This window comes from Epinephelus fuscoguttatus, linkage group LG13 (assembly GCF_011397635.1).
Source record: "Epinephelus fuscoguttatus linkage group LG13, E.fuscoguttatus.final_Chr_v1".
Taxonomy (NCBI): Eukaryota; Metazoa; Chordata; class Actinopteri; order Perciformes; family Serranidae; genus Epinephelus; species Epinephelus fuscoguttatus.
In genome coordinates this window covers 40,578,104-40,866,461 of record NC_064764.1, presented here as the reverse complement: position 1 = coordinate 40,866,461, position 288,358 = coordinate 40,578,104, and the positions used below count along the sequence as shown (strand labels likewise).

The window sequence follows — 288,358 nt, the reverse complement described above, 5'->3', positions numbered from 1 at the left end:
AGTGCAAATCACTGTCATGTTGTGTTGGTTAACCGAGGCTCTTGAGATTAAGTGAAGCGTAACACACATCAAACCGTAAATCACTGCTTTCTAAATTAAATGTTTTAACAATAAACCTCAATAATCCACTTTAAATAGTTTCCCTGCTGTAATCACGTCATTGTCATCATGTTTAGGGACATTAAAGCACAGTAATACATCTCATGCCAACATTTTTTTGGCTTAAGTGGCACTTAAAACAAAAACAGTATCACAGTTTGATCAGTATCTATCAAATGAGTAACTCAATTCTGTCAGATGAATATGTGACTGTGACCAACGGGTGCAGGTTGAGAACAGACAAGACAAACGTCAGGTCTGCTAGCTCTCGTGTTGGTGTTGATCTAGCGAACGACTAGCCCTGATCTGACCACAGACTGGCTGAACAGGCGAGAATAGTTCGCAGGAAGCCCCTTACATTTGATGACACACAGTAACACAGTGAAAAGAGGGGGGAAGGGGTGCGAAATGTCCTTCTTAAATTAAATGTGTTTTTTAAAGTCAGTCATCCAATAAAAAAGCATTATATGCAGAAACTCTGCACACTGAGTCTGGTGCATCTCCCTGGCTGTCGACACTGCGTGGCACCACAGCCACCTAAAGGGACCGAGGTGTTCTCCCTCTCTGTCTCCGTGCAGCCCACATCCTCCTCCTCATCGTCCACCTGAATATTACTATCTGGCCTGCTGAATGTGGACTATCTGTGTTATGAATTCATACTGTGCACCCTGCCCTCCCTCTTGTTGCAGACGCATGTCTCCCGCAGGTTATGCCACATTTTCTTCACTGCTTCTTGGTAAAAAAAAAAAACCCTCTCTTTTAACAGATATTTTAAACGAGTCAGGATCAAAGGTCATGAGGTTGATCCAGTGTCACAGACGAAAATGTTCCCACAGCAATGGACAGTCAGCAATTTGTTATAAGATATTTTTAGGCATATTGGTTTCACTGGATCAGTTAAAACAGAGAACACACACACCTCAGCCAACTACGTCCCCTGGAACTGACTTTATCTTAAGTTAAACAGGAATGTGTGTGTGTTTGCTCACCTGTCTGTAGTTGCGTCTGTCCAGAGCCATCCTGTGCTGCCAAAAGTGCTTGAAGAAGGGCGGCAGGATCTCTGTCTTGATGTAGTTAGCTTCCACACCATCAGTGCCACAACACTGCTTCACCACCTGTGAGACAAAGACGCGAGAGTCAGAGAAGGAAACTGAAGAAATCAACAAGGTTTCAGGCATCAAGCCGACAGGTCGGATGTAACCAACGGTTGCAGGGTGAGAACAGAGAGGACGAAGGTATCAGCTCTGCTAATTCTCATGCTGGTGTTCATCTAGCGACATACTAGCCCTGATGCAACCACGTGTTGATTGAACAGGCGAGAATGAGTCGCAGGAAGTTAGCTTAAGTTTTTGGGAGTGTGATTCTGGGATACAGAGGTAAGACATGAGTTAGTCTTCCCCTCTCTTACCTTGAGCACAATCTTCTTCATCTCCTCATCAGGGGACTGGAACTCTCTGATGAGGATCAGCATCACCTCCCTGGTGTAGTAGTTTGCATACTCGGCATCCATCAGTGGGATCAGGTAACCGATAGCTTTGAGGAAAGCAGCCAGACCCTGGTGACAAAGACAGGAAATAAACAGTGAGTACAATCTCAGCTCACAGTTTAAAGACCTTAATGATAAATGTATTTGTCTGATGCTGCCAGCAGTGTTTTGATGGTCTTGCATGTGACCTCTACTGACAGCAGCAGCCCCTCAGAGGAGACACTATAGCAAGCAAATATTCACACTGTAGCCACGTGCAGGCTGAGTGCTGGGTGTGGATCTTGCAAGAAATACAACTTGTTCCTCCCTCCAAAAGCTTCTCACCTTTCCTCTGTGCTGTCTGATACCCTTCCAGAGGGGCTTGAGGACGGAGTCAAAGGACTCGATACCGTAGGGTGTAGCAGCTTCAGCCAGGGCAGCGATAGCCAGGGCACTGATGGTCCTCACCTTCTGCTGCTCGTCCACCAGACCTGTGACACCACAGAGTCAAAAACCAACAGTCAGAGAATGAACACATTTTATTCCAAACGTTAGGTCAGTGAACTCAGTGCCTGTTAGAATACCAATAAAAACAAGACAAATTTAGTTTAAAAGAACACCTAACAGGCTGCTATGAGGTACATTTAGTGACTGACCGTGCTCGATGATCTCCACCAAGCTGCGAAGGTGGGGCAGAATGGCACAGCCCATGAGGATGGCGATCTGCTGCACGATCTTGATGCCTGTGTGTCGGGCCTGCCAGGACTTCTTGCTTTTACACACAGCTTTGAGAAACGGCAGCAGAGAGGGAATACCAAGGGCAGAGGCCACCACGGCAAAGGCTCGGGCTGTCGTGTTTCTGACGTACTCGTCCATGTTGTCGATATCAGGTCTCATTGTGGAGATCATTGTAGCCAAACCGGCAGCCTGGGGCAGACAGGAAGAAGACGGGTGTGTCAGATCTCCACATTTCTACTGGTAAAGCCCTGTTTACACCAGACTTACAACTTCAGCATCACGTGTACCTGTACTGTATATTCTGTCTGGTACCTGGTTCACGTGCACTGGTGTACATCTGTGTTAACAAGTCTGCATATACTGAGACTTTATCTGTTGCAACAGTGGCAGGGATTCATAATAACAAAATTCTGCCAGTGTAAAATCTGACTGTGACCAACGGGTGCAGGTTGAGAACAGACGAGGCATTAACGTCAGGTCTGCTAGCTCTCGTGTTGGTGTTAATCTAGCGAACGACTAGCCCTGATCTGACCACAGACTGGCTGAACAGGCGAGAATAGTTCGCAGAAAGTGTGCATGAAAAAGTGCTAAACATTACCTTTGCCAAGTTAGAGATGATTTCTCTGCCTTCTACTCTGGCGTAGTAGTCCTCATCAATCAGCAGAGGCTCAATCACCACCAGGATCTGAGCACAAAAATGACAGTTGGTTCAGTTCTTCACACAAAACAGAAAAATAAGCACATCTGTTATTTTTATTGTTTCAGACCGCATCTTACCTTGTGGACATATGGTCGAACCAGGTCGTCCAGTTTGTAGAGAATACGGTCGATGACTTTAACCAGCAGGTGGCGCTCCTGGTCCTCCAGGGTGGGCGACATGAGTAATGGCAGGATCTGGTTGAACAGGGGGCCTGCTCCGAATTCACGAGCTTTGTCTGTGATTTGACGCAGAGCGGCCTGGAGACACAACACAGAGGAGAGGATCAGTCAGACTGACAGACATTCAGATGGACAGACAGTTTCAGAAAGGTCTGTTTCTGTCTGCTGCTCCCAGCAGAGCTTGATGGTCTACACGTAGACCTCCACTGAAAGCAGCAGCTCCTCCGAAAGGAGATTCTTTAGCAAGCAAATATTCACACTGCAGCCACATACAGGCTCCGTGCTGGGTGTTGGTCTTGCGATAGGCACTGTTTCTGTGCTATTATAAGCAGAGTTATGACATGAGAAGGAATTGGGGAGCTGAGGGAGGATGTAGGACATTTGGGGACTGTTCAGGGATACTGGAGATAATAAGGGGGTTGATAAATGCACCAGGGACAAACCTTCCTCATAGGCGGTGTTCCATTTTTAATCTTCAGCAGCAGCTTCATGATCTTCCTCTCTTTCTGCTCCTCAGGGCTCAGCGTGGACTCATCCACCTCCACCTAACACAAAGACACACAGAGCGTTAGCCATCAACACACACATTGAACTTCAGTCAGGACAAACATCGCGTTGTTGATTTTACAGTGTCTTTTACGTATGTCGTGCGCACGTATCTGATGCTCACCAGCAGTTTGTCAAAATATTGGATGTCATCAGGTTTGAGGAAGGGGAGGTTTCCTGAGGGCTGGTCGTTCATCTGTTTGGTGGTGCGGTCCTCCTGCTGCATGTGGAAGCCCGTCATGCCTCCGATGGGGGTTGGTGTGGCGGACAGTTTACGGGCTGGAGTGCGGATCGGCACATAGCCTGCTGGTGGAGGCAAAACCTGCGGAGGAGAACAATGAACTGTCAGCACTCATAATTTACATTTACCCGTGGTTTTGTCAGTAGAGAATTAAAAGCAATGAAAGGGGTACGGACCTTGTATCCCTCTGGGAACATGGCATCAAGCTCCTCGTCTGTGAGAGGCCGGTTCCTCTCGTCAATCTCCCTCTCCCACCTCCACGCCTGCAGCTGCTCTGGGGTCATGCTCATCAGGTGACCTGAAGAAAACAGGGGAGGAAGTTAATTTAAAAACACAGTAAAACCTTCGAAGACTTTAAGGACTCATGTGACTAATATATGATTCCACTTCTGCACACGTTGTTCCTTCATTTACTAAATCCCCAAATATAAACAAAATACAACCGGACACAAGGATGGTAGAAGGCTTCAATTCACAAACTTTCAAGAGTTTCAAGGACCCCAGGGCACCCTGAATAATGCAACAAAACATCAATGTTTATTTACCTGGTGTTGGGGTAGCCATGTTCATAGCTGGCGTTCCTATGGGCGTCTTTCCTGGGGTCAGTAGTGGTGTTGAGGATCCCATCTGACTGGCGGGTGTTTCATCCCACCTAGACTTCCTCTTACTGGCCCCTGGCGTTGGAGTCTCGCCAACCGACTCGTCTCCTCTGTCTGTGCGTGGAGTTTCAGCCCAGCCACTCCCGTGTCCCGGGGTCTCCCTTTCTGTCTTTGGGGTTTCGTCCCAGCGGTTCTTGCGTACACTTCCTGTGGCTCCGCCGTGACCGGGCGTGGCATGGCCAGGTGTGTCCCTGCCAGGGGTGGCAGCGCCAGCGGGTGTGTGACTGGGAGTGGGGTCCCACATGCGGGTACTGGGAGTGGCCCCTGGGGTCTCGCTGCCTTTGGGGCGGCCCGGGGTTTCGTCCCACCGGCTGTTTGAAGGTGTGTGTGCGGGGGTGTGTCCTGGAGTCTACAAGGAACCAGAAACAAAGAAAACATTAGATTTAAAACAACTTACAATTTATAAATAGTTGTTATGTTACTGGATATGTACCCACTACAAGATGCTGAAGTTACCCATCAAGCACCAAAAGACAGAGACTTACGTGGCCCACTTCAGTAGCGGAATCTGCCTGGTCCCAGCTGGACATCTTTTTGGGTGTAGCATTAGAGGGAGTCTGGTCAGCTGTCTGGTCCCAGCGACGCTTACGTTTTGCAGCAGCTTGTGTGGCGGCGGACCCGTTGACAGCTTTCAGGTCCCCCGATTTGGCCTTCTCTGCCAGCTGCTGACGAATCTCTCTCTACGAGCACAAACGCACAAACGTCAGTAAAAACAATAAAACGGCGCTGCAAAAAAATTAGTTCACAACTTTGTATGAACTTGGTAGCGGCCCTATAGCACATTTGTGTAAAAAAGGGCTAAAGAAAACCGTGGCTCACCTCCTCTTTGGACAGGTTCTGCTCCAACATGACGTCCACGTACGATCTGACCTGCAGCTTGGGGTCCGGCGTTTTGCCCCCTGCGCGAAAGAGCACCAACAAGAACATAGGACAATCATCAGTATACACTCTGGGGACCCAAGTGAATACAAACACAGCAAGCACAAACACAGCCAGCTAACCCTGACTCTCTTTACCAACAGATTAACTTAGGTTCCTGTTGCTTTTTTTTTTTAATAAAACAGCTGATTCACAAAACATTCCTACTGAATTACATACAAATATACATTTGTCTTTCTTACATACAGTCATAGCATTCTAATGGAAAAACAAGCAGATACATAGAGAGAAGAGTTGAGGTTGTGGTGTTTTCTTAAAGTGGATTAAGAAGTTATAGCCATCACTGATGCAGGGGTCCTGGGCTGCGCTCTTCAGAATACGTACACTTTCAGTGCCAAGGGTCCCTCTGCAGTCAGACTTCAACCGGCAGAAAAGAAGCCTAGAAAATTTCTCTTTACCATTAGTAACACTTTGGAAAAGGGTTTGAACTCACACACAACAGTATACCACCTGTGTTGCATTGATTTACGGCACTCAAAAAAAAAAACAAATCTTCTTGGGGCATAACCACAAAACTTGAAAAAAAATCACATGGAATACCTGTGCTCCAGATTCCCAGATCTTAATACTAGCATGTAAAGATAAATATATAAATATCAGCATCTACTTTGGCATTCAAATATAAATATGAGGCATAAATAATGATGAATCTAGCCTCACTGTCTTATAACAGCTCTGGCTGTTCTCCAATCATCATACATTCAGATCTTGACTTCCTTTTCAGGACAAAAGGTAGCTGATAAAATAGGGGTAAGATATGAAGTTAAATATTTGGGCTGTAATTTTCCATCATGAATGCATGGGAAATTTTATCTAAATTTGTATGCCATTGATAAGCCAAATAAAAAAAACTTAATAGGCTCTTGGGGGTTGAGGTTTGTTGTAGCTGGGCTGCATCTGATTCCCCTCACAGGCCCCAAACAAGCAGCCAACGTGGACCCTGACCAAACTGACAAGTGCACAGTTCTCTGTGTTCCCCATAACCTACACAGGACGAGTTGCTGCACCCTTAACAGAGTGCAGTACAGGACTGGCAAAGCAGTACTGCTGTAGGAGAGAAATTAAGGACAGTTAGTATGGGCCTGTGGTATTGTGGTACACAATTTTCTTGATAACATATTTCTATTTTACAGAGAGAGTTGTAAAATAAAAATATATTTACACAACAACTTTGTACAAAGAGCTCTCTCTACATGCAGGCTTCAGGTAAGCCCTACCTAGACCACACCTGAAGCACTCAGGCTGTTTAAGCTCATATTGTCAGTGGAAGTGAAGATGCAATAAAAATGGAAAGGACAATAAACTAGCTGGCTCAGACTCCTGCATGTTTCTTAAGTCGGTGACCTTGGGTGTTTTGAAAGGCGCCTTTTAAACAAAATATATTATCATTATGAAGTGTTTTAGTCTTGCAAAATTAGAAACATGGTTAATTTGTGATAAGACACTTTAACTAAACCCAAAGAGCCTAGTCCTCAAATCTGTAAGAAAAGCCCCTTTTACACTGCCGCAATATTACGCCGTTATTCCGCCTCATCGTTCTTTACAAAACGTATAATCGCAGAGTGGAGAGACAGAGTTGTCTCATCTTTAAGCCTGCAGCTGGGGTAGTAACAGCAGCGAATTAACGTCTGTGTAAAAAGGACTGCCGGTGAAACAAGACCATGGACAGGATAGGTTTGACATTTTGATGATATCTAATGTATTGCTAGCAGCAGTTAGCAGCTAACTCAAAGAAGAATAAGCAGCTGAAAATGTCAGAAAATTGGGGAAGACAATGAGGTCCGGGAGCTCCTTACCCTCAGAACAGAATGTGAGATCGGCCACCATATAACAGTAACAGGGACGGTGTATTATTGTTATTGCCTTTATTATTGTTCAGAATGTCCTGTTGTCACGTATGTCATAAGTCACTTTAGAGGCCCATACTGATGCCCGTCACACCTCATTTGTTTCTGGGTTCTGAGTAAAAATGCAAAGCCAGGGTATAGGAGGAACTTTGCAGCGGCCCTATAGTGCGATCTGTGTAAAAAGGGCTCAAGCAAGTTACAACTAAGTTGTCATGTCCTATGTTGAGGCCAAAAGACTTTGCATGTCTATCGTGTCTAACAATCGAACAGAGATGGTTAAGTTATAAGACTTAAATTACAGCCCAGACAAAGAGAAACTGGGAAAAAACTAGACCTAATTATGAGTTTTATGTTATTATATAACCTCGATGATCCTGAGTTGACTACATCAAAGTGATGAAGAATATTTCCCTCCACGGCCTGCCTTGGTATCTAAAGCTGTCTGTTAGCGAACAAGTTGTTGTTTGTCATCAGGTACTGAGCTCAGCATGGTTTGTTGGCAGGTGAGTTACACCATAACTAACCCTCACACTAACATTTCTCATCCTCATATGCTAAGACAAGAGGACACTGCCCTTTCCCATCATAATTTAGGCTGGCGCTCACATGGGATTCTTAACCCTTCGACTCACACACAACCCATCTGCGACCCACGTTTGTTAGGTGAATTATCCCTTTGAACATCGAACACCTAAGCACCTCCCCTATCAAAAAGCATGGCAACCCTACAGTGGCTTTAGTTGTATTTTATTGCACAGGCTGCACATTAAAAGCATGAAAATATATAACTGAGCCCACACTGACATTTGCTGCAAAGTTGGAAGTCAATACCAATGCAGAAGAAAACGAACAATGACACAAAATGTCCTTGGACCACAGAGGATTGACCAACGGGAAGGCATCAAGTCTGGGAAGCAAGCTATTGCATTGTGGTCGAAGGGTTAAAACAGCAAAACTATGGGTGTGAAACCATTGGTAGTCATGGGGGGGTCACAAAAAGGTGAACCGTGAAAGGGGGGAGGAAATGAGGAAGGTATAATGAAGTCGAAAAAAAGCTAAATTTACCGTCTGCAAAAGGATCGAGGCGCTCAGGTGAGATGATCATCTGTCTGCGCCGGGCTTTGTACTCATCTTCCCGCTCTGCGATCTTCTGCGGACGATGCTCTGCAAATGGGTCATACTGCAAAACAAAAACGGGATACAGAATGTAAGTGGATTTAGAAACTTAAAAAATAGAGAACACATTTGATAGCAAGAACACATGGATGAAGATATGATATTTTAGACACATAAAATCAACACTTACTTGTTCGTCTGACTGAGGAATGGCATTAAGTATCGCCACTGGTGCATGGTACCCTGGTTTCTTTTGTCCCAACAAGCTTGTTGATGAATCCTCTTCATCATCCTGAGGAAAGAAAGAGAAACACGAGTCTAGTCAAATCTCACCGAAACGGCAAGACTCTCCCAGCTCACACGCAACAGGCAGAGAGGAGCAGTCAAGCTCCAAAATAAAACTGTAGAATTGCATCAGACCAGAACACTATTTAGATGACGGCAGATTTGTGGTATATGAGCCACCGCTCTGCAACTATTCTGGAGAAATATATCTACACCCCTGGGTATGAAGATACTTACATCTTCCTGTTCATTGGCGGCGATGGAAGTGACATATCCAGCAAAGCGGCTGTCGCTGCCTCCATAGATCTCCTGGTCGTAAAATCCAGTGGAGTCCAGGCCCACTCCCTGCTCTCCTTCCTCCAGCAGGGTGGCCTTCATCCCCTGGATCTCCAGGATCTGGGCCTCGATATCTGCAGAGAAACGAAGAAACAAAGAAGAGAGGGTGAGAAAAAGCGAAAAAGAGTGTTTAAAGCTATGGGAAGCCTAGGATTACTGAGTACATTCACTGAAGTGATTTTCTTAAATACAAATGTGAGGTACTTGTTTGTTTGTTTTCATGCCACTTTCTACTTCGACTCCACTATACTTGAGGTAAATATTATTGAATATATTTTTACTTCATTACATTTATTCAACAGCTCTCATGAAGGGAGATTTTTGTAAACAAAACACATTAGACTTCAGACGTTGTCCTCAGTGGGGGATTCCTTTTACCGGTACTGTACATTATCAGACAACAGCAAATACAACCGCACACAGTAACAACACAGACAGCATCACAGTAGCAACACAGAGAGGAGTGCACACTCAGACCTGTTGGAAAGGCCTAATTTATAAGACAGCTGCGGGGATCAGGTATAAGGCGGTGACTGAGTGGCTGTGTGATGTCCTGTTTTATTCAAGTAGCAATGCGTGCAATGACCCTGATGTTTGACTCTGTTAGATGGGGTGAGAGGAGACAAATGATCCTGGCAGCGGTGCTGGTTACACCTGTGAATTTGACCCTATTGCTAACCGACAACATGGTAAAGAAGCAGGGTGAACAGTATAGTTGGATGGGCTGAATAATGTCCTGAAGAGTTAATAAAATATGTTTTGTAATAAATATGCTGCCCCACAGTTTAGAAAAGTGTAGCTGAAACTCTAAGTCTATTAATTCAATAGCTTACTGACAGAAAATTAACTGGGAAACAGAGGCAAAACGAACTTTATAAATGATGTGCCACTTTATACATCTGTTAAGGATTTTTACAAGTCAAACAGTCAAGGAGTTAACGGAGAAAATAATCATTAACACTTCAAAATGAGCTCCACCTTTTCTCCAACAGAAAAATCCTGCTTTTACATTAATGCACGAGTCATAATCATCTTATGATATATATAATAATATAAAAGTCACAGGAAACATTTCTCTGCATTGAATACTTCTACCTTTATTACTTTAAGAAGGCCGTTTTCCTGAACATACTTAAGACGATGCTAAGGAGAGGCTTTAAATGAAGGACGTTAACTAATAATGGATGATTGTTAAGTGTGGTATTGGTATTTTTACGTAAGTGAAGGATCTGGATAACTTACTCTCTACACTACATAACTAATTATAAGACACTTAACGCGACACAAATAGCTTCACATCTCAGTTCACTGCGTAACGTGTGGTCGAGCGGTGTTGTTAAATGAAGCTATTGCTAGCTGCCAAATAAGACCCTTATTTTCATTTAACTACAATGTATAGTGATTAACTCGAGGTATATATACAATCAAACATATGCTTGAATATTAATTTGAGCATGTTGATGAGTCTGGTGGTGAAGACGCATATATAACCACAGAAAGAGGGCAAATCCGGCTCGGCGACGGAGCTAACTAGCAAGCTAATAAGCTAGCAACCAGCGCCATTATCCAAAGCGTCCGCGTTGCGTCGTACCGCGGCCTGCTGATTACTGCGTTTTAAAACAACAAATTCATACATCATAATATACCCAAGACGCTGCAGCATTTAATACTAAATTACCTTACACACAAGAATGTGAAATTTAATCCGAAACTGAAGCTGTTTAGTCAATTTTTTGCAATTAATTTACCTTCGTGCGTTTTGGCGATCTTCGCCATTTTGGTGGTGGTTGTTCGACTCTGAGACCGGAAGTGTGTTAAGCCAGACTTCCGTCTGTCTGCAGCTGTTCTCAGATCAGTTTACAAATGTTGATACGTTAATTGTTTTGTAAAAGTCAAAATCGGCTTTAAAGGTATGCATGTTTGTGCTCACAAGGATTTTATCTCCAGTTTTTATTTGTTTGTTTTTTTAAATTAATTAATTCATTTATTTTATTGTTCATTTTTACAGGGACAGCGCAAATTAAAAGTAATTGCATCAGAGTTAACATTAGCTGGCAGCTAATTTACATCTGTTGTCCCTAGGCAAGTAGACAAAAAACAACAACTTCAAAAACAATAAAAACAAAATAATAGATAAAAATCCATCATGTTGCTCTTTATGTAAAGACATACAGCTGAAAACAAGGACAAAAAGGCTGGACATGGAAATCACAAACAAACTATTTTTGCCAATAAAACGTAAAAAACTCAGTGTGGTGGAAATAAATCTGAAGTACATAATTGAAGCAGCTGAAGAGGATCTGAGCCCCTCCTCAGTCTGACTCTTTGTCTTTCATCTAATTTGTTGATCGTTTTAATTTAATTTTTCTAATGCTCTGGTGCAGTCGTGTCCTGTCGTTTATATTTGACAAGTTAATAACAGAGTAATGATCAAATGTAAAGCGCTTCAACCACAAAGACAGTTTGATAATGTGATATTATCTAAATGTGAAATTAAATAATTAAACATCATTTTCTGACTCAGTCCTTTAGAAGTGATTAAATGTGATTTCTGAGGCTGTATTGATTGATTGGTCAGGCTAAAATGATGATTGAACATTAGATGTCAAGGTCCAGCACATAGTGTTAAAAAGAAAATGTTCTTAAAGTTGTAAAAGTAAATGTGTTCACTTTGAAGAAATATGCAGTGTTACATCCAGTGGTGAAAAGTAGGCCTACATTTACTCAAGTACTGTGCTTTAGTACAATTATACTTGAGGATTTCCATTTTCTGCTACTTTCTACAGCATTTTAGAGGCAATTCCACATTTGTTTCTCCACTACAGTTACTTGATAACTCTACTTACTTTGCAGATTCAGGTCAACACTAAAAAAAGAAAAAAAAAATGGAATCCCACAGTAATTTGTGATGTATTGCTAGATAAGGGTAACAATATTACTGATCCCTGGGGGTAAATTCACAAGCTACCCAGCAGATAAAGTTTATAAAATATTAGTCAACCTGAACAACTCTTTTTCAAGTTGAGAAACTAGAGTGCTACAACTCAAATTTGTGATGTTATAGGGTATACAGTCTAAAGCCGCTCCATAGACAGTGAATTGTGACAGATGAGATAAAATCAGATAATCCTTTATTTGTCCCACAGCAGGGAAATTAGTAACATGATAGGAGCAGAGGGACGGTGCAAGCAGGAAGCATCTGTGGAAAAAAAAATACAAAGTAATATATAACTACGTATTGGCGAAAAAGACACACGCAGGTCGGTGTAATAAGTAAACTCTACAAAACAAAAGCAATATAATGTGCAAACATTATAAAAACACAAAGCAATATGATAAGTAAGCAGCAATAAGGTAAATATAATAAAGAGACAGACTGATGGAAGTATAGATATTGCACCTGAGTGCTGATTGTACAAAGTGAACAATAAAAGCAAGATATAATAAATAAATAGACAGGCTGAATGGCAGAATTTACATTATTGCACGTATCAAGTGTAGTGATTGATTGTCCATAGTTTTAGGCTGTGTGGTCTCCTGGGAGCAGTGTGAGTTGTAAAGTCTGGCAGCAGCAGAAGGAAGGATCTGCTGTATCTCTGCTTCAAACACTGCTGGAGAGATTAAATTTCTCATCTGGCCTGGGTACACCTTGGGGTCCCTCAGGAAGAGCTGGGAGGCGTTGCTGGGGAGAGGGACGTCTGGGGTGCTTTGCTCAGCCTGCTGGCCCTGCGACCCTGCCTTGGATGGATGGTGACTAGGGATGCAACCACAGGGAATCTGGGTTTGCAATACATTTTTAACCAATTAATTTTAAAAAATGTTTGTAGCACCAATGAAATGTAACATTTCCAAAACACCCTCTGCCCCACTGTCTCTCTCAGTGTGATATGTTGAGAGCAGCTCTATGATGTCAGAAGGGGTGAGGCTGTTAAACACTTTGTGGACAAACATCTGAATCTTAAAATGAATTCTGTAGCCAGCAGGCTGCCAACAGAGAGGTAACAATGGGGGCATTGTGCTCCTTCTTTTCTGACCTTGTTATGCTGCATTTTGGACTAGATGAAGGCGGCATGAACAAAACTGAGTGACACCAAAATAGTTTGGGATGAAATGAAGGCGTGGATGATTGTCTCCTGGTCAGACGTGACGAGTATTGATCTGAGTGTAGAGATGATGCAGTTGCTTGAAACCTAATTTCACTCCTTGATTGATTTGTTTGTCAAACAATTCAGAGGCCAATATAATTAGAGTTTCATCTATTTATAGACTAAATCGATTTTTAACATTGATTGATGTGTGTGATTTAACAGAGGGCTCCACAGGGCCAAGATGAGGAGAATTAAAGCAGGTTATGTGCTGTGGTCCAAATGAAACAGCTCCAGCGTGTGTGTAACGCTATAGTGAGCGCAGTGAACCTGAGTGTACCCAGCCACACTGAAACATGAGCCAACATCTCGTGACATTCCTGCGTGAGTGCGCGTTCGTGCACGCCCGGGGCATACACGTCAGCGATGACAGTTGACGAACCAGAGCACTGGCCAATGAGAGCGCTCAGTGCGTTACGGGTCATCCAATGGCAGGGCGAAGTTTGGAGGGGGCGTGGCGTTAGGGGGCGGGACCAGCCTGTGGGCGCTGCTGTCTGCTCCGCGAGCGAAGAGATCCGTCAGAGAAAGAGACGATGGCGAGAGGCAGCCGGAGCCTGAGAAAAGTAGCTGAGTGTATAAAACAGTTTCCGTCGACAGCCACCCGGGAAATACAGACCAAGAACAGAGTCAGGTGAGGTTTTAAATGTTATAACTGTCGAGTTAATCTGTAAAGAGTTAGAAGGAGGCACGCCCCCGATAACAGCAACTGGTTAGCTAACTTAACGTTACAGTAGTGTTAGCACCGACGATACTCAGCAGTTAGGTGGTAAACATGTCACGGCTTAAGCTAGCAACATTTACGGGCTTCACCACGGTATTCATGGACTCTGCTCGACTGAGTACAGTTTGGAAAAGTTAGGGTTTTAAGGCTAATAAATATGCTAACTCTCAGGGATGTAATGTTAAGTAACAGTTAAGTACAGGGTTGGAAATGAGCTCCAGCCACCAGCCAGATGCTGCTAAAGTATGCAAGTTGCTGCTGGGTTAGCTTCACTCATCAGCCAGAAAACACACAGTGGTGATCTGCTGAGAGGCTGATGGATGTAAGAATCCATCTGCCACTGTGGCAGGTGGACGGAAAAGTCAATTTAAGTACAAGACGTTCCCAGCTTGGGATCAGTTAAGTGCATCTATCTATATATCTATCTATCTATCTATCTATCTATCTATCTGTCTGTCTATCTATCTATCTATCTATCTGTCTGTCTGTCTGTCTGTCTGTCTGTCTATCTGTCTATCTGTCTGCCATCTGTCTGCCTAGTTTCCAGCCCTGGTGAAGTAATGTATAAAATTTGAAGAGGGACTTCTTGTACTTTTCTTTTCATGCCTCTTTGTTCTCTTGCTCTGCCACATTTCAGAAGGAAATACTGTACTTTTTACTTCTTTTAATTATACCTTTAATTATGTGACAGCTTAAGTTACTTTACAAGTTACATTTTTCTCACAAAACACGCAAAGAGCTTCTAAAATATAATGTTTTGTTATAATGAAGGCTATCAACAAGTGCAGCTGAAATGACTAGTCGATTGATCAATTAGTCGACTGACTGAAAATTAATCTGCAGCTATTTTGCTAATGGTTAAAAATGTGTGGTTCCTTCCTTTTAATTATTTAAATACCTTTGAAATAATTTTGAGTTTAGTTCTTTTCTGTTTTTTTTACTCTTTAGATTTTTCTGTAATATTGAGCATTTTTACATTTAATAGTCTACTGTAAGTACATTGTCCTGATTATGCTTACATATTTTTTATTGCAGTAACATTTCCAATGCAGACTTTTACATGTAATACAATATTATTTATGGTGTAGTATAATCAATCAATTCAATTCAATCAATTCCTTTCTTACGTGAAATCATAAAATATGATTTCAGTGAAATGCAGTTGTTGTCAGTTCTGTCAATTTTTAGTAATAGTAGTAATAAATAAATGTCAGTGTTTAGGATTAGGCAGGCTCATCATTCAGTGGTCCAACATTAATCACAAAAAGTATAACTGATAATTATAAATAGCTTAAAAAGCAGAGGTTAGCATACATTTTTGGCGTCGGGGGCGTCACAGAGAGGCGTCTGGAGAATGTAGAGAGAAACCCATGACTAAAAATTGAAACTGTAAAGAAATTAGTAACTATACCTGTCTAATAGCTTAAGTGAAGTAAAAAGTATAATACCTTCCCCTGAAATGTTTTCAAGTATTAAAAAAATGGATATATATAAGGGTACCGTTTAGAAAAGTGTGTCAAGTTACCTTCCACGACTGCAGCCTGACCCACTCAACTTTGCCCCCAGGGTGAGAAGTTATGGATTCAGCTGTATGTCAGGATTCTTTTTTAACCTCTAATAGCTTCTGCTATTGCATCAGCTGCGTGGTATTTTGCAATACGTACGACATACGTTTTTATCTCGACTTTAAAATCCTACAACAGAAAGTGATTTTAATGCTGGCTGACAGGTGTTAGGTAAGATATAACTACTGCCATTACTGAGGAACACAGCTAAAATCCAATTTAGTCTCTGGAACAGTGTTGTGGAAGGTGGCAAATTGCTTCAAAATGTTTCTCAGGATAAAGAGAGGTAATCCGCACTCTCACAGAAATTTAATTTGGTGATATTTTGCATGGTTTCTGTGCCATGATGGTCGAATGATTGATGATTAAACTTGTGGGAGCTTGCAGTATCTGTATCTGCACCCTGCTGGTGTTAGATGTGTGCACTGTCCTTTTTCTTTGCTCTCAAGTCCTAATTTCTCCACCACAACTCTCCATATCAGCACCCATTCAGTTGCACGTACTTGACACTTTGAGGTCAGTGTCAGCTGTATCACGTTTCAGGTAGTAGTGAATGGGCTCTCTTTGAAGCGATCAGCAAGCCAGTATTGGAACAGGAATTTGAAGCAGCATGTCACGAGAAGCACAGGCTACGTTTTATAAGTTGATGATGACATTGATATTGTCCCGTCACATTAAGTGGTGACATTAAGGCTGGTTAAATCCAAACACATGCCCTGTGAGGTGCATTGTGCTTCCAAACCATCTGGTGCCAGGGACATTGAGGAACAGGGTGCCACAGGTGCAGTGGGTGACAGCCAGGCACAATGGACGAATCAATCCGCCTGACACATCCCTCCTCTCTGCAGAAGCTGGGTTAATTTAATGGGTTCATAGCCTCTGTGGAGATTACAAGTTAGTTCTTACCAATCCAGGATTAGCAGAGTCCTTCCATTCATGGTGTTACACAGGATCTGAGTCAGGGCTTCTGCCATGATCACATTGATCCCTGTTAATCAGTGCAGCAGTGCTGTGGAAAGGGGAAACAGAACTGCATGATTAATGCTTTAGTATCATGATAATGTGAGTTTCTGTTTCGTTGTGTTGATGCTGATGACTCATGCTCATACTACATTCTTCTTTATCGTAAATCTTCAGTTAATAGCCTGTGCTATTATTTTCTTAAATCACTGAACTCAACCAGGCGTCTATGTGAGACAGGGTTTTAATTCCTTTCACACAAAATGCTGCACCGCAAAAAAAATAAAATCAACTTGTTTATTTTAACCAGTATGAATATTACTTGTTTAAAAGTTTAAAGGAGTCTCCACTTTTTTTTCCGTCTCTTGTGTTCACCAGGCCGGTAAATCTGCATCAATTATTCTTTGGTGTTTGTGGTTTCAGTGAATTGAATGGAAGGATTGAATTGTAAGAATCTTACTAAGCTAACAATATGTGTAGCATGTCCATGTTGACAAAAGATCCCAGCTGACATTAGGCGCCAGGTGAGGTACATCCTGGACAGGTTGCCAGACTGTCACGAGGGCTTGACAGAAGTTTAAACATTTATATTTGTTTGTGCAATCATCCAAAGACGTTTTATAAGAATTAACTACATGGCAACCAGGCCAGGCGTTTAATTGAGACAGGCATTAGCCCATTTGTCAAAATGTGCAGCTACACCAGGCTAGTAAAAGGAACTGGACATTTAATTGAAGTGTTGCGGCATGTTGTTTATGCTACCTGTGTTCTCGTTTTCTTTTTTAGATGTTGTCTTTCATTGAAACCACTAAGTTAATGAAATATGCCATACTAATAAAATTGTCTCTGCTCTAAGAGAATTAAGATGTGACGACAGTGACAGGTTCACAACACAAAACACAAAATCCAAATCTGTGAAACTTACAAAGATATAAAGCAGCAAATCCTCACATTTTAGAAGCTGAAAACAGACAGAATTTTTTTCTTGATAAAATACAAGTAATCCATGAGAGAAAATTAAGGATGCATGATACTAGATTTTTTTGCCCATATCCGATTTTCCGATATTAACTGTATTTTTCTTTGCAGGGTGCTGATTTCAGTACTCTGTGTTTTAGAACATTAGTAAAAGAGAAACCTAACCTAATTCTGTCACTTCTCCCCCGAGGGCAAACAGAAAGTATGTGTATTTGCAGACAAGCAGTAACAAAACGAGGTCAAGCCAGCCCTGCTGGTTGGGCTGTACAGTGTTGGAGCTCTCAGAAGTTAAAGTTAACCTTTGACCCCATTCCATTTTGAATATATGGCATCTGTGACTCATTTAATTTGAATGACAAATGCTTGGCTGGTTTTGCTAGAGAGCTTTTCATGTCGAGTATCTTGTTCCTGTTGAGGCGTATGTTGCAGCTTGTTGCTTTGGATGCACAGGTATGATAGACCAATGAGCACCAGACTTCATGCTGACGTACAGAAGTTTAAGATTTGTCTGAGGCTACATAAAGAACCGGAAACAACAGAGTTATAAACAAATTATCCAAAAGTATTTACAGAAACAACAAAATAGAATTCAGTGTGCTGTTTTGTGCTTTATAAGAGTATTAATTGTTGTTTTTTTGTTTGCTTCGTGCACAGATACCTGTCATCATGTGGGATCCTGATGGCTCGTGTACCTCCCCCGCTGGTTGCAGCCATGCCCGGGCGGAGCATCGCGTTACCCGCTCGTAGCTTCTTCAACCTGGCCGATTCCTTCTCCAAGAGGAAGGAGTACTCTGAGAGACGCATCATCGGGTGAGTCAGTGCCTCTGGGATGTAGAAAGGAAAAGGATTTTTGAGAGTTGTTTTAATATATCCTCTTCACTGTCTTTGTTACTTCCCTTTTGCATTTTATGAGACATACTTTACACGTTTTTTAGTTTGAATTGAACTCAAAATAGGGCTGCTTAATTATGGCAAAAAATCATAATCACAATTATTTTACTCTATTTTGAGATCATGTTTATTGAACATGATAACTCACTGACTTTGGGGGAACAAAATTAAACTGAAAACCAAACATAAATGTAAAATTAAAGATAAATAAATAAAATTTCCATTCACCCATCCATCCATTTTCATCTGCTTATTGGGGGCAGCAGGCCAAGCAAAGCACCCCAGACGTCCCTCTCCCCAGTGATACTTATCAGCTCCTCCTGGGGGACCCCAAGGTGTTCCCAGGCCAGATGAGATATATAACCCCTCCAGTGTGTCCTGGGTCTGCCCCGGGGCCTCCTACCAGTGGGACTAAATGAAATAAGTGCAAGAGGAGGAAGGACTCCGCGCTGTTGGCGGAAGATTGCTGCTTTGATTGGTCTGTGCAGCATGCATGAGAATTAAACACAACATGATATATTTTGATTTATTTCTCACCTTTTCCTTGATGGTCTGAATGATAGGGATGTCCCGATCCGATCTCAAAGATCAGTATCGGTGTCGATCAATGCCTTTTTTAACTGCCGGTTTTACGTACAAAGCTAGTGCAACAAAAGCCCCGCTGGCAAAAAGGCAACAAGAGTAATTCATTTATGAAGTCTAAGTTGCACAAAAGAATTACAGACAATGAATATAAACACCAAATGGATTATAGTTCATTCAGGTTACTCAGGCAAAGGCTGCGCTGGAGGAACAAACAATGGAGGATACTCTTGAAGGGAGAGAGAAATTCCCTCGAGGCAGCAACAGGGCAGGAAATATTTTTCTAAATGTGTGTAAACATTGGATTATGTACTTGTACTTGTATGCACTGTGCAACTGTATTATCTGGAGAAATAGTGTTGGATCAGGACATTGTTACTGAATTAGTTGTTCATTTGTGGGTTGTCTTTTTTTTTAAAAATAAAGTCACTAAGAGGGTCTGAAAAGTCACTAGATGTAGTGAGAATGTCACCAAGTTAATTAAACCAAGTAATTTATAGAGCGCTTTTCACAACAGAGTTACAAAGTACTTTACATGTCGCCAATGAAAACAGACAAGACATGAAAACAACTTTGTAGGAATTGGTAAAAACACTTTGGTATATGAAAACTGAGAAAATAAAAGTCTAAATAAACTTCAGGAAAGGCTCTCTGATCAAAGTGTTTTAAGAAGGGACTTAAAAGAGATCACTGACTCAGCCGACCTGATCTCCTCAGGCAGATTGTTCCAGAGCCTCAAGGCCCCGACAGCAAACGCTCTGTCCCCTTTAGTTTTCAGCTGGACTTCTGGAACAAAGACCTCTGCCTGAGGACCTCAAAGTACATCCTGGAGTATACAGCACTAAGAGGTCAGAGATATAGCAGGGAGGGAGACCATGAAGAGTCTTAAACGTGATCTGTAAAATCTTAAAATGTATTCTAAAACATACTGGGAGCTGGTGTGAAGTGGGGCTGCAACTAACGATTATTTTCATTGTCGACTAATCAGTCGATTATATCTTCGATTAGTCGACTAATCATTTTATCAAAAAATGTGTTAAAATGTTGAAAAATGTCGGTCTGTCTCTCCCAAACCCCAAAATGATGTCATCTAATGTCTTGTTTTGTACTCACGCCAGAGGGTTTTAGTTCACCATCATGGGAGAGTGTGTAAAGCTGCCAATATCTGAACATAAGAAGCTGCAATAAGAGTATTTTGGGGTACTTATATAGTACTTTTCTATGAAAAATGACTCAAACTAATTAGTCGACTACTAAAATAGTCACCGATTATTTTAATAGTCAATTAGTCATCGATTAGTCGACTAATCGTTGCAGCCCTACTGTGAAGAGGCTGAAGCTGGACTGATGTGATCAGGGCTCTGGCAGCTGAATTCTAAACAGTCTGATGTCGATTAATAGATTTTTGATTCAGACGAGAAAAGAGGCTGTAACCATGATCCAGGCGTGAAGACTCCAAGATTTAATATTCATTTCAATTACCTTTTTTTTCATAATCATTGGAAGCTGAAGTTGTACCTGAAGATAAAATCTGAATAATTGACCAGCCCTCAAAATGTCCTTGTTACGGTCATCATAAAAGAATAGCCTCCAGACACTTTACTGAAGGACACCAACAAACAGCACATTCAAATATATATGATAAAATAAGATCTTCTTTGTCGAGGTAACTTTACTTATCCTGAGGGAAATTGCAGCAGTTGCAGTTCAAAGTCGGTGTTTAACCACGTGCACACAGCGCCAGGAATGCATGTGAAATGGAACGTAGTTTTGTGTGTACACAATCTTTGTACAGGTGTAAGGTTAAAACGTTGTGCTCCCGGTCACAGCCCTCATAAATCACAAGTGAACGTATGAATGATTGTTTTAATGCTGGTGCCCTACATGAGGCTGAACATGCGTTTGTGCATGACGCACTAAATGTCCTCCTGTGTTCCATAGAAAGGTCATAATCACTAAATCTGCTTGTATAAATAGACGCGGGTGGCTGCAGCTATTTTCCCTCAGCTGGAGTGATGCAGTTACGTAACAGTGGTGTGGGAACCCGTGTCCATCTGTGTCTCGTTCACTGCATCTTTTCTTTATTTAGATATTTGATAGCTTTTAAAACATATCTTCTCTTTCACTCTGTCTGCCTCTCTGTCTCTTCCTCCTCTCTTTCTCTTTGTTCCTCACTGACCTATTTCAGACTCAACTGGGTCATGACTGTACCGTGCCAGCTTTGTTTAGTGTTTAATGTTATGTCACAGCACTGACCTTCACCTGCTTCCTGTCGCACAGACACACACACGGAGCTTATGGCTCTTCTGTCCCTGCTCTGGCTCTGCAGGTTTTCCATGCAGGAGATGTACGAGGTGGTGGCCGGAGTGGAAAACTACCGCCTCTTTGTTCCCTGGTGTAAGAAGTCTGAAGTGGTGTTCAAGCGAGCTGGATTCTGCAAGGCCAAACTATCTGTGGGCTTTCCACCTGTGATGGAGAGCTACACCTCTCTTATCACCTCAGTGCGCCCCCACCTGGTCAAGGTACAGTGCTGCAGCCAAGCACACGTTTGCTCAATGCAAGAACATCTTCCTATCCCAAACTGCTCTTACTTTTTTCTGTTCTCTATTAAATGCACAGATTTGTTGTAAACATTGTCAACATTAGCACAATAATTATAATATCAGGCTGCCTGAGCTGCTCAGTCTGTGGGCAAGTTTCATTCATAAAAATGTTTCCAAAGAGTACAAAATACAGTTTCACACCATGTTCACACCATGCACCACGTCACAAGATAAACTGTCTGCAGTGAAAAGGCCTGTTTCTAACACACAGTATGTTTATTTGTAGTTTTTGTCCAAATATAATTAACATACTAGAGATGCACCGATCCAGCTTTTTCAGTTTCGATACCAATCGCGATGCTGTGGCTTTGAGTATCAGCTGATAACCGATACCGATCCGACACCATGGTTGACCTAAAAAGCTATATACCTTTACATGTAGAACAGTAAAGACTAGGGGCATCAGGCATTGATGACTACACAGTTCTTTCCTAAGATAAAATGAAACAAGATGAAACAGATTAATGCAATGACGAACTATTTATTTTTAACAAAAATAAACAATTGTGCAACAGGAGTTGAAATAGTGTGAAATACCGTCGCAATAGATTTAAAGGGAAAGGATCACTTCAGGTATAGACTGCATTTTCTGATACCTGATCCATCTATTTTGATGATACTGGGGCCGATATTCAATCCAGATATCGGTTCGGTGCATCCCTAGAACATACAGGATCATTATCAGCACAGAGGAATACTCTGTCGCAGCTTTACATGGCTGGTAAAAAGTAAAAAGCTTTCAGCCTATTAAAGGCGCTGTATGTAAGAATGTGGCCAAAACGGTTACTGCACTCAAATTCAAAATACTGCCGTGAGTCGTGTCCGCCCCCCTCCCCTACAGATTCGAGGTTGCTGCTCTGTGCTGAATTGTTGCGTTGTGATCCAGCGTCTGGCAAAAATAGAAGTCCTGCGTATCTGTTGCGGAGGGCTCCGGAGTGCTGCAGCTGAGACGGAGCCGGAACGCAGCACAGCCGCAGCCGGTGGAAACACACACATTGACTAGAATTGAATCCTATCGGCTCCGCTGCCGTGCCGGAGCGCAGACGCAACCAACACACATCTGGTGGAAATTGGGGGTGATTTGTTTGCCCACGGGCGGCAGCCGTGGCAGGGCTGCGTCTCTGCGTCCTTGATCTTCGGTTTTCCAGTGGACCGTTCGAGCAAGTCCGGCTTCTCTGCTGGGATACAGCTGAGGAGGAGCCGGCTGCTAATACCATGTATCAGGACACTGCTAATGCTGCTTGCCGTGCTGCAAACGTTTGTTTCTCAAAAAAATCAGTCGGGTCGATGACCCACCTGCACATGGGCTATAATGTATGATTGAAAATGAATAACAGTTGAAAGTATTCGAAATGTCCATCCCCGTCTAGCTATGATGCTAGTTAGCCAACTTTGGCTAAAGCTTACCTGTCGAGGAGAAGAGTAGCCACTTCGACATCCGATTTCAAATTCTTCTCCGCTTTCAACCGTCTCCACCGTTCACAAGCATCTCCTGTATAGACCCTCGCTTTGCCTCGAGTTTTGTCTTGGCGTTTTTGGGAATCGTAACGAGGTCATTTGGGTTTAGTCGCACATTGTAGCTCAGTCGTAACTGTAACTGATGCTGAGACTCTACTGACTGTGTGACTGGTAGACGGTGGTGGGTGGCGCAACAGGCCAAAACACAAATTCAAAACATAAACATGATTTGCAGACCGTAAAAATTGTTTTTTAAATGTGAATATTCTGGCTGTACTATTGTTGTCAGTGAGATCAGTATGTTGTATGAACATTATTCCTTAGTCTCTGCGACATGTTAGGAGGATTTTACGACTATTTGCTTTAGATTTCTTACATATAGCTCCTTTAACCATTTAGTTTTATTGCCCTCAAGCAGGGCTGCACGGTTAATCTAATATTAATCATGATCAAGATTTTGGCTTCTCACAGTATCTTTTTGAAACCTGAATTAATTGGCTTGATTTTATTTTCAAAGAAGAAGAAAGAAGGTAATAAGCAAGGAAGGAAGACATGACCCAAACAATTAGCAAGAAATTAGTAAAAAGAGAAAATAAAAAACAAGAAAATTTGTTTAAAATTTAATTTAATTATAAATGTAGTTCTTCCCTAGCTTTTTTCTTTTTTCCCTTTTTAAAATAATTATCTGACTCTTGTTTTTTCTTGCAATTTGTGGGACATCTCTTACCAAGTTGCTTGTTGCCTATTTTTCCATGTTTTTGAAAAAATCTTGAGACACATCGGTTTAAATATTTGTGAAAGGAGCCTGAAAGCAACACAAGAAAAGTGATGTCACTCCAGGTTTTAATGAACATGATCGACTGTGTTCCTGACATTTAAAACATACGCTCTGCTCAGAAAAACCTCAGCTACCAAATCAAGTGTTTCCTAAACCAACAGCCATCCTCCACTTTTGAGGAGCTGACGTGCTGCAACGCACATCCTGCAGCACCTGTGAAATACCTTCCTGAACGTTGCAGCTGCAGACATACAAAATGAAAGTTCATCAACCATCCTCATCTGTTTTTGCAGTTTCGATTCTAACCCACAGCCCTTTGCGACATGTCTTGTCGCCTCTCTCTCCTTTCAGACTGTAGAAAGATAAAAACCCCAACAAATATCTTATCTACTGCTACTCACTTGTGGTTGGGTGGCCAGGCTTTTTGAGAGGTTCCATCTCTGTCGCAGCTTAGCGTAAACTGATAATGGAAACGCAAATCTGTGTGGCATGGCTTGACTCAGCACGGTCAAACATGACAGTGGAAAAGGGTTCTAAAAGGTTATAACTGTTGATCTTTTGATTGATTGGTGATCTCAGTAACAACTGGCAGATTCATTAAGTCTGTCATGTACTCGTTTGCAGCAAACTAAATTGACATGTCTGTGATGTTACTTGTCAGGCGTCCTGTTCAGATGGTAAACTGTTCAACCACCTGGAGACGGTTTGGCGTTTCAGCCCTGGCCTCCCGGGATATCCTCGCACCTGCACTGTGGATTTTTCTGTAAGTAGACGCCATGCGCTAACTGAAGCAGTCCAACATGCTAAAACTTCATGTCTAACACCTTTATCTCCGTGTGTGTGAGCTTGTCCTCTCTCCCCATCCTCAGATCTCCTTCGAGTTTCGCTCCCTCCTCCACTCCCAGCTCGCTCATATGTTCTTCGACGAGGTGGTGAAGCAGATGGTTACGGCGTTTGAGCGTCGCACCTCCAAGATATACGGCACCGAGACAGCCATCCCTCGTGAGCTCATGTTCCACGAGGTTCACCACACGTAGCGCCGCACACACACCAACACACAAACACCATGACAACGTCAGAGGAAAAATGAGGAGTGTGGAGAGGAAGAAGAGACTACCTGTGTTCTAACTGTAAACTGCCGTGCCTTTCTCACTGCAACGACCAAGTTCATCCCAACAGTTTCCTATCTCATTGTTAGAACCGATCTGGATCCAGCAGCTCATTTCATCTTGGTGCTAACAACACACGGACATGTTTCCTTTTCAGTTCATTTCCACCATCAGAACTTAGAAATCTGTGCCTGGTTGTGCAACTTGAGTTTACAGGTTAATATGAATGTGTTTCCAGGGCCTAGCTGTGCTGTTGGGTCATAACTGGGTCAAGCGAGTATGTCATCACATCTGTAAACATCAGCGACACTCAGCAGTTAACTGCTCTGCTTTAACCACCATCTAGTGACCAATGTAATGAACTTTAATTTAAAAAGCTGCTTTGGGAGACATTTTCTAAGTGCATGTCTTCCATAACCAGGTGTCAGGATGTGTAGTCAGTGATACTGCAGATGTCGGGAACAAAACAAATCAGATGGGGCTGTTTGAAGTTGTAGGAGAGAAGGAAGCGTATTACAGATGTGTGCAGAGGCTCAGGTGAAGCTACTGGATGTTGCAATGTGATTAAGACAGAAATTCCCTCCCGTTCACTGTGTACAAGAAGCGACTGATTCAAAACCAAGCTGGCGGCGTGATGGTTTTAAATATTCAAATGATGCTCACATCGAGACACTCAAGCTGCAGCAGCGACGAGTTTCTGAACAGCTCTGTGTAGAACTGCTGAATCGAGACTCAGGGTTCCCACGGTCATAGAACACCTGGAAAAGTCCAGGCCTGGAAAAGTCATGGAATTATTTTGTTGCACGGATTGAAATTGTTAGAATAATCTTCCATGGATTACCCTCTGCGTAATGTAACGTAACAGCAAGTTTATTTTCTGGAGATGACGATGTAACGTGGCTCTAACATGCATCGATGTGTGACAGCATTTTGTTTATCATTACGTATGTTTCTCCCCACGTTCCATCTCTCCCGTCACGTCTGTCCGTTAGCTGAAATTATGTTTGAATCTGATATGTTTAAAGAACGCCAGGCAAGTGGGGCAAGACAAACAAAATTATGAGTCCTTGAAAAGTCATGGAGAAGTTTTTAAATTTTCACCATGAAAATATGAGAACCCTGGAGACTAATGATAATCGGTGAATGTCGACAATATTGTTCATGTGAATCAGCCATTTATGTTGAATTTGTAAAGTATGACAGAAAACGGTTTTGCACTGTTGCTTAGTGAGTAAAGAAGCAGGCGGGGCATTGTAGGATTGACAAAGTGACCAGCGTGGCAGGGCGGACGTGAGTTAATGTGAATTGGCAGCGTATAGTGTTCATGCACCGTAACTCGTCAGTGTGTAAGATGTGAAATGTTCCTTTAACTCAAGCTCCACGCCAGAGTGCATGCAAAAAAATATACTGTGCAGATTTTAGGGAACTAGCAAACAGTTTAGATTTCAGTAGTCAAGCTACAGGAGCTTCACGAGTCAGACAGTTAACGGTTCGTCTTGGGTCAACGTGAACAGGTCCGAGTGTAATCTCAATGATCCTGTACCTGGGTTTGCTCGACACACAGGGCAACACACTTCCTCTGACAGCTGACCCACATCTGACGTGAGTCAGGAGCTCAGTGGAGAACGGTTACTCATCATTCAGTGAGAGCTTGATGACTGAGGAAGTGAAGTGCACATCGTTACACTCCTTTCTCTGCAGCGTTACAGCTGTGTTGAGTGTTGGGAAGAGTTTAGCTGCACCTAACAGTCGCAAATGTTAACGAAAAAGACTACAAGGTGTTGAATTTGCTTCTTGTGTCTGAGTATTAATCACTGTATTTGTCACGAGAAATCATCTTGGGTACAATTCCAGTGAGATGTAACAGTCTAAAACATGAAGATAGTCAATGTATCGTCACGTGTGACAGAGGAAAGCAGCAAATTATCATCTTTTACAAGCTGGAACCAGAGAATATTTGGCACTTTTGCTTGGAAAATGAAAAATAGTTGCCAACTAATTGACTACTAGTTGCAGCTGTAGACGAGTTGAACCTTGGATCGTTCAAACGCTGGTTAAAGCAGTGCAGGAAGCTAATGAGAACAGCTCACAGTGGAAATGAACACAGTTTCTGAAGGGTTAAAGATGTAGAACGGTTACAGCTCACAGTCCGCAGGGACCTCACGGATCATGTTACAGAGGTCGCATCAAGTGCAGCGATGCTTCTGTTGGGCACAGGTGACGTGACGATACGAGCAGCAGCACCAGCTATTAAAATCTTTTCTGTGACGACTTGAGCGTGAAGGGCACAAAAGAAATTAATGTTTAAACTCAAAGTAAAGTCTGATGGGTGTGAGGCTGATGAACAGTGACATATTAAACTTCCACCTCCACTGTGTCGCCACATGTAACTGTATATAATGAGAATATATTATAAGATTATATTAAGAGAGTAAAGTGCAGAGGCAGGTTAGACGCTGTGTCGGTGAGGAGTGTGTACAGATGACTGCAGATAGATGTACTACATGTACTGTAAACTGTCAGGAATACACTCGCCTTTCAAAGGGTGCTCAACTTTTATTGTGTATGGAAGACAAGAGCGGACATGCTTGCAGTTATTTTTTAAATCATAAACGAAATAAATGAATTTGCCTTTAGTTATTTCAAGATCACAAGATTTGTTGTCTTGAGATAATAAAGCTTGTTTTCTCGTGATAATAATTCTTATATTATTAATTGATCAGTAGAATTTAGATATAATTTAACATATAACAGAAGTCAGGCTTTTCAAGATAACGAGATAATATTCTGTATTATATATTTCTGAGATGACGGGATAATTATACTGCAGTCACGTGAGCAGTCGGTTACGTCCCGAAACTTGCTTTGTCGTAAAATATCGTGAGAAATCCGCCTTTTGTTTTCTTAAGAATCGACATAAATTCACGTTACCACGAGAAAACGAGCTGTGTCATCCTGAGATGATGACTCGGGGTGTTTCTGTGCACCAGTATTGACAATAACTGTAATATTTAAAAAAGAAATATGTATATTGTGTTAATAAGACAATAAATAATCCTCTTAAATTATTTCCCTTTATTTCCGTTATCGCTTCGTCTAACTCGCCACCTCCTGACATTTGTATTTAAAGTGTCACTTATTTACTTAAAAAAAAAAAAAGACAGAACGTTTAATAAACAGACGTAAAGATGATTTTATCGATAAATTATATCAGATCAGACACTTTTGGCCACAAGACTAAAAATAATGGAATAATGATAATGACAAAAATCTGATGTAGTGACATCCCGACAGTAAAATAATTAACTGTGATCTCGAGATAATGGTATTAAGACAAAATGCAAGCACATCCGTTCTTGTCCTCTGTGATTAGCTATAGTAGGGGACGGTTTATTTCTTCTTCTGTGTTACATATACTGTGCTCTGTCATTATTAAGGGAGCAATGCTGGACGTCAGAGTTAGAGCTAAATTACACAGCGACGTGTGCAATACCAGCCGAATACAGTTGTTATTGTTCAGAGCATAATGGTAAGCAAATATGTCTACAGACCCACTGTCCATACAAAGGGCCCAAACACACCCACTGTCCAACCCCACTGCTCACAGAGTGCCTCCAGGCCGACCGGCAGCATATTTATCTTTTTATTTTTAAACATACTCATTTTATCATATTTATTACTTAGGTTAAGTGTAAATATTGGTTTGAAGATCGCAACGTCAGAAAGACCGATACACTGCTTTTAGAGAAGAAGGGTGTGTGTGTGTGTGTGTGTGTGTGTGTGTGTGTGTGTGTGTTTGAAGGGAAGGGGACAGGACTTGTTGTGTAAATGATGTTTCTGTTGAATGTCTTCAGGAAGATGTACCGACTGCATGATTTATAAACTATTTTTTCAACAAAAAAAAAAAGCCTGGTGTTTATTTTCTTGGACCCTGTTGCAGCAGAGGGTTCACGCCCTGCGGGACAGAAATAGGTCGTCATGTGAGTGTTAAGAATAGACCGGCATGAAGCGTGGCTGTGTCTGAACAAGTCAGTCACAAGGTCTGGAAATGTCACTGCTGCCAGAGGTTAGCGTTTAACTTCAACGCATATGGTTTCCATCTGACCTTTGACCTGTGTGTTGAAGAAAAGTCAAGTGTCAGATCAAGGTAACGACTATCAGTGCAGCACACGAGGTCCAGTGTGTCGGATTTAGGAGCAGTTAGCTGTGAGGTTACAGACTGGAGCCAATTAAAACTACTCATGTGCCAAGTGTCTAGAACTACAGTGGCCAATGTGAGGACATGGATATATATATATATATATATGTACACACTCACAGGCCACTTTATTAGGTACACCTTACTAGTACCAGGTTGGACCCCTTTTTAACTCTTGGTGTCACAGGTTCAACAAGGTGCTGGAAACATTCCTCAGAGATGTTGGTCCATATTGACATGATGACATCACACAGTTGATCCATGATGAGAATCTCCCGTTCCAGCACATCCCAAAGGTGCTCTATTGGACTGAGATCTGGTGACTGTGGAGGCCATTGGAGTACAGTGAACTCATTGTCATGTTTGAGATGATGTGAGCTTTGTGACATGGTGCGTTATCCTGCTGGAAGTAGCCATCAGAAGATGGGTACACTGTGGTCATAAAGGGATGGACACGCTCAGCAACAATACTCAGGTAGGCTGTGGTGTTTAAACCATGCTCAGTTGGTACTAAGAAAATCTCCCCCACACCATTACACCACCAGCAGCAGCAGCAGCAGCCTGAAGCGTTGATACAAGGCAGGATGGATCCATGCTTCCATCTGAATGTGGTTTTTCCAATCTTCTATTGTCCAGTTTTGGTGACAAACCCGTGTGAATTGTAGCCTCAGTTTCCTGTTGTTAGCTGACAGGAGTGGCACCTGGTGTGGTCTTCTGCTGCTGTAGCCCATCTGCTTCAAGGTTGGACAAGGTGTTGTTGCTTCAGAGATGCTCTTCTGCACACCTTGGTTGGAACCAGTGCTTATTTGACTTCCTGTTGCCTTTCTATCATCTTGAACCAGTCTGGCCATTCTCCTCTGACCTCTGGCATCAACAACCATGCCACGTTCAAAGTCACTTCAATCACCTTTCTTCATCATTCTGATGCTGCGTTTGAACTTCAGCAGCTCGTCTTCACCATGTCTACATCACTAAATGCACTGAGCTGCTGCTATGTTGAAAGGGTGTGCCTAATAAAGTGGCTGATGAGTGTATCTATATAAACAAGTATCTAGTGCAGATAATGTACTTGATGCGAATACCATCAGAGTAATATGTGTCAGTATCTGTACTCTAAGTGCCACCTATTTTCATCTTAAACTCTGCTTGTGACACAAACAATTTAGTTGGTTGAACAGATACAGATAACGGCGTACTCACTCAGCCCCTCTAATACCTGAATTCATCAAATAACAAGTACAACACTTCCCTCTGAAATGCAGTGGAGTGTAAATATTAAGAGGCAGAAAATAGAATTATTCAAGTAAAGCACCTCAGATTTGTTGGTCTGTCACATCTGTATGAACTGAGGTGGCTTGGTTCTCATTTCCTGACTTAAACAAAAAACTAAATTATAGTTTTAAAAGAAGCTGAGGACCAAAGACGTCTGAACAATTGAGTTTATTAAATAAAAAAAAAAAAGAAAATCACCATTAAATCGTCTACATTGTACAAAACAGAAGTCGAATGATCACCGTATTTGTCCCGTGTGTTTACTCTAAGTAATCCATCTGTAGTTTTCTGTAGTTAAAGCAGAGCGAACGAGGGGGAGGATGATGAAGGTCAATGTTTAACAGCACACTGTGTTTCTTCACATTTAGAGATGCTGAATGGTCCAGACGGCTCTGTAACTGGAGCCCTGCTTCACATTCAATCAGCCGTTTGCTGTGAAATCAACAAGCTGATGACGTTCAGGCTGACGCTCAGATAAACCTCACGATGCTGCATGCATTAAATGACTCCCACAGACATCTGCGTAAACATTTTAAATTTGAGTTTTCTAACAGGCCCGTGGTGACGCTCAGACTCTGCTCATTCAGGCACTATTCACCCAGCTGTGATACACCAGACACAAGTCACAGGAAATGCTCAGAGCTCTGTAAGAAAGTCAATTTAATAAATCAAAAGACAGATTTTAGCTGACATTATATTAGTGGGGGAACAAACAACAGATATATAAAAAACAAAAGAATTAACAAAATGCTATGACAAATAAAAGGACACAATCCTGGCTATACGTCTGTTCTCTCCTGTCTGCAGTAATACAACATGTGAACTATGTTAGTCTCCTCTCAGACACATCACGTCACATCTGTCGAGTGTTGTAGCCGTTTGAGTCGAGTCAGGGTGTGACTGGGTGTGATGGGATCTCGACCGGGTGAATGAGACTTCTGCAGAAACCCTGGACGAAGAGGCGGGAGGCAGAATCATGTGAAGTAGTGAAAGGAGGAGGGGGAGGTCATGAAACATTTGCAGCTCCATCATCATCGTCATCACCAGTCAGTTTGGGCAAAGTTCGGTGGAGGTGGGTGCAGTTTTCTCTGAGGATTCCTCCTCAGCCACCCAGCACCACTCGCTCTGCCTCTATTAGTCTGTACATCAAGTCAGGAGGACGGGTTTAGAAACCCATGCCACCTCCCATACCGCCCATGCCTCCCATTCCTCCCATTCCTCCCATTCCTCCTGGCATCTCCTTCTCCTCCTTGGGGATCTCTGTGACGACGGCCTCGGCGGTGGAGAGCAGAGAGGCGACTCCGGCAGCGTCCAGCAGGGCCGTCCTCACCACCTGTGGAGGGAGGAGGGACGATGTTACAGCATGTCTATTTTTGCACGGGACACGGTTCATGTAGATCATCACGTAGCTGCAGGGATATAAAAAACACCTGCACACTCTGCACCACAAAGGTTTAATAAAGACGTTCTGATCCTACTTGGGATTTTTTTATTACCTAATGAAGATCCAAGTGCAACAGAGCGGTGACATGGGGCTCACACGCTGAACAAAAGAAGATTTCTTTGACCAAATACAAACTTGAAATGATGTTCAGTCGAGGTGCTTTGAGGCAGGAAGCAGACTCTGTGACAACGTGACTGTTAACTCCACCACAGTGCTACACCTGACCGGACTGGTGTTTGGAACCAGAGATTGGAACATGTGCAGTTGGCAGGCTTGCTGTGCACAGAGCCTGAACAGTCACAAAAATGGGCTGCACACAGACGTCCACACACGGGTCCACACACGGGTCCACACACGGGTCCACGTGGACTGGGGCTGTCACTTTTTTTTTTTTTTTTTTCCCCACCAACTCAGTTGGGTGGTAACGTAGCAGGTGAGCCTACAGGTTTGTTGTTGCTGGAGAGTAAGACAGCTGCTTTTTTACAAAGTCGACAAACAGCCTTTTCTTTGTGCGTGACATTGCCATCTATGGTATAGAACCCAAAATACTTCCACACGCTGCTTCTCACATGTTTTGGTGTCGTGATTGTCCGCTCAGGACGGCTTTGCTCGCTACTGTCCTCCATTTTCATCGCAAAACACCACATTATCATTGGCTTCCTTTAGTGATAGGTCAGTAGGGCCTGCAATAGGTCAACATGAAAGTGAATTCTTGGAGCGCCCTCTGTTGGATCACAAGGCAAACTACATCAAATTGTCTGATGCACCTTAGACTCAAGTCAGTCTTTAGACGCTTTGCTTAACTAAGACTGATGTCTTTCTCCCTGATTTTGTGTTTAGATGGGCGGATACAATTTCAGAGTTTAAAAAAACTCCCTACGTTGCAGAACCGATAGTAAATCTGCAGGGCGGTCCTTCGGTGGCTCACTGAACTCTTGTGCTCGTAAACATAGTCCGACTGCGTTAAAAGTTTTAAACAAAGTCGCTGTAAGTCCTTCATTTCCACAATCTTGTGGACTCAAAAAATGCAAGAGGCGTTGCTTTGTTGCCGGCCGTTTTCTCCGGTGTGTTAAACACACTTTAGAAAGTAGTGTCCCCAGACTATCAGAAGGCGGAGATCTGATTGTCTGGCGGCGAGACTAGACGCACCTACAGAGGCTGCAGCCGACATTTCCAACAGGTAATTACAGCTCGAACATGAACTTTTGACCCCACGTCTGAATGAATGTCCGAAACTCGAATGAAAAGTGACAGCCCTAACATGGACCCTCAGACATTTACGTCACATGGACCAAAGCCATCGTGGTCATCCATACATCATGGCACAGATAAAATTACTGGTCTCCTGCTGTTGACTACAGTACATGTATTTTCACATGTACTTCACCTCTCTGTAACATGTGATCCTGATTGACATCTCAGTGTGTGTACAAAGGACAGTTTGTGGTGACTGATTAGATATGAATGAAGCAACACTTTCACATCACTGTTACCATATTACGTTTAGTATAAAACTATTCTGTTGAAGGCGTTCAGACTATCGTCCTTTACTGGTTGTGACATCATGCTTCCCTGTACTTTCAAAACATGATGTAGGCCTCAAAGATCAAATGACTAATCAGAATATTTCCACAGAAATCTTTACAGTCCCTTCTTCCTTAAACTCTTTTCACCACTAGGTGGCAGTACTGCTCCGGTTCAGGTCATTAACGAAGCTACACATGCAGAATCAGTGTGACGTGTGTGTGTGTGAGGAACATCTGTGTTCAGTAGACGCCATGATGAACAGAGCTGTGTACCTTGGTGGGGTCGATGATGCCCTTCTCCACCATGTTGACGTACTCTCCCTGCATGGCGTCGTAGCCGAGCTCAGCTGACCCCTGCAGGATCTTCTCCACCACTAGTGACCCCTCAACTCCTGCGTTCTTAGCGATGGTCATGGCGGGGATACGCAGCGCCCGTCTGATGATCTCCACACCTGTTTGGAACCAAAGGAAATCAGATTTATCTTTGATATGATATTGTTTTGGTGTATCTGAGCCTGTGTGTGTGTGTGTGTGTGTGTGTGTGTGCGTGTCACTCACCGATCTTCTGGTCAGCGTTTGCAGTCTGGATGGCATCAAGTGATGGGATGCAGCGCAGCAGGGCGCAGCCTCCACCTGGTACGATTCCCTCCTCCACAGCTGCCCGTGTGGCGTTCAGGGCGTCCGTCACGCGGTCCTTCTTCTCATTCACCTCCACATCACTTGTTCCTCCGACCTGAAAGAGAGAGCGTCACAACTTTGCTCTTCGAAAGCAAATCATTGCTGTGCAGGAGCGAGCAGCGTCTGTGTTTTCAGTCTGAGACGCACCTTGAGCACGGCCACTCCGTCAGACAGCTTGGCGAGCCGCTCGTTGAGTTTCTCCTTCTCGTAGTCGCTGGTGGTGTTCTCCAGCTGCTCCACGATCTCCGCCGCACGCTTCTCCACTTCAGCCGGGCTGCCGCCTCCCTTCAGCAGCAGCGTGTCGTCTTTGGTGATCTGCACCTCGCCAATCTTACCGAAGTCGTGAGCCTGGATGTCTTCGAGAGCCAGACCCATGGCCTCGTCTCCGAACACCTGACGGATAAATCAACATTTAAAAATCAAGTTAAAGGTAATAAATGTAGTGAAGTAAAAACTGCTGTATTATCCTCTGGAAATACTCAAGTAAAGTACAAGTTGAGTAAAAGTACTTTATACCACTGTAGTTTAACACAGACAGTCTCAGTAACTTTAGAGCGAGGTGTGGACTTACAGTGCCTCCGGTGGCGACGGCCATGTCCCTCAGCTGATTCTTCCTGTTGTCTCCGAAGCCTGGAGCTTTGACGGCGACCACCTGCAGCCCGACCTTCAGCCTGTGGATTAAAACATTTCAATATTCACGACTTTTAGTTCTTTTTTCTTCTTTTTTCAAACACTGCACAGATAGAAAACGTGAATAACAAACCAAGAAACGCTTTAATAAAAGACAAATCAAATTTTAGAAACATTTACAAAAGGAATTAATAAAATAAATGAAATGAAATGCTGTTGAGTCAAGTGCGACATTGAGGGGGATATATTGGCAGTCTGTTTTCTTTAGTGTATAATCACAGGTATAATCACCTGAGAAAAACAACTATTCTAGACGGGGACAGTCACATTTTTGGGAAGAGGAGACGACCTCTGGATAATTCAGCTGAACTTCTAACTGAGAGAAGTTTTAGCTGACTGCCACCTGCAATCCTCGCCGCTTGACGCCACAAAATCCCCCCCACATCTTACACACTGGACTTTAATATGTCAACTCTTCGCAGCGAACGGTCAGTTCAACGTCTGCCTGATCAGCACGAGCCAACACAGCTAACAGTTAGCCCTGTCACTGAGTGTGTGTGTGTGTGTGGCCGGGTGAGCTCACAATCTTGCAGCAGCAGCTACAACAGTTGGCAGTTAAGATACCACCCAAACATTTTAAAGTGGCTACAGTAATACTGCTACACGCCCCTCCACATGAAAATCAAAACTGTAACACACTGACTACTTGCAGTTCTTATAAGGCTCTTATATGTACCTGTTGAGGACCAGGGTGCTGAGGGCCTCTCCGTCAACGTCCTCGGCCACGATCACCAGCGGTTTGCGGTGCTGGTTGGCGATCTCCAGAGCCGGCACGATGCTCTGCACGCTGGAGATCTTCTTCTCGCTCAGCAGCAGGTAAGCGTCTTGGAACTCGCACTTCTGACCTGAAACAGAGACGGCACATTTAAACGTGAGATTTCTTCACAGGCCACGTGAAGTTATCAGACAGACGAAGTCATACTGGGACCTTTACCTTTAGCAGTGTTGATGAAGTAGGGAGAGATGTAACCACGGTCAAACTTCATTCCCTCGATGATCTCCAGCTCATCGTGCAGCGTCTTTCCATCCTGAGGTGAAGAACATGTATCGATTAGACTCTGTCATCAGGTTGTATTAACTCCTGACGGATGAAGCAACCATTAGTCTTCCATGAAACTAACCTTGACTGTGATCACGCCGTTGCGGCCAACTTTCTTCATGGCGTTGGAAATGATGTTACCGATCTCCACGTCCCCGTTGGCTGAGATTGTAGCAACCTGCAAGACGTTTGTAAAGCAATTTGTTAGCATGATGTTCCGTAGAAAGAGGTGTGAAGAAGCATTCAGACACTTTACTGAAGTAAAAGTACCGCTCTGTGAAAATACTTCAGTTTACCTGTGCGATCTCCTCGGGGGTCGTGACGGGCTTGGAGAGATTTTTCAGCTCCGTGATGACGGTCTCCACGGCCATCATGACTCCACGGCGGATCTCCACGGGGTTGGCGCCCTTGCTGATGGTGTCGAAGCCCTCCTTGGCGATGGCCCGGGCCAGAACTGTGGCGGTGGTCGTGCCGTCACCGGCCTCCTCGTTGGTGTTGTTGGCCACGTCCTGCACCAGCTTGGCACCGATGTTCTTGTACTTGTCCTTCAGGTCGATGCTCTTGGCCACTGTCACGCCGTCCTTGGTGACCTTCGGGCTGCCCCAGCTCTGCTCGATGATGACGGTGCGACCCTGAGTACAGACAGGAAGTGGTGAGAGCGAATTCAAATTTACAGTACTAACATGAGTAATAACCCAGTCAGATGATTTAATATCAAATATGAAACGTTACCTTTGGGCCCATGGTGACGGCCACAGCGTCAGCCAGCAGGTCGACACCCTGCAGCATGAGGGCGCGAGCATCAGCTCCAAACTTCACATCCTTGGCGTAGGCTCGTGTGAGGTGAGGAGCCAGCGCCCTGCACACGGGCCTCACCTGCTTCATGACTGTCGGTAAACGAAACATCTCTGTGGAGAGAGAAGATACAGAGGGAAATTAACACAACGTGTCTGAGATCATTAATGATCATAATCACCATTATTTTGGTCAATATAGAGAGCACTATTAATTTATACGATTACTCACTGGTTTTAATGCATTTACTGAACTTTTAAAACCATTTGCCCTTCAATTGTAAATATTTATTTATCATTAAATAAAATAATTAATAATAATAAATAAATAAAATAATTGGGTTCATATATAATTAACCGAAATCAAACAAACAAAAAAAAACGTAAAAAAAAAATCTATAAAAATAATAAATCAAAAAATAAAAATAATTAGATATATTTATAGAAACTGAAAAAAATAATTTAACTGAAGAACAAACAAAATTATATAAAAAAAATAGATAAAATAAATACAAATAAATAAATAATTGGCTTTATATATTTTTTTTATATAAAAATAAAAATGAATAATAAAAAGATAAATAAAATAAATAATTAAAACAAATAATTGCACTCTTGAAAACATCTTCAGAACACTTGCCCTTTAACAGCAGATTTTCTTACACAAATGAATGCATCATTATTTTTTTGATACTGAAGTACAAGAGTATTTGAATACTCTTGTACTTCAGTAAATTTCTAAGTGCAGGACTTTTACCTGTAACAGTATTTCTGCTCTGTGGTTCTGTTACTTTGACCTTAAAGACCTGAGTGCTTAAATAATTATTCTCCAGACCCAACACCTCCACCCCTCCTCCATCTCCTCAGACTGTCACATCAGGACAGATTAAGTGTGTTAAAGGTGAGCGGAGCCTCCAGTGGTCACACGTGGTATAACAAGCCACCAGTGAATGAATGAACCTCCATTTTTGTCAGTTAAAAGTCCCAAATATAATAAATTACAACTCAAAACTCTTACATTTGAGAAGCTGACAGGAGGACAATCAGTATCTGATCAGCATTTACAAAGGGTTAAATACAGATTGTTCTGTCGATTAGAGGTTGATTTGGCCGTTGCCCAAAACCCCCTCAGGACAAACAGTCAACACTGGCTTTAAACTGTGATAGAGGAAGAACTCAGATGCAAAATAATGTTATTACCACATTGTCAAAGAACTCCAACACAAGTCAAACTCATCCACTCAAAACCTGACTTAACTACAAGTGTGTGTGTGTGTGTGTGTGTGTGTGTGTGTGTGTGTGTGTGTGTGTGTCAGGAAAATGTACCTTTGAGTATCAAAGTAAAAGGACTCATCGTGCAGTTAATGTTTCGTGCTGTCAGTGTTCTTCTATTTTATCTTGATGTTTTTGGATTCATATTCTGTAGATGTTTAAGGTTGTGTCATTTTAACTCCAAACATTTGTGACAAAGAGGTGTAACGGAGGCAGGATGTGTGACAGTTCAACAATGGACTTTACTGTTAAAAATGGCGGATGCATGATATGTCAATATGCAACAACTTATTTGGACAATAACTGATATAGATATATCCACTTGTTTCCCACCTAATGTTAATGATCATCATCTGTTCTGTAGTGAATTAACATATTATACATGCATACTCTGATGGTGACGGCCCGCCAGCAGATGGAGACATGAAACACTGTTCAGTGTCTGTGATATTCAGTCATTGTGCTAAATAAGAAAAAAAAACATGTTGGCTGATTCTGATAATTCAATTTAAAGCTGATATTGATGACATGCTGATATTATCGCGCAACCCTACAGTCAGGTACTGTTTTATATGAGGGGTGAGGTTAGCCATTCACCACATTTTCTTTTCATAAAAAAGGAAGTTTGACAAGAAAAAAACTCTAAAGAGGTTTTTTAAATCATTAAGTTGGACTGTGTATTGGCAGGAATTTCAAAACTTACACTGGTCGACACTGATGATGTTTAGTTTCATTTATTTAAGAAGGGACAGTGCAAATTAATAAATACACACGGTGAAAATGGCACAATTAGACAGAAGGCTATTTTTCAAATGACATCAGTGCACTGAAACAGTGAACATCAATGGTGATTTAATAATTTTAAAATTCTCCCAAGCATATTTTTCTACATTTCATTTTGTTAAGAAAAAAAAGTTCATATCAGTATCTATCAGACAACATGTACGCTGATACAGATATTTGTGAGGCTAATATCGGCCTACAAATATATCAGTTGGGTTCTGGAAGACAACTATAATATGCCTCTTAGATATATAATGGAGTAAAAATATAAAGTGTAATAATCCCCCTTAAACCTGTCAAACACTGCTGGAGAAATGCAAGTGTGCAAAAATTATTTGTAGTTATAGAAAAGTTTTAAACAACCTGTCACCTTATTTTAATTTCTATCACATGAATTTTCATCGACTAAAACTAGACTAAAATTAAAAAGGAGTAAGATGTGCCTAAATTAATAAGACTCAAGATTAAATCTAAAATAGCTGACAACATTAAATACTCAAATAAAATACAGTAACTTTTAATTAGTCCAGTACTTGAGTAAATGTACCTTCAGCTGTCTTCACTATGCTCACAGATCATTTAAATATTCTTAATTCATCAGTGATAATATAATAATAAAGAATTAGAGCAGTGTGTATTTTGGCCTTGATCGTGACTCTATTATGAAATGAACTCCCCCAAAAACCGTTTCCTGGTTCCCCCCCACGTGCGCTGTCTCCAGGTCGTGCGTCACAAGGTCAAATTGTAAAAAGCATGTGCGGAACTGCTTCACCATCTCTGCTCACCATCTGTGCTCAGCCTTCACACACTGACCATCACTGTGTGAACAACAGTAACTGCTTCACATGTTAATAATGACATTAAATCATGTTTAATCAGGCACGTGCAGCTGAGTGAGCAGGCTGTGTGCAGCACTATGGAGGACTGGTGAGGACAGGTTTCATCATGTCTGACACGAGACACTCCTAATTTAATTTAAATAAACACACAGCTAATATTCAACATGTCTCTGACACACATACAGCTAACCAAACTGTGCAGTGACATGTTAACACGTATGTGCTTCCTGTTTGGATATAAATCTGTTAGCTGCTACTAATTAAAGCTCGTGCTCCCTCTGAGCTAGCCCCAGATCTACAATGAAAAGACAGCGTTCATTAAAACTACCCAGCTCGTGCTGTTAGTCGCGTGAGCTTTAACATACTTAACAAAAACGTCCGCACTCACCTGTGAGGTAAAAAGCGTGTCGGTGCTACGAGGAGCGCGTCTTCACCGCGGAATGATGCAGCGAGAGGAGGTAAAAGGACGAGCCGTGCGGCGCAGATGAGCTCCACAGAGGGGACTGCACATGGCCTTCTACATCCGGGTCATATACCGGCGGGCCCCGGACCATGAATAACAGCAGCACCGCTTTAGATAACTGACTCTAATGTGCAAATACATTTCACTGTGTTACAGTACTCTGACCTGCATTTAAAACCTCACTCAAGTGAAGGCACACACATTATTAGAATTGAAATATACTTATATATATATATACTTTATTATGCAGAGTGGTATCTTTTTTTAAGGCTTCGTACAGTTATTAATATTTTTTATTTATTTATACATCATGCTTTTTTATTATCTGACATGTCGTTTTATTTTGTTTTTATTTTTAAATTTTAATAAATAATAATAACATAAATAATGAATTAAAAAATATAAATGAAAAATAAAAACAATATATACAATCATTATTTCATGTATTGTTTTTATTTTTATTTAAAAAAATATCTATTTATTTATTTATTTATTTTTATTGATTAAATAAATAATAATTAAATACATTTTTTAAATTCTTATTTTTATTTTTTATTTTATTGTTTAAATAAATAATAATTATATATATTTTTTAATTCTCATTTTATTTTTTTAAGTGAGGGCACATTAATTATTAGAGTTAAATATATGTGAAAGTACCTATTTACTAATGAGTACTTTACATTTAAATACAAAAATGATAATACATAGATAATAAATAAAATCATATACAAAATAATAAAGTAAAAATAATTTATAATATTTATAATAATTTATTTATAATTATTTATTTATTTATTTTTACTCACAAGCTGGTAACCTTCCATTCATCCACTTTCTATCTTTATTATTATTATTATTGTTAGTAGTAGTAGTAGTAGTAGTACTTTTACTCTATTATGAATCTGAAGGGGCCTCTTCCTGCAGAATGAGTACTTTTACTTTATTACTTTAAATACATTTTCCTGAAATACTTACCTTGGCTACTTTAAGTAACTTTTTTGATGAAGGACTTCTACCAGTAACGGAGTATTTTTCCTGTGTGGTATCAGTACTTTTACTTGAGTAAAGAATACTTTCCCAACACTGCTTATATCAATCTTTTATATTAATGTTTATAATTAAATAAGCTCCTTTGGCGACATATCATTTAAAGTATCTATGACATAAAATCAAAAGTTAAATATAAACGTCATTACTTGTGATTTTTATCATTGTCACATGCATGTGTTTATTTCTCTGTGTGATTTTATAATTCAGAGTATGTGTCCATGCTCGTTCCGGGGCCGCCGCTTCTAGAATTTTCTTGTGTGCCATTGGAGGAAAAAAACAAAGGTCAAAGTTGACATTGTGCAATATTGCTCCAGCTGCTAATGTGTGAATAAAATAGGAAACACTGCAGAAACACGCATATAACATATATTAATCTATTAAAATAAGATGTATGGATGGACACGTGTGTTTCCGGTTTGCCTCAGGTGTACTGGAACTTTCTGTTTGTCCAAAAATCTTCAGGCAAGTTCTGAGCAGGCACTGCGCATGCGCGTTCTGGATATTTCCTCACGTGGAGAGCTTCCCCTTCAGTGTCAGTAGAAGAAACCGGGGTGCTGCAGCTTCACGTGGACGCTCACAGCTCTCACACGTCCTGAAATGGTAAGAGACTTTGTCCACAAAATGTCCGTGTTCATATTTAATACAGCAGACAGACAGATAATTAAATACAGTGTGAAAGAGAGGCTGCTAAGTTAGCGTTAGCATCGAGCTAATGATGTGTTAGCTACCTTTAATATCGACTCACAAGGTCAAGCTGTTGGAGAGCAGAGAGAGGAGAGGGACATGTGTCAGACACACACATGTTCATCTGTATTATTCACTGTTTAAAGTGTCACAGGAGAACACACAGGTTTAATATGTGCAGCTACACACTCACTGTTAGCTAACACATGTCTCTGCTGCCTCACATAGTGATTGTCTAATTATCAGACGGGAGAGCTGCGATCATGTGCAGATACAGTAATAATTCTACAGGTAACTGTTCGTTCATTCATTCATTCATTCATTCATTCATTCATTCATGAGTTCAGCAGCTGCACATGTGGATCAATGAATTCATGATCACACACACCAGTGTTCACAATAATTTTGTGCCTTTCCTCTCTTACTGTTAATAATATTATTACCTGCTAGTAGGATAATTAATATATTTTGCAATGCATGCCCTTGGTCAGTGAATAATTTGGACCGTATGCCCGTTTAAACCAGTTCCGGCTTCCGTTACGTAGCTGTGACCTCACGACCTGTCCATGCTCACCATAGGACAGATCAGTCTCGTGTTTAATGGTTTTTATAATTAAATTTGGTTTTATTGTAAAAACCTGGAATATATGATTTTATATATTATATATATGATAACTGCTAAATTAATAGAGCTTTAATGTTCTGACTTTTAATTAAATTAAATCATTTATTATTATTATTATTATTATTATTATTATTATTATATTTTAAACATTATATTTCATTATTTGCAATTTATATTCTTTTTTCCATTTTTATTATTTTGTTGTTTTATTTTTATTTTATTTTAGACATTTTGTTATTCTATTTTAGACATTTTGTTCTAACTTTTAATTAAATTATTATATACATTATTATTATATATTAAATGTTATATTTTATTATTTACAATTTTTTACACTTTATTTTCTCATTTATTTTATTTTGTATATTCTAACTTTTGATTAAATATTATCATTATTATGTATTATTTGTATGTATTAAATAATACATTTAATTATTTACAATTTCTATACTTTCTCATTTAGACATTTTTGTACTACTAAAGATGCACTAGAACTTAAATACTAGTTCAACTTTGCATAGTTTTAAATTTGTCGTGTGTTGTGATATATTTTATCAGCACTATAGGCCAACATATAAAAGCCCGACTAGGGAAAGAGATGAAATTGGCATTAATTATAAACTCTCAGTGTCATACTTGGTCATGTTAAACTGCACCGTCCCTATCAAATAAAATTAAAAAGAAAAAAAAAATAGTGAAAAAGAAAAACAAAAAAGTCAAATCAGAGTGAAACTGAATTTACAAAGCAGCAGAAATAACAAACTACATGTTTGTGCATGATTAGATTTGCAAAATATCCTTTTTAATTTCACAGAGATGCTGTGGGGAAGTTGGACTCTTACAACACTGAGCAGAATACCAGCGTATTATGAAAAAAAAAAACCAGCCCCAAAAACGTTACTGGTTTATTAGTTGTATTTAACTGAGCCGCCCTGCAGTAAGGTTCACTCTTTATGAACATTTTAAAAAACTGATTTCATTCGTCATTTTTGAGCCTGTAGTTTGAGATGCTGTTGAAATAAAAGGTTTTAATCTCCATGTTATATAAATGGTGTAAAACACTTGAGTATGAAAACAGTTTATGGAGCCAGCAGTTAGGGAATGTGAAGTTAATCATAACCACCTTATGCAACATCCCCCCCCCACCACCACCTCATAACAGAGAACCTTCTGGAAGAACCGTCCTTGAGCGTTATCTTGTTTAAAAACCTGGAGGACGTTTCATCACAAATCAAAGCTGTTATCATCGTTCAGTGTTTGTTTGTTTCTGACTGGATTTTGTAACCGAGTCCCCAAAACTTAAAGATGCATCTACGTTATAATCAAAGTATTTTATCAGCAGTCGTCTGCGGCCTCGGGTTAAACTGTCACCATGAATAAGTAACTCCACCTCCTTTGGTCGTTTACTGAATCTGATCTGTCAACAAACTGGGACGTGTCCTTACCCCACCCCCCAACTTCCCTCCACCACCAGCACCACCTCTTTCCCAAACAACCTTCACTCAAGGTCACCGGAACATCTGCTGTTATCAGACATGTTGGCAGCTGCTGTTTTAAATCTGGTCCTCCCTCATTCCTCTGCTGCTCCTAACCTGAACTACATTATTAAGAAACGCTGACTTTAGTTTTGTAATAATTGACTTGACAAAGGCTGCGTCTGTGAGGAGCTGCTCATTTATTGGTTAGATTCTGTCTTTAATTAAGCTCTCTGTAACCTCCCCCTTCCTCCTCCCTCCTCTTTACCTTCCTCCCTCCTTCAAAGCAGCCACAGATTAATCATTCCTGTATTTTAACCAGATTTTTTTTCTGTGTTGAAAACACATTTCAACTGACTCCTGGGCTGAGTTTTTTTGTATTGTCTTTTCATAAGAGTTCTTGTTCTTATATCACTTCACTTTGATTCTATTTGATCAGTTTGTGCTTGTAGATGTCGCAAACCCACCGGGGCTGCAGCTAACAATATGTTTCATTACTCATTAATCTGCCCATTATTTTCTTGATTTATTGATTAACCACTTTGTCAATAAAATGTCAGAAAATGGTGACAATAGAGCTCAAGGGAAAGTCTTAAAATGGCATGTTTTTCATCCTAAAACTCAGTTTGTGATCCTGTATGACAAAGAAAAGCATTAAATTCTCACATGAAATCAGCAAATAATTATTGCCTAAAAAATTACTTAATTTCTTAAACACCAACCACAACTGCTGATTAATCATTCCTGTATTGTAATCCAAATATATTTCTGTTTAAAACATTTAATCCTGAGTTTGTTCATTTTGTCATCATCACTTTTATGCCACTTAAAGTCATTTAGAGATTGTGTTTTATCAGTTGGTGCTGCAGATAAAACTCACCAAGGCTGCAACTAATGAGTCATTTCGTCGTTATTTAATCTGCCCATTATTTTCTTGATTTATTGATCCTTGGTTTTGTGAATAAAATGTCAGAAAAAGGTGAAACACACCCTGCAGAATTTCCCAGAGCCCAAGGAGACACATTCAAATGGCACGTTTTATCTGACCCACAGTCCAAAAATCCAAAGCTGTTCAGTTTAATATCATGTTGTGACAAAGAAAAGCATCAAATGTTCACATTTAAGAAACAAGCAAATGATGTTTGGCTTTTTTGCTGAATAAATTAAATGATAATTAGATTTTCATTAAAGTCACCAATTAATTTTCTGTCGATCGACTCATAGTTACAGCTCTAAAACTCTCTGACTCTGAAGTCGGTGCAGTCTGAAGTCCACTGACTTTGGGTCTCAGTAACAGAAGCACTGACTCAACACGGCCCCCTTGTGGTATTTTGGGGTTCTTACAGCACATATCAGGGCTTCACTCAGTGGTTTAACAGAGGTAAAGTGTTATAATGTTTGTGGTCACTTCACAGGCCTTCAGAAAATTCCTCCCCCTGTTCGACCGGGTGCTGGTGGAGCGCTTCACCGCAGAGACGGTAACAAAAGGGGGCATCATGCTGCCAGAGAAGTCTCAAGGCAAAGTGCTGCAGGCCACAGTGGTGGCGGTCGGACCCGGCTCTGTCAACCAGGTGAGATAATTATCTCAGCCCGGTGCTGGAGCTTGTTCTCTGGGTGGAGATATACAGGTGTATGTGCTGTGAGGAATGACCGGTGTTATGGTTGATATCTTCTGTTTCTTTCTAGAAAGGGAACGTGCTGCCGGTCAGTGTGAAGGTTGGGGAGAAAGTTCTTCTACCAGAGTACGGAGGAACTAAAGTCACTCTAGAAGACAAGGTATGGTACAGTCGTCACAGGAAGCAGTTCAGATTTGTTTCCTCTTCTGCCCTCCTGTTTACATTTTATTTATTTAATCCTCCAGGACTATTTCCTGTTCCGTGACGGAGACATCCTCGGTAAATACGTCGAATGAGTCTTCATCGTGTTGTTGCTGTAGATCATGTCGGTCCCTGTCATCATCCCCGGAGAGAAGACATTAAGTTTCCTCTGTCATGTCTGTTCTTCTTTTCTTTTTCTATGTTATACAATTGTAAATAATTCTAACCACATTTTGTTACAATAATAAAGGTGAACTGTTGATCGTTGTCTTTTTGTCTCCTTGTTTCAAACTGAAATTAAGCAGTTTATGTCCAGTGTACCCATGATTAAATATTCTGAAGTCAAGGTCCACTTAATAAATTTTTCTGTAGCTTTTGACTGTGTCTTGCGGCCGCCCTCAGTACTCGTGTATACTTGTATAACTACTGTTTACTACCTCAAACAGAAATGGACATGACTTGTGCAAGAACAAATGAAACCTTGGGGCGTAGAGCTTGATAAACCCACCTGATTTCACTCCATGTTGATTTTTAAAAAGGCAAATCTTACTCTAAAGGGCGACATACTGTAAGTCCAAACTAAACTTGTACTGTAAGACAACGTGCAAGTTTGATGACAGTCTGATTTTGTGAAGAATATTAATTAAATTCAATATAACTTTATTTATCTTGAAGGAAATTCTTGTGCCAGAGAGTGCTTTGAATTACACAAACAACATCCAACGTTCACAAACCAGTAACTACCAGAACAACCAGTGGGTCACACAGCATACAGTCTCATATGGCTAAGTAATGGTATTTAGTGTAACGGGACTGATACATAGTCTGGGTGTAATATTATATAGTTAGGTATAGTGTGTGTGTATATATAACGAAATATATTAACACAGTCAAAAGTGAGGTAAGTTATTTAACAGTTAAAGTACCTGTTGTGTAAAATAGATTACATACTGTAATTTGTATTGGTATTACTAGTGATGCATTCTTGTCTTCAGCAGTATTTAAAGCTGCAGCTGGTGAACGTGGAGCTAATTTAACTATTTACTGAGTGACTGTCAGGGCCGGATCGACCTGTTGGAGTCCCCCAGGGCCTTCTGTTGAGTCCCTGTTGATTTTACTGGTGGGCCTCTGGGTTGTGTCGTTATGTAAGAAGGATTTATGACAAGTCTGTGTTTATTCTGACAACAGTTAATACAGCAGAAGCTCCGTGTACAGTACAATACAGAAAATGTTTTGAGGTGTGGTGTAGCTGTGTGCTTCCATCTGACAGTGAGGCAGGTTCTTTCTGTGTGTGCCACCCTCTGATAGGCTGTCAAGATACCATTATGATGATATGATACCATATCATAGCCTCTGTCCAGATGTCCATCCTTTTTCAACTGCTTATCCAAAGCTGGGTTGTGAGGACAGCAGGCTGAGCAAAGTATTCCAGATGTCCCTCTCCTCAGCAATGCTTTCCAGCTCCTCCTGGAGGACCCTGAGGTGTTCCCAGACCAGATGAGATATGTAATCCCTCCAGTGTGTTCTGGGTCTGCCCCGGGGCCTCCTACCAGTGGGACATGCCTGGAACACCTCTAACAGGAGGTGTCCAGGAGGATCCTGATCAGATGTTGAACCACCTCAACTGACCCCTTTCAATGCGAAGGAGCAGCAGCTCTACTCCGAGCTCCCTTCAGATGTCTGACTCCTCCCCCTATCTCTAAGGCTGAGCCCAAACAGACACCCTACTGAGGAAACTCATTTCAGCCGCTTGTATCCGCGACTGCATTCTTTCTTCACCACCTCGGTCCGGCGCAGGCCACACGAAACCACCGATCCGTCTCACGCTCCATTTTACCCTCACTGTGAACAAGACCCTGAGATACTTAATCTCTTTCCAGATATCCAAATGAGCTTTGTTCTGTTGAAACAGCAAATATACCCATATACTCAGAACATTCCTCTCAGTGTCATCTATAACATCTTCCACCAGTCATTGTGTTAAGGAGCAGCTCCAGACTTTATACTCTATGACATCACGAATTTGAGTTTTAGCACTTTAGATTTAGATTTGGTTCATTTTTACTAATAATTTTGGACTGTCTCAGACCTTAAAGATAACATGTATGAACTCTGGAAATGGGTGAAGTTTCCCTTTAAGTTAAGTATTTGAATACTGACAAACTCCTCCACTGAGGAGCCTACAGCTACCTCGTGTTTTTTTTTTAATAAAGCACAGTATTCGAGTAAATGTAATTATTTACTTTCCAGTGTTGGTTATAAATGTGTAATTAATTAAAATAAACCTCTAATAACCTAAAATAAATTAAATATGAGCCCGTCGCGTCGTGCTCGTTGCGCCGTCTGTGATTCATATCCGAGTCCGCTGCTACAACACAGCGGCTGACGAACATCCGGGTATTCTGTCGAGATGGTCATGGCGGAGGGTACTGCAGTTCTCAGGAGGAATCGGCCTGGAACCAAGGCAAAGGTGCGTTTCCACCCCGCAGGAACACCCCAACAACACCGCGAACAACCTCCCACGACTCTGCGATAAAGTCTCACTCGAGTCCTGGTGTTTTACTTCACGTCTTTTGTCGATAACTCAGGTCGCAGACTACACATAAGAAGGGGCCTGACCTGGAAATAGCCAGCTAGCTATCGTTAGCTGCTGCTCCCGTCTAGTTCCTGGATGAACGTTAAATTAAATAGGGTTTGCTCTACATTTATCAGCTCCGTTGCGTATCAATAAATGTTGCCTATATAGCCACTCAGCCAATTTGGTTCACAAACGAGTCTATATCGCCACTGTGGCTAACTTATCTACTGCTCTTTAGTTGTTTTCTTTGCAGGAAGCAGTCGCACCCCGGCTGACGTTATCAAGCTAACTAGCTAGCGTCAGGTTAGCTTCGTAATCTGTGTGATAATGTAGAAAAATAAACGGCTGCTAGCTTTAACAGTAAGGTGTTCTCTCAGCAGAGAGCTTGTCACCAAACTTAAGTTAGCGTAGCATGGCTAACGTTAGCTTCCTTTCGTCATGTCATTGGTCATATATGTGTAATGACGGCAGGGTCGTTAGTTCACGTCAGATGATAGTTATGTGGTTAGCATTGTTTATGCTACAATAGCAGCTCTGTCCACTCTGAGTGTGTAGACTAAAATTATCCTCCCTCCATGTGTAGGATTTCTACAACTGGCCGGATGAATCATTTGAGGAGATGGACAGCACCCTGGCTGTCCAACAGGTGTGTTGACATGTTGTGTGTGTGTGTGTGTGTGTGTGTGTGTGTGTGTGTGTGTGTGTTCCCCACCCATCTGTCAGTGGTTGAAGAAGTATTCAGAGCTCAGTAAAAGTAGCAGTGTCACACTGTAATACTACCATGTTTCAAGTTAAACTCCTACATTTTAAAATGTATTAAAAGTAAAAGTACTCATTACGCAAAAAGGCCCATTTCAGAATAAAGCAAGTCATATTATTTTATTATAATTATTGATCAATGTTGCTATATTTACTGCAGGGTAGCTTGTGAATTTCTCCAAGATATCAGTAGATTCTTATCTTACCCATGATAATACTACGTGATGAATTTGTCCATTATATGTAGTATAATTATCGTAAAACTTGAATTAATAGCCCGGGCTATTATTTGCTTAAATCACTGAAATCAACAGGCCTGTATTTGAGACAGGCCTTTAATTCCTTTTACACAAAACTGTTGCTCAGCAAAGATCAGGAAATACAATCAAATTGTGTATTTAAACCAGTATGAATATTACTTGTATGAAATTAGGCTTCAGACAATATATCACCTATGAATCATTCATTTGATTTAGCTTTGACAGAGTGTCAGAGACAGAGTGAGTTACAGCACCCTGCACACTGACACAACACCATTTTATCCTGTTAAAACAGTCCTCACAGCTTGGATTATTTTTTATGAAAAAGCCCTCTGATTAATAAGAATAACTTACAGGGTTATCATGGAATAGACACATAATTTGAAGTAGCCAAAAGCCCACTTTTATACCTCAGAAGATCTTCTATAAAAAACTGCTTGGGAATCAGACCAGGCCTCTAATTGAGACAGGCGTTTGTTTCTTAAAACGTGTTACTACACCAGGCAAGTAAAAGGGCCTAGGTGATTAATTGGGGCTTGGCTTAAAATTGAAGTTTTACGGTAATCTGAATCTGTGAATAAACCAATAAATAAAGGTATCAAAGGTCCAGTCAAAAGTCCAATTTGTAGGATTTAGGGGGATATGTTGGCATAAATGGTATATAGTATTCATAACTATGTTTTAGGGATGCACGGTAATATCAGCATGTTATCAGTATCAGCCGATGATGGCTTTAAAATGAATGATCGGGTAACATGCTTTTTCTGAGTGGTTGACTTTATGTAAGTATAAACAATCATTGTGTACGTTATTCAAGGCATTTATTGCTTATTTCAGTCAGCAGCTACAATAAATATGTTTAGAAAATTGAAGTCTAAGGACATTATTCCATGTGTGTCCTGACACAATATTCATGTGCCCATATGGTTGCTGAGTGAACAGGAGGAATGTTTGCTGTAATCTTTCGTCCTGTCCCTACTTGCCATGAACAGATCCCCTTCTAATGCTGTTCCAATGTAAGCGATGAAAGACAAAATGCATTCCTAATATCAGAGGAGGTTTGTATCAGGCTTCAGCAGGTTAAGTTAACCCAACAAGTGACTCTCCTCCAAAGTTTTAGTACAATGGAGACACTGTTCAGGGTAACGCAAAGAGAAAATGTCACACTGTCACTTGGTAAGATGAACACTGATATGAAAACTATCCAGCTGTGGACCTCATGTTTGGGGACCTCAGGTGTGTGAGCTTACAAGAAGAGAGTAGTGTTACTAGTGTATTGTGGCCATATAAAGGTGATGGAGATCTTGTATGTTGCTGTGGCTCTGTGAGGGTCTCTAATAACAATGTGTTGTGTGATGGTTCTGTTTCAGTACATTCAGCAGAACATTAGATCAGATTGCTCCAATATCGACAAAATCCTGGAGCCTCCAGAGGGTCAGGATGAAGGAGTGTGGAAGTATGAGCATCTCAGGTATGTTGAAGAAGTTTGAATACTTTGGACACATTATTTTACATGTTATTGGAAGGTTCAGGGGTTGTGGATTTCTTTATGTTTCTTTTTTGATCTCTTTATTCATTCACTTAACCCAGTTCAGCAGAACTGTGCTAGGGCTCATACACATGTTGCGTCTTAAAACGTCTGTTGAGCTCAGTTTATCTCAAGGCGCAGTCTTTGCGTCCTGAAAAATAGGTGCTCACAGGGCACTCATTAGTTTACCTGGTAAAGCAGGTGCCCCATGTACAAACGCTCTGTCCTTTCTGCAGTGGCTGCACGTTCGGCCTTTTGCTACATGTCATCCCCTCTCTCTCCCCCTTTCACGCTAAAACATCTGTCCTATCAATTAAAGGCAAAAAAGCTCTAAAAAAAATCCATATAAAAATAGGTCCTCTGGAACGTTTGTGCGCCACAACAGCGTCGCTCTGGCGTTTGAGTGTGCGCATGTGTGCTGCATGTCTACATGGAAAACAATGAAAAAAAAAACGCTGCTTGCTTCATTCATGCCGCTTAATTCACGTCACTCTCGTTGCTTCACTCCACCCATCATGCTGCATCCATGTCGCGTCTGACCACATCACATTGACTTTACATGTAATTCACTTGCATGAATTGTTTTATTTTCGTGCCCGGTATGAACACAACATAGGACGTCTTGACCTCCTTGATGCATTGTATTTAACTAATATGAAATAATGTTATGCTATTTTGAAGGTACCTCAAACATACCATAAATGGTTCTGGATTTCTTGCTTAGTTTACAGTGTCAAAAATGTGAGGACATAGGATTTATACAAAAGATGAATAGATGATAATGAACAGGAGAGCAGCGTGCAGTATAGATGTACTTAGCTTCTCAAGTAACTTTTAACCCCTGCCCATAAATTGTGTTTAAATTGTCATTAGATACAGCAGGATGACTCGTTCATGTTATTGTCTCCTAATGTTGCTCTTGTTGTGTGTGTGTCTGTAGGCAGTTCTGCCTGGAGCTCAATGGACTAGCTGTAAAACTGCAGGTAAGTCATCGAACTCACCAGATAGACAGACTTTTTCTAATTTTCGTATTTTGAGGATGCTTAGATTGAAGGAAGTTTTGTCAATCTTGTGTTAGTACTAAAGACAAAGATCTAAATTAGATGCAATTTAATGTTTTAAAGGCACTTTTTGGGGTAAAGAGCAGTTATTTTACCCATTTTTATAAAAGGAACATAGACACCAAAATCATCAGCATCTCTTTAGTCAATTAATCAGATAGTTTCATCATCATGCCTGAATCATTTTGCTGTAGTCGCACATTGTCATGTCCAGTATCACATCTGATAAAAGAGGTGAAACAGCAGGTCCTTCTGAGGAGTGGTTTAAATAAGTTTATCGTGACTTCGTATCGACATCACATCAGCTGTAGTGACACTTGTCTCTCCTCCTTCAGAGTGAATGCCATCCAGACACCTGCACTCAGATGACAGCCACAGAGCAGTGGATCTTTTTATGTGCTGCCCACAAGACACCCAAAGAGGTGAGTTAGGAACATCGTTTTTGTCACATTTATAAGTAGAATTATCTCCATGTATGTATGTATCCCAAAGTATGATTTATGTCTGTTAATGACGGTCATATTTACATGTCCACAGTGCCCTGCCATTGATTACACCAGGCACACGCTGGACGGAGCTGCCTGTCTTCTCAATAGCAACAAATACTTCCCCAGCAGGTCAGTGGTCCTCCCTAAACCTGATTTTTCTGTGGTCGCTTGGGGGCAGCAGAAACACAGTGTGAACACAATCTCCCAGGGGACATATCTGTCTCTTTAGCTGCTAAATGCTCCACTGTGTTTGTCTGCTGTTTCCTGCTGAGCAGCTGGTGCACTGTGGCATTTTACAGATTTTTCTGAAAACAACACTATGAGAGCAGCGAGAGTGAACCAGAACTGTAGAGCTGTGAGCCAGAAAACAAAAACAATGAGCAGACACTCTAGTTACAAAAGTCAGCTGCAGATTTGTATATTTTTACACACTTACAGACTCAGCACAGTGAAGATATATATTTTATTCTCAACGTCTCAAGTACTAGTGTTAGACATTGTAGTATAATACACATTTTTATTTCTCTTTTATTGCGTTTTATTACTTGATATTTACACACTTCTATTTCACACGCCTAGTCTTACTTACAATATAAATCTCTATTCCTTACATCGGAGCAGCTGTAATGAATCACAATTTCTACTCGGGGATCAATAAAGTATTTCTGATTGTGATTGTGTGATTTGTCTTCTGTTTTTAGGGTGAGCATCAAGGAGTCATCAGTGGCCAAACTGGGCTCCGTCTGTCGTCGTATCTATAGGATATTCTCTCATGCCTACTTCCATCACCGCCAGATATTTGACAAGTATGAGGTAGGTTTCACTGGAAGTATCTCATGAAGCGAGTACACTTTAAAGATGCCCATGTTTTGGAATTAATTCTGAGTTTTTTTGTTGTTTTTGTTTAGGTACAATTAGTCTCTTAAATTGAAACTTGAGTCTCTAAACAGTAAGGCAGGGCATGGCCCGGTGGCTTAGTGGGTAGAGCGTGTGTCCTTGCCGCAGTGGCTACAGGCTCAGTTCTGTACATGACTACATGAACAGATGTTGAGTGACTACTAAACTTCACCATCAGTCACTCAACATGTAAACTATTTAAAGAATCAGAGAAGTAAAATCAAGCTCTCTCCCATTCAACAAAAATTAGGAGTTTATATTAAACATCATCTCATTGAGTCAACATCTAAACCAGTCAGCTGTTTGATCAGGTGAGAGCCAGACGTTTCCCATCATGCTCCGGGTCTTGCAGTCCGTAAAGAGCAACTGCAGCACCTGGCTCTAAAAACTGCGGCCGCCTTGATCTCACAAGATTATTGCGGTCCACTTTTGTATGACGTCAGGGTCGGGATGAAGTCAGACATGAATCTAACTGGCAAACCGTGTGAAGCGATCGCTGGTCATCAGTTCTGCACAGGCCCTGCTCATCTCGAACGTTATTTATGAACAATTTTCATGTTAAAAATGCAATTAGAATTTAATTACAAAAACAGACCATGCTCATAGATAATATTCCCAGGTGCAGTAAACAGTCGGTGTCAGGGAGGACTTCCTGAACCAGATCCTTGTGTAACTTTTCTGTCTTTAACCTTTTCTTAAAAGCAGTTCGCAGGACTTCATTTATTGTGGCGCGTGTGTCTGTGTACAGAATGAAACGTTCCTGTGTCACCGGTTCACGCGCTTCGTCATGAAGTACAATCTGATGTCCAAGGACAACCTGATCGTGCCCATTCTGGAGGAGGAAGTGCAGAACACCTCATCAGCCGGGGAGAGCGAGGCCTAAAGAAACAAGCTGCTGCCATAAAGGGAGACACATGTAAAACACACGACTTCACACACGACAGAGGAGACACACTCACACACACACACACACACACACACACACACACACACACACCCTGCATACACACACACACAACACACACATATAAATATATAAACACACTACAGTGTATTAAGGCTCCTGTCTAGTAACACTGTCCATGTCCCTCCACCCTCGTCACCTGTGTCTATCTCAAAGGAAGTAAGGGTTAAAGAATAGCGGGAGCAGAGTTCAGCCATGCCTGCAGGACAAGATGACGTTTTCTATCCTATGTACACTCTCTGTGTTTGTCCAGACTCACACTGTGTCTCTGGACGCAGCCCCTGCTCTCACACTACTCCTCTAGGGGAAACCCCTTTTTCCTTTAATCTTCTTTAAGCAGCTGGATTTGCAAAAAAAAAAATGTAATCATGGTGACCTGTATTGTTGACAAAGGCACACACTGACAGCCTCCCCTCCCTCTGTATATAACCCCACTCCTCCCTCCTCCTCCTCCTCCTTCTCCTCCTCTCTTAATTCACTGTCATGTTTTCTGATGGTGCTTCACTTTTTGTGTCTGCTTCTGTTTCTCTATCTGCTTGTGTTGCCTACCATTCTGTTTTTCGGGGGGTTGTCCCATGAAATGGATCACTAAATTAGCCTGCTGACTTAATAATGCTATTAAAACACAACTGTAGGTGTGTGGCTTGTGTGGTAGTGATCAAAGAAACTTAATCTCTAGCTTTGTTAGTGTACTAGCAGTCAGATATTCTTTCTCTTTGGCCTCTGAACAGTGTTTCAGAGTATTTAGGAAGGCTCGTTGGCTAACTCTGATCCTGCTTTGTGACATGCCCCCATTTTAATACTGTGTGAAATGTGCCTGATATTCCCCTCTCCTCGACTGATAGACACGTGACAGGACTGCGCTGCTGTAGGCCAGTTCTTTACTTGATATTTAACGAGTAAATACCTCGAGGAAAGGATGAAATATTGGCCACATTTACGTATCGGAGCACAACCTCCCTTCTTTTACCCTCCCCCTCATTAAGTTATTTTGTGGGAGGAGTCTTGTCAATCCAAACCCACTTTTTTTTTTAAATGGACTAAAAAATTTTGTTACTGTCGACATTTTCATGATGTCTGTTAATAAAAAAGACCTATTATTCAGGTGGCTGTGTGGACATTTGAAAGTTATTCAGTGTTTTCCTGCAGACGGGTGTGAAATCTGACACTTGTGTTGATTAATCATAACCAGACTGAGTCATAACCAACACTGCAGAAGACGCTGCTAATCAGACATGACGCACAAACCATGGGAAATAGTGTTTAATGCAATAAAAAAGGAGGCAAAATGTACAACTCTCCAAAAAAAGGAAAGGCTGGAATATTAATACTGACATTTAGTAAACTCTGACGGGGAGTTTGTGGAGCGTAACACATTTAAAACATGGAGCAGTCAAGATGTGGGCGGCGTGTGTGTGTGTGTACATCACTAGAAACCTAAAACTATACTCTCAGTTCCTTTGATCTCATTACTTCCCCCCAAAGACGCAATATAACATGCATCACAGTAAGTCAGAATCTGCACAATGATGACTAACATCTAATATATTTATATACAGCAGCATCATATCTTCTTTAAAACAACATCCCTTTCATGGCGTTTAATAAAGACAACTCCACCGATTTTACACTTTCACTCCTGAAACATTCTCAGACTCAGTGGACACTTTTATAAAGGAGTCGTCTCTTAATTTCACAAATTATTCTTCCTGGTCTAAACCTGGTGCCTACATTACCCACAATGCAACCCGACCACCAACAGCTCAGAAGAGATTTGGGTGTGTTAAGCTAGTAGCTGCAAATTAAGCCTGCAGAGGTCTGGTAAACACTTCTTTCTAACAAATCCCCAGATTTCTTCACACTTTCAAACTTGTCTTACTGTGGAAACACATTTCTGCCAATGTGATGACAGAAAAGATCTTAGTCATGAGAAACCGTCTGGAAATAATGACAATATCTCAAAAAATAAAGACTTGTAGGATAAGTTTGGCATTTGTCAACAAGGGCCATATGTCCTTATGCAAATTGGTCAAAGAGACTGAGGTGAACAACGGTTTTATGTACACTCAATTTTCCACTGCAACAAGTGACATCTCGTGATATTTCAGAAGGAGACTTTAGCTTAACAAAGCAACAACAGACCTGATCAAGCAAACGGTAAAAAGACGCTTCAGCCACTTACAACAACAGTCTGTGTCGCTCTGGGGCAAAAATAACCACTTTTAATGGACATATAGTTAATTGCCCTGTGTGCCTCCATTACAGCCTGTTGCTCTGTTCACTTAATACTGGGCCAGATTTAAAATTTGTCTAATTTACATGGGGGAATAGGATCTAGGTTGAAAAATGCAGGTTATCCTTTAATTATCTTGAAATAATGACTCCGTCTAAATAAAGTCATAGGATCTCAAAATGAGACCTAATAAGAAACTTTGAGTATCACAAAATGAGAAACTCTCAAAACAATGACTCAGTGTCATTAAATAACTATGACTTGAAAATCTAAATAGAAAAACCTCAATGTAGCGAGTTAGCATCTCAAAATAACTGAGATACTTTCCCAAAATCACTTATTTTGAAACAGAGAAATGTTGGAAAACATGCTCGATTATAACTGATCTCAAAATAATGACAAACTTTGTGAAAAGGAGGATTTTTCTCAAAATAATGACTTATCTCAAACATAGATAAATATTCTAATTGTAATCAGTTTGTGTTCCAAAATAATTATGCATTTTCTCAAAAATGACTGATCTCAAAATAATGACAAACTTTCTTAAAGTCACTTCTGAAATAGAGAAATGTTCTCAACGTAATGAGATATTCCAAATATAATAAAAAATAATTACTCAAAAATAATTACCCAGTATCACAAAATAATGAGAAACTCGCCCAAAATAATGACTTCATTACCTCAAAATAAAAAGGAACTCTCTCAATGTAGAGTTAGTATTTCAAAATATTAAAAAACTTTCTCAAAAGCGACTCTTAAATCTAATAATGAATTAGCATTGTTTCACATTATTTTAAGATACAAAGTCTTTCATGTTATCTTGAGATACTAGTCTGTTTTTTTTGTGACAAGTCTTTATTTGAGAAAGTCTCATAATATTGTCTGACAGGATCTTTTCTTATCACACTGGCAGAAATGAGCTTCCACAGATTCTCTTCAGCCCCAACCGTTCGTCAATACAACCTTTTTTCCCACATATGCACTCGTACTTCCCAAAAACCCGCACACAAACTTTGATGTGTAAAATCGGTGGAGTTCCCTTAAAATAAAACTAAAATATATCGTCTTCATCTTTACTTCATCCTCACAGAGAAAGTATCAGGTGTGTGTCCAGTACCATGTCAGCTGTAAAGCAGCAGTCTGCAGTCTCGTCTGAGGAAAGTATCACAGAGGAAATATAAAATAACACTTAATAAATGAATGCATGATGAGACGTTTCCAGAGTTATTTTAAAATGGCACCAGTCAGATGAAACATGAGGACGGGGTCAACACTGATATATAAAATGTCTCCAGTTTACAACACTGAAAAGTTCCTGGTAGCACCTCGCTGGCTGTGATGTCACAGGAAAATACTGTTCTCTGTGTGAGTGTATGATGTCAGGCAGTACTATTTTCAGTACCGATGTGCACAGGAAAACTGTGACAGACTCCCTGATAAATATTCACATCCTGCCTCCGTCTACAAACGAGGAGAGGAGCTGTGAGTTTGAGGTGAGGGTGATGTGACACTAAAGAAAAAGGCTGAGGGGAAACAAAAATGTGTTAAACTGTAAGACGTGTGAGCTGCGTCAAAAGAAAGTAGAGCCCTCTGTTCCTCATCTCACCTCCTGTGTTGTTCCCAAACTGTGCAGAAGTCTGTGCTTTATAGTAACGGAGCAATTTCCCAAGAACACCTGAACTCATCAGAAAAACAGAAGCATTAAAGTGTAAAGTGTCTCCCATGGACGTGCCCGTGTCTCTCCCCAACAGATCTGAATATAAAAGTTTGGACGTAGATGTAAATAATACCTCATTATGGCTTCATTAAAAACGTTTTTTAAAAAGTGCGGCGCTCTTCTACATTAAAGTCTCTGTTAAAATGAACGTGATCAACAGTCTGTGGATTTCCCAGAGTTCAGGTCATTTTTTAACGTTTAAATCCTCAGCTTCAGTCTGCGTCCGTCCGTCTGCCCTGCTCACATACAGGTGACCTCAGCTTTCCCCTCCTCCTGCTCAAAGCCTCCTTCCTCCAGGTGAGACAGGGCGCTGGGATACCCTCCTCCGAACACCGGGAAGCCCCCGATGCCTCCGGCGGTCGGAGACAGCTCCTCTGGAGGGACGGGGCTGCTGACCGCTCGACTCACAGAGCGACTGGACACGTCGCTGTGCACAGATAAAGACTGGAGAACACACAGACAGGAGTTCAGCTCAGATCAACAATGACAGCACTGACTTTATAATAAAGAAACAAGAAATAAAGAGCAAGGGGCATTTTTTATGTCTCTGCACCAACGATAGCCATGACGCAGGTAGACAGTTGTCCATCCGTCCGATCCTTGAGAACACAATATGTCAAGAACGCCTAAAGGAAATTTCTTCAACTTTGGCACAAATGTCAACATGTAGTAAACGATACCTGATTAGTTTTTGGTGGTCAAAGTCAAGGACACTGTGACCTTGTCTGTCTTAATTCCATGACGCGATACCTCGAAAACGCCTTCAGGGAATTTCTTCATATTTGGCACAACTGTCCAATTGGAGGCGGCACGGTGGGGCAGTGGTAAATATTGTCGCCTCACAGCCAGAGGGTTTCTGGGTATTCAGGATGAACAAAGTAAGACTCAGTGAAGCCAGGTGACCCAAAGAGTGCCGGGCGAAGTTGAACTTCATCACCAAGTTTTTATTTTTTTTGCATGGGTATGATTTCAAAACACATTTATTTGCAGATGACATATTATTTACCCAGCAAACTCAGTGCAACACTTATTTAATCTCATGAAGGAGTTTTGCAACTTTTCGGGGTATAAAGTAAACTGGAACAAGAGTGAAGCAACTGTCTGACTTTTCCAGCACATCATGGTGCAACCGAGATAGTTTGGAAGAAGGAGGGACTAAAATATCTTGGTTTTAAAAATATTTTCAAGAGGGGAAATTATGTTAAGATACATTCCCCTGAGTTGATTAAAACTATTAGAGGAGATCTTACTAGATAGAGAACACTTACTCTGTGGAGCAGAGCGAAGAAAATTAAAATGAACGGTTTTCCTTGACTTTCTTTAACTATTTCTTCGATTCCATTGAAATTACTTGAATTTTGGTTTAAAGAAATGAAAAAGCTTTTTATAATGTTTCTCTGGGGGAATAAAAAAAAACAAGAATTGCTCTCAATAAACTTCCAAAGCACTGAAACAAAAAGGAGTCAGGAATACTCAAAATAAATACATATTATTTGGCCTTTAATGGCCTTTAATTGTTGCTTTGGGCCTATCATGAATATTGCCAGCCTGCAGCTGGATATGGCTGGAAAAGAAAATTACTGATGAGAGTCAAAGGCAAATATCTCTCTCTTCTTTGTAGTATAGTAGAAAGAGTAGTACAGATATTAAGAATCTGTCCATTAAGTCTTTAACTTTTGAATTATGTCCCAGAACTTTTAATTTGTCTTTAAAACACATCTTAAAGAGGACAATCTATAGTAACAGGCTACAACTCTTATTTCTCTGTTAACCTTCACTGAGCCACATTTTGAGTCACAGCAACACTGCTGAGGGTAAAGTGCAGCTCCCACTGTGTTCACCAGGGTGCAGTGTCGTCACATAAACAGCTTCTCCCTGCAGTCACAGCCTCACACAGTGATGGATCTCCATCAGTCAATCTTCCTCCGCATGGATGATACTGACTGAATAAATATTGGCCTTCTTTTTCCACTAAACTAATTATGTGTCTTTTTTTAAAATGGCTGTTGTTTGCAGGAAAAGTTTAATCAATTTTTTTCATCAATAATTAGGAGTAACAAGGGCCAGTATTGGCTTATTACAGGTGGGTCGGTGAGTGGGGTTGTATACGTTGGCAGACAGAGGTTCAGAGGCAGAGTAGGTCGTTCACTGATTGGAGGATCAGTAGTTCAATCTGTATGTCAAAGTGTCCTTGGGAAAGATCCTGAACCTCAACTTGCACCCGATGGCTGTTCCATCTGTGTGTGAGTGTGTGTGAATGGTTACTGAGAGGCACGTGGCACCTTGCATGGTAGCCTCGACCACCAGTGTGTGAATGTGACATGTAGTGTAAAAGCACTTTGAATGATTGGAAGACTCGGAAGGCGCTACACATTTCATAACGCATGCTTCATTTTAATGCATTTTTAAGTCAAGATAAAACATTTTTTATTTTTATTTTTTTAATATATTTATGATAAATCTAAATAAAACAAACATAAACAACCGCACTATATCCACCAGCTCGTCTCACTTTAATGGTAACGTTTAATTTCTTACTGTATGTTATCCTGCCTCATCACACATCTGTGTCACAGCGTTTTAATAACTACAGTTGTGGAACAAATGGTGTAAAACAAAGCATAAGCATTCCCTTCTGTTCCTGAGATATGACGTTAAAACATGATGATGTCACAGTCAAGCTGACCTTTGACCTTTTGACCTTCATTATTTTATCCTGTTAGACATTTGTGTCAAGTTTTGTCAGAATCAAGATGTGAATTCTTGAGTTATGGGCATAAACATGTTTTGTGAGGTCACACTGACCTTTGACCTTTGACTACCGAAATCAGTTAATCATCGAGTCTAAGTGGACGTTTGTGCCTAATTTGAAAAAATTTCCTTAAAGGTGTTCTTAAGATATTGTGTTCACCAGGATGGGACGGACATGTGTGTACGCATGGACAACCCGAAAACTCCCATAATGCCTCAGGCTCTACTCTGCATCACATCAGTCATCTGTTCTCTCACCTGGTTCCTGGGTTGAGCTGCTGCCTGACTTCTGACCGGCCGCTGGAGAAACACAACCTGCTTTGTGGCCAAGTTCCCATCACTGCACACACACACACACACACACACACACACACACACACACACACAGAGTGATGGTTAGCTCATAGAGGCTTTAACATGATACAGAGCAGTGTTACAGTGTGTGTTAGACCTACCTGTCGTGTCGGATGATGGGAGTGGGCAGCACACACGTGAGCAGCCAACCAAACTCTGCCAGAGTGTGAAGGAGGGGCCCATAGTCTGTTTTCACGTTGGAGCCCTGAGTGGCAACACAATACATATAGATATGTAAGAGCCACTTAGAGATAAGTCAGCTGTTAAAGAGGGAGAAGACACCAGTAGGTCCGGCTTACAACCAGATCCAACTGTTCCTGCAAGCTGTCATGTTTTCTTTTAGGGAGCTCGTATTTCCGCATTGGTTCCCAACTAGTGGGATGCAGTCTAAAAGTGGGTCACGTGTCAACTCTGAATGGACCGCAAGTGACTCACAAACATGTTAAGTCTGTAAAAAACACTTCATTTGGATGGACAGTGAATATCCAGCACAGAGCTTTTATTTTGAAGTGCTGTTTCCTGCTGTAGAGTGAGTGACTAACTGACAGTTAGGAGCTGGACCAGTTGGGAACCACTGCTTTAAACAGTAACAATACACACACACACACACACACAGACAAGGTATTTCACAAGTTGCGTAAAATAAAGCATCTCTCTCATTTATCTGTATGGAGCCGGCCTGCAGAGGCAGCAGGGGGCTCAGACAAAACAACACAAGGTCGTCCAAAAAGAAACCGAACCTGGCTCAACTTCTGCTGCAACACAATATGGTGTCATCTGGCAGGGTGTTGCGTTGGCCAATCATATACATGCAGGCACATGTTCCTGCTGGATTAACTGTATTATGAAGGTATTTACCTCACAATCACTGTGCTGTAATATAAAATAATCCCTGGCGTGATTGCCTTCCGAAGTTGTAAAATCCAATCTGAGCATTAAAGGTAGGGTCTGGAGGATTTTCCAGTTGCTGTTTGTAAACACACATTCAAATTTGGCCCCTCCTATCAGGCTCAACTCTCCCGGGTGTACAGAGCCCAGAGGTATGGAAGAAGGCTTCACAGAAGAGGTTCAGGCAAGGCTCGCGCTGGTGCACACTCGGACACACTCGGGCACGGCACCTGCACTCTCTCATTGGCTGGGGAAATCTCCGCCCAGAAGTGGTCCGAGCTCACAAAAACATCAAAAAACAGTTAAAGGGCAGGAGCTCTGCAAACAGAGTCACCACACATGAGCAGAAGCCCATAGGTGATGATTAAGCAGGATTTCATTTGTATATGTCTGTATTTTGTTTTGTTTGAAAATCCTCCAGATCCTACCTTTAAACACCACTGTGACGTGTTCTGGCGTCTGATAAGACCATAAACTCATTAATCTGTTACTCAGACTAGACTTCAAACCTCAAACACAAACTGATCTCCAGTTTGCCAAACGAGTATCTAACCTCGTGTGATGGCCCACCAGCAGATGGAGCACACAGAAAAATCTGTGCAGCAAAATAAAAATGTTTCTTGTGCACAGATGTCTTAAACAAATAGAATTGTTTTTGCTCTGATCTCAGCTTGTGGACCTTTTTCTAGCCCAGTCACATTGATGTGCAGGTGTCTCTGCTGTCCTTTCTTGTTCGTCTCTTGTACTGATACACCAAGACACACTTTTTTGTTGCCCCAAGTAGGCGAGGCATTACAGCAGACCATAAAATGGCAATAACAATCAATAGGGATGCACGATAATATCGGCATGTCATCGGTATATATAATGAACTATTAGAATCAAGCAACATGCATTTTCTTATTCGCACAATATTAACAGTATTTCATGTCTCCACCTGGGCCGTCACCATAAGAGCATGCATGTATAATATGATGTTAATTCACCACAGAGGAGACTTGATGATCACTAAAATTAGGTGAGGAAAATGTGGATCTATCAATGTCAGTGTCATTTATCGGTCAAATAAGTTGCTATATATCGGCATATCAGATATCGGCAAAAAATCCAATATCATGCACCCCTAACAATCATTTAGTGTCCCTGTTTTATGGTGGCTGATCTCAACGTCTGCTCAGAGGGTTAGGAGCTCTCGCTGTTCTCCCAATTTGCAGACATTTTCGGCCGCTGTTCTTCTTTTCTGAGTTAGCTGCTAACTGCTACTTTTCAAATCTCCCACAGTGGGTTGCACGCTTAAAAGCCCATGTATGCTCAACGATAAACACGGATCCAGATACAGACGGAGCCTTCTGTCCGTGCTCTGCGTTCGTATTTCTGCACGTTTCCATAAAGCTTACGGATACGGGCCAAACGGAGCAGTACCACCGGAGACCGTGGGGGCAGTGTTGCTGTCACTACTCGATACGTAGCTCTAGTGAGACACGAAGAAGAAATAACAATGGCAGAACTTTTTGAGGAAAGGTTGTGCGAGTTAGTTAGAAACCATAAACATCTCTATGATGTTACTTCTCCTGGCAGCGCAGGGTGACAGCTAGTCGCTCTGCCTCACTCACAGGCACGCTGTGCGACTTGTCATGCCGGATGTGGGGGGCCACCCGGCGAAGCAAGTTATCAAATGCTTCGGCGGACATCCTAAAGTACTGGAAATGATGCTCGTCGTCAATTTCTCTCATCGGCAGTACTAGAGAAAAGAATTCTCCGTCCTCCAGTCGCTATGTATTTAACGGCCTCACCGACCACCGCCTCCTACAACGCTGCCTCTGTTTTGTCTTTTATGCAAGAGGTACGTTATCAATATCTCCTCCACAGTCGCCATGTTTGTTTTTGAGTTTGCTGTTGTCATAAACTTTTGACGCTGGGCTGCCCCCTGGTGGATATATTGGTTAACATCCATGCCAACGTAAAGGGCGCATGGAAGTATGTGGACAGTGACGGTAACATCGTTTGAAACGGACGTATACATTTTTGTACGTAAAGGGAGCATAAATGAGCCTTAACACGTCGTCAAAATGTCACACCTATCTCAGGCACTGTTACTTCCTCTGCCGCTGCATCAAAGGCAAGACAACTGTGTCCTCCCATTCCCCCACTGTAACTTTTATACAAACCTGCGAGGCAGTGTAACAGTGTGAAGGTGCTGCAGTGTAACAGGGACTAAAATGGGTTTTGGGTGAATGGACCCTTTACAGTAAGACACTTCGTCCTCTCACCCTTGAACAGATCTCACTGTCGGCCTGATTCTGCACTTCATTTTCACCTCATGTTGCTTTCAGGAGAATGAGGTCATGCACGATCCTTTTAACACACACACACACACACACACACACACACACACACACACGCACACACTGACCTCGATGACAGTCCACTGCTCCACGACGATGGTGTCATTGGCAGGAGGAGAGGTGCTTCTCTCCTCATACACAAACAGTCCCTCCAGTGATCGTGGCACCGGCTCGCCTGAAACACACACACAGACGTCACTGTGAAAGGTGAACTAATGTTTATCAAGTCATATTTTTATCATTAAACATTATATTCTACATAAATAACACTGTCAGGGAGCCAATTAAGAACACACAGGGAATCCTTTTAGTGCTCAAAGACCGCCGAGGGAACGTGACAATGAGAGAAAGTCACTGAGCTGACCCACTTATTAGAAATAGGTTGAGCTCAGTGTGTGTGTGTGTGTGTGTGTGTGGAGGCTTCTGGTTGAGCCTGAATGTGTGTGTCAGTGTGTGTATTATATTTATTCCAGGCCTCAGAGGTCTACAGATGATGTGGATGTCTGCCACTCCGCAGAGAAACAGGAAGTGAGGTCTGCCGAGGTCGGGAAGACAGCTCCAAATATAGAGGCAGTGAGAGAGAGCAGGGAGGAAGTGACTGAGTCTGAGGGCATGTGTGAATCACTGGTCTATGAGAGAAGATAATCATGGAACAGGACAAACACCAGGAGCTCTAAACAACTTAAACCTGAGTCTTTTTCTTCTTCACTGTCTTTTAAAAAAAAATATTAAGATGCAAAGAAACACACACTGTCATATGTGTTCCCTTTGTATGCATAGAGAATCACATCATCGCCAAATGAGTGTAACCAACCTGCACGTCCACAGGTTGCTACGCAGGTGTACTCAAGTACTGTAATTGACTTCTTCCATGTTTGGCAACTTTATACTTATACTGTTTCTCAAAGTAGGACGAGTACTTCCAAGGAAGGATCCTCCAGAGTCAAAGCAAGAGTCCTTCCTATCATTCAGTGAACACACATGGGAACAGGCTAACGAGTGGCCCCAGGTGTGCGTCATTAACCCTCAGCAGAATGAGGAGGTTTCAGGTACTGTGATCATTTTGGCACTGTATCACCACACAGAAGGAAGCGTGCATCTACTCATGGACGAGAGGCTCGAGCCCTTGACAGCGTGAGATGTAAATTTTAATGGCGTCCTCCTCGGCTGAGCTGTAACGATACATAACTCAGTGGTGCGAGGTGAGCTAACGGTAGATGCAGCTTCCTTTGTCCTCATATATATTTTTGATTTTTGGATGAACCGTCCCTTTAAGAGTCCACCCAACACCAAACCAACCTTTAGGCGTGTCCCAGTAGACGAACGAGTCCACCAATGACCAGCCTTTCCGGTAGTAGGCGGCAGTCAGCTCCAGCCAATCAGCTTCCAGGGAGCTGACCACCTGACCCTTCCTGGACACACGCATGGAGAGCGCCCCCTGGTGGTACTGACAGGCCAGTGAGTCCAGAGGAGCACAGCCAGGAGCCCAGGAGTGGAAGAAGACCAGCAGCCTCAAGTCTGGACAGATGAGGAGACAAAACTTTAGTATTTAAAATACACGTTAAAATTTGAAGATATGAAGTTTAGCTTTTAACGTACTGCTTATGAGGATGTGAAAGGAAGGTTTTAATTTATCAGGATAAAGTGAAGTGTGTGAGCAGGTCCACTGAGGCCAAAAAAATTTTCAGAGAGAGATACAAGAGACGAGTGTCTCACCTGGACTGTAGGTGTTCTCCTCCAGCTCTCTGTCTCCAGGCGGAGTATGAGGAGGGGTGCGTGGAGGGGAGCGGCAGCCCCTCTTCGGACTGTGCACCCTGCCGTTGGTGATCCCGCTCACCTGCTGGAGGACCGAGCCAACGAATCGAACGCCGCCCCGGGCGCTGCTGTTCACCTGCCAGAGAGACGAACCAACGACCAGACACACGGTGACGTCACGATAAAACACACCTGTTTTACTTCCTCAGCACCACAGATGAGATGGTGTTGAGAAAGTCAAAGGTACCAGATCATTTTGGATTTGTAAATCTTATAAACAAACAGAACTTTCAATGAGAACATTTCCAAGTGAACAAACAGCATCGTCGTTCTGGTTTGACAATGTAAATATATCCTATAATTTATTTATTTTAGTAGAAGGGCAAATATGCAGTATTTAAATTATTTTAGAGATTTGTAGTGACCGGAAAAGTAAAAATATGCTTTATTATATGCATTATTTTCGGTGAAAATATGTAATAGTTTTCTTTTGCAAGGACTTTAGTGCCAAACAAAGGTGAAACTATTCAGTATTTCATTTTTTAGCATCTCAAGAGTCCTGAAAAGACGAATGTTTTCAGTATTTAACTTATTATTGATGCTTTAAATGTGAAAATATCCGCTATATTTCAGTTTTTGGAGAATTTTAGAGGCTTGATGAGGTGAAAGTTTCCAGTATTTCAATTATGTTAGTTATTTTTAGTGGCCTGAATTTTTTATATATCTGACAAGGTGAAAATAGTCAACATTTTGACTTTTGTAAAGATTTTAGAGTCCTACCAAAGTGAAACTATTCAGTATTTCACTTTTTTAATCATCTGAGAATCCTGAAAATACAAGCATATTCAGCAACTGACGTATTTTAGAGACTTTAAATGTTTAAAACTATGAAAATATCCAATATTTCACAGGCTTGAACAGGTGAAAGTATCCAGAATTTATTTTATCTTGGTTAATTTTAGTGGGCTAAAATATGACAATATGGTACATTCCACTTATTTTAAGTATTTTGGAGCACTAAAAATATTTAAGGGTCCAATATTTTACTTATTTTAAGGATTTTTAAACACCTGAAAAGGTGAAAATATCTAGATATCTCGTATCTAGTATGGAAAAGATGGGTGTCTTCAGTATTTGATGTATTTTAAATGCCTTAACATATTTCAGGTGCCAGAGGAGATAATGTATCCAGTATCACAAGTTTTTTAGGGATTATTAGTGGGCTCAAAAGGTGAAAATATCCTGTATTTCACTGCTTTAATGATTTTAGGGTCATGAAAATATCTAAATTGCAGCTTTAAGGCCTGAAAAGTTGAAATAATCCAGTCAAGGGCTGAAAGTTACAGAATTTATTCTTTATTGCTTAAATCAATCACCTGGTGACCCCTCTGATTTATCTTGGGACCTCTCAGAGGGGTGCAGACCCTCAGGTTGGGAACCACTGCACTCGATAAGCATTTAAAATGCTGCTCTGTCATGTGTTCATTTATATTTGTGGGTCTATAAGTTACAGTAAATCCCACTGACCCTGTCGATGAGCGCTCTGACCGTGTCGCCCGTCAGTGACTCTCCAGGTAACGGCCACTCCTCCACCTTCAACATGGGCACGCTGTAACACATGGACGCCATCTGCTTACTGAAAACACACACAGACACACACACACACACACACGGTCAGTGAGAGGAGTTCAGCAGTGACAGTGTGTGACGTTGAAGCAGTGGAGGTCAGTGGGGAGTTTCTGGATTTCGTGTCCAGCTGGAGGGTTCATAGTTCAGCTGTAATTGTCACAGAGCTGCAGACGCCAACACATCCATCATTTATAGGCTCAGCAGGAGGCGGCTACCACCTACTGTCTGAGCAATTAACTCAAAGGGTAAACAACAATTTAGGCAAGTGAAGTGACGACAGGTCAGACACGACATGCTGCAGCTTCAACATGAAAGTGTGGAGCGTAAAATAATGGTCACACAGAGACAGTGGAAGAAGTGCTTTGTGTATTTGCGTTTTTTTTTTAGCACTGTGTTGGTGACTTTTGTCGCTCTTCTTGGACGCCTGCTGCTCACAGTCTGACACTACTAGAGATGCATGATATGAGATTTGTTGCTGATATCTGATATGCTATGGCTGTATGTGATCTGTGCTGCTGTCCCTTTTCCCTCCACTGCAGATCTGCCCAGGTGTGCTGCATTACTTAACGTGGTGCAGTGCACCTGGCATGGAGGAGGTGCTTAAGAGCTCCTGTGCCAGCAGCAGAGGAGAGAGGCCTCTGGTGTGTGGACTGCTGGTCCTGCTGCCTCTCAGCCTGGGAGAGGTCTTGTTTGCTTGTTTCATTTGTTAACAAATCCCACGAATTTGTTTATTTTAAGGTGTCTTACGTGGATATTTTGGGTCAGTGGTGGAGTTTTGTTCGTCACATAGGGACGCCAAAGGGTGGGGCGTAACACTGATATGTAACAACTCATTTAACTGATAACCGATATCGATATGTGCGTTTTTTCTCCACCTAATCTTTGTGGAATTAAAATCATATTATGCCTGCACACTCTTATGGTGACGGCCCACCAGCAGACAGAGACATGAACTACTTTTCAATGTGTGTTGTACTCATTCATTGAGCAAAACAAGTAAAAGCCTGTTGGCTGATTCCAATGACGTGCAGATATTATCATGCATCCCTAGTTGCTACCTTTATATAAAGCCCGACTTCACCTGAACGCTGAGCCCTGAAAAGTCCTGAACACAGCAAAATAATAATAAAATAAGGATTGACGGGCAGAGAGCCTCAGATAAATACTTTACACCACTGAACAGAGTATTTCTCATTTGTTTATGTTTGCATAAGACCACCATCATTAACATGATTAATTCACCTCTACTGCCATCTTATGAAATAAAAATTATAATCACAGTAACAGTATCACAACCACTCAAACATCAGAGATGCTTCCCCTCCATTGGCTGCCGTGGGGCTGTTGTTGGGTGGATTTCTAGCCAATGGAAATCCTGTCAAACCAAAACATCCTCCTGTCTCCTCCAGGCACGCCAGTCTGACCTGCTGCTGAAGCTCTGCATTAAATATGCAGCTGACTTCATTCATCATTCATCTATTTACTAGACAGTATGGAGGTGAACATGTGTGCACAGCGGGACGGCACGTGTGCTGCAGACTGTATACAGTCATCTTTGCTGACCTGTAAAAAGCATTTGACACCGTCGATCATTAATTAAACTGCAGCCGTTAAGTCAAGATGATCCAAGCTTAGGTTCCACAGGGGTGTATTCAGAGCCCATTATTATTCACATTATACACAAATGACATAATTCTTCCTCATTAATATTTCAATATTATTTTCTATGCAGATGATACAGTTTTATATGTCTCCACTTTGACCCAGGCTCATCTTCAGTCTGCCTTTTATGCTACTATAAACATTTCGCTTTTATTTAAAGGACTTTACAGCCCTCAAGAGACGAAAGTATCCAGCATTTCACTTTAAGAATTTTCAGACGCTTCAAGAGGTGAAATTATCACATTTTTAAATTATTCTGAGGATATTTGGTGACCTAAAAATATGAAAATGTGCTATATTCCACTTATTTAAGGATTGTATTTTTGTTGCTTTTCTGTTTTTAATATTTTACTTATTGAAGTCCTTATTTAAAGTCCTGTGCGCAATATTTAAGGGATTGTAGAGTCCCGAAAAGGTGAACATTTTTTGTATTTTTTCTTACTTATATTAAGCTCATACAAGTCCTGACAAAAAAGTAAAAAATATTCTTAATTTCACTAAAATCCAGATTTTTACTTTTTTAAAGGATTTCAAGCTCCCACAAAAGTGAAAATATTCAGTATTTCACCTAATTTAAGCTTCATTTAAGAATTTCAGAGGCCTTAGAGGTGAAAATATTCAATACTTCACCTTTCAGAGTCCTACAATGTTTGCTCTGAAGAAGGTCTTACAGACCGAAAGCTTAACAATAAAGTGAAACACTGCAGAGATGTAAGTGTGCGGAAATCTTTTCTACCAGTAAGGTCCCACAGAAGTGAAAAATATTCAGTGTTTCACTTAATTTAAGCTTTACTTAAGAACTTTAGAGGCCTGAAAGGTGAAAATATCCAATATTTTACTTTTCAGAGACCTGTAAAAGTGAATGTATTCAGCATTTTACTTCGTTAGAGATTTTCAGAAGCATTTTAGAGTCCAGACAAGATAAACATATCCAGTATTTAATACATTTCTAAAGCTGTAAAATGTTAAAAAAAAAAAAAAAAAAGCAATAATTCAGTTTTTTAAAAAGGATTTTAGTCAATCTGCACACCAATTAATACGTCAATGTCCATTTTATACAGATGATACAACTGTATATGTCACGGCTCCACTCCAATCCGGACTCGTGTTCTTCTTTGAGGCTGCTGATTAAATCAAGTTTTAAAGATGTGTATCTAAACTTATAATGATGAAAAAAAGAAAATTTCATTTCAAAGGGGCAGGTATTTAAATTAAAGCTTCGTTTCAGGTTTAAAAGAGGGGTTAGGATTTGTGTACCTGGGTCTGGGACGGGCCAGGATGGCTCTGTAGAGCAAACTGAAGGGCAGCGAGCGGGTTCGGCCCACAGACAGGATGATGGGGTGCAGGGCGGCCAGGACGTAGCCTTGTGTGTAGTAGGGCTGCAGGGCCTGGGGCAGCTCAGAGAGGGAAGCCACATACTGAACCGTGGGGCGACTGCCTGCATGGACGGAGACATGAACGGAGGGAAACAAGTCAGTAAAATGCGTTTTAGCCTGGTTATAAAGGTTACTGCCACACAGAGTTCAGGCAGATTAGTTGGAAAGAACAGCAGCATTATGCATTAATGTAAAAGCTTCAGTTTGCTTCTGAGTTCACTGCCCTTTTGTAGCGAACTCTTAATGCCCTGTCTGTGTGTTTAGCCCTCTAACCTCCCCATCCTCCAACTCAACAACCCAAACACAAAGATATTCTGTTGGCTGTTACAAAAGAAAAGCTGGAAACGCTCAAATTTAAGAAGCCGAGCCCAGTTAATGTACAGCACCCGTACATCAGGAACCATTTACTCCATTCACAATAAAACACAACAACAGTGTTTTCAGATGTGCCCACCACAGAGAGCTCAGTTATCAGCTGTGGAAAATGCTGCAGTGCCATCGGTAAGAGAGAAAAAGATGTATTTTCAGATTTGTCTGTATTAGTGTAAACATGGGACACTGTCCAGCATCCAGAATCATGCACCACTCTCTGGGAAAGTTTTCTTTTCCTTCCTGTATAATGACTTAAACATCACTTTTCCACTGCTGCTGCTGGAGAGAGGAAAGCACACACACACACACACACACACACACACACAATCTGCTAAATATGAATGCAGATGATAATCAGGACGGAGCGTACCATTTATTTCATAATATCAGTTATATAATGTTTTTTAGTCCAGCATCAGAGACGATATGATTTTTACTAAGTCGCACCATATGGCACCATTTATTGAACATACTGTACTTTCAAATATATTGTTGATAAAAATCCTACAGCGTGTGAAATTTACATGTCTCCATCACCCCTTTTACACCAAGCGTCTTGCAATACGAACATAAAAATGTTGCGGATCTGGAAACTAAGAATGTCTGCTGCAGCCTGGTCTGAGACTTTTAATATCTAGCTGTGTCTGAGGGCTTCAAAGACTGATGATGACCGTAAAAAAAAACCACCACCAACCCCAGCATGTTGAGGGAAACACCACATCACCCACCACACTCTTACATAAAGGTTATATATACACAGATATAAGTGAATACACACACACACACACACACACACAAACCGTGTGCATATTTTTAGTGCTCCAGCTGTGACGTCTGATGTGGTTTCCAGTCCGTTATGAAAGGTGTGGCTCTGAGACCGACACACACATAAACACATGGAAGGAAAAAGAGTTTAATCTTCATGCTGCTGTGATATTATTTATGTAATCAATTATTACTGTGAAGGGTTGCAACATTGGTCTCTTAATTATTTAGTCTCTCAAATGTCTAGACGTCTTAATTAACACCAACATCTCTGATTAGTTCAGGAATTCAGAATGAAGTGACACTAAATGTAGTCTTAGTTATCACGCAATAAAATTTTTATTTTTATTTAATTTAACCTTTATTTAACCAGGCAAGTCATTAAGAACAAATTCTTGTTTACAATGGCGGCCTGGCAAAAGGCAAGAGCCTCTTGTGGGAGAACAAATTTTCTTGTTCCCCAGAAGAAGATTCTTCTGTAACTATTTTTTGATGTAGTGTTGATATTTTGTTGTTTTATTTTTGTACTTTCTTTGAGATGCACCTTCTTGAATTGTTAATTGTTTTGGGATATACACACATATACACAGTTCAAACCAAGCATCGTGGCATGGTTGTTGGTGCCAGACGGGCTGGTCTGAGTATTTCCTGGGATTTTCAGCACAACCATCTCTAGGGTTTACAGAGGATGGTCCCAAAAAGAGAAAATATCCAGTGAGCCAAAATGCCTTGTTGATGCCAGAGGTCAGAGGAGAATGGCCAGACTGGTTCAAGATGATAGAAAGGCAACAGGAAGTCAAATAAGCACTGGTTCCAACCAAGGTGTGCAGAAGAGCATCTCTGAAGCAACAACACCTTGTCCAACCTTGAAGCAGATGGGCTACAGCAGCAGAAGACCACACCAGGTGCCACTCCTGTCAGCTAACAACAGGAAACTGAGGCTACAATTCACACGGGTTTTCTCACCAAAACTGGACAATAGAAGATTGGAAAAACCACATTCAGATGGAAGCATGGATCCATCCTGCCTTGTATCAACGCTTCAGGCTGCTGCTGCTGCTGGTGGTGTAATGGTGTGGGGGAGATTTTCTTAGCACCAACTGAGCATGGTTTAAACACCACAGCCTACCTGAGTATTGTTGCTGAGCGTGTCCATCCCTTTATGACCACAGTGTACCCATCTTCTGATGGCTACTTCCAGCAGGATAACGCACCATGTCACAAAGCTCACATCATCTCAAACATGACAATGAGTTCACTGTACTCCAATGGCCTCCACAGTCACCAGATCTCAGTCCAATAGAGCACCTTTGGGATGTGCTGGAACGGGAGATTCTCATCATGGATCAACTGTGTGATGTCATCATGTCAATATGGACCAACATCTCTGAGGAATGTTTCCAGCACCTTGTTGAGTCTGTGACACCAAGAATTAAAAAAGGGGTCCAACCTGGTACCAGCAAGGTGTACCTAATAAAGTGGTCAGTGTACTTGAATTTCTATGTGTATCTTATCTAAATGTGAAGTACTCTGTAACCTTTAAAATGTGTGACCAAAATGAAATTCTGATCATATTATACACTCTCCTAATTCTTTTGTTTTTTGGATTTGTCATGGAGTCCACTCATCTCTGATTTCTGTTCACATTATTCTTTTCCTCAGCACTTAGAGGTGCGGCGAGCTCACAGTCAGTGAGGAGCTGCTGCTGCTTCAGTCTGTGTTGTTTTTCTTGAAAATCCTGGCTGGAAATCCCTGTGACCATCACCATACTTCCTGTGTCCACAAAGAGTGGCTGTTCACAGAGGGGCTTGGCTATGTGCCCCACTCACTCACTCACTCACTCACTCACTCACACACACACACACACACACACACACAGTCCATTTAACGCATTTCAAGTTGTGTGTGAGTGTGTGTGTGCATTCCTCACTACAACCCCCCACATTCTCACGAACAAACACCCCAGAGATCGGGGAGACCAGCTGAGATCGCTGCAGCCTCTCAATGGTTTGTCTGCCTGCCTCCATTATGAGACTAAAGACCACCAGAACCTCAATGAAACCTCCGCGGCAAACAGTTTACAGGCATTCCTGTGGGTTTGAACCCCACTCCACACTGTTTCAGTTTTACACGGGCATGGACATGTTGCAGCCGTGAAGCTGATGATTCACAGTGGACAACTTTTAAGACAACTTTCTTCCTTTAGTGGACAAAACATTTCCAGCTGAGTCAAACGTGGCTCAGCAGCAGAATGTGGAGGATCACAAACAGGCGACCACGCTGCGGATAATGGCTCCCAGGAGGACCATGATGTCATGCAAACACACCTCCAACCAAGGCTTTTGTTGCAGGCTTTTTGCTCGTCTCCTCCCCTGCTTTCAGTCCTCACACCCCCCTCCCATCCTGCTGCCACTCGCCCCTTCAACCCGCACACTGAGGCCTCTGTTTAGGGCTATGTGGGAGAAAAGAGGAGGAGGAGGAGGAGGAAGAAGGGCAAAGAGGGTAAAAAAAGGGGGGAAAAGAAGCAGAGGTGAGAACTGGCAGGATGGTGGGAGGGGGAGTCAGGGGCTCAGGAGGAGTTGAGCAACAACTGAGGGCACAGAGAGGGGTGACGGAGCCGAGGGAGGAAGGAGCCAGACGGGGTTTACAAGATGGATTTTATGAGCCTGGATGTGAATGGAAGTGAAGGTGTGAAAAGGAGAAAGTTGCCTGGCAACACAAAGGAAACTAGAGGGAATAAAACAAGCAGCTCTATGAGGCTGCAGTGCTTTGAGCTAAATGCTAACGCTAACAACATGCACACAACGACAAGTTTAGCACGTATGATGCCACATTTATGTCATATGGTTTAACTGTAGTTACAGATAGAAATAACCTCTTCATCAGCCTCCGAGTCGTATGATTCCCGGTCTGGCTGTCACATTTGCATCTAAAAATGTTAACTATGGTCCGGCCTGAGTCTTAAAATCCCCTTTCAATGAAGTCTTGCACTTGTCTTGGTCTCGTGCCTTGTTCAACTCGAAACTGTCCCTGCTATTGAAAACTGCTCACGATGCTGATTCGGGATCAGCTGTACAGAACATTGCCGGATTCTACCGACATGATCCATGAATGATCTCTCACACTGCACCTATTTTGCTAGAAACGCTGGCTCTGGGCAGCATTTGTTGCCTCAGTCCTCCAACAGTAACTTCACTTACAGCAAACTTTTAGAAGACAGATCAAGTTCATAGTTTTTAATGAAACTGAAGCTTTTTGCTCAGGGTTTTTTGCGTTGTTAAGTGCCTTGCATTTCTGCGCTCTGGGTGCCTGGTGTTTTTGCCGGAGTGTTCTGAACTCCTCAAGTTGATTAAAATTCTACTCAGAGTGGAAAAGCGACTCACGTCATCTCCGTTTTTTTGAGGTTGTCAAACTGCCCCTGAGTCATCCTACAATCTGCCTGTAAACGTCCATGATGGAGGAGAAGCTCCTGGACCAACTGGTGGTACTCCCCATGATCCAGCCTCTTTTTTAGGGTCTCATGTACCCACACAGATCTCTGTTTATCTGCTGACAGCCTCTCACCCTCAACCAGAGCTACAGACAGCACCCTCTGCCTCAACATGGCAGCAGCTACACACTGAGTACTGCAGGATAAGTAGAATAATAAACAGTAGATTGATTACACAAGACGTTTAGGGTAAGGAGGTGATGGGGTGGTTGTTGGGGTGGCAACAATAAAAAGATGCAGCAAGTGTTTTTTTACTAGTAGCATTCAATTTAAACAAAAAAAGGCAGTGTGATGCGCCTCGTGTGTTGCAACCTGCAAAATACTTTCTGTGTTATTGGGGCCTAAGTCACTATATCAGCATTGTATTATGGTCTTCAACAGGACTCAATTTGCTCTGGATTGGGTCTTGACTCAGATCAAACTGGACCTAGTCTTGAGCTTAACTTGAACTTGCTTAAGTCAGTCTTTACTACAGCCCTTTTAAAAGAAGATCTGGGGCCGGGACACATCTTTTATAGCTTGGAAAATGCGAGGCTGGGCACTGGATGCTACTCTTGTAATGACAAGCTGATAAAATACTGTACATCTCCGCCCAAACAGCGCTCAGACATCAATCCAAATTAGTTAAGTTTAAAAGACAGACTGAATAACTTAGAGATATATAAAAAGAAGTAACCACCATAAAGCTTTCCCAAGCCTCCATGCATCTTTCTACTGTTCACCTGTTCTCCAGACCGTCCGTGACACTGAACATGACACACCAAGAACACCCACACACACAGAAAGGTGTGCTCATCTGCTGCAGAGCTGCTCGCATCTACTGGCAATGGGAAGGAGTCTATGGCCTATTTTTAGCAGGTTTACCTGTGTTTACCTGCACTCATTTTGGTGTAAAAGGGGTGTAAGAGAGTCAACAAGAGCAGTGAAGTCGCAGCTCGACAGATAAACAATAAGCTGACTCTTAAATCATCCAACCATGTGATGATTAGAGATTATTAGAGATGATTAGTGAAGGCATTTAACCCACTAATGGGACCCTCTCAGATCATTAACTCGTTAGCCACATTACAGCGATCAAGACTCCTCTGAAGTCACAAACTGAACTCAAAGCTAATCGATCACAGAGCGCGAGGCTGTCAGGTCTGTACAGTGTTGCCCTGCCCTTCAACTCTCCTCTAAATTTAATAAAATAAAATACTGACTTTAATCTGAAATAATCCAGGGTGGGTGATTAGATTCCCAGATTAAACAGAGATTACAGAAAACTGCACTCATCCCTGGAGTGCTGGCAGGCAGATTCTCTTTTACAATCAGGACAGTGAATCGATGCGTCGGCGGGTCAAACTACATCAAAACAAATCAGTCACTATCTCTCAGAGTGGAAGAAGGTTGCAACTCATCCCACATTTCCTCCAACCGTCTTCAGCTCCGTTCATCCAACCAGCGATAAATACACGTCACCTCAGGTTAAGCCATGTCTCCACCCGCAAATCCCTCTGTATCATCCCATTTGTTCATCTAGTCCTGACCTGCCATCGCTGCGCACCCTTCACATCATCCTCTTATCTTTGATTCCATTCATAGTCCACTTCAAGTCTTTGCATGACACCGTTTCGTGTGTGGGGAAGTGGAAGACTGTGAGAAAGGCTGCCAGCCTCGGGCTTCAGGATTCATACAGGAAGTCATTTGCTGAAGGAGGAAACACTGGATTCTTGTTGTCTTAATATAAGAGAGAGACATTTAACTTTGAGATGAGATGGAACTTTGTTTTTTTCCAATCAAGGATGTGCATAAAAATGTTCATAATAAGACAACATTTTGGCTAGCAGCTCTGTGAGGCTGCATTTAAGCACAGTAACATGTTGACGCTGAATCAGGTATGGTAATGTTTTAAAAATTATGATTCCAGCACTAGGGGTGTACCATATCATCTCATTCATGACAGTACCGGTATGATATGAAAAATTCATAATGTGATACCCACAATATTTCGACTTGTTGACATATCGATGTTACACTGTTACCTACAGCGACAACAAGCATGACTGAAAGTGAAATGATTAGCGACTCCGCGGTGGTTCCAAAAGAGGAGCAGCTTCAGTAGTCTGGAAAAACCTGTGGCGTCCTGAATGTTACACACTTATACAAAAGGAGGGTATGTGGGTATCGCCCAAGCCCTGTGGACACCCAAGATTATGAGCCACCATTTCAGTATCTGACCAAATGTCTCTCTTTCTGTCCCTGAGATATGACATGAGTAATGGCCACTCAGTTCATCCTTGAGTCCAAGTGGATGTTTGTGCCAAACAGGGTTGCAGCGATATACCAGTTTCAGGCTATACTGTGATGTAAAAGTTGACAGTTATCATACCGTGTTCATCTGCTCATCTTTGATATTGAAAAAAAGGAAACTGGACGTTGAATCTCCCCTTTATTTTTTACTTATGTTCTAAGAGGAGACTTTTTACACAAGGTTCCATCAACAAAATGGTTTCAAGTTTCAATAAAAGTCAAAAAACGTTTGGTCAACCGAAATGAACCCTTCATTTTCATTCCTTTAAGGCTCATTCTGACTGATAATAATATAAATTCTGTAACACTGTGCGTGCGTGGTTTGTCGTCAGCTGCAGGGGAAAGGCGTCGGGGGATGGCTCATGAGAGTAGCGCCAGGTGAGTTGATTGACACACCTCCTGCTGCTTTGTTCTGATTACATCGGTCTCTTTTTCATGCAGCAGTGTGCTGGGCCTCAGAGGACTGCTGCCCAGACCAAGGAGAGGGACTCTGCCTGAGTTTCTGGTTTAAAACTGAGTGGACTGAGAGACATGAGCAGGAGGAGCTGGGCGGCCACAGGCACATGTCGAGGACTGATTTTGTTGTTGTGTGCTGTCCAGTAGTCAATAAAAGAATCTGTGCGTCTGTGCTCAGGAGCTCACAGGGGTAGCAAGAAGGCTTCACCGTGAAACCGCAATATTTTCTAAGACAGTTATCGTACCATGAAAATCTCACACCACTGCAACCCTGGTGGCAAATCTGAGGAAATTCCCTCAGGATGTTCTTGAGATATCGAGTTCACGAGGATAAGACGGACTAACCGTAACATTGGCTGTCTGGATAACCCGTATCACAAAGCTCTATCATGAAAAATGTAGCCTGAAGTTCCTTTTTCTACACTGGTGCCATGTTGTGAGACAGCCTTCTGCTACACACCAAGTCTTTCAACAGGACTTGGTATTGTTATTTCAGTCGTCCTTGTTGTATGATGCAGGTGTTCTTTCTTTATTTCCTTAAACTGTAGTGAAGAGTTTTTTAATTTCAGGATTGTGTGTTTAGTTTTTATATCGAACGTCTTGTGCTTTTTTATGTTTTCTTTGTCTTCTAACATCTTGGGACCAAGTTGGAAATAACCTTAACATGTTTTGGTGTCTTTATCTTGACATCCATAAATAAAACCAATCAATAGAAAACATATAAGCTAAAAAAGAAACATTAAAAACCCCAAAGATGCAAAAACACAAGCAGCTTAATCACAACACCTGCATTGTTTAACGAGGTGTACTGACACCGGTGTGGGTGTGACTTTTTCAACTGGACGACCTCAGAGGCCGTTTACTGGACGGAGCTGTAACAGTGACGAACACAATGAGCAGTTTGCAATAAAAGGATCAATACCTACATGACGACCTCTTCAGAGTCCACATGATTTCTCTCTCACACACACGCACGCGCCCGGATCTTAGTAATGAGCTCACTGCTCAGTATCAGCCATTAGGTGCTTTGATGTGCTGCCTCTGGCTCCAGACCTCCACGTCCACTCTCCTCTCAGACGGGAGTAAAAACGAGGCCAAGCTAACTGGGAGCTCTGCAGCTACTGGGCACAGTGATGGGAGATACACTGGGGGGATGATGGAGTGTGTGACAGTGAGTCTGTGTGTGTCCCAGAAACGATTCGTCGTTTGAAGGAGGCCAGAGAAGGGGGAGTGGAGCAGGGATGATTCTTTTACAGGAATCCTGGTTAATATAAACTTCGATCAGCGTCGCTGCAGATTCTTTAAATAAATCTGGTGTTTTCTGTTTAAAAGGGTGGTGCAGGTGGTGCAGGTGGTGGAACCTGCCTGAACATAAACCATTACAGAAAAGCAGTTCAACAAGATATGCAACAAGATGTATAAAGCTTTCCAGAGTGTGAGGCATCTGTTGGCCAGGTGCTCGCCAGGAATGGCATGTACTGACAGATGTGTTATTTTAGAGGCATTCAGAGACACTGACTCTTCACACCTCCTCCTCCTCCTCCTCCTCCTCCTCCTCTGTTAACAAACTCAAACAGGCAGATTAAAGCACCACAAAAGACACTACGAGGAATTTATTGAGCTTGTATGTTGTGTTGTTAAGCTGTGTGCCCCGTGTTCACACTCACAGTAAGTAAAGAACCCACGGTCAGTTTTATCAAATTTCAAGTTTATCAAACAAGATGACTGCATCAGCATGTTGACAAAACAGAGAGGTACGACTTTGTGCAATTTTATTATGAACTGTAATTTAAGATGTGCAGCTGCAGGCGCCTGAAGAGAGAGTAAGTGCAGTTTTGCCACAACATAAACATAAAATACAACTCCAATAATATTAAAGACTCAGTGTTTTCAGATTTCAGGGTGTTTATTGGCATCTAGCAGTGAGGACTGCAGATTGCAACCAGCTGGAACTTCTGGTAAGAATTCCTTCAGTGTTCATTGTTTAGGAGGTTTTTACCAGGAGCTAAATTATCAGCAGAGATCTCCTCTCCAAAAAAGAAAAAACCCAGAGCTGATGATTTAAACTGGTAAAACACTAAATACAGCAGTTTCAGGTTAAAAAAAAAAATATCAGCGTTTTTCTGCCACTCTCAGCGCAGATGTGCTGCTTATTACAGTGGCAGACATGAAAACACCTAGGTTTGTCCATTCTGGGCTACTGTAGAAACATGGTGGTGCAACATGGCGATCTCTGTAGATGAGGACCTGCTCCCTATGTAGATATAAATGTCTCATTTTAAGGTAACAAAAACACAACAATTCTTAATTTCAGCTGATTATACACTAAACAGAACATACTTATCATATCATATTCCATTGCTGCCAAATTAATCCCCCAAATTCGACACACTGGAGCTTTAGAATAAGCTCACAACAGTTAGGAACGGATTCTTTTGACAGCAGCTGTAGTGGCAAACTTAATTTTAATTCCACAGCCACTCAAAGTTGTTAGCAGAAGGCACAATAATTGGTCTTGACTCGTATGCACCGTGTATTTCTACTCCTTACTCACGAAATCAAAGAAGAGCCAGGTCGTTGTCTTGACCGTTTATTTTCCACGTTGCTGTACATCCAGGTTACATTTTTATCCACAAATTCTGAGCTTCTCTCAGTCGTAAAAACATGAAAACATTAACCATGGGTGTTCCACATTATGCATTTCCAAAGCCTGTTACATAACGGTAACGTGACAATAACTTAACGGTGACATGACGGTCAAAAAACCCTTTTACACCGTACCTCGCACTGCTGCTAACACACTCAAACCTCTATATTGCCTTTTGTGCCGTGATGAGCATGCACAGCGCGTAGTTCAGGTATTACAAGAATAATGGGTAACTGGATGTTTAACATAAAAGTCTAATGCCATTCAGCGGCTTACATAAACAGAACAAGCAATAATTGCAACGATCCACATTAATAAAGTATAAAAACATGCTATAAACCAACCAACTAAATTGTACAATCTTAAGTCAACATTGGCTCCTACAGCAGCCATGCTGGAAATCAAACTGTGGAAGTGCTCAAACTGCGAGACAACCAAGCCAGATTACTGATCTTCAAGGTGATTAAATTAGCACAGAGACGAGGCGTCAGTGGCTTAGTGGATAGAGCAGGCGCCCCATGTACAAGGCTGTTGCCGCAGTGGCCTGGGTTTGACCCCAGCCTGTGGCCCCTTGCTGCATGTCACTCCCTCTCTCTCTCTCTCCCTCTTTTAAAGACAAAAACTGCCCAAAAAGATATCTTTAAAAAAAAAAAAAATCAGCATAGAGACCTCAAACTGCACGTCACATGACAGCCAATGTAGCACAAAGTTGGCCCAAATCTAAAAATAGGCACAGGTGACAAATTCAGGGCTAAAATCAGTTAATTGATTTTAAGGTGCTGCTGCAAACAAGACTTTAGATTAGTCTGGTAACGCCTGGAAGTTTCATCACGCAGGCAGTCGCTTAAAAGGGACAGTTCATCAAATCAAAAATATATATACATTTTTCCTCTTCCCTGTAGAGCTGTTTATCAGTGTGGATAGTTCTGGTGTGAGCTGCAGAGTGTTGGAGATATGGGCCGTAGAGATGTCTGACTTCTCTCCAGTATAACAGAGCTAGATGACACTCAGCTTGTGGAGCTCAAAACTCAACATCAGTGTCTCTGTACAGAAATCATGACCTGGTTACTCAAGATAATCCACACACCATAGATCACTGTGCAGAAGGAAGCGTGCATCTACTGCTAGCTCATGTAGCACCACTGAGCTAGCTGACGTTACAGCTCAGCCGAGGACGCTGCCATTAATGTTTACATCTCGTGCTGTCAAGGACTCGAGCCTCTCGTCCATGAGTAGATGCACGCTTCCTTCTGCTCAGTGATACAGTTGGCTGCTGTAGTTTGAAAGAAAATAGTTCCTACATGAAACTGCTCACAACAAGGTCTGTGGATTATCTTGAGTAACCAGGTCATGATTTCTGTAAAGAGCCACTGATGAGTGTCATCTAGTTCTGTTACACTGGAGAGAAATCAGACATCTCTACGGGCCATATCTGCAACACTCTGCAGCTCACACCAAAACTATCTGACTGATAAACAGCTCTACAAGAAAGAAGAATAATATGCAGTACTGATTTAGGGGTGAACTGTCCCTTTAATAATTCCTGTGTGTTTTTTTAAACAGTGTTGATTAAATCATTCCAGGAAACTTTAGCACCTTTGTTTGGAGCTCTTCAATCATTGGGTATTTTCATTCTGTCCCTGGCTCGGCTCCGTCTGGGAGGTGAGAACAGCTCGAGCGAATTTGGGAGCACATCAAATGTCCTCTCTGTCATGGAGAGACGCCTGCAGAGCTTCGTTTGGAGTGAGGATACAGTCCAGTTTCAAGCCAGCACATTTTGGCTTTTTGTGGATTTCAGCTCTCAGTTGGCGAGAAGAGACGTCACTGACTGAACCGAACACGCCAATTTTCTTTTTACTAAATCATAAAAATGAGGCGATTAACACAGGTTTTACTCAAGCAAACAGTTTAAAGTCTTGTAAAAGCAGAAAGAAATGCCAGCCATCACCAGACCGCACATGACTACTAGAGATTGGAATCGGTTTCTGTTTAGCTCTGCCAGTTACAGAGCGTTCGCACTTTGAGGGAGACGAACACTCGCACATTTAACTCAATCCAGGAACACAGAAAGCCTCCACATTAAACCTGCATTTATTCCATTAACTCACATTTAATGTGCTGGATTATCTTTTATTTTGCTCATAAGAAGCAACTTTGGTGATTAAATCCCACCAGATACAGCTGTGCATCTATAAAGTATTCAGCTTCAACGACTGGAGCCACATGTTGAAATATCTGGGGATGTAAATGACCAAATTCAGGCCACTGAGCGCTGGTTTGATCAACTGCAGGTGAAAAAGTCTCAAGTTTGTAAAGCATGTCTGGAACAGGAGGATCCCCCTAAACACAGCTGCACACAGTCGATCTGCCAAATAACTTGGATAAAATTTTTACCCAGCAGCCACTGCAGTCTTCTCCTCCAGCTGTGCGACTGAGCACAAACACAAACACACATATCTTTAGCAGCGTGTGATCACAAAGAGAAGCGCCTGAGATTTACTTAGATCACTGGTGTTTGTTTAAGGTGGATGTAGACACAATCTGTGACTCACACACACACACACACACACACACTGTCTGAAGCGCTGTATTTATAAGTCTGTGTGAGAGCAGAACTCATGACTCCCTGCTGATGACAGCCACAAACAATCAGACCACTTCAAAACAAATTCCCCCAAAACACAGCCCCATGCAGCAGAGGAGCATTCACCAGGGATGTTAATCATTAACTGTTAACCTACAGGAAGAATTTTGACAACGCCACGATGCTGCTCCTGGGAGACGAGCACCCCTGAACAAGTTAATGACCCAGAGGCAGAGGTGAACATCTGTATCAAAGCGGTCAGATCAACGTCTGCCTGGTTAGCTCGAGCTAACAGAAGAGAGCAGAAAGTGACACTCAGCACCAGACACAAGTGAAAAACTACCTGTGATGATAATTAGATTTTCTCAGATTTTTACTAATGACATTTTTTTGAGTTTTTGATGTCAAAATTTTCTGTTTTTCTTTAGATTAAAACTCTTGAGTTGATTCAGGCGTGATGGCCAACAGACCTTTTTCACAGCGGATATTTTGACTTGTAATAGTAGGAAATGCAAAGGTGAAACTGTTAATATTAATGAAGGCTCAGTTCCATTAAGTGTCACAGTGAGCTGGTACGCACAATGTCAGGACCTCCTCTTAAGGCGCTGACACACCAAGGTGACAGTTGGCCCTAAGTTAACGTTGGGCCATTGTCAGTGCGGTGACCCTTGTCGGCCATGGTCAATTCAGCATGTTGAGTTGGCGTTGGCCACGACCATCTGTGAATGAAATCACTCTGATTGGCAGTTCAGCTCGGCGCAGAGGGAGTGAGACCAAAACGAACTTGTTCCATAAGGTCAGATTATTGTTCTTTATCCATTGAGCTCTTTATTGAAAATGTTTCCTGAAAGTTTGTGTTACTGTTCATTGGTGCACGCTAAACATACTTTATTCTTTCAACATTGGATTTTGTCGTGAACGTGCTAACTAGCTAGCTAGCAAGCTAGTCTTCCTGTTAACCTGCTGTTATGGAGAGTTATTTCCTCTCATGCAGGCGCAGAACGGACATACTGGTTGGTCGTGAGCCGTAGCCTTCGCGATGCGTTCATGTGCAACTTTTTGGCTGAGACATCAGGCGACACAGCAGGGGGCCTTCGTTGTGTCAGGGCCTTAATCTGACGTCTTCAGATATTGTCACCAGCAAAGGATTTTGACACCAGCCAACAACATTACTTGTGTGTCACTCTTAAGTAAACTTCTTTACTTGAAGTTAGATGAAGTCCATCTGCATCCAGGATCTCACCAAACAAATGTCAGGGAGCATATAAACAGTCTGAGCTGCTGGTTGTCGGCCATGTTTGTTTGGGTACAAGAACACACAACAACTAGTGTTTCTGCAGAATTGGCAGGTTTGTGTTGTCTCATGTTTTTACTCTGTCGTACGGTTTCTGCTCCTTCCAGGCTGACAAACAGAATCTGTGCAAGTTGGTGGAAAAAATCTTTGTGTTTTTGCAGGTTTCAGATAATGCTCAGGTTTGTCCCAGATGTTAGTCCTCTATGGTTTCGTTGGTCTGACAAAAACAAGACATTCAAAGACATCACCACAGACTCTGGGCAGTTGTGGTGACAGTTGTTCACTATTTTCTGACGTTTTATAAAAGCTTATTAATAGTAACAATAATGAAAGCCATCGTTAGAGGTGAGTCTACATGATCTGAGCTCATGCAGACAGGACTCCACGCAGGACAATCCTGAAGTCATTACTTTCCTTCCCTGACCCCCCTAATTTGGAGAGCAGCACTTTCCTCCATGATTCATTATCGTGCCGGCCTGCTGTTTACATGCTCGGCTCCCATTCAGAACTTAATCACCATTTCCTTCCAAATAGGTCACAGTCACAACAGCCAGTCTGAGGACCAGATGAAGGGATTATCCCCGAAAAAATGGCAACTGCACAGCAGGTGGGGTTCTCTCTGCAGGTTTCTGCATGCCTAACACATGGGAAGGGTTGTGTGTGTCCATGTGTGTGTGCCAAGGGAAGAAGAAGAAGGGTCGCTAGTGAAGGCAGGAAAAAACCTTGTGTGACCTATTTCTAGATAGGCTGAAGCAGCGGCTCTGTTGCTAGGAAAAGTCTGGATGCTGTAACGTTGCACAGACGCAGTTTAAAGGAGATTTAAAATGAAAGTGAGTTAAATCTTCAAACATTAACACTTAACACTTTACAGGTAAATACAAACGCTGTGTGAAAAACAAAATCATAATATGTTCAGATTAAACGACCATAAACAGGATGTCTGCTATTTATGAGGACAAATAAACAAAGAGGAGTGTTTTAGCCAAAGGACGGAACAAGTAGGGGCATTTTTAAAATGATAATCAACATGTTAATGAGTGCTAAGCCAGCACTGAGGGCTAACATCCTCAGGGCACGGTCACACATGCCTGGAATTAACAGTGGAGAATACATATCACTTCCATTCAATGCCAGTGAAAGGCAAATAAAACATTCACTTACAGCCTCAACTAATAGCACAGAATTATATGTGGAGGAGTAAGTGTGCTGTGTAATCAACTGATATTGTTTGATACTGGCCATGAAAAATACAAAGTGTCCCACACAGAGCTGCAGCCTGGCTGGCAGTGAGTTGGCAGACAGGCGGCAGCTCTGAGCAGCTCTCACAACTATTCTCTCTTCCTGCACATTATTCTTTACATACCTGCAAATTCACAGTTTTGTTCGCAATAAATTAGCAAGTTGACACGCCTCTCGATGCTTTTCTGTGACGACAGCTATGATGTCATGTATTTACAATCAAAGTCAAACCTTTTCTTCAACCTCTCTGAATCCTGTGAGGGCTCATTGGGAGGAGGAGATCTCTGGGGAGCTTTGGGGGAGTATTCTTGAACGTGTGCATACCTCATCTGTCTGCGCCAGACATGCGTTGATTCGTGTAAAATTCACTGCGTAGCTAATGGACTGTGATTGTCAATACTTTGTCAGAGATAACTGGGACACTTATCAAGCCTATAATGCCATTACGGCTCTGTTTGGTATCCCTCAGTTTCCGTTGCCTAGGCTTGGAGCAGATCTTGTAGCTTTTGTGACATTACTGGCGGCGTCTCATATTAACGAGATGGGAATCACCGACACCGCCTCCCGCACTTGTGGATAAAAGAGATTCTCAGTAATTTACAGCTTGATAAAAGAAAAAGCATCAAATCTTCACACTGGAGGAGAAACCAGTGAATGTTTTAGTGTTTCAGACTGAAGAATGAAACAAAACATTCATCAGTGGACAAACTATTTGACAGTTCATTTTGTCATCGACATATTGAGTAATTAACTCATCATCATTTTAGGTCAAATAAATTGTAAGAAAAGAGAAAAGTTCCCAGCTAGGTCACATCCTTAAACTGCACCAGTTGAAACAAAATATCAATATTTACTGAGGTGTTGATGTAACCAAGCAAAACATCAAATCCTCACATTTGAAAGAGTGAAAAGTTGAGGATTAATTTTCTGTTGATACACGGTTCAACAAGTCAATATAAATCTCCTTTTAAACACATTTAAACACAGAAGAGCAAAGAGAACTATACGACACGGCAGTTTGGTCGCTGTATTTCTTGTCAGCATGAAAACACAAAGTCATTTTCCTATTTTGATGCTAACAAACAACAAAAAAAACAAGATTTGAATTCATTTTTTTTCTCCACAGTTGAATTAGGGCTCCAACTATCAAGATTCATTTTTGCCTGATTATTTTCTCGATTAATCGATCAGTTGTTTGGTCAATGAAATGTCAGAAAATGGTGAAAAATGTTCCAGAGTCTAAGACGACATCCTCAAACTTCTTGTTTTGTCCCTAACCCAAAGACTCTCAGCCACAGAGAAGCAAATAAACCAAAAAATATTCACATTTAAGGAGCTGGAAGTGGAGAATTTTTTTTCTTGAAACAATCACTCAAACTAGCTAATCGATTATCAGATTAGTTGGCGACTAATTTAACTGAGTGAGATCATTGAATGGAATCAGTCAGGCTACAGACCTGTGTCTTTAATCTGCCTTTAATGTGGTGTAACATTACATTCATTTATTTATTTACTTTCTTTTTATTCTATGGACTTTAATCATCATATCTATCAGTTTGATCTGTTTTGTTTGGTTTGCCTTTTTTATATTTTATTGTCTTACTGTTATAATTTTTTAGTCTTGCAAAACTTTCCGTTCAGTTGTTTGTGTTCTCCTTTAAATCATGACCTGTGTCACTCTAATGTTGCCATGTGGAGCACTTTGGGCTGCATGTTTGTATGACAGTACACTACAGGTGAAAACAGTTTTTCATGCACAGGTCATGCACACAAGTTTGTTTCCGTAATGTCTCCTTTCAGACTTGTGTAAAGAAAAAGTCAAATATGAAGGTGTTTAATATAGTTCAGATTTCTGTTCTGGAGATTTAATTACGCTATGCTTCGTTTTCATATTTAATCACAACATTTCAGATATATTGCAAGACAAAACTGTTTTATGTAAGTCAGGAGGTGGAGAAGTGTCATGGTGATTACTCAACAGTTCATTCACTTGTGCGTAAATGAGTGATTTAAATGATTAATCGATGATCAGAGGTGCTGCAGACTGATCTTCTGTCCACTGTCTAATCAGCTCATCACCTATTGTTTCAGCACTGATGCAAACATCACTCTTTCTGTATCCAGGTGAGTTCTGGTTTTAGTTTGAACCATGAAAGGAAATAAAAATAGTTTTATCATAAGCAGAAATATATTGATTAATCGATTTAGGTAGGAACGTGGTGTTATGCTGGATGATCTGATGGATAACAGTTTCCTACCTTCCAGGCTGAAGTCCAGCAGCACATACTCGTACACAGTGTCAGTCTTAGTCTCCACCTGTGGTCTCTTTAAGGTGGAGTAGATCTTCCCGGGGCTGCTGTCCTCCGGGTCTTCCAGTTTCCGTAAGCCGCAGCCCATGGCCTCTGAGGCGGGGAGCAGCCGCTCACAGAGCGCGGCGGGAGCACCGGAGACACACACACACACACACACACACACTCTCACACACACACACTCAGCTTCTCTTCAGGCTTCAACTTTAACGGGACTGCTCCATCACCTCCCGCTCCGTCCTCCCCGTTACTCCCTCTGAGAGCTCACACACAGATGAGCAGGATGAACCGGAGCACCGGAGACGCGCCGGTTACCGGACACAGGACACAGTGTTTTAACGGGGACCAAGCGTCCCGCTGATGTGGCCGCAGGTCTGAAGCGTGGAGAGGAGGAGCCGCTGTCTCTGGAAAAAAAAAAAAAAGTTTCCTCCACAATCAAGCCCCCGAAATAAGACAACTTCCGGTCACTGTTTCAAAATAAGATACTGGAATAAACTGAAGGAAAACATTTAGATTAAGAATAACATTTTTATTTGTTGTTTTATTTGTTTGTTTTCTTGAGCTTTTGTTTATTGTAGTATTGTCAGGTCCAAAACCAAAAGTATTCTCAGAACATTCCTCTGTTGGGTACTCTCAGTGTTATCCAGAACATTTTCCCAGTGGTGTAAAGTAACTAAGTAATGATACTCTGTTACTGCAGCTCCTTGAGTATTTTATGGAGTATCTGAACTTTGCTTGAGTTCTTTATATTTCTGTCAGCTTCCACTTTCACTGCTACATTTTCCCTGAGCATCTTAGTGACTACAAAATAAGGAAGGAAGGGAGGAAGGCACAGACAGACGACTGAAGCCATGGGAGTGAAGGAAAAACTGGATTTTAATTTTTTAAATCCTTTATTTATTTATTTTTAACTTATTTTTTCCAAATACATTTTTTTTGCCACAGCGAATCACCTGCCTCCATCTAACCCTATCCTCTGCATCCTCTTCTCTCACAACTGTACTCAAGTATCAAAATTAATTTTATGATATTAAACGCGGGCGGCACGGTGGTGCAGTGGTTAGCAATGTCGCCTCACAGCAAGAGTGTTCCTGGTTCAATCCCAGGAGGGAGCCCTTCCTCCCACAGTCCAAAGACATGCAGGTTAATTGGTGACACTAAATTGTCCGTAGGTGTGAATGTGAGTGTGAATGGTTGTCTGTCTCTATGTGTCAGCCCTGTGACAGTCTGGTGACCTGTCCAGAGTGAACCCTGCCTCTCACCCAGTGTCAGCTGGGATAGGCTCCAGCCCCCTGTGACCCCCAACAGGATAAGTGGTTACGAAAATGGATGGATGGATATTAAACACAAGTATTGAAAGTAACAGTACAAGTAAATCCTTGTAATAAAATAGAAGCAGTTCAAATTTTGAGACTTATTAAGTTTATTTCAGCTCCTGTTTTCAAACTTCCTTGAAGCTGTAATTGGGGCCATGTGTAATCATTCCCACCTCCGTCTACAACACCCCTGTCAAGTCAAAGTACTCATACAAAACGGCTCCACTGACAGTGTTATAACTTATATTACTGTAGAATATCATATTCTAACTAACAAATAGCCCCCATGTGAGGTCATTCTAATGAAGAATGAATAGGGAGTGCTGCACTGAGTCAAGAAACTAGGTGATGGTGATGGTTTAAAGTCAGGTGACTGTCCAGCTTCCCTCCTTTATGTAGACGTCCATGGTGTAAGTTGGAGTTCTTATCCAGGTATTATCATTATAATAACCTGAAACTAAGAATCTACATGTTTTCATTACCTCAGAATGAGTCTTTTATGTCTTCATGTGGAGCAGGTCTTCTTCCACAGAGGCTGCCATGTTGATTCTACAGTAGCCCAGAGCAGACAAAACTACTCACTGGCTCTGCAGAGGACCATTCGCTTTTTTGTGTTTCCTGTTTTTCCCTTCGGTCACTGTAGTTCTCTTACACACTTGGCACATGGGTAAAGTTTCTGTTCTGCAGCCTCACCGCTAGATGTCACAACAATCCTTCACACAGGACCTTTAATTACTCGAGTAACTGTACTCAGTTACTTTCCATCACTGGTCCTGAACTAACAGGTCAATAATGTTTAACTTCACATGCAGCCACTCAGAATATGAAACAAGGACTCTGATGATGAAAACAGTGAGGAGTAAACCTGCAGGAAACACAGAGGACGTGTGCAGCCACAGACCTGGGATCTGTTAAACACACTTTATGGGTTCATCTCTCCGTCACTAATGAGGGACTTCAGATGGAGCGCAGCCGCCTGCTGCGCCTCAGCCCTCAACTCTGTGCTCTTAATGGTCTTAAGTGGAAATCAGAGAGTGACAGAGGTCAGAGGTCGGCAGCATTAAGGCGTGTGTGTGTGCTGGGGTCACTGCCTCGACCTCGCAGTTTGACGCCACATGGTCCGGATGTGGTTACAGATTCATTAGACAACATGAGAACAGTGGTAAGAAAACGAGGCGGCAGCAGTCAGAGTGTTAAGTTACACAGATCACAGATGAAGAAAGTCAATCCTCACTGTGGCCACGGTGAGAAATGTTCACTGATTGCGTTTCTCAAACGGCAGATGGCCGACAGTACAGGCAGGAAGTTAAAGACTACATGCTGATAGTGCTGCAACATTTTGTCCTCAGTGAGCTCCAGTGTGTGGAGGAAGTATTCACATCCTTGTGTAAAAGTCCTGCATGCAAAAACTTTACTTAAGGTAAAATACGTATTATTGTTTTGCCTGTGTGTATCAGTTTATGTCCCCTCTCTCTATTCAGAGGGTTTGTGGGGTCTGTGAACGCAGTGCAGGCAGAACTCTTCTTTTCTTTCCCTCAGTTTGCAGGGTTTTGAGTCTCAACTGATCAGTTAACACGTTCTCATCTGAATTTGTCAAACACCGTCGCTTTGTTAGTGGACCTAAACATCAAAATATGACGCACTAGGTGCTCCTCTGCTTCTGTTCTTCTGTGTTTTCAAAATAAACCTCAGTTGTCACAGGAAATGCACAGTTTTTGCTTGTTGCATGCAAACAGTCTTTATCAAAATAAACTTACGATGTAGGTGTAGCAACAAAAGCACATGGTTAGGTTTAGAAAAAAACATTACGTCGTCACTACTGTAGCATGCTTCACATACGAGCACGATACTTTGTCACTGAAATAACTCCATTGTCTTGTGGTCAATGGCATTATGGAGCTCCTGGTTGAAAGGCTGGAGTTTGTCTGACCCATCCACCTCCCTGCCCGCCCACCCTAAAGGGACTTTGTCACTCTTGCTGGCAGCATTGCAAACTCCCGCTGGCCAGTGTGTTTAATAACACCGCAAACACTGCCTTTGTGCGTCGGCATCTGATGCAGATATCCCCTGACAAAGAGGCAGTATTTGACAAGTTTGTTAGCCTCAGTAAGTGCCGCCACCCAGTGCATATCATACTGCTGCAAACGGTGCCTTTGTGCTTCAGTGGTGGGAATGAGACCAGTTGATCCAATCAGAGCTGATCAGATCAGAGGCCTGTACTATGAAGCCAGTTCAACTTACCCAGGATATCTTTCATTATCTGGTTTTACTAACCTTCATTTTGGCCGTCTGGATAACTGGTACTACAAAGGTGGTTATGAACTAGGGCGCCATTGAACAGTAATGGCGCCCGACCACGTATCATGTCGACGTGGAAAGGACAGCTTTTTTTGTCAGTGTCTGACACTGGAAGTGAATTTGGATGACTTCAATGTGAGACCAAGCTGTGGCAGCAGGTGTTTTAATCCTGGTGGGCTGCAACAAATGAATGAATGTGTGGAAAACACTGCATCTATGTTTTTACATCAACCACCGTTCTCCTAGTTTTTCTACATACTTAGCGAGCAGGGTCTCACTCCGAAGAGACTCTCACTCCAATCCAACGCTTGGGCAGTGACTTGCGGTGCCAGAAACCAATGCAAAAAAGGCTTCCTTTGATGTCAGCATGATATGCAGCCAGTTGCCGTTATAGTTTGACAACGCCCGGCAGCATCACGTATGGCGAAGAGTCTGGTTTCCATTAACTCTGAATTTTGTCTGGATTCTGGTTCCGGTCTAGAGAGCGGATCCGGAATTCACCAAATTCACCGAAGTAAAAGTGTTCACCAAAATAAAACTTAAAATTCTGGCACACCATCGATTTCCGTCTCCGGATTAGTACCATATTGTTGTTGTGGTTGTTGCTGTAGTTGATAGAGCATGCTACATGGCGAGCATCACGCAGTTTTCCTCTCTCTTCCGCCCCCACCGCCCCAAACTTCATCGAAAAAATGCATTTACAAACTACAGGTATAATGTACAAAACTAGGGTCAAGTGCCTATTAAATAAAACAGACAACTGAAATAGACAATAACTTGTAATACAATTAAATACAATAAAAGAAAAATTTAACTTAATGGCTTGGGGCTTTTCTTGTAAATTATATTCTTTAAATTAAAAAGTTTCACCGTATTTTTATTAGCTTGGTGCTTTTATTTTGACGGAAAGGCGCATCCATCGAATTCCAGATCCTGTCTCTCTCGCCCTGGTTCCGGTTCCTTACCAAAACGGCCACTAAACGGCCCCAGACTAGTTTGTGCCCATAAGATTGTAAAGCCAAACCCTGCTCTTTTTTCCTAAACCCAACAACGTGTGTTTGTTGTTGAAGGTAAAAAAAACCCATAAATTTGTGGTGCTGTACCGACGTAGTACGTTTATTCTCAAAGAGACTGTATGTAAGCATTGAATTTCCTATGAAAAGGGAAGTGTATCTTGAAAGACGAGAAGGTGACACGATGTCCTAGACCATCAACAACCAACACACCCAGAGTACCTTGGACGTCATATGTGGACGTGGAAAGTCCATGACCAAAACGTCAATGTGTGACGAGGTCACAATGAGAATGTGTTGGCCTAGCACATGGGAGAGGTTTCAGTTGGTTGCAATCTGCAATCTCACCACTAGATGCCACTAAATCTTACATACTAGACCTTTAACTCATGAGCTGCCTGTGTCTTTTATATCCTCTGTCTTTTATACATTTAAGTGTTTTTTATCAGTTCTTTTAAAAGTTGTTGTTTTCATGTCTTTGTAACTCTATTTTGAAACTTGCTTTATAAATATACATTATGATCATTATTGTTGCTGTTGAATCAATTTATAATTTCTAGCTGTGCAAACATAATAAGGAATAGAAGGTCAACTAAGCGTCAAGATTTTAAGGCAGCCAGGTTACTTTTTCAGGAATAGTTCATCTTATTTGCAATGTTAAGTTCATTCAGTGAATTGAAAAGTGTAGTTTGTCCACACAACTAAAGTTTCTATTTTCTATCAGTATGACATAAAACTAAGTCGTCAACATCATTAACAATATTGGTTTCCAAAATGTAGTGAAGAAGCACAAAGTTGTAAGGAGTGTGATCTGAACCCAAAATGCAGCACTCCAGACATCAGTGACAGCTGATAGCGACTGATGGCGTGGTCAAGAGGGCGAGGGGTCCAGAACCAAACTGGGCTGCAGCAGACAACTGGCGAGCAGGTGGGAACATTCATGCTGAAGCATCGTCACAGGAAAACACTACACAGCCACAGGTAGATGGAGCAGGTAAGCAGCACTCTTTATAGTGGCAGGAAGTAACCATCCACAGGTGAGAGCAGCTGGCCTGATGAGCTGGGTGTGGCAGACAGGCAGGAGTGGTAAGTGTGTGGGCAGGTGATAGGCTGGCAGGTAGGTGTGGTGGCAAGGCGGGGTGAATGGAAAGTTACAGGAGCGAGCTGAGAGCATGGTTTGTATGGCAGGTAAAAAGTGCCCACTGTGACATAAAGTAACATAAAATGGAAATATTTGATTTAAGAACCTCAGAACTGTACTTTGTGAGTAAATATACTCAGTTACATGTTGTGCAGCTATTAGTCATCTGTACGTTATTTGTTATTTGCTAGAATTTGGGAACACTTTAAGTCCCTTAATCAGCATTTATAAGCAGCATATAAACATTTTATAAATCATTGATAATGTACTCAGCTTTAAGAACATTTGAAGTGTTTATAAATGTGCAGTATTTGTCAGTAAATATAAGTCCTCCTTTAAAGACATGTCACTGTATTTCATTATGATGTCATCCTCCACCTATGGGTGCTCTCAGGAGCAGTTATAGCTGTCAACAGATACATATCTGCTCACAAATACACCACAGTGTGTCACAAACTATATATACTGCTTATAAATGCTACAGGTGGACATATGTGACAAAGAGATATATTTATATACACAGTTTATACACAGTAAATATTTTTAGGATGCACTGCTGTTCTTCTTTCCTCTGATAACGTGTCTCATCCAGCAGCTGCTTCCTGTTGTCGTTTCCTTCCTGTCATTCATTCAGACAGACGAACAGTTCAGGTGCTGAAATCAACAGACAGGAAAACATATATCAATAACTCCAGAATAAATAATGATGTTAGTTATTAACCTCTGATGTCATGACATTAATTAATATGTTGTAAATAAAATAACATGATGAGTTCTGTGTCGTGTTTTCTGACACACTGAGAGGAACCGTTCAGCAACAATTATCTTTCTAAAGTCGTCAACAACGAGACCAGATGAGCAATTAGGGGAGAGCTGACATGGATCCAAGTGCTGCAGTGTGTGTGTCGTGTGTAGTGTGTGTGTGTGTTTGACAGGCAGCACCTGGCAGTGGTTTCTGCATGAGGGTATGCAGCTGGCGTCACTGGCTCAGAGCCTCAGCTGCCACTCTGACTGTAGAGCCCCCTATCTGTGTGTGTGTGTGTGTGTGTGTGCGTGTGTGTGTGCGCGCATGTGTGTGTGTGTTACTTTTTAAAATGTAAGTATATTTTGACGCCAATACTTTTATTTAAGCTTTAACTGAATATTTCTACACTGCAGTATTCCTACTTTTACCAAAGTTAATTTAAGTATTAGGTATTCTGTACGAGACACAGTGTCTCCAAGGAGCATTAAATATACTCAGCACACACACACACACACACACACACACACACAGTGTTTTGGGGTGAAATAATGCCTCAGAAATAACTCACAAACTTGACTTTGCCTTCAGCAGGAAACCACTATCATTCAGGAGCTCCACCCGTCCAAGACGCGCTGGGAAGGAAACCCGGGGCTCCTCCTTCACTAAACACAGCCCTCAGTGTGGGAAGGAAGTGACCAGTTCATACAGCAGTACATTAAACACATCACATTGATTCATAAGGTCATGATGAGATCAGAGGAGCTGTTTAACATCATGTGTGCCACTGGTTTTGTCTGTTTTATTATCGTTTTTAATGAATTATTAATTATTATTAATTTAATGAAGTAATTCGCTGCATATTTATTATGTACTGATGTATGTTTGCTTATTGTAATACATCTTTCTACTCATGTAATGAAAAGTTTATGTTAATGTTTTTAGTAACAACGCTGAAAAGTCAAAATGTCTTCTGTGAAAATATTAATAAAGGTTAATAGATTAATAAATAAACTGAGCATCATAAATGAACAAAGGGATAAATCTGTGTGTGCTGTGTGTGTGTTGGTTCCTTTGCTGATGGCGCCATCTTGTGTTGACCAGTGGTACATTCAGACAGGGAGGAACTCACTGGTGTTCAACATGATCACTTTGAAGCATGTTTTGTGTCCTTGGCACCTGTACTTTGAGTATTTCAGTGTGGTGATACTTCATACTTCTACTCCTCCATAATTCAGAGGGACACACTTTACTTTTTACTTCACAGCCTTCATCTTGCAGCCACAGTTACATGAAGAACATTTAACATACAAAGCATGTGAGAATATGATGAACTAACTATAAAGACGTTAAAATAAAACCCAACAGATGTCGCAAACTCACAGTAGTTTAGTTAAAAGAAGCATAATTTATCAGCCCAAGATTAACTTAACTAATGGGATGTGTCAATCAGCAAAGTCAGTTATGAAAGCCATGCATGGATGTGTGTCAGGTGTGCTGCAGAGGTGTTAAAGGTGCACACAGAAAAGCAGGTGAACACATGAGGCAGCTTTTATGGCCTGGGGGCCAGACGAGGTATGTTATCCCTCCAGGGTGTCCTGGGTCTGCCTCGGGGCCTCCTCCGAGAATCGCCACCTTAACGTGGTAGACGGGTTTGTGTGTCCCTGTGAACCTGGGAGCTGTGACCCGCCGTCTGGGCTCAGCCCAAATAAGTAACATGGAGCCGCAGCCACCTGCAGGGACAGGAATCAGGGTGAGGTGCATTGTGTGCCAGGCAGCAGATAGGAGCGGGGCCCCGGGCATGCTGATGCCTGGCGTCACACACTATTTACTATTTTTTTCATAATCAATAATCTAATAATACACAGCAGCAGAAAAGTCACGTGAGCTATTTTCTTCTGTGTTTAGAATTTTGCTTTGGTATATTTTCTAATAACACACATTTTTCTTAAATAACACTAGACGCAGCACATTTCCTTGTGACAAGGTATTTTTATATTGTAGTTTTGCTACTTTTACTTTAAAGTAAAGATTATTTCCACCACTAGAACACATTTAAATTAATTCAAAATAAATTCAGTTTATGTCTCAGTGAAGTTTTTTGGCCTCAAGTATTTGACATTTATGTCTATTTGTCTGTGATGCATTTGGTTGTGTTATCTTTTGTTATATAAAACAATTGCACTGTGAATCCTCTTTTTTATTTGTATTTTATTTCAACGAATACATGTTGAATACACACGTTCAAAAAGGCATTTGTAGAACACAACGTTTAGTGATTTCAGCATGACTGAGCACAACACTGCCACAGGAAGTGACAACAAGAACAGACAAACTTAAATTAGGAAATAAAGTAATAAACATAAATGATAAAATAAATGAATGAATAAATAAATAAATAAATGAATAAATAAATAATACAAAAAGATAAAAAAAAACAAACAAACTTAAATTAGGAAAAAAGTAATAAAAATAAACAAATACATGATATAAAGAAACGGATAAATAAATAAATAATTTTTTTAAAAAAGGAAAAAGTGTCTTACAAAAGTATGAGGGAAGGAATTATTTGAAACACAATTCTAAGGAGTTGTTTAAATCAGGAGGACAAAAGTGTCAGCAAAATCAAATCATACATAAGGTTTATGTGTATATATATATATATATATATATACATATTACCTACATATTACCTGTTTTATTGAGATGTAAGCGATGGATACACCTCTGAATGAGTGTGACTTCATGTGTGCATTGATTGCAGACAACATGGCGGCCGTATGAGCCTCTCTGTGAGCCTGTGGTGTCATCATGACCTTGGAATCGATGAGAAACAGGGAAATATTGTGTGTAATAAGCCCCCGGACAAAACATGGAAGGATCTGTGTTTCGTCCTGTGTGCCTGAACAGGGAGTGCTTCAGAGGGCAGCTGTGAGACGCTGCTGTCACTGTGACCCAGCTGAGATCTACAAAACGCTGTGGGGTATGTTTAAGATCCGTACACAACACCTGTTCTGCTTTACATGCAAATATTCCCCACGGAGCATCCTGGACACTTTGACATGCAGATACTCCCACACACACCTGGCAAACACACACATACAGGAACAGAGGGTGTGTGTGTGTGTGTGTGTGTGTGTGTGTGTGTGTGTGTGTGTGTGTGTGTGTGATGATCTGCAAACTGAGAGAGAAATATCTCCACCTGGGGAGATTTTAAAGGAACAGTTGAACCCACAGAATGATCATCTTCATACCCAGCTGGTTACCAGTGACATTAGATGCTGATATTTGGTTGAAATAATGTCAGGACGTTGAACGCCTTGTGACAGAATACTGACGACAGATGATGGTGACGGTGATGAAAATCCAATGTCTTCCAAACGTCTCATGTTAAGTCATCTTGACGTAGAATAACAACATTTAGCCGTGAGGTATGGAGAACACTGTAATGTTAACGTCCACACAACATGAAACTGTAACATTGTTGGACATCTAAGAAATCGTCAACCGAATTTTAACATTTGTCCAATGTTGTTATATTCTGCCAAGTTAATATTCATGTGTTTGTGTCTACTGGCTGTTTTACCTTGAAATGTGTTCTCATTGTGTTTCTTTTACCTCCTGAGTTTTCCCGCCTTCGTTGATGACCTCACGTGTTTCACCTGTGTCTTGCTCCACCCTCCCACCCTAGTGTATTTACAGGCCTGTGTTTCTCCCATTCAGTTGTCAGATTGTCATCGTCGCCTGAGTGTGTTCACGGCCTCCAGCCGCTCCTTCATGTTTGATTCACTGGTTTTTGCCTCACTTGGATTTATGTACTTTGCTTTCTGTGTGATTTCCTTGAACGTATTTTTCTACCTTCACATGTATGACCTCTGACCTCCTAAGTAAAGTCCAACGTGTTTCTGACGTCATGATGACATCAGTTGGGTATCAGTTACTCACCCCATGTTACCTTCAGTTTGTGAAGTGAACTTTGTTTTCCTTGCACGCCTCCTCTGTGATTGAAGAATCCAAAAACAGAGCGCGTTCTTGATGAATTAGAGGAAAAGGGAGGGCTGCGTTAGACAACAGCAAAATCAAATCAAAACATCCATTTACAAACGCTCACACAGCTCCCAGTACTTCCCGAACACATGTACTTTCACTGAAACATTTAAGATTTAAAACACCTGCGTGTGTGGATGGCATGATTTCAGATCTTCACTACATGAGTAGCCACTTAGCTTCCCTGAGGTCACCCACTGGTTTGTGGACTCCCATTCTGAAGCCTCCAGCTCCACATTTCAGCTATTGTCATCTTTTTGGAGCCAGAAGTGAGCATATCTGGGCAAGAGGCTAGACACATGGAGGAGTGAAGGGTGGATCTGACTTACAGACAGCCTGCAAGTGGCCCCGGCCTTAAGACAGGTGACTTTCAGCCTTAATGGGTGAGTTATATAAAAATTCAACCACGGTACATTTGTGAAGAAAGGGAAATTAGCTAAAGTAACCAAAACTGTTTTTTGTACCAGGCTGTAAACATGTTTATTTCTGCTGTAAAGTCTAGAACAACTTCAGTTTTTGGCACTTTTGCGTTAGCTCAACCCAGTCTTACTCCAAAGTCGTCCAAATCTAGTGCTTGGGCAGTGACTAGCTGTTCTTTAACATCAGCATGATACGTGGCTGGTTGCTGTTATAGCATCAGGGGGAAATGTGGTGGGACAAGAATGCAAGTTAAGCTGGTGAAAGTCGGAGTACCCCAGGTGGGACGGGTGGTGGATCGGTCCAACAAACACCAACTTTCACCCAGTGTTCACTTCCTGTGTGATCCTAAACCCAACCACGTGCGTTTGTTGTTGAAAGGAAAAAAAAACATCAGTTGGTGTTGTACCGACGTAGTGCTTTTATTTTGAAAGAGACTGTATGCAAACTGTACATTTCCTGTGAAAACAGAAGTGTATTTTGAAAACAGACAATGCATGTAACAGGCTGAAGTTGACACGGCGTCCCAGAACGTCAACAACCAACACACCCAGGGTACCTTGGACGTCATATGTGGACGTGGAAAGTCCATGACCAAACGTGGACATGTGACGAGGTCACAGTGAGGATGATGATGGTTAGCTTCATTTTTCAGCCCCGCAGGCTGCTGTTTGGTAGCATGCCTGGGTGAGCATGTGTGTTTGAACAGCCCATTGGTCCGACCATATTAAACTCATTGTTCCGAAGTCCTGTTGTTCCGAAATCATCATGATGCCCTGTGGTTAAGGTCTGGTTAGGTTTAGGCACAAAAACCACTTGGTTAGGGTCAGGAAAACATCATGGTGTGGGTTAAAATGAAAAAGAAAGTGACAAACACATAAGCTGTGAGCCTGCTCCGCCTCAAGCCTTTCCCAGCTGACCCAGAGCCGGTCACGGCGCACCATCAAGGCAGAAATACGCCCGCCGGGAGCCGTTCAGCACCGTGGACCGTCGGACTAATGGAATGTCAGACCAGTGACATGGACCCGTTTTAAGCTGAGGTCAAACGCATGAACTTACCCATGAATTCTTCTTGTATACAGAATAGTAACGTTTTAGTGAAAATGCATGTGTCTGGGAAGCACTGTGCGTATGACTGGACAAATGAGACTTGGATTATACTGCACAAGTTGCATAAGAGTTTTTAAACGGATGTTTTGATGTAGTTTTGCTGTTGTTAAACGCGCCCCCCATTTATTGTGATTTATCAAGCACTTTCTGGATTCTCTGTCCACCGTGGAGGCACGTGAGAAGAACAAAGTTTTCTCCATCAATTCAACATAATACGAGGTGAGTAACTGATATACAAATGGTCATTTATGGGGTGAAGTATTACTTTCAGTGGAACACAAGAATTCGCTCTGCAGAACCAACACTGTGGACATTGTTGATAATCACTCGTGTGCTGATTTATAACTCCAACACTGTAATGACTGTGTGGATTAACAGTCACTCAGCTGGTGTAAATGTATGAGAAACAAAGGGATTAAAGGTTGATTAGCCACCCAGGTAGCAGATCACTGCGGCCTGTTTTACAGCTCAATGTTTTACACAGCTGTCTACATGAGGAACTGTACTGTAAACCAGGGGGAGGTAGCTCCAGCTAATATCTTTAATACGGTCCAATAAAAACAGACGGAGGTGTAGAGAGAGTGTAAATGGATCTAAAGACAATGTTTACAGGAGAAGGAGTTTCTAGAATAAGACGTCCTTTGCTTTAGGTGTTTTTCTTTCAAGGTCCTGCAGAGACGAGCCGAGAACAGCATGCAACTGTCTGCTGACCACACTGAACATTTTACACATTGGCACACACACGTGCACACACACTCACATGCACACAGCGCAGGACCAAGCAAGACTTTCTCACACCCCGGTGGCAGCGTAGCATGAAGGCACGAATTTCAGCAGGAGAGGGACACTTGAAGATGGAGCCACATTCCTCTTTCACCCTTTGCTGATTCTCCTCTGGCAGGATCAAAAAACATTCTTATTTTGTCCGAGTTTTATTTGACTGTCTCCTCACCTCAGAACCTTTTGTCATTCTGCAGCGAGGCCGAGGGAACTGGCATTTAAATGTCAATGACTCACATTCTTTAAGAAATAAACAGGAAGCTGAATGTGTCTTTGAACAGAAGCAACTTTATTAACATCCTGAGGGAAATCTGGTCTGCAGACAGCAGCCCAGGAAGAAGTGCTCAGATCTTTTACTTAAAGGTCCAGTGTGTAGGACGTAGGGGGTTCGTTGGCAGAGAGTCAATATAATATTCATAACCATGCTTTCATGCAGTGTATTATCACCTGAAACAAGGAATCGTTGTGTTTTCATTACCTTAGAATGAACAGTTAGGGCCCGTCCCAATACCCCCCTTAGCCCTACCCCTTAGCCCTACCCCCAGATTTGCACGTTCCTGCGAGGGGTAGTGGTGTCCCAGTTCCTTTTTGTGTGTAGGGGTAGGGGGCATAACGAGGGGTAGTGGGTATGAAACTAGCCCTTCGGAGCGAGGGATTTCAGATGCTGACTTGCCAGCGAGGGGTAGACGTCGCCATGGCTACCACCGAGCAAGAGACGGGGAAAAAAGTTCATACATAGCTAACGTTACCGTCGTCAGGTTGCTTGTTAGCTAGCTAGCTAGCTGGCTCATACTATCTGGCGTCTGTCATCTGTCCTGTTCTGCAAAATTGTCGGATTTTCACATTACGATAACACGCCAGCTAGTATAACTATGCTGCCTCGTGATGTTAGCTGGTTAGCTAGCTAGCAGAAGTCCCCTGTCGTCTGTTGTTCATCAGACGAAGCATGATGAATGCCGCAAACACGATCGGTAGGATGAACTCAACCGGAAATGTAGATGGCTCGCAGCTTCCTGTTTAAAATAGTTACGTATGCGTGAACGTAACTGACGCTGTGACGTAGTGAGTGGTGTCCTAATTCCTAGGGAAAGATTTCAACCCCTACCCCTCGTTGCTTCATTTCGAGGGCCAAGGGGTAGTGGACAAGGGGGGGGTATTGGGATTGGGCCTTAATATCTACATATGAGGCCTTTCCAAACTGGACCCTACCCACTCCCACTCTGCTGTAGATTGTAACTCTGTTTATAGTCACCCTCACAGGTGAATGAAACTCCTCCATCAAGGTGTAGGGGATAAACACAGATTTGGCACAAACTTCCCCCTCACTGTCATAACTTTTCATAACCTTGGAGAAAAATAAAGTTTAATCCAACTTTAGGTTCTTTGCACGTATTTGTAACACACTGCTTTGTAAGGGTAGTCGCAGAACTTTATTTGTATGTAGCATCTTCCATGACAAACACAATATGGCATTGCACACAGTCAGTAACACACAATTTATAGCTACGTTGTAGGCTCCATGTCGACGTACGGCTACACTGTAGCCTGACGTGCACCATCCCAGAATTGTATCTATGTGTGGCTGTGACGCAGACCTGTTTCTGTATACTGAAACCATTTCCCTCAGTGGAAACAAAGCTTTTATTTACTTTAATTTCACAGATAAGAAACAATAAATTGTGAAGACAGTAAGCACAAATTCCAGGGAGTTAGCATGTTGTATTTGTGGGGAAAATGTGTCCAGATAAAGACAAGTGTTTGTCTGTGAATGCTGCGAGTTATAGTGAAGCTGATTTGTGTACTTGCGTAAATTGTCTCTACAGTATTAAGCCATGTTTAATGTGTGTTTAATGTGTGTTTAATGTGTGTTTTGAATCAACTAAACTTTACAGCACTTCACAGAAACTCCGCCGCCAACCAGTGTTTAGGAGGTGTAACTGCAGAGTGACACAGACACACCACCGCACAAGTGAAAATGCTCACAACGGTGTGGGCTGCATGCACAGGGTCTACGCACAACCATAAATCCCCTTTTAGTCGCCATCGGTGCAGGCTCAGTGTCGGAGGGTTTTATAACTCCCACTCCCCACTAGTTGGTTTGAGACGGCACTTAATGTTGCAGACCCTGTAAATGTTAAGAAACTTCAGTTGTTTGCACTTATATATATATATATATATATATATATATATATATATATATATATATATATATATAGTTGGTATGACAAATGTGACGCAGAGAAATGAGTCCCATCAACTTTATTCTTTAAAAAATTGTACAATGACTAGTAAAACACACAAACTTGTACTGATCTCTTCAGTTGTACAAACATGAAAATAAAAGTTTAAACTCAGCACCGTGTTGAATCAGCGGGGGGTTCATGTTCTAAATATAGAGGAGCACATGCCCATTGCACCCAACAGCGTCTACAGCAACAGCAACTGTGAGCATGTTCAGATGTTAGGGGGCAAGAAATAAAAAACCAACAGACAGAATAAAAGTATTCACTGTATAGTCTGTGTTTGATGGAAGAAGTGGCAGCAGAGTCTCCACGTTCTATTCTCAGCCTTTCTGTCATCACGAGAAAATACAAACGTGGCGAATCCTCTCGTTCTGCGAATGAACTCTGGCTCCACGAATACTAACAGTGAGGTGTGACTGGTGGTGAGCTTCATGCACTAATAGGCCTCACCAGCTGACCACATTCCACAGCTGTGTGGCTCAAGGTCCACACACACGCACACACACACACACACACACGTCCATGCCGCCCTTGTCTCTGCTCAGGCGGGAACACCTCCATAAGATAATTCAGGGGATTCAGTGTGTTAAAGTCTCAAATACCTTCAAAGTGTTTCCACTATATGAAAAAGGCTCATTTGGGATTTAGGACGTGTGTTTCTTCAGGACACGTTCTCGCCTTCATCTCAGCTTTGTGGGATAAAAGTCTATTATTTCAAGTGACGGGAAATTTATTTCTGCAGGACTTTGATTTTACACTTTAATATGTTTTGTATGACGGTGTTTTAGAGCAGCGCTGGATGTAACTCAATACATTTACTCAAGTATGTAGTATTTCCATTTAATATAACTTCATACTCCTGGTGCCATGCCGTTGTTTTCTCTGAAACTACACACTCCCTGCAGTAAGTTTCAGTTGACCAGCAGCGTTTGAGTCATGACTCCCGGGTGTTGTTATTGACCTTTGCTGACGTTTCCCAGGAACATTTGAGCAGACAAACCTGGGTGTTTTTTAAGTGACCCATCCCTGCTTTTCAAGCGGCTTTTTTGCCACCAAATTCAGGCGTTTTAAACCAAAACATGATATTTTCCTAACTGTAACCGAGTGGTTTTTGTGCTTAACTTAACACAGGTTCACCATGGTGTTGTCAAGAAAGTTTTAACATATTCACTACAAAATGATATACATTTTTTTTTTGTGGCGATTGGACCGTCTGTCTGCAGGAAGTGTGTATTTTCAGAGAAATGAGACTTCGGAACAATGTGCATTTTTGGGGGGGATAAGGGGCTGATGGAGAATAATAATAAATAATAAAAAATTTTATTTGTATTACACTTTACATCTTAGCAATGGGCTTTTGGTGCAATGAGACATTTTTCGGACAAAAAGGGCTTCGGAATTTTGGCGAGCAGCCCCCTGACTCCCAAACCAGTCAATGCCAAAATTGTTGGCATTGTACGTTTCTGCAAATCACAGATATATTACATTTACACATTATTATGTAGTGAATACGATAAAACTAGCAAAAAAACACTTGGTTATGGTTTGGAAAAGATGATGTTTTGGCTTAAAATACATAGTTTTGGAGGCACAATCCACGCTGGAGATGGAGCAATGCTTCTTTATAAACCAACCCCTTTTCGTGGCGCAGCAACAGGTCCCTAAAATACACCCAGGTTTGGTGCCGATAAAGCTGGGGGGAAGCAGCACTTTCCTGCAAAGTCACAACCAGTGTGGTTGTTTGCTGGTGTTGAACAGTGTTGTGCAGCTCTGCAGGCGTCGCTTATATCCACCATCCCCTCCACCTCATGGTGACACGTTCAGCTCATATACTCGTCACCTTAGAAACGCTGATATGACATGTATGAAACATGTAAATGTAACGTAGTCTTTGTTTGCAGAAATGAACATTCTGGCAACTGTGGCATTGGTACTTTCACTTAAGCAAAAGATGTGAATATCTCTTCCAGCTCTGTTGATACTGAAGGTCAAATGTGTGTGCCTTCTAAACACATATATGTGGAGGTATGTTTATTCTTTTTTTAATCAAACCACTAAAGCTTTTCAATAGCCTCCCCACACTCTCTCCATCCACTCCCTCACAGCTGCAGAAATCGTCCAACTGCCTGATTGAGAATTGTTTCAGAGCGCCTGCTCCTTATCACACAAGCAGGCTTTAAGTGTCTGTATCCTCCCTGCTGATGTGTCCTTGAGTCCGACACTAGATCCCTGCCAGCTCCAGGGGGAGCTGCCGTCTCTCTGACCCTGACCTCTGACCTCCCTGGAAGAGGCCCAACAGAGGAAAAAAGGCAATTTTGCCACAGTGATTAATAATATATCACACTTTTATTACAGGGCCTACCAATCTTTACCGGTCCGCCTGTCACTCTGAACCAACTGGACAATAAGGAGAGGTCAGAGGTCAGGTGTGCGCCTCAGACATCTGAATCCACAAGAAAGCCTCACAACGAATAAGAAGAATTTGGCTTTGTGTATTTCTTTAAAGCCACATGTCCTTGAAAACTAGAAGCTTCCTGTGACTCTGAACATGAACGCATTTTGAAGATTTGTTGATAAATGTAGTTTACAGTTGGAGAAGGAGCCAACAGTGTTCCTAACAAGATGGCTCCCAAACATGACACCACTCTGCAGTTGCCTTTGGACAACACCTCACATTCCCACCAACACATCAGTCCTTATTCACTGTAAAGCACAGACCTCCCCTCCTTCTCTCCCAGAGTCCTCTGCTCTGTCAGATAGACATATGGAAAAACTCACCTGGTTGATGCTGTTTTCCAGGATTTAGCCTAGTTTCGGTGAATCAAAGGATAAGCTATTACAGTTCCTGATATCCCGTTGGAAGCTGATGCAGCATGGAGGCCGTCCAGTTTCCAACACCTGTGCAATGGTTCAGGCTGCTTGTTCAGCTGGTGCCCATCTTGTCCTTCTTTTCCTCGATGTTTACTGATGAGTAATTTGAAAACCTCGACCCTGGCTCACTAGCAGCTAGTTCGCCAGGGTCGAGGTTCAGCAGCTAGCAATGCCAACCACAAAAAGCAGCACCACCACTTGCAAAATAGGCATAAGAGCCTAAATTTAGCACAATTTAGCAGAGCTGACGAGAGAGGCGACTGGGAGCGTGCATGCATATGTCATATGTATTAGGTTTTAATGCACTCTGGCACCTTATTTACACTTAAGTACAAGAAAATTAAATCGATACAACTGAAAATTACCAGACAAATGCACAAAATGTAGGAAAACAGACGAACGTTGTTTCACTGTATTCGGCAATGTAGAAAGTTGGGCTGCCCAGCTATCCAGAGAAACATGACCATAGTAAAAATGAACGAGTATTTATAGACCTCAGCTTTACACCTAAAAAATGTGTTGCACTTTATGGAGAAACACTCACAGATGGAGCACTTCTTGGTGGATGAGACAGATGTTAGAATGGATAATTTACATATTACAGTGTCATCAACATACATTTGAGAATATATGAGTCTCTTTTTTCCTGTGGACAGTTTCTGAGCTTGTTTATTTTTTCTTGTCTTACAAATACTGGTTACATTTTGTATTTAATATATTTAATATACTTCATTTTTTATTAATTACCATTTATTAACATAGAAGAAGCTTTTTTGTTTGTTTGTGGTTTTGTTTTTTGGACCCCTTTTTGCTCTCTTTCTTGGTTCTGTATTAAAGCAGCAGTTTTATGTCACGTTATGTATCATATGAATCTAAAACGCTGTGTATTACGGTAGGAAATTTAAATAAAAATATTGTGGACAAAAGAAGTACAAAAAATTGCAGTGTAAATCAATTTACTTTTGTTGTGAATTAGAAAATGATTGGGGGGCCACCGGGCACCCTATCGCAGGCCAGATTTGGCCCCTGGATGTAAGTTGAGTACCATATTTACTACCCATGTGGGTAGTAAATGGGCTGAAAAATGGACCCTATATGGGACTTTTCACAGGTTCCATTTTGGCCCCATGCCCATTGCCCATACGAGTGGGTTTGCCCAAACAGGCTCCACATGGGTCACTCTGGGGCCTCCTGAGTATTGAGTGGGTATGGGTTTGAAATGGGCATCTTATCTGGGGCCCCTTGGATAAACCTATCCATGTGGGCAAATGCCATGGGGCCAGAAGGGAGCCTGTGGACAGTCCCACATAGGGCACATTTTTCAGCCCATTTACAACCCACATGGGCCCCACATACAAATGTTAGTCGGGGAGAAGCCAAACACAGATTTCCAATGTGAATCTGAATTTGTTTCTCATCATTTTTAAGACATAGTATTAAAAACAGAAACTCTGGTAAAAATTAAAATCAAGCAGTATCCATTAGCTGCTCCTGTTCCCTGAGGTTTTTATTGTACCTGGGCTCTCCTCCAGTTCTCCCAGCGCTCCCAGTGCCTGGTACATTGTCTGTAAAAGCGATAAGGAGGCTCTGGACTCGACCCTGCACCAATCAGCGCCTCCAAATCTCCCAGCGGCGCAGCGCATTGGCTGCCCCGCGCGTCACTCCTGATCTCGGCGGCATGTGGGAGGAGCCCGGTGGAAACATGACGGGAGGGGTGGCGGGTTAGAGGCGGTGCGACTGTCAATTGTGTTCCCTATTCTCGTCAAAAGTCGGCTGTTGTTGCTGTTGAGTCAAACCAAGACGGTCCTGGACGCTGTGTTGAGTCAGAGCAGTGCGCTCCACGCTGACACGTGAACGCGTCTTCTCTTTTCTCGCCGCAAACGGAAGCGCAACTTCGCTCCTTTTTTGCACTTTGACATCGCAGTGTTTTGGGGGAGAGGAGGAGGAGGAGTAGGGTTTCGTGTCGCCTCGGAGCCAAACGCTGGATTGTTGTCAAACATTTCTTCACACCAACACCTCGTCTCGCTTTCACCGTTTCTCGTCACGCACTGAGGCTTTGTGCGTTTTTCTGGTGCACAGAAAGGGGGTGCCTTCACCGCCTCGAGGCAAAGCGGCAAGACTGGGCACGGTGAAGACTTGTTGCGCGCATCCGGGGAGCGCACCAGTCCAGTTTTCATCCAAGTCCATGTACAGTACCTGCGTGTGATGCTTTGATTTGAGCTGCGGGTCTGTGAGTGGAGCATGGACTGTGGAGATGAGCTCAGCCTGAAGTCAGCACGGCTCGCTGCTCTGTGACTATGACAGTCTGCCCATAATTAACCAAACTGGACTGATTAGTTTGCTCCTGTGTGTGTGTGTGTGTGTGTGTGCGTGCGTGCGTGCGTGTGTGTGTGTGTGTGAGAGAGAGCTGCTGCCGAGCGGCTGATGCTTCAGGAAAAACCATTTCTCCTTTAAATGGCATCCACGCGCAGCAGAGTCAAACTTTATTCGGGTCAGATCCGACGACTTGATTAATTTTCCTCCCCCGGTGTTTCAAATCGAGCCCTGCCTCTCTCTTCTCATCGACATGTCTGAGCGTGATGGATATGGAGACGGGCTGTGCAGCGACGGAGCGCAGGACTGCATCCCGCCGAGAGCGTCCCGCGGCCGGCGGAGCGGTGTCATCCTCCCCGGTGGAGGTGGCGGCCAGGACACCGACACCATCCTCCTGGATTCGGTGAAGGCGGCACCGCGCCGGAGCAGCATCATCAAGGTAAAGAAACCTCTCATGCTCTTTCCTGCAGCTGTGTTTGCTCCATTTACTTATAAACCAGGGGAATATGATGGAAACATCAAGAGCTGTTTGTGTCCGTTGGGTCCAAGATGGCCAGATACTGGTGTAACACAGCTCCTCAGGAGACAACGCGTTTATTGTGATGCTGTGAAATGTGTCAACAAGTGAATGATCTCTGTCAGTGGGTGAAATGATCAGCAGTAGTTTTGCTTTGCTTTTGCAGACAAGCAGCAGGTCTTGAATCTTCCTGCACGGCCACAGTGCACTCCTCAGCTCCGAGGCCACACTGAGGTTTGACGCGCGTCTGACAGCAGCCACCTGTCCGTCAGTAATCCCTCATTTCGCGTCCTTTTACGCGCGTCACATGTGCGTAATTTCAAATTCCTGAATATCCGTCTTCGTCCTCTGACTGCGTTTCAAAGTAGCCATACCACATTCTCAGATGGTAGGATAGCTGAGCGAGGTGACACACAACTTCTGACTTCTGTGTCACACTAAACTGCTGCTGTATACACTCACTGTAGCGTGCAGCTAAGCTCCCTGAGGTTTAGTTTCCCCTCTAAGAATGAGCCTTTAACATATGTATAAGGATTAAATATGATGTAAGAAAGTCTGTATATGAACAGTAGTTGTGTGGGATTATTAGAGACGCCTCACACTGTGGGTGAACTTCATCAGGGTGTACATTTGTCTTAACAATATGAGTACCCTTGCACTGGGCTGGAGGAAGTACTCACATCCTTTATTTAAAGGTCCAGCGTGTTGCTGCGTCCAAATGTCCACCCTGTGGACTTGTGGACTGAGTCCTCTGACTTCTGTTGTACATACTGTGATGAGTTCACTGTCATCACGTAAAGTCTGTGAGGTTAGAGACCACAAGCTGCTGACCGTACACCTGCACCCCCCAAATACATTGTTTTCCACGTAGATGCGGCAGGCGCTCAGACTATTCAGATTATTTCTGGCCTACATGTTTCAAATTCTTTAGAGTTGTAATAGGCTACAGTGACTGTTGTACACAAACACACGTTTTGTTTTATAGTTGGCTGTTGGGAAAAAGTGTTGCAGTGAATTGTCGGCAGGTAAATCAGTGAAGTCTGCACCCCAAGCAGACTCTCTGGCAGTCTGCAGAAAGTCCACTTTAGGCCCCTTGTGACCGGATGAATTATGGATTTGGAGCCCTAAGCACGTCCAGACTTCCCGTGAACACGCCTGCAAAGTCTGTGAGTTTGCAAGTGTGGTGAGGTCTGGACATTTGGATTCAAGATTTCAGAGGATTTAGTGGCGTCTAGTGGTGAGGAGTGCAGGTTGCAACCAGCTAAAACTTCTCCTGGTAAGAATTCCTTCAACGTTCAGGAGGTTTTTACCAGGAGCTGAATTATCCACAGACGTCTCTTCCTCTCCAAATCAACCTGACCTGGTGGTTTAAATCGGTAAAATACAGTAAAGCAGTTTCATGTTACAAATCAGTGTTTCTCCACTGTTTGACGTGTCTGAGGCGGGCTGTTCGACCACAACTTGCTATTGTGTGTTCACCCTTTTTCTCTGATAACTTGATGTGTGCTCACCTTGTTTCTGATCCACATGTTCAGGAGGTTTTTACCTGGAGCTGAATTATCCACAGACGTCTCTTCCTCTCTAAAACAAACAGATCAGGTGATTAAAAGCAGTAAAACTAAAACAACCCTAACTGACCGCAGAGATGCTCCGTCTTGAGGGAGCAGCAGAACATTACATATTGTATATTTACTACTGATGCATCAGTGTGTTAGCAGCATTTGTAGCTGGACAAGGCGGAGCTAGATTTAATTACTTAATATACTGTTAGATATTTAAATTCCCAGTTTAAAAGTCGGGCCCCTTCAGAGGGTCACCAGATCAATCTGAGGAGTCATGAGATGATTGATTAATTTATGGAGCAGAAAAGAAGAAGAACAGCAAATATTTATTTTCATATTTTGCGGTTATTTGTGAAATAATGGAGCATTTTACCGCTACGAGCCTCAGACGGTTGTTTTAATGACAAACGGGTCCTTGAAACAGTGCGCACAACCCAAAATCTCAAGGTAATGTCGGGTGCACAGTTGCGATAAAGACTAAACAAACAAAACAACGGCACTCACTGATCCATCTTCTTTGGTATTTTAATTGTGGACAGAAAACAAACGTGTTTCAGTGTGAAGCCATCATCAGCGTTCATTCAGTGAGTGCCGTTATTTTGTTGTTTGGTTGTTTAAATGACACCATCTGAGGAATTCAGAGGCGAAACATCTCTCACGATCATCATAAAGTTGTCCTCAAATACACGCAGCTTTCTTTATAAGGGGGGCATGAGCCAAAAAGGGCGGAAAACCACAGGTTTATGAGCTCATCACATGTTGTTTTAGGTCATAAAATATCTGCTGCTGACAAATAAACGTAGTGGAGTAAGAAATACAGTAATTCCCTCCAAACGTGGACATATGAAGTAGCAGAGAACAGTGTAGCACTTGAGTAAATGTACTTAATTACTTTCCACCACTGCTGCAAAGACCCCTCACCTACTGACCTACTGGCCGATATCATGGTGATGTCATGCTTTTCCACCCTCACCTGTGCTCAGGTTGCAGGTCAGCGAGCCCCTTGAAGGCACCAAGCGTAGAAGTGAGGATCATGTTAGGGGATCATTATCCTTTAATTATCCTACATATCCGCTCCACCTCAGGTTCTGTGTCACCTGTGCCAGAAATCAGGCCGGAGGAGGACGTTATAGGACGGACTCTTTATGACCTTCTCACATGTGATGCTGACATCACGCTCCGTATGTCATGTCAGCGGTAAAGCGATTTCTGCCAGCCTCTGGTCCGTACTGTATCGGAGCGCTGTAAGACAGAACAGCGAGCCCCATCTGGAAGATCCAGCTGAACAGAGAGTCCTTTGACTGCTGCTGGGGAGGAAGTGGATGAAAGGATGGACAGATGAGAGGAGTGATGTCAGTGACAGGCGCGATCAGCTGTGACAGACAGCTGAGATGGGTATCAATACCTCTCAGAGACCTCCCAAATATGTCAGATTATTATTAACTGGTTCAGACTGACAGTCCTCAGTGAAATGTAACGATTAGTCGATAAACCGGCAGCTGTTGATAGTAGAATAATTGTTTCAGTCATTTTAAAGCAGAATATGTGAGGACATTCTGCCTGTTGATGGTTGTAAACTTAATATTTTGGGGCATTTGAGCTGCTGGTTGGATAAAATAAGCAATTTAAACAGATTATTTTGACATTTTTTGAATATTTTGCAGACAAACAATGCTTGATTTTTAAATTTTTTTTCCATACTCACTGTAAGAGTATGATCACTAAAATTAGGTGGGAGAAAATTGGATATATCGATATATCGAACTTCACTGTGTTTGCACACACACGCCTGACGCACGCCTCTCTGTCGCTGAAACCTGCAGACGTCTTTATTTAAGTGGATTTTTTTGCTGGTACCAGTCTAAATAAAGGGAAAAGGCGAGGTGAGCTCCCGCACGACTCACGTTACTACGACAACACACGCTCACATGTGTCCAAGACGCCCACACATACCATGTTACCGTCTGCACACACACACACCCCTGTTTGTTCAGCTCACCCCATCAAAACACACACACACACACACACACACACACACACACACACACACATGCAAGCAATTAAGTCCTTGTTCTGTCTGCAAGCTCTGAAGCTGTTGCGTGGATGCAGTAATTACATCCTCAGCTCAAGAGCCTGTGTGTAGGTAATGGTGATCATCATCATCATCATCATCATCATCCTCATCATCATCAGTAGCAGCAGTGAGACTCTGGGCCTGTTTTTATTCTTTGTCATTGATGTTTACGTGGAGTGAAATATGTTAACTAACTATTCCAGATGTTTCGAGCATCATTTGCTGACATATTTGATCTTTGGAAACTTTGAGATCTTCACATCTTCATACAGTTTAACTGATGAACGTATAGTTTCTGTACCTGCACACACACATTCCTGTCGTATTTGAAGCAGAAGTTTGCGATAATAGAGAGAGAAGATTGGTTTAGCTCAGATCTGATGGATCATAGATGTGAAATCCTCGCGTTTCTAAAGTTGGTGACAGAGGTGCAACGATCGATTGATCAGTCCATTGACAGGAAATGTACCTGCAGTTAATTGTTTCATAATTGATTGTCATTTTTTCTGTTTCCAGCTTCTATAATGTGATACTTTGCTGCATTTTTAGAGAGTTTAATAGACAGAACAAGCAAATTGAAGATGTAACTGTGGCATCTGAGAAACTTTGGACGTCATTTATATCTCCGCCAGCTGGAAGCATGAAGGAGATTATGCATTTGGTGATGTGTGTTTGAGCATGTGTTTCTGTCTCACAAACTACTGGACCAGTCAGTCTCATATTTTGTGTGCACATTTATGACCATATGCTCAATGGCCTCTCATGGCTGTTGTGATTCACAATCATTGGAAAACCTGTTTTATTGATGTTTTATACGTCACTGACAGCTGACTCCTCTCAACTGGCCGGCAAAGGCTGCGAGTTTTCTCGACATCGTCTCTGCTACAAACACCAAGCCTTAGTGCCACATTTTGGCCTTCACTGTGGCTCAGAAACTGACATCCATCGAAAAGTTTGGGCTCATTTTGAACCAAAGCATTTGCAAATTATTCCATATTCTTAATATGTTATGATTAGGTTTGCAGTGATACACCATGTACTGTGATATAGAAGTTGATGGTTATCATATTGTGTACATTTGCTAATCTAACATATTGAATAAAAATGCAATTGGACGGAGAATCTTTCCTTTATTCAAGTTATTTTCTAAGGGTTTTACACAAACTTCCATTAACAAAATGGTTTCAGGTTACAATTATAGTAATAAAACATTTGCACAACCAACAAGAACCCTTCTGTTTTTATCCCTTTAAGGCTCATTCTGACTGATAATGATAAATTCTGTAATACTAAAAACGCTGACACAGTTATCGTACCATGAAAATCTTCTACTGTTGCAACCCTAGCTATGCTCCACTAAATTTAGGCACATGATGAGATGAATTAGTCCCTGTTTTTGTTAGTTTCTTGCCATCTTGACTATAAGGCAGCTGGTGGGACAATCCTATCAGACGCAGCTCTCAGCAGTCTGCCTGTGACCTGGTTTTGTTCCCAGACAGCACCTTACCACACTGTAGGAGCGTTTTATAAGTGGAGCGTTTTGTCTGAGGATTTTTGATTTGCTCATTTTTCCTTGACATTGGTGCTTCTACCTGAAGTAAGTAAGTGAGCAGGCAGTTAAATCTTTTTTTTCCCAAGAGTATGTATGTATAATGTGATGTTAATTCCACTACAGAAGAGACTTGATGATCACTAACATTAGGTGGGGACAAAAGTGGATATACTGATATCGGTTATTGGCCAAATATTTTGTTACAAATCAGGAAAAATCCAATATCTTGCATCTCTAGATTGAAGATTAGTGGGTGTCTATTGTTATTTGAGATACATTTGGTATTCGCATCCCGTAAGATTCTAAAGCCAAACCTAACTATGTGTGTTTGTTGTTGAAGGAAAAACAATCACGGCGTGGTGTTGTATCAACATAGTGCTTTTATTTTGAAAGAGACTGTATGCAAACTGTACATTTCCTGTGAAAACAGAAGTGGATTTTGAAAACAGACAATGCATGGAACAGGCTGAAGTAGTGTTGCACGGTATACCGGTACTAAAATAGTACTGCGGTACTAGAGTATTCCAAACGGTACTATACTGCATTTGGAAAATACTGGTACTTTGAAATTGATTCAATTCATTCATTTAGTTAATTTATTTTACTCAATTATGCACACAAACGCCTTTCTTGTTCCTATTGGAGCACAGATTGCGCAAGTGGTGTGTATGACAACACCTGTATCAACATTCGCAGCTGGCGCACGTGAAAAAAGACAAGAGAAAGTCTGCCTCGCTAAGGGAGACAACACGAGACAACACCAACTTGGTGGAACATTTGAGTTACCAAACCGTGACGTCCGTACCGAGGTACTTACCGAACCATGATTTTTTTGGTACCGTTACACCCCTACTATTTATTGTTCTAAAGGTTTGTATCCAAAAGGACTTTTCCTTAGGAAAAGTACCGAAGAGTACGGAAAAGTATCGAAATTCATATTGGTATTGGTACCGAAACAAAGATTTTGGTATCGTGACAACACTAGGCTGAAGTTGACACGGCGTCCCAGAACGTCAACAACCAACACACCCAGGCTACCTTGCACGTCAGATGTGGACATGGAAAGTCCATGACCAAGCGTGGACATGTGACGAGGTCACAGTGAGGATGAGTTCACTGAGTGCACTTTTTTAGTTTCAGCATTTTCTTAACATTAAATGGACTAAATGACGAATCTATTAATGGGAAAAAGAATCTGCAGATTGTTGAATATGGGCTGAGAAAATGTTTCTACTTTTAAAGTTGAATAATCATTTTAAAACTTTTTGGACTGTCTGAAAAACACTTTGTTACAGAGCTGAAGGAGTTTTTGGCATCTGTATTGTACAGCTGACAGTGTAGAACGAGACAGACAGGAAATGAGAGTAAGATGATATGACATGCAACAAAGGTCGAATTTAACTGGTTATTTGGTGCTGGCCCTGACCATTCAGCCCTCAGAGTGCTCTTGTTATAAAAAGTTAATGCTCAGAGCTGCCACATTATCACACATCTTGTGTCATTTTGAATCAAAGAACCAGATTTTTTCAGCGTTGTTCATCTCTTGTACTGATGATTCATCTGGGAGAGTCTCACGTCCACCCAACCCTTGAAAAAGCTCCAACGGCCGGTCACCTCCTGACCCTCGGTGCCAGAAATAACTCTTCCTTCGTCTCCAGTTTAATAAGAAAATAATTCTATGTGCTTGGCTGGCTTTAGAGAAGAGCCTGCTGGTACTCCTTAAGTCGGGTAAAGCAAAACAGAATGGGATGAATTATCATGACTTCAACGCTATCGTTTTCTCTGCAGCTAATGCAAATTAAGTTGTGAAATTGGTTGAAACCTAGAGTATCTTTTAATAGAGTACAGCAGTGAGACTAAGGCATTTCTTCCATTTGAATGTAATAGCATTTCACGCAAAACTAAATTAAAAATCTGTCACTGTTTGAGGATCCCTCCCCCACCGTCCAGGCTCGTTTTCACTCATTCATGCATTGTTATTCCAGTCACCCGGAGCCGCTGTCAGAGCGCCGCTCCATCACGTTTAAAGAGTGAGTTAAAGGGACGTTAATCTCAATCAAGTTAAACACATTAGTGCTCAGGCTGGTTTATTAATTTTCCCCCAGTAAACCACAAACGATTAGCTTACAGCATTACTGTGTAACGGGCCAGAAGGCAAACACGAAGCTCGGCGGCAGACACGCCAGTCAGTCAGGCCTGGGAGGGGAGAGCGGCGCGGGATTAACAGTCGAATGACAACACACACACACAAACACACACATGGACAGACACAGGTTTTCCAGGATGAGGCTCAGGGGGAGGCATGGTTGGGCGTCTCTCTGACAGGCCGGCGTGCAGCCTGACTGCTCGCTGTTGGAGCGCTGAAGGACACTGTCTCTCCTGTGCTGCTGCATTTGGAGAGCAGAGGCCTTGATGTCTTGCAGTTTGACTGCCAGCCTGTGTTTAGTATTTCTGCAGGGTTTCAGGTGGTCACTGGATTTCTTGACTGTTAAAGATTTCTGAGAATTTAAGTGGGAATAGATGCATTATGTTGGATTATTGAAATCCATCTCATGAGTCACTTCACAGGACTCTTTGTTGCAGTGTGGACATCAGTGGACGAGGAGGACGCAGAGGTCTTACTCGCATTTTAACTTTTATGATTACATTCATTTTGCACACCTGTATGCATCCATGCATGTGCTTAAAAGAGCATCCAAAGTTGTGTCCAAAATCGCCCTCTCATTCATTCACTCATTCACTTCTTCCATAACAGACTGGAGTTTACTCAGCAGTGAAATTTCAGACACTTATTAATTATCATTTATATGTCATCCCTGAAAGGTGTAGTGTCATACGATATGTTTGAATCATGGGTTTGAAGGCAGAATTGAACAAAGAAAAGTCCACAGCATGTTCACAACATTTTAATGCCTCAGTGTCGGCGACTGCTGTGGCTGGAGACATAATGTTTTGGGTTGTCCGTCTGTCCGATTATTTTGAATGCGATATTTCAAGAGCACCTTGAGGGAATTTCTTCAAATTTGACACAAACGTCCAAGGATGAACTGATGGGAATTTTGTGGTCAAAGGACAAATGAATGAATGTGTGGGAAACCCTGAATTCATATTAAGTGCATCACATTATGTTCAAATCATACAATTAATCCCTTAATTCAGTTCAGAATTTTGTCGCCAATTCATGTAGCTACACCTGAGATATGTGATATGTGAGTGAAACCTTTAACCTGTTGGTGGTGCAAAATGAAAAATCAGAGGATTCCTAAAACCTCTAGGATTTATCGTGGGGATGCACAATAATACTGGCGCGTCATTGGTGTTGGTCGGTATGACAAACCAATTGCTTTCATCTTTTTTATTGGCAAAGTAAACATGTAGAAAACATCAGGTAAGTGGTACAGCACAGGTACCAACATAACATATCTGAAATAAATAAAAGTATGAAGAAAATAAATGAAAAAAATTAAAACAGATGATAAAATAAATACATGTAACCCTTTCACCCGCCCTTTTCATTTTGTACTGTGTTAACTACCACCAGAGCAGCAAAGAAGAAGAGATAACTCTGTAAATGACAATGAAACGTCCATTAGCCAGAGATAACGTGAAAAATGCTTATGATTCAGTTCCTAACTTTCTGATGCAGAAGGACTTATCTTAGCAAAAGGAGGACACATATAAAAATAAAGAATAAAAAGGTGAAGTCAGTCCGAGGATTCGCGGGAGAAAGCTGCATGATTTTCTATAATATATGTTTATATATTCTTCCTCTTTTTGTTGAGACATGTCAGTTAGAAGACGGTGGCAAACCAACGCCCAACTGATTTCAGCCGTATTATAAAACAGGCTGGTGATCTCCTTATAACTCATCATGAGCTGAGGAACAGCCTAGCAGACCATAAAAGTTTAAAAAATGAAAGTGCACAGACGTGCCTGCGCTCCATGATGGAAAGTCATGGAAAAGTCATGGAATTTGATATGAGGGCCACAGTGGGAGCCCTGCTTATGTTCGATAGGAGTTTATTTCTGTCCCCTCTCAGTCAGGGTGCCATGTGGCTCTCTTATCCCGCTCTGCCTCCTTCTCCTCTCCCATCTGCACTCCCCGCTCTGCGTCTCCAACTCTGCATTGTCTTTTCTTTTGTCTTTTCCAATCCCTGTTTTTCCTCCAGTCTTTCATTCGGTACGTCTTTGATGTTTCCCGTTGTTCTTCTCTGCGTTATTGTTCTCACTTTGTTGCATTCGCTCTAATTCTCCGTCCCGCTCCTCCTGCTGTGCCGAGAAGCGAACAATGATTTGTTTACAACGTGCTCCTGGAAACCGGTCAAGAGAAATGACAATGTATCGTGTGTGTGCATGCAAAGCAATTAGGGCCACTGAGGGCCCTCTGTCTCCCAGTATCATTCTGCAACTGGTGCCACATCTCTCCGGGAACACACACCACCTCATCACAGCTGCTGGTCAGGAGTTTAATGTGTGTGACTGCAACAGAGACAGAGCACATGTGGCTCTGAAACACCTCACAATGTTACACAAGTCGTTACAAAAACAGCACAAAGTGGAGCCTCAAAGCAAATCGACAGCATTCCTTTGGAGGTTATGTCTTTACTGTGCATCAGCTGTAAGGTTTCCTGCTCCCTCCTCTTCAGCACGTCAGACGTGCATCTAAAAAACTAAATTTGTTGGAAACTTTACATGTCAAATCAAAACTACATATTATATTGGAGAGAAGTCAGACATCTCCAACACTCTGCAACTCACACCAAAACTCTCTAGACTGATAAATAACTCTACAGGTGAGAGGGAGACTATGTACCTTTGGTTTTAGAGTGAACTGTCCCTTTAAGAATGAGACCTGTATTTCTTACCTTACTGTATGCACACACACAACCCACAGGACTTAAAAGCAGTGAATTATTATTCCACTGTCCCTCAAAAAAATCAAAACAAACAATGTTCCAATAGAAAAAAAACTTTCATCTGATTCAACAAGTCAAATAAACCAACTTAAAGTGCTGGTTAGTGAAGTTTAGTCGGTCTTAAATGGCACCAAATGAAACTGTAATCAGTCTGAGTAAATGTCTATAAACGATAAATTATTACAAACAAAATGATGTGACACATGAAAAATATTTAATGACGGGATGAGACACATATGACATTTTCATTGCAGAACAAGAAGGTGAAACAGCTTCATCATGCATGATTAGAGCACCTTGTTTTGAGGATGCTGAAGGCTACGGGCTTCATCTTCAAATCATAAAGCCACAGACAAACATCCAGCTGTCCTCGTCAGATCATTTAAAGTGTAGCTACGGTAATAAGGAGTTTGCTACCAAGTAGGAAAACCAACCTTTTTGTGCCTTTGTTGGTGTTTTAAGCTGCTTATCGTGTTTCATTAATGGGCTGAAAAGAATTCACTGAATGAAACCTGCAAAGTGTGTGCGTGTGTGTGTGTGTTGCTCTCTGCACACTCTTTGTCAGACACTGTTAAGGCCAAAACACAGCGGCGTTAAGGCCAAAACACAGCGGCGCCATATGACGCGCATCAAAACATTATTCTCTATTTACAAACCCACACTGGTGGCGCGTCAACGTGACGCCGCAGCACTTCTCGCTATTGTCCTATTTTCCAGCGTCAGCAACCTGATAAGCAACTCACATTGGTACCGTTGTTGTCTGGTTGTCGTGGTCATCCTGCATTGTGTGTTTTTTTTTTTCTCTTCCTGCGTCTTCTTCCTCGTCTTTTGTTCTAATTTGCGGGTGGCAACCAGCTAGTCACATTGCTGCCACCTGGTGGAGTCACACACACACTAAAATAGACACAGATCCAGACAGCAGATGTGGATTTTTGAAGCTGATATATGTAGTTTTTCATCGAGCCGCGAGCGTCACAGAGGTTTGCATCACCAAAGGTTTAAGACTAGGGATGGGTACCTTTCACATTTGAACCGATACGGTACCGATACCCGCTACCTGGGAATCGGTACCGGTACGCAACAGTAGCTGTTTTCGGTACTTTTTTTTTTTTGCATATATGTGTGGTAATAAAGGATATTTCAATTAGAATTTTTTTTTGTCAAAACTAACATTTATTTCTCAGTATCAAACAGGATAAAACAACATATAACACTGTTTGTAACATAATATCAAAAGGTAGCCTATATAATTGACTATGCAGCAGTTCTTTTTATTGCACAAAATGAACCCACTCCTACTACCTCCTATTCCTCCTCTTTCCCCTCTGGGAAAAATGTGTGTGGGGGAATGTAACGTTAAAGTTAGAGAATACGAGGAACCGAGCTGATAATGATAACTAAGGCAAGTTAAAATGCGAAGCTAACGTTAGAATGACCAGAACAAAGCCCAATCATCTTAAACACTAAGCTTATTAATTACCTGGAACCGATGTAGCTGATGTCCCGCTTAATCACCACCGTCATCATCGAATGTTAATCCCACTTCTTCTGCCCCGATGCTGGCTGCAGATGACAACGAGCCGCTAGCTGCAGGTGTGCTAACGCCGGGAGAAGTAGCCTTAACTTTCAGGCTATCAAATACTGTGCAGTCGTCAGCCTTTAAAAACACCTTGTGCTTGACCAGGTGCTTCCTCAGGTTTGAGGTATTTCTGTAGCTGGCCTTGCGTCGCAAATATTGCAGCGAGCGTAGTCTGCATCAAACTTTGAGATATGGAGCCACACCTTCGACCTCTTTCTCTCAGCCATGCTGCTTTGTTGATAGCTGCCATTGATGTGATCATGCTCTCATGCGTACAATGCTGCATTCATGATAGGCAGTGAAAACGTCACTCCTCCACTCTCGAAGTCCCTTGGATGCGTTCAGGTACCGAAATGTGGTTCCATTTGATTTTATGTGAATCGATACTCGGGATTACCGGCCGAATTCGGTCGGTACCAATTAAAGTACAGAACTCGGTACCTATTTATGACAAAATCACTTGACAACACAGCGAGAGAGGAGAGGGAGAGACACTGTGCTGCTGCCAGAGGCGCCGCTGACTGGAGTCAGTGATTATTTCACTTTCAGCCATGCTTGTTGTTGCCGTGGGTAACAGTGTGATGTCAATATGTCAACAAGCCAAAATACTGCAAGTATTATGATATTAATTTTTTATATTCATATTAAGAATTATGCTGGTATAATTGTAAATGAGATGATATGACTCACCCCTAACGATATCTGAAGAAGCTAATATCCTGTATCTATATCATCCTGTCCAATTTAGCCAATTTATCGTACAATTTATCAGCGACACGGTGGTACAGTGGTTAGCATTGTCGCCTCACAGCAAGAGGGTGCCTGGTTCGAGTTTGCATGTTCTCCCCATGTCAGCGTGGGTTTCCTCCAGGTGCTCTGACATGTTCCCCCTGTGTCAGCGTGGGTTTCCTCCAGGTGCTCCAGCTTCCTCCCACAGTCCAAAGACATGCAGGTTAATTGGCGACTCTAAATTGTCCGTAGGTGTGAATGTGAGTGTGAATGGTTGTCTGTCTCTAAGTGTCAGCCCTGTGATAGTCTGGTGACCTGTCCAGGGTGAACCCTGCCTCTCACCCAGTGTCAGCTGGGATAGGCTCCACCCCCCGCGACCCCCAACAGGATAAGCAGTTGTGGAAAATGAATGAAAATGAATGAACAGTTCTTGTGCACCCCATTCTGTATATATTGCATTAGATCCATGTTGACCCCCAGACACACAATATTTTACCATCCAACAACATGCTAGATTTGAAAACTAGTGGCTTTAAAGTAATAAAAGCTAATTCCTTGTAAGTTAAACCAGTGATGTGATGTTTGTAATGTGAGAGGACTTTCTCCTGCAGAAAACTTGATGCCTCAGAGTTCTGCTTAAACACAAGTCATTTCCAAACAGCCACGAGTGCAAAACAAGTGTTTTCTGGTTGATGGAAAGTGACATTATGTAATCATACGTGCCTCAGCTGAGCCTCGTGTGTGACACGTTTGCACAGAGTGATTAAGTGATTACACGTATCACCTGGCTTTTATGTGAAGAACCAATTGGAGCTCTGCAAGAAATCTTATCAGCATCTCATTATTTTATTTTGTGATTGTGTCTGCAGGACCTCACATGAGAGTGGAGGAAGAACTGTGGGGCAGATTTCTCTGACCTGCACAAGGAATTTGTGATACATTTCATTTCATGCACTTTGTTAATATAAGACTTTAACAGCAAATTGAATTTTGTTTTTAGCTTCTGAGCTAATAATGCTAAATACGTCTTGCTTTTCTCTAAGTTCAGCTGAAACCCTAGGATGTCTCTTTTGTTCAGTCACCAGTGATGTCAGAGCGATTTTCTCATGTGTTGCCACAGTTTCTTTTGTCGTTGAAAGGAAGGTAAATGGTCTCAGAGATAGATCAGAAATGTTCCTTTGGCCTCAGAGCCTCTGAGTTGGCTTTTGTGTGTGTTTGATTGACAGCTCCTGGAGGAGCAGAAAGAAGAAACTGTGGTGGCGTACGAGCTGCGGGCAGAGGACATTTTATTATCAGCAGTGTGGAAGAATAGGAACCACATCATTTAGCATTTAAACCCACCAAGTTTGACTTTTGCAGTCACATTTTTAGGCTGCTTTAATGTGCAGAAGCAGGCTGCCTAATTAGCTGCAGGTGACATTAGCAGAGATTTTCACTGGTGGATGTTTGTTCGGAAGTTTATTCAGCGAGCTCAGATGCAACATAAGATGTGTGTCCATGCCTGGAGATAAGAGGATGTCGGTGATGAAGCTGATTTGGATTGTTGTTTAAATCTGTGTGGTGGGATCCTGTCTGGCTGCTGGTGTGACTGTACAACTTTATATTTAATGAACATTTCACATATTTTTTTAGATATATTTTCATATTTTTAATGGTAAACATCTATGACATGTAATTCTTGACTTTTGACTTGTGTTTCGTTTTGCACCAAAATACAGAGACACATTTCCAGCCCAGTCTCCAGATGTAATGTTGGTGCTGTATATTTCTGCAAACCATGAATACGTTACATTTGTATGTTTCATATGTGTCAAGAGTTTCTAAGGTGACGAAGTATAAGAGCTGACTTTGTCATTGGCAGGTAGGGGGGATGGTGGATGGCGTGACACGTAGGCGCGATGCTTGCCAAGCTGCAGATCACTGTTTGAGACCAACAAACAACAAAACTGGAGTCATTGCTGCACTTTCAGCAGCTTTTTAGCCACCAAACAGGTTGTTTTTAATCCTGTCACTGTTTTTGTGCCATGAAAAGTGGTTGCTTGTTATCGAGACATCATTGCTTTTTCTGCCGCGATAGTGCCACGAAAAGTGATTGTGTTTCCTGCCAGAGTAGTGACATTAAAAAGGTTGTTTTGTACAGACATTGCTGCTCTCCTATCAGGATTGTGCCATGAAGTGGTTGCTTTTTACTGAGAGATTGCTGTGTTTCCTGCAGGGGTAGTGCCATGAAAAGTGGTTGTTTCGTACAGAGACATCACTGCCTTCCTACCGGGATTGTGCCGTCAAAAACAGTTGCTTTTTACCAAGAGATTGCTGCGTTTCTTGCAGGGGTAGTGCCACAAAAGGCGGATGTTTTTTTTACAAAGACATCGCTGCGTTTCCTGCTAGGATTGTGCCCCCAAAACTTGGTATTTTAAGCCAAAACATGATCTTTTTCGAACTATGCAATGTCGTTTTTGTGCCTACACCTCACCACACGTTAACCAGTGTTGCTGAAACATAAAGTTTCAAAATATTTGCTACATGATAACGTGCAAATGTAATGTATCCGCAGAAACGTACATTTTTTTCTGGTGATTGTTGTAAATGTGAAAACTTGCATTCAGCAGATGATAGAACAGTGATGTTGCTGCTGTATGATATGACAGACTTTATTCAGAGAGGTCCTTTATCAGGGAAGCTGTTGAATGCGTCATGGAAACCAAATAATTTACATAAATATCACACAATGTTTTTTTCAAAAGAGGACGTGGTTCACAGAACAGTCCTGTGTGCTGCTGCAGAGAAATACTTGTAATCTTAATTGGACTTTGATAGTTTTACCAGATGACAAACATGAAGACTTGTAAGTATTTCTTTGAGGGTGTGTGTAGGAAATGAGTGTGAGAGACAGGAGAACAGAGAGAGAGACTCAGTGCATGTGGGAGAGTGTTGATGTCCGTCATTAGAGTTAATACGAATGATGTGGGATTTAAAGAGTGACCTTCACTCTGCGGGCGGCAAGGTTTCCAGTGCTGGAATTAAAACACCAGCACATAAAAGAGGATTTTCGATTTTGAATAACTGAAAACACAAACTAGTTTAAAAGCTGAGCGGCTGCCAGGGTGACTGTGACAAGGACGGTTATATCTACAAATCACTTCCTGTTTCAACCGCTCTACAGGCTGTCTTGCCTTTCTATCACTGTCGGTTCCTCTGTGAACGCGCTGGAAGACAAAGAAGAGGATGACATTTCATTTCTGGAAGCAGAGAGAGAGCATCTCCAGAGCAGACAGCTGAAGAGAGATGCCGAATGTGGTTCGACAGGTTGTAAGAAAGTGAAGCGCAGAGGGCTCAACGTGACGGGAGATACTGAAAAAGGAGGAGAGAGGAAGAGAAACGAGGAGAGTCATCCAGGCAGATGCAGTTTGCAGTGTGTGTGTGTGTGTGTCAGCTCAGCAGTGCGTGGTGTTAACCTCAGGGTGGATAGATCGGGGGAAAACTCTAGAGACTGCATGTCGGGTTGTTTTGCTGTTTTGGGCTTCAGCCTAGAGGGCAACACACACACACACACACACACACACACACACACACAGATCTTGGGTGATGTAACAGAGGCCGTTTTCACATCACAATTTGCTGGTTTGAAACCCACTCCTCACACCCCCACTGGTCTTCTTCTGTGGTACCTGTGTGTGTGTGTCTTTCACCCACAGATTACAGGTGTTTATTAGAGAACCAGCAGCCATGTTAAAGCTCCATCACAGCAGAAAGTATCAGTGAAATTTATCTGAATATCTCTTTGTAAAAAACCCATTTCCACCAGGCAGTCCATTTCAGTTTGTTGCACATTAGAACGATTATTTTTACGTCTTTCATTGTCAACAGTTGTAGCTGTACCAATAGTTCCCTCCATCCTGTACAGTTATTTTGTTACCCAGCACTCTGATCCGATACTAAAAGGTGGAGCTACACACACCACAGTCCGTTGATTGGTCAACAGAGAACTGACGTGCTTACTCACCAAGCACAGAATGCTACAAACTAGACTTGCACCGATTTATCAGCAGTGCTCGGAATTGGGTCGGTTTTCATGTGATCGGCTGTGACCTGCGACGGGCCGGTCAGTCTAAAATATGCCAATTTAAAACGCTGGTCAAATTTCCGCCGTGCCCCATGATTGACATCATGTAACATCAGCAGCACACACACATGCACATGTGCAACTCACAGCTTGGGCGATGTGAGGAAGTGAAACATGGGCGGCTTCTCACCTTAATCATTCACGCACATATCAAAAGAGAGAAGGAGAAAGGTGTTAAACTGAACTGTGGATCTCTCACTGCTGCACTGTGCCGCTTCAAACTGAAGATGCACGTGTCTGCGCACTTACTGGCAGATGCGTCCTGAAGACCTGTGTGAATTTTCCACAGGAGATATTTTTATTTTTTTGTCTATTCAAGAAATTACCCACAAATGCTATACACCAAGAATTACTGTTTTATTTATCTATGTTTTTATTTATGTATGCCTTTTTTACTTTTTTATTTTAATAATGTACCTGAAGTTGTATTTGAGCAAAAAGGAGAATGTTTCTGAACCTGTGTCACTGTTTGTGTTTGTTTGTTAGAGGTGATTATTGAAGAGCTGGTTGTATCTTGGTTAAAATGTTCTAACAAAGCAAAGATAGAAAATATTGCAATATCTTGTGTGCTGTAAAGTGGTTTGAAAAAAATGAAATCGGAATCGGCCGTCCAACACTCTGGAAATTGGTATTGGCCCAAAAAATTGTAATCGGTGCAAGTCTAGTACAAACCTGCTATTTTTAAACATCCCATCGATTACAACACTCCAGTCTGTTCTGAAAATGTCGGCGTGCAACCCTGGTCTTTGGACAGTCAACGAGGTGCAGACATTCCTTTGCATTGTTGATGAAGAGGAAACAACCTCATCTACACTTACTGCAGAGTCCTGTCCGCGGTGGAAACGCAAAACCAGTCGAGGGTTTAGGTGGGCCTACATGTCCGTACGAGTTATGTACAGGCTCCAAAGGCTTTTGCACATCATGGCCAATTTTTTTGTGTCTAAAAATCAATACGACCTCACCTTGTGCGAAACTTTTGCCTGTCGTTAAAGTTAAAGTTAAAGTCAGCACGTTCAAACTGGTTCTGGAAACACAAACCAACATGGTGTGGTGTGACTCACTGTACCCCAGATAGCCAGTGGAAAAGCCATTTTAGATTCTATTAAAATAAACTTTTGGTGCAAAGTTTGTGTGTGGGCGGGGCTGAGGGGAACATGAACCCCTATATGGACAACAGAAAAGTACAACCAAACAAGTGTTTTCCCTGATCCCACTGGAGAGAAACATGTTGTGGAGAATCATGTCGAGGCATTTTATCTCTCCTGTTTTATTTTGCCGGCCGGCGGTGCAGGAATGTCCCTAATGATGTTATCATGATGTGAAGTCTTGGACAACTGGTCTCAGACCAGCTCATGTCAGATGGACTGGTTTAAGGGTTTTTTTAAGGAGAAAATGTTCATGTTACCACTATTTTTAAAGTGAATTCAGACTGAACATCGAGTTTAAAAGAAGTTAAAGCCTCTCCATGTTATCTGTCTGCGGCAGAGCTTCATAATTACACACTGTGTCCACTCCAGCTGACTCGCAGGTTTATAATGCTAATGGGTGTGTCCTGATTTACCAGAAAGCCTAGTTGTGTGTGTGTGTGTGTGTGTGTGTGTGTGTGTGTGTGTGTGTGTGTGTGTTATGTACTTACAGTGTTTGTTGCTGTCATCTTTTACAATAAACAGACTTCAGGTAGCTTGTGTGTGTCTGTCAGTGTGTGTTTGTGTGTTTGAGAAGCCAGTGAGTCATGAACATGTGCATGTGTGTGTTAAAAGTGTGTCTGTGTGTGTGTGTGTGTGTGTGTGTGTGTGTGTAGTGAACAGGGCATGTTTCAGCTCTTTTAGAGAGCAGGAATGTTGTGCGGCTGCCAGACTCGGCTGCTGTGACTTCACTGGGACCAGCGGAGATCCCTGGCACCGCACACACCTGCTGCCATGGCAACCACATACAGGACCCATGACAAACTACCCCTCTAATCCCTCCCTTCTCCCTCCCGCTTCCTCACCCCAAAAACTGTGTGTATGTGTTTGAACATCTCTCTGAATCCTGTGGAAATTAGTCCCATGTGCTTGTGTGTGTGTGTGTGTGTGTGTGTGTGTGTGTGTGTGTGCGCAGTGTAAATCCAGAGGAGAACGTCCTTTATTCAGCTCTGTAATTAGTGTGTTTGTGTGTGTGTGATATTAATGAGTGTATTTGTTTTAATCACTCCTGGTTCTTAAAGCTGCATTCATCAAAAGGAATTGGCCACTTGGGGGCGGCACAAACAGCTGTAAACACAACATTAACATATCATCACCTTTTAAGTTTATTTATTTACTTTGTCAGGGATCATGTGCAGAAATCATTAAGGAGAGATGTATTGTTCCAGATTTTATCTACTCACTAATTCCCATCTGCAGTCAGAGCAAGCAGGAAGACACTAACACTGATACAGATGATGAAATTACAAGTTTAAAATACAATAAATACGAGGTTTAATCTGAACATGCATACAAACGTTAACCATCACAATTACCACCATGTGAAATGTGCAAACAATTATTCCCACTTCAGTTTCCAGCAAACAGGTTGATTGTTAATGTGTTTGCAGACACCCAGCAGGTATTCAGAGTCGTGTTTCAGGCTACCTGATGAATTTAATTCACTCTGCACCGACTCCTGAGGGAAATATCTTTTCTCTTAAGCAGCTAAGTGCTCCACTGTGCTCACCAGCTCACTGTGTCCGTGTGCAGTTTGCTGCTGAGCAGGTGGCGTCCTTCAAAAGGATTGTGGTACCGTAATACTGAGGCTGCAGAGAAGAGGCTGTTCTGCACTGCTGGAGATGTAGTGATAATAAGAGCACATCATTTCAGATTATTACATACTGAACAATACTTTGATCACAACACCTTTGTTTTTACTCCCATGTTTTGCAGGTTAAAGATCTGAGACTTATTTTATGCACTGAATAAATTTATGTTTTGGGAGCAAATGTGTCTCTTTCTCCGAGACAATCCATCCTCCTGACAGGTGTGGCTGATTAAACGGCATCATTACTGCACAGGTGTGTCTCAGGATGGTCACAATGAAAGGTCACTCTTAAATGTGCAGTTTAATCACATGACACAATGACACAGATGTCATGAGTGTCAGGGAGCGTGCCGTTGGTATGCTGAATTCAGGGATGTCCACCAGAGCTGTTGGCTGTGAACTTAATGTTCATGTCACCATCACGAGACCTCTCCAATGTCATTTGCAGAAATTTGGCAGCACATTTAACTTCAAGACATATCGTATAGATCCACAATATTAGGCTCTTTAATGGGCTGTAGGGCTGCAGCTGTTGATTCTGTTAGTAATCAAGTATTCTAGCAATTGTTCTGGTGATTAATCGAGTAATCGGATAAGAAATACTGCGTGTTTTCATTAAATTACTTTAGCGTCATTTAAGGGCAAGGGTAATATATAAAAGAGAAAATAAGGAAAGTCTCTGAAATGAGAGAAATGAGCAACAAATTTGTTTCCTTTAATGAAAATTGCAGAACCGTGTGTCTGCAGCGTGCACAGCGACAGATCCGATGATGCTTCTGCTGTCTGTAAACTCAGCTGCTCGCTCAGTTGAACAAAGCTGTCCAAAGTAAGAGTCTGCAACTTGCTTTTTAATTGGTACTTATGACATGGCCTTCATAAATGTCATACTTTAAGTTCCTAGTTTAGACTCATTCACTGTTGTGAAGCGGTGCCTCACACCTGCTGACCTGTCAATCCAAATGAATATACCTGCTGTTCTTGATCTGTGCATTAAGGCTCCATTTTCTACTGTGTGTGTGTGTGTGTGTGTGTGTGTGTGTGTGTGTGTGTGTGTGTGTGTGCATGAATGAGTGAGTACTGTGCTGAATGATGCATTCCACATCATCTGGCATATTTTCGCTGGCTCTAGGGCTGTTGCTCAAACTAAACATTGTGCTTCTGCATTTTCGTGTTGGCGAAGAGTATGGAGGCAGATCGAGGCAGAGACCTGGGGCCTCATTTTTAAAACTATGTGTAGGATCCATACTAAAAATGTACAAATGAACAAAAGCCAAACAATCAGGCTTCTACCTCACCACCTCCACCGCTGATTTCCCGTCTCCAAAATGTCTGTTAGCATGGGTCAAAGTTTCTGGTAAAACAAGGCAGTGCTGATAAATTATGAACCGCTCTGTGACAATATTGCTTATTTCTTGTCGGAATAATTTTAGCTTACTGTTTTGCTGTAATTTGAGACTGTTTGTTTGCCAGCTGGCTGCCATATTGTTTCCTGTGGCTAAACGGACGAGTTCACATTACATGACCCACCAGAGGGTTTATTGGTGCAGTGCGGCGCAGTGCATTCAAGAAGTTGTTGGTTTTCTCTGGTCGTATATCATCAAAAGTATTTTTATCTTTCTTTGGACGGCCCAGTTTTATGACAGGACAATCTTTCCAGCAGTAAAATACTTCTTTAAGTAAAGACATTTTTGACGTGTGAATAATTCCTCACTTTGCAAGTTAGAAACAAAACATGAGCAAATTTCTCTCAGTTTACTTAAAAATAAACGTGCCATATTATTCTGACATATGTCTGGTCAACTCAAAGCAGTAGTTGGACTAATGACGCCCATGCTGTAACTATATGTATTCTTTTGTAATAACATTTTAAATTGAGATTCATATTGAGCAGAACAGGTGCCATAAAAAGATAATTTTAGGACTCAAATTTAAGTTGGTTCTGGGCAGTTATTTTACAGTTGCATTTAATTATTAATCCGAGAACATCACAATGTCTGGGAGATGACAGCAGCTTGTGATGCAGTAAAAGTCAATTTATCTTGACACATAAAGTCTTTGTGGGTGTCAGATGATTGACAGGAAGCTGAGTGAAATGTGAGGCGACACTGATATGAACACAGTGAAATAAAAGCAGAAGTTTGACAGAAACAAATGAAGACTTCTTATTTCACTGTGATGGATTATGTTATTTTGAGGAAGTTGTACAAAGACGAGTGACAGCAAACGACTCCTGCTGAAACATGCCCTGATGTTTTCATGTGTGCAGATGTTATTAAAATGAAGCAGAGATTTGCATTGATAAGATACCAGACAGACGCTCTTAAACAAATTCATGTATGTACATGTTTTAATATAAAATGAGCTCGTAGTAAAAGTGAATTAAAACCTCAGGTAAAACGTCCTCCTACTAATTTTCTGCTCATGTTCAACATTTTATCATCTCACCTCCCCAAAGAGTTGTTTTTTTCAGTTTCAGTTCGTGATACATTCGGAAAGACTTTTTTTGAAGAAATCCCTCCAGAAATTATTACATTTATCACACCAGCGCTCTCAGTCTCTTTCTTTCTCTTATTTCATCCCATTTATTCAGCCTTGCAGAACGAATTGCCGGAGAGCGAGAGAAAAGAGGAAAATGATAATGATGTGGAGGGCTGGTGGATTCAGAGTGTGTCAGACACGAGTGGAGAAGGACAGTCAGGTGCTTCTGGAGGCTCAAATCGCTGTGAATCATCCTGTGGAGGAGCAGGAAAGGTAGACTGGAAATAGACAAACAAAAGAAGCAATACAGCTGGTGTGCATCCTCCCACAGCAATATATTGACTCTATATCAGTGTATTCCAATATGAAATGACTCTGCTGCTGTTGAAGGGCTGTTTCTACCCAAAATAATAACATCTCATCTTTGCTGTCTTCCTTTTTTGTCTCAGTGTTGCTGTTTCCCCGCAGTTGTTTTTCTCCCTCTATGATCCATTATACACTTTGTAAACTCCTCAGCCCTCTGTGTGACTGGTTTCACGCTGTGAACAAAATAGTTCCCTGTTTCCACCTCGAGCACTGGATTATTTTTTTTTTCTTAAAATAAGATTCTATTTAAATCCGACAAGATACACCTCTCACATCAACAAGACGGGGATCCACAATCTGAACACAAAACTAACTTAAACAAAAGAAACAAAACACACATTTATCCTGAACCTCAAACTTCATATTTGATCAAATGATGCCGACCGTACACTAAAAGATGTTGAAAAGACTTTTAAAAGACTAAAGTCTGATTTTGCAAAGACTGGGGATCCTTCAAGGCCATAACACACCAGCATCTTATTATTTTCAATGTACGACCCCACACCAGCGATGGCTACACAAGCGTCAGCACTCCTGGACACAGCACCCAGCAGCATTTCATGCCACTGTCCTATTTCCAGCCCGGACACCTCCAGAATTAGATGCATTTTCCCCCGCTTGCGCTCTACTTGAACACACCAGCTCCTGTAACAGCTCTTCTTCTCTGCTCCTCTGGCAGCTCGACTCCTCTCCTCACCGCTGATGTATAAAGACAACTCTGTGGCTGTTGCTGTGTCTCGTGTGTGATGAAGACTAGATGAGGAGAGACGCGTTGTTGAGGTCGAGAAATATCCCGAGCTATACAACCCACAATCCCGTCATTATAAAGACAATGACCAAAAAGATACTTCCTGGCAAGTCACTGCTTCAAGTGAGAAATTGACTTTTATTAAGGCTGTCCACACATGATTTCAAGCTAATGCAGAGGTGAAGGAAGTACAGATCTTTCAGTAAAAGTAATGATAACTTTGCGTGGTTGCGTGGCTGTTGACGAGCTGCAGTGCAGCGCGTCCAGTGTGCGCTAGGGGCGGCACTGGATACACATCACTTGGCGCGCCTCGGCAGCGCTAGTGTGTTATCAGTTTCAGAGTGGTACTGTCGTAGATATGGACCTTCAGTTAGCGGCTAATCCAGCCAGTGCAAACCCCTGTGCCGGGGGGGCTGATCCTGGATAGCCTCGACTCCCTGCTGGTTCAGCAAACTTTCTGTTACTGCTGTTACACAGTGCAGAAGCAGTCCATTACAATGGATCGGGAAATTTCGAACTGGTTCCTAACTAGAACCAGTTTTTGATTCCCATCCCTGTTCACCAAAGTTACGGGGCACAGGAGGAGGCGCCATTCTCCCTATCACCGTCACCATCAAAATGATCTTGAAGCTGTTGTTAAGGTATAAAAGTTGAACAGTGTTGCTTTAAAGGCTTTATTTACAATTCTGACCATGGATTCATTCATCCATGTTCATCTGCTTATCCTGTGCCGGGTCATGGGGCAGCAGGCTGAGCAGAGTATTCCAGACTTCCATCTCCCCAGCGACGCTTTCCAGCTCCTCCTGGGGGACCCCAAGGCGTTCCCAGGCCAGATGAGATATATAATCCCTCCAGCATGTTCTGGGTCTGCCCCGGGGCCTCCTATCAGTTGGATGTTCCCGGAAAACCTCTTCAGGCAGGCGTCCGGGGGGATCCTGATCTGATGCCCGAGCCATTTTAACTGGCCCCTTTTGACGCGAGGGAGCAGCGGTGTTACCTTACTATCTTTAGGGGCTCATTTTCTTCTGTCGGTACTCTGCATTTATTTCATTCGTAATTGTGCATGTTTCTTGAAAGCTTGCAGATAAGCATGAAACGCAACAGCACCACTGGAGATCATGGAGGCAGCGTAGCAGAATTCAAGCTAGATACAGCCGTGGGAGACGATGAAGAAATTTAAATGACGGCGGAACAGAATTAATCAGTAACATAGTGAAAGACCACACTACCACACTGCCTCATTTAAAGATGCAATATTCAGACTTCCTCTGCTGTCTCCTTGTTTGTTGTTGTGTGAAACTTTTGACTCCGCCCTTTACTGCCACCTGTTGGCTGTATCTATGGCAACATAAAGGACGCATGGACGTATGAAGGCAGTGACGTTGACAACAGACGTATCTACAGTATTTTCGTATGTAAAGGGAGATTCAATGAGCCTTAAGGCTGAGCCCCACCACCCTCGGGAGGAAGCTCTTTTTGGCTGCTTGTATCTGCAGTCTCATTCGTTCAGTCCTTACCCAAAGCTCAGGACCATCATAGATTCATAACTTAAGTCATTTTTCAAGCAAAAAAGCCAAACATGACCTTGCTGCACCCTCGCAGTTGTGAAGATTTGCTTCTTATTGTTTGTTCGTTGTCTTGTGTGAAACTTTGTGTTTTGGATCTCTGATCAAAAAGCACATTGAAGACGTCACCTTGGGCTTTGGGAAATTTAAATGTGTAACCATCTTTTGTCCTTATATAAAGAAAACAATCCATTTATTAACGTGCATAAGTCCGCTGCTGAAAATAGTCCCCAGCTAATGCACTTTTTATTTCTGTTTGAGTGATGTTTGCTGAAAACTACAGCGACCATCTGTTTGTGGAAATGACTGAGCCTCTTAAAAAACATATGTGTTTCCACAGATTTAGGTCTTCAGAGGGAACAAACAGACTTGGTGCTGAGTGCAACGGAGTGATATTTAGAGACTGACTAATGCACTGTTGGTTTTGATCTTTTCATGGGATTTATTGACAATCTGAAAAACACAGACGCACTCCAGTCTTATCCTTTAAGCCTAAAGTAAAGCTCTTTGTCCTCAGATTGTGACTGTGAGCAGATTTCAGATGGCAGATACTCAGGAAGGACATTTGTTTTCACAAGCATGATAAAACATTTTGTATTTAAGAGTTCTGTAGATATGATAGACAACATGTCAGAGGAGTAACGAGCAGGACTCCAGCTCTGCTGTTCTCTGTCTTCTTTAACCCTCCACATGTGACGTCCTGTACAAGAATTCGCCATTTCCGCCAAACACTTATGTTGCATGATTTATACTTTCTATATAAAACCTCCAACCAAAACATCCACTGAATTCTTTATAAAAACCTTTCCACATGGTATGCAGCCAGCTGACATCATGCACAGTATGTGGAAAGTTCACATGCAGCCAACGCTCTGCAAAGACAAACAGGAGAGCAGTATGAGGCGGCGTGAGTGTGAGGAGGCTGGCGACTGGATCACAAAGTTAAACGCTCATTTTAAACATGGTGTTTTTATCCAGGATGACTGATGTTTTCAAGAGGCATCATGTGAACAGACGCAGTCTTTGACACTGTGGCAAAGCTGATATGAAATTCCTGAGAATTTTCTTTGTGAGAGTTTAAAGCGTGTCAGGTCAAACCGCCTGTGGTGGTCTTATTTATTCAGCATTCTGAGTGAGAGATTAAAGGATGACTCTGGTATTTCTCAACCTTAACCCTATTTTACCAGGTTTTATGTCTAAGCAACTGATGGGAACAAGTTGGTCCAGTGTTGAGAGAGAGCGCTACAGCCAGCAGCTGCGTAATGGGCTGCAGTGTGGCCACTGGGGACATTTGTGCTCTGTCTGTTTACATCCAAAAACAAAGTGTTTGTTTCTGTTTACAGACACAGACCTACTTTATATAAGAGTATGTTTCTTCGCAGTGCCTGTTGGCTCAGTGGGTAGAGCCTGTGTTCCATGTGTGAAGACAATGTCTTTGCAACAGCAGCTGCAGGTTTGATTCCAGCCTGCGGCCCCCTGCCCTGACCCCCCCCCCATGCTCAGACTGTCCCATCCAACGAAGGCAAAAAGCCATCAGAAACAGCCACAAAATCACCATCACCAAACCCTCCAGACTCCATTTTAAGAAACTAATTTTATCATCACAAAGCACACTTCATTCAAAGTCTATATAAACTCTAGTCTACCAAACTCTGGTTTGGTTGAAATAAACTCTTAAGTCACCCAGTTAGATACACGCTGAAATTACTGTTTAGCCCAGGGGTCGACAACCTTTACTATCAAGAGCCATTTCTGACAAAAAGTAATTAAAGAATTCTGTGTGGAGCTGCAGAACATATTTGAGCCTCATAATGAAGGTAACACAGCCTGTTGAGTCTAAATTAGCCAGGGTGCCCAGTAGCTCAGTGGGTGAAGCGGGCGTCTCATGCATAAAGGCAGAGTCCTTTGCTGCATGTTATTCCCTCTCACATTTTAATATTCTCCTGTCACATAAAGGCAAAAGCCAAAAATAGTTTGAAGTCTAAAGTAGCCTTCACTAACCCGCAATTTCCACACACTCGTCTGTGCCACGCTGCATTTCTGGAGTGCTGCGTAGCAAAGCTGCTAGCTCACGTGGGAACTGCAAAATCATACGATAAAAAGCAGTTGATAAAGTGTGAGCCAAACCAAAACAATAGTTCATTCAGAACAAGAAAGAGAGAAAACAAGTTGTACGACAGGATGTGACACGATTTTTAAAAAAACTGAGAGTTTACAATCCGTAGATCGTGTAATGTGTTGTATTTTGAAATTTACCGGATGCTGTGTGCGTTCCGTTTCCGGTTTGGAGCAACCTGAGCTACGTGGCTTGACGTGCTATGGAAGTGCAGTCACTGAAAAATAGACTTGGCGTGTATCTCCGATGAAGTGGAGCGCCGTGGCGCTTCTGGGACGCTCCAGAGACACTGCGCAGCGCGTGCTCTTGAAATGAAGCTATTCACTAGAATGGGAGTGTATCTGTATCGGAGTATGTGGAAATTGTGGGTAATGGTCTTAATGAGCATTCATTGATGTTTCCCACAAGGTGGCCTCTCTGCAGAGCTCTATTCATGAGTATTTGGTTCTTAACTTTGCAGAGCTGGTAATGAAACCAAACAAATCTGTTGATGCACGACTAAACTCTATTTTATTCCAAGACGTTTGCTTTTGTGGATTTGGCATCTGTGGCTAACCAGTTAGGAAGTGACGCAGCTTCACATTTTTACAGTTGGAGAATGTAAGAATTTCTTTAGGTCTACAACATTGATATATAGAAATTAAAATGTTCCGACCCCTGGTTTAGTCAAAAGGAGTCTGGTGGGTTTCTGCATAACTGAAGAGGATCTTGCTCTTTATCAATAATGTCTGTCTCTGTAGGCATCCTGTTAAAAATCTTTCATACGCTTGAAATATAAAAATAACAATCTGAGCCTGTCACTGACAAAAACAAGCACTTATATCAGATGCAAATTGAAGGTGCATTGTGCTCTGAGTGATGTTGAGCTGCTGCTGGCTGCATGCTCTCACTCAAAAAATGAAGCAGCGTAATGGACTGACTGAGACAGGATGGATTCAGGCAGTAAGAAAGAGAGAGGGTAAATATCCATCCCACTGGAGGATCAGATGAATCAACATGTTTAAAATAGTAGAGAAAACACACAAGTTCCCACCTGCCTCTTTCCTTCAACAACAACACACTCTGTTTCCTGTAAATGTGCCAAACAAAATTCAGCGCAGATCGACTCTGTTCTGCAGGAGCATCGTGTTGGACCGCTGCCAGGACCGAGTGCTGGTCAGAGGTCAAAAATGTTTTCTTAATCGCAGTGGTATCCACGCAGGGCACGGCAAATTTATTCATACTGCAGGATTTACACCCAGACATCCAGCCATCGCAAAGTTCTTTACACTTATTTGAAGTCTGAAAAGAACTGAAACATTTAAAGAAGACCTCAGAGAGAGACATGAACATATGTGCAAAGATAAGGATCATATAAGCCAAGGACATGACACAGAGGGGAGCAGAGACTAATGGAGGTCTGACACCATGCCATGCAGATCTGTCATTGTTTTCCTTCCTAATGTCTTGAGATATCAGCGACCGCAGCCATTTGAAAAGTCAACATCTCTTTTTAGAAAGCCTGTCTCTGTTCCTCAGGACCGTCCTCGCACCTCGCTGTGAGGACTTTTAATTGGGGCTGTTCCCTCAGCAGAAAATAGTTTTAATGAGAGCAGTCCACAGCGAGCTAACAATGGGATGTTGCTTCTGAACGAGGACTTTAGTCGAGTTTTTCAGATGTCACTTTAGATGCTTTGAGCACAGGGAGCCTTGATGGAGCTGCAGATATCAACTTTTAGCATTAACACTTATTTCCTGGAACAGCTGAGTCATTGTTTAGTCGATGACAAGTCACAAAAATGTGAGAAAATGTCCATCATGTGTGACTTCTGTAAAGTCACTGTATGTAACCTTCAGAGCATCAATACAGCAGTAAATCGCTATTTGCAGGTCACCTGTTGGGTACCTGAGCCAGTGCAGGACTCTGATCCTTACAGTTACCTATTTACATTTTTACCATTGTGTACATTTTGGATTTGCACTCTATCTTACTTTGTACTGTAAAGTTATCTTGTCTTTTAAATGGTTTAAAGTCAAGACAGCGACACATAACTTAAAACTGCAGCAAATAAAATGGAAACTGCATGACTTGATACCACGAGGGGTTAAGTGGAAAATAATTTCTTTTAAATCTGTGATTTGGGTGAATTGACCTTTTCCAGCTGAGTGGAGTCTGGTCTGGATCCAGAAAAGACACATTAGGGCACTTTGTCTGAACAGTATGACTCGTTCCGTCCACTCGCTGCTCGCTGCTCGCTGCACATATCGTTCTGTGGATTCAGATGATGAGGTCATCGTGCTCCCAGACATGCTGGGTGGAGTGGACACATCTCACACGAGCCATAAAAACCTCCTCATTAAGAGCGCTGAGGCCCTCCTCTTTGTCTCTGTCACACTCTGTTGTATCACTTTGAGCTTAAATGGTCAAATCAAATCTCTCTCTCCATCAGCTTCTTTGTCCTCCAGCAGCCATTTCCTGCACGTCAGCCGTGACCTCTGACCTCCAATGAGGACATCTTTGGTTGGTTTCCTTGGCTACTGAGATGGGAAAAAAATAATGGCTCCTCTGACTTCTCCATCTGGCTCTCTTTTTCACACGCACACCCTTTTTTTCCTCTCAGCAGATTTTTTTGGAGGGTCTCAGCTGTGTATACAGCAGCAGAGTTACACTGTTGAATGTGGGAGGCTGAGCGCTGCAGTGTGTGTTTCCATGTTGTTAAGTGTTGTCTCAGTTTGTGCATAAAAATGATGAGATGCAAATTAAAATGTTGATGCTTGGCTGAGGTGCACGTTGGTGGATCAATAAAAACAAAATGCAACAGAAACAGACGCAGACAATCAATCATGAAACATATCGGGCAGCCGACTTAAAGGGACAGTTCGCCCCACAATCACCTGTAGTGCTGTTGATCAGTCTCGATAGGTTTAGTGTGAGTATGCTGAGTGTTGGAGAGGTGTCTGTCTTCTCTCTAATATACTGGAACTATATTGGAGAGCCATGAGGCGGCCCCCGGAAGATTCCTGTCATCTGTAACTGCGCTTGCGGCATACGCAGACGTGGTGGCGCTGTTGCGTAATAAGCACAGTGCACCGGCAGATGCAGTGCCAAAACTGCTAAAGAGGAAAAAAGAGCTGACTGTTGTTGGCTGGGCTGCAGCAAAGCGGGTACCACCCTACAAACGCAAAACAAACCTGATGAGGTCATTGTTAGTTTCCTTTTCCCTGCAGTTTGATGTTTTAAAATAGTTTGATGTCGCCAGCTGGCGCTTACAAATTTGTCTACATGGTTTCCCTTGTTTCAGTTTTGACTGAACATCTTTTAAATACATCTGGTTTATTCATACCACATTAAACAGTATTTATTGCCCAAGATAATTTTCCATGCACGTCCCAAGATGCATCTTTAAAACCCACAAATCTTAATAAAATGTGAGCAAGACACAAACAATGATACGGTTCATCTCTGCATGACTGTTCCCTCTTTAAAAACTGTGTCAACTTAACTTTAAAATGATCCCAGTAATGATCCATGGTTTCACCCTCCTCTTCTTCAGTGGTTCAGTGGAACCCGACTGAAGAACTGGCGCCACCAACTGTTTATCTCAGTGCTCCTAATATTCACATAACACTACCAGATATAATCACATATATATTTAGATTCTACCCTCACTCGTGAACTGGTAAGCTTTCGATTTACTTGTCCATCTCCGTCCCAACCCTCACCTGTGGTCATGAGCTCTGGGTAGTGACTGAAGGAATGAGGTCGCGGATACAAGAAATGAATGAGTTTCCTCTTTGGGGTGTCTGGGCTCAGCTTTAGAGACAGGGGGAGGTTCTTGGAGTAGAGCTGTTGCTCCTTTACATCGAAAAGGGCCAGTTGACGTGGTTAGGGCATCTGATCAGGATGCCGGGCAGACCCAGAACACACTGGAGGGATTATATATCTCATCTGGTCTGGGAACACCTTGGGGTCCAGGAGGAGCTGGAAAGCGTTGCTGGGGAGAGGGGTGTCTGGGGTGCTTTGCTCAGCCTGCTGCCCCTGAGACCCGGCCCTTAATAAGCGAATGAAAATGAATGGATGGATATTTAGATTTTCTTTCACACATTCTTTGAGCTACATTTGGACTGAAACTTGACTAATGTGTCAGTAGGAGCTGAAAGTGATTCTCTATAACCACCAGAAGCTGCTCACAGCTGCTGTTACTCTCCAGATATTATTACTTTTATCACTCAGACTCACTTGTGACATTTTTTGCAGAGACGGACAGAGAGGCTGATGAGCAGGCGTGTTTGTTAATGAGCAGGCAGGGAGACGGGGAACCTGGCTGGTGCACAGACAGGCTTAAAAAAAAACAAAAAAAAAAAACAACATTTTGCAGAGTGATTCCTCTCGAGGACAATGAGGCACATGGGACACATCCATAGCTGGCTCATACTGACATGCACACACACACACACACACACACACACACACACACACACACACACACACACACACACAGATATGTGTCGTCTGTGCTGCAGCTCCAGCTTTGCTTTTCAGATTTAAAAGAAGGGCTAATTAAAATAATTACAGCTTTTCTAGCATGAAGATGTTCTCTCCCCTCTGCTGTTTTTGGTTACTGCTGCAGGAACAGAAGCATCATTAGGAATCTGTTTACTCCCTGAAATAGTCCTCTCTCTAACATCGCAACACCTCTTTATTTTATTCACTCATCTGCCAGTTTTACATTTCATGAAGCCATTATTGCTAACGTTGTGATCGTTTCTGTCTCTTTTTCCATTAAAAAAAAAAATTACAGTCATTATTTTTTGACGGCGTCTAAACTGGATGTGCAGATTTTGATTTTTCTTGAGACTGTGTTTGAGCCCAAGAAAAAGCTTCTTTGGAATAAATAGTTTGTCATGTAACCTCACTAATGTCATTAGACAAACTCTTGACCTGAGGTCTCCTGAGATAAACACAACCTGCTCTCACTCCCAACTCGTCAAATACTGACGCACTGGGGGACCTGTTAATAGGATATGAGACACACCAGAAGGCAGCATCTTTGGCGTTCCCTGCAAATGTCGTAGTATAAAGAGCGACAGAAAGTGCGTCCATTAACCCTAGAAATGCACAAAACCTAAATATCACAATAAAAAACAGGTAATGGAAACACCCACATTTCGGAAAAACTCTCAAATATTGAGAAAAGGTTTTTACGCTCATGAGGTGGTTTTTCAGACGTGTCGATATAGAAGTATATCGCAAAAGAGTAATGGAAACACTTTTTTCACAAATATACGCCACCGGACGTTCAAGTCCTCTGTGAGTTCCTCGTTCACGATCCTCTCCCAGAAATCCTTTATCCGTGGTCGCTGCCACACATAAGAACTTTGCCTTTAGAATACCACTCGCTCTCTTCGTCTTCGGTTGTAGACTACTGCGGCAGCAGCAGTGGCAACCGTGATGATTGTTCCAGCTCGCAAGAGATTTGGAATGTCCATCTTACTTGTGCAAACAAAGTGGAGTCTCGTGGGACGAGATTTTACGAGAATTACGGCTCATACGCAAAACACCTTTTAAAGGGCCAGTGTGTAACATTTGGCATGGTTTATTGTCAAATCTGAATCTGAATCTGAATCTTCTACCCATTAATATGATTATATAAGTGTATAATCACTATAAAATAAAATTTGTTTGGTTTTCATAACCTTATAATTATGCTTTTATTTATATATATATATATATACAGTACAGGCCAAAAGTTTGGACACACCTTCTCATTCAATGCGTTTTCTTTATTTTCATGACTATTTACATTGTAGATTCTCACTGAAGGCATCAAAACTATGAATGAACACATGTGGAGTTATGTACTTAACAAAAAAAGGTGAAATAACTGAAAACATGTTTTATATTCTAGTTTCTTCAAAATAGCCACCCTTTGCTCTGATTACTGCTTTGCACACTCTTGGCATTCTCTCCATGAGCTTCAACAGGTAGTCACCTGAAATGGTTTTCCAACAGTCTTGAAGGAGTTCCCAGAGGTGTTTAGCACTTGTTGGCCCCTTTGCCTTCACTCTGCGGTCCAGCTCACCCCAAACCATCTCCATTGGGTTCAGGTCCGGTGACTGTGGAGGCCAGGTCATCTGCCGCAGCACTCCATCACTCCTTCTTGGTCAAATAGCCCTTACACAGCCTGGAGGTGTGTTTGGGGTCATTGTCCTGTTGAAAAATAAATGATCGTCCAACTAAACGCAAACCGGATGGGATGGCATGTCGCTGCAGGATGCTGTGGTAGCCATGCTGGTTCAGTGTGCCTTCAATTTTGAATAAATCCCCAACAGTGTCACCAGCAAAACACCCCCACACCATCACACCTCCTTCTCCATGCTTCACAGTGGGAACCAGGCATGTGGAATCCATCCGTGTGTTTCTTGGCCCAAACAAATCTCTTCTGCTTGTTGCCTCTCCTTAGCAGTGGTTTCCTAGCAGCTATTTGACCATGAAGGCCTGATTCGCGCAGACTCCTCTTAACAGTTGTTCTAGAGATGGGTCTGCTGCTAGAACTCTGTGTGGCATTCATCTGGTCTCTGATCTGAGCTGCTGTTAACTTGCGATTTCTTAGGCTGGTGACTCGGATGAACTTATCCTCAGAAGCAGAGGTGACTCTTGGTCTTCCTTTCCTGGGTCGGTCCTCATGTGTGCCAGTTTCGTTGTAGCGCTTGATGGTTTTTGCGACTCCACTTGGGGACACATTTAAAGTTTTTGCAATTTTCCGGACTGACTAACCTTCATTTCTTAAAGTAATGATGGCCACTCGTTTTTCTTTAGTTAGATGATTGGTTCTTGCCATAATATGAATTTTAACAGTTGTCCAATAGGGCTGTCGGCTGTGTATTAACCTGACTTCTGCACAACACAACTGATGGTCCCAACCCCATTGATAAAGCAAGAAATTCCACTAATTAACTCTGATAAGGCACACCTGTGAAGTGGAAACCATTTCAGGTGACTACCTGTTGAAGCTCATGGAGAGAATGCCAAGAGTGTGCAAAGCAGTAATCAGAGCAAAGGGTGGCTATTTTGAAGAAACTAGAATATAAAACATGTTTTCAGTTATTTCACCTTTTTTTGTTAAGTACATAACTCCACATGTGTTCATTCATAGTTTTGATGCCTTCAGTGAGAATCTACAATGTAAATAGTCATGAAAATAAAGAAAACGAATTGAATGAGAAGGTGTGTCCAAACTTTTGGCCTGTACTGTATATATATATATATATATATATATATATATATATATATATATATATATATATATATATATATATGTATAGCAAGGGCCTTGCTTTAGAGAGGTCACCATCTTGCACCGCCATGTGCTTTTGTTACACAGTGGCCCTTTAAAGGAAACACCTGCAAGTCGCAATTGTACTTTGTCGAAACTTTAGAAATATCACATTTATTTAGCGTAAAACTGTAATGGAAACACGACTAGAGTCTGCAAACTCAGGACTTTCACCTGGGAGACCGCTGTTCTTATCTAGTGTGAAACCAAAAGTCACTTATTTTACTAACAAAATAGTATGCTCGTCTGTGTTTTTATCATGTAGTCTTTAAATTTAACCTTTTATTTTAATTCTCTTTTTCAAGAGTGTCCTGGCCGAGACAGCAACAAAGTTACAGACAGGCAACGAAGAACAAAAATACAAAATAAACAATATAAAACACCTCATGAGATTACTACAAAGAAAAGTCAAAAAGTATGTTCATGTATAAGTGAACCATTTGGCTCAAAATACCTGCTTTTGTTTGCACACCCAGCTGGAAATGCAGCAATGTCTCTTTTAAAATAACCACTGGGAAAACAGCAACGGGTCACTAAAAGACGCCCACGTTTGGGGGCTAAAAAAAAAGATGGAAACACAGAGATGAGTTGCTAAAAAACAACCAGTTTTGTTGTTTGTTGTTCTCAGACAGTGAACATGTCACCTCGCTGACACGCCATCCTCCATCCCCTTCACCTAAAACATTAATAGGATACGTATGCAACTTTTTCTTCTGGTGACCAGGCTGATCTGATCAATTTTGAGATGTTTCTGTTTGAACCACAGAGTTACACAGACCAACTGAGCCATGATGTCACCGTGGTTAAATTAAATCACATTAGCTGGTGAGGAAATGATGTTAGTTGTAGCTCTAATTGAAAAAATCTGCAAAAACTCAGCAATTTAATAAAAGAAGGTCCTGAGATCAAGTGTGACTTAGTCACTGACCCCTTGAAGACTGTGTAAGTTTCATTTATCACTGTATGGTATGTGACAGGAGGGCCACAGTACTGCAGAGTGTAGTGAACGTGTTTCTTCTTGCTCCCAGTCTTTTCATCAGTCTGTGTTGTTCTGATCAGCTGGTTATTAATGACTATGTGAGACGACGGCACCTGAAGCAACAATGCTCACAAAAGATGGAGTGCCTCTTTTGTAGCTCCACGTATACAGTCTATAGTGTGTTTGTGTGTGTGTGTGTGTGTGTGTGTGTGTGTGTGTGTGTGTGTGTGTGTGAGACAGATGGGTGAAAGGATTCATTCATCAGCGAAATCCATTTGACATCAAATCAGACAGAAGTGAAAATGTTGCACTTGGAACATGAAGGATGTCAGACACAGACAGGTCTTGGTCCTGAACATCACTTTAGCGTCATTAGAGCTTCTATATCAGTGAGTGGTCCGTCTATATTGGTCCGTCTGTGTGACAGTGGTCTAAACAAGGTCTCTAAGCAGTTCGTGGCTTCAATCCTATTAGACTCCTCTCCTCTCTGCAATACCATGATGAATCATCAATACAGTGCTCACCACTCCTCAGGTCAAAGTGTAAGAGGTAATCTGCTGCAGCTAACTCTGACAGGATTACAGAGAGATCGGGTTAAGTCGTCCATCCCTTCAATTTGCATGCCTGCTTATTCCTATTCATGGAGTCACTCCTATTCAGGGATGCATACATGAGGTGAAAGGTCAGCAGTTTGTCAGGCAGCCAACACGCTCTGTAGAAAATGCATGCTTATCATTTTCATCTTTTACAGACATTTAACACAAAAATGCCTCTTCCAAAAATACAGCCAAGACACAGCAGGTCGTGGATTTCAAAGTGTAACGCATGAAAAACGAGGTGTTTTTCTGCAGGTTAGAGTTAATGAGGTCCTTTTGCTGCAGGCACAGTCCAGAAAAATGCCTCCAGAAACAGAAAAATAAAACAGCTGTTATTCACCACAGTGCCTCAGAGTAATTAATTTTCCATTCCTGTTTATATTCAGAATGAACGCTTGTATTCAAACAGTGGATTTAATAAGGCCAGCACATAAACAAACTTACACCCAGCTGTATTGGGCACAGCGACACTTCATACTGATACTTTAAAGTAAACTGTGAAGTACTACAGTTAAACACTGTAGCATATGACACATTTCTATTTCCATATTAATTTTAGCATAGCGTTAGTTCAGGCAGGACGCAGTGTCAAGTGTGGCTCACATGCCAGCTATATCAGCTGATCTCAAGCAGTCCAATCAACTGATGGATCACCTGATAGGTCATGTGACTCCTTTCTATGCAACCCATTGGCTAATCTCATTCAGGGCGCCCTATTTAAACTGCTCTGGCCTGCCTACTGTTGCTGCTTCCTCTGCAAGCTGCATTGCAACCTGCCTCCACCCCAGCTCCTCCTTTTCATGCTGTGTCTGACTTATCAGTGTCATTTCTGTTTGTCATTGATGCTGCTCTGTTCTGTTCCCTGTGGGGTCTTTGCTGCAGCTTTTTCTGCCTCAGGCTTTCCATCTTGGCACATGGAAGGGCAGAGAGGTGTGTTCTCTCTGCCTCAGGCTTTCAACATAGGCATATGGAAGGGCAGAGAGGTGTGCTTTCTCTGCCATTGACGTTCCTCATTTGCAAATGGAGGGGCAGAGAGATGTGCTCTCTATACCTTAAGGCTTTCCACATTGGCACGTGGAAGGGCAGAGAAGTATGCTCTCACTGTGTCAAACTTTACTTGTTTGTGCGTGGAAGGGCAGAAAGGTGTGCTCTTTATACATTAAGGCTTTCCTCATTTGCAAATGGATGGGCAGAGAGATGTGCTCTCTATACCTTTATTGTGCATTCACACCAAAAGCGTCATGAGCGCCAGCGGTCGCTCAGGTTGCTGGCATCGTGCTGCCTGGTAGCTCTGGCAGGGCTTGCAGAAGGCTGCCAAGGGGCGGGGCTTTCAAGCTGTGCTGCAGATGTGTTCAGCTGATCAGCTGTGCACAGGATGACTCGTAGGACCAAGAGAAATGTAATTGGTTGTAAATAATAAGTGGGAACTTATTGGGTTGGTGGTTAATAAGTGGGAGCTCTTTGGAGGGAAAAAGTGTGTCTATATATATATAGCATGTACATCTTCCGCTTCCTCTTTCACCATGGATCGCACTTTGGGAAGCCTGTTTTGTATTGCAGCGGTGTATTTGCTGAGGAAACGCAGGGCTCGGTACTGTCGGGCCATCTGGGTCCACCAAGTCCTGTGAACCCGGCTACTCCACGGAGAATATCACGGTCTGCAATTGGCTGCTGCTCGCTGCTGCTTCGGTGGTGTCGCTGCTCATTTGCATAAAGTTGAGCTTCTCCCAACTTCACAGTGATGCTCCGGTCGCTGGCATCGCACTGCTCGCTGCCGCCGACGCTCCAGACGCCCTTCGTAGCAAGCGTACAATGAAAATGATTGGCTGCCGGCCACTTATGATGCTCATGACGCTTTTGGTGTGAATGCACAGTAAGGCTTTCCACATAGGCGTGTGGAAGGGCAGAGAGGTGTGCTCTCTCCGCCTGAGGCTTTCTGATCTGATCTGATCTATTCTTTACATCAGAGCAACTCTAACGAATCACAGTTTCCCCTCGAGGATTAATAAAGTATTTCCCAATGTCCGAAACCCGATGTCTGCAAATGTCATAATAAACATTTGAAATATTATCAACTTTCATTCCAACCTAAATTAAATGTCTGTCCAATGTCAGAACCCAATGTCTTTCTGACGTCCAGTGCCAGCTTGGCAGTAACTACAGTAATGAGCAATGGAAGAGTTGATGGGTGGGTTCCAAAACTAATAACATAAAAGCAAGAGTATCAAGAAAACTGTGCTGTATATTTGTTCCGATGTAAGCTGCAGTCATAAGCACACATTAATGGTTCATTATTGGATTTGAGGACATCGGTGTTTTTTATAAACATTACATTTGCCAAACACATCAGTCAGTCTTTATTCTAAAATTCTTTTCTCTTGCAATGTTTCAAGTGTAATTTAATGTTTAAAATCTCTCTGTCCCCTCTGCTCGCCTCGTCACCATGGGGGGCCGAGCATTCAGCCGCTTGGCTCCCCAGTTTTGGAACTCCCTCCCCCCTGACCTCCGCAACACGGACTCCTTACCCCTCTTTAAAACCAGACTGAAAACCCATCTGTTCAAACTCTCATACTCCGTCTGATCCTTGCACTGTCCATTGTATTTTATTGTTTGTTTTTATCCCTGTTTTTATGCACTTCTGTACTTTTGTAAGGTGACCTTGAGTGCCATGAAAGGCGCCCTTAAATAAAATGTATTATTATTATTATTATTATTATTATTATTAAAAACACAAACAACTACAGTATGTGAGGTCACCAGCTACACAGTTAGATTGAAATAATAATCTTGATAGTTATAATACTACTTGGACTAACCTGGTTTACGCTGCAATGCAGGAACAATGCAGTTTCTTTATGTCCATGACCTCTACAGGAATAATCAGCTGGAGAGGACGCTGGTGTTTTCCCCTGTAACATGCAGCTTTAGCCTTCAGTCTTTTCCCATTATATCAGGTATACATTCACATGACACAATGTGTGCGGTGCCCTTAAGCGTGAAGGTGGAACAGTCACACCGGGGCTGGCTAATTACTACTAATTGGTGACATTATGTTGCTAGCAGTTGTGTTTAATCTGAGAGAAGTGACCTTAGCTCTGTGTGTCATCAATGTTTAAATTTATCCCAATTAGTGTCTCAAGTCCCCAATCAGTGAACGATGCAACCTGTTTGGTTCGTGGACCCTGGAGGAATTTTTTTTTTTTTTTTTAAGCTCTACATGCCGTGTTTCACAAGAGTAAAATAAATAAATAATTAAAAAATACACATTATTTTGTGTAAAATTATTTTTGTTTTGTTTCTTTTCCTTTTGATCATCTGGACACCCTTCAGAACTACAGCTCTGATTGGAGATGCATGATATTGGAATTTTTGTTGATATCCGATATGTAACAACTTATTTGACCGATAACCGATACCATTATCAATATATCTTTTGTGATGTCGCCTCTGTAGTGAATTAACATCATATTATACATACATACTCTTATGGTGACGGCCCACCAGCAGATGGAGACATGAAATACTGTTCAGTGTCTGTGATATTCAGTCATTGTGCTAAATAAGAAAAAGCATGTTGTGCAGATACTGATGATGTGCTGATATTATTGTGCATACATACCTAGTTGGTGTATTTATTAATTTATTTTATTTTAATTTATTAATACTCCTCACTGACTTGGTCAATCCATGTGAAATTTGGCACAGTGGTAGAGGGTCATGGGAGGATGCCAATGAAGCAATATTACATCAATTGGCCAAAGGGGGGCGCTATAGCAACTGACTAAAATGTCAAACTTTGAATGGGCATATCTCATGCCCCGTATGTCGTAGAGACATGAAACTTTGCACAGAGATGCCTCTCCTCATGAGGAACACATTTGCCTCAAGAACCCATAGCTTCCGCTTATATAGATTTTCCGCCATTTTGAATTTTTTGAAAAACACTTCAAATGGATCTCTTCCTAGGAAGTTTGAGCGATCTGCATGAAACTGGGTGAACATAATCTAGGGAGCAATATCTAAAGTTCCCTCTTGGCAAAAGTTGGAAAACTTCCTAAAACTGAGCTTCTATAAGGCAATGAATATTGCGGAGGGCGTGGCTCATCACATAAAGGTGTAGAACATCTCAAGGGTTTCACCCATCACCACGCAACTTTGTAGGCATATGACCACACATAATCTGAGGGGACCCCTCCATTATTGAGCCCATCAAACAAAATGGGGGCGCTAGAGAGCTCATTTCTTATCTAGGCCTAACCGCCATATGGATTTTTACTAAACTTGGTAGATATGTAGAACAGGACGCCTCAAGGTGACTGGAGAAATTTAACTCTAATTGGCAACTGGGTGGCGCTATAACAACAGAAAAATGCTTCAAAATGGCTAAAATGTGACCGATCGCTGTGGCTCCCCCTGTGGACCAATGTTGGTGTTTTTATTTTTAAATTTTTGGTCACGATACTTGAGTCACGATTCATTGATTCTGTGATCTTAAATGTGTTGCGATAAAATATATTGCGATTTCTTACCTTTTTCAACGTATTATTTCAAATTATGTCCCCAACGGAAAACTTTGTCAACATCTGGTTTATCTGATAAGATAAAGTTTTCAGTTTGTTCATCTCACTTCAGTCATTGTTTTTTTTTTTGCAGCAGCAAAATGTATCTAGTGATCTGAAAACGCAACTGATTATATTATTCTAGTAGGCTACCTAAAGTTTAATTTGTATTTGTCAACACAGGTTTGTAAAGCTGTGCGGTTCCTTGAAGGTCTGTGTGCATTAAAGTGTGTCAGCTGCTCATGTTGGTGTTGCCTAAAATTCGTGACTGTTAGAACTCCCACAATGCATCTGTGTACCAGTATTTACAGCAACGTGCTGCTTATATTTCAGAGTTTCAGGGGTCAGAGGTCTGTGTTGATGTCTCGACGATGCTGTGTGGGCTTAAATGGAAAATAATAGGTGTGGGTGTTTTAACGAGCACCTTTTAGACAAAAGAACAAGCACTTAACTGTGTTCTTTATTCTGCCTTTACCTTTCACAGATCCACCCACAGCCTGCTCTTTCTTTTTTAGATTCTTGTTCTGTCTCTGGGATGACAGACAGGCGGACTTCCCCTCTCTCTGCCCGTCTGTCTCTCCATTATGCTGGCGTATCGTAAACATTTCAGTCACACTTAGTTGAAGCGCTGGCTGATTTATTTAGCGCTGCTCCATGTCTGCCTGCGCACAAAGCTGTCCTCTCCATCTCCGTCTCCGCCTGTCACTCTTGCTCGCTTAAAGCGCCTTCCAGCACACATGTACACACACTCGACTGTCTCTGCTCCTCCATCTTCACTCCATATCTCCTCCTGTCCTCTTACCATTGTGTGTCCCTCCTCCCTCTCTTAGCCTCAGCACTTTATCTTATCAGTAGTTTAATTCCACCTCTCCTGCTCTCCTCTGTCTGCCATACTTCCCTCAGCTGTAGGTCCTCACAGTGATGAATGCTTTGCTCTTAATGTATTTGATGTACAGTCATCTTTCAGGTTGTGTTGTTTATCACTCTACCTTTCAAATTATGCATTAGTCAGAAGGTGGAGTTATGTCAGGCAGCTGAAAGTTAATTTTCTGCATAGAAAACATTAGGTGGCAGCAATTAGAGCAATGACTGGGCATGTTACTCCTGAAGGGACTGTTCTTTATTTATCAGAGGAGGACATTTATTTTGACCCTCCCCACAGCTGCAGATATTTTTCCTTAAGCCTCCCTGAGTGACAGGTGAAAAATGCATGACCCACCATCCACCATGAATGAGGTATTACATTTTCAAAACTTTGATTTTTGAAAGTGAAAAGTTGACGACAAAATCCTGGAGTTGGACAAAGCCTTAGAGAAGCCGTAGAATAAAGAGTGTAAATTTTCCTGACAGAAGCATTTGTCACATATGATGTGTTCAAGGATCAACAGACATTTGAAAATCCATAATCCATGATAATTTTAGTTTTACAGTTGCTAGCTTTGATAAATGGTGTAATATTGGTAAATTTTTTAAAATGTTGGCCTTTCAAACTTGCAGCTTTGAAATCTGTGTTTTCTTCAAAAATCTGCAGTAAAATAAATACAAAATGCAATTTGTATGCCCCTCCTCTAAGCCCCCCCAAAAAGTCCATCCCCACTACAGTTTCTAGTGTGATTTTTAATAGTTTTATAATCATAAAATTGTCGTTGCTCGAGCTGCTAACTGCAGCAAGGTTTCCATCCAAATGTAACGTCAATTTAACCAAATGTTCAGAAAATCAGCGACGGAAAACGCACATTTATGTGTGTTTCCCTTTGCTGCTGTTATGCAAGTATTAGGGGCTGCGTCATTGATATAAACAGTAGGTTGAGCTAATTCTCCAGTCAGGTACCTTTACACTGTTGCAGAAGAAGAGGACACCACAAAGTTTTGTAATTAAAAAATATAGAAAACATATAGCATTTATGTTTGTTTCATTTATTCAAGTGAGGAACACTACAGTCTCCTCATCACTCCAAACAACTGTAACTGGTTCGTTTCAACACTGAGGGACACATATGAAACAGGAGGTCAGGGGTCCTGCGACAGAAACTTTTGAGCACTCAGTTTCCTGCATTCTGGTGAATTCTTCTTCTTCTTCTCTACTTTTTGTGCATCAATTTAAGGTGGAAGTGTCTTTAATGATATTAAAAGTGTCCTGCTACTTTCATGTTTTTACTGGAGGGGGACAGACGCACGTGTTGTTAATACTGAGGGGGACGTGTCCCCTGTGTCCCTGCATATTCTAAGCCTATGGCTCCAGAGTGATCTGATCTGGTTTTCATCTGCCCCCATTTTTCTTTCCCTCAGTGGAAGCTTGAGTGGATGTTTAAGTCAACAGCTTCATCTAAATCATGATTTATTCTTCAGCTGTTTCCATCGCACATTCTCGCATTTTGTATTCCCACCTCAGCCGAGAGGGAAAACTTTAGAGTTTTGAAAACGCACAGGTGGATGAAAATGCAGCTGGTGAAGTGAAGCTAAAGGTTACACTTTGTAGAAACCCTTTAATACATTCAGCAGTTTCAATTCACTAGTGGCTTCTGGGTCAACGACCTGACGTTCTGAATTTGTTTCAGCTTCTGGCTGGCACAACAACGAAGGCCGACACATTATGTCCACATCTGCATAGCAGGAGCTTCACTCCTCTGTCAGAGTCTACACAGGATGCGTTCGGGCACAGTACTGCTGCTGGCTCAGATGGGTGTTGGCAGCGCTCACGGCTCAGAACACCATCACTGTAGTTATACATAAAATCAGGAGATTATAGACTTCAGGGGAAAAAATTATTTTGTGCTTAAAATGCGAGTGAAAGGTGAGTCGTTATGAAGCTGGTGTGGACTGATGCATTTATTAAAAACCCTCTGCGATGTCACCTGTTGGTTTGTAGTTTAATTTGAAGCCTCAGATTTAGAATTTTGGCCCTTGCCATCCTGAGTTTTTGGAACCAGAAGTGACCACATTTGGACTCACAGACTGGTGACGCCTTGCAGACAGCCTGTCACTCAAAGCACCCGAGCTCTCGATTATACGTAACTTTAAGCCTTGATAAAATGTAAATGGGTGAGTTATATAAAAATGTATACCCTGCACAGTTGTAATGAACCACTTTTGTACCAGGCTGTAAACATGTTTATTTCTGCTGTAAAGCATGTTAACATGGGGGTCTATGGAGATTGACTTGCTCTTGGAGCCAGCCTCAAGTGGACATTAGAGGAACTGCAGCTTTTGATACCTCTGTGTTGGTTTCGTTTTTGAGCCCCGGAGGTTGCACTTGGGTGAAAAAACAACAAATGAGCTGTTATTGGTTCTATTCAAATGTCTCTGTAAATGTGTGTAAGTTTGACTTTTTTTTTTACACTTATTGCGTGATCTATGGTTCAGTGTTTCCCATACATTCATTTATCTGTGGCGGTGCGCCACGAATAAATTATCTCCGCCACATATAGATTTTTCTGCTTTTGGCGCTACCTGTTTGACCTCGCTCATAAACACATTATAATGGGACTCAGTGTCTGTGAATGTAGTGCATCGCAAAGACGCACTTAACGCATCTGGTCCACCAGAAGAAGAAGAAGTAGACGTAGTAGCAGAACCTCTCGGTACAAATATGTGGGCAAACAAGTCCAAAAGTGGTCCGAACAACTCTAACTCATCATGTTATATTAGCTGTTTTATTAGCCTGTGTCTGTATTAGCATAGGTGGAAGCTCAACATGTGCAGAGACATTAACTCTCGCTGTTAGTAGTGTAAACTGCAGCGCGAGTCCCGTAGCAGCTCGCCACCCTGTTAATCAATTACAGCGGCTCCACTGGCAACGGGAGTGGCACGACAACCCCCGTCTGCCGCGGGACAACTCTCTATTTTACGCGGCTCTTCTATTTTTGTCACGCTATGCTCCCCTACGCGACTCTCCAGCAGATAAAAACTACATGCAATAGTGTGCTAAACGAGCACAATGTGTTTTTAAATGAATAAACCATTATCAGAGGTGATATGTGATGATTTTTTCCATGCATTTATCCATGTTTATCCGTGACATTGTGTAAATGTCCGTGGCGGACATTTGAAAGCGAGTAGATGACAAACAGTACAGTAAACTTGTAGATAACTCAAATATATGTAATAACTTAGGTGGAAAATGCTTTAACATTTCATGCAGCCTACATGCAGCCTCTCGGCTTGGCAAACAGTAAACAACCCCGCTAGCGTCTCTACGTGTCGCTTCCGTATGCAGTCAGTGGAGCCCAAATGAATACGCCGCGACGCTACGCTGACGTGACGTAGGTTTGCAGCCGGTGGAGCCCGGCCATGTGGTTCTGCTCGTTAGTAATTAACTCTGACGTTGGATGTTCACTTCTTCACACAGATGAGTATTGAAAAATATTTTTAATCCCCCCCCTCCCCCCACACCAGGACCACACCACCACGAATAGATTCCTGTCCTGTGGGAAACACTGAGGTTGCACCCATAGTGAAATTATGGGCCAGTTCCAATGTTCAAAATAATAACTTTGCTGATAGCCAATACCAATACTGATGTTCAGTTATTTTTTTTAATCCCGTCTCCACCAAACCCTTTCAGTCCAGCACCTCTGGAACCAGCAGTAAGCCTTCAGACATGGTACCTAGACCCTCGGTGTGTTCAGACAGTCCTCTTAAATGTGGGCGGGGTTGTTGTCACTCGCTGCTCCGTCCAGCACTCGCTGTATTTCCTCATCAGCGGTGACACAGATGGAAGTCTGCACCTGGTTTATCGTCCACAGAACGAGGCTGCACGCCCACATTTTCACAACAAAATAGAACAGGCTGCAGTGAGAGTCTCTCTCCATGGGATATTTCAAAATAGCAGCTTTGTGCATTTAGTCCTTCTCAGGCAAGCTCAGGGGTTTAGTGTTGCTGTAGCCCACAGGAAGTGAGGATTAGAATATATGACCTTCACATAATCCGCTCCAAATGAATCTATATTTTTAAAGTCATTACTAAAAGTGTCTGTCATCCAAGAGAGACAATAAAAACTAATGAAACGTACAAAGTTGTCATCTTGAAATTTAAGGCGTGTTGATAAATCAGTGCATCCCCAGCTTGATCAGTTTAGTAGGCTATCGGTACCGATGCTGATTGCTTGGCTAGAAAACTGTGAGCTACGGGTTTCAAAATATTCCATCATAATAGATAAGTCTTGTTTGCAGGACTACTCTGCTAGAAATGAATGCGTTTCTTTTGCTTTCAGTGAACGTTAGGTTCTTTGGCCTAGAATCTGAACCAAGAATCAGATATGAGGAGGAGTTGGTCAGGAATCACAATCAGAGTCACAGATGAGTCTTCTCCTCTTTATCGACTCTGTCTCTTCTTTCTTCTGTCTCAGTCTCATGTCCTCAAACATATTTTTCTATTAGTCTCTCTGTCCTCATATTTCCTTCTCTCTTGCTTGAGGATGTCTTTGCTTGGACATCTTATTAAAATCAATAACATGAGCGACCAGGAGAGACTGTGACACGGAGAGCTCCAGGCACATTTTTCCTCTGTTTGCCTGTGTGTGTGTGTGTGTGTGTGTGTGTGTGTGCGCGCGCAGTGATGTCGTGTATGCATGAGTTTATTTATGAATATATTTGTGCATGCGACCTTTTTTTTTTTTTTTTAAATTTTGATATTTCTTTTGAGCAATTACCTCAGCGCTGAGAGAAGTCAGGTCTTATCTCAGTGCTGCATTAGAGAGCAGCTTCAGTCTGGAGCACGTCAGTGAAGCATGAAACTGGAGTGAATGCAAATGCACTTATTGCACACCTGAGAGCCGCATGAGGCAGATAGAGAGTGCGTGTTTGTGTGCTTGGGTGTGTTCTCACCAGATGTAATTGAAATTCGGAACGGCATGACCCACAACATTGTGGTAACAAACCATTAGCTGTGCAGCAGTGCGCATCAGCCTCATATTCTCTCCACTGACTGCAATTTACCTCGGCCAAATAGGAACTCCAACTTTCAATAAACTGCAAGAGTGGATGCTGCTGTCAGTTTTTTTTCCTTATTTATTCTCCTGTCACTTTAAAATTAGCTCAACTTTCCCCTCCAACCTTCACGCCTGCTGAACTCACAGTCAGGGGCGATTTCAGGGTCACATTATGATTGTTTGTCGTTTGCATGTGATCACTGCGGACTCTTCTTTTTGTCGTGCAGCCCCCTCCCAGCCCTGGCTTTAAGGAAAGACTTTGGTTTCCTCCATCTAAGCGAGGTCACATCTTCCTAAAAGACACTGAGCCATGTAGGGTTTTTCTTACCACTCCAAGTCGGGCTGTTGTGCAGGTATTTCAGGCACGTCCAGCTGCAAGGAGATCCCAGGGAAGGACCAGAACATATTGAGGGGGATGCCTCGGGAGCCCCTGGGAGGGGCTGGCTGAGAAGAAGGATGTCTGGGTTACCTTAATTAGCTCTCTGCCAACTAGAGCTGCAACGAACAATTATGTTTGTCACAGATCAACCTGTAGATCATGTTCTTGATTAATTGATTAATTATTTTGGTCTATAAAACGTAGAAAACAGTGAGAAACAGTGTTACAATATCTTAGAGCCTAAAGTGACTTTATCAGATGTCTCGTTTTATCTGACCAACATTTCCAACCCAAAAATATTACATTTATTATAATGTAAGACCAAGTAAAATGACAAATCCGCACATCTGAGAACCTGATAATATCACAGTTTGGGCAATTTATGCTTAAAAAATGACTTAAAGGAACCATGTGTCAGATTTAGGGGGATTACTCCAGCAGGGAGGATTGCAGATGCAACCAGCTGGAACTTCTCCCAATTAGAATTCCAGGAGTTTTTTTTTACCACGAGCCAAATTATCTGCACGTGTCCTCCTCTCCAAAACAAAAGGACCAGATGATTAAAACCCATAAAAACACTGATGGAAGCAGTTTCATGTTACAAATCAGTGTACACTGTACCTGCTGATGTGAGCTCAGCTTTGTCCTCTGATAACTTAAGATCCAGGGGCCACTTGCACAAAGCACCTTCAGTTTACTTAAAGTTTGAGTTAAGGTTTCGGTTGCACAAAACATCCTTAAGCCTTCTCCGTAACATGTTTACTCAACAATTTAACTTTTAGCTCCTTATCTTGGTCTTGTACTTAAGGAATTACTTCAAGTTTGTTAAACTGTTGGACCTTAGTAACCAAAGTAAGGACAAAAACATAAAGTATTTCTGACTCCATCTTAACTGCAAAATGGTTGAGTTTATGGAGATAAAGGAGAAAAAAATAAGGTATCCCGAGAAGATTGTTCCACAACTAGGAGAACCCGATGGACACGGTTACTGATGAGCAAATTATTTTGTGCTTTAAATTTAATCGGAAGTCATTCTATGATTGTGACCATCTATAGTAAGATCGCTCAACTTTCCATAATTGTTCTTCCAGTCACTTTACAAGTAATGATTGCTCTGTGGTTTTATGCAGCGGGATCTTTCCAGTCAGTAAGTGGTGAGTTATTTCATGTGAGCCTTAAGTGTCACACTTAAGGAACAAACTTAAGGTGTTTTGTGCAGCCAGCCCCAGACTTTCAGGACGTCTTCACTGAGAGCTGAATTATCCACAGAGGTCTCTTCCTCTTCGACACAAACAGACCAGGTGATTTAAACCAGTTTAAAAACTGGTAAAGGAGTTTCACAGTAAAAAAGGGTGCCACTCTGGTAGCGGAGGGGCTTCTAACTACAGTGGCTGACATGAAAATGCAAATGTCCCTATCTTGTCCTGTTCTGTTTCGCATATTTTAAAGAAGATGAATGTTGCTTTGCTTTTTTCTGCTGTGTGAGCAGGTAGTTCGACTTATATTCTCTGCCTCTTTTGGATCACTGACAGCAGAGAAATGACAAAAGGTGCGGGAGGGAGAGAGACTGGGAGAGACATGGTCTCTGGCTGGATGTGATGACTGGACGTTGTGCTTCAGGTTCAGGTTCAGGTCTTAACCCAGCAGCCACCAGGGCATCCTGTATTTAGCCTTTAGGGCTGTATGTGTATGTGAGCCAGTCTCTGCTCAGATTCTCCTCTTGTACATGAAGTGTGTGTTTTAATCACTCCATCTTGTGATGTATATTTTTGTTGTTCCCACTGTAAGATGATGTTATCGGTGATTTTGTCCTCTGAGGCATTTAAGTGTCCTCGGGGGTCCAGGCTGCTCCTGTGGAGAGATGTGGCGACAAATGGTTCACGGTAAAGATTTTTCAGAATGAATGCATTCGGTATCTGAGGAGTCAAAAGCACCACATCCCAGTGTGTGTGTGTATGTGTCACCACAGTGGTACTTATTTCCATGGTTACGGTGATCCAGTATGGCCTATGAAAGTGTGCCTCCTGCAGACTTCGTTGTGTGCTCTCATTATTGCCCTGTGTGTGTCCTATCCAGCTGTGAGAGGGGGGAGGAGGACCAGAAAGAGCGAGACAACAATGTTAGAGCTTGTGGGAGAAATAAAGATTCATGTTTGGCGGTAAAAATACAGCGAAAAAGTGGAGCACAAGGGAGCGAAGCAAGGCGGAGGAGAGGTGGAGAGTGGTTGGAAGACTGCTGGAGGGCCTCCCTTGAGAGACACTCAACACGACAATGGAGACAGTGATGAAACGACAGCAGAGACACAGATTGATGCTGAGAGATGAAGAAAAGCAAATGCGACAACAGACGGCTTTGCCATCATGCTGTGATGCTGAGAGTGAGGACTCTCAAAGTGATACTCGATTGATTTTCAGGGCATTAACTCAAAATGTTAGTGATTTCTCAAAGCCATTTTTGCAGCCACATTATCTGACACTACTGATTGGTATTGTCAGAGAAATTTATTAATGTAATTTAATTTTTCTCAATGACAAAATACGTACTGTAACAAAGCAAACCTGCCACTCATAATTTTAGTGTTCATTTTTACAGGAACAGTGCACAATTAAAAAGCAGTCATAATGCAGTAAGACAGACGGGGAAAGATCATAGTATATGCAAAGAGTTTTGCAGTGGACGGAGATACCTCATGTTCTTAAAATTATTCAGATCAAACTTAACATTTTTGCTCATTAAGAGTCAAACAAGAATTCACAAGCCAATCTGACACATCGTGCATCATCATGCAACATGCTCTTTAAACCTTCCATGAGTGAAAATCACTGTATCATCAGCATATATTTGCATATTAACATCTGGACATACCTGAAGGACATCATTTCCATATATACTAAATAAAATTGGTCCTAAGACGGAGCCTTAAGTGATCCCTGCACAGTCTAAATTCTGAGAGCTATTTTAGATTTAGTCTTAGTCTTGACACGAAAATGCTCATTAGCTTTAATCACATGTTAGTCAACTTTAGGTCATTATGTTTTCTGTGTGCTTTTTTAAAAATGTTATATTCCGCAAACTACCTTTTTTGCAATTTGAGAACCTATTTGGTGGACGCTAAAAGGTCTGTATTTCATGGGTTAGTTAATTCACCAGATTTAAAAACAGGAACTGCAGTCTTCCAAGAAGTAGGAAAGTAGGAGTTATAGATTTATCAGGTGTGTTAAAGGCCTACATAGTGTTGACCTGTGATTTTTAAAAACCCTTGCATCAGTATCAGAAACATCAATCACTTTTAGGCAGTCGAGTTTTCTTGGCCAAACATTAATGAATCCAGACTGAAATAAGGACTGCAGCTATTTGTTCTTTATTCTCTATCACCTCTAAATTTTCCTTAATGGCCCAGTTTTGAACTGATCTCTCCTTCCTTGTCACTTACTGATATTTTCCTAGATTATTTTAATATTTCTCTTTGACTCGTTGGTTGTTTCTTACTGTTTTAGTCAAACAGTGAGGTTGATCAAGACCTCTCACAGCAACGTAGCAACCATCTGATTCATTCTGCACTGGTCTGAAAAACACAACTAAATCCGTCCTGTTATTAGTACATGTCTCACTTTAATAAAAGCCTGAGAATAACACTTCTAAAAGCTCTATGTGGTGTGAGTCATGTCAGGCTCCCTGGAGATTATTAAGTCCTAAATGCACCCAAACCTTCGTCTTCAGTGACGATCTATCTGGTTGAATTAATTTTTCCTTTCTCAGTGGCATAAAGATGAACAGCTACATCAGTGCACTTTGTTCTGTCTTTACAATTCGATTGTCACGACACCGAGGAGGAACCAAAACGTTGATATCGCTAACAATTCATTTGTTTGTAGTTACCAGTCCTCTGCACCCGATGCTCCACCTGTCGAATGCTGCTGTAATTTAGGGAGGGAGCCCATCATATCTGATGAAGCCACCTGTTAAACCTTCTGCATGGTTTGTATTTACGGTCTGTGCTCTGTGCTCTGTTCACTGAACCCAACAGATAATCTGTCACATTTAAGGAATTGGAGGAAACTGATGCAAGTTAAAAAATTAGCATTAATGAGGTCTGAAGAAGGAGTCTTTGTTTCAGCAAATAGAAAATTATTCGGTGTGTCAACACACAAGCACACAAACCAAAGTTCCTGAAATCATGAAGATACTCATGCTGGGAATGAGAACACATGTTATGTACAATTTACAGGAAGTACCGGCATCTCAACACCTGGTGCTCAATCCTCATCGAGCTCTGTTTTTTCTTTCAAAACATTCAGAACTTTATAATCAGATATCAGTAGACGTATCATCTTTCTACACTTTTTTACCTCCGCGCAGGTGACAGCCATGGCCGATGTTACATGTTTGGGTTGTCCATCCCATTCTCTTGAAAGTGATATATCAAGAACACCTCAAGGGAATATCTTCAGATTTGGCACAAATGTTCACCAGGACTCAGCAATGAACTGATTAGATTTTGTTGGTCAAAGGTCAAGTCCACTGTGACCTTGCATCCGTTTCATTCTCGTGAACATGACATCTCAAGAATGTGTAGAGGGAATATCTTCAAATTTGGCACAAACATCCACTTTGAGTTACTGATGAACCGATTAGATTTTGATTGTCGTAGGTCAAAAGTCAAAGTCACTGTCACCTCGTCTGCCTCATTCCTATGATCACAGTATCTTAGGAACACCTTGAGGGGATTTCTTCAAATTAGGCACAAATGTCCACATTGAGTCAGCGATGAACTGATTAGAGTTTGGTGGTCAAAGGTCAAGTTCACTGTGACGATGTCTGTTGCATTCTTGTGAACGAAACCTCTCAGCCTTGAGGGAATTTCTACAAATTTGGCACAAACCTCCACTTGGACTCAGTGATAAAGCAATTTGATTTTGGTTGGTCAAAGGTGCCATCTCATTCTCAATTTTCTCAAGTTTGGCACAAATGTCCACTTGGACTCTAGAATGTTGAAGGTTTAAGGTCAAGGTCACTGTGACCCCACGAAACATGTTTTTGGTTATGACAAAGGAATATGCTAACAATGATACAATTTCACGCAAATTTCTAAAAGGATAAAATGACGACTTTGGACAGAAGGATGTAAAGTGTAACTGCGACTTGACTGGTTCGCAGCGGGATACAACTGCGAGGCGGTAACTCTTGTTAATGCTGCTTTCGATTTCCTGTGTGCATCCTCATAACCAAAAACTAAATTTGTGGTTTCGGCTTCGTGTTTTCAGACTTGTTTTTGCAAATCATGAAAACAATTACCTTCAAATATGCTGACAGAAAATCTCTGGAGTCATTACAGCGATGTAAAAGCTGTCAAGTACAGACTCCTGTGGTGGTCTCCATGGAAATAGATGTGTGAACACACACACACACACACACACACACACACACACACACACACACACACACACACTGTTCACTAAAAGATGCATGCTGTTAGATAATGACACCTGGCAGTGATGCTAGGCTACCACCCTGACATTAAGGCGGCTTATTAGGGAGGCTGTTCTTACTAAATGTGTGTGTGTGTGTGTGTGTGTGTGTGTGTGTGTGTGTTGGTCTTTTGTTATACAATAAATATAAACTCCGAGTGTGTGGACGTGGAGAGGAGCTGAAGAGGGCCATATAGGATTTCCTGTGAGACCGGGCTGTGTTAAAGGAGATGGAACATTATGGTCTATATATAGCATTATCTGTGGGCGTGTGTGCATATGTGTGTGTGTGTGTGTGTTTGCTGTGTATGTGAGATAGAGCAGAATGCCAATGTGTTGCATATGGATGGAAGCGAATGTGAGACAAACTATGTGCTACATGCTGCTAATGAGTGTGAGGCTGAGAGGAGGTCATTGCTGTGACAAATGGCACTGATGTGGGAATGGCTCATATGTAGGACACCATGAAAAGTAGTCCGCTGCTTTTTAGACTAATACTGTTTACAATAGCCTGGATATATGTGTGTGTGTGTGTGTGTGTGTGTGTGTGTGTGTGTGTGTGTGTGTGTGTGTGTGTGGTTGCACATGCTGATGTTGTGTTGGTGAAGTTTCATCAGCTGTAATAGCAGCCTAGATTGTGAGAACAGGAAGGTTTGATAGTTTTTCTCAGAGTTTAAATTGTTGCAGCAGAGAGATGGGATTTTTCTTGAGTTCTTGAGGTGATGTATCAGCAGCCTTTGTGATTTGAACCATCACACGGGCTTCCTTTGCCGGCTGTTTCCAACATTGTGAGTGCTCTGTACAAACTAAAAGCAGAGTGGACGAAGAAGTAAATAGGGATGGGGGAAAAAATCGATACAGCAGAGTAACGTGTCGTCACACAGTGCCAAGTATTGTTTTTTTTTTTATTTATATAAAATATTAATATGACAAATGCAAATTATCCTTTAGGCAGCCTACTGCAATGATATAATCAGTTGCTTTTTTAGTCCACTAGATACATTTTGCTGCAGAAAAAAATGTCTGAAGTCATGAACAGACTGAAAACCTTATCTTACTAGAGAAACAGATGTTGACAAAGGTTTCTTTGTGGGACATAATTTACAGCTGAAAAAAGGTAATAAATTGCAGTATATTTTATTGCAATACTCAGCATATTGCATCATATTCAAAATCGCAATCATATCGTATCGTGACTCAAGCATCGTGATAATATTGTATTGTGGATATCTTGGATATGCTCTCTTCAGAGCCAGACTCCACTGACAAAAACAGTAATTTTACCTCGCTGAACATGGGAGCTGCTGATCGGTTGTTTTTGTTACTGTTTGACTTTGGTGTTTTAAGGGTTTAGTTCAGATTCAGCAAAGTCACACAATAACACAAACTAACTAACTGATCGTGGTAGAGGTAGACCAGCAGCTCCTGTGTTCAGCGAGGTAAAATTACTGTTTTTGTCAGTGGAGTCTGGCTTTAAAAAAGTATAGATGAGTTTCACTTATAGCTCAGGTCCTTGTCTGAAAGATGTGTGTTTTGGATGTACTGAGCATATGACTGGATGAATGAGACTTGGATTATACTGCAGGAGCTGTGTGAATGCTTGTAAATGGATGTTTTGATATTGTGTTGCTTTTGTTAAAGGCGGACCCCCATGACTTCAATTAATCAAGAATTTTGTCAATTTTTGGATTCTCCATTCACCATGAGTGCGTGCAAGAAAAGTTTTCTGTATTGAATTCAATGTACCACAGGGTGAGTATTTAATATATGTTTCATAGGCGAAGTATTCCTTTGAATTGGTTTCAGATCTCTTGAGTCACAACCTACCTGTCCACTGGTCCGGTTGTGCACTCAGTTGGAGAAACCATTGATCAGGGTTGGATTGATGCTGTGAAAATATGCAAGTGGCTGCTAAATATTCTTTTCTCACCAGCCAAAAAATCAGGGGTAGTCTATTGAGTAGCTGGTAGATTCTGGAATCCAATAACCATGGTGGCAGGTGGACAAAAACATCATTTCCAACCCTGCCACTGACTAATCAGAGTTTTGTTGGAGGGGTTAAGAATGAGAATGTCATCAATCTACAGCGAGCTACCTGAATACATCTCCACCAAATAGCAACCGAAAATTAGCAACAAGGCAGCTGTGCAGGTTTTTTCAGCTTGACATTGTGGGATTTTTTAATGGGGATGATAAAATAGGTTCATTTCACCCACACTAGAATAAACTAATCATCTACAGTGAATAGGGAGTGATTTCAGAGTCACAGCCACACGAATATGACATGTTGGCCTCATTAGTGTTTTCAAACATGTTTGGCTTTTACAACAGAAAAGACTTCAAGGACTAACAGACTCATTTGGCAAATGTGTGCCGTGTTAATCTCTCCACTGCTAAGAGAGTAGTAGTAAGAGATAAGAGCAGCTCTCAGCTGCTTCCTTGCACTTTTCAATGGGATGTATCCAGCACTGTCTTCCACGCTGTGGATAAGATGGTCCTGCGGGAGGCTCTTGGAACAGAGGCGAGCTCAGAGACGGGCAGGATTTGGGCTCTGTGTACAGTGTTCTGTTAATACAACCCTTTGGATGTGTCGCCTTTAATCAGTCGATACAGAAAGCGTTTGCAAATGACAGTGATGAATCTGCTGATGGTGCGGTGATCAATCAGTTTGATGTTGTTCTGACTTGATTCTTCTTCTGTCTTTATTTACCTCCCAGAGTGTTTACACTGTTCCCATGTTGCTCTCTAAAGCACACAAACACACAGACATCCGGTGGGCCGATGCTGAACTAATGGGGTCAAAACACTGTGTGTGTGAGTGTGAGTGTGTGTGTGTGTGTGTGTGTGTGTGTGTGTGTGTGTGTGTGTGTGTGCAGGCCTGTTGCTTATTGTGTAAATCCCATAAATGAATGAATGGAGGTAAAGTCAATGTTTGTGCTGCACATAATGTGGCACAGCAGCTGTTTATTTTACGTTTATGTGTTTATGTGTTTTCATCTGCGTCTTTATTTGACTCCGACCCTCTGTCCTCATGTGTGTTTGTCTTAGCAATTGTGTGTGTGTGTGTGTGTGTGTGTGTGTGTGTGTGTGTGTGTATACGTGCATATGTGTTTTATGTGTAGTGACTTCAATTTGTTACATAAGGAGATTATGTTATGTAACGTTTTGTTGTTTTTTTTTTTCAAGGAGACCAAACAAACAATGTTTCTAAGTGTGTGTGTGTGTGTGTGTGTGTGTGTGTATGTTAGCATTAGCATTGCCTCTGTATCTGGCATGCCCCGGTATTCACCTACAACCCCTGGGTGTTTTTTCCCCATTGCTTCCGTATCCCAGTTCGCACAGAAGCACGCACAGTCACACACCCACGCACAGTCACACACCCACACCGACACACACACACACACACACACCATCTTGCAGTTAGCACACGCTGGGAGCAGGGTGAGGTACTCACAGCTGGACACTGCTTCTGTCTTTCTCACTTTTTTTGAGCCTGTTTATCTCTCTCACACACACACACACACACCCTGAACTCCTGGTGTTAATCAGCGTGCACACTACTTCCTCATTTTAATCATATTTGCATCACTGAAACATTTTTAACCGCAGCAACTTAAAATAAACCATAAACGTGCACATTTGTAACGTTCCCATCAAACACGTTCAGAGACTGATGATTGTTTGAGCCGCAGCAGCTGTTTGTCTGAGATTATAATCATCTTTAAATAAACCTGTTTGTGTCCTCCACTTAGTGACTGAACAGAGGATGATTATGTGAGGGCTGTAACCTGTACTTAAGATAATTATTAAGGCTGCACCTTGTACTTAAGAGAAATATTAGAGATGCAACTTTTACTTTAGATAAATTTAAGTTCTGCCAAATGTGCTTAAGAGAAATATGAGAGATGCAACTTGTACTTAAGAAAACTATTAGGGGTTATTAGCAATGTTACTTGTATTTAAGAGAAATATAAGGGCTGCAACTACTACTTAAGACAAATGTTAGGGATGCAACTTGTACTTAAGATAAATATTAGGGCTGCAGATAAATATTAAGGATGCAACTTGTGCTTGAGATAAATATAAGGGGTGGACTTGTACTTAAGATAAATATAAGGGCTGCCAGTTGCATTTAACATATATAAGGGGTGCAACTTCTGCTTAAGATAAAATAAGGGGTGCAGCTTTTGCTTAAGATAAATATAAGGGCTGCAACTTGTACTTAAGATAAACTTTAAGGCTGAAACTTGTACTTAAGATAAATATAAGGGATGCAACTTGCATTTAAGATAAATATAAGGGGGTGCAACTTCTGCTTAAGATAAAATAAGGGGTGCAGCTTTTGCTTTAGCTAAATTTTAAGGCTGAAACTTGTACTTAAGATAAATATAAGGGATGCAATTTTTGCTTTAGTAAATATAAGGGATGCAACTTGTAATTTCAAAAAATATAAGGGCTGCAACTTGTACTTAAGCTAAACTTTAAGGCTGAAACTTGTACTTAGGATAAATATAAGGGATGCAACTTTTGCTTTAGTAAATATAAGGGCTGCAACTTGTACTTCACAGACAATGGTGTCCATCAGCAGAATATCTAAAAATAAAGTTATTTTTGTCTCTTTTCCAGCAGGAAAATGTGACACTCTCAAAATCCTTGTCAGGCGAATCATGCTGTGTTTAGTTGGGACTCAGACAATAGGTTTGTGGTGCTGACTGCTATCTGCTGGAGTTTAAAAGGAGTGCAACTGTATAGTGTCAGGTTCCCCCCAACATAATGCTCCAAGGTGCATGCTGGGAAATGCTGTTTTATCTGTATATCACAAAAGACAATAGATGTTCAAGGGTATTATGTTTTTAGGATTCTTGTAAGTGTCATTAAATGAAAAGGATTTCCTTGAGTTTGAGGTTTTATCAGTTCATAAACTTGTTACCACCAGTTTGAGACGAGTATCTTGTACGTCTCGACTTTAGGACAAAGATGTTCAGTGTTCTCAGTGAAGGTCTCTTTTGCAGTATTTCCTTGTCAAAAGTGATGTCATGAATGTAATTATGACAGTTGACATTAAACTCTTTCATGCAGCACTTGTAGAGCTGTAATGAATCCAGTTCAGACACCACAGAGACACCATGACATGCTGACCGGCCTGTCTGCGTCTCTCAACGATTACAGCATCTTTTCCCCACAGTCTGACCCGAGTGTGTGTGTTTCAGTATTTCCTGATGCACCTCTGAACTTACCGCTCCACTAACCTCCAGCCCACCTCCTCCTCTCGCCTCAGCCACTCTATTTCTCTCCGTTTTCCTCCGTCTCGCTACACTCCCGTTGTCCTAAATTCTATTCAGGCAATAATAGAATGACATTTATCATAATCAGTTTTTGGCTCGCTGTGTCGCTCCCTCCCGCTCCCTTGTCTCCATTTTGCCACCCATATATTCTCCGCCGGCGGTTTGTCCATCGCTGCCTCCTCCCCTGCTCCCCACTCTCCTCTGCCCTTTTTTCCATCCATTCACACATCCATACATGCCTCGTTTTGACTCTCCCTTGTGATGCTGTGGTGGTTTTGAGGTGCAGATCCCTGCAGCTGGATTAACGGAAAAGATGATTAACTCAAATCTACTTGATTAGCATCTGTGAAATCCAGTCGAGCACAAATTGCACTGTCATGCTTCAGGCTTGAGAGGCAAAGAAAGGCCTACATGGTGCCACAATGTGTCGTAGACTAGAAGTTGCTGGTCCAGGAGTGTTGAGTAACTGTGAAATGATTTGTCCCTGAATGCATCAGTTTCTAACTGTACTAAAGTAAGCCCTTCTTCATCCGAGGACATTCACTCAGTATTTTTATAATACAGAAAATTTCCTTGTATTTAATTGTTCACATTATCAGCCAAGGACATCTGGTTTTTATTTTATCAGAATACATATTGATGTTTCAGTTGATGAGAGACAACAATGACTCATCTTATTGTCCTGAAACACTTCACATGTTGAAAACACTCACTGTCAAGAATCCTGAACACTTCATCAAGTAAGAATTTGTATCTAACCTGAGTACTTCCTCCTGTCAGAGACTTCATGCTTTTACTTTACCAGGAAATTGTTTTGGCCAAGGTTGTAACACATTCTGTCTCATGATTGATAAGTCAGTCCCTCCAGGAGTTCACAGGTTGTTGTTGTGATTGTTGATGCCTAAAATGCCGGATTGTATGACAGCTTTTCTAAAAAATTTCACTGATTATTTTCCTGGCGTTTTTTGCAATGAAATTGCAGCACCAGTGAAGCAGCTGTTTGCCGACGATCAGGCTAGAACTGGTTGGGTGTTCTGACTTGTGGTACTGGAATGTGGTTGACTCTGGTGTGATGTCATTCCCAGCTCTGACTCGCAAGGTAAATGGATCACAGCACAATTATTGTGACTGTGTGCTTGGCCCTGAGTGCTGCTAGAACATGGGTGACCTACACTTAGTAAGGTGCTTGAACACATCTTGTGAAGGTGGCTCACCTCTGAAACAAAGGTGTGTACCTGTCAGCTTGTTTCGATGTTGTATTTTCTGTTGACTAGTGGCCACAAGTCTTTTTTAAAATGCTCAGTAATCAGGTCAATAATCTGAACTTTGAAATGGACGATCATTTCAATACATTTTATTTAAACAAAGTTTGACCTAAGTAAATCTTGAGGACTTTGCACGACTTTTATCTGTAAAGGAGTATTTTCTGTTGATATATTTATGTCTCTGTGTCGGTTATCACAGTGGCCAGAAGCATTGTGTTTTTGGTTTGTCCATCTATACGTCTGAATGTCCGTCACTCTCTCCATCCCATTCTTGTGAACACAATATCTCAAGAACGCCGTGAAGAAGTTTCTCCACATTTGGCACAAAGTTCACCTTCAAGTCAACGATGAACTGATGAGTTTGGTGGTCAAAGTCCAAAGGCCACTGTGACCTGCATCCATGCAGTTCTTGTGCATGTGATATTTTAGGAAGCCCTCAGGGAATTTCATCATATTTGGCACAAACGGCCACTTGGACTCAAGGACTAATAGAATTCTGTGGTCAAAGCTCACTGTGACCTCATGAAGCATGTTACTGGCCGTAACTCAAGAACTTAAACACTAATTATTACAAAATTTGACATAGATATCTAACCAGATAAAATGATGATGTGATGACATTTAATATCCAAAAGATCAAAGGTCAGTTTCACTGTGACATCATAATGTTCTGCAAAAACACTTTTCTGTCCATTACTCAGCGTCATATCTCAGGAACAGGAGGGGAGACATTTGGTCAGATACTGAAACTGATTGTAGAGATCTTTTTAGAATTTGAGGTAGAGCAGGTTGTTCACAATCGGAAAATTGTTCGTTTGATCCTCCAGTCCGCATGTTGAAGTATCCCCGCAATAGCTGTTTCACTGACGTGTGAGTGCAAGTGAGTGGTTGCTGAGAAGCAGGTGGCACCATGTATGGCAGCCTTGGCCACCAGTGTGTGAATGGGTGAATGTGACATGTAGTGTAAAAGCAGTTTGAGTGGTCAAAAGACTAGAAAGGTGCTGTACAAGTGCCGTCCTTTTACCATAACTGTCATGGCTCCTTATGAGTCTGGACAGACATGGTTGTAAACTGTATCTGAAACTTGACTGCTTCACTGAGGCGTAAAACCACGAGGTGGTAATTCTAGTTTTTGAATACCTTTTACAGTACTTCCTGTAACTTCAGCATTGATTGACTCATCTGTCGTGTGTGTGTGTGTGTGTGTGTGTGTGTGTGTGTGTGTGTGTTAGGTTCAGGGCTCTCGTCTCATTCCAGTCATGCTGGTGAAAAGTTTTCAAAGACAGAAGTGAATATGAGCTTCAGTCCAGGCTGTAATTTTCCTGTGGTTTATTGTGCTCTCCTTGGCGCTTTAAACATGAGGAAATGTTGCCTATTAGATATCCACGTAGGAATTCTTGTAACCATAAAACATTTTACTGTTTTACTTTAGGGTCATGTCCTTTTGTTGCTTGCTTCACATAACATACTTTCTTTTTTGTTATTAGGTGCCACCTGGCATTGATCTCAGCTCTGCAACATGAACAGAATTAATGAAAAAACAAACAGAGTACAACAGTTTTCTGAGTTCAAGCATGTCTGTGTCAGTGAGCTCTTACAAATAATCAACAGAAAAATCCTAACACATCTCAAAACTGATTAGGAAGTGCACACAGCTTAGTAAAGCAGGGTGCACAATAATATCGGCACGTTAACGGTATCATCAGATAAAGGCTTTAAAATTAAATATCAGCAATTGCCTGAATTAATATATGACATGTCGATGAGACGACGCTTTGATTACGCAACTTTAATAAGTGGAAATCGTCAGGATTGTCTGAGGACGAGCATCATCCAAGCCTGTTTAAGTGGGATATATTTCACAGTTGTGTGGAACTGGAGGGTCGCTGGCTCAAGTCCCCATACAACCAAATATGGAGCATGGACTGGTAGCTAGAGAGGTGCCAGCTCACCTCCTGGGCACCACCAAGGTGCACCCAAGCAAGAGCGTTCCTGGTTCAAACCTCGGGGTGAGGGAGCCCTTATGTGTGGAGTCTGCATGTTGTCCCTGTGTCAGCGTGGGTTTCCTCCGGGCGCTCCTGTTTCCTCCCGCTGGTCTAAATTGTCCGTAGGTGTGAATGGTTTTCTGTCTCAATGTGTCAGCCCTGTGATAGTCTGGCGAACTGTCTAGTGTGTACCCCACCTCTTGTCTTCTCGCCTAAAAATATCTAAATTAAACAAAGAAATAAAGTGAAACATAAGACACATTGTTATACATATTTCCCTTTTATGTGTGCATGTACTGCATCATAATTAAAAGAAAACACTTTTTAAAAGGAGAATTATGTTGCTTTTTTGTCATTATAAAATAGTTTTCCATCCTGACATTAGTTTTCCACAACACATTAAAGTCAAATCACAGCTCAGGAAACAAAGCGCAGAGGTGTACAGTATGTCAGTGTTGTCCATATTTCCATTGTGTGCATTTGTAGGTGATTTCTTCAGGAGCTCATTATATATTCTTTCTGATCAGAATGTGTTGAAGTGGAGGAGTGTGAATGATGGTAGGAGTGTGATTTGTCAGATCCACCACAGAGGATTGAGTCTCTGTTGACAGCCTGGCACATACTGTATGACCTTCTTAATCCACTGTATGTGAATATATAGGCTGATACAGTATAGCTGTCATGTAACAGACAGATTGGCTGCTGTCACTTCTTACATAACCACTGACAGTTCAGCCATTTACAGTGCGCAACACTTGAGCTAAGATTTAGATTTATTCATTTCTGACTCACAGTCGTCCTTTTTACACAAAGATTACAGCGGCTACGAAGTCCCACCTTTACACCGCCTTTGCTTTTTCACACAGAAGCAAACAACAGCAGCATAATGTTGCCTCCGGCGTTTGATTTGAGAGGGCATGAAGGGCGTGATGTGTGTTGTAACAGTGTTGGCCTCTAGTGTGACAAAGAACACGCATGTCTGGACAGCTTTTTAAGACAATAACAATCATTTACTTTCTCTGTCATATAGCGGCTGATCTCGTCTTCTTCAAAGAGGGTATGAAGCTCCCAAACCTCATTACGTGTGTTCACATGGAGCCATGTATTCCTTTTGCATTCGGGTTGGAAGCCCTACCCGAATAGACACGCTCCTTGTAAACACCTCAACCCGAATGAAAACAGCCAACCCCAAAGAAAATTGAATTGGGTGCACAGGGGTGGAATATTCCTTTTCAGAACCAGAATGGAAGAATTTTTCTGTCTTGTATACACCTCCTACCCGATTCCAGCCATTCCGGTCTTTCTGCACATGCTCGTTTCCTTGCCCTTCTGACGCGATGACGTATACAGCGTGCATAGCAACGGGCTGAGATAGAGCAGTCGGATCTCCCTTCTTCAACCTTCTACCTCCCTTCTCCTCCTCAGCAGACGAAGCATTAGCAGAACAAGGTTGTTGTCGTACTGCTGCTTCAAGAATATAAGTAAAACAAGCCCGAAAAAGGCACTAAGAACGGCAGCGTCAAGCTTCTTGTTATCCGGAGCAAGGACTACAGTGTTTTCTTCCGGTACACGTAACATCCGCCCCGCCCCCTATCCAATCAGAAACCTTCCCTGCCCCAAACCTTGCGCAGACTCAAATAAACGCGATTAAACTGATCTCCCATGTAAACCCTCATTCAGAATGAATATTTCCCATGTAAACAATCTGGAAAGACTTTAATTCCGAATGATTTCATTCAGATTTATTTCATTCTGAATGAGAAGCCATCATGTAACCGCACCCATTGTTTTCCTGATTTGTGGCCATTTTGGCTTCTGTTCTTCTTCTAGTTAGCTGCTAACTGCTATTAGCTGCTGTTTAAATCTCCCGGCGTAACATAACACGTCATCAAACTGTCACACCCATCTTGCTGTTTTATACAGACGTAAATTTGGTGCTGTTACTGCCTCCGCTGCTAGCTTAAAGGCGAGACAACTTTGTGCCCTCATTCTGTGATCCTACCTTTTATACAGAACAGCGAGGCTGAATAATAGCGCCACCCACATTCCCGCCGAAAACAGGCAGTGCAGAGGGGGCTAGTGGGAACTCATCAATCGACATTAAACCCTTAAGTTGTGCATAAAAGCAGACCTGGATGTTTCCTGTGCCTATTGTACCAGACCGATACGGTTTACTGCTGCCGAAGCTGAGAACCAAACCAGCCTGAGACAGAGGTTACATTTGCAGTTATTTCCTCTCTTAAAGACAAAATCTGTCAATGTCAACCATAGATGGCTTTAACCAATTTTTTCCAGATAACTTAGAATAACTTTGCAAACTTTGCGATGTACGTAGCCACAACAACAAGGTCACAAAGTTTCCACAATGCACTGGGGGCTTTGACAAGCTCCTTTTTTGCAGGTTGATGCTTTCTATTATCCATTACTGACGGACAGGATAAGGCAACACGCCGGCTACACTTTGTACAGTCAGAGAGAGACAGAAAATTTTATATTACATCATTACTTTAGAAAACAATCCAGCCTGAGCTTGAAGCCTTGCACAACAAAGTGACCCGGGTCAGGTTGCTGAACTCTAATTTATGCTTTCATTTCTTTGACATCAGGTGACATGTCTTTGCACTGTTACCCTTAAAATGTTAAACTACTTGTAGTGTTGACACTGGCTTCACAGTGACGGCTCAAATGCCCACGCAAATGCTTAAAACTTAACTTTGAACTGCTGTCACAAATGACACCTCAACCCTTTTAAATGCTCACACTTCAACTGCTCTAAGTGCTGCAACTTTAACTCCTAAACAACATTTCACATGCAAACAACTAACATTTGAAAACATTTTAACCTGTTCACAGTGTTTGCACCTGCAGTTTCACATTCTAATTTCTTTTAAGACAAACTGAATCTTTTTGTTTTTCTTTACGGTCCTCAGCTCGTCCGTTGATCATCTCTGTAACTACTTTCAAACATTTAAAAATATTGGCTTGATGTCGCTTTGTGTCCTCCCGAGGCCTCGGTCCGAGTCTCTCTGTTATTACTCTTGTTTATCAGTCCAGCTGCTCCCGGTCGCTCTTCGTCTCTCTCAAGGCCGATTTCTTTTTTCTCTCTCACTGTCTCTCTAATTGTGAGGGTCATCCTTGCTCCATCCTTCACACGCCTTGTCTCACTCCTGCTTCTGTGTTTAAGATTCAGCTGCTGTGTTTAGATGATTCTTTTTTTTAAGAATAAAACACTTTGGATTAAAGAACAGTTAAAGATCGGACTTTGGGGGTGTTTTGTTAATAATAATTCAGAATATGATATTCTCTGTCTTTTCTTGTGGCTGTGCATCAGGCAGTGTTTATACTGACGGCTCCTAATGTCTCAGATGTTATGAAATCCTGTCATTTAATGTTAGCTTCACTGACTTCATACATCATTTCTCTCTCCGTCTCCATCTGTCACACTTGGCTCTCATTCTTCCACTCTTCATTTTAAACCCTCTCAGTCACATTAGGCTTTGGCATGAAGATTATAAACTGTACAGAAACTACAGATTTTATCAGCCGTGTCTTTTGTGAAAACATGACACTGTTCCTCCTCTTCTTCTTCTTTCATCAGTCAGTGTGCTGTTCACTTCTGGGGATATTTTGGTCCCCGTATTTAGCTGCAGAATTAGTGCCTCTCGCTTTCACTCTGTGCTTCGATACAGGCAGCTGCAGACACAGAGGCAGCTGCAGAGAGGACGAGAGGCTTCACCTGGTCAGATCTTGAGATAATGTTTTCTTCTGCCGTCTGCTTAGAAGTGGTAAATTTACAGCTCACAGCAACTTGATACGACACAGTCTTGCTTTTCTAGCGTCTGCAAAAAATGTTGCACATTTTCAATCCGTCGTTAGCATAGTTAGGTTGTTAACTATATTATGTAAATGTCGCTATCACCCCACCGAACCCCATTCAAACTCTCAAACTCTAAATGGAGATAAAGGAAGCGACAGGTGAATGCTCGTATTAAACAGCCAAATCTGATTCGACTGACATAATTCTGAGTTGGCCACAGCACTGCTCTTGGTAGGGTTGGGCCAATGGCCAATGGGTGACAGTCATTGATCACTGAGCCCATCACTGTGGTTTAATGACTGTTAAATAAAGACAGATGACATGGAAGCTCCCTGATGGTGAAGCCAAAACATCTCAGTTGCCCCCTGGTGGCTGGCTGCAGTATAGGCCATATACTCTGCCCCTATATGTCAGTGGACATGAGCCAAACTAAAAATTTGAAGTACATGTCAAATGAGTTTTTCCCAAATATGTTTTTTGTCATTTGAGGAAGTTCTTATCACGCTGATAAAGTGATGAAGACTCTAGCTCCAAATGACATCCCTAACTCAAGATGGCAGCGGTCGTATCTGGGATATTTTGGCTTCATATTCGTACAGTGGGAGAAAGTGGGGACCTGACGTCTTCATTTACATACCGTCTTTGGTCCACAAGAAACACCAGGACCAGGTTTGCAGTGGCGCTAATAACATTCAAAAGTAATAATTCTGATTTATCAACAGTGTGCAGATTGAGTTCGCAAGTGCAACTGAAGGTGGACACCAGGGCAAGAAACATTTGGCACCTTTGAGCTGAAAATGATCATAACAGCTTCCTGCTTCTGATGTACTGAAGGAAAAACGGGTTATTTAATGGTCAGTAATCGTGAATATCAAGCATACATACAGTACATATAGAAAATGAAAAAGAAAGTTTTGCAGTGCTTTTATAGGAGTAGCCCAAAAGACATCTTCCCATATATTGTCGTCCATCGCGATATTCAGTAGACTTCAGCCAACCCTACACTAATATCTCCATGCAGACTTTTACCATGATATTTAATCAAATTCAGAATTTTATTGTGAAGTTCATGCAGGTAGATACAGTTATTTAACAGGAGCATACTGCTAAATGACAGTAATATGCAGGCACAGCTACTGAGATCACAGTCTGCAGCTGTCATTTCACAATAAGTTACAGATACAGTAATTTACTGTAAATGTACAGCCAGATATTTTACAGTGTAGCTCTTGGTCTGTGGGATGCTTAAAGCCTTATCTGAAGCTCCACCCTGAAGTTAAAGGACATTTCCAGTTCACAGCAGATACTGTAGGACGAAGCTGCACCACAGTGTCCACGCTGAGGGCAGCTGGCTCTGTGTTTGACCTTGTGTTTTTCACGTGACCATAAATCCCTGAGCTGTTTGTGTCAGAGCGCTGGTGAACTGCACACCTGGCATCGTGATGATTACTGTACATACATCTGTAATTTAAATGAGGTGTTCTGGTCTTTACATTCAGGTTAGTTGCTTTTCTGCTGTTGTTCTGTTTCAGAGATTTCTTTCATGTTTAAAATCTAAATTCACCCATATAGTCTTTTCTAAATGACAGTATAATCACGGTGCATTTAATTTATTTTATCAATACTCTTCAGGCCCGGTCGCATCTGCAAATAACACAGCAACATATCCTGATTCTAGATTCCGTTAACTCCAGTCAGTGGATTCGTTCTGTGTGGAGTTTGTTTGTTCTGCCTGTGTCAGCGTGGTTTTTCTGCGGCAGGTTAGGTTAAGTCGACTCCAGATAGCCTGTAGGTGAGACTGTGACCATGACCCTGAGTAGAATAAGCACTTACAGGTAATAGATGGATGGATGGAATATCTGTTGGTACATTTTCTGTGTGTGTAGTGTGGGAAGAGGCAACAACTGTACTTTGTTGTGTAACCTTGTATTGTATAATGACAATAAAGCTAAACCTGACCTTTCCAGGGAACAGAGAGTAGAAAATGGAGAAAGAAATCATACTGTAGCTTATTGGCTGCGTTGCACCATCAGCTTTTCTTTAACCTCCTCTGTTGGAGTAAAAGCTGCTCCACAAAGAAGCAGCACGAGCCGATGGTGAAAATACTTCTTTTGAATAATGTGCAAACTTACTGTCAAGCTAGCGACAGAGGTTTCTACTGGCTAGTTATGCTCGCTAACTTAAAGAACTCCCTCCGCCACAAAGGTTTCATCCACACTAATATGTTTTCATTTTGAAACATTTACATCTGGCTTTTCTGAAAGCCTAAAATGGAGATGGTTGGGAGACAGTCACTGCCTCAAGCCAAGGAGTTCAAGTATCTCAGGGTCTTGTCCACAAGTTAGGATAGAGTGAAGCGTGAGATGTATCGGCAGTGTGGTGAGGTATTTGCAGTCTTACAGGTGCTGTGCCAGACCGTCATGGTGAAGAGGGAGCTGAGTCGGAAGGAAAAGCTTTGGATTTACTGGTCCATCTAAGTCCCAACCCTCACCTATGGTCATGAGCTCTGGGTAGTGACTGAAAGAATGAGATCGTAGATCCAAGTGGCTGAGACGTGTTTCCTCAATGGGTTGTCTGGGCTCAGCCTTAGAGAGAGGGGGAGGAGTCAGACATCTGGAGAGAGCTCGGAGTAGAGCCGCTGCTCCTTCGCATTGAAAGGGGTCAGTAGAGGTGGTTCAGACATCTGATCAGGATCCTCCTGGGCGCCTCCTGTTAGAGGTGTTCCAGGCATGTCTCAGTGGTAGGAGGCATCGGGGCAGACCCAGAACACCTCCAGGAGGAGCTGGATAAAGTTGCTGAGGAGAGGGACGTCTGGAATACTTTGCTCAGCCTGCTCCCCCTGTGACCCGGCCCCGGATAAGCGCATGAAAATGGATGGATAGATGAATGGTTGGATGGTTAAAACGAAAACCTTTGAAAATGCTGCTGACCCTGTTTTAGTTTGAAAACTGCAGGGTTATGTTTTTGTTTGGATGGGCAGAAACAATGGAACAGATCGGGCTCAATATACCTTCGTATAGCCGGTCTCAGTCAGTTAAAAATGCCTTGATTGCCCACGAAACTCATCTTTGAGATCGGATCCGGACAATCCGAGAGATCTCTGGTCTTACTTTTCCCCATTGCTTCCTCCATAGTATTTTCTGTAGCCAAGCAACCAACCGTAGAGCAGGTGAAATGGTGCTAAAAATGCTCACAGTTTTATGATGAAAATAATTAGTGTGGATGATGTCTAAATAAAATGAGAAGAAAAAGCCAGAGAGAGAAAAAGGCACCACACAGAGAAAACAGAAGAATCTCAGAGATGCACATAAGAATTTTAAGTTACTTTCTGAGGCATGTTATTTGATTTCTCTTGAACAGTTGAACTGTATCTCTGTTCTGACCCTAATTCAGTGCAGGAAGAACACACACAGCTGACCTCCAACGTCGAGCCACGCACATATTCACAAGAATGCAAACAAAACACTTCAGAACTGAACAGAGCAGGTTCATACCACAGAGAGTTTAAAAGCTCGGGGGAATATTTGATCAGATCCTGTTTATTTACTTTTAAATGAAATGCGCTCACAGCTGCATGGAGCCGCAGTGTGACGATCCGAACTGTGGGAACCAACGTAAAGAATGACGTAAGAGCAGAACCAGCCGCCGAGCAGATGTGATGGAGTGTCTTGATAGACTTTATCACTGCAGAATCAAAGCACCAATTTTTTGTTGCACAAATTAGAGTTCAAGTGCACATGTTTGTTTGCGGAAATTGTCTCAGGCTCTCACACAGGAAATGGGTGTGACACTGGGTTGTAGAGCACACACACATTCTCACACACACACACACTTGTTTCCTCCTCTTCTCTTTCCGTGTTTGTTCAGGATAAAAAAAGCAGATTGAGACTATTACATTTTCATTATCCCCCCCTCGTGTCCTTCACCTGCGGTTGCCAGGCAGCGGCTGAAATCATACTGAAAATAGAAGCGTAATAACAACAGCCCAGCGACTGCTCTGACATGTCTCTGTGGGTACGTGGGTTTTTTTGGGAGGTGGGGCGGGGGTGGGGGTGGTGGGGTTGCATAACTGCTGTCTCGGCCGCCGCTGGTTCTCATCTGACAGACCCAGCGTTCGGCTGTCTGCTGCGGAGCCTTCTGGAGACATTTCTGCCTGCTTTAGAAAGTGTCCTCCAGCAAACACACACACACACACACACACACACACACACAATAACACACCATACGTGACCCACATGCACACACTTGTTCAAATGTATCCCCCTTGAGATGTACTATCTCCGCTTAATTGCCTTTATAGTCAATTATTCAGAATGAGCTTCCTCCCTCTCCTCCTCCTCCTCCTCCTCCTCCTCCTCCTCCTCCTCTTCTTCATTCTTCTGCTCCTGCTCTGAAAGATTCATCAAGCCATTTACTAAACATCTCCTTTTCAGAAGCATACAGGGCGGCCGTCCAACTGTCTCCTCTCCCCTCCTGCTCCTCATCTTTGTTTCCACGTCTCCTCCTCACAGCGAGAGGAGCAGGAATAGAGCACTCAGATGTCAGACTGCTATTATGTTTTCTTTCTACTTCTGGAAGTTGATTGGTTGTCTCTGTGTCTTTTGAGATACCTGCCTGACCTCCTCCTGCTCCTGCCTCTTTCTCCTCTTATTTTTATCTCACTTTTTCTCCCTTTGTTCATTTTTTTAAATTTATTTATTTTTATGCCTGCGTGCCAGCGATAGCTGTGGCTGGAGGTGTTAGGGTTATGGCTTGTTCGTCCATTGTTAATGCAATATCTCAACAACGCCATGAGGGAATTTATTTAAATTTGGCACAAACGTCCACTTGGACTCACAGATAAAGTGATTTGGTGGTCAATAGTCAAGGTTACCATGATATTGTGTCTGTCTTATTGTTGTGAACACGATGCGTCTCATTCTTGTGAACGCCATATCTCAAGAACACCTTTCAGTAGTTTTCTCAAGTTTGGCACAAATGTCCACTTTGGCTCAAGAATTGGCTGATTAGAATTTGGTGGTTGAAAGTCAAAGGTCAAGGTCACTGTGTCCTTACGAAATGTGTTTTTGTTTCTAACTCAAGAATACACTGATTATGACAAGATTTCACTCAAATGTCTCTCATCCTTGTGAACGCGGTATCTCAAAAAGGCCTTCAGTGAATTTCCTCAAATTTGACACAAACGTCCACTTGGACTCATTGATAAACTGATTCGAATTTGGTGGTCAAAGGTCAAGGTCATTATGACCTCATGTACGTCTCATTCTTGTACAGCAATATCTCAAGAACACCTTGAGGGAATTTCTTTCAAATTTGGCACAAATGTCCATTTAAACTGGATGAACTGATTAGAATTTGGTGGGCAAAGGTCAGGGTCACTGTGACCTTGTTCACTTCTCATTCTTATGAGGGCAATATCTCTAGAAGGCCTTAAAGGACTTTCTTTAGATTTGGCACAAGCGTCCACTTGGACTCATTAATGAACTTATTTGGATTTTGGCAGTCACAGGTCAGGGTCACTGTGACTTTGTGTACGTGTCATACTGTAAATGTAATATCTTAACAAGGCCTTGAGTGAATTTCCTCAAATTTGGCTCAAACATCCACCTGGACTCAATGATAAAGTGATTAGAATTTGGTGGTCATAGGTCAAGGTCACTATGACCTCATGTACGTCTAACTCTTGTACACACAATATCTCCAGAACACCTTGAGGGATTTTTTTCAAATTTGGCACAAATGTCCATTTAAACTGGATGAACTGATTAGAATTTGGTGAGCAAAGGTCAGCATCACTGTGACCTTGTTTGCATCTCATTCTTATGAGGGCCAAATCTCAATAAGGCCTTGAAGGACTTTCTTTAGATTTGGCACAAGCGTCCACTTGGATTCATCAATGAACTTATTTTGATTTTGGCAGTCAAAGGTCAGGGTCACTGTGACCTTGTGCACGTTTCATCTTGTAGATGTAATATGTGAATGTGAAGAAGGCCTTGAGGGAAAATTGGCAAATTTGGCAAAAACGTCCACTTGAAGTCAGTGATAAACTGATCAGAATTTGGTGGTCAATGGTAACGGTCACTGTGATCATGTGTCTGTCTCATTCTTGTGAACATGAGAGAATTTCCCCAAATTTGGCACAGACGTCCACTTGGACTTATTTGGTCAGATGCTGAATTGGTGACACTGCTCTGTGCCCACCCATCTGTATAGAACATCTGTGCTGTTGGTGGGAGGATGTGTGTGAAGCAGACATGTTCTCACAGACATGTTTGACACATGGTTTGTGAAGTCATACGACCGCGGACGGTAATTCTAGTTTCTTTTACTTGTGGAAGTTGATTGGATGTCTGTGTATTATTCTGACCTCCTCTTGCTCCTGCCTCTTTCTCTTCTTATTTTCCTCCCTCCATTCATTTATTTTTTCCCTATAAGGTTCGACTCAAGTTTCTGCACCAGTTTCCTCCACCAGCTGTCTTTTTATTTCTCCCCCTTTCTCCTTAGTTTCTCCTCATGTCTCTCTGCTTTTCTTAATCTGTCACTTTGTCCTCTTTCTCCCCCTCCTCTTTTCTTTTCCCTTCTCTCGTCTCTCCCACTTTCTCCCCCTCCTCTTGAGCTCACTTCAAGCTTAATCTTTCCTCTCTCCTCTCCCTGACTGTGTGTGTGTGTGTGTGTGTTTGTGTTTATCTGTGCATGTGTGTGTAGATATCCGCCGAGTCAGAGGCCCACCAGAGAAGCCGGGGAGCTTTAAGCTGTTACATAACAAATGTCCTCTTGACTTGGAAGTGTGTCATTGCTTCGGATAAGGGCTCCTTTTGGCTACTGCCTAAAGACCCCCCCAGGCCTCCCTTGATAGCACTAATGCTTGGATGAAGGGATGGAGGAGGAGGGAAGGAGGGTGCGGATAAAGGGCAGAACAAAAGAGAGGAATGAGAGAGATGGAAAAGGGCAAAGACGAAGGACAGACAGGAAGAAGGAGAGGTGGTCAGCAGGGAGGAGCTGAAGTCAAAGTCAGACAGGAAGCAGAGGAGAGGAGGTGCAGCGTTTAGAGGGTCAGAGGGGACAATCAGGAGGAGTAAAGAGGGATGAGCACAGGCAGACAGACAGAGAGAAGAGGGAGAGGTGGGACTGTGCTGTCTGTCTGGGTGGGTTTGGTTTGTCCTCTGGTGTCATGATAGTTTAATTTATGTGCAGTGTGTTGCAGGAGGCAGTGGGCATTATGGGCTGTTAGAGAGGAATGTGTCGGCGCAGGATAATGGATTGTCAATAGATAGGATAGCCCCTCTCAGTCATGCAGCTCTTTATGTAAATGTGATGGAGATTCAACATGTTGCACTCATGCCTGAATAAGTGCCGAGTGCTTTAATATAAAAGTCATGAAGGCGGTCTGATATTTCTGTGTCTCCTTCTGTCTGAATCAAAGACTGCAGAGATGCAAAATACAAAGATATAATGTGATGTAATAAATGCAACATTTGCCCCAGGCTGACTGCTGCCATCACAACAGAGGCCTGATCAAATTTAACACCTAAAAGTTTCTTTAAAAATCCAGTGTGCAGGATTGAGAGCGATATATTGGCAGAAATGGAATGTAATAAAATATGATCGTTATCTTATTATAAGAATCGTTGTGTTTTCGTTACCTTACAGTCAGTGTTGGGTGGCGGCGTCACGTTACTAACTTAACTCTGCGTCTCAGTAGCGTGGTGGTGACATCACTACTTTCTGAGTCAAATAGCTTTTCAGTAGTGAAGCTGATTAACTGACCGAGTAGAGTCCGCAAAAGTTAGCAGCTCTTTTTCCGAGGAAAAGTGCTGACGTGCGGCCAACTGATTTTCTGAGGAGGATAAAAGTCAGGATAATGAAACTGAGGATAAGTCACGTGACTGACACCAGCGGCACACTGAGGCAACTAGACGAGGGAAGCACTTCCTGTATGACATCACATACATTGATTCGTTTATTGTGCTCGCTGCTTTGCTATTGGCTTTTCTTGGCAAGACCCACCCTACTCTGCTTCTGACTGGCTACACTGCACTTCTTGCTGTGTCTCTCACGTGTCTCATCCATAGACTGTATGTATTTAGTGGATTTGCAGTGGACACCAGAGAAATAGACACTAGAAGGGCTGACAGACGAGCTGAGAGACAGAGGACAGAGAGCGACGTACTGATGTCACTAATGTCCCCAAAAAGAAGAAAGTTTTAATTTAAGTCTATTGTTTGATAATTAACAGTTCGATTGGAGATTTTTTTGTTGGCTCACAGTTTTTTTGATTGCTGAGAAAATGCTGATTTGACATTAAATCAAAAAATAAAAGTAACTTTGCAAGTAGTGAGTCACTTTTGCCATTTTCTCCTCGCTGAGCTTGTTACATTTCTCCAGGGATAGCTTCAATGTAGTGAAACTTTTAGTTTAGCTCACTACATTTTCCAAGTAGCACCCAACACTGCTCAGAATGAGCCATTTATATCGACATAGGGAGCAAGTCATGGTCCAAGAAGATTGCCATGTTGCATTGCCATGTTTCGACAGTAGCCCAGAACAAACAAGCCAAACACTGGCTCTGGAGAAGTTTCAGCTGGTTGCAATCTGCAGACGTCACCTCTAGCTGGCACTAAATCCCCCTAAATCTGACACACTGGACCTTTAAAGTTTCTATAAAGATAAACTAGGCAGGATTTTCCTGAAGCCTCCACAAAGTGTGGCTGAAATCCATCAGAGATTCTTTTTATCATGTGAAGGCAGAAAGGCAGAGAGCCGGGGAGTAGCCACAGCCTGTTGATGCTCTGTGTGTGTGTGTGTGTGTGTGTGTGTGTGTGTGTGTGTGTGTGTGTGTGTGTGTGTGTGTGTGTTGCAGAGACCTTTGATTAAATGTCCTGATCAACTCTGTCCTTCACCATCATCCTCGCAGCAGGAGGCCAAAGATTCACTGACACACAAGTCACTCAAGAATCCAGGTTGCTGAGAAGAGATCAGAGAACATGTGAACATGAAACACCACCATTAGTTTAATAACGAGGTCCACTGTGTGAAATATATAAGTGACCCAACAACTGATTTCGACGAATTCATATCCATAGGAACTGAATTTGACTGGATAATTTCATGACAGCGTCGTCGTCACTGCTTGCTCTAATATCTGTTCATTACAACTTGGATCTTGAGATTGGAAGTGTATTCTTCAGCGTTGTTAACATTCACTCAAAGTCTACTTATTCGATCTTGTGGAGCTTTGAGCTGTGAGTGAGTCCACATTAGGGCGGCTGAATTTGTAAGCATTTGTTTTTCTCTGTGTTTCAGCCCTCTGTTCAGACTTAAACTGCATTTTTCTCTCCCTAAAATGGCACTTTCCCAAAACAGCCTTGAGAGTGGATGAACTTTAAAAGGCTGGCTTGTTGTTTCAGTGTGTGTGTGGGGTAAGCGGAGCTTTTAAAAAATGATGACGTGAGCAGTTTAATGAGGGTCAGGGGTTGTATGTGAGTAAAGTCAAGAATACAGTTCTACTCTTCTTCTACACAAATAAGCACATGTTTGAAATAGGCAGCAGGCAAGAAGACTGGAGCTTCGTACTCAGCTCTGCAGCAGACTAAGATGTCTTTCTGTTTTTCTTTTCAATGTAGTGTCATGTTGATGTCATGGAGGCCAGTGAAGATGTTACCGTGGTTACTTCTTTTTAATATCACTTTTTTAGTCTCTCTCTCAAACTCCTTGTAAGCTTAACTTGGGCCGATAAACGAGCACTGCTTGGACCGGGATGGACGAGTTTTGTTACATCCTGTCATTGTGTTGTCTTTGTGACTACTGCAGAATTCTGGTTTTAACCTTTCAGATTAAATACAAAAGCCAGATGTCAGCAGGTGTTAACTGTCTCTCACGGTTTGTGAGGTTGTTTCTTTTAAATGCCAGTATAGCTGAATATCAGACCTGGAGTCTCATTTATTAATCAGTGTGTAGGATCCATACTAAAAACGTACGTACGGACAAAAGCCAAAAATGGCGTGCACTATAAAATATTCAACAATTTTTATAATCAGGCTTCCACCTCACCATCTGTATCGCTAATTTCCCGTCTCCAAAATGTACATAAGCATGGGTCAAAGTTTCTCCTATCAACGGTAAGAGATTTTCACAGTACAGTAACTGTTTTCGAATAATCACGGTCTTATGGTATCACAGAATTGAATGAGCTTCAAAGGAATAAAACAGAAGGGTTATTTTTGTTTGAGCAAATGTGTTATATCTATAATTTGAACTTGAAACAATTTTGTTAATGGAAGTTTGTGTAAAAAGTCTCCTCTTAGAAAATAACAAAAATAAAAGGGACATTTGACGTCCAGCTGTATTTTTATTCAATATCTTAGGTGTGATAACACTCAACTTTGATAACACAGTTCACCTTGAGGCTGTTTTATTGCTTCAACCATGTTGACTTGGGCAGACAAAATGGGAATGTTCACTGTTATCATGAAGTCATTATGGACCACGATTAAATCCCCTCTTTTTTTTTGGCATCTATGCCTTTTAATAGACGGTTAAGATGTAGACAGGAAACAGGAGGAAGAGAGGGAGATTTTGTGTGCAACAAAGGTCCGTGACTAGAATCAAATTGGCGACGTTGCGATTATGTGGCGTGCACTGGAATCACTCGGATACCAAGGTGCTCCATTAAATCAGTATTTCAAACCCGTTCAGTTGTCTGAAACAGAAACCTAAAAATATGTAATTGAGAACAACTATATTATGAATTTAGTTGCATTAAAAAATAAGCATGGGTGACTACAGAGAGCAGGAGGAGAGCAGGCTGTCGCTCTGCAGAGTAACAGTGTCATTTTAAACATTGATCATACAGCTCGACGTCACGGCCATAAAACAATGATGCTGTGTCACTTCTTACCAGATGTTATGCAGTTTGTTGTTGCGAGCTGAAAAGAGGGCGAAGAGGAAATGTTGCATGTCATTTTCATGCTGCTCAGGTGTTTGACTGTGGACACAGATCTCCATGAAACTGATCCGAGAATGCATTTTGCAAACTAAAAACAGAAAGGTTAAATGTTTGGGTTTATTGGACTTGTGATTATAACTTGTCATTAAAGTGCGTTTGTATTGATTTAAATAGAGACGACTGTGTCGGTGCAGAATCCATACTGTGCAGGAAGTGACAAAGAAACACCACCCAGAGGTACTGTAGGAATCGGAGTTATAACACCTTTTATTGGATGACTCAATCAAATACAATCAGTGGGCATACACTGCACGCACACACACACACACACACACACACACACACACACACTTCCACCCACACTGACTCGTACGCACATGACACTTCCAGTCACGGATATCAATTAATCATTCTGGTTTCTCACGACTCCCTCAAAGTGTTTGTCAGATTTTTTTATCCTCTGACACCTTGCTCTCCTTCACACTGACTCTCAGCACACTCTGTCCGTCTCATCTCTCACTGGGCTTCATCAGTGCTCAGTGTGTGTATGCAGTTTAGCACAAGGGAAGATAAATCAGGCTGAAGCACACACAATCACACACACACACAAGGACTCAGGGCAAAAGGGCAGCAGCATCTTCACGCTGCTGTGACGAGCTGCTTTCATCTTTTGGGGGTTTCGCGGCTCCTCTGTGACGCTGGAGTCGCTTTTGTTGGGTGTCGTGATTTCTCTCAAGGCGTGAGCACACAGTTAATTCAGACCCATGACCACACGTAATTTATTAAAGTCATTAACACAGAGGGCTGGAAGCAAAATTTTGGTCACGTCATGATTTGAAATTATACAAAAACCACTGAGTTTTTAGATTCATGCATTCTGGAGAGTCTCTTTGAAAACACTGTTTTTGAAGCGCTGAGGGAGAGAAATGGTTCAGTGTGAACAAAAGGCCAAAATCAAAAGAAAATAAATGTGTTTTTTAAGAGTCTTTTCTCCAGTTTGATGACTCAACGGCTCATACAGTAACTGATGTTTAAGCAGCAACTGATGCTTGAGGTGGTTTGATATACTCGAGCCTTTACCCTCACTCCTCCTCCGCAGTGATTCACCACTATAAGGTCACCCAGAAAATCTGCACAGATCTTTTATTGAGTTCAGTGTCGGTGAACTTTGACATTTAAATTTGCACCATCACTTTCCGGTGCCATAACAAATGGCAGATGTCGTACCGCTCGGGACAGACAGGCAGACACAGCCAGAATAAGCTTCACCTCCATTTTCTTGGTTGCAACGGTGACGAGTCCCGCCCCATCTATTCTGTGATTGGTGGTCTGAAAAGACGCGAATGTGACGACACCTGTCTTCAAATAAACTTACTTGTGCTGATTAAAAGTGAAACTGACAATTAAAATAATACAAATAATATTACCATTTACTACCTGTTGCTCTGTAGTGTCTCCAGACTTAAATCCCAAACCGTCTGTACGTGTGATCATTCTCACAGTCGGCATTTTGAGTCATAACTAAAGACATTAAACTGGTGTTGTACCTGTTGGTTCAGTGTCATGACTTCCTGGAACACTTAAATGGAATGGAGACATTGTTAATGATGTTAGTTCCACCAGAGCTGTGACAAAAGTCAAAATGTCTCATGTGAAACAGGTCTTCTCCACTTCAGCCCGAGCCCCCAAAAAAGTAGGGAATGGTTATCAGACAGGTGTGGATGTAACTTCATACAGTAATAATGAAAATACGTAGCTAAAATGAATAAGTTGATAATAAAATGAAGTGTAAATGGGTTACGTGCCGAGCTCTGAATGCCTGTGTGTATGTGTGTGTGTTGTGCACAGTTCTGGGCCGTTGTGCTGACGGCGATACACAGCGGCCCGTCCTTTGCTGTGGATTAGTGGCTGTAAGACTGTGGATGCAGGCGGCAGTGCAGTAATCTATTGTGGTAATCTTCTGCCAATGTGCTGAGAGATTATTAGCCAGATCATGGGATCAGATTGGGACTGGATTTATGCAACTGCCAGGTGTTGGTCTGGTGTGTTCAGCAGTCTGTGTGAGCGTGTGTGTGTGGGAGTGTGTGTGTGAGTGTTATGCACAAGGTTAACAAGTTGTATAAACAAGTTTGTCAATGGATGGAAACACGGAGGCTGGTGCAGGGTTGATGAATGATCGGGTGTGTACAGGCGTGTGAGTTTTGTCACTGTTGCACATTGATTTGTACATGTATGTTCCATCAGCTCTGCCACTTCATTGAAGCTTATTCAGTGTGTGTGTTCCAGCTGTTGAAGGTCAGTGTGCAGGACTGGGAGCAGAGTAAAGGCTCCTGTCTGCATGTCTGTTGATCTGCATGAATGCATGGAAGGATTTTCCCCCCATCTTTATTACAAAACCCTGCAGGAGTAACGTCTGGTCCTAGTTATAAATGGTTGTCTTTGAGGCTGTTTGTATTTATGTATCTAAAAATTCTACAAACAAACAAATTAAAAGCCACTAATATTTTCACTTGAGAGAATCCCTTCATTACCTAAAAAAAAGTCTTTTATTGTGAAACATTTGCAGGAACTTGTTGTGGAGGATTCAGTGACTTGTATAGTTTGCGTGCAGTACTTCAAATGAAGCTCCGCCCATCTGGTGACATTTTTTACGTTACCACAGTAACATTTCAGCTCGGACATGAACAGACACAGTGACTGAAACAATACTAATATAATTAAAATGGACAAGAATAATCTGATGACATCATGCATGTCGTGTAAGATAACCGGGGATGATTGGTCGTGGACCAAAGTGTGGTCTTTCATGTCTGTTGGCAAACTCACGGCATGATTTTTGCCCCACAATCACCTGATCTGACATAGTGACTGTCAGAACGGACAAAAATGTTGTGGAGTCTGAACTTGGTGTTAGTGTAAATGTTCACAAACTCCGAAAAAAGTTTGTGGGTTATGACATGTTTATTATATATTATTTCTACGACAACTCCGCTGCACACAAATCCTGTTCCATAAAGAAACAGTTCCCAGAGTTTGTTGTAGTTGATCTGGTCTGCACAGAGCCCTGACTTTAACCTCATCCAACACATTTGACATCTGACTGTGAGCCAGATCTTATCAGCCTACAACTAATGTGTCTGAATGGGATCAAACTCCTGCAGTCATCGTCCCAAATCTTGTGGAAAACCTTCCCAGAGAAATGGACACTGACAGTCGCAGGTTGCTGCTCACAGTGTTGGAATAAGATGTTTAACAATCGCATGTGGGTGCCCACTTGCTGCAGACATCTTTAAGGCGGGCGTGGCAGTAAAACATCGTCGCCAGACTAAAATTTGACAGATGATGATGTAAATGAATAATGCATGAATGCAAATTTTTGAGTCACTTTCTTATCAAGCCTGAAATGCTCAATCAAGCTTTAATCAACGCTCTTCAGTTCATCCTCGAGCGCACGGCCACCAAGAAATGTCTTGTAAGATAACGTCGCCATTCATCAGCGTTTAGATTTCGCCGCTTACCAAAAAACAGTCTGGACAATTTTGTTCTTCGTGGTCTGTGTAGCACTTATCAGTTCAGTTTTCCATATACAAGTATGAAGAATAGGAAAAAGCAGGATCCAGGAAGTCTCGCTGCAGACAACCATGGGAAAAAAACAAGGCGCTCCATCTTATTCTTATTCGTCCAGCATACAGGCAGTCTGTGACATCAGCATGTGCTGTGGTCTTTATTCAGTTGTCGACACACATCAGTTGGAAATCATGCAGCTGCAGTACGTTAGCATGCCCATCTACAGGGTCATAATGTCTGTGGGGTAGGTCAGGTGTCCTCTGATGACAATATAATGTGCTGACAGAGCTTCAACAGGAGGGGAGAAGTTCCAGAGCTACTCTGGACACTCTGGACCTCGTTTCCCCTCATTATTGTGTTTAGGTTATGAATGGAGACAACACGTTTTCGAATTAATCCAGTATTGAGAGAGACAGTGGAGAAACAGACTGCAGTGTAACCACTCGGGGTACTTGTGCAATGTCAACTTACGTCCACGAAAAGTGTTTGTTTTTGCCACTGACAGGCTCACATTGTTGTTATAGGTGTCCCTCAGGGACGTTGAGTTGGCAGTAGTTGCCAGTGTCTCACATCTCTGTCCAGTTGTCCTCTGTTATTTGCATGTCCGATTCTTTCTCCGATTTTTTATATAATTTGTAAAATGATTCTTTAAGTTTTGAATATTTCCAAATCCTCACAGTCTCGGGAAGCCACTTTTTATTTTCTCCTGTTATACATGCATTTGAAAATATTGTAATAAGGTTGTGTTCATTTGTCCCTAAGTTGCAGATATCTGTAGAAATCCTGCTTTTCTAGTCCAGATGTCTTTGATATATCCTGATAGCTCTGTAATTTTCCGTTGGAAGCAACAGAAAGTTTGATGATCTGGTTGGGAGTTGATGTGTTCCAGGATCAGACACCTGGCGTAAAAAGGATTGAATGCAGGTATTCTTTGACTGGAGACATTTCCATAGTACTTTTTGATTGATACCTTTAAGGTACTGAGTACCTATACCCGGCCCTATAGGCGAGACGAGTGGCCCCAGCCAGCCAGTCAGACGTGAGCTGAGTCATGCACTTGCACGACACAAATGGAAATAAAACCTCTCGGCTTATCTAATTTCAATTCTTCATTTTTCTATCCAACATTCCACAAATGAAAAATAGAAAAACGACTCCAAAATCTTTATTATGTATTGATCTGATGAACACAAAAAACTTTCCAATTTCGTATTCAATGGAAAATTGAACTGATAAGCGTCATACAGAGCCGCCTCTCCTCAGCTGCTGATTTGTTTTCTCTTAAAGTAGACCTCTATAGTCTTCAAAGCCTCCCACGTCTTTGCTTTTGCCTTTTCAAACAGCTGTAGTCTGTTGAGTCTGATGATCAGAGTCTGGAGTTGTCTTGTGCCAGCTCCACTCCACCACCACCTCTTCTTTTGCAGTCTCAGAGCCCCTGTTGCGGCTCTCGTTTGACTGTAATGACGACCAAAACCAACGACGTCTGGCCCTAAAACAGAGTCTGCTCTTAGTTTTGTGTTTCCTTGGCAGAAGACACGATGCCTTGTTCCTCATGTGGATCGACTCTAACCACATATATATATATAATAGTCTCTTCTTTATTCATACATGTGACAAATTTATTCTGTCGTGCTGAGTACAGAGTGAAGAGCGAGCTTCTGTAAACACTTCACCTGCTTTCCTGCCTGTTTAATACAAAGACTATTGTTCTGTATCTGTTTATTCTGCTGTTGCTCTCTGTGTGTCCCCACTTGTTGCATCTCCATCGTCTTTTCATCTCTCGTGACTCGTGTCTTTTTATATTTCCCTGTGCCAATTTTCAAACTGTTTGTTCTGCTTTTTACTTAAAAACATCCTTTTGTTTGTTTCACTCTGACCTTTCTTGCATCTTCTCTCTTTTTCCCTCCAGCTTTTGCTCCCATTTCTCTTCAGCATCTCTCCATCTGTGCTGAGATTTTTCCCTGGCAGCAGCTCAGTGATGGAGAGAATGATCACATCTGAGCTAAAGAGAGCGTAGAAGTAAAACCAGAGAGGGAGAGAGGAGGGAGATGGAGCTTAAAGCAGGCTGTGGATTATAACTGATAGATGCCCTTTTAGGCCAAACAGAGCGCTGCATTAAAGGCTTTAGGAGGACGTGGCCATAGTTTCCTGGATGGCATCGTGTGTCATGCACCGACATGTCAAAGTGACAGTGGAAACATGCACAACACGCACGCATGCACACACTGGATTAGTTGCGACAGCCACGGCAAACGTCACTGTTCCCAAATGTCCACGCCGCCCCAAAGCATCACTCACACGTCCAGAGAGACAGACACGCGGCCGCCCCCGCCCGGCTCTGTCCACCTAAATACCCGCTGACCTGCTTTCTCTAAGCTCGTCTGTCCAGCCTCCTCGCTGACCAACTTAATAAAAAAGACATTTTGTGGGACAGTTATGTGAACAAAGACAAATAAGCAAACAGCCTTTATTGGAAACTGTGACCTCGCTGCCTCTCTGTGTCTGTCCGTGTGCTGGGAGTTGTGGGAATATTGGAATTTGAAATCAATATGTGTTTGTGTAGTGAACGGGACGAGGCAACGATTTTCATCTCTTTGTTTGACTCTGCCTCCCTCCCTCTGTTCCTCTCTCTGAGGTAATCACTCTGTGTTGTGTACTGGGCTTTTTTTGGCCCCAAAAATACACTGAGCATTTTAAAACAGAAAATCTGAATTTGAACTCACCTGTTTGTGTAAAATAATCAACATAAGGTCCAACTTACCTGCAGCTTTGCAAAGTTTTTGAGCATGGACTTGTCAGTAATACCTGATCCAGCATTTTAGGCATTATTGGATGCATTTCCAAAACTGTTATCGGCACAGAACAACTCTTGTGGTATGGGTTTTAAGATATGTCTTTAGGATTTGCTGATATACATCATCAGTGATGTTCCTGGGGTCATAGGAGGTTTCAAGTCTTTCAACATCAGACCCCCTCACCCAGGTGACCCATCCGGGGTTGATCAAATGCTGGAATGCATCCCAGCAGCAACCAGATCTTAGCTGCCAGTCTGGGGCTGTGGACAGTCAGCATGATCTTGTCTGCAGCCTCTTCAGCCTGGAGGAAAGATTGGTTATTATATGGGCCTTTAGAAATCAACTATTGTTTGACCTCTAGTGGCCAACCTTAACGCCGCCCCCCCTTTACCTAAGGACCAAAGATTTATAACGAGACAACACCGATTGAGAACGTTGCAGAGAAAAGTAGCAGCGGTGTGTCCTGGCTGGTCTGAACTCGACTCAAGGGGGCTGATGGTGTCACCTGCAGCTCAGCTGGTCTTAGAACGTTAAGCACGTGATGTAGCATGTAATGAAAAAGACTAACTCATTTACCTCGATGAATCTCTTTCTTCAAATTGAGGATATTGTTTGAGGACTTTTTTTAGGGTGATGACGTCATAAATTACCAAAGACATTGAATCGAAAACAAACTCGAAAGAAGTCTTGAATGTGGAAGACAATGACATTCAGTACAGCATGTAGACTGTGTGTCTTTAAACCCCCACCTTCCAACTTTACTTCCCACAAAGACAAGTAAATTCTCTCCTGAGACCTACCAGAGTCTCAGTGGTTTTCCGTAAAGTCTCGCCTTCATCCAGACCGCTCTGATCCGTCAGAGTCTCAGGAAGCAGAGCCGAGGCCTGCAAGGGCTCAAACCCACCCGGCATGTTTACAGGACTTTGTGACAACATTTAAAGCCTGAAATTTAGTTCCCTCATGATCAGTTAATCATTGGACTTTATGTCACCGCTGCGTGTGAAATACTGAAGTGCGCTTTGGTTCCTGGGGAAAGAGGGCTTTAATAGTCTGGTAATAAAGTCACAGTTTGGATGTTGTTTTGTGATTTAATTACGTTTCTGTCAGTCACTGAGCAGTGTGTGTGTGTGTGTGTGTGTGTGTGTGTGTGTGTTGTCAGTGTGTCAGCTTTAAGCGCAGCACAGAGTGGACCTTGTTTATTCATGTTGTGTGGACAATAGATCAGCTGTGAGCGACAGGAGGTTTTCACATAGATCTCCATGGAGCCAGAGCAGCTTGTTAAACTGAATCACACACAAATGATATCAGCAATTGATTACATGTGCGGTATAGCAGCGCAGGTTGTTGGTGGTGAAGCCGAGTGAGGAGTCTGTAAACCTGGTTTTTCAGCCCAAGCTCAGGTTGCCCTCGATGCCTTCATGTACATTATTGATGATGTCAGGTTACTGCTATATGTCTGCCTGTCACACAGCTCTTCACGAAGTGCTATTTGTTTAAGTACTTTCGAAGCTGTGGAAGGACGCACTGGAATCATGCATTCTGATGTAAAGTTGCAGAGCAGGCAGAGGTCAGACTCATCCAGTAGGTTAGACTATAGCTCCTTTTACACAGAGATCACGCGATAGGGCCGATATAAAGTCCCGTCATTACACTGTCGTTGCCTTTTTTTATACAGAACCAAACATTGTCACAATGCCGCCCCAGTGTTGGATTTTAGAAAACATTCCTGTGTTCCAGACGCAAAAAGGGGCATGATGCATCTTGTGAGACATACACGCAGGTATGTAGGGCAGTGCTCTCTAAATGATTTCAATGACATAACATGGTAATAATAATCATTTACCATCCCTGTGGCTTTTCTCTTCCTCTGCTCGTAGAGTGAGGAGCTCCTGAACCTCATTGTTTTCCCAGTTTTTAAACATTCACGGCCACTGTTCTTCTTCTTTGAGTTAGCTGCTAACTGCTATTGATGCTTTTTAAATCTCCCAGTGGTGGGACGCACAAGATTTTGTCCAATCCTTCTACCTCATAGATTCAGTGCTGTTACTACCTCCTCTGCTGGTTTATGCTGCGTTCACACTACACAACATCAGCCTGATTAAAGCCCGGCACGGCATCATACGGTGTTGGCTTGGATCGTGAACGACAATAAGTGTCGTATGCGATAATCTATGGTTTTATCTTGTGTAGTGCGTCATAGTAAATGACAACTGGCGCCACATCTGGGATGCCTCATGACATCCTGACATGTAGTCAAGCAAGCTTTCATTTCAGCAGTCCAGCGCAGGCATTGTGGACGCAAGCTGGCCAAGTTTTAAAGGCTGGTTTTGTAGCCTATTGTTTCTTTGCAAATGCATCATAAATAAAGAAGCCGTCAGAAGAGAGACACATATTTTATATACAGCTAGGAGCTATAGACTGAGAGAAAAATGTTGAATTCAATGTGCTGCTCAAAGGCTACTGGCAACTTTTAAATAACTTGTCATGTATGTTAATCAGTGCACGAGTTGATGCTGTAAATCTTTCAACACACCTCACGTGCCCGTATGACAACTTTGTTTTTATTGTCTCTCTTGTATGACATACGTGATGATTGGATCTTTGAGCCCTTAAAAGAGTTTATGAATTTCAACCAAGTTAAGCGAAATATGAATATTCCGTTTTCTCACATAGAGAAAAAAGTGGCAGAGCGTCATTCCTGTCGCTCTGGCAGCTCAGACATTGAAAAACTGCAGTTTTAGTTTTCTAGTTGGAGCTTTTTGACCTACGTTGTAGCCAACAGACTGTGTTTTCACAAAGCATACACTTAACTGTGACTGACAGTTCAGTTTGCATACATGTGCACAACATGAGATTAAAACTGGCAGCGTAATGGGAGGAAAAGTGTTTTTCCTTCATTCATTCATGGTGACATGTTTTTACTATCCTGCACAGTGAAGTGTTCTCAGTATTAGGACGCAGAGCTAAAAAAAAAACAAAACACAGATGTTCAAAAATCTGGACACATTTTCATCACATATCAGCTCAATCTGTCCGTCTGTCTGTGATCAGCCGTGGAGATTTAGTACGAACAGATCCTCTTTGTACTTCGGAGGCTGTGGATGGTTCTCATACCTGTTACTGCTGCAGGGTGGAGGAGCGAGCTAGGAGCAGAATGCAAAGTGTGCAAGAAGTACATTTACTTAAATACTGTACTACAAATACAAATTTAATGCACATCTGTAGGACCCCGAACAATTAAATGAAGCCAAAGTCAACGAGACACAGTGACTTAATCTGCAAATGAGGATGAGCAGACGATGAAAGACATAAAGAGGTGTGAGTGGATTCCTGCGGTTGGCTGGTCGGTTGGAATGCTGAGGTATGTAGGTGTTTTTATCGCCTGCACTTAATCTTCAGTGTTTTTTCTTCCACGTTCAAGGCCATTTAACTCTGAAACCATTTCACATAGAAAGAAAGCAGCCTCATCAGCGCAGTATATCTGTACTAACCAAGCACTGCCGGCTGACGGAGGTAACAGGAGAAAGGACTGCCCACAGGAGACGCGGCCGACTCTCTGCACTCAACGCCACATGTAATTACTGCTGTCATTTCAGCCAAGACCATCGCAGCTCATTACTAATCAGTGAACAGCTATTATGTGGGCCTTTAGTAAAAATCCCAGGCTGGAGCGCTAATGAAAGTTAGCTTAACACTGACATTTGCTCACCAAGCAGAGATGAAGCTGCCAATCAATCTGTCACGAGCTGCAGACAGCCAGAGGTGTGAGGTCTGAGCAGGGTTACAAAACAGGTGTGTGTGAGTGTGTGTTCAGACCCACTAGAGAAACATAATCTGCCTTTTGTTGCACGGCAGGCACACTAAAGAAAGAGCTAGAAATTCCAAGTAGGGCAGAAAGAAAACACAGGACTTTCATCCGGGAGACTGCTGTTCATGTCCCATGTGAAACATTGAGTTTCTTTTAACTACGTTACACACTTGACGTCACATGACAACACTTACGTTAAGTTACATAACATACATGCCTATTTAAATCTAAACCATGATCTTTTTTTGTTGCCTAAACAAGTTGAGGTGATGAAACCTGTGTTTTCTTTGAGCACAGAACTTTATTTCAAAAATACACAATGCACGTAACAAGCGGTTGTGGCACGCTGTCCCTGAGCGTCCAAAACTGACATTAGAGGGATACCTAGAGTGTCATAGTTTGAAGCGACTGTCCGAGCTGCTGTATTTGACGAGTTAAGAGTAAAGACGTGTTGTAAATATCTCCAGATATTTATTATCATGTCAGCGTGGGAGGAAGCTGACACAGGGTTTCTCCAGCTTCCTCCCACAGTCCAAAGACACGCAGGTTAAGTGGTGACTTTAAATGGCCTGTAGGTGTAAATGGTTGTCTGTCTCTATCCATCAGCTCTGTGCTAATCAGGTGACCTGTCCAGGCTTTACCCCACCGTCCACCTATTGTCATTGTCAGCTGGGATACAATGAATAAGATAAGCAGTCACAGATATTGGACGGATGGAAAAAGACGAAACCGGCTGCAAACAATTATTTTTGTTTTGTTATCAGACTATAAAAAGTCAGAACATTGAAAGTTGGCATCCAGTCAAGTCCAAACCCAAAGACTGCATATGTATTTAAGGGAGAATTGTGATAAATAATAGAAGGCGACATGTTAGAGAGGAGGATTATGTATTGTGCCGGATTAACTGAGGTCACCACAGTTTTCTGCCTCTGAAAAGGAGATGTAGACACAGTACGGTTGGGATTTACAGGAGCTACAAGAAAGATTGTAGAAGGAAAAGATACATGCATTAGTAAATATTGTGTTGCGCAGTACAACTAAAACCTGATATTAGAAGCAGAAAATGAAGCAGTAAGGCTGTTAATGGACAAAACATCTCATTACTGTAACTTGAATGTTAGTGGACAAATGTTTTCTTGAATTTAAACTTGACCATCAATGAACTTTAAAATCACTGCAGGCTTCACCTAAACTTTCCTTTCTTTGCGTTCACCTCAGTATTAACATCCATAGGAACAGTGTCTCCACCTCCACCTGCTCCATCTGTCCCTGTGTGTGTCTTGTGTATATTTAATGTTTATTTACCACAGTGACTTCATCCCAGAGATTGTGGCTGTAAAACTGCAGCACCATTTTCTTAGTAAATCTGGTCCTGAGTATATTGAAGACAAGCAAGAAAACAACACATATTTATATCTTAGAAGCTGGACCTGATACATTTTTTGTAATTTTTGACTTGAAAATTACTGGAATGATTATCAAAATTGTTGCAACACAATTTTCTAATAATTTAAGCTCCAACGATTTCTTTTTTCAAGGATCTAGAACCAGAGGAACCAAAATCATTTGTATTTCATCCAGGAAGACTGAGAGCAGTTTCTTTCTCAATGTGTGAAACCATTTTCCTCCTCTGATTTACATTTGAAACACTCTCAAATGCTGAATTTGAGTGTTTTGTAGTTTCACATAATACATTTTCGGGGAAATAGATACTCTTAAAGTATACAGGAAAAGTTCCCCATCTCCTCTCACACCTCTGCATGCACGGAGCGCCCATCCTGCTTATGAAAACCTTTTCTGCTCACCAGCTCACCAGGCTAAATAAGGCTGGGATGATCAGGAAGACTTTGAGAAAATAAAAGCTATTCTGTCCAAATTTAGAGAGGGAGATTAGAGAGTGGACTGACTCCTCTTTGCCAAGAAAGTGAAAGAAGAGGCTGTAAAGCACACTTACAGTACAAGCCCCAAAATATCCAAATCCAAGACCTTCAAACATTTACACAGCTTCCAGAGAAGTCCTTCTGTTGCACATTAAGAGAACGACCCTGTGAGAAATTCAAGTGTGAAACTGCAGAAACTGCCAACAATGTCAAGTGTTCCATCACATTTTTCTATTGAACACAAGAAAATAATATTTGTGTGATACGGTGTGTCTGTGGTGAAATATGAAGTGGTGAATCACACACCGAAGGAGCTCTTATGTATATGTATTGATAACACTGCAGAAAAGACGGAAATGTTCATTTCTTTAGCCTCAAAACTCTATTTAGATTCTCTGTGATCAAGGACGTCTTAAATGATTTGTTTTTACAGAGTTTTACAGTTTTTTTTTTCTAATACATTCATATTTATTTCTCTGTGCCGGCAGCAGCCGTGGCTTGAGGCATTATGTTTTCAGGTTGTCTGTCTGTCCCATTCTTGTGAAGAGAATTTCTTTGAATGTGGCACAAACATCCACTTGGACTCAAGAATGTAGTGATTAGATTTTAGTTGTCAAAGGTCACTGGGACCTTGCCTTTGTCTTATCCTCTTGAACGCGGCATCTTAAGCCCAGTTCAGACCAAAACGAGATGAATTGAAACAAACAGCTAATGTCGATGAGCTGCTCTGGATGTAAACTTCCACTACCTCATGGAGGGATACAACTATGAGGCAGTAATTGTAGTTAATGAATTCTTTTGTTCTGAGTTGATTGTTTTTGGGCTATTTTGTTTGGGGTTTTTTTGTTCCATACTTCACAGGCATCACAGAAAAAACAACCTCCCACCACACAGTGGACTCTCCAGTCCTTCTCTCTGTTGAATGGGCTCCTAATTTAGTGCCGCCTACGTCCAATCCATTTATCAGTCTAAAAAAACAACATGACCAAAGTCATTTAGCGCCACATGATTTCTGTGTGAACACACTGCTGGCTGAGCTGTTAACTGTACTCTACAGGAGACTGATGTTTTTTAGATTTTTCCTTAATACATGTTGTGTGATGACAATATATTTATTCTCAAAACTACAAATCAGTTCAAGCTATACCAGTATTTTGCTGCAGAAACATGAAGATATTTACCCTACAATTACGATCACAGAACTAGAGAATATTATCTTTTAACTACAGAACCTTTTTGACCTCTTGGCCATCTGTCTTTGTCTTTTCCCAGGATCCCACGGTGCAGAAGGTGGGCGGAGGCAGAAAGAAGACTGTGTCCTTCAGCAGCATGCCCTCTGAGAAGAAGGTAGACTATAATCATAGAATTACATGAAAGTAAAACATCTAAAACTTAAATTCCTCCTCCACTCAAAAATGTGTTTTTATTCTGTTTATGTCCCTTAAAATGTCTGACCTTGACTGTACTGACTTGTATCTGTGCAAAGTTTGTCACTAGAGAAATTTCACATTCCTCTGCTGCATACTTACCAACCTCGAGACCTTGAGAGTAGGGAGGATTCAGATACCAAAGCGGGGGCTCAGAGACTTTGTTTTCTGACTTCTGGTGACTTCTTAGGAATGAAAAACACAATAATAAGTCGTCAGCATTTTTATGTTGAATACATTTGATTTAGTTTAGTTCTTGGTTCATCCTCCTGGTGCTCCAGCAGAGCACCAGGAGGATGGAGGGAGGCCAGGCTGTAGACTTGGCCCGCTCCAGAGACCCACAGCTGGCTGTCCTCCCTGGCCCTCACATCCCCTGGGTCCTGGATGCCTAGGCGAGGCAGAACAGGAGGCTAACAGGAGGCTCACAGCTTCTGGAAGACATCTGGGTGTTCTGCCATGGCCGAGGAGGGCAACCCAGGTCCCCACCAGCCCCCAAGGCACTCCTCATACCCATTTAGAGCATCACATTGGACTTATGCAGGCTAAAACAGGCAGCACAGAGATAAGGTGTCCACCAAAAGCAGCGCCCAATTCATGCATGTCTCACGGCAACAGGGAGGAAACTTGTAGAGTTGCAGTGCTTGGCTTATACACGCTGTAAAATGTCAGAAACAAGTTATGATAACAAAAGGAAAAAAAGATGTCGAAGTTTGACATAAATCCAGAGAAAAATGGGAGAATTGTGATATCGGGAGAGGGCGATCAAAAACGGGAGTCTCCCTGGAACAACGTGGCGGTTGGCAATTATGCTCTACTGAGGGGGCAGTGTTTGTGACCCTTCCTTAAATCTGAGATTCAAATGTATTCTGGGTAAGATGGGTGAGGTACACCACTAATATGAAAGACAATCACTGTCTAATATGGACACAACACCAGAAAAGAAACCTGGAACCTCCGTGCAGAGAGCAGAGGTAGCATTAGCACTGTGAAAGTTTTGATGGCAAACATGGTAGAGTGTGTAGTTTTCGAATTTTAACCAAACCCTTGAGCTTTCTTTAACTATTTACCAAAAACCCTTTGCAGCAGATATTATTGTGTTTCACAATTGTTAACGCTGTGAGCCACTGCCAGTTATCATACAAACCAACAAGCTAAGAAACAACATAAACAAATAAAAGATGCTAACTACAGTTATCATTCTCATCTGTGTACCAGACTCCTCATCTGAGGCTGATTGAGGCTCAGTCATGTATGACTGAACCTCCTCAATGTTTTCTCTAACGCTAACGTTCAGCCATCTTGATATGCACTGCTCTTTTACCAGTCAACCTAGTGCAAGCAGCGCTGGAGATAGAGGAAAGCAAAGCCTCCTAGCAGCAGTGGTGTTGTGCAGGGTGGAGGTCAGAATCAGAATTTCTCAATGAGGGAGAAAGTGCCGCCTTCAGCCTCTTTGCAGAGGTTTTCAACTATTACATGGGAAAACCAGTAAACATATTTTTATACATGTCTGGAGGGGGACTGGAGGTCATAAAGCTCTTGATGATTTTCCATCCCAGGTGAGCAGTGCTGCAGACTGCTTGGCGTTCATGCAGGGCGGGTGTGAACTGAAGAAGATTCGGCCCAATTCCAGAGTTTACTGTCGTTTCTACACTCTGGACACCGACCTCAGCTGCTTACGCTGGGAGCCGTCTAAGAAGGACGGGGACCGGGCTCGATTGGACGTCTCCAGCATCCGAGAGGTTCGCACGGGGAAGAGCACTGAGACGTTCCTCCATAACGGTCCTCTCTCTGAGCACCTGGCTGAGGAAGCAGCCTTCTCCATCATACATGGGGACGACTACCAGGTACTGTATAAATGTTTCATCCCCAAAGATCTACAGTGACTCTTACAGTCCTACAGTTTGTGTTCTCTTCCAGCCAGTAATCTTTACTATCTGTCCTTCCCTGCAGTCTCTGGACTTGGTTGCATTGTCGGCAGATGTGGCCAACATCTGGGTGACAGGCCTTCGCTACCTGCTGGCCCACCCCTCAGTCATTGGGGGTGGAGGTGGTGGTGGAGGAGGAGGTCTGAGTGAAGGAGGGGGTGTGGCGGTCGACGGCAGCCTAGGGGGCAAGATGAGGAGTGAGTGGCTGGCGGCGGAGTTCGCCCAGGTGGATGAAGACGGCTACGGCATCGTGTCAGAGGACGTGGCCGTCGCCACCATCTGTAAACTGTGTCCAGGTATCAAGGAAGCAAAGGTGAGGACGGGGGCACAGCTGGGTCTTCTCTATATGCTGCGTATAAACCTGAACACTGCACGTTGGGGCAAAGTGACAAGGCAATTCAATATAAAAGGACATAAAAACTGTTTAAAAACAATAGATACGATAAGAATAACTACACAGAAGGCATCATAAGTCCATATTAGCAAAACTGTGACTTGTAATCCTGTAACCTTGAAATCATTAAATCATGAACAAGTGTGAAAGGGAGAGAGAGAGGGAGTGACATGCAGCAAAGGGCCACAGGCTGGAGTCGAACCTGGGCCGCTGCGGCAACAGCCTTGTACATGGGGCGCCTGCTCTACCACTAAGCCACCAACGCCCCAGATTCTTGATGTTTTAAACTATTTTTTTTTGGCATAGCTTCCTTTATGGCATGTGCAACTCCGCTTCTATTCGTTAAACAGCACATAATCTGGGCACAAATTAAACCGTAAGGGGCAAACAGGTTGTATTTAGTACCTTAATTAATCATAGATGTGTTTTGGGTGTAACATGAATTCAAACTGACCAGGTCATGTCCCATTCCCTTTAAAATTGCTATTTACATGACAATTTGGAAAATGGGAGAAGGGAGCAGTTTTCTGCTAAGAGTAATGCAGGAAATATCGTGAGACATTAAAGCAGCAAAACTAAACTGTAGTTATAAACTTGACAGAGGGAACAGAAGTAAACTTGCAGCTTTTGAAACAATCAATAAAGTTACGCTGCTCCTCGTATGTAAATGTGCACAGGCTCTCTCTCTTAATGTGGAGTCTGTCTGCAGCTCTGCTCTGATCTCTGCTATGTTGACATACTACAATATGTTTTTAATATTTTTCACCTTATTGACCAGGGTTCCTACGGTCATGGAAAACCTGGAAAAGTTAGTTAATATTTTCTTGTATGTAATGACATTGTTACAGTAATCTTTTGCAGATGACCTTCCACTTAAGATTAACATAACATCAAATTTATTCTCGGAAGCTGTCAATGTAACATCACTTTAGTGTGTGTTGATTTGTGATGTTTCACTTGCCATAAATTGTGTTTCTCTATTTTTCCTGCTGCGTTCCGTCAGTCTCTCTTCATGTCTGCCATCTATCTGAAAATATGTTTTACTGGAGTTGAATCTGATTTATTTGACAAATGCCAGTCAAGCAAATAAAACCAACCATATAAAATTGTTATTGAGGGTCCTTGAAAAGTCATAGAAAAGATTTGTCCATGAAAATGTGTGGGAACTCTGATGATGTTTTATATTACCCTCCTGCAACCCATTCATGCATCTCTGTGTGTGTAACAAGCAGAGTGTATGCACGTTGTGAACCTGCCTATGTAGGTGCATCTTTCTATCTCAGTAATGCGCCCTTTAAATAGCAGGAAAAAACTGCACCACTCTGATTGTAGACCAGGTTTCTGTTTGTCAACGACGCGATCACTTTCTGCCGCCTCAAAATAGGAACACGCCCACAGTGCACCTGGTCACACCTCATTTTAAGACCTACACACTCATGGCAACACACCAGGGTGCATGCACTTTTGCATGTGAGTGGCTATGAAAATGACAACTGCGTCAATCTGAAATTAGCGATGACAGTTGCGCTGTGTGTGGTTTTGTGTTGGGTGAAAGACAGGGCTGTATATGCCTGAATTTCCTGTTTTCAGTGAAACTGAAAATAACATGTGAAGCACTGTTTCAGACACACAGAGTCAAACACAGATTCCCAGCTGTCGCACATCAACAAAGCTGAGCTGTTCACCATGTTCTGGTAGAACACAAAGAAACACACCTTCATGTGCTGTTATGACATGTTTATAATCACGGCTGTGTGTCAGACCCTCAGCTGCAGCCACAGCAGGAGTGGTGTGCAGTTTGTTCATGTGCTTTGGAGCAGCACAACATTTAATCTTAAATCAAGAGATTTGCTACTTTTCTGCTTTTGTCGGTCTCTGAAGTGCAGCTACCCTCAGGTTGGTTACTTCTCTCATGTTCCTCCTGCAGGAGAGACAGCGTTACCGTGGAAACATAAAGAGAGGATAGATGTCTGTATTGGCTCAGACAGGTGACATGACTGCTAACTACCTGCAAGAACTCAGGCACATTTTTCTGAGATGATATCAGACAGGGGAAAGATTATTGTGAGCACGGGCTGAGCTGAGAGCGAGATGAAACGATAGAGAGAAGAGGAGGAAGCTGATGGAAGGAAGAGATGGAGAGATGACAGAGAAGAAATGATTAATAAATTTAATATCCTTATGGAAGCAAGATAACTAAAGTTTAATCAAGCTTCAGTGAATGAACGAGGCTTTATGTTGCCTGATAATTCACTTTATCCCTCGCTCCCTGAGTCGCCTCTCTCTTCTCTCTCCACAGGTGCGACTGCGTTTTAAGGAGATCCAGCGCAGCAAAGAGAAGCTGACCTCCCACGTGACTCGTGAGGAGTTCCAGGAGGCCTTCTGTGAGCTCTGCACCCGGCCTGATGTCTACTTCTTACTGGTGCAACTGTCAAAGGACCGCGAGTGTCTCGACCCTCAGGACCTCCGCCTCTTCCTGGAGACGGAGCAGGGTTTGTCTCTGGCGACGACCGAGGGCTGCTGGGAGCTGCTGAGGCGCTGCGAGCCGTCCGCCCAGGGCAGGGAGAGGGGGCTGCTGGGTATGGATGGATTCGCCCGCTACCTGCAGTCTCCAGAGTGCCAGCTGCTCGACCCGGAGCACCTGGGAGTTTGTCAGGACATGAACATGCCTCTGTCCCACTACTACATCAGGTGTGTGTGATATTTAATCTGTTGACTGGTCAGAGCACATAAGGACAGTTTTTAACTGTAACAGCCAAGTCATACTTTCCACATCTGCATGTTCATGCAGAAACGTGTCTTTACGCAGGGGTTGTGACACTCAAAAGAAAAAGCATCCACTGATTTACAGACATCTCTTTCCCAAAATAAATTTATGGGAAAAAAGCCTATTTGGACCCAGTGGCATCAAGTGACAGATCTAGGAGTTGTAATTTCACGAAAATGAAATGTTCTTCCCAGGGGCAAAATTTTTCTTCCTGGGACAGCAAAGACTCTCACTCTGCTCAGCAGGTACTCATTGCCCTAATTGGTTGGGTTTCTAAGGCCCTGTTTAGACGACAACGCTGTCGAATAAACGATCGGCCAAAGCGCAACTAAAGTTTACCGTTTTCAGTTGAAATCGTTGCCGTATAAACAGGACCTCAGGTTTACAACACAAAACATTAAGATTTTACCACCTCTTAATATATAACACTTTGGGTGTTATATATTGTGTCATGTCATTCTGTCATCGCAAGGTGTTCCGACCTGGATGTGAAGCAACTGCAGTCACATGACACATTGTTTGGGTTAAACATGAGCATGTTACAGTCCTGGAGGATTATTAATGTGCACCTCCTCCTGTACTGCCTTAATATGCACATTCAGCACATCCAATGCATCAAAACATTGTTTTCTAGTTGGAGCCGCGTTTGCCTCGTTTTCAAACTGTATGCTTTGACTAAAATGAACAATGACAGCAATATAGTCCACGATGAGCAGCGCTAAAATCAACCTGCGTAGTTGTCCCTCCATTGTGACATTAGAAAGTGTCCCATTTATCTTGCAAGTGTACTCTTCTTCAACGTTTGCTTTACTTCCTGGATTTTTCCCACATGGAAATTCTGACCAATCAAGAGCAGCTTTCTCACACAAGGCATTTGATCTGGTCCTCTTGTAAATGCTGCCGTGAGAACACCAACCAACTCTAGGCAATTATACAACTTTGGAACAACATGAGTCCCTGATTCAGACCAAAGGAGACCACTCTAGGGCTGACAGCAGCCTGAGTCACTGGAGCATCAGACTAAAAGGAAAGACCTCCTGTATGTCGTGTCATTTCACATTTTTTCCTAAAAATGAACTGGTAAGTCGCCGGTCACTGGGTGTTGGGCGATCAAAAGCATTATTAACCAACACTGACACCCTAGTTCAGGCGTAAGATATAGACTGGTTAGGGTAACAATATCAGGGTAGCCAGTCAGAGTAGGGCGGGTCATGCTTTTGCCACCCTGTGAAAAAACAACCACCTCCTCTCATTAGGTGGCCACACATGTTTTCTCTTTGTGCATTTTTCTTGTTGTTCAGCCAAAAACTAGAAACACTAGAGATCTTCCTGCTGCCACGAGGTCGCCATTTTCTTTCTTTATGCATATGCTTCTTCTTCTTCTTGACTTTTATTGTGGTTGGCAAACAGAGTTATGGTGCATTACTGCCACCAACCAGATCGGGTTATAGATCAGGAAATGCATGTGCATGAAACACCAGATGGACACAGACCCTCAGTTGTCATTTGAATGGAACCCTGTGCGCATCCGTCACAGCTGTCCGCTGAATGCAGGAAATATGTCGGAGCCTTCAGAAATCTCTACACATAGCAGAGTATCTCTGAATTAATTCACTCAGCGGTTTATTTTTCAATAAGAGTGACTCTCCCCTTGTCTGCCAGATGGTTGTGCTTACTCACTGTGCTCTGCATGCCACCAAAACAAACATTTGAGAAAAATATGCAAATTAAATTAAATTCAACATATTGTGCCAGAACCACATTATATATCAGGTCATTTTATTTATTTATTTATTTTGAGACTGTAAACCATGACACTGCCTGGCAATGTGTTTAAATCAACATAAGATTCAGAGGACAGTGTTAAAATTTCTATTTTGGGTTTAAGTGTGCAAATGTAAATGTTTAATTTTGTAATTAGACAGTTTATTTGGTGAACCAGAACATATTCTCTATGACACCTCATTAGATATTGTCAGCTGGTTTGACTGTCATCAGTGATTATAAGCATCATAGATATGGGTTCGAAGGGGTCTACCTCCTGCTATTATGATGTGTTCACACGACAAGTTATACAGCAACAGGCTACAGTCATTTTAAGTCGAAGCCGAAGACATGAAGCTATGAACTGATGTCTGACACTTGTCACTGTGGATGCTTTAGATGTGCCACAAATCAAAGTTGAAGAAGTGCTTAAATGTCAATCATGTTTTTTGTCTCAGGTTATGGTATTGTGTTGTTTAGCTTAGTTAGCTGACACTGTGATAACTTTCTGTGTATTGCGGAGCACACAGGGATGCAAAATGTGATGTTAAAATGGGGCTCAGACATTGATTAAAAGCAGAGATATTTATTGACCAGTTACAAACTTTAGATGGTGTTTAATCGAGGTGCTGTGTGGTAGGGCTGTACCCAACTTAGAATTATGTCAGTCGAATCAGATTTGGCTGTTTCATGCAAATATTTAACAATTCTTTGTTTTTTTTTTTCCATATGAAGGTTTAAAGTTTGAATGGAGCTCAGTGGGACATTTAGAGTGACATCAGCATTCATGTAGTATAGTGAACAAGCTAATGGCACTTATGACAGATTGGAAATGTGTGGCAACATTTTTTGCCGATACCAGATATCAAACAAAAGTCAGAGACTGTGTCGTATTAAGTATCTGTGAGCTGATAAATCACCACTTCCAAGCAGAAGAGAGATGATAATGTTCTCTCAGAGCCTTACCGTGGAAAGATGCCGCTGCATCTCATCTGTAGCTCCCTGTATCAAAAAAGCAGCGTGAAAGTCAAGAGCACTCACTCCGCAGCAAAATCTGGGGACCAAAAGTTCCCCTCAAGTACTTTGCACAGCTCACTGACCAGCAAAAAAAATAAAGACTGCTTGACCTGAGCAATACTTCGATGGCACCTCAATGTAGCCGATCACGCTTTTGTGCTGTTGCTGTTGGTGTGAACACAGCATTTAGTTCAGAAGGCCATTATCGGGCCATAAAATGGATGTTTATGTTAATTGTTAGGCGGCGACTGCTCGTGGCCGTAGTAATTATGACAGAAGAGACGGAGGAAGTCAGGTGACGTAGTATAAATAGCGAGAAAGTCCGTGTCAGGATGAAGGGATGGTGGAAACAAACACAGGATTTTCAGCCAGGAGAGCAGGGTTCTTGTCCTTTGTGAAAGCAAACATCAGCAGTGACTTATTTTAACAAGAGATGGTTGTTTTAGCTGACGATCCATGATATTTTTTCATAAACTTGACGAAGTGCAAGTGAAACCTAACCACACTGTGACCATTTCACAGCTTTAGACATGCAAATGGACACCTAATGGGCTAATAACAGCCTTCAGATCTTATTGTAGATGTGGCAGGCTCCTTCTAATCCATATCTTTGTGGCTAAAAATCACAGATAACGGTCATTTAATGGGCTGATAACATCGGAATCTGGTGATAATTTCAGCTGTCATTAAATGTTATTGATACTATAAAACATCCTTTAGGAGCAGGACACTATTTTGTATCGCTGTCTGAGTGATGTTGTTGATTTTGTCCCACAGCACCTCGTACCGCTCCTACCTGCTGGATGATCAGGTCCACGGCAGAGCAGACCTGGGAGGGCTGATCAAGGCCCTGCAGTCCGGCTGTCGCTGCGTGGAGCTGGGAGTGACTGACGGCCCAGAGGGGGAGCCTCTCCTCGGGGTCGACTATGGGCCAGAGATCCCTCGCCACCATCATCACCACCACCACCATCACCACCATGCGCCTGTCACCATCCGCTCAGCTCTGGAGGTGGTCAATAAGTACGCCTTCCTGACCTCTCAGTACCCTCTCTTGGTGTACTTGTGCCAGCGTTGCTCTCCTGGCCAGCAGCGCACCATGGCTCAGCACCTAAAGAAAGTGTTTGGCGCCCGTCTTTACACTCCAGAGGCGCTCCATGTCAGCCTGGGGGGGCGAGCCACAACCTTACCCTCCCCCGAGCAGCTGAAGGGACGCATCCTGATAGTGGGGAAGAAGCTCCCTGCAGAGCAGGACGGTTCTGAGGGGGAGGTATCTGAGGAGGATGAGGAGATAGGAGGAGGGGGGCCTTTGGCAGGACGCCGAATGACCATCCCTGGTGAGGAGGAGCTGGGTGTGGTCTTGGTGGTGCCTCCACCCTCTCAACCCAGGAAGCTACGCCTCCACAGAGAGCTGTCAGACCTGGTGGCGATTGCTCGCACGGGCAGCCGCAGCTTCTACGCGCAGAGATCCAGTCACAAACAGGCTCAGCAGCAGTCACCACCCAGCAGCCCCTCCTCTCCCAGCACGCCAATCCCTCCTGAGCCGCCTTATTGGACGCTGTGCTCACTGGGTGAGGGAGAGGCCGGGCGGCTCACCACTGAGAGCCCAGAGGACCTCGTAATGTTCACCAAGCGCACCCTGACCAGGGTGCGACCCAGCTCAGTGCGTCTGGACTCCAGTAACCCCAACCCACAGGGATACTGGAAAGGAGGTGTCCAGCTCGTGGCCTTGAACCAGCAGACTCCCGGCGCCATGCTGGACCTCCACAGAGGTCGCTTCTCGCAGAACGGAGGGTGTGGTTACGTTCTGCGCCCAGCTGTAATGAGGGATGAGGTGTCGTATTTCAGTGCGCACACGCAGGGCTGTGTGCCAGGAGTGCCTGCTCAAACTCTGCGGATTAAGGTGAAGATATTATATTAATATGCATGTTGTGTTTTGTAGAATTCAGTCTTAATTTAGGTCAGTTATTTTCAAACTTTTTTTTTAATAACGTACCTGCTTTAAAATCTTTTTTCAGCCCCCAGACCAGTGCAAAAATGTTTTGGCTGAATGAAAACACTACTGCAGTTGTCTTGAACAGGAAACTTAGCTATAGAGACCTAACTGTTTCTGTACCAGGCTGTAAACATGTTTATTTCTGCTGTAAAGTTGAACATTTTAACATGGAGGTCTATGGGCATTGACTCAAGACAGCCTCAAGTGGCCATCCGATGAACTGCAGTTTTTGGCACTTCCTGGAGGTTGCTCCTTCGTAATGATGGAGTTTATGAGCTGAAGTGCAAGAGATGATGGCAGTTAGCTTAAGTCTTTATTGTTTTTTGTCAACTGCCAATAAATAAAACAGTTTGTGGGCAAGTAGATTTTGGACTCGCTTACCTGACCGGGTAAGTTTTTGAAAAAAAAAAATTGACGTGATTTACCATCCACTGCTTTGTGTTTTACTGTGCAGGTGATCAGCGCCCATAACCTGCCCAAGCCTCAGGGCTCAGGGGCGAAGGGCGAGGTCATCGACCCGTATGTGGTCCTGGAGCTGCACGGCGTACCAGCAGACTGTGCTGAACAGCGTACACGCACTGCTGCTCAGAACCAGGACGACCCGCTGTTTGATGAGACCTTTGAGTTTCAGGTAAGAGCTGTTTACTCTTTATTTTTACTTTGCAATGAATAATGCACTTTACTGATAGCAGGAAACTAACGCTCAGGCTTGAGGTACAAGTGCAGGTGAGTTTATTTGACTTATTTCTGCAGTTTTGGTGATCTCAAGTATAACAGCAGCCCACAGTACAATCCTGAGCAGGGCATGACACAGCTTTAATGCATCGTTATTAGGAGGAATTTATTATTGGTAGGTGGATTTGAGTGAGTCACATTAATTCCTCTCATCCTCTTTAAAAGAAGCAAACATGGCCCAGGAGGAGACTGCAGGCCGACAACGTACAGCTCCCCTGAATGTCATTATTCACTACATAACTGAAAATATGAAAACACAGCACTCCGGATCAACTTAAAGTGCAAACACTGTTTTCCTATTATGCTGGCAAGAATGAATCTCTGCAATTAATAGCCTGAGTGGGTTGCATTCAGTTAGTTATATTTGGGTTGTTAACATGCACACAATTATGCCCGTGCACCAAATACTGCAAAAAGAAATAGCCCTTTAAGCCATTTACATAACTGCATGACAGCTTCTCATAATAATCCTGTTTACAGAAGCAAAAATATTATTTTAATTTTCCATAGAAAATTGTTTATTTGGTGTTTTTCCTCAGGAAAAAATTGTCCCGAGGTCTCAGGATGCGTTCAAAGGTCCCAGTACAGTGATGATGTCACTGTAAAAGAAAAGAAAAGAAAAGCTGTTGGTGGCCCTCTGCTGCATTTTGATGAGGTTATAGTTAAGAATCTCATCTTACCTGCACAGACTTTGCTTTTATTGCATAAAGTTGTATTTTAGTGTGCATTTTAAAGTGTACTAGATTAAAGATTTATCGGAAAGCGAAAGAGGAGAATGTCAACAACATAAAAGAGGCTTATGTGATTTTTGGAGAGGTCTGCTCTTCTGTTGGCTCTGCACCTGCATGAAAACAGCACCCAGAGCACTTAATTGAAGACCATCATGATTTAAATTAGCTGCTCCCATGAATGCACTTATGCCTGCGGTGAATTTATTACAGGAGACGTGATCTGATGTGTTGCTGATTTGGCTTTTTCTCCCGCTCCCTGACAGAGTCCTGTATCAGTGTGGCTGAGCCATAATGACAAGCTGTCACAACTGATACGGCCTGTTCTCTGCGCCAACATGGTGTGTGTGTTGACATAATGCACCTTCACAAAGGCTGCAAACGAGTTGTGTAATACCTGTAATTCAAAACAATATCTGACGGTAATTACATTGGCTCTATAGCAGGAGACAAAAAGTGAAATCTGAATGCATGTATGACATCAAACCGGTTTGTGGTGACATCACTGTTATGATGATGCATTACCTTCTTACATTCTTGTGTATTATTTGTGACAAGAGGAAATAAAAGGGTTTCAGATGGGTGAGAAAGACGGAGGAGGAGTTCAAGCTGGTTAGAGACTGTATGGATTAAAGGGACAGTTCACCCCAAAATCAAATATCCATATTCCTCCCCTTACTTGTGGTGCTATTTATCAATATACTGTAGGTTGACTTGGTGTGAGTGTTGCAGAGTGTTGGAGATTCAGTTCTGTTCTGTTTATAAAGCTCAATATCCCAATTCACAGTTTGCCTCAGAGGGCTTTACAGCATACAACATCCCTCTGAATTTGTACACTCACAGCGGATACGGAAAAACTCCCCAAAAAACCTTTAATAGGATAAAAAAGGTAGAAACCTCAGGAAGAGCAACTGAGGAGGGATCCCTCTTTCAAGACGGACAGATGTGCAATAGATGCGGGGTGCACAGAACAGATCAACATAACGGATGTCTCCATTTTTATCAAACAGGGTGCCATGTATTGAAGTTTGTGATGCAGTGTCTATTAACATGAAGTATACAAGTGGTGTTCCACAAGGGTCTGTGTTGGGTCCGCTGTTATTTAACCTTTACATTAACGATCTTCCAAAACAGTGTCATTATATAGAAATACAAATGTTTGCAGATGACACAGTTGTGTATATACATGCAAAAAACAGCTGAGTTAACAGCAACCAAGCTAACAACTGCATTAGAAAATATTACATAATGGCTTGATCAGTCCTATCTGAGTTCAAACGTTACTGAAACATATGGTATGGTTTTTTTTCCCCCTAAAACAATGGTATAGCCTCTTAATGTGGACGTTTGTATTGATGGTGAAATGACTGACAGTCACTGATGTCAAATAACTTTGCAGAGTTAAGCACTATTCCGACAGGATTAGTTTTACAGGGGCACGTGGGGTAATGTCACTTTACCACAGGATGTCGGTAATATTAATGGCCAATTCGCACGGGATAAGAAATATCAGTAAAACTACCACAGGTGGGAAAATCCATTCACGCACTGCCGTCCCCTCCTGTTGTCACGTGCGTAATATGTTGCTTCCTGTGCATACCACAGTCGAACACACTTGAATCGTGTTCGTCGTAGGCCCACAGTACCTGAGGTTTCACATGGACTTGTATGACTGTGAAGTGCAAAACTGAGTGCTGATTCAAGAGCCTCCATGCTTGAAAATCCACAAAAAAACACATGTAAACAGGATATGATGAAATATCTACACACATATTTACTGCTGGTCTATTCGCATGGGATTAGTATTACCTGAGGTAATTTTCCGGGACCCTTTTACAGAAGGTAAAAGTCGCGGTAATCTTTACTGACATTGTGCAGTAATGACTACTGGCATGGCACATTCAGATGGGACTAAAATCTCTGGTAATTATAACTTTACCCCACGTGCCTATGTAAAAGTAATCCCGTCCGAATAGGGCTAAAGTCTCTCAAGAAAACCAAACTGTGCCAATATGGCGACATTTTAGATTTGAAGCTGACAAAAGAGTTGTCTGGGGCTGGGACTGTTGGGCAGCGACACGGGGTGCTGTTTTGAGCGGAACTTTTGTCAGATGCCCTGTTTCAATTTATTCCTGTCACTTGCTTTGAAAGTGCTGCCATGGACAAGTAATGGCCGATTTATGAAGTTGAAATGAAAAATTATCTACAAGACACCTCCTTATTTTACAAAAAAAACCAACAAAATAAGGTGTCAGCTGGCTGGACGGAGATCACCAGGGACCTGAGAGTTTCTGGTCAGTGTTCATCACTAATAACAACTTGCTGTTCATTATATCGTACGTCATTTCCAGAAAATATCACATTAAATAAATAAATGTGTGATTTTTGTTTTAACCTTATGGTTCCAATTGTAGGAAGACAGCAAGTCGGCTACTCCCCAGTCTTTTTCATGGTTATGTCTCCAGTCTGATCTCTAATTTGTTTACATGATTTAACAGAATTGTATATTTAGTAGATTTAGTGTGTACAAAGAGCTCTAATATTACATGATGCAATGTGATAGTTGGAGACCCGTTAAGACGCAGTATTACTGTATTCATTTCTGGAGCGGCTGCTGAGTCAAGCACCACACCTGGTGAAATTCAGTATACTGATCCGGTAGCTAGCACCTCTGAGCAAGCTAAGGTTGCAGCTCAACCAAGGAGGACACGATTAATATTTAAATCTGGCACGGTCACAAGCAAGAACCTCCTGTCCATGAGTAGATGCACGCTTCCTTCAGCATGTTGATACGATTGGCAGGCTGGCATTTCCAGCACTCGGTGACTCACACTAAAACAATCTGGATTGGTAGATATCACCACAGGTAAAAGGTAACGATGTATTTTTGATTTGGTGGTGACCTGACCCTTTGAGCCTGATTTCAGCCCTGCATTGGTCGACTAATTTAACAATCACGCTGAGTTTTTGTCAGATCGGTTGTTTTGTTGTTTTCCATGCAGTCTGGGTCATGATGCCTGATGAAGTGCCATCAGCTGGATTTCTGGCATGTCAGAAATTTCTGTCAGCTGTCTCGCAGTCTGAGCAGTTCCACGGTCCAATTTCCCACATGGCTGCTGTCAGAAAATCTGTTATAAACTGTAGTGAGCTTGCTTTAATATTACTGGAGTAGTATTTTACATGTCTGAGGCTGCTGTGACATGAAACTGAACTTCACTGCAGAATAGACACCATATTGTCTTTATCTTCCAGCCATCTGCAACTCCATGTTTTCTTTTTTCATCTTACTTTCTGTTGACAGTGGAACTGCACAAATGCTGCCTTTCTTCCTTTCTGTCATTTTTATTGAGAACCTGGTTTCCTTTTTAAACTAAATTTAATTTGAATTGTCACAGGACAAAACAAACGGGTGAATCTATGAACATAAGTTCAGTGTGAGTGTAACAGTCGCAGGGTCTGGCCCTGAAGAAAAGCAGATTAGTGTGATTTAGTACAATGTACAAGATGAATAAAAACACACAGTGTCGCATAGCTTCAGTGAGGAGCAAGTCTTTGGCTCTGCCTGACGTCTCACTGGCCTTGTGGATTGTAACCAAAAGCCGAGTGGGGGAACTGGAGGGCAGTGTCGAGTCACAGTCGAGGTCATGCTGTTCAGTTTAAGTGTGCGTATCAGCCCGTTGAAGCATGTTCTCATATGTCTTAATCATTTGTCCTCCAGACTCTGACACAGCGGCCAAGCTCAGACACTGGGCAGCCACGTCAGAACACACTTCGTGAACACACACACAAACACTCACAGTGCAGACTAACTGGAGTTATCTTCCTAAGCCTCAGTGAAAACTGAACTCTGACAAAGCTGTCTGCACTCATAAAACACATAGTAAGTGTGTGCAGTAGAGGCCTGATGGTTTATTGAAAATGTGATGATGATGTTTATCAAGGAACCAAAAGTTGGATCATAACGAATGAAGGACAAGTCCACAAGCTTTACACGTTTCAGGTGTGGGGAAGCCATACTGCATATGTCAAAAGTATGAAGTGAAGTCTTTTGTGGCTCCAGAGGAAGCTGTCTGAAGTCTGAGCATCGGTTGAACACTACAAGTTTGAAAAGTAAAAGAAATCTTGAGGTGTGGAGTTACAAAGACGTGAGCTACTACTACTACTGCTCGTCATTTTTACCGCAGGCTTCAGGACGCGTCTGTCATTTCTCCTCCCACTTTAGATAAAAACTGTGCCCATTTCCACATGATGACAGCCGGCTGCCAGACATCAAGGCCCGATGATCGGCTGCCAGCCTTCTGCTATCCAGCACCATTAAAAAGGGATGGGCTAGCTAGCAGCAACCTCTTTCGTGTCAGATCGGCAAACTTTCCAATTCTGAAAGCATACCTCAAAGCCCATTTCACGCTGTTCTGAGGAATAATGTTGTTAAACCTGGAAACCATGCCAAATTGTGCACACTGTTATCAGATTGAACGTGCCCCAGGATACATTAGCACCTGCTAGCATAACGGTACGAAATGCAGGTGACCATCACCTGCTGAGGCAATTATGTGGCCAGTGCTGGTTGTGATACAAACGCAAAGCTAGCTTGCTAATAAATACAGTGAAATAAAATGTTATTGGTAGCAGACGCTGCGCTAGACTTTTTCGTCGCCGGTCATTTTGACTGACAGGGTCATAAAAATCCGGTCATAATCTATTTTTACCGGTCATTTTAATTTTCGTTTTTAAATGATATTCAAGATATTCAAGATATTCAAAGACATTTAGTTTTCATTTGTTCGTTTTTAATAAATCCAACAAGCAAGTTATAAAGTGTGCATTAATAAGGACATGAACGAAAAGATGAACAGACATCCACACACCCGTGCCATTAGGCTTCGCCCTGGACACACCAGACGGCACTAACGTGTCACTAACGCGTCCGGTGTGTCCAGGGCGTTATGTAGTTATGTCTGTAGGCTCGGTGACACAAAATTAAAATTGTAATGAAGTGATTATGGTATTGAAAAATGTGTTTGGTTTGCACTGTTGTGTTTTTTTTAAATTATAAACATGGTATTTTCTCCTCACGCTCCATAGTGCGAGCTGTTGTTATTTTATTTTGAAAATTGGCCGGATTCTCTCGTCTTTTCTGTGTCCGACTTCCTGTTTGGTACGATCCGCTCGATCCAGCTTGACAGAAGCGCTCGCGGCTCGCGTGAAAAATAGACCAGACGCCGAACTGAAGCGCTGCCTCCGCGGGCGCTCCGCTCTGCTCAGCGGCCTGTGTGGACAGTCAGATAGGTTAACATGGGCGTCGATTGAAAACTGCCTCCGCTGCTGGGCGCCGTGCTTTGGTTCCACGTCCAATGTGTCCAGGGCGTTATGTCAGCAACACTACATGAAGCAGAAGAATGACTTTTTCTCTGCAGTGTGAAAACGGCAGCCACTTAAACCACTGACTGTGCACTCTGCCGCCAAGTGGGCAGGGGTGGTAATTGCAACTGGTCAAAATGACCGACGGCCTTCAGATTTTCCGGTCATTGTTGTAAAAAAAACGGTCAATGACCGAGAATATCCGGTTAACGCGACCCCTGATTGGTAGCTACATTTGTACACTCTGTGCCTGTCTCCTGACTCACTGCAGTTTGTATTTTTCATGACAAATATCATACAATATCAGTTCACAATATCGGTTAAACAGTGTCTCACTCTGAAGTTGTAGAAAACTGGTGATTGGTCGGTGACTTTTGGCGTCAGACACTGACGAAAAAAGCCGTCCTTTCACGGCCACATGATACGCAGCTGGTTGCCACTATTGTTTAAGGGCACCCAGCAGGATCAGGGTGAAACACAGCGGGACAAAAATAAAAATTAAGACAGTGGAGGTCCGAGTAGGTTGGGCAGGAGTGGTGGTGGATGGGTCCAATAATCACCGACTTTGACCCAGGAAAGTCACCTATAAGGCACCAGGTTTTGACACAGAAAAGAAGAATATGTGGAGTAAAAAGACAATATCTCTGGTTCTTCTACATTAATCTTGATCTTTTTTTTTAAACTGTCCGTCATGAGTCCAACAAAGTTTCCAATAGTTAAACATCATAATACGAAAATAGAAGAACAAGAACGAGTAACAAAGCAAATAAATCAGATCTGGGCACATATAGCAGTTAACCTAAGTAAAGTGAGCCACACCAACAACATAAAATGATTAGTTGCAGGAGTTCAATGCTTAACTGGCGGCGTACCCTTTTAAATGCCAGACGGTGCACTTAAATGACGACATTAACATTTTGAACTGTCATTGGTCTCAAGTGCTGCCTGTTTACAAGCTCATTTTCATTTAAAAAACATGTTTTTGTGCGGAAATATGAAATCAGCTTCTTTTTAAGAGCCAGCTGAGGTTTTTGGAAAGTGGTACTCAAGCCCAGCTCAGACAGTCGTTCTTTATCTTAATGGGGACAGTCTCGTCAGGATGTTTCTTCCCTTCAAGCTTCTATTATAAGGTTCCACATCCAAGGATCCACAAATAAAAGCCTTTCTTTCATTTAAAGGATAACTTCAGTATGTTTCAAGCTGGACCCTATTTTCCCCTGTTTTTGGAATAAGTGACTGATGGCAACAATAATTTCTGAAATTGGTCCAGTATTGTGCGAGAGGCAGAGTGTAACCACTCGAGGCGTTTGCGCACAGTCAGTGTATGCACACTAAAAGTTTTTGTCTTTTTGCCACTGACAGGCTCAGATTGTTATTCTGAGTGTGTGACCTCATTATTGAAATAATCCCAACAGAGACAGACCTGAAAGAGAAATGGTAAAATCCTTTTTATTAACCAGAAACAGCCTTGAAATCATTATCGTCAAACCACCAGACTCCAAGAAACAGTAATTTTAGTATGTATAGCGTGCAGCTGGAGGGAGAAGCAGATGATGTAGTTCTGATGGCTTCATTGCACTGTGACCCCCAGCATGCACTGGGGCAGTTTGCAGCTGAGTGTGAAGCTGTCGGAATGAGAGTCAGCAACTCCAAATCTGAGGCCATGGTTCCCTGCCAGAAAACAGTGGATTGGGAGAGTTATTGCCCCAAGCGAAGGAGTTCAAGTGTCCCTGGGTCTTGTTCACGAGTTTGGGTAGAATGGACCGTGAGATGGATCAGTGGTTTGGGCACTGTGTCGGACTGAGGCAGCTGAGCCTGAAGACTGAGCTTTCGATTTACTGGTCCATCTCCGTCCCAACCCTCACCTATGGTCATGAGCTCTGGGTAGTGACTGAAAGAATGAGGTCGCAGATACAAGCTGCCGAAATGAGTTTCCTCTGTGGGGTGTCTGGGCTCAGCCTTAGAGATGGGGGGAGGAGTCAGACATCTGGAGGGAGCTCGGAGTAGAGCCGCTGCTCCTTCGCGTCAAGAAGGGTCAGTTGAGGTGGTTCAACATCTGATCAGGATCCTCCTGGGAGCCTCCTGTCCAACTGGTAGGAGGCCCCGGGGCAGACCCAGAACACACTGGAGGGATTATATATCTCATCTGGTCTGGGAACGCCTCGGGGTCCTCCAGGAGGAGCTGGAAAGTGTTGCTGGGGAGAGGGATGTCTGGAGTACTTTGCTCGGCCTGCTGCCCCTGTGATCGGGCCTCGGATAAGCGGATGAAAATGGATGGATGAATAGAGGTGGCATATTTTCACATCCTACAGGGTGAATTAAGAGTTTATTTCAACCAAACCAGAGTAAGTGATTTTTGAAATAGCAGTAAGACAGGTTAGGATGACTTTTGTAAGTTTAATTTTGTTTCTATCAGTTTTGCATGAAGTGTATTTTATGAGGATAAAATCACTTTTTATTTGAATGGAGTCTGGTGGTTTGGCGGTAGCAATTTCAGGGATGTTTCTTGTTAAACAAAAAGGATCTTCCTCATTAACAAAGAGGTCTCTTAGGGGATTCTTTCCATTCAAACAATTACAGTGAACATAAATTGACATTGCAAAAATGTCTTGAGTGGTTAAATTGAAGCCTGCTTTGCAGCTGCTGGCTGCAGTGCTCTCGCTCAATACTGGACCAAATTCAGAATTTGTTGTTCCCATTAAAGCAGGTTAAATAATACCAAAGTTATCCTTTAGGATATTCTGGTATTTTTGTTTTGTATAATCTCTGTCTGAAAATCTGTTAAAAAAGACATTTTTCTTCCAATATAATTCATTTTTAAGAATCAAGTAAGAAATTATCTTCAGCCATATTTTAGTTTTGTTAGTGAATGGAGCTGTGAGCACAGTGTTGTCTGTCATACCTACGTGTGAGTTGACTGTAACATAACAGCTCCAGATATAAGGACAGTGTCAGAGTGGAGATTCAGTGTCCTCGTCCTCATTGTCTTCTCTCTTCTGATGAGCATTTGGCTTCAAACTGATTGAATTAACTGTCACAGAGCTTTGCTGCTCAGCCACGGGCTTGTTGCTGAAAAATTGAGAATTGGATTGGATTGAAGTCATCGTTTGGCTCACACACACACACACACACACACACACACACACACACACACACACACACACACACACACACACACAGTCTGCCGGAGCTGTCTGGCTGGCTTGCCCATGCATGAAACTCCAGCTTCTTTCCCCACCACTCAGCCCTCACTCACAGCTTATGGGAGTGGACACACACACACACACACACACACACACACACACACACACACACACACACACACACACACACACACGGGTATAGTCTTTGTAATAGTGCAGTTTGAGCCCAAGGGGAAGTTCAGTCCTCATTCAGTCTGTGTGACATGTTCTCTGCTCCTTCATCCATCACCACCAGCTTCTCCTTCACACTCATATTATATAAATTATATTTTTGTGAAACATCACCATGAACTCGGCCCTGCATGCATCTGAGTCTGTATGATTTTATTTCCTCCTCAGTGTAAGACCTTAAGTCCCCCCACCCCTGGCTCTGTCTGCTGCTCCTTCCTTTGAAGTTTCTGTTCAGTTTTTCCATTTCAAGACCAAACACCTCTTCACATATCCACAGTCTGAGTTTCTGAGGATGCATCAGGTGTATCCTCTGCAGCCATCAGCCCAACTGCTCAGTTGTTTCATGGTGCTCTCAGGCACAATGGTGATCACAGTGATTAGATCCTTTACTTAAGTAGAAATAGTAATACGGTTATACTCCATTGCAAGTTGAGGTCCTGCATTTTAAGTATTGTCAACAGAATGTTCTCAAAGTATCAGAAGTAAATCTATGCAGCATCACAGATCTCGTTAGTGATAGCATTTAAATGTTTTATCTTTTTGAGGTGGACATATTTTTAACTACTTTAATGTTGGGTAGTTAGGTTAGCCTGTAGTAATGAATCATAATTTATAATTAAGTAAAGTCATAAAGTTTTTCATGAAAATCTGTAAAGCCATTGAAGTAGAGGGCTGCAATTAATGATTATATTCATTATTATTTTTCCTTTCCTTCCAAGCCCAAGATGATCTCCTTAAATGTCTTGTTTCGTCCATAGGGTTGCAACGCTAAGAGATTTTCACAGTACGATATCCGTGTCAGAAAATATCGCAGTTTCACGGTATCACAAAATTATTATCAGTCAGAATGACCCTCCTTCTGCAGGGCTTTATTTTCCTTTTTTTAGCTCTTCAGTTAGACCATTGTTGTGCTACACGGAGTGTTTCACATCAGAGACATCTGCTCTCAGTTTTTTCAGAATTTCCTGTTTTTTAGGTTAAGTAAAGATTGTGTGTAACATGTCCCGATCTTCAGCAGTAAATGCCATTACTTTTTCATCCGAGTCACTTGAACCTAGCTGTGCATGTGCACGTATTAAGTCAGGTTCTTTTCTACTTAGCATGATGTAGTTTGAAAGGTTCAGACAAAGTAGGTCTAAATACCTCCCGTCTACACCAGGCTTGAGACGTGCCGGCGTTGAGAATTTTGGCTCAGATTCTGGAGTTACTGTATTATCATGAAGCCTCCTTAAGGTATCTCATCCCTTTTGATTCAGTGGTGGGAGTTGTTGGAACAGTCTCAGCTGTTCCAACAACTCGTCCTGTAAGTTTGTGTAAAAAGTCTTTCTTTTGAAAATAACGAAAATAAAGTTGAGATTCTCCTTCAAGTTGCATTTTTTGTCAGTACTGTAGATGGACAATATTTTAGGCTAGGAAGAAGATCAGCTCTACACCCAGGATTTCTGGTACGTAGGCTGTGATACGATGCTGGTTATAGTTGCTTAGTAACCTCAGACGCAACCTGCCTCCACACTCTGAGAAGTTGGCACAGAACAGGTACAAGAGCAGCGCCCAACTGTGTGTTTCCTAGGCAGTTAAAGACGCAGCATGTGTTTGGCCCCTCATATTTGGACAATGACTCCTACCGCGCAGAGTTACAAAACACTGAACAAATGTTGCGTTATTTGCAATTTTGTTTTCGCACATCAATGTTCAGTCACTGATTAGACACTTCGGACTGTTTGAAATAAACCCATCCATGAATCCATTTTCAACTGCTTAGTTCAACATCTGATCCTGATCAGATGTTGAACCACATCAACTGAACCCTTTCGATGTAAAGGAGCAGCAGCTCTACTCCGAGCTCCCTCTAGAGAAAAGAAATCGTCCCCATATGAGGACACCATTTTTTCAATAACTGGACAGGAGAAATTATAAACACACTCAGTCTCAGCAGGGTAGTAACTGTGTATGTGTCATGTGAACAGGTTGTAGACAGATAATACATCAGGTATGCAGATTGGATGCTACTTGTCAGCTGGCAGCTGCTAATCAGCCGATCTCTCAATGAGCCGCTGATTCTAAAGCTTCATTGAAACGCTCTCAGTCGATCAGCTGATGCACGTTCAGCTCTGCCTGCTCTGCCTGAACGAATGTAACGCTGCATTAGTTTCAGCTTGTCTGAGTCTAGACAGCCTCATCTTGGGAAAAGGCTAAGTCGTCCATCTTTGTGGGACATGTCCTTCAAAGACAGTGGTCCCTGCGTTGGGACACAGATCCTGTTTGTCATGAATATCAATGTTGAAGTGAATAAACAGCAGCTCGGCTCATTTTGTTGTTGGGCGCAACAAGTGAGTTTTTTTCCCCTCAGAGTGAAACAGAAGAACCTTTTACTGCCGTGCCTCAGTAACGTTTAAAACAACAGGATTTTGAATTAAACAGATGTGACAGAGCACACACACACACACACACACACACACACACACATTCATGCCAACTGTTGTCTCAATATTCGTGAGGGAATCAGTGTCTCAACTGTGCTGCTTGAGTTTATTTCCTTCCGAGCCCGAAGACTTCATATGGTTTTATTGTTGTGGTTGCACACACACACACGCGCGCACACACACACACACACACACACACACACACACACACACACACACACGGACGCTGGCTTGGGGCAAGTTTATTCTCATTCTCTGTAGGAATTGATAGATTTGTGCTTTCTGCTATAAACACGACACAGATATCTATTCTGTGTGTGTGTGTGTGTGTGTGTGTGTGTGTGTAAAAAACAGCCATTAGCTGATAATGTTTTATTGTGAAGCGTGTTTACTGCACTGAATGAATATGCAGACACACACTCCAGCATCATTTATCCTCCCACTTACTTTGTGTAAGTGTGTGTGTGTGTGTGTGTGTGTGTGTGTGGTCTTAATAGCCATTAACATCCCCTGAAGGTGTGATCTGAAACATAATATTTTGGCCAGAATCGTCTCCTCTGCAGCTCCACTGTACCGTGTAATTAACATTAACGCTTCGCCTCAGCAGCTTCATGAGTGACACTTATTACAGGAAACGGTGTTTGAACTTCTCCGCTGAATATTGTGACTAATTGATTATCTTTTTGTCGTTGTTAACACTTAAGGAAGTGCATCTTTTGATGATTCTGAATCAAATGTACAGAAACATTCAGACGCCGTCGCTCCTCAGGTGATAAAACGTTAAACTTCTGAAAGCCTCGATAATCAAATGAACGAGTCTGTTCCGTCTGGCGAGAGCAATTTACTGCCTCGCTGTGTGTTCTGAGAAGTAAATAAAAGGTTTGATGTTCCAAGGAATTCATCATTAGGGAGGAAAGTAGGGGCTTTGACGGTGTATGACTATATATATGTAGACAAATGAGTACTGTGTATAAGTTTATCCTCATTTTCAACCCTGGAAACAGCAGCTGACAAAACAGTCTCACGTCAAGATCCATTCAGCAGGTGCTTTGGGGCTTTCATTAATATCACAGGATCTCCATCAGTATGTAGAATTAGCTCAGCTGTCACGAAATTGTAGCCAAGATTCAACACTGAGGTGCTGAATGACCATTAACTGATCATCTGAGTGTTTTTTTTTTTGCCAGGGACACAATGTCACCGTCTGACCAGAGTTGCTGGAAACTTTTCAGCAATGACATTTGAACAATTCCAATTCCATGACAACTGACAACTGGTAAATTTGCTGATGAAGATCATGTGGTCAAAAGCCCCCAAAAAATTACTAGAGCTACCACAAAGTGAACCCTTGATGTGAGCTTGTCTTGTCACTAATATATGTATTTTATTTGACCTTTGAACCGAAGAGAACCACACAATACTAACAATATATTTCTAAACTAGGTTTGTCTTCTTGTTTCATGATTTAAATCAAAACCAGGTGTCAGTAAGAACAAGAATCAGGATCAGAATCAGATTCTGTCAAATTCAAAGGAACTGGATTAGGGGATTTAGTGGCATCTAGTGGTGAGGATTGCACATTGCAACCGGCTGAAACTTCTCCAGGTTAGAATTCCTTCAGCGTTCATTGTTCAGGAGGTTTTTCACAGGAGCTGAATTATCCACAGAGGTCTCTTCCTCTCCAAAACCAACAGACTGATTAAAACCCTTGAAAAAAACTGAATAAAGCAGTTTCATGTTAAAAGTAAGTGTTTTTCCGAAGCAGTTTGGCATGTCACAGACGGGCAGCTAGCCCAGCAGCTGCTAAAGCGTGATCACCTTTTTGTCTGATAACTTAAGATCCAGACTGTCAGGAGGTTTTTCTCTGAAATTGAATTATTGGCAGAGGTCTCTTCCTCTGAAAAACAAACGGGCCTGGTGATTTAGACCGGCTCCTGAATGAAGAACTTTCATTCTAAAAATGAGTGTTTTACGATGCTGCTCGTCACAGAGGGGCTGCTAACTACAGTGAACAGGGCAAAAACCGAATATCTAGAGCCAGTGTTTGGTTTGTCCATCCTGGGTTACTGTAGAAACATGGCGGTGCAACATGGCTGACTCCCACTCACTACATAGATATAAATGGTTCAACTATTCTTATTATTAGGTGATTATAAACTAAAGAAAACATTCTTATTTTATGTAATTTCTGCCAATATCTCTCCCTAAATCCATCACACTGGACCTTTGACAAATAAAATCAGAGTCTTGATAGAACATTGTGAACATGTCTGTCACCGATGGTTTTATTTCTGTTTTGGTGCCTAGCAGCAACTTAACTATTTGCCTCTCGTCTCCAGGTCAACATGCCGGAGCTGGCCTTGCTGCGCTTCGTGGTGTTAGACGACGACTACATTGGAGACGATTTCATCGGCCAGTACAGCGTGGCCTTTGAGTGCCTTCAGCCCGGCTACCGCAACGTGCCCCTGCTGGGCATGGCGGGAGACCCCCTACCCCACACCAGCCTGTTTGTCCACGTGGCGATCACCAACCGCCGAGGAGGCGGGAAGGCCCAGCGGCGAGGTCTGTCGGTGAGGAGGGTGGGGAGGCGAGGCCGGGAGTACGTCACGCTGAGGCACACCGGCATCAAGGTGGTGGATGAGACTTTCAAATCGGCCAGTGCTCCCCTCAAAGAGGCTACGGACCTGCGAGAGGAAGCTCAGGTGAGACAGGGAATGGGTTGAAGTGAACATGCTGTTGATGTGATGCATTGTGTGACTGCCACTGCCTCGACTAGAGATGATACACCGTCTCATGGTGGTCACTTCCTGTCAACGTTACAGATCAGAAGCACAGAGAGTCGTTGACTAGACATGATACGCCGTCTCATGGTGGTCACTTCCTGTCAACGTTACGGATCAGAAGCACAGAGAGTTGTTGACTAGAGATGATACGCCGTCTCATGGTGGTCACTTCCTGTCAACGTTACAGATCAGAAGCACAGAGAGTCGTTGACTAGAGATGATACGCCGTCTCATGGTGGTCACTTCCTGTCAACGTTACAGATCAGAAGCACAGAGAGTTGTTGACTAGAGATGATATGCCGTCTCATGGTGGTCACTTCCTGTCAACGTTACAGATCAGAAGCACAGAGAGTCGTTGACTAGACATGATACGCCGTCTCATGGTGGTCACTTGGTGTGAACTGGTAGGTCTTTAGAACATTGCAGAACAGCGCATTGCAAGAAGTTGTTTGTTTCAACTCGTCTCATCACGAATCTTTGGTCTGAACTGGACTTTAGCTAGCCTATAGACTCACGACAACTGCTATTGAGGTTCGTCAAAATTTCGAGGAAGCGGCACCGCTCAGTGTCACTAAGCATCAATGGAAAGATGGGAACTGATTTGAAGACATGTCAATGTTTCATGAACATACAGAAGTGAGAGGTAAACTCAGAGAGAATGGAGGGAAATAACACACAGAACAGGATTTCTGGTTCAGTCAGAGCCTGAGCTGCCACACAAACACAAATCTGTTTGTCTGTCGTACAGATAATATCCACACAGCCTGTAAATTAGCTGTTTGCACAGACTGTTCTGGCTGCACTGGATAATCCACAGACTACCTTCTTAACACTTTTCATTTGGCATATTTTTTGGAAGAACTGCGGAAAAAACTGCTCAGTGAGGATTTTGGATTATCCAGAGTTACCAGGACTGTGTAGTTCAGAGAGTTTTTCATGTTTCATTGTCAGCGTTTTCAGCAGCACAAACACAACTCACCTTCACTTTGGTGGTGCAGAGGCAGAAATCTCAAAGTCTCGGCACAAACATGTTTTTGTTTTGACGTGGTGAACAAAGTAGAACCAAATCGTGTCTCTGACACCTCAGCCAGGCAAGTTAAAGAAAATACCAACAGCTGAGTCACGGCAGATCAAGTGTCACTCAGCTTTCATATTTTTAGGCTGGGTTGATGAAGACGTCTGGTTATGAGAGTGAATCGGAGTAGCTTACATGACAGTGCTGAAATCAGACTCCACCTGAGACTTCTCTGTTGGGTGGATAAGAGACAGAGAGAGGAGGAGGAGAGCTGGTGACAAAAGGAGAGTCAGTAAGAAGAGTGGAGGAGGATTATAAAGCTTCTATAAATACCAGCAAAAGTAGAACCTGGTCTCACAGCACCCACCAGCTTATCACTGAATACAAACAATCTAAGGGAGGCTGATGTGAATACAAGTCTGCTTTCTCACTCTATCTGTTTTTACAGATAAGGATCATGATACATGTGTGCTCTGTGTAGCCAAAAGTATGTGGACACCCCTTACCTGTTTCAGTATGACAGGTCTTGAACTTGAACTTGATTGGTGTGCACAGTCCTGACCTTAATCCCACCCAGCACCTTTAGGATGAGCAGATCTCATCACCCAACATCAGAGCCACAGCTCACTAATGCTCCTGTGGCTGAGTGGGTGCACATCTCACATCTCAGCAGCCTGGCTCCAAAATCTTGTGGATATCCGTCCCAGAAGAGTGGAGGCTGTTACAGCAGCAGATTGTATGAGTGAAACATGTGATACTGTGATACATGTCTGTGGAGTCAGGACGTGGTTAGCCTAGCTTAGCATGAAGACAGGAAGCTGGGGGACATAGCGTTGGTGGATATGAGACAATGGGCCCCTCGGCAAAGATATGCAAAGGGCCCCACCACCTGTCCTTCACAGGAACAAGACTCACAGACTTTGTGGTGGTTTTGCCTCTTTTGTTGTTGTTTTGCATCTTTATTTAGTCGTTTTGCACCTCATGGGTTTGTATCTCTGATGTGGTGTTGTCTGTTTTGGTTGGTTTGTATCTCTTTGTAGTTGTTTTGTGTCTTCTTTTAGTCTTTTTGTGTCTCTTTGTAGTCATTTTGTCTCATTGTAGTCATTTTGTGTCTCCTTGTAGTCATTTTAATTCTCTTTGTAGTCATTTTATGTCTCCTTGTAGTCATTTTGTGTCTCTTTGTAGTCATTTTAATTCTCATTGTAGTCATTGTGTCTCCTTATAGTCATTTTGTCTCCTTTTAGTCATTTTGTGTCTCCTTGTAGTCATTTTGTGTCTCCTTGTAGTCATTTTGTGTCTCTTTGTAGTCATTTTAATTCTCATTGTAGTCATTGTGTCTCCTTATAGTCATTTTGTCTCCTTGTAGTCATTTTGTGTCTCCTTGTAGTCATTTTATGTCTCCTTGTAGTCATTTTGTGTCTCTTTGTAGTCATTTTAATTCTCATTGTAGTCATTGTGTCTCCTTATAGTCATTTTGTCTCCTTGTAGTCATTTTGTCTCTTTGTAGTCATTTTGTGTCTCCTTGTAGTCATTTTAATTCTCTTTGTAGTCATTTTGTCTCCTTATAGTCATTTTGTCTCCTTGTAGTCATTTTGTGTCTCTTTGTAGTCATTTTAATTCTCTTTGTAGTCATTGTGTCTCCTTGTAGTCATTTTGTGTCTCCTTGTAGTCATTTTGTCTCCTTGTAGTCATTTTGTGTCTCCTTGTAGTCATTTTGTCTCCTTGTAGTCATTTTGTGTCTCCTTATAGTCATTGTGTCTCTTTGTGGTTGTTTTGGCAGTTTTTTGTGACTTTTTCTGTTTCCTTACAGTTTTCCTTGCATCTCTTTTTGGTCCCTTGGTGTCTCTTAGTAGTCATTTTATGTCTCTTAGTAGTCATTTTATGTCTCTTTGTAGTCATTTTGTCTCCTTGTAGTCATTTTGTGTCTCCTTGTATTCATTTTGTCTCCTTGTAGTCATTTTGTCTCTTTGTGGTTGTTTTGGCAGTTTTTTGTGACTTTTTCTGTTTCCTTACAGTTTCCTTGCATCTCTTTTTGGTCCCTTGGTGTCTCTTAGTAGTCATTTTATGTCTCTTAGTAGTCATTTTATGTGTCTTTGTGGTCGTTTCGACAGTTTTTTTGGTAGTTATTTGTATCTCTTGGCCTGTCCTTTGCATCTCTTTGTGGTCATTCTGAGTCTCTTCCTGGTTGGTAGTTTTAGTGACATCTTGCAAATGAAGGCCGGGGGGCCCATGACATGTTGGACCCCTGGACTTGTGCATGGCAGGTCCATTCAGTGACCCATCCATGGGAAACAGCTGCCTGACTCACTCCAAAGTTAAAATAGATGCCTATGACCAACATCTTTAAATCAGAAAACATGTTGTTTGTTGAATGTTTATACAACAGCAAAGTAAAAAGGACAGTTTGTGGTGTTAGAGGGGGTCATGTGCTGCAGCAGTTTCTTGATGAACAGCATTTTATCCATCTGCTCAGCATATGTTGACCAGACATCCCAGTTTATCTGGGATTGTCCTGGCTCCAAACTGGGTGTTCCAAGTCCAAACTTAACACTAAAATGTTCTCATTCAAAATTCACCAAAGTGTCCTGGTTATAACTTATATTTGAATAATGATATTATAGTTGTTTTCGACACTTACAGAGACGTTTATGATATTCTGTCCCACTCAGTCTGAATTCACCACTGATTGTCTGTATGTGCATCAATCAATCAATGTGTCATTGTCAGGGCTGTTGCCATGACGCTCGCGGCTCTCTCTGACAGAACCTGTCAGTATGGTTGACTGTCATGTTGAAGACAGTCTCTCTTTTCTAAACAGCTCCAGGAGACGTGCTCCTCTTTCGTAGAGTACCCAGCAACAAAATGCTGCACACACTGCAAGAGTACACTGTCGGTCACACACGGTGGAAACGCTAATATAAGAGATCATAATAAAATGAAAAAAACATAAGCGATGGCTAAGAGCAGGAAGAGGAACCATTCAATTTAGTTACATTTTATATATAAAGCCCAATATCACAAATCACAGTTTGCCTCAGAGGGCATATGACATGTGACAACATATGACATCCCTCTGTCCTTGGACCTGCACAGTGGATAAGGAAAAAACATTAACAGGGAAAAAATGGAAGAAACCTCAGGAGGAGCAACTGAGGAGGGATCTCTCCCCCAGGATGGACATAAATGCAGTGTGCACAGAACAGATCAACATAATAAAATTCTTGTCATTGTGACCTTCTTCAGCAGGGCAAACACCAGTGACAGCCATGTGAGACGTGCAGCTCAGGAGGAGACCTGCTGAAACAAAACTAGAGCTTTTCATCCAAGTACAGCTAGTCTGGTGTGTGTACAGTTTGCAAATAAACTATGTTTCGTGGGTTTCAGATGACAAAACACAAGTGTCTCTGTAGGTGTGGTAAGCACTGCAGTAATTGTTCCACATCCTGATGAAAACACCTATGGTGCATGCATGAGCGCATACATGTGCACATGCATGAACGGAAAATACACTTAAAGAGGTGTTTGACCCCTGGAGAGGAGGCCTGTAAATGAAACCAGGATGTCTCTGCAGTAGAAAGACACAATACTTTTGAAATCGTTGTTAAGAATCAGAGAAAAGAATGCTTTTGGTAAAGAGGGAGGAAACCTACAACTACCAGAATGCACTACGCTGCAGCAGATTTGATCAACACTGCTTAGTTTTACTGCTTGATCTTGAGGTTTTTCAGCCTCCATTTTAACTGTGCAGGAAACAGTATGGCACCCACTGCCTATTAACAAAGTTTCGCTATTACAGCTAATGGGACACTAAATTATGTTTCTAAAAATACTGCAGGTGAGAAATAGACAGTGCAGTGCCATAATCTTGATATATATTTGATTAGTGCTGCCTAGTTACTACCTTTTATTGGATTTCTGTCCATCCGTCTCTTGATCTGCTTCTATACTCTTTGTGTTCGTGGTGGCAGCATGGGTGGTGGGCAGTACGGAAATGCAGAAGCACAGCCTGTAGTTGGAGCAACAGCCCGAGAGCCAGCCAAGAGCCAGTGACACTTAGCTGCGTTTTTCGCTGGGGGCCGAGATGGGATATCTAGACTGGTTTTAAGCATGAGCTCTGGGTAGTGACCGAAAGAATGAGATCGTGGATACAAGCTGCAGAAATGAGTTTCCACTGTAGGGTGTGTGGGCTCAGCCTTAGAGATAGAGGGAGGAGCTCGGACATTCGGAGGGAGCTCGGAGTAGAGCCACTGCTCCTTCGCTACAAAAGGGGTCAGTTGGTGGTTCAACATCTGATCAGGATCCTCCTGGGCGCCTCCTGTTTGAGGTGTTCTGGGCACGTCCCACTGGTAGGAGGCCCCAGGGCAGACCCAGAACACACTGGAGGGATTATATATCTCATCTGGCCTGGGAACGCCTTGGGGTCCCCCAGGAGGAGCTGGAAAGCGTCGCTGGGGAGAGGGACGTCTGGGGTGCTTTGCTCGGCCTGCTGCCCCTGCAACCCAGCCCTGGATAGGCGGATGAAAATGGATGAGTGGATGGATGGAAGGAGGGAAGTTCACCACAGTTCATTTACACACACTACCTAAATTTTTTTTGATAAAACGGCAGAGTACCATTTTAAGAGTCCTGGTTTTTGGTGTTTGAAAATATGGGCACCCTGGTGCAACATCTTCACCGGATGACAACTTTTTGGGAACCTCCTGAACAATGAACACTGGAGGAATTCTAACCAGGGGAGTTTCAGCTTGTTGTAATCCTCAGCTCTAATTCTTACAGACTGCTTCTTTAAAGTACAGTTTGCTGACAGTACTGACACACAGGGGGATTACTTCCTCCACCACTTCCTAAATGTCAAACTATTCCTTTAACAACCGTGGCTTTGTAATCAGATCCTCCACATTCAGCAGTGGGTGAAATGTTTGGGTGTCCACATAGTTTTGGCCATGTAGTGTAGATTTATGGATTAATTAACTGAAAGGAAATCTCTCATTTTGGCAAATTCAGTCATCTGAAAAATAAAGATACTCCATGACACTGATGTAACTCAGCTATCACCATGAAACACTCCGGCTCACTGGTTTGTAACATTTCCCACAGTAGCTGAATAGCCTCTTCAGTATAAACGGCAAATCAAATTCTCTGTCGGGAGATAAATCCCTATCATCTCATGAATCACCCAACCCTGACACCCTCACATACACACACACACACACACACACACACACACACACACACATTCACTCATTCACAAACTGCATTTAATCCGCCTGCTTCACTCTCACCGTCGTCCTCTCCCTCTGACTTGTACTCTGGTCTCCTCCTCTCTGTCTCTCTGCCATGAGTCCAGCTGTGGGCTCATCTGCCACAGTCTGTTATTATTCATCATGCCTCTATTGCTGTTTGTCCGTCACACACACATACACAGACACACACACACTTCCACACAGGTGGGGCGTGATAATCACTAGTCCAGTTGGAGCTGTGCCAGGTGGCAAATTGCATTCTAGTGCTTGTATGTGCAGGAACAGATCTTTTGCCTCCATTATGAAGTGACCCAAAATGGCATTTCAGCAGATTGACACATGACTCCTATTTTTCCGTCCCTGTCAGATCTGTTAACAAGCCCACTTTTGCATCCTGACACACACCTGCAGCGGTTGAAAAAAGGAAAACCTCTAAATGCTGAAATGATTTTTCCATTCCACATTTTTGCCATATTGTCTTCTCTTTTGCCAAATGCGCTTAAGCTAAGGCTGATTTCACTGGATTAAAAGCGGCAATGACTGCCATATTGATTTAATTCACAAGAGAGACGGCAGATGACAGCGGATAGGATGGGAGAGTGTGTGTGTGTGTGTGTGTGTGTGTGTGTGTGTGTGTCACCCTCTCTGACCTTCCCCAGCTTAATTTTACAGCCGGAACTGTACATCTGATCTAATACTATTTCCCCTCTCCTCCTCTTCCTCCTCCTCTTCCTCCTCATCTCTCTCTTTTGCCGTCTCACTGTTTCCAGAGCACCACCGCCAGCTTCAAAGAGCAGTGTGGGCTCCCCACGGTGGCCAAACTGAAGCAGTGCATCCAGAGCCTGGCGACCAGGCTGCAGAGCCCCGAGGGACCCATGGGGGCCACCATGGTGCTGAAGGAGGGATACCCGTGTCTGGAGGCTCTGGTCAACCTCTCAGAGCCGACACGCAAACTGCTCACTGCCTACGACACGGTGAGTGAGACAAGGGCGGAGGTTAATGGTAGAGTTCACCCACATGTGCATTAATTAAAGGAGTTTTTTATGATGTTTTGAGACCTGACTTCGACATTTTGAAAGATGAGAATTGTAAAATAGACATCAACTTAAAAAAACAAATAATGAGAAAGCTCTTCTGCAAATGTCTTGTGCTTGTCACTGATTTGAAAGGCCCCACCTGGAAAAGTTTTGAATGCCACAATAAAGCTGACAGTACTTTCGTCTTACTGTCAACAAACTCTGTAAAAACACCCAAACCAAAAAATGGATTTATTTTATTCCTACCAACTGGCATTGTCTTTGTACCTTAGAGCTCCGCTGTTGTCAAAAGAGTTGTTAAAAATAGTGAAATTAGTCTCCAACAGATGCACCATTTACTCCTGTCTCAGTGAAGTCTTAGCCGTCTGCTGTAGAAAACTGCACGTTAAGAAGCGAGATGAAATTAAAAATGCTTTTTAACCCTTTGAAATCACCTCCCCGCTCATTTTGTGCACTTTGATAATACATAGGCTACCAATAAGAAAAACTAAGTCATCTTTGTCCTTCTTCTTATATCAAAATCTAATCATGTTTTCTTCCTGTAAAACAAAACATGACGTGCTTACGTAGGTTTAAACCATCCAGTAATATCATGGCGTCACCATCAATTAGTTTGCAACTTGTAGCCCAAGCCCCCAGGAACAGGGCTGGCTTTGAATCCAGTTTTCGTAGTGACCAAATGATGTAACTACAGCATTCAGGTCCGTCATGGGGCGCCATTGGACACAAAAAGATTTAATCCATACACTAACATTGTGACTAGACGTCTGTAAAGCAGTGGGAAAACTTTTATGAGTGTCACAGCCCCTGTAAAATGACTGATCAGGATTTGATCCATTCGGTCTGATAACATTTCTTAAATCTTTAAGAGCCACACGATTAAATCATTTAGTCCCCATTCACGCTAGCAGACATTCTGTTTGGTCCATACGGACACTTGATCCAGTGATCCTCCGGTTCCAAGGCCAGGTCCCCATGGACTGAGCTACTGCCGCCCCCTTATGTCCCATTTCCCCAAAATACCGTGGTAACAGGCCCACTGGCTAGAATGTATTCACTCTGAGGAGAGCTGTATCTGTGACAGCTCCACATTATGCACGAGGCATTTTTACAGTGGACTGTTTCAGCAGCTATGGAGAGTAGGACTGGCTCTGTGTCACTCTCCCTGATGGATACTGCTCCTGTTGGTGGACACAGTCAGGACCTCACCTGGTCCACTCTACAAGTGCAGGGCTGTATTTTAAAACATAGCTTTGTCTCTGTGCTTTGGTCTTTTGTCCAGATGTAGTCTCGCCACCAGACAATCAGAGATCTCCGCCTTCTGATAGTCTGGGGACACTCCTTTCTAAAGTGTGTTTAACACACCGGCGAAAACGGCCGGCAACAAAGCAACGCCTCTTGCATTTTTTAAAAGGACACGGAAATGTGCGCTCCTCCTTTTCTCGTCCGCAAGGAAACAAACACACAGAGAGCTTGAAAATGGATGCCGAGAGATTTAACTCCGTTTTATCAAACGTGTGCTCATCCGTGAAGAAAATATTTTTTCTAGCGGATGTCTTAGTTACAGCATGATTGAGTAGTTTCATGTCGTATCTGACAACGGGAGGCTTTTAACAGATGATGTCCTGATGTTAACGTTGCTGCTGCTGTTAGCTGTCCCTGTCAGCTGCAGCCACTGATGCTTTCTAGACATCATCATTTCCCAAAACTGCTTTGCTAGCTCAATCATGTTGTAACTAAGATATCCGCTGGAAAAGATATTTTTTTCACGGACTGTTTAATGAGTTATTACCTATTACAGACACTGCTAACGGCTGACAGGGCTAACAGCTAACGGTTAGCCCAGCTAAACGTGCACACAGAAATAGTAATGTTTGTTCCATCATTGTGTTTATAGACTTTACAAACATCGGATTAGTCTAAACGGTGATACAGTGATGTAAAAAATGTGATATATATACATACATATACATATATATATATATATATATATATATATATACACACACACAAACAACAAGGCGATTCCCTCTATAGTCCGGCCGGACGGATGAGTCATGGCCTTGTAAAAGATTATGTTTGTTTCTTTTAGTTGGCGAGAATGTGTCGCCGCAAACGCGACAAACATCCACTAACTTTGACGGCGTTTTCTGCGAGCGTGGCTGAGCCATTTTGTACCGCCACACGTGTTTCTAGTTGGACTATGTTTACAAGCACAAGAGTTCAGCGAGCCACCGAAGGACCGCCCTGCAGATTTACTATTGGTTCTGCAATGTAGGGAGTTTTTTTAAACTCTGAAATTGTATCCGCCCATCTAAACACAAAATCAGGGAGAAAGACATCAGTCTTTAGTTAGGCAAAGCGTCTAAAGACTGACTTGTGAGTCTAGTCCAGATGCAAACTGTTTCAGGTCACTGAAAATGAACCTTTGGTGAACAGGGTGAAGATGCTCAGAAGCTCTGTTTTCAGTGTGACATGTAGACAGAGAAAAAGGAGGTTTTGGCCTGAGATGTCAGTGTATGCACCCTTATCTCCTTTGTGAGGCATCGCAAATGAGGCAACATTTCGTGCAGTGGTGTACATGACCAGTAGAGTGCTGGCTCTAACCTTCTAGCAGGCCTTTTACATGTTTACACATTCATTTCCATTATTTTGAGGGACAGAGGCGTCAGAATACACAACCGAGGTCACTGCTCCAGGGAGCCTTCTGTTTCCAACTTTTTTTTAGCTCAGTCAGATGCATTATAGAGCGATTCACTCCTTCCTGGGTCTCCATAAATCCACTTCAGTCCTGGCCATTAGTGGAGATGTGGGATGGGAACCTCCAGACATCAGGCATAAATGTCAACTTCGACTCTGGAACAGACTTGTGAGGATGTCTGATAATGAAAAAGATATGTACTTTGTCATATCCGATGGTCACCCCCGGGCTAATGAGTTAAAATCCTTATTTTATTTGCACAACTTGTCATTTATTTTCCACAACAGGTTAATCTGTGATATTCAGGAGATCAGGAGTGAAATGTTTCTCATGTTTGGAGAAGAATGTTCTGTTGACATATGGTTAAAAACCAAAACTTAATGTCTCATATAACACAGCTACAGTGTGAAACCTTACGTGAAGTATAACCTTTACAAAAGACAGAGATCGCAGTGTGCACAGTTGCCCTCAGGAACGTTACTATTAGCCATAGAGACTGGAAGGTTCAATGCCCTCCAGAGGAGGTCAGGATTTGTCTGTTGTAGAATTTAGGTGAAGTTGAGAATGAGGTTAATTCCTTGTTTAACTGACCTGTATATGAAGACATAAGTGATGTCCTTTAAAGTAAAATGACCCCTATCTATGTTGATTTATGTTGCTTTTGTTTCAGAAGGGGAACTTTTTCTGCGGGCTGTCTAGGATAGAAGGCAGAGCATTTTGTTTGAGGACAGAGCAGTAAATTAACATGTTCTTTAGATTGATAATTCCAACGCCATTGTAATGGTGTCTTGTAAACCCATGAGGGTTGGGCACATGTTTGTGTGCATGACACAAAAATAAAATATCAGCATCACTGTTACATCCCGGCTGCTGATCCTGTTTCTCTCGAGAGTACATCACCATAGTGAAGATAGATGCTCTTGAAATGCCGTTTTATCTGGACTTCAACAGATGAAACATGCTCAGTAGGGATGAATGGGCTTGAGGCTGAGCGGCAAAATCAAGAGAGTACAGAGGAAGAGACTAAAACATTGTTGGCTTGTGTGATTATGCCGACGATAAGAACAATAAAAGTTTACAACCACATTAGCAGCTCTGTGAAACTGTGCTCAGACGCTGAGGTTATTTGAGCTAAATGCCAATGAAAGCATGCTAACATGCCCACAGTGACAATGTTAACATGCTGATGTTAAGCAGGTACAATGATCAACATGAGTTATTGATTCGTTTAAATGCAAATGTGTGAAATAGCATTCATAACCATCTAGTTGTAAATATATATTTCAGTCTGGCCATGCCTTGTGGTTTAAAATCTGTATTCAAGTGTTTTGTTTCATCACAGGACGACAGCTCTCTCTGTAAAACTGGGTCCTTAACACCATGTGTAAATTCCTCAGCTCAGTTCATTCAGACGTCGACTGCTTTTCTAATTTATTTTCTAGTTTGGTCAAAATGTTTCCAGAAAGTTTAAAATGTTGTTATGTGACACCCGGTGCTGTAGCACTGAGTGTCCTGATGCATTAGATATGCAGAAACACACTCTGAGGTGACATGCATGAAACAGTCACCCACACTCCTCCTCAAACACACACACACACACACTATGCATACACACACTGACTGCCAGCTGTGTCTCCTCCTACTCCATCTCCTCTTGCATCAGATCAGGACCAATCTCTCCCACCTGTTTCAGTGCTCCACTGTTACACCTACACACACCTCAGCACAGAGCGTGCTTTCTTTCCGACTGCCACGACGTGTCTGTGCACGTTAGTGGAGCTAATGATGTTTGAGTGTGAACCCAGCAAATGTGAGCCCAGCAGGTCAGTGTCAGGAAGCCACAGTTGGTGTGATCTCCAGTCGTACATCACACCTCTTTCAGCCTTTCTGGGCGCACACACAAGGCTTAGTCATCTCACACTCCCCTCTCTCATCTCCCTCTGCTGCCCTGCAGCCAGTCTTCTCTCCACTCAGTCTTTATTTAAAACAGACTTCATGCTTTGTGTTGCCGTCCAACTCGAAATCAAATCAATCCCACTTGTTCTTTTGCACTTCAGAATCAGAATCAGCTTTATTGCAGGGGAGGTTTTCACATACAAGGAATTTGCCTGGTATCTTTTTTATCTTTAATACCGTGAAACCAGATACTGTGGTAGAAAAGTTGATGGTTATCAAACTGACAAATAAATGCAACCAGAAGGAAAATCTCAGCTGCACATAAACATCTCCTCCCCTCCTCCACCACCGGCCAGAATTTTTAACACAAACTTCCACAAAAGTTTTGATTATAATGAAGTGTTTGTTCACTCCCTCAAAAAACACCTTTCATTCCTTTCAGGGTAATTGTAACTGATGATAATAAGAGCCTCTCTCTCTCAAACTCTGATCAAATTAGGGAGTGCTGATAAAATATACACCAAGATTATATTGCTGAATTATGTATTTCTCACCTAGAATGTCTTCAGAAACATATTTTAGTGCACTTTTTGGCTGTAATATGAGAATTTGTGAACAGGAAGTGGCGCCATACTGTTTCCTGTATTGTAAGAACAGAGGCTGAAAAAGCAGAGATCAAACAAGACATGTATAACTGCAGACTCATTCTGTTTGTAGTGTTCACCATACGCCCCGACAAACCACGCCCACCACCAGCACAAGACAAAGCCACCAACACACAGTTATCTGAACTTACAGTGAGCGAATATGAGGACAAACGGAGCAATAATCCACATTTGACTTCATTATATAAAGACGTGATTCAGCTTATAAGTAACGAAATGTAACCCTGACTTTAACTGCCTCTCTTTGAAACAGACAGTTCATAGCTAGCTAAACACTGACTTGGCGTATTCTTATAATGGGCAGGTCACGTAGCTGTTTCAGCCGCAGCTATACCTACCTGCATCAAAAAGTAAAACTAGGCAGCGCTGATTAAATATGAACCAAGACTCCTGCCATTTTGTTTCCTGTGTCAAAATGGATCAGCTCACATTATGGCACTATACCAGTGGGAGTGTTTATTGGTCTGGTGCAGTGCATTCTGGTAATTGTAGGTTTTATACCTCTTTCTACTGCAGACACAGCCCAGTTTTATGTAAAGGCCATCCTCTTTCCAGCATGAAGTACGTCTTAAAGTGAAGAAAAGCTGCTTGAAATAATCAGATAAAACACATAATATAGGGCTGACACTAATTATTTAATTATCTGTTTATCTGTCTGATATTTTTCTTTGGTCAATAAAATGGGAGACAGGAGTGAAAAATGTTCATCAGAGTTGTAAAACTTTACAGGAACAGCTCGAAAACTTACTTAGATGATAATAATTAATAATATGGAAATAGTTCCTGTTGATCTGTTTTATTAAATGACTAATCATTTCAGCTCTGATGCAGTTTATGGACGTATCATTATGAAATAAATCACACATTTCCCTTAATTTTAGCCTGACGTATCTTACTATGTAATGACGAAAACTCTGTGTGTCTGTCCCACGTTCTTCTACTCACTGACGTGGTCAATCTATGTGAAACTGCACATAGGCATTGAGGACTGGCATAGGTAGAAGGTGACAAAGCTGCCAATGGGTATGGACTAGTTTGGTATTGTTTGGAAACTTCACCACTCTTTGTACCATTTCAATAAAAAGCTCTGTGGGTTTGATCAGTCTTTGCTTTTAAACAAGCTGAATGAGTTAAACACAAACTGTCTTCCTGTGTGTGCAGATGATCGCCGCCCAGAAACAGCTGATTGAGAATGCGGATGCCGTTCAGGAGAGGATCGCCCAGGTGCAAAGAGAAGGTAAAGTGAGAGATGGATGAATGGATGAGATGACACGAGGCGCTAATGAACTGAGTGAAGATGGTTTTGATGAGCTCTCATGAATAAAACCACTGCAGTATGTGATATGCCCAAATCCTAAAAATTCCCCAAATGAGCGAATCTGACTGGAAACATCAAACAGCCGAACTTAATGAGGGCGACTCCTCGGAGGATCTGTCAGTAAACAACATTACGAGTGCTCGCTGGTGATTTGACACTCTCATACGTTTGTCAGTATGGATTTCTAATTAGAGAAAGGTGCTCTCATTTTTGTACTTTTTGAGATGAGACGCATTTTTAAAGAAAGAATCTCCACTTGAAATGTCGTTTACAGTAAAGTTGCACTTATAAGACCTCACAGTTCTGTCTTGCATTAACACTTTGTTTGCTGAGCAGTTCCAGGTGTAACGCAGCAGTGTGACGCCGTCTGCACAGTCAGACCTGTGCATTATTAGACCGCGTCTCTCCTGACCTTTATCTGTCAATGTAAATGTCATGCAGGGTGACACCTCAGCGTAAATATGTAAATCCAGTATCGACCCATCAAGACGTGTTGTTGACATTTGCCTCCAGACATTTTGAGTGACTCACAAAAATAAGTCGAGTAAATCACTCTCACTCCTGACAGTTACATCTCACCTGAATCTGAGTTGTTGACACCTGCCTCGTCTCTGTAAACTGACGCAAAGCTCCCCTCTGTGTTTGTTTTGCAGGCATGGACTTCCACGAGGATCTGTCTCGGCTCGGGGAGAAGGAGGGACTGAAGGGACGCAAGCAGTGCAAAGCTGTGGAGAGTTTCACCTGGAACATCACTGTCCTCAAGGTACTCATAAAGATATCAGAACTCTCAGAATGAATGGGGTTAATTACCTTTCTTTTTTATTCTTCCCTCTGTTTCATGGTAACTGTGACATATCTGATATTTCATCTACACTTTTATTCACCAGTTCAAGTTCAAGTTGAACACAACAAAGAGGCACAAACGCACTCCACGGTTCAGCTGAGGCTAACAGCAGTCTGTCGTAGCAAATTCAAAATGGAAATTAATCGTTTTCATTGCTAAATTAGGCACTTCCTGTTATTGCCTCCATCTGTTGCAATTACACATTATTGCAATAAAGCACTCACATTATTCACCAATTTAATTTGACGTGACAGACCACCGTGTTAGCTTTGGCTCAAGTGCTTCTTGCAGTGAATCTAAACGGTAGAGTTTTCCTCTTTTTACTGCATTAAACTCCAGATGGATCTGCTGTCCTGATGTAAAGAAAAAAAGAGAATAAACCCACCTGTTTAGGGGCTGTTAAATTCACTCAGCACCAAAACATTTTGATATATTGATTTTGGATCCCTGACATAAAACATGAGGCAGCTATTCAGCTTTGTGCATGTTTATGTAAACGTTTATTTTTAATTGTTTTCAGGATTTAGTTTTGTGGAATATCCTTAACTAAAATTCTTAAACTGTTATAATTAATATTTATTTATTCAAAGAAAGGATGAGTGTGTGATGGAGGTTGTTTTTGGTGAGAAAATCACAGAGAGGAACCACCCGACCCTGCAGCTGTCTGAGGTTCAGGTTTCCCAGCTTGCAGATGTGAGGCCTGTGCTACGAACCCAGTTTAACTTACCCAGGATATCTTCTCATTATCTGGTTTGACTAACCCTAAAATTGGCCATCTGGACAACCAGTACTACAAAGCTGGTTGAGTTGAGTTGACTGGACCTCTAACCACGAACGTGTTAGTAACAGGCGCCGTCATCAGAACCATGAATGAAGTCGGCTACTTCATATCATATGAGGTGAAACTGTACCAAAAGTGTCTGCGACTCTGAGACAGTGAAATGTCAGTCATGTGGGATGGAATATTAGTATTTCTACTTTAATTGGATGATGACGAAACAACTCTGAATATGTCACATAAAACACTTTAAAGTGACACCAGACTGTTTCTGCAATTGAAGTAAAAAAATGGAAAAGTAGTTAATGACTGATGACTGTTGGGATTGGGTCAAAGTTAGCCACTAGCTGGTGAACAAAGTGGAAAATCTAGCAGTCAAAGAGACAGATATGTTCTTCAGAGCTGGGAGGAGAGTGAATGTTGGACTCTGCAAAAACACTTGTTCTGTTGCCCCCAAGACGCCAAAAAAAAAAAAAATCAGTGAATGCAGCTTCAAATCAGTTGGTAAATATGTCCGCAGTTGTCCAGGACTCCTGCCAATCACATACCAGGAAACAGTCCCAGCTAATAACAGTGTGTAAAACAAATGCTACTTCACATCTACTGCATGCATGAGTCAAACTTGTGTCTTCCTGCAGGGTCAGAGCGATCTGCTGCGAGGAGCTAAGATGGATTCCCTGGATGCCCTGAGGCAGCTGGCTCTGGCCTGCGAAGCCTGCGGACTCACCTCCTCCTCCTCCTCCTCCAACTCCTCGTCCTCCACCTTCTCCACCGCCGAGCTGCACTACTCCTCCCACCCTCTGTCTGGCCGCCGAAGCAGCACGCACGGCAACGGCCGCATCTGATGAAAAAGGGAGCGGACAGAGTAATTACAGAGGATAACAGAGATGAGGAGATACGACAGCGAGAGAGACGGAACAAAAAAGCACCACAGGAGACAGAGGCTTTTCTCTCTGGCAGTGTGTGTATCCCTTTATCCAGTGCAGTATGTGTCTAGACTAGCCCAGACCGAAGCAGTGTGTCTGTTAAAGCCTTACGCTGAGGTCATCAATTTATCACCGAAAGGTCCGGCCTGTAGAGAGGCTCATCATGAATGTCGTAACTCAGCCGTGGAGAGGCAAAGAGAGACTCTCCACACGGGTTCTTGAACTTTTTGACGGCTCCTGCTTGCTTTTCTGTGAGAAAATGTGTGACTCAATATTGTAACTCTATGGGGTTTCCTCATTAGACAGGAAATAATAGTCGCCTGAATAATTTGTGACAACGGGGTTGTAGTGATGTTCACGGTCCTGTTGGTGTTTGGAGGTAGAATGAGGAATGGAGATATGATGGCACGAGTTATTCTCTGCCTCAGCATTTCAGCTCCTCCCCTGGGAAGGCAACAAGATCACCTGTGTGTGTGTGTGTTTACAGTGTTGCAAGTGGTGCTGTAAGCGACTGATTGACAGGATGTGACCCAGAAAAAACACACAGGTGGAGACAGATTCAAGTAGCCTATGTTTGTAATGTAGTACTACTTCTTTAAACTGACAAAAGTTTTATGGTAATTCTAATTTTCCTTTAGATGCAACTGCAGTTAATGCAACTGAACTCACACAGCAGCTTCAAGTAGAAACAGACAACTTTTTAACTTCCCCCCCTCTGGCATTTCTGTCGTTCCGTTGTTACAGTTTGTGCCACGGTTGTAAAGACAACCGAATTTTTTTCCTTTTCCCTCAGAGGCTAGCAACTCCCAACACACAGTCAACTCTGCATTTTGTTTTCCACCAGGGTGTTTGACCATCTGCCATTACTGAGCTCGACTCAAGCCGGCTGATGGTGTTATCTGCAACTCAGCTGGTCAAATCGCTGGCAGCTGGTGTTAACGCTGATAATTCGATTCGATAATTGAGCTTATCTAAAGTATCAGTGGTTATTAATGAGGTTTGGGAGTTTGGACAGATTAAACGTCTTGTTCATTCAAACATTGGCTGATTTATCTAATTGACTGCGTTGGTTCTTTCCAGACATGAATCTCTTAAATGGGGATAGCTGCCGATAGCTACAAAGGAAAACAAAAGCGCTGCCCTCTTCCTGCTTTCGTTGCGCAGTGGTTTGACGCTGCATTTTGTTTTTCCACAGTTAATGTGGTTGTTCCACGATGGTGGATGGTAACTGAAAAGAATATAAGTCCAGTTCAGACCAAAGATTTGTGCCGAGATGAAACCGTTTTAGAACGTTGCGGTGAAAAGTTGCAGCGGTGTGAACTGGCCGGTCTGAGCTCGACTCAAGCCAGCTGATGGTGTCACCTGACACTCAGCTGGTCAAATCGTTGGCGGCTGGTTTTAAAGCCGATAATTGATTAGATAATTGAACTTATCTAAAGTATCAGTGCTTATTATGAGGTTTGGGAGTTTGGACAAATGAAACGTCTCGTTCATTCAAACATTGGCTGATTTATCTAATTGACTGCGTTGGACTTGAATCTCTTAACAAAAGCTGGACTTCTTGTCTGGTCTGTTTCTAAACTTTTAACGAGAGTACACAAAGATCCGCTTGCAACTCTGAGCACGCACACCTTTCATCATCTAACTGCTACGCTCATGTATTGTGTGAAATAACCAGCAGCACACACACACACACACACACACACACACACACACACACACACACACACACACACACACAGGCTCTTGTTATCTCCACCAGCCCGTCATGTTCACTTGGAGAGGGGACGGCTGAAACGCGAGGAGAAGAGGTGTAGCGAAGAGGAGACACGGTAATTGGAGAAGTTGCGGATGTGTGTTGATACTGTAGTACAACATGTCTGCTGTAGTACATGTGTGGATCACATAACCTCCTCACTATACCAACATGTGGAGCCAAGTGACGCTCAGAGACTGTACATGTGTTAGTGTGTAGAACAGATGCCTGCAGCAGTGATGAAGTACACAGTATTGATGTAGCAATAATAATAAGTTACAGGAGAGTGGGCGAGGGTGTGTAACTCAGTGTGACGTGACCGAAGGAGTGACAACAGTAACTTTATAGCTCAGTGATGCTTTTAAATGTGTTTGAAAATGGTGTCCAGCAGGTGCTACTGATCTTAGCTCATAGGTGTGCTTACCTGTAAGTGATGGCGTTCCACTCGGCCTTTTGAGTTCAACTGTGTGTTTCTTCTTGACGCAGGCAAACACCTGATACCTGTTCTTTTAACTCAGCTTTTCTACTCATATTCTTGTATGTTGTGATGCTGCATTTGAACCAAACCTGACAAAGTGATGCTGAACAACACACAGGACTAAACTAACAGATTAGACACTGATCTTTTCTCTCTTGAACAAAATTTTATCTCCAGTGTTGGTGATTTACAGGCTTTATACTAAGTTGAAGGATTACATGTTTTAAGTCGTTTAGTTTAAAGGGTAACTTCAGTGTTTTCAGATCCGGACCCTATTTTGCTCTGTTTTTGTTTCTAAGTGATAAACAGGAACAACAGTTTTGAAACTGGTCCAGTACTGAGCGAGGAGCTGACCACTGTCAACCTATGGAAAGGATCCTCACAGAGAAAGACTTTTATGTTTAAGAGTAAGAGTAAAGCTGAAAACACGCTGGTGCTGCCGCTGCGTGTCAAGTGAAGCACATCAAGTGCCGCCCTTTACACATGCATGACGTGTTGCGCTGCAGCTCGTCAACAGACGACCATGCAAAGTACTTTAACTGAAAGATTTGTTCTTCCTCCACCTCCGCATGAGCCTAAAATCACGTGTGGAGGGCCACTAATTAAAATTGATTTCTCACCTGAAGAGCCCAGGAAGTATCTTTTAGGCCATTGTCTTCATAACAACGGGATTGTGGGTCGTTTAGCTCAGGGTTTTTTCGACCTCAACAATGAGTCTCTCCTCATGCATTTGTCATGACACACGAGACACGGCAACAGCTGCAGAGTTCTCTTTATACATCCATGGTGAGGAGAGGAGTCGAGCTGCCACAGGAGCAGAGAACAAGAGCTGCTATGGGAGCTGGTGTGTACAAACAGAGAGTGAGAGGGGGGAAACGCATTTAATTGCAGGGGCTGCAAAGGCTGGAAATAGGACAGTGGCGTCATTAGTCTCGCGTGACCAACCTCCCTTACTTCGGAATGGGAGTCTGGGGACATTCGTCTTTCGTTTCGTAATAGAAATGGACGGGGATATCCAGACCACGTGACGGCGTTGCCATAGGTGCGGCACGTGTGTTACATGTAACAGAGACGTTGCAGCTCTGCAATATAGCTGAATCAAATGAAATCATATCCATTTTAATCTCTTGCGATGCACTGAACACTTCCTTTTCTGCTGTACTACGGACAACAATTTGGGGAACAGCAATTCCGGTGTGGGTGGGTGTAAGGCAAAGCTTATCAGCCGTTGGTCGAGGAAGTACGGAAGTACACGGATTTGGATCTAATCACATCACTGCCGCTGGGAGCCAGCCCTAGTTCTATTACAACTTTCCTATGGGAATGTCCACAGACGACAGAGTCAGCCAGCGTGCTGACGTCATCGGCGTCTGTGTAAGAGACTATGGTGTCGTGCGCAGCGGATTCATGCGTCCAGGAGCGCTGACGTGCGTCTAGTTGCTGCTGGTGTGGGGTTGTACATTGAAAATAATAGGGGTGTATGTATTTTTGACGCATGCTGTGTGCAGCAGGTGTGTTTGGCCTTTAGAGTTCAACCAGAAACATCTGCAAAATTTTCAGTGCCAAACACACCAGACTCCATTTAAAGAAACAGCATTTTAGCATGTGAAGAAACAGCATGTTTATTTCAACCAAAGCAAAGTTATGTTGTTGATTGATTGTTGGAGCAGTGGAAAGACAAACCAAGACAGCTTTTTATGAGTTTCATTTTGATTCTGTCGACTTTGAATGACGCATGTTTTATGCTGATAAAATTCTTTTTTATTCAAATGGAGTCTGGTGGGTTTGATGATGGTGATTTTGGGGCTGTTTCCGGTTAAAAAAAAGGGAGTAATCCTTTCCATAGTGTTGTCAGGCACTTATAGTAATGATCTGAGCCTGTCAGTGGCAAAAACAAACTCCTTTAGTGGATGAAAATTGACGCCAGTTTCACTGCGCTGTCTCTGGACCAAAACTGGACCAGATGTTGTTCCCATTAGTCACACAGACACAAAAACATGGGGACATTGTGTCCGAGTTGAAAAAGGTTCCCTTTAAACAGGGCTTTTTTTTTCTTAGTTCCAAGAACTTAACATTTTAGAGGTTTTTAAGGAGTTATGTCATTAAACAGATCAAGTCAGGCAGGTGTGTTTGAAATGTTTTTTATTATCTTTAATCTCACTATGATGTCACGGATTTAAATTGATTTCCACCTAACTCTGCAAACAGAAGCAGGCGTGAGTCGAGCAGGGAACCCTTGAGTGGAAGACATTTTGAATGTTTATTCTGCCCTTTGAGGGAGGCAGGAAGGTGGACCGACGGGAGACGAGCATCACAGATAAACATTGTAAGGCGTTCACCTGCAGTTCGACCCAGCCGCTGGCATTTTGCAGCAGACAGGATGTAATGAGAAACACTGAACTGCGGGCATGACACTACGGTTTGCTAACCCCCTCTTTAAGTGCTTGTGCAGGACTACTGTATGTTCTGAATGGCATCCTGTATTTTTGTACGCTGTTTTGCTGCCTTTCATTTATCTACGCATTCCTTTCCTTTTCAAATACCATTGACCTCGTTCTTACCTCCACTTCTCTCCATCCTGTTGAGAGACAGAGCTGATGTACTGAGTCCTAGCCACAGGAGGAGGTTGACCTGATAACATTTCCATGACTGGGTTTTTTCCTCTTTTGTTTGTGTGTCTGAGAGAAGGCACGCGCTTCTAAATGTAGACATATATATAGAAGAGAGAGCAAAGGTTGAAGGACAGAAGAAGAAGAAGAAGAAGAAGAGGGGACGGATATTGGATTAACTGTTGTGTGGTTGGCTGGGCACACCTGCAGAGCTTCATAATTGGCTGTGAGCAATAGACAGAGTGACAGCACCTGCTGTTTGGGTCTATTAATAACAGTCTGACTCACTGGAGGCCTTGGCATGTGTGTATATGCTGGTGTGCTTCATGTCTGTCATGATACCATGGTGCCCTTATCCCTTGCCCGATGGTGCAAACTGGTCCCCACACAATACAAACACAGTCATTGCCAAACTATTTGCCATGTTTCCTCTTGAACGCATTGAAGCAGCTTCAGGAGCCGTTTGGAGGATCTCCACTGCCCCTGACAGGTCTCTTGGAGATGTGCTGACCAGCAGGGAGCATCCTTCTGCATTAATGATGCATCAGCTACAGTAAAACATACCACAGTATTAGCTTTCCGTATTCCGGTTTACATGCTGCTGACACGGGGCATACAGCTGGGTCAGAGAGTGGACAGGTGATGGGATGCAGTAAAGGTGGAGGTCACAGGGTGTATCTTTGAGGGTGAACGTAAGAGTAGGAGGTCAGGTTTCAGTAATTAGCTCTTTTCTAGTTAACCTCATTCTCAGAATAATTCATTAGGTACGTACTATATTTACACAGAAGACATAGACAGTGCTGACTGTGCTGCTCCATTAAACTAAATGTAAAAACAGAGAAATACGGCAGCTTGTTATTTCAGTGGAGACCAACCTTTGCAGTGTGACCAGAAGATACAACTCCTGAGGTGCTGGTTTGTAGCTGGCTGATTCCAAAAGGACCATACCTGTGTTTCTGCAAGAATTAAAGTGGAAATAGACAACTTCTTTACATCTCTTCCCCTCAAGCATTTCCAAGTGGCGGCACCGCTGTTGCAAAGATAACCAGAATACTTCCTGTTTCTGTCACTTTAGATGTTCCACCATATCCCATTTCTGCTTCTTTGGTAATTTAATCCATTCAGTTCAACAACATTTCCAAAGTCTAGAAGAGCCACAGAATTAAATAATTTTACCTCCTTTCAAATTAACATAGAGCTAAATCAGAAATTAGCCACTTGGCTCGCAAACGTCTGTGCACTTGCTCTATGGGCCCAACGATGCAGGAATTTGATACCCAGGAAGTCAAAGCTTTTTGGCTCCATGCCCTAATGAGCAAGTTTCATAGGAATAAACAGGGCCTCACTTTAACCCTTTGAAACCTGAAGCAACGTCACTTTCAAACTGCTGCTTTCAAACACCTTTTGCAAGTATTTCAATCTCTGAGCCCCAAGAAAGTTGGTGCAATTTCTTTCAAAAACACGGGGAAAAAAAGGCAGTGAGCAACTTGGTAAGAAATGTCCCACAAGTTGCAAAAAACTAATAGATTTAGAAAATGATCTAAAATTGGGGAAAAAAGAAAAAGGCTGTTTATAAAATATATATTTAGAATTAATATTATTACGTACTTAAAATTATGGGACAGAATTATTCGAATTTTTAAGCACTTCTTCCAGGTCATTTCCTTGTTTGTTTGTTTGTTTGTTTGTTTTTAACTTTATTTTATTTTATTTTATTTTTTTTATTTATTTATTTATTTTACTAATTTTCTTAATTAATTTTTTTCTTTTTATTAATTTCTTGCAAATTTTTGCGGCCATTTCTTCTTTCATTGCTCATTGCTTTCTTTCCATGTTTTTGTAAGAAATCAAGCCAGTTTGAACACTGTATCCATGGATGGACTTCAACTGCAAAATGTCATTCAAATTAATACCTACTAACCAGGAAGAGACTCAAAATGACCACAAGGAGCCACAGAAAGACCCCAAAGAGATGCATAGGAACTGCAAAGAGACACGGAATAACTACAGAGACACAAAGAGACACAAAATGACTAAGAAGAGATGCAAAACCACCTCAAAACACAAGAAATACCTAGGGAAAAGGGGCAAAACAATGACAAAGAGACACAACATGACCACAAAGACTAACAAAACATAGACAGAGAGACACAAAACGACTACAGAGAGATGCAAAACAATAAAAAAGATGCGAAATCACCACAAAGTCTCCGTTTCTTACTCCTTGGGGAGATGGTGGGGCCTTTTGCTTCTATATGCCCAGGGACCCAGTCTCTCGTAATCCGCCTGTGTCTGTATCTAGTTCCCTTTATACAAAAGTGCTATCCTCTTTCTGTGTTGGTTGCAAAATGTTTGACATGCTTCCTTTGTGCTGTAAGTTGAGCCTTCATTTCTCCAGGAGAACGTACCCGGTGGCAGACAGAGCTGCACAGTGAAAGTGAGGCTTATAGGCAAGCAATCTGAATGCTGATAGTCACATTATTCTTTAGCTATTACATTATGCAGTCAACATTTACTTTATAATGAGACCGTAAAGCAAAAAAACCCCTGTCTATTTCCACTTTAACCTGCTTACTTCAAATCATTTACTGCACACAGACCATTTTATTTTAATGATATAGACTGAATGTGCTTTTTTACCTTCCAGGCAGCTATTAGTTGCAGTTAATGTCAGTAAAGTCGGCTCGCAGAGATTTGCTTAAAGTGAATCCAGGCCAGGGAGCATCATGCTCAGGTTTATTTTTGCTGTAATAGCACATTGTGGTGATGCAAATTAAAGCAACTTTTGAGACGTGCACAGCCTTGTATGTGCAAGAAGCGACCAAACTGACAATATCCGCCTCACAAGGTACATTCTTGCTTATTATTTGTCGTCTGGGTCTGAATTTCTAACAACAGAGCTCATCAGTGCGACTGTGGCATGATTTCCCCACAGCAGCAGAATTTTTTCAAATAAACTCTCCTTCCTGTTGCACCAGCACACAGTGATGATGCCTCTGTTCATATAAATAAAACTGAGCATGATGTGCGCTGTGTTGGAGCACGTGTCCAGAGGAAGTTTCAGGTCCATAAAGGTTGCAAAGTTTTGGAAAACAGTCAGCAGTGAAGCACGAAACACCGATATGGTCCTTTAAGCATTCAAACATATTTACATATGAAGCATTTTCTTATCCTCTCCTTTATGTCACTGCGCCTACCTGATGATATGTTTACCTCTGCAGAAGGCACTGCGGTCATCCTCTCACTACAGTGCTTTATGATGTTCAATATGTTGTATCTCATTGTAACCTGATGCTGCACCCTGATCTCTAAAGTACAGACTCCTCTGCATCCCTTTATGCCCTTGAAAGTGGTGGGTGAGGTGTGATTTCTTTGAGTTTGAAGGACAGAGGTGGCAGACAGATCCGTGCTAAAGTGCAGGGTGTTGCATCAGGTGCATTGTATCTCTGTTACCCACGTGTCTTAACCCAGAGCTCGCTCTCTCTGTGCTCTTCAGTGTGTGATGCTACCTATCTCTGCAGACCAGTGGTCAAATAGTGCTTAGCATTCATTCGAATAATTGAAAGAGTTGTTTATACCTGCCATAGTGACGTGGACAAAGTCGTGTGAAACACTTTGAAATGTGTTGAGGTATTTTTAGGTTCTATATTACCCGTGGCATCTGCAGTGTCTGTGTTGGCCTGTGTCTACACCGCTGACCTTTAATCCAGTGTTGCTCCCTGTTCTTACAGTCACTGTATGTTTTTGTAAAATAGAAGAAAAAAAAAATGACCAAAAGAAGAAAAATATTTATTGAAGTGTGTTTTAAAAACCATAAATAAATATAATGAATTAAATGGACCTTGCTTTTATTTTGAAAAGCTACTGTGTTTTCTATCTGACAAGTAATCAAATATAACAAGAGTATGTATCCCGGACTAAATAAAGTTATCTTTTCCTGACCAATTCATCTTGTTGCCTCGTTTTTAGGGATCCATGGCACTGAACTTTCTTCTGATATCCAATATGCTCATATTTAACAGCTCATTTGACTGATTACCGATACAGATATCGATATATCCCCTCCTAATTTTAGTGATCATATTATGCATGCATACTCTCACTCATACTTAAGGTGACAGCCCACCAGCAGATGGAGACATGAAATACAACACTTTTCAATGTATCTAATATCGTGAGCAAAGGGTCAGTTGAGGTGGTTCAACATCTGATCAGGATCCTCCTGGACGCCTCCTGTTAGAGGTGTTCCAGGCACGTCCCACTGGTAGGAGGCCCCGGGGCAGACCCAGAACACACTGGACGGATTATATATCTCGTCTGAACACACACATTAATCAACATTTCAACTGCAGTCCTTTGGCGAGATGTTTTGACACCAATAAAAGGATAAAAATCACAGGACAATTCACAGGACAGAGACAGCATAAAGACATAAAGACAGCACTAACTACTAGCAATACTACTACACTAACTAGCAATTAGAAACTGTCAGAGTATAACAGGGGCCATGCACAGCAGCTAGCAACGCTGCACCAACACACAGACATGCAGAGCAGCAACAGAAACTAAACATAGATAAAACACAGTAGTCACTGTGTAGGTCATGTGCACTAACACACAGGCCACCTGACAGAAAGTGAAGCATGCTGTTAATAGAACAGATAGAAACTCCTCCAACAACGGTTTAGCTATCATGATCTGCAAGGAGCTGTGTTTGTAGAGAAGGCTCTGGCAGCCTGTTGGTTAAGGAGCCAATTAATCACCACAGCAACAACCTGTCCAGTCAGGTTCTGCAGTGTGAAAGGACTGTGACCAAACCAACTTCTCCTGTGGTGTGTGTAAACCACTTAAGGTAAGTGTTTGCCTGTTATGTGGTTCTGTTGGTGTGAGGAGGTCATTTGTGTTCAGTCAGTCCCTCACTGCCTGTTTGTTTCTCTGTGGTCACTCATGCTGATGTTGCCATGGCTACAGAGCCTTGGTAAGTTCAGTTATGAAGCCAATGTTACATAGAAAATGAGAAATTCACCCACTGCTGACTACTGAGAGTTAGCTGCCTGTTGCTGTGTGTTACTAAATATCATTATTACTAATTTGGGACTGTATTTAGATTTGACCATGTTAGTATTACTGTCCTGTTTTAGACTACACACACTCCTCCTCATACGCCCCCTGGTGTTGTGGCAGATACACTGAGGCTATGGATAACCACTGTGTCTATATACCTGATACCAAAACTGTTAAGTGAAGTTACGTTAACCAGAGCCAGTCTCTGTGTCCTCATCCGACCCTCCATATTGGTGAACACAACCTAACCCAGCTAAAGCCTCTACTACAATGTTTATAAAGGACATAAAGATCTGTGATCAGCTTTTGTTGTCATAGAAGCCAGAAGCCATTTTTACAGGCAGCCTCATCAGCCTTCAACAGTTGAATTGTGCTGCATTGTAGGTGCTTATATTATTTTGTCTACCCCACTTATCAATAAGTGTAGACTAGGTAACAGAAACACCTCCCAGTAACACAGTACAGTTCAACAGCACCACAAACTACATCCTCTACTGTACACAGGTACAAATCTGAGGTACTTATATTTCACTTCAGTATTTTATTAGAGTCCTGGCAGCTTACACTATTGTAATCCTAGGTATTCTTCTTCTTCTTTTTCTTCTTCCGAGGAAATCATACTTCCCATGGGTGAAAACTCACCAAACTTTGCACAAAGGTCCAGTCTCATGCCAGATATCCTCAGCTGTAAACTCAAGCCAGTAGTCCTGATGGTGGCGCTACAGCAAGCGTCTAAAGTTCAAAACTTTGAAAATTCATAACAAATCAACCATACGTGCTACAACTTCACAACTTTGATCAAAATGTAGCCCCAATACTGAAGAAACTTTTGTACATTTAAACCTATCTCCTCCCACAATTTTTGCTCAATTGACACCAAACTTGCTACAGAGCATCTTCAGACTGTCCTACAAAAACTATTTTTCTCAGATTTTTGATTTATCAAAAATTGAGCCTACAGTGCATCAAAGTGTTTGACTGTAAACGTATACATGCAAATTCTTGCTAAACACATCTTCAATGTTCATAAAAAAAGACAAAATTCTAGAGTCATGGTAGATGATGTGTGGCAAATTTCATCTCAAAAACTGAATTTTTGACAGCATTTTGAATTTTGCTCTAATGTGAACAATTGGAGTCAATGTAAAAATGGTAATTTTAAACATAAGTTTTCACTTATGGAACAAATCAATCATTGTTACAAACAAATTACCAACATCTCCATGCTGTCTAGATGCAATATTTTCAGATTTTTGTTAATCTGCTTTTCCATGGAGGGCTGCTAAACCTGCACGTCTGGCTTAGTCAGTTTGTGAAGCTACACATGAATTGTCACTGACTAATTAGCTGAGTGAGATAGAAATTGATTCTTAGTCTCAGAGGTTGTGAGTTCAAGCCTCAGCTGATGCAAAAGGCAGATTGTGTTGCTAAATTCCTAAATGTCTTCCAATTCTTCTGCTTGTTGTTCAGAATTGTCTAAAAATGCCCGGACCCGACCCATCGCTGCGCAGCGGCTATAGTTGCTTTTATATCCACTCCACTACTTCACTCCATTTATTGAGGCAGAAGGTTATTTAGGTACAAGTTTGGCTATTTTACAAGTTGATATTTTACACAACCATGATAAAAATGCACATGCAAATGCAATTAATTGGCAACTAGTTTCATAATCATTCATGCAGAACTGCCAAACACTTAACGGTTCCAGTTTCTCAGATGTGAAGATTTGCTGCTTCTGCTTTTGATTATTTTAATGTATTTGTAATAATTGTGAGGTTTGGACTGTTGTTTGGACAAAACAAACTTTTTGAAGTTGACTTTGGACTCTGGAAGAATTTTTACGAACCAAAACAATTATGAGATTCATAATCCAGTTTATTGCCAAGTAGTAATTTTCACATACAAGGAATTTGCTTTGGTGTATTGGTGCATAAAATAAGCATAGTAAGGGAGATTAAATTAAAAAATAAAAAGTATTTCAAAAAAAAAAAAAAGCAAAAATATAAGATCGAAAAAAGGTCTGAAAAAAATATGAAAATTATGTATAATACATCTGAATTAAAATGAAAGAGCTGTGCAGTTCTCAGAAGTGGTAGGTGGTGTATAAATGTACAAAACTGTGCAAGGAAAGCACTATATGTAGAGATATAATCCATAATGAAATGATCAGAATTTGCAGTTTGATTTAGAAAATAATTAAATGAAATTAAATGTAAAATATTGCTTTTACATGAATGCATAAATAATAATAATAATAAACTAATGTTAATGGTCGTTTCTTCACTGAGTAACCTACTACTTTCAGAAGTAAGTAACAAATACAGAAGTAAGGGGCTGTTGATCTGTCTGATCTATGTCTGTCAGCTTTCTCCAAATCTACTTTTACTCCTGAAGTGGTGCTTCTACTTAACAGTAGAGCAATCCTGCAATTTCTCCATGTGCCTGTAGGGGGCAGCATTACACTTTGTTAGCATGCAGCCTGGTAAGAAGAAGAAGAATTCAAACTGGAGCAGCAGTTGGACAGTCAGCCATGCTTTGAACAAACCAACAGGTCGGTCAGAATGAGTCATTAAAGCACCATGAATGTTACAGAAGATGTTTCATGTGCAGAAAGACACACTTACCAACTTTTGAACTGAGCTAACTTCCTGTTTTACCTCCAAATAAAGTGATTAAACAACCAGATAATCTGTCTGGTGTGTTGGTTTGTGATCAGACTGCTTGTGTGTCTTTGCTCCACAGGTCTTTACTGTAGATGCACCATGTTTACACATCTCAGCAGTTTGGTGAGTACAGTGTCTTTGTAATTATTGGAAATAATGATCGAAGTTATGAACACATGAGCCCACACACTGAGGAGGCCGTGATTTTCCTTGCTGTGTGTTTGCTTCGCCAGGCTGCTCTGGTCATTTGCAGTGTGTATATGTGTGTGTAAATGTGACTATGCTGCTGCTGCTGCTTGTATTTGTGACTCTGTTGGTTGTGATGCCAGCTGTGGCCCAGCTCTTACATCCTGGTATCAGAGGAGCCCCTCCACAGAGGGGTCTCCACCCTGAGATACTGTGTTTGTGTGTTTACAGTCGTTGGCTGTTTCATGTCTCCCCTGCAGACCTGCCTGTGTGTGTGTGTGATGTGTTGGCTCGTGCTTCCCTCTGTCTTGCTGCTGTATGTGGTGTATTTGCATCAGTATGAATTGCAAATTGCTTCCTCGCTGTCGCCTGCTTTAATTTCCCTGGGTTGTTGTCAGGCGTGTGCATTAGGATGCCTTTATGCTGTTAAGCATTGTGAATGTTATGGGCTGAATTGATTTTGTGCTAATTTCCTCCGACAGCAGCTTGTTGCTATTGTTTAGTGTTCACAGTTAATCACTGTGAAGGCTTCTCAGGGGGAGGTGGAGTTGTTTATCGGCTTTATGGATGTAAACATGACAGGTGTCCTGCACACAGCCCATTGTCTGGCTTTACTTTGGCTTCATTGTAAACTTAACATGGCTTTTGTCACACATTACTCTACACCACAAATACATACGTTGATTTATGGTATGATAATATGCATATGAAGATGCGTATGCATATGCGTATATGCATATTCTCTGGAGGATACCTCCTGCTCCCCGTGCCTCTGCAGAGCCAAGGAAATTATTAAGGAGTGTTTCCACCCAGGTCACAAACTGTTCCCTCTCCTGCCCTCTGGTCGGAGATACAGGAGCTTAAAGTCATGCACAAATAGACTCAACAACAGTTTTTACCTGAGGGCCATCAGGCTGATAAATCAAAACATATGAAAGAATTTTGCTCTTCAAGTGCAATCCACTTTTATTTTACATGTGCAGCAGCTTCATACAGCCTATTTATTTCTGATTTTAGGAATGATTATGTGTCTGTTTTGTACCGGCTTGTTTAGCAAGTACAAAACTAGTTGGGTGATTTCCAAAAGGCAAAAACTTAAAGATGACACATTTCTTCAATACCTTAAGCACCATGACTTCTTGATTTCAATCTTTAACAGTTTCAAAATAAGAAAAAAGGAAAAGGGCCTGAAGCCAAAGTTTGGGTATGCAGGTATCACACCTTCTAAACCCGTTTTGTATCCAGCTCAGAGTCTTTCATTTCTTGTTTGGAGGATTTTCACCCATTCTTCCTGCAAAAGGCTTCTAGCTCTGTGAGATTCCTGGGCCGTCTTCATGCACTGCTCTTGCTCTATGTCTAGGTCTTTGTTTTTTGTTTGTTTGTTTGTTTTGGCATTTTTAGCCTTTATTTGACAGGACAGTGAAGGGTGAAGGGGGAGAGGGAGAGGGAGTGACATGCAGCAAAGGGCCACAGGCTGGAGTCGAACCTGGGCCGCTGCGACAATGGCCTTGTACATGGGGCACCTGCTCTACCACTAAGCCACCAACGCCCCTAGGTCTTTGTTTAGGTCTGGGGACTGTGAGGGCCATGGCAAAACCTTCAGCTGGTTCCTCTTGAGGTCGTCCATTGTGGATTTGGAGGTGTGTTACGGATCATTGTCCTCTCTTCATCTTCAGCTTTTTTTTTTTTCAGATATTTTAAGCCTTTAATCAATAGGACAGATGAGTGTGAAAGGGGGAGAGAGAGAGGGAGTGACATGCAGCGAAGGGCCACAGGCTGGAGTCGAACCCGGGCCGCTGTGGCAACAGTCGTGTACATGGGGCGCCTGCTCTTCCACTAAGCCACCAACACCCCCATATTCAGCTTTTTTACAGATGCTGTGATGTTTGCTTCCAGCATAAATCCATTCTTCCCTCTACATGTGAAATGTTCCCCGTTGTTCTCCCGTGCCAGTGGCTGCAACACAAGCCCAAAGCTGGATCCATCCAGCCCCGTGTTTAACAGTTGGACAGGCGTTCTTTTTTATGAAATTCTGCACCAAAGTGCACATGGGAGAGGTATTTCTTGTAGGCTTTGTCCAAGAAATTCCTTTCTATAAATCTATTAATTTGAAGTTTTCCCTAACGTTGTCTAAGCGATCCCTTTCTGGTAGAAAGCCCTCAAAGAAAATTTCTCCCAGCTGCCTTCAAAACCCGGCATGCTTCCTGGGGGCCTGCACCCAACTTGCATTATGTCACCCACCAGCGGGAACCTTTTATTAATCCAGTGCGTCACAGTGCATTCTGGTAGTTGTAGGTTTTCCACCTCTTGAGCTAAAGCAAACGCGACAGTCTTTTTCTCAGTTTTCTGTGGTCATGTAGCACCAGTGTCAAAAAGTATTTGATTTCTGTCTGTGGCGTTCAACAGTCCAGTTCTATAAAGGGACCATCTTTTCAGCAGTGAAATACATATTTAAAATAACTGTTTGTTGCGTATCTAGATTTATTTATCTCAGTTTGTTAGACACTATAACTCAGCGTTAAATACTCAGACAACAATCCCTTATCAAAGACATGCTAATAAGTAACAATTAACAACAGTACAGAAATGTTCCACACAGCTTCCAGTCTGGGGCTGTTAAATAAATCTGCTTGCTTGGTGTGATCTGTTCCACACATGTCTAAATGTTCAAAATACTGTACATTCTTTTAATCAGAAAAATTTTAAATGGACACAAAATGTACAAATAAAATGATGATAAACTGCTCTGCAGATGAGAAGCTGTTAGTTACAGTAGCAGGTGTAATTACAACCATTCCTTGGTTATGGTGAGCAGTCCCAGCAGTGACAAGACAAACCTTTCTCAGAGCTGTTACTCCCTGCAGGGTCTGAAATATACTGCACATGTCGTCAGTCTGTATGTCCAGCAGAGGGAGGCAGACATCAAGCTATGTTCTTTTGGGTCCAACTCAAAATCATTTCATTGATCAACCGGGTCCTTCGGCACAAATGATATATTTACATGAATATATTTGATGCCAAATACTGATTACATTCAGTTGATATTGTAAGTCATTGTATTTTATGTTTTTCCCCTGATTTTTCAATTTGTTTAAATTATTTTATTAGTTTTTCATCAGGGTTTTTTAATAGTGATGTGTGCATCATGAATGAACGCTTCGGTCATGTTTCTTTATTGTCACATGCTCAGGAAGTTACATAACCTGCTTAACAGTTTACGGATAAGGGCACAACTAACAGTTTTTTTATTATCAATAAGCCTTATGATTTTTGTTTCTTGATTAATTGATTAGATAGATATAAATTGTCATTGTACAAGCATAACAAAATTATGTCTACTCTCATACACGATGCAGTGAAAGGACAGTCGTTAGAGAATGTAGGACACTAATCAAAAAGCTACAATGGCAACAACTTTCAAAAACAATAAATAGATGAATATTTAGCTCTGGTCAAACGAGCAGTCAGGTAGTAAAATCGTTCTTTTTATTGTCTAAATGGTGTCCATGTCGACGTCTTAAAATCGCTTATTTTATTTGACCAATGGCCCAAAACCCAAAGTTATTAAATCTACATTGAAACACATAAGCAACAAATCCTACGGAGCTGTAAGCAGCATATTTTTGGTATTTTCACTTAAAAGAATGAGTGAAATGATGAACTGATTATCAAAATAGTTGCAGAATAATTTTCTATAAATCAACTTATCATTTCTGCTCCACTTTATGTGATTGGCTGCGAGCTGAAAGAAGTTTTCACGGCATGTTGTATGATGTAAAGTCTTTTCTTCTTCGTCAGGAAGGTAAAGACATCGGGCGCACTGGATGGTCGGAAACGGACATGTTGCCTGTAGATGGAGACAGTCTGTGTTAAATGGTTTGTGATGTATGTGTCCACAGATCCTACAGTTCGCATGTCATCAGATGATAACTTAACAAGCCTGACCATCATCACATCTGTTGATTTTGTGATGTATTGTCTTTTATATTTGGGTTGAGGGGCAGTAAAGTCTCCATAGCTGTGGTATCTGCCCCCCACCCACACACACACACACACACACCCTCGCTCCCTCAGGAGGTGTTGGGCAGCAGATGGGAGGTGATGGAACTGTGTGGTAGTGTAGGCGGTGACATGACAAGCTGTCAGGCCCTAATGCAGGCTAACATCTGGAGGTTGTTGGCCACGTCACTTCTTGCCTGCCGGCGGGGTCCTGTAGCCTGGGGCCACAAGCCACCCTGAGGGACATTCACCCGTGGCCGAACCTGGGCCTCTGAGACAGGAAGCCGCAGCAATAATGGTTCCCGTACAGCAGGAGTCACTTTGCCTTTGACGTTAAAGTGGAAGCAAAAAATGAAGCTTGTGTTGGGGGTAATATCGACTGAGCTGCGGTACGGACTGTCACACTGATGTGCATGTACCAAATAGGGCTGAAAATCTGGCATGAATATAAATTTAGTTGGGAAATAACTTTGTGGCTGTGCAGCTTTTGAGAGACATGAAGCATACAGTAGTTCTCAGTGTATTTATCACAGTAAACAGCTGTGGCAAACTACAAATAGACCATCATAAGACATCCTCTGTGAGTGGGTGGCGGAGACGCGACTGCATGCACAGCAGGATAATACAGGGCCCGTTAAAACTGTTAGTGCCATTGAGGCACTGTGCTATTAGCGCGTCAGGCTCGCCTTGAGCATCCAAGAAGCAAGTGCCTCTTCTATTTTAATGACAGCCCTCACCCAGAGGTAATTTCACCGTGATTAAGGCAGAAGGAAAAAAAATCATCTCTTAAAAGTCTCTAAATTGCATCTTATTTATCCACCTTTTAACTAACTACAAAAGGCAGACAGACAATGGCACTGCATGTTTCTACCTCTCCCGGTGAACAATTATACTTGAGACATTATCTGGTCCATCCTTATATGGGTATTAAATATGGCACAGAGGAGATGACACACAGCGGAGCTTTGATGGAAAAGTTTAGATGAAAGAAATTAGGTTTTTTAAACTGCCTGATGCAAATAAGCCTTGTGGTTTAGTTTCACTGCCTCGTCTCTGGTTTTAATTTTACACATACTTTGTATCAGGCCTTTCCTCCATTGTTAAAGTGTTATTTGAACTACTGTAGCAGTGTGGCTCAGAGGACGGCTGCGTCTGTCTGATGCTTTGTTGGTTGGTTGGTCCACCACTTTGGTCCAGACTTAGATTTCTAAACAGTTATTGAATGTGTTGCCATGAAATGTGGTCCAAGTTTTCATGTTCCCCTGAGGATGAAGCCTGCTGACTTTAGTGATCCCCTAACTTTTCCCCTGGCACCACCAGAGAGTTTTCATTGTTCCCAGTTTGATGATTGTCAGCCTCATCTATGACGTGCCACCATGAAATTTAAAGTCTTACGCCATCATCAGGTTCAAATTTTAATTTGTCCAGTCCTCTAAATACCTGCAAAAGTGGCGTTCCCATCAGCCTCAGCAAATGTTAGCATGTTAACACGCCAAACTAAGATGGTGATGAATCATCATGTGTTAGCTTAAACTCCCTCTGTGCACCCCTCCAGGAGCTGCTAACGTGGCTGAAGACTCTTGTTTCCTTTCTTTATGTGTTCTCTCTCCGCTGGGCTCAGCTCATAGACTGTATATAAAGATGGCCGACATGTCTGTACTTCTTACTACTGTCAAAAATGAAGCCAAAATATCCTGGATACAGCTGCTCCTGTCTCCCGCTTGTGACATCATTTGAAGCCGGAGTCTGCGCAGCAGTGATCTCTGCAGTATCACGTTCCCGTCCATACAGCCGTCAGACCTGATTGGCAGACTGTCAGTCATGACCTCAAACCCTTTTTGTAAAGCATCGAATAAACACTATGACACTTGCACACACAGCAGTGTGATAAGGACTACCTAAAATGACAGAAATCATCTTTCTAAATAATGAATTTGACGTGTACTTTGTTCCTCTAGTTTGGCCCCTGTCCCATCAGCTACCATGGAGGGGGCGGGGTTTATGACTTACGACTATATTCTTTCATTTTTCTTTATATGATAGTGTGACTAACGATTTTCAGGAAATGGGGAAAGAGAGAGAGGAGACAACATGCTGCAAAGGGCTGCAGCTCAGAACTTGCATGGTCTGCCTGCAGTGGTGCAGTGGAGGGTATGTGCAGGTAAACAGGGTACAGCCCCCTCTTTGTCTGGGCGTTAACAGTGCATCTACCTGCCAGCTGAATACCCTTTGGAATATATAGGAAAATATACAACAGTTAGTTCCAACCGAACATTTTGATTGGACAGGGGGCTTTCCATGAGTGCTGATGTACAGTATAACAGCACTGACACTTTTACCTCTGCGTGTATCACTCTGCGTTACAGCTGTTCTGAGCCGTTAGTTATGTTAACTAGCTGAATTAGCCTGAATACTTCACTGTAAATCTCCAGGTGTGCTCATATGACAGCAGGAGATGACACAACATGCTGATTGAGCTGGTGACTGGTTGGCATCACACATGTCCCACCAAAGTGACTGTCAGTGACTGATTTTATTATTTGTTTGCAAAATAAATGGATACACAGAGGTATAGCCTGCGTGACACAAAGTAGCTGGCGTGTGATAAAGTGCAGTCCTACTCTGTGTCTCAAATCGTTCTGTACTTACACTTAATATTTTGAGTGCATAAGTGCGTTCACACTGAGAAGTATGGAAAATGCAGTGCACTATGAGTACCCGGATGGTGCACTCAAAACGGTCAAGAAGTTGAGTGTGGAACTATGGACACTTCTCGCCCTCAATGGTCGCCATCTTGGCTACATAGCGGAAGGGGAGGGACCACTTTTCAAACTGGAAATGGCGGCCGAGGACTGTGCGACCGTGAATGTCGCTGCATATTGTACAAATACATGTGTTTTTTGCACTAAGCACCACTATACTGTTGTCGGGTATAAGCCAGCAGTGTGTTTGTTGGGATCATTCAGCAGTCTGTAATGATTTGGTACCGCGAACGATAACGCGAATGCTAATGCTAGTTTGCTAACTAGCTAACTTGCGGTCGTCGTTTCTGGTGAGTGCACAACGGCAGTGTTTGGTTTGAGACAACACTACGCTGTCGAAATTTGCGCACTACGCCAACAAATACATAGTGCACATATTATACTACATGGAAGTGTGCTAATGGAAGTATGTGATTTGAGACACAGCTTTAGCTTACATTAAATCGTGAGCTAGTGCGTAGGAGTGTTTTGTGTGTTGCTTGGCAACAGTCCAGTTGCCAAACTATTTCTACATTACCTGGTGTTGCTTTGTACTGTTGATAAGTTGAACTTGTAGAACTATTGTATAAAAGCAACATCACACTCAAGGTCCTAGAGTGAGGTCATCACAGCTGTGATTATCATTGTCACTCAGCCTGTGGCCTCATGCCTACGACTGAATCACAGCCAACAGCACTTCCTTTCGTGTGATTGCTTGAATATACCCACTTCGTTCTTGGTAACATATCCATATACCTTGTACGACATCCCCACCATCAACTGCTATTACACTACTGGTGAGCCTTATCCTCCTCCATCTTACTATATGATGAAAACTCTGTGTGTGTGTGTGTGTGTGTGTGTGTGTGTGTGTGTGTGTGTGTGTTCCATGTTTTTCTCTTCACTGACTTGGTTAATCCATGTGAAATTTGGCACAGTGGTAGAGGGTCGTGGGAGGATGCCAATGAAGTAATATTACATCAATTGGCCAAAAGGGGGGCGCTATAGCAACCCACTGAAATGTCAAACTTTGAATGGGCATATCTCATGCCCCGTATGTCGTAGAGACATGAAACTTTGCACAGAGATGCCTCTCCTCATGAGGAACACATTTGCCTCAAGAACCCATAACTTCCGCTTATATAGATTTTCCGCCATTTTGAATTTTTTGAAAAACACTTCAAATGGATCTCTTCCTAGGAAGTTTGAGCGATCTGCATGAAACTGGGTGAACATAATCTAGGGAGCAATATCTAAAGTTCCCTCTTGGCAAAAGTTGGAAAACTTCCTAAAACTGAGCTTCTATAAGGCAATGAATATTGCGGAGGGCGTGGCTCATCACATAAAGGTGTAGAACATCTCAAGGGTTTCACCCATCACCACGCAACTTTGTAGGCATATGAGCACACATAATCTGAGGGGACCCCTCCATTATTGACCCCATCAAACAAAATGGGGGCGCTAGAGAGCTCATTTCTTATCTAGGCCTAACCGCCATATGGATTTTTACTAAACTTGGTAGATATGTAGAACAGGACGCCTCAAGGTGACTGGAGAAATTTAACTCTAATTGGCAACTGGGTGGCGCTATAACAACAGAAAAATGCTTCAAAATGGCTAAAATGCGACCGATCCCTGTGGCTCCCCCTGTGGACCAATGTTGGTGATTTTTTAATTTTTGGTAGGACTAAGGGTATGGTGTACATAATCACGGAAACTGTCACTGTGTCATTCTGTCTGTCCCACGTTTTTCTACTCACTGACGTGGTCAATCTACGTGAAACTGCACATAGGCATTGAGGACTGGCATAGGTAGAAGGTGACAAAGCTACCAATGGCTATGGACTAGTTTTGAAAGACACAGCTTAAAAGAACTGCAAGAACAGTCTCAATTAACAAACATCTAAAGATTATTAAACAGACTAACAGGACTCAGTCCATTTTCTCTGCTACAACTAAACACTAAATCCACAGCACACAGTCAGAGGAAAGTGTTTCTCATTGGCTGAATCCCAAAAATCAGTTTCATGAACCCGGGATGTGACAAACACGGTCCCATCAAGGCCGCTCGTCTCTATCAAATCACCCTCTATTGTGTGAGGCGCAGAGGACGTGGATAATTGCACTCACCAGAATCGCTGTTGCACCTCTCGGAGCCCTCCCGCTCCGGAGGCCCTGAGAAGTCCCACCCCCCTACCTGAGCAATCACACGCCATCTTCACAGACATTGTATTATAATCACAGCCATTCACAAACTTCCTAAAGTTCAGATTTACCTCTGCGTATTATCCTCCTGCATCATCCCTCCTGCTCTATTCTTTTCATTTATTTTCTCACTTGATTGCACGCTCGACCAGTCATCAGCCCACAGAGTCCGTCACTTAGTCACAGTGACTTTGGATCCTGGACGAGCTGCTTTGCAAATGACTGAAACACTTGTGTATTCAGTTGTAATCCTTCCACAGGCGCTCACACACACACACACACACACACACACACACACACACACAGACAGACTCCTCTAGCTAATGTTGCTAATGTTAATAGCTTGTGCGGCTTTAATTGGTTTCTAAACGCTGTAAGCAGGGTTCCCACTGTGTGTTTAATGAACAGGTAGCACTCCATGATTACAGCAATCTCAACCCACCACCCCGCTGCTACAGACTCCCCTCACACACACACACACCAGCACACACCACACACACTGTCCCCGGCCTCGTACGCAAATGGACAAAGGCAATTTGCGAGGCTCCTGCGCACTGCAGGATGCTGGGTAAATTAGAGATGAGGACGAGAGGGAGAGAGGGACGGGGCGACGGAGACAACAAAAGAAAATGAGCAGAGATGAGCGCAGAAAAATGATTACTGGTTTATGAAGGAGAGAAGGAATCATTTCATAGCTCATGGTCGTGTGTGAACAGTAGGTGATTTGCTCCTGTGTGTGTGTGTGGTTAAGAAGCTCTGCTGATTATAAAACGTGTGTCGTCTTTGTCTCGTTTTGTTGTAATTGTATTTGACGTCTGTAAAATGTGTGTTCTTTTTTTTTTCACCGTAGATTCATGAAATTATTGAAACAGTTCTCAAGAGTCACCTGAGACACAAACTTGTCTCGGCCTCCATTCCAATGCTCCTCTCCTCTCCTCTCCTCTCCTCTCCTCTCCTCTCCTCTTGTTTCCACTTCTTTCCTCTTTTGTTCACTCCCCTCCTCTCTTGTTTCCTCATCTCCTCTCTTCTCTTCTCCTCCCAATTTTTCCAATCTTGTTGCCTCCTCACCTCTCTTGTTTCCTCTCCTCCTCACCCCTCTAGTTTCCTTCTCTTCTCTTTTGTTCACTCCCCTCCTCTCTTGTTTCCTCATCTCCTCTCCTCCCTTCTCCTCCCAATTTCTCCTCTCTTGTAGCCTCCTCATCTCTCTTGTTTCCTCTCCTCCTCACCCCTCTAGTTTCCTTCTCTTCTCTTTTGTTCACTCTCCTCCTCTCTTGTTTCCTCATCTCTTCTCCTCCCTTCTCCTCCCAATTTCTCCTCTCTTGTTGCCTCCTCGTCTCTCATGTTTCCTCTCCTCCTCTCCTCTCTTCTTCTCCCCTCCTTTTGCATCTTGTTGTGTCCTCTCCTCTTGTTTTCTCCCCTCCTCTCCCCTCTAGTTTCCTCCTCTCCTCTCTTGTTTCGTCCCCTCTCCTCTCGTATTGTTTCCTCTTCTCCCTTGTTTCCTCCTCTGTTCTCTTCCTCCCCTTCTCTCCCCTTCCCCCCTTTTAATCCTCTCCTCTCTTGTTTCCTCCTCTCCTTTCCTTACCCCTTTAGTTCCTCCTCTCATTGTTTCCTCCCATCCTACCCTTTGATTTCCTCCTCTCCTCTCCTCTCTTCTCCTCATTTCCCATCTTGTTGCCTCCCCTCCTCTCTGCTCTAATTCCCTCCTCTCATTTCTTGTTTACTTCTCTCCTCTCTTGTTTCCTTCTCTCCTCCCATCTAGTTGCCTCTCTTCCCCTTTTCTCTAGTTTTTTTTTCTCCCCTTTGTTCTCTCTTCTCCTCTCCTCACTTGTTTCCACTCCTCCTATCCTCTTTTGTTGTCCCCTCTTTGCTCTTGTTACCTCCTCTCTTATTGCCTCCTCTCCTCTCTTGGCCCCTTCCCTCCTTTTCACTCTAGTTTCCTCCTCTCCTCTTATTTCCTCCCCTCTTCTTCTCCCTTCCTCACACCTCGTGTTTCCTTCCCCTCGTCCCCTCTTCTACTTCTCCTCTCTTGTTCTCCTCTCTTGTTTCCTCCCCTCTTGTTTCCTCCTCTCCTTACTTCCTTCCCTCCTCTCCTCATGTTGCCTGCTCTTCTCTCTTGTTTCCTCTTCTCCTTTCCTCACTCCTCTTGTTTCCTCCCCTCCCTCCCCTCTTTTCCTCTACTTCTCCTCTCTCCTTCTCCCCTCTTGGTTCCTTCCCATCCCTCCCGGCTTTTTTGTCTACCTCTCCTCTTTTGTTCTTACCTCTCCCATTTCCTCCCCTCGTTTCTTCCTCACTTGTTTCCTCCTCTGCCCTCTTGTCCTCCCCTCCCATATTTCCTCTTCTCCTCTCCCCTCTTGTTGCCTCCTCTCATCTCTTGTTTCCTCTTCTCCTTTCCTCACTTCTCTTGTTTCCTCCCCTCCCTCCCCTCCTTATTTCTAACTCTCCTCTCTTGTTTCCTCCTCTGCTCTCTTGTTCTCCCCTCTCGTGTTTCCTCCCCTCCTCTCCCCCGTTGTTTCCCTTCCTCCTCCATCTGTTAGTCCTTGTCTATCCTGAGGCACAGAGTCAGAAGCTCCTCTTCTCAGGCGGCTGATGAAGATGTGAGATGACAGGCATCTTTCTCTCTTCTTCTCTCACACAGAATGAGTAGAACCAGAGGTGGGTCTCGTTGGAGGCCTGTATATATGTACGGCTGGGTGGCAAACCTCATGTTGTATACATATTTGTTCAAACATGTGCAAGCTGCTCAGTAATCCTCCCCACTCTGTTTCCCCTCCCACACATGTATATAAACAGGCAGGCCTCTGCCCATCTCAGCTACCATGGGGGAGACGCGATGGGTGAGGTGAGTGAGACGGGGGATGGTGAGGGCCAGATGCCCTCTGTAAATAAGCAGGGAGTCCTTAGAGGGGCGCCGTCGGGCGTCCTGACTCACCCGTCCCGAAGGACGTAATCAGGGTGCCCCCCCCCCCACCTTGTGTAAGGGGTGAGGAGGGGTGAGGACAGCAGAGGGTCTGGTCTGTATGTGCCTGGTGCTGACACAGAGGAGCTGTGGGTCTAATTCATTAAACCAGCCTTCTAATATAAACAGCCATTCATTTCACTGCCTGACACTGGGCCGTCTGGACAATGTGAAGAGCCCCCATAGAACTGCCACACACTGCTGTTTGTGTGTGTGTGTGTGTGTGTGTGTGTGTGCAGTCTGGCTGTTTGTGTGTATGAAGTCTCAGAGAGCCTGTTGGTCCTGAGCAGGTACAGTGAGGCTAACCAGAGGCCCTCAGGAGCCTCGGCACGGTTCACAGAGCAACTGAAATGCATAATCTTATTTTTTGGAAATTCCACATTAATGTAAAATCCAGTTAGATATTATGGTCTGTATGGATTCTGTAATAAAGGGAGGACCTTGAGATGTTACCAACTTATGTTAGTTGTGATTTGCAGTCAGCATCTACACCTAGAGACCAATAAACTTTTTAAAATTCCGAATCGTGTACTTTTGCTTTTTACTTTACGTACGTCCTGCAGCTGCACCTACAAAGTACCTACTGTTGGATGCAGTTTGGACACAGTCGGGACTTCTTCATAACATAACACCCTGAACTTTGACCCTCTCACTCATACATCCTCACTCATACATCTGTTACCTTGGAGTAAAAGCAAAACTCTATTTGCCAAGCTCGCCTTCTGATCAAAAACTACTCGTTTGATAGTGAAGGTTGACGACCCCTGACTTAAACAATAATATTCCCATCATTACTATTCAGCTGGTAATCAGTCACTTGAACTGTCATCTGTAATTACAGCTCCTGACCGCTGTCACCGAGCTGTCAAGCTGTCATCTCTTTGCATCTCCATTGATGTGATGTATCTTCCACTGTGCACTGTGGACGACTGTGGGTCAGAATAACCAGCAAAGCATGCTGGCCTGCAGACTGCAAAATGCAACCAGATGCAGTAGAACATCCTGGTATTTTTGGCATACTGCATTTGAGATATATGTATTGACACATACCAGATCTTTTTCTGACATACTAAACAGTATGGTAGTATGGGTACTGGACAGTTAGAAATACCAGATACAGTACATGATGATATGAGAATAACTTATTCACATGACACTGACAAACAGCCCAGGACAAACAGAGAAACAGTAAAAAGGAGAAAAGAAGCATCCACACACTGTAGCTTTCTTAGATGAAATTTATTAGCATATCCACAAGTAATGTTTTGAGCTTATGCTCTTCTCCAGGCTAGTCTGAAATCATTTGCGGATGTGCTAATAAATTGTCCCTCTGCTAAGTCCCGCCCCTCCAATGCAGACTGGCCAATGATAGCATAGCATCGACCAGCCCCAACAGGGGTCCGACAACAACACAGCTGTGCTCTATTGACTCTAATGCAGTCGTTTAAGATTTCCTTCATTTTTAGGCTGGTTTTGTGGATTTGGAGCTAAATGTTGTGCCTGGGGCACGTTGTGTATTAATGATACTTGTAGGTTGGACAAAGATATACATTTCTTCCCTGTTTCAAAACCAAAATCAAACCCTGAAACTACTAACTACTGAATGTATACACATGCTGCTTTTGCTTTTTAATGATTACTAGTCCATAGCCATTGGTAGCTTTGTCACCTTCTACCTATGCCAATCCTCAATGCCTATGTGCAGTTTCACATAGATTGACCACATCAGTGAGTAGAAAAACGTGGGACAGACAGAATGACTGACTGACAGAATGACACACTGACAGTTTCCGTGATTATGTACAGCATACCATACCATGACTTAGTCATACCAAACATTAGAAACAACACCAACATTGGTCCACAGGGGGAGCCACAGCGATCGGTCGCATTTTAGCCATTTTGAAGCATTTTTCTGTTGTTATAGCGCCACCTAGTTGCCAATTAGAGTTAAATTTCTCCAGTCACCTTGAGGCGTCCTGTTCTACATATCTACCAAGTTTAGTAAAAATCCATATGGCGGTTAGGCCTAGATAAGAAATGAGCTCTCTAGCGCCCCCATTTTGTTTGATGGGCTCAATAATGGAGGGGTCCCCTCAGATTATGTGTGGTCATATGCCTACAAAGTTGCGTGGTGATGGGTGAAACCCTTGAGATGTTCTACACCTTTATGTGATGAGCCACGCCCTCCACAATATTCATTGCCTTATAGAAGCTCAGTTTTAGGAAGTTTTCCAACTTTTGCCAAGAGGGAACTTTAGATATTGCTCCCTAGATTATGTTCACCCAGTTTCATGCAGATCGCTCAAACTTCCTAGGAAGAGATCCATTTGAAGTGTTTTTCAAAAAATTCAAAATGGCGGAAAATCTATATAAGCGCAAGTTATGGGTTCTTGAGGCAAATGTGTTCCTCATGAGGAGAGGCATCTCTGTGCAAAGTTTCATGTCTCTACCACATACGGGGCATGAGATATGCCCATTCAAAGTTTGACATTTCAATGGGTTGCTATAGCGCCCCCCTTTGGCCAATTGATGTAATATTGCTTCATTGGCATCCTCCCATGACCCTCTACCACTGTGCCAAATTTCACATGGATTGACCAAGTCAGTGAGGAGAAAAACGTGGAACAGACACACACACAGAGGTTTCCTCATTATATAGTAAGGTAACGGTGAAACAAAGACCGACCCTGCTGTACAGGAACCAGTGAAGGGAAGCAGGGAAACTTCACTGATATTCAACCAGCTGTGTGTCATCGCATTGTGCGCAAATGAATGCTACCCCCAGAGCTCCCCGCCAGTTCGGTGGTGTAGGTCCAGGGGCCGAAGCCTAACACTGTTCATCTGCACACACTGTGATGCCACACAGCTGGTTCAGTATCAGCAAAGTTTCCCTTTATATTCATTGTCTTGTGTGTCGATCAGCAGTGATGTGGTGGTTCACTTTTACACTGTGATCTGTAGCCTATAGTTCGGCTTTAGCTTCTAACTATCTTTGTCTTTTTAACCTGTTGTTGCTGCTGAGTCAGTTTGACATCCTGGATATATCCTTCAGACACAGACTGTAGACCCCTCTGTCTGCTTCTTTCTGACATCACTGTTTCATTTCTCCAAAAATATGATGTTTCTTCAGGGAGTGCAGTTAGTTACAGTGTGGGCTCCATGCTTACACACTTAAGGTAGATGCAGTATGTGGACATTCCTCATGTTTTGTTTTGCTATCTTTTATTGGTGCTGCACCTGCATTAAACAGGTTTTGGATGTTCATAACCAGTATGCTTTTATAGACAAACAGTAGGTCTAAAAAATCTTATCAGAGTTAAATGATACAAACCTCAGTGTCTCTGTTTAACAGGGATGCTGAGTAACAGGATTACAAAGACGAGGCTGTCAAAAATGAATATTTAGACAGCAGACATGTGAACAGTGCTTTTGGAGGACTTACAGTTGGAAAAGAAAAGGTGATCGTTAGAAATCAAAAGCAAAAAGGTCGACCAATCAGTTAATCAAAATATGCTGCAACACTTCCAGAGCTCCAGATCAAAGTTTTCAGCAAGCAGTTAGTGAAACTTTCAGGAGGTTGGATTCATAACTTTTAAATCGTCCTTTGCTAACAGAATAGATGTTCTAAATCTCTGGTTAACTTTCAACTAAAAACTAATGCAGACACACGCATGCTGTGCAGTCTCCTGCAGGGCCAAATTGTCCAGATGAGACCCCCGCTGCACACACTTGGCTCCATGTCTTCTCTTTTTCTTTTGCTATAAAGTGCCTCCTTTTGTTAATCTGAGAGAAAAGAACGATAGCAGAAGCCTCAAATGATCCAGAGTGCTGAAAGCAGACAGATGTATTTAGAGGTAATGATGAGTAATCATGAAAAATAAGATGGGTTTTTTTTGTCTTTTGGACTTTAAAAACCCAGAAGAGTGAGGGAAAGTGTTGAGTTTTGATGTCCATGTAAGGATCTGCTCGGTTTAATCACCCAAATCATCACAGCTTTACGAAAATGGAGTTTGACAGTTTTAAAGAAAAGAATTTTACAAAGAAGAGGAAGAAAGACGCCAGTTTATCCGATCACATTGTGTTGCAGCCTCCTATAGGTGGCAGATGGATCCTCACTGACCAACACACTGTCCAGCTGTTATTTAGGGACACGTTGACAGTAAACACTGCCGTTGACAACAGACAGACAGACAGTCAGTACACACCCACTGACACTGATACTGAATGTGGAATGTGGGTTTTATGGGCTTAAAAATGCACACACACACACACACACACACACACACACACATTATGCACTCACGTCTGTGCACACATGCAGACACACACATGCAAACACACCCAGCCGTCCAAGCATGCAAGCATCCACCCGCCCACACATGCAAACACACACAAACACACACGCACCTAGGTATCTGTGACCACTAATTGTGTCTGGCCAGTGCCGTCCCCAGCAGCCAGGGTCATGAGAGTGCTGCGGTGCAGGACAGGGTAGCCATTGCGGTAGCCTCTTAAACATAGCTTATCCTGAGGCCTGTTATTACCCTGAGAAACTATCATCTTTTTCTCCTCAAAACCGTCCTGCTCAGTCGATTTAATGAAGCAGGCATTCCAACGGAGGGAAATGAGCAACAACTCCCACAGTCCCACACAGCACCAGCAATTAATGGTTCGAGACAACAACCTCCGGGAAGGAGACAGGGATTTTCTTACAGCAGATAGGTTTATCCTAACAATGTTATTATCACTTGTCTCTGGTGTTTGTCTTTGTTCAGGCTTCGTCGGCCTTTTTGATTCTTCCTCATGTTGAAGCTTCGTCATGGTTGAAACTGTCAGAGCACTGTCACTGTGAAAGAGACAAGTTAAAGCTTTTATTCATCATGACATACAGTGTGCAGGTGGCTGATCTTTGCTCAGAATGTGATGACAGTGTCTGCATTTCATCCTCTAACATGACATGTCACACATTCACACCCTGGTGGCCGAGGCTCCCATACATGGTGCCACCTGCTACTCAGTACTAAACATTCAAATGCACTCACACATCAGAGGCCACTGGGAGCCATTTGGGGTTCAGTATCTGGCCCAGGGACACTTTGAAATGCAGACAGGAGGAGCCAGGGATTGAACTGCTGATATTCTGTTTAGTGGACAACCAGACAAGAATAGTTGTGACAAAAGGCAGATTATTTTTCAGATGACAATAAAGTTTACTATTGAGGATAGATAGATAGATGTAGGCAGGGGGCCTCGGCATTATTAACATGATGCCAGGGCAGCCTTTGCATTGTATCTTGATGCAGAAGGGTTGGCAGTAGGAGGGGATCGGCAGTTAGGTTTTGTCGGTCTCCTGGGTCAACGTCTGGGTCAGATTCCAGTGTTTGTTGGACATGTTCCACCTCCCCTCCTGCCCAGCCTGAGGGGACTTTCAGGCTCTTTAAACCAAGTCACCCTGCAGCTCATCAACAGACGACCACTTTTAATAAAAAGATCTGTTCTTCATATGTGGGCAGCCACTAATTACAGTTGATTTCTCACCTGAAGAGCTGATCTTCAGAGCTGTGACTCACCACGAAGTATCTTTAAGGCCACTGTCTTTATAATGGCAGGAACATGGGGCACTTAGCTCGGGATATTTCTCGACCTCAACAATGAGTTTCCCCTCACCTATTCTTCATCACACACGGGACACAGCAACAGCTACAGAGTTCCTTTTATACATCTATGGTGAGGAGAGGAGTCGAGCTGCCAGAGGAGCAGAGAAGAAGAGCTGCTACAGCAGATGGTCTGGTACAAGCAAAGAGCGAGTGGGGGTTAAATGCATTTAATTCCAGGGACGGCGAGGCTGGAAATAGGACAGTGGTGTGAAGGGCTGTGGGGCGGCGCATCCGGGAGCATCAATGTGTGTCTAGCCACCATTGCGACGTTGTACATTAAAAATAATAGGGACGTGTTTTTTGAAGTGCAGCTTTTGCCACCGGTGAGTTTGGCCTTTATGATGACACAGAAGGGTTTACATTACAAACAAAATCGGGGAGTGCAGCAAAATGCCACCTACCTACTTTTGTTTATACAGAATGTGCCTTTTTCGGGGCAATGGGGGGCGTGAGCAAGTAACAAAACGTGTAGCTCAGCGTGTGACGTAAACAGTGACGTGGGAGGGAAGCCGCGGCTGGTCAGTCCTTCGGTGATTCTCTCATAAGTCGGCCCGTCCTTCACCGTCCCCGTCATCTGACGGTTAATGGCCTCTTCGTTTGCGAGGACAAGGAGGGCGCGCAATTCCTTGTCTCCCCAGTTGCTCATCTTTACAGTGTCTGTCAGGTTTGTGTTTCCCTCTTGCTACTAGCTGCTCGCTAATTCCTGCTATCAGCTGTTTCCTGTTTATCCACCGCCAGTGGGTCGCACGTGCAGCGTCGTCAACAGCTCCCTACGAGGCGGAAAATTGGGCATCTTGGATCAACTCACCAATCTGGCTCTATGTGTCTAAACGCTCACAGTTTGCCGGCAAAACGGCCCAACATTCGCCGAAAATCTGGCAGTGTAAAAGGGGCTTAAGTGGCTTTTTTGGACGCCCTGGGGGTGAGACTGGGCAGCTCACAAATTAGCACCCATACTATCTGGGTTGGGTTAGATTTAGGAAAAGAATCATGGTCGGGCAATGTTACATTATATGTTATATACGTGACGTTACGAACATACATAACTTAAAATAACTCAGTGTTGACTTTTGGTGTCAAACGGTACATGAACCCCGGCCCCCTGGGTCAAAGTAATGTGTTTGTGTTACCCGTCCACCACTCCAGATCACCACTCTACACAGACTTTGTCGCTACTAAGTCACCTGACTTTCTCCTTTGCTACCTTCATAAGAGCACATAGGTGACACAGTCACAGCCTTCTGACTCACTGTTACCTGAATTGCACAAATTTAAGTGCGTTACTTTTCGCAGGTAAAAGTACGAACAGTGAGTGAGAACAGCCTGGTTTGATCAGACAGAAGCACTCGACCTTGCCACTCACTTTGAATGTGATTTCTAGAAATGTGAAGAATTCAGAAACTATTGAAATGTCAGGTATAGAACAAAACCAGCAGCAGTCCTTCGTGCTCTCTCAACATGTGACGGCTTTTCTTTACGTATTTGTCCTGTTGGAATGAATTTCCTGTTTCACTTTCAGAATAATATCAGTTGTTTAAAGAAGGCAGAGCTGCGAGCTGAGTGACGGCACAGCATTTAACTTTTCTTCTCCTCTCAAGGACTCCCCTTCAACTGTTGACTTGAATTAGTCTCCTGCTGCCTTTATTAGCCGCAGCGGTGGAATCAGAGAAGGCTGTCTGCGAGGATCATGGAGGAAGGAAGGAGGAGGGGCGGGAGGGGGGCGACCGCTAAGTGCTTCACTTCTGATCTCTGATGGGGGTCATGGGGTCGCCGCTCAGCCTCACCCTGATGACTTCTGACACCGCATGAGCAACCAAAACCACACACACAAAAACACACACACACACACACGGGATTTGAACTGAGCACAGAAAGCCACATCCTTGGGGACGGTTGGAGCACTGATACAATTAACTCAAGTGCAACTACTTCTGCAGTCGAATCGCTCCAATATCAGCTCAAAGTAAAAGAGCAGCTTCTAATCAAAGCACTCACTTCATTATTCAGACATTAGGAACAAAACTCTGAGAACATTTCTACAAAGTCTGAGCTGATAACAAGCTATTTTTAAGTAGCTGCTACAAACAATTAATGGGTCAACATCAGGCTGATGTTTACGGGAAGGTTGCTCTCTAATCATATCACCAAATTAGCAGTAATTTGGGGTTCTGACTGCGACGGGTCTCATTTTACTCACTAGTTTATGTCTGAGCGTACCAGTGTCAGACAAGTTGTAATTAAAAATGAAATGTAATCACATATAATACATGTTTTTAAGGGTACTCCAGACTCTCTGAAAGTCTGATAGTTGGTGGCAGAGCAGAGCGGCAGACAAAATAAGGGGAGCAGTTACAGTTGTTTTCCAGCGTCAGGAAATATTGAAAGTTTTATGTGTCGTTGCTGAACTCAACTATTAACTGTTTACTGAAGAGAACTAAAACTAAATTGTTTTAAGGGCTGCATCTCAGAGAAGCTCATGTATGATGTTGACTGCTGTAGTTTGTTTTCAGGAAACTGTAGTCAGACGAAACAATATTTGTTGCCACAAAATACGACTTCCCCTTTTATTTCCCATTTAAAGTTTTTTATGGTTTGAAAAATGATTATTAAGTATCAGCTTGTGCCAACTCTTCACTGAAGCTATATGTTCAATAAAATATTTGAACCTGACACTTCATGTTTTTATGGCCTCACCAGATGTCTTTTGCATCATTTTCTACACATTTTCTTCCAAAAGAAAGATGTAATTGTGTTTATATATGTATTACTTCATGCTTTGAGACAAAGCAGATATTCTTAGTATTAAACCAAGACCACAATCTTTTCCTTATTGTAACCAGGTGCTGCAGGTACCTAAACATAACCACCCTGTTCTCATTCCCATGCTGTCAAATACTGACACTTTGTCACACCCCTCGCTGTGTGATATCGACGCCAGTGGCGATCTTTAGCATCTTTTAGAGATGCACAGGGCTTTCAGCTAACTCTATTCCAAGTCGATCCGCGGCAATACTTGACACTGAGAGCAGCTGACAGAGTATATGGAGTGGGAGTGACGGGGGTCAAACAACACTCGACTTTCACCCAGAAAACTATAGTTTGTGTCCTGTGTGAAACCAAAAGTCAACCTGTTCCAACCTGTTCTCATTTCCACTTTGCCAAATACTGAGACTTTGTCACGCCCCTCGGCATCTGATAGCAACACACAGGACAAACGTCAGTGTAGGAATGTGGCGCTCAGTTAAAACACATAGTAACATGTGGTTAATTTTTTGAAATGGTTGTGGTTTGAGGTTTAGGCAACAAAACTTTTTGGCAGGTTTAGAGAAAAGATCATATTTTGGGTTAAACTAAGTACATTTGTTGTGTCACGTGATTTAAATACATCGTGTGAGGGATGTCAGTGCACTATGACCTTAAAGGTGTGTTAAAGGAAATGGCCACTTTAGAGTGAAAATACAGACAGTACTTACTGACCCTCATGCCGACAAGAAGTCTAGTGTAGTTTTTGAATCCACAAAACTCGTTCGGGGTATCGGAGGATAACAGCTAACCGCAATAACAGTTCTCTGCTAATGCATTTCAAAAACATCAGAACGGCTCGTCCGTCGTAATCCAAGTGCCCTGAAGCCGCAGCATGCAAAATTGACTCGAAAAGACATAATTTACTCCACTTTTATAGCATCATTTCTCACCGTGGTCAGTTAGCCCGTGTTTACATGGCAACTCACGCAAGACTCGAGAACTAGCACCACCACTAGCCATCAGCTAGTCTTGCACGAGTTGCCATGTAAACACAGCAAGTTTTGTGGATTAAAAAACTACAGTGGACTTCTTGTCGGCATGAGGGTCAGTAAGTACTGTCTGTATTTTCATTTTAAAGTGGCCATTTCCTTTAAAGTTTTTTTCTGGTTTCATCCGCGGCATAGGTATGTAAGTGATCTCACATTGTCTTAAATCAACACTGACTTTTGGTTTCACACAGGACACAAACTCTAGTCTTCTTGGTGAAAGTCCGGTTTTGTTTGACCTCTCCTTCCTTACACTCTCCATGGATTTTCTCACTCTTTATACCACGCTAATTGCTCTCAGTGTCAGGTGTTGCCACAGACAGATTTACATTGGAGTTAGTTGAAAGCCCTGTGAATCTCTTGGATGCTACACATGATGTTGCATGACAAAGTATTTGTGTTTGACGACCTGGGAATGGGAACAGACTTTCATAACCATGGACATTTTCTGCATCTAAGAGCTGTGGAGGTAAATCTTAAACCCCTTTTACACTGCCTCTTCCAGGCGGGAATTTCACGCTGTTATGCCTCCTCAGTGGTTCTGTATGAAAGGTACAACTGTGGAACGAGGAGACAGAGTTGTCTCGCCTTTAAGGCAGCATCTGAGGTAGTATCAGCGCCGAAACGAGGTCTGTTTGGCAGGATGAGATCAACAAACGCACGTGGTTACGTTTAACCAACACCCAGGTGGTTTGGTTTAGAAAAAGAACAGGGTGTGGCTTATGGGAAGCAAACACCAGCCTCCTAGGTGAAAGTCCGCAGTTGTTCGATCCATCCACCACTCCTCCCATCTGCCCTACTCGGACTTGCGCTGCCTTAACTTTCATTGTTTTTCACTGCCCACTTTATGCCGTCTGGCACCGCTACACAATAACAGCGACCGGCCACGTATCATGTCGACGTGAAAGGACGACTTTTTTTCCATCGGTGTCTGACACCAGAAGTCACTGACCAAGCACCGGATTTCGACGACTTGGGAGTGAGACCGAGTTGGTTAAATGTGCGACCTAACGGCAGGGCGCAGACACAGGTTTACATTACACATATTTATTTAAAATATTGTTAATCCAAAAGTTTTGCAGCGTTAAATGTACAAAGCCAAAGCCCCTCATTATGACTCAGCCTCCAGTCTGTTAGGACCAAACGTCTGACCTCTATCCCTTCACACCTTTCCTCTCCCTGCTCCTCACTACTGCTTATTTATTACTGGAACAAAGTGGAGGATAAAAGCTCAAATCCCGTCTCTCCTTCCCACCTCCCTCTCTCCTTCCCTCCCTCCTCCTGCCCAGACTGTCTCCTGTGTGTTTATCTTCTCATCAGAGCTCTTTATTGGTAAATAAGGGTGGCCCGCCCAGCCTGGCCCCTTCTTTCTCTCCTTCTTCTCTCACTCCTTGTGCTCTTACATCTCTCCTTCTCTCCATCTTCCCATCCCGTCCCCCCCTCCCCTGCAGTGCCTCCCTCCTCGTCTCTGTGTGTGGAGTCTAAGTGCTGCTGATATGTGTGTGTGAGTGTAACTATAGCGGCCAGTGTTTAGGCTATTAGAGCCGTCTATTTACAATCTGGAGTTTCCTATTGATTATGTCTGCCTTCTCTCTGTGTTTACATGGGGGAAATAAATAACACATGTCGCCGACTCGCTCTGACTCGACATCTTCTTTCTCCTCCAGCTCTGTCTTTTCTTTTCTTTCTCTCGGCCTCTCGCTCTCGTCTTCTCCCTCCCCTCTCTCCTCGTCCCTGATGCTTTTTAACGGCGTCTTTCGTTCCCTTTTGAAGGTTGTCTCACAACTTTGTGCTGTTAATGTGGCTTTGAGTTCAGATGCAGATTTTGTGCTGCACTCTGAGCAATTTGTAAACACAGACACAGAAAGCAAGTGACAAGCGAGGGACGCACGTTCTTTGACAGCCAGAGGCTCTAATATAACTATTAGTATATCAGAGACAGAGACACACACATCATATTTATGCACGCAAACACTTTGCACAGTTTAGCAGAGACGTCCGCTAACTGTGCAGGATAATCTGAGTGATGCATCCACAGACCTGCAGCACACACAGCCTGTTCTCCCTCCTGCCACCACCATTGTGTTTTCTCTCCAGGCCTCTTGCTGGTAACAGGAGCTGTGTGTCTGGGCTTCAGACCAGGCAGTGTGTCATACCTTCCATCACCACCCCCTCTCTGCCACTTCTGCTGGGCATGCAGCGCTCAGATAGCTCCTCTGATAAGACTGGAGCTCCAAATGAACGACAGGCAGCAGTGAACTCTCACTCTGGTGGAGGGGGTAGCATACTGTAAGTACAAAAAGATACAGCTACCTTCCCCTCATTGAAAAATCCAAAGTCTTTGAATATATTTAAATGTTCTTTTACTTTACTTTCTTTACTTAAGTACAAATATAGGTACATGTATGTAACTTGAGTATTTGCATTTAATGCAGCTGTACACATCGGCGCTGCATTTCAGGGGCAAATATTGTGCTTTTTACTTTAACACATTCGTTTCATAACCTTAAATCAGATTAATGATGGTATCGTAGTGGTGACTATTGGTATGATGACTAAGTGGGTTAAAGGGAAATAATAGAACAGTTTGAACTGTCTGGTAAGTTCAGAAAATGACATGACTTTACTGTAATGCAGCCTTTGAAACTAGAAAAAGACTGAACTTATGACAGTATCCAAAATCGAAGATGACATAACATACTGTAAAACTTGCTACCTGCTTAAAGTAATGAACCCAACAGGTCTTTATTCGAGACAGGCCTTTATTTCCTTTCAGACAAAACTGTTGCTCAGCAAAGATACAATCAAGTTGTTGTTTGAACCAGTATGGATATTACTTGTATAAAAATTAGGCTTCAGATAATAAATCAATTATGAATCATTTATTTGATCTAGCTCCGACAGACAGAGCATCAAAGAGAGGGAGTGTTCCCGCACTGGGCATACCGACACAACACCACTTTATCCTGTTAAAACAATCCTCACAACTTAGATTAATTTTTATGAAAATCCCTTTTGATTCTTTTGATGTGAGGACCGTTACAGACTGAAGGAACATGAATAACTTACAGGGTAATCGAGAAACTGACACATAATTTGAAGTAACCAACAACCGGCTTTTATACATCCAAAGAACTTCAATAAAAAAATGAACTGCTTGGCAACCAGACCAGGCCTCTAATTGAGACAGGCCTTTATCTGTCAAAATGTGTAGCCACACCAGGCTGGTAAAAGGGGCTGGCCGTGTAATTGGGAGTGGGCTCTTAACAAAGTTTTACGGTAATATTGATGTGTTGCTCAGTCGTGCCCATCAGTATATAAAGTAATGAAATGAGCTCCACTTTCCCAGCTGCAACATTAAAGTGACGGTCACGTTAATGCATCAATGATTATAATCCAATAATGAATATTACTCTGAAATAGACCATCCTGCATCATGAGTACTTTTACTTTTGGTACGTTCCGCTGATTGTAGTCCTGTATTTTTACTTAAGTTGAAAGTTTGAATTCACAAATATCGCACAGCTGTAAAACATCTTTTTGACTGCAGGGGGACTTTAGCTTGTGGTATGTATCATACGAATGTCGTCCAGGTGGAACTTTTTATACTATTGGTTTAATACACAACATGCATTATGTTTTATGAAATGATCAAAACATTTTATTCTGCAAAGTCACTAGAGCGACTATAGATGGCAGATAAAAACAGTGGAGTAAAAAGTACGGCACATCTCTTTGAAGTGAAGTGTTGTAGAAGTATAAGATCAAATATAATGGAAATACTCAGGTAAAGTAAATAAGATCATATTTAACAGTGGTGGAAAGATTAATCCAATATGCTGATACCATAGTGTAAGAATACTCCAAAAGTCGGGCCCTGGTGCACGCCATTATGCACATATCGTCTCGTCACATGATCAAAGACTTGACATCAGATAACATCAACATACATGTTACCCAGAAATCATCACTGCATATCTGTATATAACAAAAATACCAAAGAAAAGAAGGGTTAAGATTTTTTTTTATTTAACTAAACATTTTTAATAGTTGATTTAAAGTTATAGAATAAGCATATAATTTTGTTAGAGATGATTTTGACTGTTTTACAAATAAAGAAAAAATAAACATGACAGAGATGGGGCATATCTAGCAAATAGCACTGTTTTAATTTAATGAGATATATAAAGGTGTATTATTAAGGTGGCAATCACTCCGAAGGGCCCATTCTCCACCCAACACATTGTTGGAGGGCCCACTCTCTCTGTGGACCCCCACCTCACGGGCCCCAGTGCAACCACATTGTCTATGTTTACGCCCCTGATCACAGCGTTCCAACAGTCACGTTAGCCCAGGAAAAGTCATGGAAATCATAATCTCATTTTTCAGGCCGGGGAAAGTCATTAAGAAGAAAAATCCTTGAACGTTTTGGAGAAGTCATGGAATTTTGTCGTGTGTAATGAAATTGTTAGAGTGATCTTGTGTGGATTATTTTTCATGTAATGTAGCGTAAAGGCAGATTTATTTTCTGTTGGCCAGCTGTTGGCGTAAGGTAGCTCTGATATGTGTGACACTTTGTTTATGATTGTTTCTTCATTTTCTCCCCACATCACGTCCCATCTCCCTCCATGTCTGCAGCTACATGGAGTTATGTTCAAATAGAGTTTATCTGATGAGTTTGAATTAGAGAAAATTAATGTTGCGACAGTGTGACTTAACATGTGGGGTCATGAATCCCAAAGTTTCCCACATAAATGAGACTTCTTTTTTGAGATGGAGCAGTGTTTGTTTTTTACATTGTGAATGGTCAGAGAAATTTTATTATGGGTTTTTGAAAAGTCATGGAAAAGCTCTGAAATGTTGTCCTTGAAATGTTAGGGAACCCCGTTATCAGGTAAATGCCCTTCAGTATTAAAATTAATACATACAAAAAAATATATATATGCATATACAGAGTGATATATTATTGTATGTATTATATATTTACATATATGCATGTGTATATCATCAGAAGAGGATTTTTTTTTTAAATTGCAAATTGTAATTTGTAAATTTTGTAACAACTTTGGAAGACAAAGAAACAATTTAAGTACGCATCAGGTATCAATTGTTTTTAAGTACAATACTTGAGTAAATGTTGGTTACCTCTTACCACATTTAAGCAATTCAAAAAATATGTTTCTCAAGTGGAAAAAATATTATTTTCTTTCAACTTTTCTTGAAACACTCTTTAATTAATCAAATCAGGTGTGATTTTTTCTGACACTGATATTAAGATTATTTTTCATTGTTCTTGTGAAGGAAACAGAATTTACCACATCTTATCTGCTTTCACTAAATTAAAGAAAAATAAGGTTGGACTTTCTTTGTGCATCTTTTGGACGGCGCGTCCTCTCGCTCTTGTGTCTCTGCTGCTTTGCGTCTGCATACTTGCTGGTGAATATATTTGTGCACGGCTCCTCACAAAGAGGGGTAACTGACTCTCGCTGCATGTGTGTGTTTGTGTGTGTGTGTATGTATTTTCTCATGAACACCTCTCCACAAAAATCAGAAGGAGGATGAGATGAAAGCGAGCGTGTTTACAGGAGAGGAGCTTGAATAACAGGTTGCGGCGGTCAGTGGCTGTAACTGGAGCTGCTTGTGTGGATGCATATGGAGCGTTGTGCTGCGCTCTGAGATGCAGGAGAGGTTACAGGCTTTGTTATCCCATAGTGACACCGCATATTTTGACCAGCAATCAAATAAACTCTGTCTCGGATTCTGGTGGGGGGGAAGCTTTGAAGGGAGCGCCGCAGGTTTGGAGTCAGAAGGCAGTGGAGTGCATGAATGTGCTGCACATAAGAGTATAAACACTTTTAAAACCTCACGGAGATGAGTGAGTGCTGTGAGGTGGGAGGTTTCCTGTGTGGCCAACAGGGAGCAGTAGAGGCCTGGTAAAGCTCCTGGTTCCAGCAGCATGAGTTCACTTTCTAATATGCTCCACATAAAACTCTCTCCTCACCTCTGCTGGCCTCTATGTTTGGCCCCGACTCTCACCCTGCCTCCCAGCACCCTCCAATCAGGCTGAGGTGTGTCGACACTGTGAAATATCTCTCAACAACACGGCGTACACAGATCCGTCTGGAAACAAATGTGACTGATGGACATGTGTGTGTGTGTGTGTGTGTGTGTGTGTGTGTGTGTGTGTGTGTGTGTGAATGAGGGAGAAACTGAGTGACAGTGAGCACATTTGAATCGTTTCATGCATGTTGTTTTTCTGTTTTCCTGTTGTTTTCCATGTGAACTGTATCTGGTGGCCTTGTGGCCGCCGCAGACATCCCTCCAAATGACAGTCTAATCAGAATACATGTCCATGTAAAACGGCACCAGTCATTACTCTGCTAAGTATAGGATCGCCGCTCGGCTCCGCCAAATGTTTTATGATAACCAGTGTGTGTGTGTGTGTGTGTGTGTGTGTGTGTGTGTGTGAGTGTGTGTTAAAATATGTGTCCTGTGGGATTTTATCTGCCGAGGAGCAAGCGTGAGTAGATGTCACGGTGGCCTGCTGAGCATGCCAACGTTTCACAGACAGACCAGGTTGTTATTTTGAGGGGTTTGAAAGATTTCACATATTTAACACGTTTTGTCATCATCACTAAATTTAGCAACTGTTTCAGATCTCTGGTTTTTGTGGCTTTAATGATAATGTGACTCTAAAACCTTTAATATCTTTGTTCCTGAAGTCAGGGCTCAGAGATTTAACCTTTATATTGAGATGGTGTCATTACTATTAGCTGATTAATCAATTGATCAATCGACAGAACACTGACTGACAACTTTAAGTAATTTATTCACCAAAAAATGCAAAATATTCTCAGCTCGTCAGACGTGAAGATTTGCTGCTTTTTGTTGTTGTTTTAAATCTCATTTGAATTAAAAAAAAATATATATCTTTGGATCTGGACTGCTGCTCAGACAAAATAAATGATATCATTCTTGTGTTGGACTTTTTAAAAATAAAAAATATAGACTAAACAATGAAACACTTAATCACAAATAAACATTCATTGGTTGCAGCCTTAGATATGATTATTCTGTAGTAGGGCTGCAAGTAACAAGTATTTTCATAATCAACTAATCTGCTGATTATTTTCTAGCTCAATCGACTGACAGTTTGGTCGATAAAATGTTTGAAATGTCCATCCCAGCTTCTCAAAGTCCAAGGTGATGTCTTTAAATGTTTCATTTTGTCAGTCCAAACTCCACAGATATTCAGATTAATATGATAAACATAAAGAAAAGCAGCAAATCGCCACATTTGAGAGACTGACAGTAGCATTTTCTGCTACTGTTGCATAAAAAATGATTTAACGTTTAATAATTTGTTAAAATAATTAGCATTTATATCTGTTATTTGACCAATCATTGCAGCTCTACTGTAGTAACATTTCACAAAATTTGGTTACCTAAATTAACGCTCCCTCTCAAACTTTATAAATACTAGAAAATAAGTTTTTCTGTTTAACAAGTGTAAAGAGTTTTGAGAGTTCATGTCACTGACCTTCACTTACTAAAGCATATTTTTATTTGTCATATCATGACATATTCATATCAGTAAAATATTCTGATTAAAGTTCAGGCTCACATATTTTAAGCCTGCCTGATAACAACACTGCTTGTTTGTTCAGTGAAACAGTTTTTGCATACTGTAGTTATTCCTCCTCTCAGTGCTGGCCTTTAAGAGATCCATCTGTGACGTGACGTGTCAGTAATGGATTTTATATGTAATAATATATCCCAAAGTTTATCTGCAGCTTATGTGAGACTTCGGAGTACTGAAGTAGACAAATCTATTGGGCATCCTCTCCAAAGTTACAGCCTGTGTCCCGACAGTGTTTGCTGCTGACCTGTGGTGGAGGGGTGATTATACAGAGTCGACATTTTGTATTAGAAAGTATTTTGTCTTCACTTGGATGTATTTATATCAGCTTCAGATAAACTTTGGAATATATTCTAACACGGATCAAAGACCTTGTCTGAGACTGGCCGATGCTGCAGTGAAATTGTCGGATTAACTACTGGTGCTTTCACAGAATATTTACGCAGTGAGGATTTTGATAATAAATCATCAGTAATGTGGAAACAGTGAGTGAGCAGGTGAAGGTAAATAATAGAACAGCTAGAACAGTCTGGTTAGTTCAGAAAATGACTGTGATGCAGCACTTATGATGTCACAGTATCCAAAATCTAAGACCATATGTCGTCTCTTATCATAATTATGAGGTAATATCGATGTATCATCCAGCGCTTACTTTCACTTACACTGAGCGCATTACGAAAGGATCTCTTAAAGGGCAGTATGAACAGGAGGAACAATTACAGGAAGAGAAATGTGTCTCAGTGTGTGTGTGTGTGTGTGTGCCTGGTTATTGTTTTAAGACAGACTTGAAGAACGGTGAACGTACTGTGTGTGTGTGGGTGCGATCATATTCAGTGCAGACACTGTGTGTGGTGCTGTTGGGACGGGCGCTCTGCCAGGTTGAGTAGGAAGTTTATGCTCTGCAGAGAAACTGAAACACACACTTCCCTGCTCTCACTTCTCACCTGCTGGTCTCTACCTGCTGACTCTCCCCACCCTGCTCCTTCAGACACCTCTCACGCTGTCCTGTCCTGCTCATCTGCTCTCTGTCCGTGCAGTTTTTTTCCCAGGCCTTCGCCTGACAGGCTCTGGTCACTCCTGCGGCTGAGGCCAGGCTGGTCTGGGCAGGGCTTGAGGCTGTGGTCAAGATGATGAAGGGGGGGGCAGGAACCAGAGCTGACCCACATAGGCGCCTTCAGTCCGGGCCAGCCGAGGGCCTTTTCTGGCCCGCTGCAGCCCACGGACCGTAAACACGCTGGACAACAACAGAGAGCGAGGAGAGGGGGGGTTAACCACAGAGCTGCTTGGCATGTGCTCACACCCAGACATGAACGAGCTGTGAGACGTCCCCACGACACAAGAACACACCAATCACAAATGTGCCGTGAAAACCTCTTCAACCTTTCATCATTTTCATATTTTAACCTCAGCTGTAGCATTATGAAAAAATTCCCCAACCACTTTCAGATCCTGTTGGAAAAACTCTAAAACACTCGGCGGTCACGCTGAGAACAGCTTTTATTTTTGGTTCTTCAGGAGTGGATACGGACGAGTTTTCACTGGAAAGCAATGATGTGCTCAAACACACACACACACACACACACACACACACACACACACACACACACACACACAATAATTATTACTATAATTTAATCACTTGTCATGTTGCATTTGTCAGTCGGCTCCAGCTGATGCAACATGTGCTCCTACTGAGAAAACACTCGTGTGTTTAACGCACTAAATGATTTACAACAGTCATTTTTCCTGACTAAATTTCCTCCAGTTAAAAAGACAAGATAAATGTTTTTGTTTCTAAAGATTAGGAATTAAAAATAAAAAATTTGATCATGAAGACAAACTCAGTCTGCAGTTCCTTAAACATAGTAGGAATTAAATGATTTATGTCACATAATAAAGGGAAGCACATGACTTCTCAGATCCCTGTTGGCTGCTGCTGTGTCAGTGGATCAGTTTAAAATTTACTATCAATTACTTACTCTATTACCAGCCAAAACACATCTCTGATCTGCGTCTGCCTTATAAACTCTGTCGGTTTGTTCGCTGCTCTGAGGGTTAAAACTAAACATGGTGGAGCAGCTTTTAATTTGGATGCATCACATATCTGGAGCAAACACAAAGATCTGTTGTCGGCTCCACTTCTAAACTCTGCTCAAATAAATGCTTAAATTAAGTTTAGGGCCTTTTATCTGCACTGTGATGTCAATTTCTTAAGTACTTATTCTTGTTTATTTCTGTTCAGTATTTTCCATGCCTAATGCAAAGCTGTGTGTTGCACATACAGTTCACAGACCTCTTTAATAATTAAACTTGTTTTAACTTTTGGCCAAAAAAGAAAGCTCGGACAGTAGAGATAACAAAGATGGCAGGTTTACAGCCCTGACAGCAACACACTCCGATGAGGAGATGGATTTCTGAATTACTGAATGTATAAATCATTGAATAAAATGACGTATAAAGTAGCTATAAACTCAAATTATCTTTAGATTAAAGTTGAGTCAGGTCAGTCATATCTGGTTATTTGCAGAGTGATACACAGCTTGGTCTGAAGCCCAGATTACGTTTTAAAAAAAAAAAAAAAAAAAAAAGGCTAATGATAGACATTCATAATCAACTATTGGTTTTCTACATTTTAAATGAATATGAATTAAATAATAGTGATTAATGCGATTCCCTTTGAATTTGACTTTTGATCATCGATGCTTGTCATTAATTCATGCAGATTCGGAGCCTCTTATGTACCACAGTTATTTAAATACTGTATGTTCTTTGTAAAATATACATACTGGCATTAATGGAGGCATTAGAGGTTCCTTCATTCCTTTTGAAACCGCTCGCTCAGCCACTCCAGTTATTGACAAGCTATTGAGTAAATGGAGCTCATTTTCTCTGATACGTACCTGTGAAATGGACGCAGAGAGCTGGCATGCAGAGAGCTCAGTGAATCTTATAATTTCATAAAAATGAATAGTTACAAAATAAGAATGAGTTTCATCAGAAGGCAACCAGATTTTATTTAATCCATCAAGGCTTAAATTAGTGGAAGGCGATATGTAGCTTTTACTCGATGTATGGTGACTTGTTTCATGTAGTTATATATGTATAAAATGACCATATTAAATAGAAATATGTCACACACACTCCCCGGCCCATCCAGACTACACTTTTCTGGATGATAGTGTGAGCAGGCCAGGTGTGTGTCTTTGTATCTGCAGGATAGTCACATTTTATGACCACGGAGCACCAGTGCAGCTTGCTAATATTACAAACTGGTGAGCTGTTCGCTGTCTCCTGCTCACAGTAAATAAATCCTTAAGTTTAACAGTGCACCTGGAATGGTTTAACTTTATGCTGATTGCTAACTGCTAACTGTTGACAGGGAGCCTCAAGTTTACAGCATCAACACATCTGGCCCAAGACAAGACGAGTCCTCAGAATAAAAGCACCAGTGGTTTCACTTCTATTACTCTAACAGTAGTTTATTTAGTGTTTTAGTTAAATTTGAGTAAGTTAAAGGGGATTCCAGAATATCGAGATATATATCGTGTATCATGATACGGTCTAAAAATATTGTGATGTTATTATATTATCTGGTTTACAGTTTTTTCTCAACACTGTAAAATCTGACAAGTTGATCTGACTTAATAAAATAAAGTCTAGGAAACAGATTGCCTTGAAAAAGTTAAGTTACTCCATCTATCAGTCTTAAGTTCTGCTTTATATGTACTTGTTAAAATAAATTAAGTTGTGTTTAATTAATTTTGTGAAGTTGTCACGACTTAAAAATAAGTCAAATGAACTTGCTTTTTTTTAAGCAACTTAAGTAAACCAAGTTAGACTGACTTAACTAAACAGTGTTTACTCAGTTTACCCCAGAAAAGGTAAGTAACTATCACTATTGAGTTGCTAACACTTAAAAAGAACAAGTTTATCCCACTTGTCATTTTCAAGTTGCAGCAACCTCATAAAAATGAGTAAATACAACCAAATTTTAGGTACACTTAACAATTCGATATAAAGTGAGCATAACTTAAGGCTAATAGTAAGTAATAAGTATTCACCTTTTTAATGGCAATCAGTCTCTTAAAGTCTACTGAGTAAATACAGCTGTTCAGATAGGTCAGACAAATTTGGTTTACTTAAGTTGCTAACACGTAAAAAGAGCAAGTTAATTTCATTTGACATTTTTAAGTTGCAACTCCATCCACAAAATTAAGTAAATGCAACTAAAGTTTATGTAACCCTAACATTAGATGGAAAGTAAACGTGACTTCAGACCAGTAGTTGTAGTTAATTTACCTTTCTCAAGGCAATAAGTTTCCTGAACTCTACTGAGTAAACACAACTCATTCTCAAGTTGCAACAACCTCATAAAGTTAAGTAAATACAACTTTATTTTAAGTAAACTTAACAATTAGATATAAAGTATATAGATATAAAAGTTAGGTCAGTTAGGTTAAATGAATTTTGTTGCGCACACTTAGAAAGAACAAGTTAATGTCACTTTTCATTTCTAAGTTGCATCAACTTTACAAAATTAAGTAAATACAACAAAATTTTAGTAAACTTAACCATTAGATAGAATGTGAATGTAACTTCAGACAAATTGTTGTAGTTATGTACTTTTTCAAGGCAATCAGTTTCCTGAATTCTACTGAATAACAACTCACAACAAACCTATTTTTTAAGTTGCAAGAACCTCATAAAGTTAAGTAAATACAACTTTATTTTAAGTAAACTTGACGATAAGATACAGTATAAAGTCAACATAACTTAAAACTAATAGGTGTAAGTACTAAGAAATCTGTTTCCTACATTTTATTTTTTAAGGAAGATCAACTTGTCAGATTTTACAGTGTTGAGAAAAACTTGACAAAATTAAGTAAAGACAATTAAATTTCAAGTAAACTTATCCATTAGAGAGAAAGTAAACATAACCTGAGACCAGTAGTTTTAGTTATAAACGTTTTCCGAGGCAGTTTCCTAAATTCGACTGTGAACACAATTTATTTTCAAGTTGCAACAACTTCACAATATTAACTAAATACAATGGAATTTTAAGTACACTTAACAATTAGATATAAAGTAAACATAATTTCAGAGTAATAGTTTCTTTGCTTTTTCAAGGCAGTTAGTTCCCTGATTTTTTTGCAGGTAAGATCAACTTGTCAAATTTCTACAGTGAAGTTCAGGTTAGTTTAATGATACAAATTTTTAAACCTCAGGTCGGGTCAGGTTAGTTCAGGAGATAGCGTGAGAATCAGTCCCTTTATTATATCTATAACCAGCAGATTCACCATAAAGACGACCCCCATAAAATACCTACTCATCTCTATCATTACCTGCAGCCTGAAAACAATAACGCTGTAAAACACTTTTATTTTTACTGGAGTTGTAAAAAAGTACAGCTGTACTGCTGAACATGTATTTCATTTTAATGGAGATGCTGCTTTATAGATGCTGGTCATATGAGAGCCATCAATAGGACGAGGCGAGAGTTCACGGGGAATGGATGTGCAAACACACACTCCCGCCCACACACACACACACACACACACTCACAACATGTGCATCATTGAGGACTGATTGATGGGGGGTGCAGCACACACACAGAACAGACCTCTGTGTTTGGAACATGACCCGATAGATTGGTATTGCCTTGCTTGCTGTTTAACCTGCTGCAATTAGCAGACAGGAAAAGGTCTGGTCACTGAAAATGTAATCACGAAATTAGCAGCGTGATACATCAACCCAACATGCGTCTATTAAGTCCAGGTTATGGATGCAGCATTTGTTCATATCAGCATTGAGGATGGCAGATAATTGGGCACGCTAATCTGGTAATGCTTACGAATGGTCAAATTACATTGAGCAATGTTGATTAAGGCGCAGTGTTGAACATTATGGGTGCACATGCACAGCGATGCATGGTCAGTGGTTCATGCATGCTCTCACACACACACACACACACAGTGTCGCCACCATTTGTGTCACACCACCAGGGGTCAAAGTGTGGCTTTGGTTACACACTGCATTGACAAGTGACACCACTCATAAAACAGCGCTGTCATTAACTACGATGTCGTCTGCCAATACATCACACTCCACTGTCATAAACACATGGAGAACACATCGCTGCCGCGGTTATTACGCACTTTAACCTTGACCAGACTATAAAAATGGATGAAATTACAAGAAGAGTATCAGCCTGGTAATTTTTTATGGGATTTTTTTGTGCAATCCTTCGCTAATAAAAATGACATTATATCCTCTGTTAACTGCAGATCCTTCAAAACAACCCAACACAATTGTAAAACTGTTATCACACTCACAGATCTCGCTGCTGCACCATAAAGAAAAGATGGATAAGATAGATAGATAGATAGATAGATAGATAGATAGATAGATAGATAGATAGATAGATAGATAGATAGATGCAATTATGCAACGTTTAAAAACAGTGAAAAATGTCCTTTTTGAAAAGATAGATAGATGTAACCATCAAATTCCCCCTAAAACCTTCCTTTTTTTATCTCTTTGCGCTATTAAAAACATTATTTTTTTGTAGTTTCTTCCATTTAGACAGTTTGAATCAATTCATGAGACATTAAAACATTTTGTAACCTGTCTACAAAATATATATATATTGCATAAATCTGAATGACAAACAGAAAAACTGAAAGCATGTCTCCATCTCTTGTAAAAAATGTCTGCACTACCTGCTGCACTGCATCAACCACCCCGTGCTTTTAATAAGTATCCACAGCCACTGCAACACACCACTCTAATAAAACATGGCAGATCAATTTATGACTGAATATGAAATGTCTCATGCACATGACCTTATGGCTGCCTATTTAACCTAATATAACTAATATGAGCCCCATATATCACTTATTACTGATATGGAATCAATACTGGATTCAATTAGCTAATGATGCTGAAAGGTACTTCCTGGATCCATGCGGATTACAGAGCTTTGTTGCTGGACGCACCTTTGACTGGATACTGCTGTGAATGTTTAATTTATTTTTTCTCTTATTAACTTTCTACTCGACAGTAAAACGCAACAACGTGGTGTTTCCAGGCTCAAAGCTTCTAGATCCAGTTTTTCCCTTGAAATAATAATAATAATAAAATAATAATTCTTTTATAGGTGGTAACGCTCAGCAGAAGAAACTGGAGATGATTATTTAGAACTGTAATTAAACGTAAAACTACAGTCTCAGAGACTTCCATTTTGTTCTT

The 288,358-nt window shown here is 42.2% G+C and overlaps 6 protein-coding genes across 10 annotated transcripts in view; 3 read left to right on the top strand and 3 right to left on the bottom strand.

Annotated features, from left to right (window-relative positions):
- Window positions 1-10,984, bottom strand: part of sf3b1 (splicing factor 3b, subunit 1) — a 15,025-nt gene extending 4,041 nt beyond the window's left edge. Inside the window, exons 1-16 of one of the 3 annotated variants that reach the window (XM_049593637.1) lie at window positions 10,899-10,984; window positions 9,052-9,224; window positions 8,720-8,821; window positions 8,479-8,593; window positions 5,447-5,526; window positions 5,113-5,307; window positions 4,514-4,976; window positions 4,145-4,266; window positions 3,852-4,049; window positions 3,625-3,726; window positions 3,080-3,259; window positions 2,901-2,987; window positions 2,221-2,491; window positions 1,910-2,055; window positions 1,508-1,654; window positions 1,089-1,214 (exon numbers count right to left, since the gene is read on the bottom strand). In XM_049593637.1, the coding sequence (XP_049449594.1) occupies window positions 1,089-1,214; window positions 1,508-1,654; window positions 1,910-2,055; window positions 2,221-2,491; window positions 2,901-2,987; window positions 3,080-3,259; window positions 3,625-3,726; window positions 3,852-4,049; window positions 4,145-4,266; window positions 4,514-4,976; window positions 5,113-5,307; window positions 5,447-5,526; window positions 8,479-8,593; window positions 8,720-8,821; window positions 9,052-9,224; window positions 10,899-10,926 (2,535 nt within the window). In that variant the 5' untranslated portion in view covers window positions 10,927-10,984. Of the gene's footprint in view, window positions 1-1,088; window positions 1,215-1,507; window positions 1,655-1,909; window positions 2,056-2,220; window positions 2,492-2,900; window positions 2,988-3,079; window positions 3,260-3,624; window positions 3,727-3,851; window positions 4,050-4,144; window positions 4,267-4,513; window positions 4,977-5,112; window positions 5,308-5,446; window positions 5,527-5,890; window positions 8,387-8,478; window positions 8,594-8,719; window positions 8,822-9,051; window positions 9,225-10,898 lie in introns of those variants that run through there. The other 2 variants (XM_049593638.1, XM_049593639.1) reach the window with 2 other exon arrangements.
- A 2,790-nt stretch (window positions 10,985-13,774) lies between these two features.
- On the top strand, window positions 13,775-28,161 carry coq10b (coenzyme Q10B). Its single transcript, XM_049594090.1, has 5 exons — window positions 13,775-13,926; window positions 18,174-18,329; window positions 21,322-21,514; window positions 24,493-24,594; window positions 24,701-28,161. The coding sequence occupies exons 1-5, from the start codon at window positions 13,829-13,831 to the stop codon at window positions 24,866-24,868; spliced, it is 717 nt and encodes a 238-aa protein (XP_049450047.1). The 5' UTR covers window positions 13,775-13,828; the 3' UTR covers window positions 24,869-28,161.
- Window positions 28,162-31,053: 2,892 nt separating this feature from the next.
- hspd1 (heat shock 60 protein 1) lies at window positions 31,054-40,022 on the bottom strand. Its single transcript, XM_049594243.1, has 11 exons — window positions 39,864-40,022; window positions 36,520-36,695; window positions 36,084-36,419; window positions 35,870-35,965; window positions 35,683-35,776; window positions 35,425-35,593; window positions 34,630-34,729; window positions 34,206-34,451; window positions 33,939-34,113; window positions 33,654-33,832; window positions 31,054-31,743 (listed from the first exon to the last, which is right to left on the bottom strand). The coding sequence occupies exons 2-11, from the start codon at window positions 36,691-36,693 to the stop codon at window positions 31,576-31,578; spliced, it is 1,737 nt and encodes a 578-aa protein (XP_049450200.1). The 5' UTR covers window positions 36,694-36,695; window positions 39,864-40,022; the 3' UTR covers window positions 31,054-31,575.
- A 1,421-nt stretch (window positions 40,023-41,443) lies between these two features.
- On the top strand, window positions 41,444-54,562 carry LOC125899609 (MOB-like protein phocein). Of its 3 annotated transcripts, XM_049594041.1 has the most exons (9): window positions 41,444-41,591; window positions 45,191-45,346; window positions 48,754-48,816; window positions 50,560-50,660; window positions 51,658-51,700; window positions 52,114-52,200; window positions 52,316-52,395; window positions 52,968-53,079; window positions 53,912-54,562. In XM_049594041.1, exons 1-9 carry the CDS (start codon window positions 41,589-41,591, stop codon window positions 54,044-54,046), a joined length of 780 nt encoding a protein of 259 aa, XP_049449998.1. In that variant the 5' UTR covers window positions 41,444-41,588; the 3' UTR covers window positions 54,047-54,562. The 3 variants fall into 3 exon arrangements, with proteins under 3 accessions (XP_049449998.1, XP_049449997.1, XP_049449996.1); XM_049594039.1 differs by lacking the exons at window positions 41,444-41,591; window positions 45,191-45,346 and adding an exon at window positions 47,967-48,062; XM_049594040.1 differs by lacking the exons at window positions 48,754-48,816; window positions 50,560-50,660; window positions 51,658-51,700; ... (2 more) ...; window positions 52,968-53,079; window positions 53,912-54,562 and adding exons at window positions 45,462-45,551; window positions 45,637-45,859.
- Window positions 54,563-55,052: 490 nt separating this feature from the next.
- Window positions 55,053-88,684, bottom strand: rftn2 (raftlin family member 2). Its single transcript, XM_049594038.1, has 9 exons — window positions 88,235-88,684; window positions 70,719-70,899; window positions 67,698-67,806; window positions 66,132-66,306; window positions 65,715-65,933; window positions 64,484-64,590; window positions 61,284-61,387; window positions 61,087-61,168; window positions 55,053-58,521 (listed from the first exon to the last, which is right to left on the bottom strand). The coding sequence occupies exons 1-9, from the start codon at window positions 88,371-88,373 to the stop codon at window positions 58,318-58,320; spliced, it is 1,320 nt and encodes a 439-aa protein (XP_049449995.1). The 5' UTR covers window positions 88,374-88,684; the 3' UTR covers window positions 55,053-58,317.
- A 19,319-nt stretch (window positions 88,685-108,003) lies between these two features.
- On the top strand, window positions 108,004-246,193 carry plcl1 (phospholipase C like 1). The gene is made up of 12 exons (XM_049593956.1): window positions 108,004-109,015; window positions 197,522-197,596; window positions 199,233-199,520; window positions 199,627-199,914; window positions 202,295-202,686; window positions 206,321-207,443; window positions 207,991-208,167; window positions 222,497-222,859; window positions 229,969-230,172; window positions 236,659-236,734; window positions 237,469-237,578; window positions 239,076-246,193. The coding sequence occupies exons 1-12, from the start codon at window positions 108,830-108,832 to the stop codon at window positions 239,280-239,282; spliced, it is 3,489 nt and encodes a 1,162-aa protein (XP_049449913.1). The 5' UTR covers window positions 108,004-108,829; the 3' UTR covers window positions 239,283-246,193.
- Window positions 246,194-288,358: the final 42,165 nt, after the last annotated feature.

Coding starts and splice junctions, on each gene's coding strand:
- coq10b (XM_049594090.1), top strand. CDS start 13,829: ATGGCGAGAGGCAGCCGGAGCCTGAGAAAAGTAGCTGAGTGTATAAAA. Junction 21,515..24,492: donor TGCGCCCCCACCTGGTCAAG/GTACAGTGCTGC, acceptor GTTACTTGTCAG/GCGTCCTGTTCAGATGGTAA. Junction 24,595..24,700: donor CCTGCACTGTGGATTTTTCT/GTAAGTAGACGC, acceptor CCCCATCCTCAG/ATCTCCTTCGAGTTTCGCTC.
- hspd1 (XM_049594243.1), bottom strand. CDS start 36,693: ATGTTTCGTTTACCGACAGTCATGAAGCAGGTGAGGCCCGTGTGCAGG. Junction 35,966..36,083: donor CCCCCGAGGAGATCGCACAG/GTAAACTGAAGT, acceptor AACGTCTTGCAG/GTTGCTACAATCTCAGCCAA. Junction 35,777..35,869: donor ACGGCGTGATCACAGTCAAG/GTTAGTTTCATG, acceptor TCTTCACCTCAG/GATGGAAAGACGCTGCACGA.
- LOC125899609 (XM_049594041.1), top strand. Junction 48,817..50,559: donor GCACCCTGGCTGTCCAACAG/GTGTGTTGACAT, acceptor GTTCTGTTTCAG/TACATTCAGCAGAACATTAG. Junction 52,396..52,967: donor AACAAATACTTCCCCAGCAG/GTCAGTGGTCCT, acceptor TTCTGTTTTTAG/GGTGAGCATCAAGGAGTCAT.
- rftn2 (XM_049594038.1), bottom strand. CDS start 88,373: ATGGGCTGCGGCTTACGGAAACTGGAAGACCCGGAGGACAGCAGCCCC. Junction 70,900..88,234: donor GCTGGACTTCAGCCTGGAAG/GTAGGAAACTGT, acceptor CCGTCCATGCAG/GCAGTCGCCCCACGGTTCAG. Junction 58,522..61,086: donor CAGCTCAACCCAGGAACCAG/GTGAGAGAACAG, acceptor TGTGTTCTCCAG/TCTTTATCTGTGCACAGCGA.
- plcl1 (XM_049593956.1), top strand. CDS start 108,830: ATGTCTGAGCGTGATGGATATGGAGACGGGCTGTGCAGCGACGGAGCG. Junction 109,016..197,521: donor GCCGGAGCAGCATCATCAAG/GTAAAGAAACCT, acceptor GTCTTTTCCCAG/GATCCCACGGTGCAGAAGGT. Junction 237,579..239,075: donor GGAACATCACTGTCCTCAAG/GTACTCATAAAG, acceptor GTCTTCCTGCAG/GGTCAGAGCGATCTGCTGCG.